General features: G+C 35.9%; 1 protein-coding gene across 4 annotated transcripts; it reads left to right on the top strand.

Annotated features, from left to right (window-relative positions):
- Positions 1-54,071: 54,071 nt before the first annotated feature.
- Positions 54,072-180,127, top strand: POT1 (protection of telomeres 1). Of its 4 annotated transcripts, none has more exons than XM_007504248.3 (21): positions 54,072-54,174; positions 55,352-55,471; positions 55,898-56,071; positions 68,501-68,573; positions 75,133-75,224; positions 86,348-86,455; positions 94,231-94,278; positions 96,461-96,575; positions 120,794-120,924; positions 133,927-134,217; positions 138,042-138,197; positions 151,478-151,647; positions 152,712-152,797; positions 155,152-155,208; positions 157,559-157,715; positions 163,998-164,203; positions 168,847-168,982; positions 171,471-171,559; positions 173,381-173,472; positions 175,214-175,319; positions 179,913-180,127. In XM_007504248.3, exons 3-21 carry the CDS (start codon positions 55,949-55,951, stop codon positions 180,023-180,025), a joined length of 2,349 nt encoding a protein of 782 aa, XP_007504310.1. In that variant the 5' UTR covers positions 54,072-54,174; positions 55,352-55,471; positions 55,898-55,948; the 3' UTR covers positions 180,026-180,127. The 4 variants fall into 4 exon arrangements, with proteins under 4 accessions (XP_007504310.1, XP_007504312.1, XP_007504311.1 ...); XM_007504250.3 differs by having other exon boundaries at positions 54,088-54,174; positions 55,901-56,071; XM_007504249.3 differs by having other exon boundaries at positions 54,168-54,543.
- The last annotated feature ends 108,231 nt before the right edge of the window (positions 180,128-288,358 follow it).

Below are 288,358 nucleotides of genomic sequence, written 5' to 3'. Positions count from 1 at the left end.
TAGAAACAGGTTCCTAATATATAAAGCTGTCTGATAATGGGCTGGGTTGACTTTCAAATTGAGATTAGATATTCACCTGTCAGGAATGGTATAAAGATTTATCTTAGTCATCTTCCTGATGGGTTACTGCTATTGTCACAATTGACACTCTAGGGCCATAGTGGCCTAATTGTTGAGGGCCCATTATATCTAGCTCATCTCAGATCTCTAACTATGTTTCACCCCTTCTATCTTCCTGACTTGCTACCTGTACATTCCCACTTATATAGACCCAATCATCAACTCACCCATTCCCACCTCTTGCACTGGCAACAGTAATCTAATCAAGACCACCTTTGTTTGGGAGAAGACTTTGTCATTTTAATCAAAAAATCAATCAATAAATCAACAAACATTTATTTAGTGCCTATTAAATAACAGGCACTATGCTATTTGACTGACCTATGGCTACTCCCACCATCCCTATATCTTTCCCTACCAAAAAATTATTTCCTAACTGCCTCCTTTCCTACATAGGTGTCCTCTCCCTATTAGAATACAAATCCCTTCACAGCTGAGAATGTTATTAAAAGATAAGCTGGGACAGACCCTGGAAAGTGTAAAATTGAGATTTGAACTCTGGACTTCAATCCCCACAAGCCCTTGCTCCACTTCCCCAAAATGCTTTGTAATCCCACAGAATTCTGAGGTGGGCGAGATCAAGAAGGTATTTAAGCTGATTACAAAGGCTTTTGAGCTTTTTTTTGGACTTCCATTTTGGAGCAGATGTGGCTCTTTCCATAATGTAGGTGAGGTCTTCTCTAGGCCTCTGGCCTAGGCACATTTTCCTTATCCTGCATTTTATTTAATCCTTAATCCTTAATAAACTCTAAAAAATATAATACTCCTTGCAGAGAGAAACTAATTTCTACCTGCCTCAGTCTCCCCTAAATTTTAACTGTTACAAAAGTTATGATGCCTGGGAGGCAGGGAAGAACCCTGAATTATCAATAATGCCCTGATTCCTTCCCTCTCTCCCCTGAAAAAAAAATCAAATGAAGTTTTAAAGCATCACTAAGTTTAGAAAAGGTATTATCGCAGAGGAAGACTAGTCTAACTCATACTGAACAAGTCTTTTTTCTAAAATATTTATTAATGCTCATCCAGTCAACACTTTAAAATTTCTCATGAAAGGCAATCCACTACCTCCTGAGGTAGCCTGTTTCATTTTTGAACATCTTCTAACTATTCAAAGTTTTTTCTTACATTTGGTCTAAATCTCTTTCTATGTAACTTTTGGCTCCTGCAGGGACTGGAAGTGAAAGAATGTATGTTTGAATACTACACCTTGCTACTCTTTTGCAGTATGTAAGACCTTAGGCAGAACTTCTGTGGACCTCAGTTTACTCATTTGTAAAATGAAGTATTTGAACCAGATAATTTCTAAGATCCCTTCAAGTTCTAAATTCATGATCCTCATTTACTGATAATATACAAGCCTGTCTTTTTTTTAATTTATACAAATCCAACAGCAATGTCTCTTCCATGAGGAGTCAAAGTTGTTAGGAAATAGGGAAGGAAACATAAGTGGTAATCAGTTTAAAGAAGGCTGCAACATGACAACCAGGTATCTAAGGGAAAAGAATAGGAAATTGTTATAGAGTGAATTTCTATGTAACCCTGGAAAAATCATACTTATATTTCTATTTGCCCTTCCCTTAAAAATAGATTCTAAAAGTTGACACTTATCCTAGGGTGATATGCTTCAGTAAGGAAAGGAAACGAGAATTCAGCCTGTTGAAAATAATATGCCATCTTCAACCTCAGCCAGTTTGGAAGCTGTACTTTCTTGGGTCAAACCAATGGCCATCTGCCTTCTTGGATCTCTTGGTGGTCAACTCTTTCTGTATTTACCTTGGCATTTGCAATTTCCAGATGTTAACTTATTGCCATAAAACTCTGCATGTGTTAATCCTTTATGGTTATTTCCTTGTCACTAACTTAGAATTTGGCAATAACCTTTCCCTCCTTTATTGTTTTTCTCCTTCCCCCACCAAAAAAAAAAATCAAAGAAGCCTTAAGGGATCACTGAATTTCAGAATTAGAAATGGGTCTTAGAGGTCAACTAGTCTAACCCATACTTGAATAAGCCTTCTTTCTACAAGATCTACATTCAGCAATCACTTGAAAACCTTTAATGAAGGGAAGCCCACTACCTCTTGAGATAGTCTTTTCCATTTTTTGGAATTTTCTAATAATTAGGAAGCCTTTCCTAACATTGAGCCTAAATATGGCATTATGGAACTTCTCCCTTACCTCCTATTTCTTCACTTCCTTCCTTCCTTCCTTCCTTCCTTCCTTCCTTCCTTCCTTCCTTCCTTCCTTCCTTCCTTCCTTCCTTCCTTCATTTCGACATTACTAGTTTTTTGACCCTGGATAAGTCACTTAACCTCTGTATGCCTCAGTTTTTTCATCTATAAAATGGAGTTAATAATATCTATTTTAAAGTTCAAATGAGATAATATTTTTGTAAAGTAAATAAACCAAATTTTTTAAATTAAGTATTTTAAAAATCTGAAAGAATTACAGAAATGCTAGTTATTATGATTAGAAATGTTTCCTCAGATTGTATTGTATAAGGTTTGTAGAGAGAGAAATAGATAAAAAAGTTGGAATATAGGAGACACGGGAAAGAATAGAGTCCAGTTGATTACAGAAGGGACCACTTTTGAAATATTGATATTTCAAATGATTTTGAATGGCTTCTAATACCTAGGCAAGGCTGCTTATAGGCAAGGCTTCCAATTGTGGGAAATAAAATATAGGTTGCTTCATTTTCCATTCTATATTGGTGAATAGACTCAAAACTTTTCTTAAATAAAAGCAAAATATACATTAGGATCTCTTTTTTTACTGTTCTATTTTAGGAAGTCAATAGTATCCTTCATGTACCATACAAGAGGATACTCATAGCTAACTTAAAATAATATTTGCTGGGGTTTCTTTTCCTGAAACTTTCTGAAGGAATAATAATAAAATAAATAAATATAATAAATTAAATTAAATTAAAAAAATAAAATGAGTTAAGCAAAATGATTTATGTTTAAGAACCAAAAACAGTTTTCTCTGCCTTCATTTTGTAGGGATTCTTAGTCTGGGGTCCAAGGGTCCCTAAGAGGTCTGATTGTTTTCAGAAGATTCTTGAGCTTTCATGGGAAAATATCAAGCTTTATTTCAATACAGTTGGCTCCTTTGTAATGTTAAGCATTCTATCTTATGCATTTAAAAACATTATTCTGAGAATGTGCCCATTGGTTTCACCAGAGTGCTAGAGGAGACATAACATTCAAAAAATTTAAGAATCTGTGATTTAGTAGATTGGGTGGGAGTGAGGGGTGGAGGGATGAGAGATCCTAACTTACATAAGTAATATCAACGAAGAAATAATAAGTAAAAGTTCTTTAATAAGAAAAACTTCAGGGTAATAAGACAGGCTACCCTTCAGAGAGCAATATGAATTGTGTCTTAGGTCTACAGCAAGTATCTTGTGGGAGAATTAAATTACATTTTTCATATGAAAATTCTAGATTCTGTTTCCTTCAGTTCAGCCTGATTAAAATTATTAGCTGGGAGAGGCCTAGTTCTGAAATCAAAGAAGGTTTCAGAAACTTAGATATATCTTATTTTAAAGAAGAAATAACTTAAAAATGTATTATTCAAGTAGCTTGGGATTTGCTACTAATTTTGGGGGGTCCAGTGAATCCATAAATAATAAAATACTAAGGCTAACTACCTCATTATATCATGTCCAAACCCTCCCCTCTTCCAAAGATCTCTTTGTCAGACAAAGGTACCACCATCTGTCCACTTTGCTAGGTTAATAACCTTGGTATCACCCTGGGTTCTTCATTCCATATAGCCAGTTAGTTTTTAAATATTGGCATTTCTAGCTTCATAACATCTCTCACATCTGACCCCTCTCTCCACTATATAACTATCACTTTAGTCCAGGTCCTCCATTACCTGTTGTCTAGATTTTTGCAATAGCCTCCAAATTGGCCTCTTGGCCTCAAGTGTCTCTCCACTCCAGACCATCCTATATACCATTGACAAAGTAATTCTTCTTAACCATAGATCTAGCTATATGATTTTCCTATTTAACCAATTTGATGGCTCCCTTGCCTCTAGGAAAGGAGGAAAGAAGAAAACTCATTAAGGGTCTACTATGTTACAGGTATTGTACTAAGCACTTTACAAACATTCTTTTTTATCACAACAACCACCTTTCTTCATTGGCATGATTATTATTCCCATTTTACAGATGATGAAACTGACACAGAGGTTAAGTAACTTTATCAGGGTCACACAACTAGGAGTTATCTGAGGCAGAATTTGAAATAAGATCTTCCTGACTCCAGGTCCAACACTCTATCTACTATACCTCCCAGCTGTCTCTTTTTCCAAATATAAATTCTTTTGCTTATTTTTTAATGACTTACAAAAACCTAGCCTCCAATCTTCTATTCCAGGATTATTGGACACTATTCTCCCTCCCAAATGAAAAAAAATAGTGTCACATTGTCCTTCTTTCTGTTCCTCATGCATGGCACTCCATCTCCCTTCTATGCCTTTGAATTGATCATCCTACATTCATGGAATAGACTTCCTCTCCACTTCTGCTTCAAAGAATTCCTCTTTTCCATTAAGATGCAGCCCAAAGACCATCTTCTGCATGAAGATTTTCTTTATTGCAGTATTATATTGTATTTAATCATATTTATGCTTTGTATATAAGTTTTCATATTTATAAGTATATTGATAGATGTGTATATGTATATATTCACATGTGTTTATGTATACACATACACAAATATTGTCTAACATATTAGAATGTGAATTTCTTAAAATAGAGTTCATTTTATTGTTTGCATTTGCCTAACTCATAGTAAACAGCTAATAAATACTTGATTGATTGATTGATTGATTGAAGGTTGAGTTTGTAAAAGGAAAGATGAAGAAAAATTTCAAGCCTAAAAATTTAAGGGCAGGGTTAGCATACTAGAATGAAAAATGAACTGAGATGCTTATTTAATGACAAGTATGTAGAGGTATTACTAAAAAACTGAATCATATTCATTTTAATATTCTCTCTGTAAATGAAACAAATTCAAAATGAAATTGCAACTAAGCAAAGGAATGATTCATGGATTCTTCTCAAAAAGATGAATAAAGGAATTGGCAGAATTGGTTTCATCATGTGCCCAAAGGCCACAAGAAACATCATCTCCTGGGACATCAGGACATTCTGAATTATAATGCTTATCATACGTAGTTGGGAAAGGATCAGCATGGAAATAATTATAGCATGTATGTCAATATCTGTTGCAGAGGCTGGGGAGATAAAGAAATTCTGTGAAGAACTTAGTATACTCTTCAAATTAAATAAGTATACAATCTGATACTTGGTGATTTTGATGCAAAAGGAAAACTGACCAACAAAAGAGAAATATTTTGGAAAATACAGATCAAGAGTGAAAAATGAGAGACTCTAAGGGATCACTGACAACCCAGAAACTTTTAGTATAACCCTATCACAAAACAAACAAACAAAGATTCACTATTTATTGTTATGGTCATTCACTGTTATTTTAAAACTTGTGTTATGGAAAATATCAAATTATATGATTTTAGGAATTTCTCAGAGTTCCTGGAAATTCCAGTTTCTCGGTCTGAAATCCCAAATATTGATATTTGTTGGGAATTAGTTAACATTATCTTGAACCTTTCAGAAACATCCTGCTGTGGTTTCATGCTCCTCTGGGAATTCACTGTGTCCTCTGCCTCCTTGAGCATTGACTCATTTTTCTTTGTCTTATACTACTCTTCAGAGATATTTGGACTCATTTAGATGATCCTGAAACCTTCTATTATGAATATCTTCCCTTTTTATTTGTCTTATTGTGCTTAAGAGTTTTGTTTGAGACATCTTCCTCCTAAAATCTTTGGGGATTTAATTTTCTTCTTTAAATTCCATATTGTTCAGTTTCTAATTAATTCATTCCCTTTTAAATGGTGGATCTCTTGAAAGTCAGACTTCAAAGCTATCTCAGTTTCCTCTCATGCTATGGAATTCACTTCTCACCAGCCTCAGTCTCAAGTGACTCTTGGTGGGACAAACCTGATCTCAATTAGATTCTTTTCCTTTAGATTTTTTTGTAGTCCCACATATATGTTGGTATGCTGCCCCAGTTTCCTCTGTTCTTTAATTCTCTAGTTAAACACTACTCACCCAACAGGTAAGCTTTCACCCCCAGAAAGATCAATCATTAGTCTTCTTATATCTCCAATTTCTCTGGTGAGAAGGGCAGAGTTGAGTTCCCCTGCTCGTTGCCTCAGAATGGCAGAATTAAAGCAGGAAGTGGAATGTGAATGCTAACAGATACTTCACAAGAAGCAAAGGAATCTCTGAGTGAATATCACCAAAATTGCAGAAGTTCTTTCTTATCAGCTTGCCAACCCCAACACTGATATGAACTGGGGAAAATATATTTGGATAAAATTCCACCATTGATTTCAAATTATTCGTTTATTATCTTGAAAAACATCAAACCGGGTATTTAAATAATTTCAAATAGCATAGGCACATATTTATGAGTTAAAATGGCTAAGATTTCCAATTGTAGGTTATGATGGCTGTAGCTTCCCTTCCTTCCTTCTCTCCACTCCCTATACCTATGTGTCCTCTCCACCTGTCAAAATGGGAAAAGAGAAGAAAATAATCAAACAGAATATGGTTGTTCCCCAGCTGTGCTCCAGGGAAGACAGAAGAAATCAATTGCTAGGCTTTGAACTGGATATCAATTATAGCCCCAACCACACATCTGCTGTTGGAACCCAATCTACACTGTGGTCTTGTGGCTAGGTCTGGTCCACATAGGTTTTTGCCCATATCTGAATAGCACTTCATTTCTGTTCCCGATGTCCTTGTCTCTGCTGTCTTCTGTTCACCATTAGGAAAGGAGGAACTACTAGCTATTAGTCTGATCCTCACTTGCATATTCTAGAAAGCAGGGATTTTACTTTACTTTACTACATCTTAGAAGTGTCTATACAAAGCCAAAGTTTTGACATAATAGCTAATATTTATATGACACCTGCTATGGGTTAGGCATTGTGTTTAGCACTTTACAATTATTACATCATTTGATTCTCACAACAACCCTGTGAGGGAAATGCTGTTTCATTTTACAGATTGGGGAAACTAAGATAAGTAGAGGATAAATGACTTGCCCAGAATCACACAATTAATTATGAGTCCTTGGTCATATTTGAACTCAGATCTTCCTGACTCCTGATGCAACACTTTAACCACTGTATTACCTAGCTGCCTCTAAGACATATTATTTGACCGGTGGCAAGTGGTACAAAGATTATCTATAACCCATAGCAAGTCACCTAACCTCACTAAATTTGCCCTTTATCTGTAAAATGGCAATAATAATATCTGCAGCAGAAAGGATTTTATGTTATATAAACATAATGCTTGTAAAATATATTATAAACTTTTAAGTGTTATTATAAGCATTAGCTATAATTTATTTGTGATATATAATGGTATTTGCATATTCAAATTGCCTAACTAAACAAATATTCTACTGTGCTATTATATAGGATATGAAGTTAACAGTAGAATAAAATCATTCTAATAAATGTCGTTTTGATTCTTATGGTCCCAGGAAAAATCAGTATTGTATATCTTGGACCTTTACAGCTTTTAAGCACCTTTCTAATTTAAATTGGCCACTAAAATGCTCATAGTTCATGGAACATTAGCTTTGGAAGAGACCCTAGAGATCCTCTAATCCAAACAAGTTTCTCATTTGCTAAATTGTAATAACAAATAGTCATCATAATGTTGATGGTTATGATGGGGATAACTATTTACATTTATATAGTGCTTTATAATGAGATAATATTTGTAAAATTCTTTGCATAGTTCCTGGCTCATAGAGGGTATTTAGTAAACGGTTACTAGTTCTTTTCTTTTGAACAAAGAATACAAAGTTCACAACTCTTAAGAGGTGTGTAATACAAGCGTCATCACCCCTATTTTACAGAAAAGCCGATCAGAGAAGTTGATTGATTTGTTAGCATATACAGTATGTAAAAGGGGCAGTTTGAATTTGAATCCATGTTTTCTGAGGCCCCAAGAGCTTGCTACGAGTTCACTCAACTAGTTAGTGAGAGAGTTGGAAGTAGAATCTTGGTCTCAGGATCCCTAGTCCAGTGATCTTTTCCCAGATGTATCTGTTCCAAATTAGGAATAAGACAGGGGAGTGAATAGAGCACTGACCTTGCTGTCATGAAGATCTGAATTCATGATTCTCTCTGATATGTGTGTGATTCTGGGTGAGTCACAACTCTCTGGGCTTCAGTTTTCTCTTCTGTAAAATGAGAGTTGGATTCAGTAACCTCTAACATCTCTTCCAAGCTCTAAAGATGTGATTCTGTGTAGCTTCAAAATAATGCAAAGTATCTAGATTATCCTGTGCAAATGTCCACAATTTAAATAGATTGCTTCTCTTTTAATTGAGATACCAACATAATTTCTGTGATACTGAAAATTAATATAATTATCAATTTCCCACCTAGTAGGTATAGTTCATTTGGAAATATATGCGGTCATTATTAGTTCTGGTCGGCCAACCAGTTTTCAGAAACAGGATTCTGCGTCCTCAGAAACACTCCAGGATAGAGCAGTCACTGTGACACAAGATTGATGAAATGAAACACCCAGCCATTGTTCACTTTTATGGAAGGGTATTGGGTGGCAGAGATAAGATTAATGGAACTACTTGCTGATTTGACAACTGGATGATAGTGCTGAGCTAATTAGCCTAACACTGCACTTCAAGGAGGGGATAATTAGTGCATTAAATGAAGAAACTAAGATGTCTCATTTGAACCAGAAGATTCTGCTGAGGGATCTTTTTTGTTTTTGGTTTGGGGTTTTTTTTTTGCATGCTGGAAAACAAATGATAATCTCTAAATAAATCTTTTACTTTTTCCATTTGTTGAAACATAATATTGAATCAAGTTAAAAACTAGCACTAGCATCCATAAAACTGAAGTCAAAATATCCGTTCAGCTTCCCATTTTACCTTGAATAAAGCCCTGTTTGCACAGCTTAGCAGGGATGCCAAACACTGTAGGAACTCCTCTAGCACATTGTTATAGCCCAACAAAGCAGGTTCTCTTAACTTTGTTGTTTAGGCGTTTTTTCATTCCCGTCTGACTCTTTGTGACTGTTAGGCATTTTCTTGGCAGAGATACTCGAATGGTTGCCAATTTCTTCTCCAGGTCATTTTGCAAATGAAGAAACTAAATCACAGGGTTAAGTGTCTTGCCAGGGTCACACAGCTGGTAAGTGTCTGAGGCCAGATTTAAACTAATGAAGTCGAGTCTTCCTGATTCTAGACTCAGCATTCTATACCCTCTGCAACCAAACTGCCCTATATTTAACTTCTGGGTAGTAAACAAATATCTAATAACTCTCCCTGGTCAAAATGTACTCAATATTTCCTTGAACTGATATGTAGAACACTAACTTGGGAAATACTGTATTAGATTATTGGCCTCTTAGCAACAGAGGACTTGCATTAGCACCTCAACTTAACTATTTTGCTAGCTGTATGACTTTGGACACATTACTTAACCTCTCTGGGCCTCATTTCTTCATCTTAAAAAAAATCTATCTTTAATGTCCCTTCGAAGTCTGAAGTACTGTGGTTATATATTGTACTAACTACTTGGACAGCAAGTGTAGTTACCTTCAATCTTTTAATCTAAGAATATCTCTGAGAAGTGCTATTATGACGTAGTCTAAAACAAAAAAAAATGTACCTATTATGTGTAAGGCACTCTGCTGGGTCCTGGAGATACAAAATCAGATAAAACACAGAATCATTTTCAAGGAGGATATAACAACGTAATGATTACTATGTTGGATGTGGTTCCAGTATGGTTGTAGAGAGAAAATCTAATTGAACTATATGCTTTCTCTCTCTTTTTCTGGCAATAGCAAAGGTAGAAGGGGTAAAGAAGGAGCAGGGCATATTTCAGATCATGGAAATAACTTAATAGGATTATTAAGAGTATGTCATTAGGTCAGAAGTATGCAGTAACGGTTATACTTACATATACAAATGATGAGAGCTTGTGTTATAGCTTGAGAGTAAACAAGTTTATCTCTACAACAAAGAATGAGTAGACAAATTTGTTCAGTCATCTAGCATTTATTAAGTCCTCATTCTGTGCCAGGCATTATGTTAAAGTAGAAAGAAAGAAAGAAAGAAAGAAAGAAAGAAAGAAAGAAAGAAAGAAAGAAAGAAAGAAAGAAAGAAAGAAAGAAAGAAAGAAAGAAAGAAAGAAAGAAAGAAAGAAAGTTAGAGAGAGAGAGAAAGAGGGGGAGGGAGGAAGGAAGGAAGGAAGGAAGGAAGGAAGGAAGGAAGGAAGGAAGGAAGGAAGGAAGGAAGGAAGGAAGGAAGGAAGGAAGGAAGAAAGAAAGGAAGGAAGGAAGGAAGGAAGGAAGGAAGGAAGGAAGGAAGGAAGGAAGGAAGGAAGGAAGGAAGGAAGGAAGGAAGGAAAGAAGGAAGGAAGGAAGGAAGGAAGGAAGGAAGGAAGGAAGGAAGGAAGGAAGGAAGGAAGGAAGGAAGGAAGGAAGGAAAGAAGGAAGGAAGGAAAGAAGGAAGGAAGGAAGGAAGGAAGGAAGGAAGGAAGGAAGGAAGGAAGGAAGGAAGGAAGGAAGGAAGGAAGGAAGGAAGGAAGGAAGGAAGGAAGGAAGGAAGGAAGGAAGGAAGGCAGTTTTTGCTCTCAAGGAGTTTACTGCCTAATGGGGGAGTCAATATGTAAATGGCTACATACAAACGAGATATATACAGAATAAAACATGAAAGGGCCAGGGTCACTGGACTGCAGAAAGTGAGTGGAAAGGTAGGAAATGGCCAGGTTCTGAAGGACTTTAGAGGACAGACAAAAGACTATATTGGATCTTGGAGGTAATGATTCACTGGAGTTTATAGAATAGCGGCTGTGGGGATGGTATGATCAGGCCTAGACCTTAGGAAGATCAATTTGACAACATAGTGTATTGGAGTAGAGAGAGAACTAAGGCAAGAGATCAACCAAGCAGGCACGTGAGGTCCTATTTTTACTTTTGTTATTACTGTTAATCATTTGGTTAGACTGGAGTTCTTGGGCTTCCTTTCAGTCAATATTGCCTATCAATAAATATATATTTGGATTTCTGTAGATCTTGGAACTGGCAGCAGAGAATCATGCTTAATCTTTTTTTTTTTTTACAGAGACACAAAAAGAGGTAATGGAAAGAATACTTATCTAGAATTAAGAGTCCTGAATTTAATTCCCAAATATGGCATTTATTTTCTGTGTGACTATGAACCAACTGATTAACTTCTCTCCCTCCCTCAGTTTTCTTATATGTAAAATGAGAATAACGTGTACTACCTCTATCAAAGGTTTCTTAACTATGACCTAGTATTATATATTAAATATTATTATTTTATTAATGCTTCTAATCAAAGCCAAGATTGTTCTTGACAAGAGCAATATTAGCAGGACTCTAATGAAGTTTATTAATACCTATCCATTTAAAAAATATTTGACTCAAGGCACAGAATACACACACACTAAAAGAGAGGAGTATGTTTAAATTTATTAGAAAAAAGTCACACAAACTCAAGGTGATATATTAGTCTAATTTCTTTACTTGAACAAAATAATTGTTGAAAAGCTTTCTTAAATTTTATATGAATAAATCTCTGAGGCATATTCAGAGAGAGAGAGAGAGAGAGAGAGCTGGTTCAAAAGGTCAACATTTGAATATTTTTATTTTCATCCTGATATGATGATGATGATTTATTTATAAGTAGTTGTAGGTATACATGACACTTTACAAGCAAATAAAAGACAAGGCTCCTGGGGGGGTTAAGTCTAACTCAAATGTATACAATGTGCCAGATAAAAGCTCAAGAACAAAGGCAACAAGGCAGTGAGGGTCTGAAGAAAATAAATGCTTGGAAGCTTTGTAAAAGAACTGTGTTATAAACTTTTAAGAAGGGATTTTAAAGATTAAAAGGGAATTTGTTCAAGGAAAGGGGACAGGATCAAGCTTAAAACCATTTGAGAATCATACATGCATAAATAATAAGAAAAGTACTCACTATTTTTTATTTCTAGGCTTTAGGATTTTCAGAAATTCAAACAGTTGAGATGAGAATAAAAGAATTTTTGAAATAAACATGAAAGGTGCTTTCCTACAGAAACATGTGGTTGAAATGTTATCATTACAACTATTGGCTTTGATAGTACTATGGTATCCTCTCATCTAGTAATAAGACCAGTGCTCTGTACATAATAAGTCACAAATAAAGATTTTAATTAATTAAATTTAAGTATGAATGAATGAACCCATGAAAGGCATTTACTAAGTTTATTACGTAGCAACTAGGGTTAGTTAGGTGGCACAGGGGATGTAGCATTGGATCTAGATTTGGGAAGACCCAAGTTCAAATCTAATATCAGACACTAGCTGTGTCACTTGATCTGTCTGCTTCAGTTAACTCAGTTAACTGTAAAATGAGAATAATAATAGCACTTATCTTAAAGGTTGTTGTGAAGACACATTTCTTTTACCCTCTCCCTTATGTGTTAAGCATGGTGATAAGCACTAAGTATAAAAATATCAGAGCAAAACTTTTTCTCTCAAGGACCCTACTGATATTTTTATGATTTTATAATGAAGGAGTTACCTCTTATAGGGAAGTAGAGGCCAGGGAGGGGAGTGATAGTCTGGGAAGTGAGAGGAATAACAGGGCAATCAATTGACATGGCCATTTCCGGAGGTAATTATGTCATGTAGATCTGATTACAAGATGCAAAAATAGAGAAGAGAGCAAAAGTAGGGGAGGAGGCATGTGCCCTGAATTAGGGCAGAAAATAGCCAAAGTGAAGATGTGACTACCATTTCTGAGATTGGTAAAGTGGCTTAGCTCCTTGCAGGTATAGGTTCTGGAGGTCTGGATGTGAATTACAGTTAACAGTTCTGGCTATACAGGGTTAAACCATTTTGAGACTAGTCTTGGAAGTTAAAAACCATCTAAAGTCAGCATTACTTTTTATGACTTGCATACAGTTGACCTACAATGAATTTTTGGCCTGTCACCTCCACATCCAAGATGAAGACGTCTGACCAATCAATCAACGAGCATTTATTAAGTGCCTGTTAGGTTCTAGTCATACAAAGACAAGAAACCTGAGAGGACCAGAGAAAGCCTCCCACAGATGATGGTACTGGAGCTGATTCTCTCTCTTTCCCTCATTACCTGCTTTCTTCCTCCCTTCCTTCTCTCCCTTATATACTTCTTTCCTGTTCTACATCATTCACTTAACTGGAATTTAAAAGCAAAATATAACCTAAAATGATTTTATTTCCTATTTTTGATAAGCAACATAACTTTTAAAACAAAGATAATACCTTTTTAAGATAAAATTTCCTAAAGGATTTATAATTTTTTAAGAAATCCCCCATAGTATGATAACTATACAAACATTTCTGTGATAACAATATATAGTAACAAACACATGCTGGTATAGGCAGGAGTGTCTTGGTGCTCAGCAAGTGATGTCAAACAATCATAGACACTGGGAGTAAATCTGACCTCATTTTCTTTAAGGTCATCTTTTTTATTGGACCATTTACTTAAGCCTTTACATGAACTATGTATACAAAGACAAGGGAAGATGAAGGGAGGTTCTTTTCACCATAGATTTTGCTGTGTTTTGCAGAATCTTAGATTTCAGTTAACAAATAACAAAATATCTAGCCCTTCTGGTTGCCAAGATAGCCTTACTGCTATAAATCAATGCACCACTGTCTTATAAACTGCTGGGAAGTCAGACAGCCTGGAACAATTTAACACCAAGAGAGAGGTGTGAATTTCCCCTATTCATCTTAATAAAGTGTTAACTTCAAAGTGGGTTGAACTATTTAAGTGCTCACCATTTGAGAACAGAACAAAAATGATCAGCTCCAGTTATAGAAACTTAATTAAACCACATTTCATTTCTCAATGTCTATCTGATGTAGGACCTCTACTATACAAACAAATTTGTTCCTGCAAAACTAATGGGAATTACTTCTAAAATAAATTTCTATGTATGACTCTGGAAAGCATTTTTATTATGATTCCTAGAGCATTATTCATAACAATAATGTTTAAATTTGTTTATGTTAATGCATTTACACTATGCTAGGGCATGTGCAACAAAAGCGATTTTTCAATATCTTGTAATTTATTGATTGAACTGTTTTACACAATTCTCATTTATGTTATATGCTATCTTCTATCTAGCCCTATAATTGTATTTAAATACAGAACATATCTAACAAAGGCCTTCATTTGACTGGGATGACAACTTAGCAAACATGATGCAGATGGCATTTTTCATCCAGGGTTCTTTGGTATTGTCTTGGATCACTATTGCTGGGAATAGCTGTCATTATAATTGTTCATCATACAATATTGCTGTTGCTGTGTGTAATTTTTTCCTGGTTCCACTCATTCCACTTTGTATCAGTTCATGCAAGTCCTTTTCCTGCAATCATCCTACTCATCATTTCTTATAGCACAATAGTATTCCATTACAATCATATGCTACAACTTGTTCAGTCATTCCCCAATTGATGGACTTCCCTTCAATTTTCAATTCTTTACTACCATAAAGAGAGCTGCTATAAATATTTTTGTACAAATAGGTACCTTTTTCTTTCTTTGTTTATCTCACATTGTATCAGTTTATATGTCTTCCTAGGTTTTTCTGAAACTATCTTGTTCATCATTTCTTACAGCACAGCTATATTCCATCACATTCATACATCATAATTTATGCAGTCATTTGACAATTAATGGTATTCTCAGTTTCTAATCCTTTGACATCAGAAAAAGATCTTTTATAATTTTTTTTTGTAGAAATGAAGTCTTCTCTTTCTTTGATCTCTCTAAGATATAGATCTAGCAGTGATATGGCTAGGTCAAAACATAGGCATAGTTTAATAACTTTTTGGACATAGTGTCAATTACTTTCTAGAAAGGTTAGACCAATCTGATTTCTACCATCAGTGCACTAGTGTACCTGTTTTGCCATGGCCATTATAGCATGTAATTTTCCTTCTTGTGTGTGTCATCTTGGTAAATCTGATAGGTGTGTAGTGGTACTTTAAGTTGCTTTAATGTGTATTTCTCTAATCATAAATATTTATTTTTTTAATATAGTTATTAATAGTTTGAAGAATTCTTCATCTGAAAACTACCTATTTGTATCCTTTGCCCATTTAACAACTGGGAAATGATGTATATTCTTATAAATTTAACTTAGTACCATATATATTTTAAATGAGATCTTTATCAAAGAAATATACTACATATATTTAAAAGCCCTTGTTTTTGCCTTTTAATTTTAGAGGCACTGATTTTATCAGTGCAAAAACTTTTAAATTGTATGTAATCAAACATATCTGTTTTACCTGCAATGAATGTTACTACTTATTATTTGGTCAAGAACTCTTCACCAGTCCATAGATTTGATAGGTAGTTTCTTTCATGTCGCACCAATTTGTTTAGAATGTCACTCTTTATGTCTTAACCAATTTTGAACTTATTTTGGTTTATGGTATGAAATGTTGGGTCTATGGCTTTCCAGTTTTCCCAGCAGTTATTTTCAAATAGCAAGTTCTTGCTCTAATAGCTGAGATCTCTGGGTTTATCAAACACTAGATTATTATACTTATCTACTTCTGTATTATGTGTCTAATTTGTTCCACTAGTCAATCTCTCTATTTCTAACAATTGTTAAATTGCTTTGAAAACTATATCTTGAGATTTGGTATTGCTAGGTCCCCTTCCTTCTCATTCTTTTTTATTGATTCCCTTTATATTCTTGCCTTTTTGCTCTTTCATGTGAGTCTTTTTTTTCCCTAGCTCTAAAAGTAATTCTTTGCTATTTTGTTAGTTAGTCAAGGTAGTATTGTTGTTTTTTATTATATCAACTTAATCTATCCATAAGCAATTAGGATTTCTCCAATTACTTATCTCTGACTTTATTTGTGTGAAATGTTTTGTATTTGTGTTTCCACAGTTCCTGTGTGTTTTCACAGGTAGAATTTTTAAAAATTTGCATCAATATTCATTACAAAAATTAATGACATATATTATATTATATATAGGAAAATATTTAGATATGGAAAATAATTAAAATTTAATTAAATTTAATGAATTAATTAAAATTTCTGTATTGGCTCTCCTTCACTTAGGCATCAAGACCATATTTGTTTCAGAGAAAGAATTGAATAGGATCCCTTCTTTACTTATTTTAGTTTATATAATATTACAGTTTAAATATTTGATGGAATTCACTTATAAATTCATTTGGTCCTGGGACTTTTTTCTTTGGGAGTTCATTTATGATTCATATAATTTCTTTTTCTAAAATAGGGTTATTTAAATATCCTATTAAACTGGGAAATTATATTATTGTAAATATTCATCCATTTTATTTAGATTATCAGTTTTATTGGCCTATATATGAGGGAAATAGCTTTTATTTCTTTCTCATAAGTTATGAATTCTTATTTTCCAATTTTTATACTGGTGATTTGGTTTTCTCCTTTCTTTTCTTAATCTGATTAGCTAATGGTTTATATATTTTATTATTTTTAAAACATTTACTTGTTTTATAAATGTTTTATTTTTCATTTAAGTTTTATTAATCTCTCTTTTGATTTTTCAGGGTTTTAATTTTGATGTTTAATTGAGGTTTTTCATTAGTTTTCTAACTTTCTTAGTTTTGTATGCAACTCATTGATTATTCTTGTTTTTACTGAAGAAATAGTTGAGAGAGATAATTTTTCTCCTTGGTACCTCTTTGGCTGTATCCTACAAATTTTGGTAGATTTTTTTATTGTTGTCATGATCTTTAATGACATTATTTATTTTTTAATTGAAAAAAAATTTTGAATTAATTTGGAATATCTTTCCATGGTTACATGATTCATGTTCTTTTCCTCCCCTCTGCCCCCCATAGCCAACATGCAATTCCACTGAGTTTTACTTGTGTCATTGATCAAGACCTCTTAATGACATTCTGGATTATTTCTATGTTTTCTTCTTTGAACTATATATTTTTAGGATTAAATTATTTTGTTTCCACTTACTTTTTAACCTTTGTTTCAATATGCCTTTACTAAATGTAATTTTTATTGCATTGTGGTCAGTAAAAGATGTATTTAATATTTCTGTTTTTCTGCGTTTGTGTGGTATTCATGCCCTAATATTTGTGATTGTACTTTGTACAGTTAATAAATAGCTATATTTCTTTCTATTCTCATTCAATATTGTCCAGAGACCTATCATATGTTTCTTCCAAAATTTTATTAATTCCTTTACTTCTTTCTTATTTATCTTTTGGCTCAATTTTTCTAGGTCTGAAAGGGATAAATTCATGTTCTCCACTATTATAATTTTGCTATATCCTTCTATAATTCATTTAAATTTACTTTGAAATTTAGCATTGATATTCATCGTCTATGGTAAAATTTAGCAAAATATAATTTCTCTCCTTATCATTTTAAATCAGCTTTATCTTTACTTTTGCTTTTTCTGAGATCATGATTACTACCCTTTTTAAAAAATTTTAAGCTTAAGTTTAATACTTTCTGTTCTTGCTCTTTATTTTGACACCACATGTTTCTTTTTGTTTCAAGTATGTTTCTTATAACCAATATATTATTGGATTCTGGTTTCTATATTATACTATCCTCTTCCATTTTATGGGTAAGTTCATCACATTCACATTGAATTATGACTATTGTGCATTTCCTTCCATTCTATTCTCTTATACTTATCCTTTTTTCCCCATGCCCCTTCTTTAAGAGTCTGTTTTGCATCTAACTAATTCCTTCATTATTCTACTCTCTCTTCTTCCTTCCCCTGTGTTTTCTCCTAACCCCTTTCCTTCCTATTGATTTGTTAGGTAAGACAAATTTCTTTATTCAACTGTATGTGTATGTGTAGTCGTCCCTCTTTCAAAAAGTCCAAATGAGAAAATTAAGTTCAAGTATCATCAACTCCTCTTTTGCCCTCTTGAATGTATAATCTCTTCCTTGTGGACCTAATTTATGTATAATAGTGTTCTTAATTTTTTGTCTCCTTTCTCCAATATTTCAGTACATTCTTCTCTATAAATTCCATTCCTCCCTTATCTATACACAACAGAATCATATTGAGGCTCTCTATTTAGTTAGACTCCTCTATGACTTAGAGATTTATATGTATCATCTGCCCATATAAAAATGTAAATAGCTCAATCTTTTTTTGTTCCCAGTGATTTCTCACTCTTAGTTACCTTTTTAATACCTCTCTTGATTCACATGTTTGTTAAGTCAAATGTTCCACTCAACTCTAGTCATTTCATCAGGAATGCTTTGAAAACCTTTATTTCATTAAAAATTCATTTTTTCCACTGTAAAATTATACTTAGTTTTGCTAGATAGTTTATTCTTTGTTGCAAACTTAGATCATTTGCTTTCTGGAATATTGTATTTCAACCCCTTTGCTCCTTTATAGTTGGTGTATACTAAATCATTTGTGATCCTGATTATAACTCCTTGTTATTTGAATTATTTCTTTCTGAATGCTTGTGGGTTTTTTCCCCTGATATGAGAGCTCTGAATTTTAGCTATAATATTCATGGGAGTTTTCATTTTGGAGGGTTTTCTTTCAGGAAATGACCTGTAGATCCTTTCAATGTCTACTTTACCCTATCATTTCAAACTATCTGGATAATTTTTTATGATTTCTTAAAATATTCTTTTCTTTTTGCATGTTGTTCAAAGCTCTCAGATAGTCCAATGGTTCTTAAATTATCTGTCTTTGATGTTTTCCAGGTCAATTATTTTTTATATATTTCCAACTTTTTTTCAGTTTTTTACTTTGTTTTATTATTTCTTTATATCTCATAAAGTCATCAGTTTCCATTCAGCCTATTATAATTTTTAAGGTTTTATACCTAGTGTGGAAAGAAAAACTGAAGCAAGTTTTGGACTTTCTGCCACTCACATAGAACAAACAACAGTAGAAATGTTAGAGAGAAGATATTGACAAGAATGACAGTTGGTGGGGGGAGGGGAACATGGAGTGACAGTTGGTCGGTTTCATGAGGCTCTTTTTCCTGGTCCTCAGACTAGGAGCATTCTCTCCCTGTTTCTGGATAGAAGTACTTCCATTCCTGGTTTGCCCAACTGTGTGCTTTACTTGGATTCCTGTGATCAAGTCATTGAACAAAAGGATTTAAGGGGAGCAGTTTGAACTGTAAGGCCAGTCTTTAGGGGCATCAGCCCAAAGAGACAGGCCCAATCAGCTCTGAAAGTCAGAACCTTTTCTTTCTACTGCTAGGATTTGCTGTCTACTGCTAAGACTTTGAATTTAAGAAAACTAGCACAGATTAGCTTATACAGGAATAAAAGAAACCCTTCACCAGCCTGCAAGGCCTAGCCTCAGCTCAAAAGCTGAGAGAGACTCAAACCCAGTCTAGGGAAATCCTGATTCCCTTTTCCCTGATACCTCCCCAATTCGAACTTGTTATTAAATTCATCTTTATTTAAATAACCTCAGTCAGATAATAGGACTATCATTTCAGGAGACATAGAGGGGGAGGCTTGGACCCCCTCAGGGGGGTCTGTGCTTACCTGCCCTGGGGTATCTTCAACATCAATCAATAGAGAAGACATCCCCTCAGGCTATCGTAGGTGGCCCATTTCTCAGGAACCCCATTTTTCAAAGAGATCCTCTCGGCAGGGGGCATCTCTCTCCTTTTACCTCACTGGCAGCCATATTCCCTCTCTCCCTACAACTCCTCCATTCCCTGTTACAAAACCTTCCTTATCCCCTGTACCTCATTATTCCTTACAATTCCTTTAAATATTACACTAGAGATACCTTTTATACCTTATACCTTTTATACATTATTCTCTAAGATTTGATACTTCTTTTTCCAAGCTGTTAATTTTCTTTTCATATCTTTCTTCAATTGCTCTTTCCTCTTTTTCCCATTCTTTCTCCTACTGATCTCAATTTGTTTTTAAAGTCATTTTTTGAGCTGACTTTAATTCTTGCTTTGATGCTTTTAGGAATTCTTGTTAGACTTATTTCCCAGCTAAAATTTTCTTTGATGTTTTGCTTGTGGATATTTTTACAACACCCACTTATTTTGTGTTTGTCTCTTGAGCTTCTCAGGCAATTTTTTTTTGTTTGTTTGTTCTTTGCTCATTCATTCATTCATTCAGCCTGTTTCTTGGCTTTGGAAGTTATATTAATATTGGGCTCTGCACACTTCTAAAAGGGATATTTAACTTCTGTCCTTTAATGTCTTTCTTGTTTTCACAGCTCAGGATAGAGACCTAAAAGCTTTCAGTTGTTTCATTCATTCAATCATTGATTCCAAACCTAGTTCTATCCATGATTCCCTGGGCTCCTTCTGGACTCAGTAATTCTTGCCACACACATACTTTTCTGCTATTTTTTTTCTTTTCCATTAGAGTTTAAGTTCTTTGAAGAGGAAGACTACTGTAATAGAGAAAGGTTTGGAGGTAGTAAGAGAAATAGGATCTAGGAGAGACATCTGATGTTTAGGGTTGGCTCAGAGAGGAGAAGGGGTTTGAAGATTTTCCCCCTTTGGTTTTCCCTACTTAGCTATGACTGTTCTCCCAGATTTGCTCTTGTCCCTCTTGTCCCCTCTCCACTACTAGAGACTAAAATGTTTCTTCTTAAAATGATGCCTCTCCCCCTTGAAGCTGTTCACTCACACTTGATTCAAGATTTGGGGAAAGGACAACTACTTTAATGTCAATTAACTCAATCAGGGTAATACAAATGAATGGCTGACAGGGAAAAGAATGGGAAAGGAAAAAGGAGAAAAGGGGGTCCCTTTCTCTAGCTAAACCCCTTTTCTTTACCTCCTTGAGGTTTGAAAAAACTCAGATTTTGGAAGCCTGAGCTCCCTGAGAGATAGGTTGACTGAACCTGGGTATGGCCCTTTAGTCACAGTTCAGACCCAGGAAACAGGAGCTGAGGTAAAGTCTGACAGAGATTCAAAATACCTTTTCTCAGGTTTCTCTTCAGTAGTCTTTTCAATTGGGAAGTGTTGGGGTGAAGGATTTCCAATCACAAGCAAGAAAAAAGTGGGTAACCCTCAGGATAAAATCTTATGTAGCCCTCCCTCTTCAGATTCTCCAAACTGGGAGACCAACTGCTCTTCAGAAGGAACTTTCTGCTTTCTCAAGATCCAACTTCCTGGGGCCCTCCCCTGATGAGGAGAAGATTCAGCCTGGCACTCCTCCTATAGTGCCATCCTCTGTCACACTACTTTGCATCTTTCTTGTCTTTATACTGCTAGAATTGGCCCAAAGCCTGGCACATAGTAAGGGCTTAATAAATGTTGTATCTTCTTTATATAAGGCATTTCCTCCCTTTTCCTTTCAGTCATGAGGTCAGTTTTTCTTTGTAGAGATGACAGAAGCCAATTAAAAGCGAAATAGTTCTGTCCTCTTCATGATCTGTTTTCATTGTCCCATAAATGATTCAATCTCTTCTTTGATCATCCTCTTTTCCTAATATTGTTTAAAATCACAAAACTCTCATTGTTGTCCTTAACATTCTTTGGCAAACTCAGCTTTCTAAAATTTAGAATTCCTGATATTATTCCTCCAGAACTAAGCCATGCTTCTGAATTTATCTTGCTAATCTCTTCTTGTTTCTCTTTGCTATAAATGACATTTTAAGTTGATTTATGAGTTTCTTTTTTTTAACCCTTACCTTCTGTCTTAGAATTAATACTGTGTATTGTTTCTAAGGCTAAAGAATGGTAAAGGCTAGGCAATGGGGGTTAAGTGAGTTGCCCAGGGTCACACAGTGAGGAAGTATCTGAGAACAGATTTGAACCCAGGACCTCTCATCTCTAGGCCTGACTCTCAGTCTACTGATCCACCTAGCTGCCCTGGCTGATGAGTTTCTTGAGAATCATAGTCTAGCTACCTCATTGTACAGATGAGAAAAGTACACTTTAGTGAGTTGCCAAAGATCATAGCTAGAGAGTTATAAATACTAGGCTCATACATAGGTTATCTAACTCCAAATATGTTTATCTTTTCACTATAATATGAGGAATATGAAACATAAGAAGAAAGATATAAAGAACATTGAAAGTCAAGTCTGAAATTGTAATGGGACTCGATACTGATAAGGCACGTGACTGGCTGTTTTAGCCTATCACATGTTCTAGATTTCAGGGCCCTCTTGTCTTGACCTTTAATTGAGATTTGGCATTTACCTCTGTCCAGTTCTTAATAGAGTAGAAGAAAACACTAGAATTGTCTGATCCAGACAGAGTCAGATTTGCTCCTGGTCCTGGGTCCTGGCTCATGATTCTGCCATTACAAATTCTGATTCCTAGTATTTGATTATAATGGGATTTTAATAACGACTACCTCTCCTTGTATATTTGGAGATCTTAGGTTAATACACTACATAAAATAGATAATCACACCAAACCTGCCTTGTCCACCTACCACTGGATTTATTCCCCTATAAATTCTCATTCTGGGATTAAAGGCAATGAAGGAGTATATTTTGCTATTTTCTAATAAATTAGTAAAAATATATAATCTGGTCAATTAATCAATTATCTCAACCCACATGGCTGTTAAGTTAGAGAATCTTCTTTTCCCATAAGCTTTCAAGCAAAGTGAATGATTAGAAATATGTCTTTTTTTACTGTGTAGAAATAGAGACTGTCTTTTATTTTGTCTTGATATGTAGAGAAAGAATGAGATAAAAAGAATTTATCAAGTATTTACTATATGCCAACATCTGTGACCATGCTATGAATAAGCAAATTCCATAGTCGGTGATTAATAGGAGAAAGCTAAGGTAGATTTAGAAAATAGTTTCTTGAAAAATAAATCTCTAAGCTAGACCAAATATTTTCAAATAGTCATGAAAAAGTTTACAAAAAGACTAAATAAAAAAATGATGACTACTTACCAGTTTTCCATTATTCATAACTCCTTTATACCACAGAAGAGAAGAAAGAGTTTTGATGTGTGGGCTATTTGAGGACCTCCCATTGTACAGTCATTCTCAGAAGGAGTAAATCAAAACATTTACAAATGACAGGAGTTCTACCCAAAATAAGACAATCTCAGAGATGCTATATGTAATCTCTTGTGGAACTTAATAAATTATGTTCTTGCTTCATGGAGTATAACAGCAAAGGAACTGAAAACTGAAAAAAAAATCCATCATCAGAGAATGTGTATTTATTAAGCTGAAAGAACAGTTACCTATTAGGACTGAATTGTGCAACTTTACATTTTTCAATATCTACTGATGTTTAAGGGATGAGTGATGTGCCTATTAAATCAAGGCAGCCTTTTTCAGCCTTGTCCTCTAAGTCCTTTAAGATGAAAACTGTTGAGCTATCTTCGAATTAAATCAATCAGGATGTCCTGGAAATTTCTGCTTTCCAATGGTGCTTGCATTCTAAGTTTTCCATTTTTATGGTCACTAGACTACTTTGAGACCTCAGCATGTCAGACTTACATTATTTTAATTCTATAGCTAGCCTTCCTAGCTTCAACTTTTTTCTGCTTCAGTCCATATTATACACCACTACTTGATTAAATTTCATACAACATTGCTTTTCTCATATCATTCCCTAATGAAATGGAGAAACAGCTTCTTCAAGATACCCTCAACCCTAGCTCTTCTCAGTGGAACTGATAAACTCTCTGGATTCTTGGCAGCAAACAAGTTTTTGTTAATAACCAGAACCTTTATTCACTGATAGCATGAAGTCTTAGTAGTTGTATCTGGTGGCTTCCCAGCTGTACCCAGGCATACCTGATTGTGTATTATTGAGTGAAAGGCATCAAAACCAGGCAAAGATCTTACTTTATATCCTTTCCTTTTCTGTCTTGTTAATCATGTTAAGTTTTTATACTCTGTGACAAACTTAAAAAGTGAGCGGAAAATGCTGAAGAGTGACGGAGGAAACAGTGAAAAATGCAGATTAAATTGGTTCTTTCATGCTTAATTCTCTAGTGATAAATATGCACTCAATGAATGATATATTTATATCTTCTCCAATATTCCAGTATTCCAATATATCTAGTTATCCCTTCAATGAAGGCAGAGGAATATTGGAGTTGGAATCAGGAAGATCTGAATTTATATCTCATCATAGATACTTAATAGCTGTGTGGTCTTGGACAAGTCACTGAACCTTGTTCTGCCTCAGTTTCCTCATTTGTAAAATAGGGGTAATAATAGTACCAGCTGTGTGACCTGGGCAAGTCACATAACTTTGTTCAGCCTCAATTTCCTCATCTATAAAATGGGGATAATAATAAAACCTATCTCACAGAATTGTTGTGAGGACCAAGTGAATTATGTACTTTGTAAACCTTAAGGTACATATAAATAATAATAAAAACATAACTGTAATAATAAAACTAATAATAAGATGCTATGCAACTGCTACCTATCATTATTACCAAAGCAGAATGGGGGTGGGGGTTGGGGGAGTCTGAGTCAGATATGAATGATGCATATCCCAATTCATCAATGTCTACATATTTGTTGTGCCTACTGGTCACACCTTCCCATAAGTTTACTATAGTAGCTGGGGGTGGAGGGGTAGGGAGAGGAATTTTATTGAGACTTTCCTTGCTTTATCTTAATGCTGTATAGCTAATAGTGGTGTGCCATGGCAAGGTCCAGCCTCACTCAAGACTCCAAGGGTTCCCAACAGGTGGCGAACAATCAGTCAAGAAAATAACAAATGGAAGACAGCTGTATATTTACGGATGGGAGCATGCTTTGCATCTGATGGCTGCTCTGCCATCCCCAAGCTTGATGTTTATTTTTAGACCCATTTTCCTGTCACACAGATACATTACTAACATGCATGTCTAAATAGAGATAATTGGAAAAGTGATACATTAACTTTTAACAAATCTCTTAATTAACATTCTATATTCTTTATGATTACAGATTCTTGACAGAATAAAGATTTCATGAGCTTACAAACAATCACGGAAATTTACTTATTACTTTTAATAAAAAGAAATAATCAATCATAAGTTCTTAAAGATAATTCAACAGTCATCCATTGAGCTTGAGAGGTACTGGGAACACAATTCAGATTTAATATTAAACTGATCATTTCTCAAGGTTTACTAAGGAGTTTATTAAAGGGGAAGAATCAAGTCACTGAGGCATGATGAAGCTTGGTGTACCTGCACATTTTGTATGGACCTTTATGACTGATTTGTATGCTGGCTTCATGAGAATACGTTTCTATAAGTGGGAAAGTTCTGGGCTTGGCTTGTAGCTATGGTTTTACTGGGAGTTATGTACCTAAGTAAAAGTTAACCCATGGTAGTCTTTTGGGATTGGGTTTGAGGGTCTGATCTTTTGGTGATGTTTTAGAGAAATAGAGTACAGGTATTTTGCTCTTGCATTATTCCTTCTGAGACTAGGGGGAATAATAATCCATGTCAATTGCATAGGTAAGGGATGGTAATGAGAGAAGTTATGCAAAGGGGGTTGAGTGGGCAATCTTATAAGGGCTACTCTTTGGCCTCCTTAGCTACAAGTGACTTTGTCAAGACATCGTGGCCTGATGGTTCCCAGCAGTGTTGCATATAGATAAATAGGTCATCTTTCCTCTTTTTTTGTATTATTGTCCTACCTTTATTTCTGGTATTATTTAAAATGACAGGATTACACTAGATAGACTCTGAGGTGCTTTTCCGTTGTTTGATCCATGATCCTAGTAGCAGTAACTTGTCTTAAAGTTGAATATTTTGCATTGAGAGTTTTATACAGAGACTACCTTCCCTCAATATAAAAAAAAATTATAACTTAGAACAGTCATCACACTAATTACTAGCTTTGGTGCAGCTTTTTCATGCTGCTTAAGAGGCATGGAAAATAATAATGAATTGTTTTGGCATAGGTTTGACTTTTTGGTCTTACCTACTTGGTTCATTTAAAAAATATTCTTGCCTTATGATATATATTTTTGTTAAACTTGCTTCCTTTCATTTATATATCATTATTCTTTGCTGATGCAAAATTCCCCTGCTGGCATATCACAGTTTGTTTTGTTAATAAAGTCAAGGATTTAAATGTTTTTGGCACCTCTTAAGAAAGGATTAAAAAGATCAGTGTGTCTTTATTGTTAATTTCTAATTTTTATAAAAAATAAGATGTGTGGGAATATTTTTACTCAGAATGAAACTTTAAAAATTTGACATCATTCTGGGGTTTTCAAAGACATGAATACTAGCAGAAAACTCAAGACACAGAACTACTGTCATTGAAAATCAAAGTGTAGAGAAAGAAGTGATTAGATTAGGTCGATAGTTATGATAAATAAATTTACCAAATTGGCATATAAAAATGTCCAATTACTTGTAAAATCTGACTATTGCTAGTAAGAGACAGACAAATTAGGGTTTTGGACAAGGATAGAAATGAGAAAAATAGCCCCTTTATTCAGTTAGTCAGAAAACATTAAACAGTTACTGCCATGTAAAAAGTAGTCTTTGACCTCAAAGAGCTCACATTCAACTGGGGAAGACAACATGTAAATACCTAGGTACACACAAGATACAGAGCAGATGGAAAATATTCTCAGAGGGGAAGGCACTAGCAATCAAGAGGACAGGAAAATACCTCCTAAAGAAGGTGGAATTTGAACAGAATCTTGAGGGAATAATAGGAAGCTAAGAGGCTGGTGGCATAAACTAACATATTTTTGATGTGCCTAATTGCCAATTAATTTCTTTTTTTGAAATGTATACTGATCTCTAGTGGTAAAAAAGAAAAAAGAAAATGAGAATAGAGAAGAACTAGAGGCAGAAATTCAGAAACTAAGTAAGGGATCAGAGATAGGTGACAAAATTGTGTAAAAAAAAGGAACAGGAACTAGAAGTTACCTGGAGAAAGAAGGAAGGAATGAGGGCCCTAGAGATGCTGTACAAGTATACAAATGTGAAAGAATTCTTATTCTCACTAGAAATCAGTAAGGCAAACAATTCTTTGCCTTTCACTTCAGAGGCAATTCTGGTATACAAATAACCATAAAGGTATCACTTCTCGGGACCTCCAAATTAACTTCTTGCTAATGCATCTCATTTTCCCGAGTTATCATGTTCTCCAGACCTTGACCTTGCAGCTCCAGGCTCAAACCTAGCTGCTAAGCTTATATTACTCAATCAAGATGTGCTGTGAATTTGGTATAACAAGTCCTTTGCATGAGTAAGCTTAGGAAGAAAGCCATTGTTGTCACTGTCTTACTATAAAAACAATTGATCAGAACCATGGGTCAACTCAGATCAACTATGTCATCTCTGAATAATGGAAAACACCTACAACTATAGGAACAACATCCCAGCCAACGTAGTTCTGTTATGAAAAGACTTTCAATCACCAAATAAAACTGCCCTTGACGCTGAACAAACCTTGAGAGTAGACCTTATGATGCTAGATAAGCTCTTGTCACTTTACCATTGTTACAATTATACCTTTGTCTTCTCCCAAGTATACATATCAAGGCTATATCTTGGCATTTTGGGTTAGACTTGAGAGAATCTTTCCTCATCATGCCATGACTTATTCTTACCCTTCAATACAATAAAACATTAAAGTACCTGATGAGTACTTTGGGTTATTCTCATGTCTCATTTGAGTAGGGGATCAAATATATGAAGAACCAGGAGACCTTGGTTTAAGGTGTATCTAACCTTGGGGGTGGGGGTGGGGGAACCACAAACTCTCTGAGCCTCAGTCTCTCACATTTAAATTGATATTGGACTAGACAATTTCTGCGTTTTGTCCAGTGCTTCAAAACTATGGTTTCAGTGGGTATTTTTAAGTTTATCTAGTTGGTATTAGGACTAGGGGTTATCACTGCTTTGGAAGCATCTCATGCAGTTTTAGTGCCAATAAAAGACATTTTTATTCATTCTAGGGAAATCCTGGAAGTGTATGACCACAAATATAAAGGGTTAGGGAGAAGGGTAACATAATATGATCTCTCAAAGGTCAGCTAAATGTATTGATGTGGCTTGTGAGTGGTATGGATAGATATGAACTGAGGTCTGAACTGTCTCTGTGTAGAAAAGAGGAGAGTCACTGAAAATGCCTGTACCACAGAATACTAGAGGTTTAAAGGGAAGGATTAGATACAGGAAGGCTCTAGGAGCTCCAATGAGAGGGATATCAGGCTAAAAATTATATTATCTGCCACCCTTCCAATATCTCAGGTCTACAAGTAAAAGTCTGGATTCAGAAGGAAAGCTCTATTCAATAGTTTAGCTCCTTTCACAAAATACTGATCACATAAAAGACAATCGCAAATAATGAATAGCAAGCAAATTTATTCCTCAAAGAAGAAACAAGATCAGAGAAGCTATGCAGATTAGGATATACTAAAAACACCACAGAATAAATTAGCTCTTTGTCTAGGAGCAAGCTGAATTCTTAGCTCAAACCAGAGGAGGAAGAACTCTCATCCAAAGGAGGTCCATTCTATTAGTCGCTAAAATTTTAAGCAAGTTGACTTATGATAGAGTCAGCTTTGTATGAATGTTTTTAGATTTAAAATCTTTATCTTCTTCCTGGCATCAACTCAGCCAATCATTTATGCAAGTGTGCATCATTCCACATACTATTTTTTTTGACAATCAAGAGTCATGTCCCTCTTCATATGAAACATCAGGCAAAAGTCATGCCAGCTGGTGGGGAAAACTAAGTTACAAAAGGAAAAAAAAACAAAAACAGAAAATTAGTCTTGGGCTTGAAAACTCTGATCAAAATAATGATAACCCACAGTTCCAAAGGGCTTATAATAAAAGCATACCACCCATATCCCAAAAGAGTGATGATGTACTCAAGTTGCAGAATGTGACATATATTGGAACATTGCTAATGTGGTGATTTGTTTTGATTGTTCCAAAGAATAATTTTTTTTTTCAATTTGGTTTAGGAAGGGAGGAACATGTATGGAGAGAGAAGCATGAAGGGAGAAAAGAACTATAGAGTGGTCCTTCTCACTACCCAAATAAAAAAAAAAAGAGAGAGAGAGAAAGAATCATTGAGACATATTTTTGAAATGTATAAAAGATAATGGAAGGAATCACAGGCAAGAAGAATAGCTTGCTGAAAGTGTAAAAATAATATGCAAAACTGTAAAAACAATGAGCAATGAATTGATTATCAATTATAAACTGATTAGATATTCTGTTTGCTATGCTTACAAAGTATCTTCAGTTTATATCAGTGAAATAAAGCTCATAAGTGAACTTCTCTTCAGGGCCAGGTGCAAGGACACTAAGGAGACTCTTGTTATATAAAAATAAACTATTTATTGGAGAATATAAGGACAAAAAGAAGAATTTCTAACTCTAAGGGATTCTAACTCAACCCAAATAAAACTCCCTGATTCCACAAGGAATTGTTTCTCCTGTTTCCACAGGCTATACTAATCCTTCCTGATCTGACTAACCCAAATTTTCCCTATTTCTACAATAAACTAAGCACTATTATCCTTATATGAAGTATATAATTCTCAACTTTATCTCCAAGTTATAAAAATAATGAAGGCCATCTGGCTGAGCCCCAGCAAGAACCAAATTAGGACTCTGAGACTTATCAAACTCAGAGTCCAAACCAAAGACCAGGTCTTTCCTTGGTCTTCTCAGAGATAAAACAATCTATGAAGCAACAATAGACAGTCACTAGTGTTTCCCAAGTTGGAAAAGGAAAATTACTTAGCTCCTTCAGATTTTTCCCTTCTTTACTTTTTACCTCAGACAGTGGAGAGAGAAAAAAGATAATATCACCTTCTCCCAGAACTTTGAGAGAGTGTAACTGTCACACTCAGAGACCAAATGCCACAGAAAAACTAGTACCCCTCCCCCACACACTGTCAATATTTGAAACTGACACTCTTGTCTTAACTCTGCTTCAAACTTCAATTCTATCTCAAGACAGTTTATTCACTTATCTCTAAACTAATATAACAAGACTTAATTTCTAATACCATCCCTATAAAAGGAATATATTGAATTTGTTATATACTTATAAAGGAAAGCAAACTATATTAGTAGAGATTGATAGTTTCATGTACAATATTGTTTTACTATGAATATGGAAGTGCTTATTCTAATGGGTATTTGTTAAGTTTAGAATTTAAAAATGGGGACTTACGGGTTAACATGGCTGCAATCTAGAAGAGAATCTCTTCCTATCCCCAGCACCGAACAAAATAGACTACCTCAAAAGAGCATAAAAATCACCTTTGGAAGAACAGAGGGACTCTCCAGTACCCCACAGAAATGAAGGTATATGGGGCTTGAACATTTCCACACTATAAAGAGGAGGAAAAGCTTGCACAAAAAACGTGAACTGAGCGGCCCTTTCCCCTCACCCCCCCACCAAACCAGAGTAAGGTATCAGAGCCCTCACTGGGACAGCGAGTGAGTGAGGAGTGTCTCTGTCTGGGGGGTCACACCAGGGTCCTTGGGATCTAAAGACTGCAAGTAAATGACCTCTCAGGGAGGTTTCATGGGAAAATCCTGCTCTGAGCAAAGGGGTGGCCGCTCTGAGAGACTGCACTGAGCAAAGCCGTGCTGTGTTAAGATGAAAATTTCACCTTTTAAGATTATTATAATATTGAACAATGGCCGCCAAGGAATTTACTTATGAAATTCCTAAAATGAAACACTAAAGTCAGAATGGAGTTTATGGAGGTTTAATAACAATGGGAGTAGAGAAAAGGAGAGGGAGAGAAGGAGAGAGGAGAAAAGGGAAAGGGGTTACTCAACCTCTGACCAAGGCAGAGGGGGTTTAGGCCCAAAGGGCCAAGGTGGAAGGAATCAGTCCTTGAATCATGTGACTGATCTGAAGGGAAGCTGTCTGTGGGCCTCTTCTCTGTCCAAGCTCCTCACACGAACTCACTTCTAGCCCTGTCCACAGAAAGTGAGCAAATTTCCGAGGCTGCTCTCTCTGTCACTTCCTGTGCCTCACAAGTGCCAATGGTGGCTCAAGCTTGGCTTAGGACAGCCCAGGTGGGCAGTTAGATATTTCTGATTTGTCATTGACTAGCACATGCCTGTGTAGTGTGGGTGTGCACAATTTTGGGTGCTAGACCAAGATGGAGATTTTAAAATTCACAGCTGAGAGGCTGCACTGAGCAAAGCTGTGCTGAGAGGCTGCCCTGAACAAAGGGGCCTGCTCTCTAAGAAAACTCGGAGGCTGGGAAGAACTAGTCTGAGCCAACCTAAGTTCACAGAAAACCCGCCCATATCACCCAAACCCCAGACCAAAAAGGAAAGGGAAATAAAACCACCAAAGGGATGGCTCACATGGCCCAAAATCAAGCCTCCAGGAAGAAAGGGAAAAAGGTGACTATTGAAAACTTTTATGGCAGAAGTATCCAAGGAAAAGAAGAGAAAGAGGATGAAACCCAAACAAAATCAAAACATGCCTCACAAAATGGAAATTATCCACAAGTTCTGGAATAACTGAAATTGGAGCTTGACCAAAAGATGGAAACCTTCTGGAAAAAAAAAATGGGAGAAGGAGATCAGCAGTCTGATAGACAAGACTTCACAATTGGAGAAATAGCAGGAAGCATCTAATAGAAGGGCAGACAAAGCTGAAAAGCAAAACGAGTCCCTAACAACCAGAATTAAGCAACTGGAAGACAGTGCGCATGCAAAACAGCAAGAATTAATAAAGCAAAGCCAAAAAATTAATGAATTAGAAGAAAACACAAAATATCTCACTGAAAAGGTCACAGACCTGGAAACAGAGGAAGAAGAGACAATGTGAGAATTATTGGTCTGTCCAAAAAAACAGAGATAAACAAAAACCTCGATGCTATACTACAGGAGATTATAGAAGAAAACTGCCCACATGTTCTGGAGCAAGGGGGCAAAATAGAAATAGAAAGGGTTCATACTATACTAAATCCCTCTATACTAAATCCCCAAAAGACAACCCCCAGGAATGTAATTGCCAAATTCAAGAGCTTCCAAGAAAAGGAGAAAATCCTACAAGAAGCCAAGAAGAGGAGCTTCAGATATAGGGGGGCTCCAATAAGGATCACACAGGACTTAACAGCTAACACACTAAGAGACCGCAAAGCATGGAACACAATGTTTAGAAAAGCAAGAGAGCTGGGTCGCCAACCAGAATCAACTACCCAGCAAAACTGACTATATACTTCCAGGGGAAAGTATGGGCATTCAACAAAATAGAAGATTTCCAAGCATTTGCTAAGAAAAGACCAGAACTTAGTGGAAAATTTGATATCCAATCACAGAAAGCAAGAGAAACATGAAAAGGTAAATATGAAAGAAAGGGAAAAGGAGATAAATCTTATCTTTTTCTTTAAGTCAAACTCTCTTCTATAAGGACTACATTTACATCAATTATGTATATTAATATGTGGGGAAAATGTATTGTGTAACTCTCAAAAACTGTATGCACCATAAGAGTAGTCAGAAGAATCATGCATAGGGAAAGATTGGGGCATCAAGAAGATTTGTTGAAAGAGGGGGGCAAAGAAAGGAAAAGGGAGGGGGGAAGCGTCAATAATACTAAGACTTACTTTAAGAAAGGTGTGGGGGGGGGACTAAATAGAATAACCTTTCCCATACAAAAATACACATGGGAAGGGGAGGGGAAGATGTCTCATATGAGAAGGAGAGGAAGAGAACGTGAAGTGGTAATACTTAAACCTTACCCTCAGTGAAACCAACTCTGAGAGGGAAGAACATCTAGATCCAGTGGGATCCTGAATTCTATCTTATCCAACAAGATAAGAAAGAAAGGGAAATTAAGGAGGGGGAGGGGAGGGGGAGGGAGTATAAAAACGGAGGGAAGGAGGGGAGGGAAGGGGGCATAAAAAGGGAAGGGCTAGAAAGGGAATCATACCAAGGGAGGGGACTAGGGGGACTGACCTAAAGTAAATTACTGGTTCAAAAGGATATAACTAGGGAAGAAAGGTCAGAACTAGGGAAAGATATCAAAATGCCAGGGAATCCACAAGTGACAATCATAACTTTGAACGTGAATGGGATGAACTCACGCATAAAACGTAGACAAATAGCAGATTGGATTAGAACCCCAAACCCTACCATATGTTGTCTTCAATAAACACATATGAGGCGGGTTGATACTCACAAGGTTAGAATTAAAAGATGGAGTAAGAACTTTTGGGCCTCAACTGATAGAAAGAAGGCAAGAGTTTCAATGATGATATCTGACAAAGCCAAAGCACAAATAGACCTGATCAAAAGGGATAGGGAAGGTAAATATATTCTGTTAAAAGGGAATATAGACAATGAGGAAATATCACTAATCAACATGTATGCACCAAACAGAATAGCATCCAAATTTCTAATGGAGAAACTAGGAGAATTGAAGGAGAAAATAGACAGTAAAACTATATTAGTAGGAGATTTGAACCAACCATTATCAAATTTAGATAAATCAAACCAAAAAATAAGAAAGAGGTAAAAGAGGTGAATGAAATCTTAGAAAAATTAGAGTAAATAGACATATGGAGAAAAATAAATAGGGACAAAAAGGAATACACCTTCTTTTCAGCACCACATGGCACATTCACAAAAATAGATCATACACTAGGTCACAGAAACATGGCACTCAAATGCAGAAAAGCAGAAATAATAAATGCAACCTTTTCAGATCATAAAGCAATAAAAATATTGATCAGTAAGGGTACATGGAGAGCCAAATCAAAAATTAATTGGAAATTAAATAATGATACTCCAAAATTGGTTAGTCAGAGAAGAAATCATAGAAACAATAATTTCGTTGAGGAAAATGACAATGCTGAGACATCCTTTCAAACCTTATGGGATGCATCAAAGGAAGTACTTAGAGGAAAATTCATATCCCTGAGTGCATATATTAACAAATTAGGAAGGGCAGAAATCAATAAATTGGAAACGCAAATCAAAAAAACTTGAAAATGAACAAATCAAAAACCCCCAGAAGAAAACCAAACTAGAGATCCTAAAAATTAAGGGAGAAATTAATAAAATCAAAAGTGACAGAACTATTACACTAATAAACAAGACTAGGAGCTGGTACTTTGAAAAAACAGACAAAATAGACAAAATACTGGTCAATCTAATTTAAAAAAGGAAAGAAGAAAGGCAAATTAACAGTATCAAGGATGAAAAGAGGGACCTCAACTCCAATGAAGAGGAAATTAAGGCAATCATTAAAAACTACTTTGCCCACCTATATGGAAATAAATATACCAACCTAGTGATATGGATGAATATTTACAAAAATATAAATTGCCTAGACTAACAGAAGAAGAAATAGATTTCTTAAATAATCCCATATCAGAAAAAGAATTCCAACAGGCCATCAAAGAACTTCCTAAGAAAAAATCCCCAGGGCCTGATGGATTCACCAGTGAATTCTATCAAACATTCAAAGAACAGCTAACCCCAATACTATACAAACTATTTGACATAATAAGCAAAGAGGGAGTTCTACCAAATTCCTTTTATGACACAACCATGGTTCTGCTCCCAAAGCCAGGCAGGTCAAAAACAGAGAAAGAAAATTATAGACCAATCTCCCTAATGAATATAGATGCAAAAATCTTAAATAGGATACTAGCAAAAAGACTCCAGCAAGTGATCAGAAGAGTCATTCACCATGATCAAGTAGGATTTATACCAGGGATGCAGGGCTGGTTCAGTATCGGGAAAACCATCCACATAATTGACCACATCAACAAGCAAACCAACAAAAATCACATTATTATTTCAATAGATGCAGAAAAAGCCTTTGATAAAATACAACACCCATTCCTATTAAAAACACTAGAAAGCATAGGAATAGAATGGTCGTTCCTAAAAATAATAAACAGTATATATCTAAAACCATCAACTAATATCATCTGCAATGGGGATAAACTAGATGCATTCCCAATAAGATCAGGAGTGAAACAAGGATGCCCATTATCACCTCTATTATTTGACATTGTACTAGAAACACTAGCAGTTGCGATTACAGAAGAAAAAGAAATTGAAGGCATTAAAAAACGCAAGGAGGAGACCAAGTGATCACTCTTTGAGGATGACATAATGGTCTACTTAAAGAATCCTAGATATTCAACCAAAAATCGAAATAATCAACAACTTTATCAAAGTTGCAGGATACAAAATAAACCCACATAAGTCATTAGCATTTCTATGTATTTCCAACACAGCCCAGCAGCAAGAACTAGAAAGAGCAATCCCATTCAACATTACCTTAGACAAAATAAAATACTTAGGAATCTATCTCCCAAAACAAACACAGGAACTATATGAACATAACTACAAAACACTCTCCACACAACTAAATCTAGACTTGAACAATTGGAAAAACATTAACTGCTCATGGGTAGGACAAGCCAATATAATAAAAATGATCATCCTACCCAAACTCATTTATGTATTTAGTGCCATTCCCATTGAACTTCCAAAAATTTTTTTTACTGATTTAGAAAAAAACCATAACAAAGTTCATTTGGAAGAACAAAGGATCAAGGATATCCAGGGAAACAATGAAAAAAATACAAAGGAAGGGGGCCTTGCAGTCCCAGATCTCAGACTATATTATAAAGCAGCAGTCATCAAAACAATTTGGTACTGGCTAAGAGACAGAAAGGAGGATCAGTAGAATAGACTTGGGGTAAGTGACCTCAGCATGACAATATACGACAAACCCGGAGATCTCAGCTTTTGGGACAAAAATCCACTATTTCATATAAACTGCTGGGAAAATTGGAGGACAGTGTGGGAAAGATTAGGTTTAGATCAACACCTCACACCCTACACCAAGATAAATTCAAAATAAGTGAATGACTTGAACATAAAGAAGGAAACTATAAGAAAATTAGGCAAACACAAAATAGTATGCATGTCAGACCTTTGGGAAGAGAAAGATTTTAAAACCAAGCAAGACTTAGAAAGAGTCACAAAATGCAAAATAAATAATTTGGAATATACCAAATTAAAAAGTTTTTGTACAAGCAAAACCAATGTAACTAAAATCAGAAGGGAAGCAACAAATTGGGAAGCAATCTTCATAAAAACCTCTGACAAAGGTTTAATTACTCAAATTTACAAAGAGCTACATCAATTGTACAAAAATTCAAGCCATTCTCCAATTGATAAATGGGCAAGGGACATGAACAGGCAGTTCTCAGCCAAAGAAATCAAAACTATTAATAAGCACATGAAAAAGTGCTCTACATCTCTTATAATCAGAGAGATGCAAATCAAAACAACTCTGAGGTATCACCTCACACCTAGCAGATTGGCTAACATGACAGCTATGGAAAGTAATGAATGCTGGAGGGGATGAGGCAAAGTAGGGACACTAATTCTTTGCTGGTGGAGTTGTGAGTTGATCCAACCATTCTGGAGGGCAATTTGGAACTATGCCCAAAGGGTGATAGAAGACTGTCTGCCCTTTGATCCAGCCATAGCACTGGGGGTGGGGCTGCGGCTTCCCGGAGCCTTGGACTCTGCGCTCCTACCCCTTAGGTCCGAGTGATCTCGGGTTCTGGCTTTTGAGGGGGGCCGTACCTTTTGATCCAGGTCCAGGTCCAGGAGGAGGATTCCCAGGGTCTATGCTGTTGATCGTTTTGAATTTCGGCGCCTTAGGAGCTTATAGTTTGAGATTGGTCGGGAAGGGTTTCCGGAGATCTGAACTTTAGCTTTCTCTAAGCCGCCATCTTGACCGGAAGTCTGTGTGTTTGCCTAATTTGCTTATAGTTTCCTTCTTTATATTCAGGTCATTCTCCCATTCTGAGTTTATCTTGGTGGAGGGTGTGAGATATTGATCCAAACCTAATCTTTCCCATGCTGTCTTCCAATTTTCCCAGCAGTTTTTATCAAATAGTGGGTTTTGGTCTCAAAAACTGGGATCTTTGGGCTTATCATAGATTGTCTTGCTGAGGCCATTTACCCCAAGTCTATTCCACTGATCCTCCTTTCTATATCTTAGCCAGTACCAAATTGTTTTGATGACCCCTGCTTTATAGTATAGTTTGAGATCTGGGTCTGAAAGTCCTCCTTCCTTTGCATTTTTTTAATGATTTCCCTGGATATTCCTGATCTTTTGTTCTTCCAAATGAACTTTGTTATGGTATTTTTCTAATTGAGTAAAAAAGTTCTTTGCTAGTTCAATGGGTATGGCACTAAATAAGTAAATTAATTTGCATAGGATTGTCATTTTTATTATGTTAGCTTGTCCCACTGATGAGCAATCAATGTTTTTCCAATTCTTTAGATCTAGTTTTAATTGGGTGGAGAGTGATTTGTAGTTGTGCTCATATAGTTCCTGTGTTTGTCTTGGCAGATAGATTCCTAAGTATTTTATATTGTTTAGGGTGATTTTAAATGGAATTTCTCTTTTATGAATTTTAGATTTTTCTCCACCCTGATTAAATCTTTTTCTCCACCCTGATTAAATCTTTAAAATCCTAAAAAACAGGAATGTCTACACCCCTACTTAAGGATTAAGTGTTGAGGAGGATGGCCTATGACCGGCATGTGCTATCAATTAACAAATCAGAAACAACTGACAGACCCCCTGGGCTGTGCTAAGTCAAGCTTAAGCTACCATTAGTACATGTGAGATGTAGGAAGTGATGTAAAAAATAGTCTATATATTCGTGGCACTTCCTTTTGCCAGCTCTCTTTTGGCAGAGAGGTGGCTGGTGGCAGTGTGCTGAGTGTCTTGGCATCTTTGCATGGCTGTAGCTATTGTCCGGGTTTGGTGATGACTCTCCTTGATTCGGTAACTGGGAGAAGCTTAATATCATGGGTCAGGTGAGGTGTCTTCCCTGAGCTCTCTCAGAGTTTAGGCTTATTCCTTTTTTCCTTTAATTTTCCTAAAAATGCCTTCCTCCTAGGAGGCCCCTCATCTTGGAGGAGGCCTCGTGGCTGGAAGGTCTCTGAACTCCCCTTGTCTCAGGTTAGGTCGGAGAAATTGTATACCCTTTTCCCTCTCTCTTCTTCTTAATTCCTTCCCTCTATATTAATTAAATTGTCATAAAATTCCCAAACATAATTGAGTATTTTTATTGGGATTTGAATTAATCCCTGGTGACCAACTAAATTTATATATTTCAGTCAAAAATTCCTAAATGTGTCCCTTACACTTTCTAATTTTTGCTGCTGAGATGTGTTGGAGATTACTTATGTGGGTTTATTTTGTATCCTGCAAATTTGCTAAAGTTTTGGTTATTTCAACTAGCTTTTTGTTTGATTCTCTGGTATTCTTTAAGTAGATCGTCATCTCATCTGCAAATAGTGATAGCTTCGTCTCCTTTTTGCCTGTTTGAATACCTTCAATTTCTTTTTCTTCTCAAAATCCCCACTCACTGCCATCACCACATTGGCTAAATGCCAAAGAGGCTGAGGAGGACTGCCCACTGAATATTTATTCCCTGTCTACAGGAAGTACGTATTGACAGGAAGTCAGTGGGCTCCTGGGAAATGTAGTTCTTTTTTTAAGGTAACAGATTTTCAGTTATACAGATGCTAAAAAAAAAAAAAAGTATTACTTTCTTTTCTAAAATTTCTACTTTTCCTGATTCCCTTCCACCCATCCCTTAAAAAGAAGCTATTTTCCCATGAGTGAAAAATTTCGAGAAAGTTTCCATTTATGGCAAAACTTATAGCCTGAGTTCAGAAATTCCGTGGGGTATCTATAGATTAGAATGTATTTCTAGTCTAGTTACTTTGTTTCTCTCAACATATACATTTTTATCCAGATCTCTGCTCCTAAAGCAGAGACTTGGGTAAATATTATACTAGATGGATATATGTTTGGGGGTTCAGGTTGTAAAGGTATATCATAACTTTCTGTTCCTTCAGATTCCATGAAGAAATATGAAGCCTAGCAATGGACAAGGAAAGCAAGAGAATTTAGTTCAGATGGCAATGCTAACTGCTTGGTTTAGGAGTACTGTTCAATCTTGAGACTAGAATTCTTTATATTAGATGGGTAATATCCTCTTCTTTTTTCTAATTCTAGAAAATTTATATAAGCTTACATTTTTTCAGTCTTTTAAAATTTACAAAGTGCTTTAAAATATATTCTCTTTCTCAATCCTTACCCTGTGACTGTATTATCATTCCCAGTACTATTTTTAATATACAGTGAACCCATACCTATAGTGGGAGTTGTAGAGATAATTTTAGGGTTGTGACTTAAAATCTAAATTAAATGGTTGCCAGGGAAATATCCCAAATAAAACACCCAAGTCAGTCTGGAAATTTATGGTAATTTTAATTAATATAGAGGGAAGGATTTTAAGTAGAAAGAGGGAAGAGGGTATAGTATTTCTTCCAACCGGCCTGTGCCAGGGCAAGATCTCCACTGCTAGGTCTCTGAAGATGATTAGAGGCTTCTAAGAGGATAAAGTTTGGAAAGTAAAGGAGGAAAAACTCAGCCAGAAACTCACCACCAAACCGGACAATAGCTGTAGCCATGCCAAGATGCCCAAAGGTCCAGCACGCTGCCACCTGCCACCTCTCAGCTGCCAAAGGTACCGGAGAGAGGAAGTGATGCGAAATATATAGACCTTTTACTTTTGTGTCCCCTCCTCTTAATGTTCAGAGGCTTTTCTCCAGGACTGCCCATTCTTTAATTCTCATCTTCTTTGATTAGATAATATCTTTTGAGTTACTTAACATTTCTTTGTTAAGTTCACCTTTTGTTAGTTACTTAACCTTTTTTGTGATTAATTTACCCTTTATAGTTACTTAATACCTTTTTGTATTAAGATCTAAAATAGACTTAGCTTAAAGTTCTAGTTTCAATATAAAGTAAGAACTAAGTACCGTCATTGTTCAATCAGGAGATTACAATTTCATCTTCTCCATAAAGTAAGATCTAAGTAGGGTGGAGTAATCTAAATTTCACAGAGTTATGTTCCAGACACCCCCAAGATAGGTGAGAATCCCCAAAGTAGCTGAAGAGCAAACAGACAAATGCTACAGTAACTGAGCCAATCAATGCCCAGGATACAAAACAGAGCTGGTGAGGGGCACCCATGGGTCCCTAGCTGTTAGTTAGGAGTTAGTTGAACCCCCCTCACCCTACCCCTGTAATGTCATCTCTGTCTCAAGTCAGCTCTGCTTTCCTGAGGGGGGAACAGAAGGGGTGGTCTGAGGCCAAAGGGACAGAACCAGCCAGCCACCCAGCAGGAAAGGGGCAGTCAGAGCAGCCAGACTTTTCCATCTCCTGGCTAGGTGGGCATGATTGGGACCCCCTGTCCCTGGGCCCCATCTAGGGGTCCTGCCCAGCACCCACATGTCCTTAGAAGTGTCCTATTGATGTTGTGCATGTTCCTTTGAGAACTCATTGGCTTCTCCTCCCACTGCCCAGCTCTGACTTTTTTTCTCCTCTTCCTTCTGTGTGACTCCCCCATGAGCCAGGTCATGCACCCTCTGCTCCCCCATTCCGTTCTGTCCTAGTCCTGCCTCCCCACAGGCTCCACTCCAGCATCTGTTCCTTCCTCCTTCTTCTCCCTCTGTAGATAGCCTCCCAGATCCAGGGAGCCCCTGCTAGGATCCCTCCATCCTTTGTTCTTGCCCCAGCATGGCTGTATGTCTACAGGCCTCATTCATCTTCTCAGCCCTAGTTTCCCCCTCTCCCACCCCAAAGCCTGGGGGGGGGGGAGGGGGAGGAATTGAACTCTAGGTACCAGGGCTACAGGTTTCTGTCCTCCAGTCAGTGAGACCCCCTTACTGCCCCCAAGCTCAGCCCCATCCCAGAGGTTTGAACAGAAAGGTACTCTCCCTTCTTAGCCCTCCTGTCCCTCCCCCCCCTCCCCCAGGGTCTGTTACTCAGTCCTGCTGTCCAAAGCACCTTGCCTGGGCTCAACTGCTCTCTTGGTTTGGGATGTGGATAGAGGGGGAGTTGCTGCTGGATTTTTCATCAATAAATTGGTGGTTTCTTAAGAAAAAAAAAAACCCAACCACGATATAGTGAAAACTTTGCAATACAGAATTATATATATATATATATATGTATGTATGTATATTTTAAAACCCATAATACAGTGAAGCCAGGATATACCGAGGGACGACTGTATATTTTTATTTATTTCATTTAATATTTCCAGGAGTGCTGCCTTCAAAAGTGCATTTGATATAATTACTCTTATCTCTTCAAAAGAATAATTTTGAAAGTGTTATGAGATATTTGAAAATACAAAAAATCAACCTGTCAGATATTTCTTGGGTTTGACCATTTCTCTTGGAAGTTTTTTTACAACTCTAAATCAGAATTTTAAAAGCAGTAAGTGCCTCCAACAGACTTGTGACAAAAAAAGATATCCACTGCCACAGAAGGAACAGATGGAATCTGAATGCAAATTGAAACATACCATTCTTTATTTCTTCCATGAATTTTTCTCCAGTGTAATCAATGTGTATCTTATTTCGTAACATGATGAATAGGAAATATGTTCTATATGATAATATATGTATAACCTATGTCATATTATCTGCCTTCTTGGGGAGGGAGAGAAAGATCAGATTGTAAAATATTAAAAAACAAATAATAAAGTTATATTGATATATAATTTGGAAAAAATAAAACCTATACATATATGTATGTACATGTAAGTTTATATATATATATATATATATATATGTTTACATATATAAAACAGCAGGCATTAGAGGCCTCACCTAATGGCTTCATAGTAAAAGATGTATCTAAAGCCAAAAATTTATATAGGATTTCCCCCATTAACTCCTCCTTCACTCCAGTCTCACATGAAATGGTTCTTCTTGGTAAGGCAAAACTCTCTAAATGCATCCTTGATCTCCTATTACTCTGTCTTTGCAGGCACACTGTCCTCTGTTATCCTGTCTTTCACTAATCTTCAGTTTTTCTCTATCTCTGCTTCCCCTACAAAGAAACTTAGGTGCCCCCCAAGCATAAAAGCCCTTTCTTTATCCAAACATCTTTACTAGCAATCTTTAAAAATAACTCTTTACTCTTTTGTAGAAAAATTCCTTGAGAAAGCTTCTTTTCTTACTTAATTCTAAATCCTTTGTGGTTAAGCTTCCATTCTCATTATTCAACTGAAAATGCTTTCTCCAAAAAGTTACCAGTGATCAATGACCCATGTAACAGTCTTTTCTCAATCCTTTTGCATAATCAACCAATATTTATTAATAACTACTATGGGGTAAATAGATAATGCCATGAATAGAGCACCAGGTTTGGAGTTGGGAGGATCTGGGTTCAAATTTGATCTCAGATACTTCCTAGTTTTGTGACCCTGGGCAAGTCACTTAATCTCAGTTACCTAGCCCTGGCTGTTGCTTTGTCTAAAAAAAAATTATACTAAGATAGAAAGTAAGGGTTTGTTTATTTATTTGTTTGATTGTTTGTTTATTTATTAAACCCTACCTTCCCTCCTAGGATCAATACTAGGTATTGGTACCAAGGCTGAAGAGTGGTAAAGGCTAGGCAATGGGCTGTGGCTCTCAATCCACTGAGCTACCCAGCTGCCCCTGATAAGAGTTTTTTAAAAAAAGGGGCCTGCTATGTGCCAGGGGCACTGTGCTAAGTATTGAGGATACAAAAAGAAGTAAATCATAATCTCAGACCTCTAAGAGTTTATAATCTAATAGGAGAGACAATATGCAAACAAATAATATACAAAGCAAGCTTTATACAAGATAAAGAGTTAATAATTAACACAGGGAAGGATTAAGAAAGTTTAGGGAAGGTTTCAATACTCTCTCTTTTCTACTTTTTTTTTTCTCTTCTGGTTTTCCTCCTACCTGCCAGATGATTGTCTTAGTCTCCTTTGCTGGTTTTTATCTAGTTAGGGAAAGTAAACTCATTAACCATAGGTATCAATCATTGTTTTATTCTGAACCCTCTTTCTTTCTTCCTCTATGCTCTCCTGATCAATGATATCCTTAGGTCTGGTGGATTCAATTCTCATTTCCGCACAGATGATTCCCAGGTCTATTTATTCAACCCTAACCTCTCTCTTGATTCCAAACTCAAACCATCAACTACTACCTTGAACTAGATGCCCTGTAGACATCTTGAACTCAACATGTTCCAACATAAACTTAATTATCTTTTTTGAACTTCCCCATCATTATCCTAGGCACCCAGGCTCACAACCTAGGGATTATCCTGGATTGCTCTCTCACATTCACCCTATATATCCATTCTGTTGCCAAGTTTCATTACATATATCTTCATATTCTTGTATATGTCCTCTTTTCTCCATTCAGACAGCCAATACTCTTAGGCAGGTGAGGGAAGTAGCTATTAGGTGCCAAGAACTGTGTTAAGTGTTTTTATCAATATTATCTCCTTTGATGCTGACTCTTATCACCTCATACCGAGACAATTGCAAGAGCATTCTGTTTGGTCTTCAGTCTCAAGTCTCTCCCCATTCTGAGTCATTTACTCAACAGCCAAAGTGATCTTTTTAAACCTGAGGCCAGACATATCATTCCCTTACTCAGGAAGTATTCCAGTATTACACATTATCTCCAGGATACAATATAAAACTTTTTCTTTTTCTTTAAAAGACCTTCACAACCTGTCTTGTTCCTAACTTTCCAGTATTCTTAAACATTATTCCTTTGGGATATAACAAAACTGGAATTGTTCCTCAAACCAGTTCTTCCCTTGCTGCTAAAGCCTTCCTTGGGATTATTATGTTCCTTTCACTTAAAGGCATTCGTACATTTCTTACTCTAGGATGTGAAAATTGTTGAGTAACAGTGTTTTTGCCTTTCTTTATCCCTTGTTATTATCAATGTTGGACTTGTAGTTTTTAACAAAGCCTTGCTTATTGACCGACTCTTATAGCTAGGTTGGGACAGAGAAAGGACTTGAACTCAGGTCTTTCAAACTTAAGTCCTGTATCTGTGTTCAGAGAAGCTGGGTGGAGAAGAACTTCCACCAGATAATGTCAGTGTTCTCTAAAATAGCTTATATGGATCTGCCGGGAAGGTTTAATTGAGGTACTTAAAACAAATTAATTGGTGATGTGGAATAAAAATTGGACTGAGATTCAAATTATAAGTATGTACTAAATAGCTGGAAAAAAATCATTCTCTAAGCCTTGATTTATTTATTTATAAAAAGAGGAAGCTGAATTATATGATCCCTAAGGCCCTTGCTCTAATGTTCCATGACTCTAATATTTGCTTGAAAACTTAAGAATAAAGGGGCAGCTAGGTGGCCCAATGGATGGAGAGCCAGAGATGGAAAGTCCTCATTCAAATTTATCCTCAAACATCTTAACTGTGTGATCTGTAAAGATTAAAATTAGGGAATATTGGGGAGACTGAGGCATCTGAGGCAGGTAGAAATTAGTTTCTCTCTGCAAGGAGTATTATAAGGCATTCTGGGGAAGTGGAGCAAAGGCTTGTGGGGATTGTAGTCCTGTATTTGAGTCTATTTTTTACAGATCCTAGGCACACCACTTAACCTCCACTGCCTAACCCTTATTGCTCTTCAGCCTTAGAACTAATACACAGTATTGATTTCTTAGGTGGAAGGTAAGGATTTTTTAATTTATAATTTTTCCCTTAATTACATGAAAAGACAATTTTCTTAATTTTCATTGTTTAAAAAATTTGAGCCAAATTCTTACCCTCTCTGAGATGACAAGCAATCTGATGCAGATTTTACATGTGTAGTAACATAAAACAACTTTCAATATTTCTTTTTATGAAAAAAATTCTTACAAACGAAAGAAAGGAGAAGAAATAAAGTGAAATATAGTATGTCTTGGTCTGCATTCAGACTCCATCAGCTCTTTCTCTGGAAATACATCATCAGTCCAGTATTTTCTTAGATCACTTTATTGCTATCATTTGAGATAAAAATGAGCATGAGGACCCAATTCACTTAAAAAACAAAAACAAAAACAAACAAACCTGGAGTCAGAAAATAAGAGTAGAAGATATAGTACTTTATTCTTTTCCTTAGGAGGAAAGGCAGATGCCCCAGTGGCAAATGCAATGCCTGGACATAAAGATAAACATTATATAAGTTCCTAATATGAGTCTTCTCCTCCCTTCTCTGTCTGACTACTCTCCCCAAATCCCCCCTTGTCTGGGGTCTAGGACTCACAATCTAGGCCTGAAGTCTATCCCCAAAATAGCAAGGTACATGAGCTCATCACATGGTAGGGGGGCTAAGAGTATTACTCTAAATTCTCAAGGGCTTAAGAGGAGATAAGAGCAGCTGCACCTGGGCTGTCTCCTTGTTTCTTGATCCCTGAAGATGTCCTTGAAGTGAGATAAAAAAAAGTCTGGTCCTAAAATAAGTAAAGGTCCTTAAAGCTGAAAACAGACTTATTTACACATTTCTTTTCTGGTGGGGTGGTGTAAGTTGGGTGCTTTACTTTGAGAATTACACACTTAATTCTATCCCATTCAGTTATCTCATTCACTAGGAATAGCTAAGTCAATCATAGTTGTTCATCATATAATATTGCTGTTACTCTTGGTTTTGCTCACTTCACTTTGTATTAGTTCATAGAGGTCTTTTCAGGCTTTTCTTAAATCATTCTTCTCATCATTTTTTATACCACAGTAGTATTCCATTATAATCATATACCACAACTTGTTCTTCAATTAATGGATATCCCTTCAGTTTCCAATTCTTTGCTGCCACAAAAGAGCTGCTATATAAATATTATTGTATAACAGGCCCTTTCCCTTTTTAAAAGCATTTCTTTGGGATACAGTCCTAATAGTAGTATTGCTGAATCAAAGAGATACACAGCTTTAAAACTCTTTGGGCAAATCACAGAAGGTAAGGATTAAAAAAAAAGGAAAGAAAATGTTAGAACATACATTGATAAAATAAATTAGGTAAAATGAGGATTGTCAGTGGGCAGTTCCTGATATACATATCTTATGCTAGAATTAGTTGTTTATGACAGAAGAAATGCCTCACAAGCATAAAATGGGAATTTAAGATTCTTATAGTCAAAAAAGGTTGAGACTTTAAATTGATCCCTATTTTAGTGGCTAAAACCGATGACACATTCTTTTTACTTTATGTAGCTTCTGTTTCCAAATATATACTAAAATAATTTTCAATTCATGCCAACATTTTATCAAGCACTCACTACATGCAAGGCTAGGGATATAAAGACAAAAATGTAACAGTTCCTGTCCTCAAGGACCTTACACGTTCTTGAAAGCATACACAAACACAAAAAGGTAATTCAAGGATATAAGAACATTCCTTTCCCTTAGGACAACCAGAAATTAAAAACAAAACAAAACCAAAAAACCTGTAGTATTATTTTGCCTGACTATGTTTTAGACTGTAAGTTGTCAAAAAGACAAAAAAGTTATGAGTGCTCTGGGAGGTTTGAGGCAGAAACAACCTTAAAATAAGTTAATTCTATTAGATTTTTTTTTCACAGGAGTTAAGTGTATTTTCTTTCCTAGATGAATATATTTTTAACACTTCATCTATAGGATAATTTTTGTATTTAGAATCATAGAATCCCTAAACTAAGAGAAATTTCAGGGGACAAGTCCAAATAACATTCAAACAAAAACTTCTTCCAGATCATATATAAAAAATTGTTATCCAGCCTTTCCAGACTTGTAGGGAGGGAGAAATCCATTCTGCCTGTGGATGGAGCTAATATTAGGTTTTTCTTCATATCAAGCCTAAATTTGCCCCTTTGCTACTATCCTACATCACATATGAAAGCACACAAAAACAATCGTCATTCTCAGTTACTGAGAGACTACTACTATACTATACTATATCCATTGTTTCTAGCTTTGCTGTCTAGGACCAAGAACAAGTCTAATCAGTTTTCCACTAAAAGTCTTTATATTTGAAGATTACTTTCCATTCCTTGATCTTTTCATTTCCAGGATGATCTCTTCAGGTTTTCAATCAACCCACATATGGCATGATTTTGAGATTCTTCATCATCTTGGTTATTTTCCTCTTTAGCTTATCAGTGTTCTAAAAAAATACAAACCCAAAGGAAGAAAGCATATCAGAATATAGTGATTCTCTAAATAAACTCCTTAGTTTTAGGTGATATGCCTTTTTTAAATGTAGGAAAATCACACTACAGTTAAGTGCATTAACTGGTGGCTATGTTATAATTTTTTTTTTTCTGGTGACCATTTTACAATTATTATATATACCTTGCTGTCTACTGTGGAAAGGAAAACTGTGAATCAAGGTTTTGCATTTCTGACTACTGAGGTAGAACAGACAGTGGTTGGAATGTGATGGGAGGGGGGAGTGACAGTTGGAGTGAGAGAATAGGATTGTGGGAGAAACTGCTAACTGAAGGGTTTTTGCCCTCCGAACTCGGATAAGTGTGGAGCAAAAGACCAGGAGGGCTATATCCCAACCTGTAGAATACCTTGCTTCCATTCCCTTACCCTGGAGAAAGTTCCCATATGTGTGAGCATCCATTAGAGAAAGAACAAGACAAAACTAAGCTGTTGAAAGGGGTTGATACTTTAACTTCAGGGGGTCGCCCTAAAGATCCTTTCCTTCCCTTGACCTTCCCAAGGACACTTGCCTTTTGTTTAATAAGATGGAGATAGTGACTAGCTAAGAAGATAGAAAAGCTGAAGCTGAGCTAGCTGGCTCAGCTGAAGAAGCAAGGATCTCCTATACCCACACATCTATCCCCTTTCTTGATTTACTATGATTATTAAACTACTTGAAAAATAGAAGATCGAAGTCAGATTCATATTGAAGGGAGAACAAAGAAAGAGAGAGGCTGTAGCTAAGCTAGCCATTAGCCTAGGCTCAACAAGGAAAAAACAACAGTGGACTTCTGGGGTTCGTCAAACCTTGAGGAGTAAACTCTTTTTCTCAGAAGTCACTCAAAACATTGGTTCTGTCATCCTTAACCTAACCTTACCCAGGGGTACCTCTCTTGTGGGTTGACTGGGAGGAAAGTACAAAGACAGTCTCTCAGCAGAGAGGTACCTCTCTCCTTTTACCTCACCAGCCTCCATATTCTCTCTGTCCCTTGAACTCCTCCATTCCTTGTTACAAACCCTTCCTTATTCCCTGTACCTCTTCAATCCTATTCAATTACCTTCATTCTTACACTACCTAACCCCCTCATATCAAAACTTTTTTTTTCAAATAAACTGCTTGCTCACTGTGCTTCCCTCATTTGTATTCATGAAGTTGAATTTTGAACATGTCTAAGACTTTACATTTATTTGCATTAAGTTTCATCTTATTCTATTTGGCCCAGCATTCTGGCCTGTTATTTCTGGATACTGATGCTGTCATCTAATGTGTTAGCTCTTCTTCCCAGCTTTATGTCATCTCTATATAGATTTGATCAGCATGTCATCTATTCTTTTACTTGAAGCACTGATAAAAATGTTAAATAACACAGGGCTGAGTTCTTTTTTCCATCAATCATGACAGGTTTGCCCTGATCTAATTAGTCTTTCCCACTCCTCCTTAAGACAACTAGCAGGCTGTGTTCAAATCAACTTGTTTATACAATTACTGACCTGTTTCTGAGGCTTCTTTAGCCAATTAAACTAGACAGTAAAAATTAATTTTTTATATTTTAGTTGCTCAATGTTTAAAGATTATTGCAAAGCATATTACTCTCATATAATACCCAACGGTGTTTTATACAAATGAAGTACTCAAGTAATTTGAATTGCTTTATTAAGATATAGCAAGAATGTAAAATCAGGCTGAATGTACTAGTGTCAGCCTTTCCCTAAATGCTATTAATCTAAATGTATGCATTTCTTATTTAGTAGTTTATTAAACCAAGAAGTTAGGTGATTTTTAAACTCAGGGTAATATTAAACTAAGTGATAGATGAAGTATTGGCATTAGGAATACATGAGTTCAAATCCTTCATCAACCATTTACTTGTGCAAATCACTTATTCTCTAAGCCTCAGTTCCCTCATGTGTAATATGGAGATAATAATAACCCCTCAAAAGGTTGTCATGAGGAACAAGTATAAAATACAGGGCATGTAAAGAACTTGGCAAACCTTAAAGTATTATATAAATGCTATTATTTTCTAATTATTTTGTCTTTTAACTTGTGTCCCTATTTAGATTATAATTTTCTCGTATGGAATGACATAATTCTTTTGTGCCCTTATGTTCCTAGCATAATATTAAGCAGGTAAGTTAAAAAACAGCACTTTGTTGACTAAAAAAATAATATGAAAGCAGAATAACTCAAGCTCTAGCATGAAATCATATTTAAGAATAGCTACTTGAGGAATTGCTCAAATAAAAATGCTGTTTACAAAGATTTCAGCTTACTCAGGAAATTGCTATGGTTGAGGAAGGTGTGACTGTGGAGGTGTATTTATTGATGAAAGAAGCCAAAGCCAAAATCACTGGGAAGGCAAAAACTCTTATCTCTGTTCCTCAGCAAACCTAACATTCAAATAGGGTAACAGAATGTGGATACAAACTTCTCTAACTGCTGATTTTAAGCTACTGAAATTGGTTGGACTTGCTGTGTTTTAAATATATATTTCCTATAAAGTTTTATAACTTGTTGCTAAGAGAAACTACTGGTACTTGCCACATTTATTTCCAAAGAGATAGTGCTCATGAGCTAATTTATAGCAGATCAATGAAAAGCCAGACACTATAAATTATAACACAGAACTCATCACTTATTCAAACTTTTATTTACTGTCCAAAACAAACAAAAAAACTGCTCTGTGACTACTGTGAGCCAGGAATATAAAATCTCAATTAATGCCAACAAGTAAAATATTGTAAAAAAACTCTTTCATAAGATCTCACAGTTTTGATCATATAGATTTTATTTTATTTTTTAAGAATTATATCATATGCACAGTAATCAATATTGTCATTGCTTTTGGAAAGTATTAACCCTGATATAATCCTGATGCCTTCACTTAACAGCTTCTGGACTTCCCTAATTCAAAACCCCTAACTTGGCTCCTTCTCCCCTATAAGTGTGTATCACTTAGGCAGTAGTTACAGTGGCTAAACTAGAGGCTTTGGAATCACACCATCTAGAGAAGGAAAAGGTAAATTACTTCCGTATCTTTGCCATAAAAATCCAAATGAGGTCACAAAGAGTCAGAAATGATTGAACAACAATTCCTAATAAAATGCAGATTTGATGAGGGCAAAATTGATTTTCTTCTTATATCCCTGTCCCCTCTGCTTAGCTTAAACTTTTTATGTATTCATTCATTCATTAATACTAGAACTATAACACTGACATATACTTAAGTACTACAATCTTTTTTTTTCTTTTGAAACATTTCTACATAGTCTATTAAGTTCACAAATATGGAAATTTGGTCATTCAACTCCTTTATTTATACAGGGAACTGTAGCCCAGTTACACAATTTGCTCAATGTCTCACATGTGGTATAGCTGGATGAACTGAGAGAACTCTGATGATGAACTGGTTTCAGATCAGGGTTTAGGACTCTATCCATCATACCACATTGCTTTTGTTGCATAATTTTCTATCAACTAAATGAGAAAAATTATGTTGGCCAAGTTAGCAGTAGAAGCTTTATAAAGTTTGGGGCTGAGTGGTGTCTATAATTCTGATCTTTAAATGATGAAAGATTTATATATTCTTTCAAATTGATAGTAAAGGCAGTAAATGCATCTTGCTACCAATCCAGAAATCATCTTTTCCTTCCAACTAGACATAAAACCATATTTCATAGTCTAGTTGATGTATCAGCTGTTTTTAATGCATGCAAATGTTCATAAGTCAAGTTCAATTGATTTTAAGGAAGATTTAGGAAATTATTATTAAAGATTTCCTTTATTTAAAATGACATCATGTTTACTCAACCACTAATTTTATAATTCAATTCAAGCTAATTACTAGCTATCTCTTTCTTTTCTTTCTTTTTTCCTTCTTTCTCTTTCCTTCCCTCCTTCCCTCTTTCTTTCTTTCTCTTCCTTTCTTCCTTCCTTCCTTCCTTCCTTCCTTCCTTCCTTCCTTCCTTCCTTCCTTCCTTCCTTCCTTCCTTCCTTCCTTCCTTCCTTCCTTCCTTCCAAAAACCCTTACATTCTGTATTGGAATCATTACTGTGTATTGGTTCCAAGGCAGAAGAGTGGTAAGGGCTGGGCAATGGGTTTAAGTGACTTGCCCAGGGTCACATAGCTGGGAAGTATCTGAGGTCAGATTTGAACCTAAGACTTCCTGTCTCTAGGCCTGGCCTCAATCCACTGAGCTACCCAGCTGCCCCCTAGCTATCTCTTTCAACAAAAAAAAAGCAGATTTTTTTTTTTTAGGGTTTCTTTCACTCCCTTCCAGTTCATTCCACTACTTGATTAGAGTCCAAATCTTCCCTCAGAAGTTTCTATATCCCCATGGAAATTCTGTGCCCCACCTATTCTCATAGTCTCAATAGACCCATCATTATTTTTTAATCATTCAAGGAGTTCATTGGTTAGGGCAAAAGTTAGTTTCCCTAGTCATGAGCAAAAAGGCTTAGGCTCAATCTATTGTCTAAGCAAAGGGCATAATAACTTGGCTATTACTGAGTGGTAAGGAAATCACCTGATCTTTCTTTATTCCTATCAAAACATCTGCAGTTCTTGAAAAACTTCAACAATGCCAAAGATTATTTAGAAAGATAACATTTTTAAAAATATAATTTTGCTAAGTGGAAAGGGGATTTAAAAAAAATTATTTTATTTTTTTGGTTCCAATGCTCACTTTATTTCCCTCCCTCCCCTCCACCCACCCTTTTCATAGCCAACATGCAATTTCATTGGGTATTACTTGTGTCCTTGATCAGAATCTATTTCAATGATGTTATTTGCAGTAAGATGTTCATTTAGAGTCTATATCCCCAAACATATCCCCTCAACGAATGTATTCAAGCAGTTGTTTTTCTTCAGTGTTTTTGCTCCCACAGTGTTTCCTCTGAATGTGGATAATGTTTTTTTCTCCTAGATTCCTCCAAGTTGTTCAGGATCACTGCATTGCCACTAATGGAGAAGTCTATTACATTTGATTGTACCACAGTGTATCAGTCTCTGTGTACAATGTTTTCTTGGTTCTGCTCCTCTCATTCTACATCAATTCCTGGAGGTTGTTCCAGGCCCCATGGAATTCCTACACTTTATTATTCCTTTTACCACAATAGTATTCCATCACCAACAGATACCACAATTTGTTCAGTCATTCCCCAATTGAAAGGCATCCCCTCATTTTCCAATTTTTTTGCCACCACAAAGAGCACAGCTACGAATATTTTTGTACATGACTTTTTCCTTATTATCTCTTTGGGGTACAAACCCAGCAGTGCTATGGCTGAATCAAACGGCAGACAGTCTTTTATTGCCCTTTGAACATAGTTCCAAATTGCCCTCCAGAATGGTTGGACCAATTCACAACTCCATTAGCAATACATTAATGTCCCAACTTTGCCACATCCCCTCCTGCATTCATTATTTTCCTTTGCTCTCATGTTAGCCAATCTGCTAGGTGTGAGGTAATACCTCAGAGTTGTTTTGATTTGCATTTCTCTGATTGTAAGAGATTTAGAGCACTTTTTTATGTGCTTATTAATAGTTTTGATTTCCTTAACTGAAAATTGCCTATTCATGTCCCTTGCCCATTTATCAATTGGAGAATGGCTTGATTTTTTGTACAATTGGTTTAGCTCTTTATAAATTTGAGTAATTAGACCTTTGTCAGAGGTTTTTGTAATGAATAGTTTCCCAATTTGTTGCTTCCCTTCTAATTTTGGATGCATTAGTTTTGTTTGTACAAAATATTTTTAATTTGACTAATCAAAATTATTGATTTTACATTTTGTGATGTTTTTCTAGCTCTTGCTTGGTTTTAAAGTCTTTCCTTGGAAAGGGGATTTTTCACAAATACACTTGACTAATGTATATGAGACAATGAGTTGTAATAGAAAAATTGGAATTTGATCAAGAAATTCTCAAATTCCGGATCCACTACTTATTGAATGTGAGTGGGCAAGTCATTTAATCAGTCTGAAACTCAGCTATATAGGGCAGCGGATTAGTGCAGGACCTTGAATTAGGAAGACCTGAGTTCAAATGTGACAAACCTGGTAAATAGGTGCTGCTATTATTATTTTATAGATGAGGAAACTGAGGCAGATAGGCTAAATAACTAGCCTACCATAACACCAACCCTAAGTTTTTGAGGCAGTATTTAACATGGGTCTTTCTAATTCTCCAGTCCATCGCTCTAAGCACTGCATCACCCAACTGCAACTTATACTTTGGAGAAGTTGCAAACTTCAAAAAAGGGAGAAAAAAAAAGTGAGGTAGGGCGGGCAGTGGTCTGGGACAGTCAATCTATCTGTTAATCAGGAATCATTACACTTTACCTGGGCTACCATGTGCCCTGGGGCAAACTGCTTAACCCCTCTGGGCTTGTTTGATCATCAGTTTAAAAAAAAAAAAGGTTCCCGGGTGGGGATGCTGACCTTTTACCCCTGTAAGCTTCAGTTTATTTATCTGTAAAATAAGAGGTACGGAATGGAAAAGACAGCCTCATTAACACACCCACCGCGAGTCTCAGCTTAAGATGGCCTCATTTAAACTCAACAGTTTCAGTTTATTTCTCCGTAAAATAGGGGGAGTGGATGAAATAAATAACCTCTAAGGTTTCCTCCCGACGAATGATCCTAAAATCCAAGCGTTTGGTGCAGCAAAGTCCGACAATGGACAAAGGTTCTTTTAAGTGAAACATGCCGGGAAAGCTCCATAACACTTCTGTAACACCGGAAAGAAAACTTCCCCGAACCAGGAGTCACCAGAAAGGGAGAACCAGGAAGTAGCGTCATATCTGCCATCGCTCACGCGCAGGCGCATGGGCAGAAAGAACTTTGCGTCGTAGCGTGGCGTCCTCCGCACTTCCGGGTTTTGTGGGTCGCTGCTTTCGGTGAGTTGACTTTCCCGCCTGGCGGAGGGGCGGCTCCCTCCCTCCGTTTCCTGAGGGCCTTTAGCGGGAAGGGGGTGGGGAGTGGGGGTGCGGTTGAAAGTGGGGCTTTAGCTAGATAAAGAAGAAATGGGTTGTGGGCTAGTGGTCTTCGAACAGCTTTGCCACTGCATCTTGATGGGTTTAGCATGGATTTAGATTGCGGAAGGTATCTGTTACACCTGTCAGCGTTAACATCTCATCAAACCCCAGTTTTGTGACTGTTGTTGCGAACAACCCGGGCACATTTGAGCGGATTTACCTTTTTTATAAAGAGCCTTACTACTCCTAAGGTTGGCAGGGTAGGTGCTGGCGCCTCTACCCGCTTTACAGGTGAGGAGCATTAAGACCCAGAAGGAAAGTTAAATGGCCCAATGCCATGCAGCTGAGATCATAACATCATAGTTTTTTTAATCAACGTTTTAATCAAAGTTTTGTTTTTTAAAATCAACGATTATTATATCTTAGTTGTGCTCGGTTCTTTGTGTGACCTTTTTCTTGGAAAAGGTTCTGGAGTGGTTTGTCATTTCCTTCTCCAGCTCATTTTACAGATGGGGAAACTGAGGCCAAAAGGGTGAAATGACTTGCCCAGGGTCACACTGAGGCTGAATTTTATCTCTGGTGGGTTCCGGACTTTAGATTTGCGGAAGGTATCTGTTACATCTGTCAGGTTCAGGGTTATCTACTCCACCATCTTGCTGCCAACTACATGGTAGGAGTGGAGAACGCAAAGAAATGAGGAAAAGACAGTCTGCCCACAATGAGCTCACACTCTTTTTGGGGATACGAAATGCAAAGAACTATGTATGAACTAGCTGTATAAAGGATGAAATTGGAGGTGGGGGCCATCTTAGAGGAAAGTCTCTAAGATTACAAAGAACCTTTTTACAAAAAGGTGGAACTTGAAAAGCCAGTAAATGGAGATGCAGAGGGAGAGAGCATGGGTAGGAATAGGGACATCCAGTGAAAACCATTGGATTGCCTTTTGGGAGACTCAGGTGTGAACTCCAAAGAGGTCAGGGACATTGAACCATTCACTACTTATAGGGGACTAGAGTACAAAAAGACATTTTATATTTGCCAGGATATTTAGAACTCTAAAGAGATTTAGCCTAACTTCCCTTTTCTTCCCATTTTGCAGATGAGAAAAATTAGACCTAAGATCTTGTTAAATACCTTCCCTAAAGACACACAAGTAGTAAGCGATGGAAGCACTACAGCAAACTGTCTTGTATCTCATGTTATACTAATACCTTGGAAGGTAGGTAATGTTATTATCTATATTTTACTTCCACCACTACTACTAGCACCACTACTACCACTACCACTACTACTATTACTATTACTACTACTACATAGTATATTACCTTAGCTAGCTAGCATTTATAGATCACCTTCATATGCTGTGATATAAAGCATCCTGAGCTGAGGTCCAAAATTAAGCTCTAAACCTAGTTATAGCTTAACTTCAGTAACAACCCCCCTAATTTTCATTATCTTATAAATGGAAGATTTTAACTAGTTGACCTATTACAATAAAGGGTATGTAACTGAGCAAGGTGGATAGGAAAATCAGTCTGATAATACCAATTTATAATTCTAACCATTAGTAATTTAGAATAGCAACTCAATTTGGTAATGGCCATTCATTTTATTTATATGGTGTTTTTGTTGTTCTTGTGGTCAGAAGAAACTTATCCATCAGGTAATATAATTGAAGTTGGTTTCAAATGCAAATATGCCAGTTCATCTAGTAAAGGAAGTCAATGGAGTGCCTGAAGTTCAATTACCAAGCTGCTTAGAGGAAGTGGACTTCAGAACTCTACAACTTGGATGCGATTATACTAACAAATTTATTCAGGTAAGGAGTCTTTTTTTTTTCAGGTAAGGAGTCTTAATCATTCAAAATTCTTTTTCCTTATAAAAGGATATTAATAAATAATGTATTATGATGTGAGAGGTTGTTTCAAGAATAATTTTACACAGCAGCAAATAATATTCAATAGTAAGAGGTCCCATAAGTTTTTCTTATTATCTGATTTCTATTCCCAATTTCTTGATTACTTTTCCTATTAATGTTGGTAAGTTGATAGACTCAGTCAGGAAGACAATTAGCATTAATTAAACACCATGTTCCACACATAGGGGATACAAATATAAGCAAAAAGAAAGACTGACAGCCTTTGCCCATAAGGAGCGACATTATAGCTCTAAAATCCCTTTTCCTAACCATAATTTATTGCTTTTCTTGCTCTCCCTTTTTCTTCTTTTACCAAATCTTATTCTCTGTCCACACTATAATATTCAGTCCCTGTAACCCTCCGTTCTCTCCCAGGCTTTCATTACCTCCCTTACTATCCCTTCTATTTTTTTTTCTTCCTCTCAATACTTTGGTGAACCAGTTCATTTGTACACTTATCTTCTTTTCAAGTCCCTGGCTCCCATTTAATATCAGCAGTTTGACCCTGCAAAGTCTTGGCCTTGAATCATTTCCACTATGTGCCACCTTTGATCCTAGTACCACCAAGATCAAATGCAAAATCCACTGACTTTCAAAGCTCTTCATAATCCTGTCCCTCAATTTTTCTATTATTCTTTCAAACTTCCTCCCCATCCTATACACACACTCTTCATTCCAGTGATATTGGACTCCTTGCTGCTTCATGAACAAGGCATCCTATCATTTGACTCTGGGCATTTTCTATGACAGTCCCCCTTCCCAGGAATGCTTTTCCTCTTTATCTCTTCTTGGCTACTGTAACATGACCAGAAGGAGGTCACATACACTCACACTGGGGAATGAGAGGGAGGGGGGTAGAGGGAGGAAGAGAGGGAGAGAAAGATATTGATCCTCCCCTCTCTTCCCCTTGGGGAGGAGAGCACAAATTGTCTTCCAGGGGGGCAGAATCTGTCTCCTCAGAGATCAGGTTTGGGATATAGAGGTTAAGAACTGGAGGAGAAAGTCTTAGATGACCCACTGCCTCCCTTCTTGATCTTGGCTATTGCTGAGAGGGTAACTCTCCTGCTTCTGGATTCTCCCTATATCACAACTCCACTCTTCCCTTCTGAGACCTGAATTCCTCCTCAGCCCTGGTCTGGAGCTAGCTCTCTTCCTTGAGGGGAAAGATATGATTCTCCCCAAATCTTTCTTCCCCTTCCTTGATGTTAGGAAACAGGCAGATCTGATCGAAATAAAACTTTATTCTTGGGGACTTACAAGGCAGGGAGAATGAGGGTGTTGGGTGAGGAAAGTGGGAGATAGTGAAATAGAATAAGACAAAGTCCCTGATCAATTGGTAAAAGTAGTAATCAATAAAATATACTTTTCCTTATAGAAAGTAATATAGAAAGCAGGCTTAAGGAATGTGCTTTCTCAGACTGTAACAACAGATGGTCAGGGGGACTAGGGGATGCCCCCTTGATGACTGGATAAACCAGGTGCAGGATAAGATATACAAAAGAAGATCTACCTTCCCAATTTATGGTACATCTGGCCTGTGTCTAATAAGAATTAATTGCCCTGATCAGTTTGTCCCAGTCATTAAGGCCACATTTCACTTATTTTAAACTCAAAGCCATATATCCTTCATTAACTTTGTATGAGCTCATTTTACCTTTTCACCTTTCTCACATATGTAAACCTATAAAAACTGTCTATAACTTTGCCTCTGGGCAGCTTTCACTACGAAGGCTGCCCTGGCTAGTTAGGTACATATTATTCATCAATAGATTAATAAACAAATATTGGTTGCATTAATCGAACTTCTGGGTGTCTGGAACCAATTATTGAGGTAAACTCCTTCAATAGGAATCCCTATGACTTAACTGACCTCTTCCTCTCCCCTTTCCCCCCCAAATCCTGAGGAGTTCAGGCTGTCTGCTTGACCCTCCTTTTGGTCAGTTATTGGTTTGTCCTTCCTCCTAAGATAATCTGGCTAATAATTGAAGTCCAGGACAATTTTGTGGATAGAGAGAAATCTTCTTAGTAGACATCTTTCTATAAGGTCCTAGTCTACTTTTTTTTTGGTCTTCAGTTGGAACCAGAGAGATTTAAGGGTTCACTGGAAGGTAGTCAATATTCAGAGGATCCTCTGTCTCAGAGACCCTCTTCTCAGGCTTTCCATTCCAGGAGAGCTCACAAGAAGAAGTGATCTGGCAGTTTCAACTTCCCCCAGCTCCTCTGTTCCTTTCTGAAATCTTGAGTCTTCTTGCCCTTTCCTCCTTGGGCTGTTCCTTTGCATTGCTGGATCTGATTTTCTCTCTTACAATTTGCATTGCTGGATCTGATTTTCTCTCTCTTACATTACCTTCCTTTAAGCTTCAACTAAAATCCCATCATCTACTTGAATCCTTTCCCAATCCCTCTTAATCATTGTATCTTACCTCTTTAATTATTTTCTATTTATCCTACATATAGCTTGTTTCTATATATTTGTTTATTTGTTGTTCCCCCAATTAGATTATGAGCTCCTTGAGGGCTCCTTGCCTTTCTTTGTATCCACAGTGTTTAACAGTGCCTGGGCACAGAGGATGTAGAATAGAAGCTTATTGTCTTATTAAGGAGGAAGATAGCCCATAAAACTTTTATGATAAAAGGGAGCTGAAAAGCTGTAAACTTCTCATAACTTTGCTTCATATTTGTGCACATATAGCTTGGAGGTTGTTGAAAACATTCCTACATTACTTAATTGCAGTTGGCAAATTTTTAACATATCCCATTGGATGTTCCCACTTGACAAAGGGATGAAAAAAATCTAAGACTTTGTATCATCTTGTCACCTGACAACACACTTTGCTATTTGAATCTTGGATACTTTTTTCCCTTCTTATTCTCCATCTGTTACTAAAGCCTTCTTGTTGTAAAACCTCTGCATAATATCCTCAGCAACTTCAGCCTCTGTTTTGACCAAGTCTATAGATATTTTAGTTTTTGTTTTTTTATGTTTGCCCCTTTACCTTTTTCCCCTTTATGTTATTGTGGTCATTCTGTGATTTATTCTCCCAGTTTTGCTCTGTATGCATACCATTCTTCACACATTTCTCTGAATTCTTTATAATTGTCATTTCTTGTAGCATAAAATTATTTTAATATAGTCATATGCCACAATTTATCTTAACATTCCCTAATTGATAGGTGCTCAACTTTCAGTTGTTTGCTATTACAAAAAATTTATTTTCCTACAGTGGAGCTCAGCATAGATGCCTAATGGTGAATATGCTGTTTTTTATCTCTTTGAGGTTTACGCTTAGTAGTCTGTGTCAGAGGGTATACATATATATATATATATGCAGTAGTGACTATTAGAAGGATTCCAAAATTGTTTTCCATCATGGTTCTCATGGTTCAACCAATTCATCACTCCACCAACAGTGTTTTAGTCGGTTACTCTTTTCTTGCACTTAATTTTACAGGATGTCTATTTTTTATCATAAAATTAGGTGGGAATTTTCATTGATCATATTCAGTAGGATATTTTAAGTTTTTCTTCAATAATACCTGTGATTTTTCACAAGAAAATGTGTTGGTTTCACCTTCACTTCTCATCAAAGATTTATAATATACTGCTTCTGTGAAAGATTTGATTAAGGCATAATTAGTCTTTAAAAATATATTGCTTCACATTTAGTAGTACTTTCTCAACAATCATGCTTTATATTTCAAATTAAGAAATACTTGTCAAAGCAAATAAACCTAGCAAATTTGATGTTAAATCATAATCTTTGTCTTATACTTTAAATTCTAGTAGATATCTACTATTCTCATGTTTGTTTTTAAATTTATTTTAAAAATCTACTAATGTTGATATAGCTAGTTAGTTACACAATTTAGTGATATTCTTAGCGTCTAGTAAAATGCTAACAATTGGAAAATAAGATAAAAAAGATATTCTGATTTATTCTTAAATAGATATTTCAGTTTAATTTTATAGGTTGTACATGCCTTTTAGAAATATTCACACTTATATTTTCTTTCTTTTGCCTTATTGGATTTTTTCCTCTACCTAATGTTCATGGAATTCATAATAAGATTAACACTAATGTTTATTGAATTGTTAGGTATATTTTGAAACTCAGTGTCTTTTAGTCTCTGCTTTGTTGTTGGTAAGGGCCAGTTGTGTTTCAGATGAAGTTGTTATGAGCTGAGAAGAGCAGTTGGGCTTAGGCATGTGTAATAAGATTGGGCCTAGTAAAATTGGTTGACAGTAACAAGTCTTGGAGACAGATGTAAGCTAAAACTCTATTTAATAACTTTATGGCTTAAAAGGTATAAAGATAGGTAAAATATTTAGAGGGAAAGGTCTAAAGGGGTACTAACAACCCATTCCCAACTCAAGACTTCTCACGAAGTCACTTCTTCCTGGTTCCCAGACCGTCACTCTCTCCTTAACTATTCTAAAACCCCAAAGTCTATTCTACATACATTATTTCTAATATCCTTATCAATATATATGTATGTATGTATGTATATATAATTCTTAAAGTACTGTCTCTAAGTATCCTTCTAGTTCACTATTCCAATGCCAGCTTAGTCAGGATTGGGCCTGGTCAACCAGAGATGACTTCCTGGCCTAGGTAGGCCCAGAAAACTTGTCTTCGTTCTACAGGCTCACAGAGATAAAAGAACAGGTCCCCTTCTTTCTGTTAATGTTCTCCTCTAGTCACTGCCAAGCTATCACTTTCTCTCTTTCCAAACTGTCAATCTGGTATTCCTAAGTTTTTAAAGGAAGTTCCGAGAGAGCCAGAAAATTACCAGTCTCCAGGGCCCACTTCAGCTCCCAGAGACCCTTATAGTTGGGGAATCCAACCCTTATTAGTACCTCAGCAGTCCAGCAGGAACTCTGAGTCCAAGTTGTTCTAAGCTGGACCTAAGACCCTGAGACACTAACCCTCATCTTATCCTTAGGCACTAATCTCTTTTAATTAACCCCAAATTTATAATATTCCCAATAGAATGAAGCATTTGATATATATTATAAAACCAACATTTTCACTAATTGAATAAAATATTTTACCCTTTTTGGGAACAAACATTAGGAATATGAATTTAGGGCAGTTCAAGGATAATTTGCTTTGTTGTTGTTCAGTCATTTTAGTTATGTCCGACTCTTCTTGGCAAAAATATTGGAGCACTTTGCCATTTCCTTCTTCAGCTGATTTTACAGATGAAACTGAGGCAAACTGGGTGAAATGACTTGTCTAGGGTCATATAGCTAGTCTAGTGTCTGAACCCAGATTTGAAATTAGATTTTCCAGATCCCAGACTTGGAGTTCAAATCTACTGTTCTACTGAATTGCTCTATAATTAGTTTTACATAAATTTAAAGGGAAAACAACAAAACTTCAAAGATAGTAAGTTTCAGCAAGTGGAAAGTTTTTTTTTTTTCAAAAATGATTTTCTGTAATAAATTAAACGAACATTTTATTGCTTTAAAGATATGTGATTTTTGTCGTAGGTAAAATACAAGTGTGAATATTTCTATGGGTCTGGTAATAGATAAGACACTCATGACTTAGTAAATTGTCTTCTAGTATTCCTGTGACTGAAAAAAAATCACTGCAGCAGATGAGGGTTTTTTTTTTTTTAATTTTTTCTAGCTTAGTCTTCATACAAGGGAAATATTATCTATTACCAGACCCATACTTTTTGAAGCCTTTATTTAGTTCCATAGGATTTTCCAGAGCTTGTATAAACTTGACTTAGCCTTTGAAAATCCAGAACCATCTAATTCCATGCCATAATGATTCTTCTGAATAGTACTGTGTTTAATTAAAAACTAAATCTTCATGTTCAAAATTGGCATTTAAAGTACTTCTTGATTTATAAATAGTGGCATATGGGAAGCTTATTCATACAAATGGCCTACTATCACCAGGTTCTACTTCCTTATCTCCTTCCCTCAAAGTTTGGAAGTTTGGACTGACAGCTAATAATGTGGGGTGACATACCAATACTCGGCATAGTGAGCTTTCAGACTCAAAATAAGGAGACTTTTTTTTAAGCAATCTCTTTTATCTGCATATGCATTTCCTCTTCATACTTCATTTTTTCATATTATTCTAAGAAGATTTCCTTTATTCTGCCTTTTGTTTCCATCAAAGTCAAAAAATGACTAATCCTGACTGACAGGTATGTGATAGTATTAGAAAAATACACTAACAATTTACCAAGAAAGAAAAACATAAGTTTTAAAGTTAAAATAGATATTTTAAAGAATAATACTCTCATTTTCTAAAGTTTCATAAAGTACGCAAAATTCCCTTCAGGATTTCCATAAAGATTTTCATCTTTCTCCTTAGCCTCCTCTAGTTCATTCTACTTTTCCTCTAATACTAGATTAAACATATGTTTTTAGTGTGATTGTTTAATTATTCTTGTTGTTTTATATAATTTTTCATTGAAAATGTCCCATTTTGGAGACACATGATAGGCTAATAAGGATTTGTAGGTTATACTGGGAACCTCATCAGTACTTCCCAGTGGGCAACTGGGAATCTTTGTATCCAATGTTTTTCTCTTAGTTCTTTTATAAAAAGGAGAAAAATAGGCTAATTAAAACAAAACAAAACTAAACTAAGGCAGTTCTAGCTATTTTAATTCAGCAGACATTTTTAAAGCAGTCATTGAGTGTATTTTGGGTAGGACACAAGGTTTACGTAAGATAGTTCTTGATCTCATGGAGGTTATGGTATAGAAGAGGAAAATAACAGATGAATAATACTAATAACAAATAACAACTGACATATAGTACTTTAAGGTTTGCAAAGTGCTTTCATCATAGCAACATGGAACTTTGTGAAAAGAAATGTGTAGCCTATGGTCTAGAGCAGAATTCCATCCCAAGTTTTGTGATGTTTCCATTGTGCCATACTTCTTATCCATATGCACATAAATACCAATAGCTTCTAAAAACTAAACATATGTGCGAGAGAATTAGAAACTCAGGACATTCTTCATTTCTGATTGATCAACTGTCATTTAAGATCAGAGAAGGCATTGAATCTATAGAAGCTGAAGAAGAGGAGGTGGTGTTTTGATTTAAGTCCAAAGACAGTATAATGCTTTTTACCCATATGTTTCATGACCCTAAACCACTATGCATTTTGACTTGAATGTCTTTTTAAAAAAACCCCCAACAACTTTCCTATCTTCATTTCTATCAAACATTTTACCTCTTATAGTTGATTCTGGCCCTCTTGCCTTTCTTTAATTTGCACTTTCTGATCTGTGAACTGTCAAACCTGTTATCTAAGCCTGATATGTAAATGTATAAAATATCACCAACAAAAGCAGTTACTGATTTCTCAAACAACTTTTGTCACTTCTTTACTCTTCTCTTAGATGACCTAACTCTATACTTTCTTGAGGGGGAAAAAAAAAGAGAAAGACCATTTTCTAGGAATTTCCTTCTTTTCTCTCATTAAAACTTATTTCAATTTGAGACTATCCTTCATTCTCTCTTCTTTTTCTTCAGGCTGAGGAAGAGATGACTTCTTTTTGCCAAGACTAGCCTTTCTCCTTGTGCTTTTGATCTCAGTCCCTGCCATCTCCTAGAGCAGTGATGGCGAACCTATGGCATGGGTGCCCAAAGATGGCACACTGAGCACTGTGGGCATGCAACCACCCCATCCCCCTGAGTTTGTTACTAGAAAGGCAGAGGAATTCAAACAGATGCTCCCTTCCCCCTCTCCACTGCATCTGATGACATTTTTTCACATCTCTCTGCCCAGTAGCCCAGTGGGAGCGAGCCACGGTTAAGGTAGGAAACTCACAGGTGGCAGAGCTGGAGGGGAGCAATTGGGCCTCTCCCCTCCCCCTCTATACTCATTGAGGACATTCTTCATTTCACCCACCTCTCTACCCAGCAGCCCAATGGATATGCTTCCTCCTTCCCCTGATTGGGGTAAGAAGGGGGAGGGATAGAGCATGAGGTCTCTGGAGGTGGGTGGGCATGGCACTTGTTCTGAGGGGTTGGGGGGCGGGGAGGGCTGGGCACTCCATTTCCAAAAATGTCACCATCACTGTCCTAATGCTTGCACCTTTCCTTACATCATCACTGCTTTCTCTCTATTCAGTTTTACTTTGATTTCACTGGATTCTTCTTTATTGCCTATAAACACATCTATCTCTATCCTATCTTTAAAAATTTAAACTAAGAAAGATCTCTTTGCTATATCCTTGCTATATCCCCTCAAGCTATTATCCTATATCTCATCTTTTTCATAATCATAGTCCTGGAAAAACTATCATTCTGCCTTGCCACTAGTTTCCCATCTTCCACTCGTTTTTTACTACTTGTAAACTAAATGCCTTAACCCATTCATTACTCTAATGAAGCTAAAGTTTTGGAGTTACCAATAATCTCATAATACCTATGAGTTTAATGCTTTATAATGATACTACTTTTCTGCAACATTTGCTAATATTGACCACTTTTTGGATAATCTTTCTGCCCTAAGTTTTTATGATACTGTTTTCCCTGGCACTTTGCTACTTCTCAGTTTGTTTTGCTGGATCTTCTTTGTCTTGACCCATAAATGTAGGTATACATCAGGCATCTGTTTTGTTGCCTTTTTTTCTCTAGTCTCGTTTCTTAGTGATCTAATTGGTTTCTGTTGTTATCTTTGTGTAGATTCCATCTAAATCTACAAATCTAGTGAGTTGTAATGGACAGAATCCTAGAATTGGAGTCCAAGTCTTTTCAGATTTCAGCCCTGCCTTTTGCAACCTCTCTGTCCTCTGGATATTCAAATTTACTTATGCTCTTGGCCTCAATTTTCTTATCTGTAAAATGAGGGAGTTGGACTATAAGGTCTCTAGTTTTAAATCTAAGATCCTGTCTCTCCTTACTTTCCATCATGGTCAAAATAGAAATCATTGTCTTTATCACAAACTCTACAACTTCTATATTTCTGTTGAAATTACCTTCCTTCCATTTATACACATTCTCAACTTTGGAGACCTCCTTGATCATTAACTCTCCCTCATATCTCTTATCCATTCATTTGCTGGTTGTTGGGTATTTTTGAAATATTTCTCTCATCTGTCTTGTATATCTAGAATTTACTTACTACTTTGCAGAAAATAATAATATCTAGCATCTCCTTAGGTATGCAAAAAAAAATCTCATGTCTTCACAACAATTCTGTAATGGAGATATTATTATTTGTGTTACAGATGAGGAAACTGAGACAGACAAGTTAAATTTAGTCTTGCTTATGGTTGCATAGCTAGCAATTCTTACAAGGTTGAATTTGAACTCATGTCTCCTGACTCCAGGTCCAGCAACCAGCTGCCTCTTTTATCATTCACAGTTGCTGTCCTAGTTTACTTTTAATTTTATCTTGATATGGTTGAATTGCCCTATTATGTGGGTAATAAAGATATATAAGACTGACTCTGTTTACCTGGGAACTCAGCACCCCCCCCCCCCCCCCCAAGTGACTTGGAGAACTGCTTTTGAAACCCAAAGAAACCTGAAGAAACCGTCTGTGAAAGCAACAGCCTAGCTGAGGTAACCATGGAAACTAGCTCTTAGTCCTAGGACACTTGATTTAACTAGGATCAAACCAGCCAGTAGCTCATTCTATACCAGCTTTTTTAGTCTCTCTAGAATAAGATAGCCAGCCTTATGCTTCACAAAAACATCTTGTTTTATACTTACTGTCTTTGGTCCCATGTACTATCTCTGTTGACTTGAGTTATTTTGGTACTATTTACTGTTACATTTAACTTTGACAAGGTACCTGCTGGTGTTGATTTTTGTACCCTCTTTGTATTCTTAAGTCTGGGAACCTGATTTCTTCATGGTTCTATAACATGCTAAAGAATATGTTATTACATTCCAAAAATGCACTAAAAGGTATTCCCCTTTGTACCTGGGAATTTGTCACACACCTCACCCCCCCTTAAGCTCTCCCCCATCCCCCACCATTCCTAGGAACTCGCTGCCCATATCAACCCAGATACCTTCCTGAATCAGCTCCTTCTAGTTCTTTCTTCCATCTCCCTTCTCTAGAAAATGACTTAATCTGTTCTTTGCAGCTTTTGAGCTGAGCTCCTTGGCAATAGGCTGATTAGCTCCACATTCACATGTTCATCTTGCTTAATAAAGATTATCTTTATTTTAAAGACAATATCTCTTTGTTATCTTCCTGTACTGGGAAAGTGAGATTAAGGTCTCTATGGGTTTATATTTGTCACAGGGCCCCAAGATGTTTTCTCCCTATTGGGGGAAAGAGACACCTAAATTTCAAAGAGTTCATGCCTCAGTTTACAATTTGTAATGTATATATCTTTTTTTTTTAAAACACCATCTTAGAATAGATATTAAGTATCAATTCCAAGGTAGGCAAGGGCTCCAAGAGAGGTAAGGGCTAGACAATTAATTAGAATGAGTTTCTTCAGAGCAAGGACAATGTTTTTGTTTTTATTATATTCCCAGAGCTTATCACAGTGCCTGGCACACAGTGAGTACTTCAATACTTAATTAACTGATAGATTGGGTATAGAAATAGCTTTTAGTTGCTTTACTCTCCTGTCTCTAGTTCATTTTCTACAGAGTTGCTGAATTGATATAAAAGCATGAATCTGATGATATTACCCATCTTTTTTAAATAGCTTCAGTGGCTCCCTGCAGCCATTCATAATCTGCCTCCAACTCCTCTTTGTAGACTTATTTCACATTTAGTATCCTTCATTAACTTTTTGTTTCAGCTAAACTGGTCTATGTGTTGAACTTCATATGGAAATTTCATCTCACACTTCCGTCTCTTTAGATAAGCCATCTGCCTGCTCTGCTTGGCATGCTCTTCCTTCTTACCCCTACTCTTGCAATCCCTAACCTACTTCAAGACTTAGGTGAAATATCAACTTCTACAGTCAACCTTATCTGAACTTTTTTGTTATTAGTACTTCCACACCTCTCCAGAAGCACATCATATTTACATTTTGGCGTGTTGTTGTTTATTTGCCTATGTGGATTAGTTATTTCTCTGTAGACAAATAAACAAAGTAAACTAAGGTACAAACTCTAAGGAACTTTGGTCTCCTTCCCCAGAGGGGAGCAAACACCTTGGGGTGCTCAGATCCCTAGAAATCTATGTCCCACTTTCCCGTAACTTAGGGATAACTGAGAGATACAATGCCTTAAAGTCAAGATAATCTCTCTTAAGCAAGGACACATATGTGCATGGAAGCAAATTGATCCAGTATTGATAAGACCTCAGAGTATAATTGACTAGTAGCTATTTTTATAATTCTTAATGAAGAGAGGTGGGAAAGGGACTAGAAGGGACAGATCCAGGGAGGGATCTGGGATGGTATGGGTGGAGCAATGGGATGAAGAATTCCCAGGTACAAAGGGGAAAAAAATCTTTGTTACATATTTTTAGCAAAAGACATCAAGATAAGATTATGAAGTAACTCAGGCTCACGATTTTAATAGTATAATGATCAACTGAGTCTTAGAGCCAGATGTCCTATAGTTGAGGCCATGAGATAAATTCAATCAGATATGGAGAGTTTGGGGCCAGACACGTTTACCCAAAAGCCCAAGGTCTTTTGGCTAGCATGTCCTAGAGAGACTGTGACAATGGTATAGAACGAGCCAGTGGTAGATGGACTTCAACCAGGTTGTAATTTTCAAAGACAGTTTCTTCAGGTTACTCTGGGTCACAAAGATAGTTTCTTTAAATCACTCCGAGTCCCAGATAAATAGAATCAATTGGACGCATTTTCTTCATTCACATAGAATGGCAACTTTAGCATATTAAGATAGTTATCAAGATAATTTTCACAAATTTATTGAAGATAACTAGTTTTGTTTTTGTTTTTCTATCCTTAGCCCTAAGCTTAGTGCCTTGTACATAGTAGTCTATCAATAAATGCTTAACAAATTGAATTGAGTAAGAGTTTGAAGATGAGACTTATCTATAAACAAAGTACCGGAACCTGAGTTTGCTGGCTTTATAACTCTTAATCACAGCTGCTGAAAAGCAGTCCTTAGCTGAATAATGTTATTCTGTCTTTTTTGGGTAAAGGTCTTAGGATTACCTATATCTTGGCCTTTATTGAATTATCAAAACAAGGTAGGTAACTAGAGTATAAAGACATTTTCAGAGTACTGCTATTCTTTCTGTAAGTGAGACAAACCCCTAAATTTTTATTCCATCTGAATTACACCTGGATTCTACCCAAAGGAAATCATTGTTGAAATTGAAATCAGATTTGCCAGTGCCTTTTAAATATTGTTTAATGATTTATTTCCTTTGTGTGTTTTTAAATTTTCAGGGGACAGTTTCACTTATCTACTCTTTAACTCAACTTGGAGATGGGACAACCTTTTTGAAGATATTAATGCAAGGTGTGTAATATAAGGACAGAAGTTGACTTTTCACCTAGCACTCATTCACTTGGAAGGGAGTGTTGGTGTTATAATCTTTTTAAAAAAATTATTTTAAAAAATATTTTTCATGTTTACATGATTCATTTTCTTTCCCCTCTTCCCTCCCCCCTCCCAGAGCTGACTAGCAATTTCAACAAATGTTGTCACTTGATACTTATTTTCATATTATTCATTTTTTCTATAGAGTGATTTTTTTAAAGCCTAAGCTCCAAATCACATACCCACATATATATGTAATAAGTGATGTCATATGTTTTGCTTTTGCATTTCTACTCTCATAGTTCTCTCAATGTGGATAGCATTCTTTTACATAAGTCCTTCAGGAGTGTTCTGTCTTGTTGCATTGCTACTAGTAGCAAGGCCCATTATATTGGATTTTTCCACAATGTTTTTACTTTTTGTGTACAATGTTCTTCTGGTTTTGTGCCTTTCACTCTGCATCAATTCCTCAAGGTCATTCCAGTTCGCATGGAATTCCTCCAGTTCATTATTCCTTTGAGCACAATAGTATTCCATCACCAACAGATACCACAATTTGTCCAGCCTTTCCCCAATTGAAGGGCATCCCCTCATTTTCAATTTTTTGCCACCACAAAGAGTGTAGCTATGGATATTTTGGTACAAGTCTTTTTCCTCATTAATCTCTTTGGGGTACAAACCGAGCAGTGGTATGACTGGATCAAAGAGTAATGCATTCTTTTAAAGTCCTTTGTGCAAAATTTGAAATTGCCTTCCAGAATGGCTGGATTAATTTACAACTCCACCAGCAATGCATTAATGTCCCGATTTTGCCACATCCCCTCCAACATTTATTATTTTTCTCTACTGTCATATTGGCCAATTTAGGTACAAGGTGGTACTTCAGTGTTGTTTTGATTTGCATTTCTGCAATATTTGATTTAGAATACTTTTTCATGTGCTTATTGATAGTTTTGATTTCTTTATCTGAAAACTGCTTATTCATATCCCTTGACCATTTGTCAGTTGGGGAATGACTTGATTTTTTTGTACAATGGACTTAATAAATTTGAGAAATGAGACCCTTGTCAGAGGTTTTTGTTATAAAGATTTTTTTTTACCAATTTGTTGCTTCCCTTCTAATTTTTGTTTGTACAGGAACTTTTTAATTTAATATCAAAATTATTCATTTTACATTTTGTTCTCTATTTCCTGCTTGCTTTTAAATTCCTTCCTTTTCCCATAGATCTGACATATACTATTCTATGTTCACCTAACGTGTTTATTATTTCCCTCTTTACATTTAAGTCATTTACCCACTCTGAGTTACTGTGCTAGCCTTATATTAAAATTCTTCACCCAGTTGTTTAATACTCTACAAAATCTGAACCCCCACAACACTATTTTAGTCTCTTATCACTTCTCACCTAGACTCTTGCAATAGCACCTAACTGTTCTCTTATCCTTATATTTTTCCCAATTTCAGTATGTACTCTTCTCAGATCCAAGATACATTTACTGTCTTCAAAGAATCTAAGCTCTTAGTAGAGACTGAACATTCATTTATTCATTTAATAAATATTCATTGAGTATCTAATATAAACAAATCACTGTGCCTGATGCTGTGGGAAAACATATCAGGATATGAAACAGTTTCTGAATTACTATTTAGTTGTAGCATAATGAATGGTTTGCAGGATGTTGGTGCTCCTAATTAAGTACCTCACAAACTCAATAGTCCAGTGCCCCTGGACTTACTTAAATCTCATCCAGCTCCTGGGGAGACCTCATTTGTAAAACGGATAATATCACCTATGTCACTGGGTTATTGTGAGGCTTAAATAAACTAATTCATGTAAGATGAGTTGTAAAATGTAAAATGCTGTTTAAAAGTTAGCTACTATAATCCTAGAATCTGATTACAGTTCGAATACTTACAAAGTGCTATGTGAGTAAATATAAGCTAATGTAGTCCAAGCAAAATTGTAAGTTGTATCAGCAGATAAGTAATTACAGATTAATTATAGTTTATTAGGGAAGGGCTCTTAGAAGTAGTAGATCTTGACCTATTTTGAAAGAGGATAAATTTACATTATGGAAAAAGGAAATGTTGCTTAACCTGGGGTAAAGAATGACATGCATCATATTTAAATATAATAATTTTATATTTGTAATGTATAATTTATGACTTTTAAAAGTTCTTGGTAAAATTTTTATTAAGGTTAATTATTTTTAGTTCTTTTTAGTTAGATGAGTTAAATTATCCTTTACATTTTAAGTGGAAAGAAGAGTAAGGTAATTGTATTAGCAATGTCAGATTTGGATTGAAAATTTTTGGTAAAATATGTTTTTGATTCAAGGCATAAAAAAGACAAAACTACATTGAATAAGAATATTTAAATTAGAATTCAATAAAAATGGAATTTTTTTTTGGTGTGAACCATTGCAGAATTCCAAATAGAGAAATATATATATATATATATATATATATATATATATATTATATTTTTTTTTTAGTGTAATTATATTTTTTATTGTGCCTGAAGCTTCTAGATGTAGCATCTCTGATAACACTTTTTTTTTCCATTTGAATTAGTTTATTTAGTTAATTTAGAACATTATTTCTTGGTTACAATAATCACATTATTTCCCTCCCTCCCTTCCACCCACCCTTCCCACAGCCAACTTGCAATTTCATTGGGTATTACTTGTGTCCTTGATCAGAACCTATTTCCATGTTGTTGATGTTTGTACTAGGATGTTCATTTAGAGTCTACATCCCCAATCATATCCCTTCGATTCATGTATTCAAGCAATTATTTTCCTTCAGTGTTTTTACTCCCACAGTGTTTCCTCTGAATGTGGATAGTGGTTTTTCTTGTAGATTCCTCCAGGTTGTTCAGGGTCACTGCATTGCCACTAATGGAGAAGTCCATTACATTTGATTGTACCACAGTGTCTCAGTCTCTGTATACAGTATTTTCCTGGTTCTATTCCTCTCACTCTGCATCAATTCCTGGAGGTTGTTTTAGTCCCCATGGAATTCCTCCACTTTATTATTCCTTTGGGCACAACAATGTAAACCTTAAAATTTCTTAGACTTATGAATGTTGGAAATTTCCCCATTGGGAAATTTCATACTTAAAAAAATTTCCTACTGATAGTAAGAACTCTATTGGAATATGAAACTCCTTGGCATGGGAGGATCCTTCTCCTCCCTACTTAAGACTACTTTAGTACAGAAACCTTTTGCTAAACAATGGAAAGGGCTTTGACCTATGCTTACGCATAGAACAGGAAGTTCTTTGAGTCATGATTGATTTTAGAATTGATACAATAGAGATACTTGGAATGACAGAACCAGGTCTTGGAAACTACAATCTCCACCCTACTCAGAGTAACAGGATTTAGGAAGGGCTGCAGCAAAGATCAAGATTTAATTATTTGAGAATATGACCTTCAACAGACACGTGCAAAGGAGACAGACCTCTGGGCAGTCCTGGGTTAAGCTAGAGCCACCATTGGCACAGGGGAGACATCGACAGTGATTGGTAGATGTGAGAACTGAGGGGAGGGAACTTAGATTGTTTGCTTAAGGATAGAGGGGTCGGAGGACTGAGGAAAGTTTTTGCTCTGAAGGAGGTCTGAGGGAGGAGGTTTTTGCTCTGAAGGAGGAGGTCTGAGAGGAGAGAGGTCCTGGAGGGAGAGCTCCTGGAGAGGTCTTGAAGGAGGCTGTGGAAGGAGAACTCAGGAGGAGTCAGGAGGAGAATTCTCTGGAAACATTTCTTGAAAGGAGGCTCTCTTGAAGGTGGAGCCTGAGGTTGGCATGAGAAGCCTTACCTAGAGAGATCTTGGGTGAGTGATAAAACCAACTGACTGATTTATCTCTTAGGACTGAGGTCTAGGCCTTATTGGCTTGAGGCCCTTCATTCTTATTCCTTTCTTACTTTCTCTCTTTTTCTATTGATTAATCAGTGTATTATATATATATATATATATATATATATATATATATATGTATATATATAAAACATATATATATAAAACACACATGTATATGCATTTATGCATACATATATCTATATACCTATTCATGTCTTGTCATTTCATCCTATACAGTTTGTCACTGTTCCCTCTAAGTTTAATTCTTCTAGTTGCCCAGATGATAACAGTTTTTAAGAGTTACCAATGATCTCTTTTCTTATTGGGATACATATCATTTTGACTTATTGAGTATCTTAAAAAGCTTTTTTGTTTTGTTTTTCTTTTTCCCCCTCTTTTTTAATTACCTTTTGATGATTCTCTTGAGAGAGAGAGAGAACACAGAAGTGCTTCAGCATCAGATTTTCTGTTCAGGTCTGGTCTTTTGTTTACAAATTCTTGGAATTCTTCTATTTTGTTGAATGTCCATACTTTCCCCTGTAAGAATATAGTCAGTTTTGCTGGGTAGTTGATTCTTGGTTGTACAACTAGTTCCCTTGCTTTCCAGAATATCATATTCCTTGCCTTTCAGTTCTTCAGTGTGGATGCAACCAGATCCTTCGTTATCCTCACTGTGGTTCCATGGTATCTAAATGACTTCTTCTGGCAGCTTGTAATCTCTTTTCTTTGGTCCCATAGTTCTTGAATTTGGCTATAACATTCCTGGGTGTTGTCAGTTGGGGATTAAGTACAGGAGGTGATCTGTGGATTCTTTCAATCTCCACTTTTCCCTCTGAGTGTTCTAGAATATCGGAGCAGTTTTCTTGGATAATTTCCTGTAGTATTATGTCGAGGTTTTTTCTTTTGTCATGGTCTTCTGGTAGATCAATGATTCTTAAATTGTCTCTCCTCGAACGATTTTCTAAATCCTCTTTTTTTTTGTGAATTAGATGCTTCATATTTTCCTCAATTTTTTCGTTCTTTTTGTTTTGTTTTATAGTGTCCTGTTTCCTTATGAGGTCACTTAATTATAATTATTGTATTCTGGTTCTTAAAGATTGGATTTCATCCCAGGTTTTTTAGTCTTCCTTTTCCTTTTAGTCTGATTTTGTTTGGAGGTCATCTTTCTTTCTCTTTATCTCATCTCTCATCTCCTTTGCCTCATCTTTCATCTCCTTTGCCTCATTTTCAAGCTGGTTGATTTTGGTTTTCAAGACAGTATTTTCTGTTTCCAGATGACTTATCTTATTTTTTAAGTTCTTTTCCCAATTGTCTTCAGCCTCTCTTAATTGTGTTTTGAATTACATTTTGAGTTCTTCCAAAGCCTGTATCCAATTCGCTGGGATTTCTATTTTATTGCTTGCCTCCTCCTCTGTTCCATTTACTCTTTGTTCGTTGCCTGTACAGAAGTTGTCTATTGTAATTTCTTTCTTCTTTTTCTGTTGTTTGCTCATATTTACCTCTTCTTTGCTTCCTGTATTTTTCTGTGCTTCTGTTCCTCTTATTTTTTTGATTTTGGGGCTTTCAGTCTGTCTTCCCTCTTGGAGCTTTGTCAGATCTCTCAGTGAAGTCTGTGGTGGAGGGGTGGTGGAGTTTGAGCTTCCCTGTCCTCTAGAGGCTTTTGATTGGATTAAAGTCCAGCAGTTTGTGAGGGAGGGGTGTTGTAACTTGGGCTTCTCTGACCTCTAAAGACTTTTGATGGGATTAAGTTCAGCTGGGTTGAGTTGGATGTGCTCTGAGACCAAAACCTTCTGGAAGGATGGAGCAATATGGAGGGTTTCTGCTGCTCTGACCAGGCTGCCTGCTTTATACTTCCTCTCCAGCTCCTTCCCGGCCTCCTGTGTTTGATGCTCTGAGCCTGATACAGCCCTACCGGTAAGGGTAGGATCTTCCAGATCAGCTCCTTTGCCCGTCCAGAGGTTCCTGCTGCCCTGGAGGCTTAGCACTCTAGGTGGGGCAGGAGGGGTCCTGAGACCTTCCTTCTGCCTTCCCCTTAAACCCGAGTGTTTTCAGATTCTGGCTTTTGAGGGAGGCGTACCCTTTGAATTGAGTTAAGTAGGAGGATTCCTTTGCTCTGTCTTGTTGTTAGGTTTGATTTTCAGTCACCTGGAACATTCAGTTTGTGATCTATAAGGAAGGGTTTTCAGAAGTCTGAAGTTTTGCTGATTCTATGCCGCCATCTTGACTCCACCTCCTCAGCAATAATTTTCTTAAAGGACAGTTAATAATTAAATTTATATTGAATAGAATTTGAAGAAAGAATATAAATACTAGGAGAGTTATTAAGGTATGGCTTTTTTTTAAGTGTTTAAATTTTTTTAAGCTTATTAATGTATGATATAGTTTATTTCTTCCTTAGTATATTTAAGTTGAACTTTGTGATGATTTCATCTTCAGTGATTAATAAAAAGTAATTTATTATTAATATTGCTATGTAACAATTACTATTCTGCATGCTATTGCAGCAATGCTTTAAATATTATGAACTAAACATTTTAAATATTGCAGTTCATATTTGCATTTCAGGGTAATATTAAAATAGGATTTCATATAATTTTGCTTTCTCTCATTTTCCTTATGTATGTGAAAAATGTTTTATGACAATGTATGTTTTTTTTAATTCTGTTTTTCCTCACAGAGAGAGAGAAATTTCATCCAGAAATCAGCACAATCCACATATTATTCTTTGGAGATTTAGCAGAGCAATGTGCAAAAATTGTTCGTCAAGGGGTAAGAGGTTTTTATTTTTATTTATAAAGTTTTCTTTAGCTATAGTTTTTTTTTTTCCTAGAAGGAATAGGGGAAAGGAGATGTGCTTCCCAGTGAAATTAGTTAATTCTTTTAATAGATTTTTTTCTGCTGCTATAATATAAATTTTTTTTTATCTGACCTGTTATTCATATGGGGAATTCTTGGTGAGGAAGGAAGAGGGGGCTTTTTGGATCTATGTCTTCCTATTTCTGACTGCTGTCTTCCTGTTACCAGCAGTTCTCAATAGTATGGTCTCTTGTCTCCTAGAGGTCCCTAACCTCTTTTCTGGTGGTGGTGGGGGAGGTGCTTAAAAGTCAGAACTATTTTTATAACAGTAACACTAAGACATTTAATTTTTGATATGGTAAATATTGATAGCTCTAAACCACATTAATAAATGCTCTTTGAGAAATCCTCATTGATTTTTAAGAAAGTAAAGGATTCTCAAGACCCCAAAATTTGAGAATTACTACACACCACTCTGCTGTTTCTATGAACTATTTTATAATTTTGAAGATTTGATTGATAAAGGAATGGTATAAGAACTGAGGTGTAATGAAATTCACAGAAATAAGGTTGTAGTTAGATTTTATGAGTATTTTTTCAGCAACGTGATTGAGTCTTATTGTTTATACTTTTGATTCAATAAAGATATTAGAAAAGAAAAATTCCCCTAATGCAAAATGATTATACTTGCATGAGTAGATAGATATTAATAGTTAGGAGGAAATTGGGTTTTATTTCTATTTTTTCTTTTACCATTTTAAATGTTTTTTTAAAAGTTTTTTAAAAGTCTTGAAAAGATGTTATACCTTCCTTTTAGATGCTTAGAGTTTTATTTTTTAAAGTAATTATCTGAGCAGATTTTCCACATTCCATCTTATCCTGTCTCTTGGGAATCATGTAAGACAATTGACAGTTGGGACAGAGAAACACAGTCATTAATAGTTAAAATTTTTGGTGATGTCTCTTTTGGTATTTTACAGATATTGAGAGAGAGAAGGTGCATATAAACTATCAGTCTTATTGTATCCAGTGCTTTGAATCTGTATCTCTAGACTAGTATAACACTGAGGGAAGAAGTGTTCAGTAGACTATGTTCTCTTTCTTTACAAAGCTGGAGATGTATTGCTGAGGTGTTATTGCCCTGATGAGAAGATTTATTCTTAATGCTTGTATCATTATTTCTAACAGGGCTCAGTATTTTTGAAGCCTCATTCCTTATTCTTTTGTCTTGACAGATTTAGGAATGTACTTTCCTTGCATTTACATTACTTGCCCCAGAGTAGCTTCTAAAATTGGGCTAATAGAAATTGGGATTGTGAGCTACATTTTGTCTAATAAACATAAACTAATTTTGGCCAAATATGCCTGGGTGTTCTTGAGTGTAAACGGGGAAAATTACTCTTAATCAGGATAACCTGATTTCTACATATTAGAATCCTATGATCAGGCATGTGATTTTCTCATCTTCATTAGAAGGATTAGAAAAGAACTGGAGAATATTTGCCTACCTCCTCATGAGGTACACACCAATTAGAGATGTCTTGGGGCTAATGAGCTTCCAAAGTTGTATTTACTGACTCAAGTTCAAATATCACTTTTGAAACTTGCTACCTGTGTGACCTTGAGCAAGTCTGTTCATCTTCTTGGCCTTCAGTTTCCTCACATGTGATTAGATTAGCTGGTTTCTGATGTCCCAGCTCTAGAGTTATAATAATTTGTAGAAGTAGGAGCCTGTGAGCCTCATAACAAAGAATAAAGAGAAGATTTAGAAACCATTCAAGAAAAGTAATCAACATATTTAAATAGTTTGACATGCAGCTTGCCACATCAATAGTCCCCCACCTTTGCAAAGAAGCCATCTCATTTTTTCTTGGGGGCCAAGATTGGTCATTATAAATTTGGAACATTCAATTTGGATTATTTTTGTGTTCTTTCAATTTACATTACTATAATCATATATGGATCTAGATGCTCTTTCCTCTCAGAGTTGATTCCATTGAGAGTAAGGTTTAAGTATTACTTATTAACACTCTCTTCCTCTTCTTATAAGAGTATTCTTCCCCTTCCTCTCCCATGCGCCTCTTTATGTGGTATAATTTATCCTATTTTTCTTATTCCTTCAAGTTTCTCTTGGTGCTGTCTTCTGTTTCCCCCCTTTCTTTTTTTTTACATATCATCTTACACCACTTAGTATTCCAACCTATGAATATTTCTTCTAACTACTATGATAGTGAACATAGTTTTTGAGAGTTACAAAATATCATCTTTCCATATAGGAATATAAACAATTTGACCGTACTAAAGCCCTTAAAATAAAATTTCCCCCCTCTTTTTTGTTTATCTTTTTATTTCTCTTGAATTTTGTATTTCCATTTAGTTCTGGTCTTTTCTTTACAAATATTTGGAAATCTTCTCTTTTGTTAAATGCCCATACTTTTCCCTAGAAGTATATAGTTAGTTTTGATGGGTAGGTAATCCTTGGTTATATATCCAATTCTCTTGTCTTTCTGAATATCATACTCCGGCCTTGTGATACTTTAGTGTGGAGGCTGCCAGATCCTGTGTAATCCTGATTTGTCTCTTTCTGAATTGTCTCTTTCTGGCTTCTTCAGTGTTTTTTTTCCTTTAGCTTGGAAGCTCTTGAATCTGACAATTGAAAAAAAATTTTTAAAAATTGAAAAAAATTAGAAAATTGTTGTTGTCTTTTGAGTTGTCTTTTGAGGATTTAATGCAGAGGGTGATCTATGGTCTTTCAATGTCTATTTTGCCCTCTTGTTCAAGAATATCAGGGCAGTTTTCTTCGATAATTTCTTGTACTATGATGTCAAAAGTTTCTATTTATTTCTAGGTTTTCTGGTAGGCCTAGGATTCGCAAATTGTCTCTCCTTGACCTGTTTTCCAAGTCTGTCATCTTCGCTATGAGATATTTCACGTTTTCTAATTTGTCATTCTTTTGATTTTGCTTTATTAATTCTTGCTATCGTGAGATTATTAGCTTCTACCTGCCCTATTGTAGTTTTTAAAGACTGATGTTCAACTATGATCTTTTGATTTTCTTTTTCAGTTTGGTCTATTCTGCTTTTCATGACTTCCAGCAGGTCATTTCTGGTCTTCAATTTGCTTATCTTTTAATTTGATTTCTGGGCTTCTTTTTCCAAGTGGGAGATTCTGTCTTTTAAAATGTTATTTTCTTTTTGAACTATTTCCCACTTTTCTTGCCGTTTCTTTTTTCACTTGGTTCATAATCTCAAATCTGAGCTCCTCAAGAGCTTGTCACCAATTTGCTTTTTTTTTTTTTGGAACCATGGATGTATTCGCTTATTTGTTATTTTCTGCTATCTCCTCAGTAGTCTGGGGTTTTTCTCCATACTACTTTTCCAGAGTCAAGGTCCCTTCTTATTTTTATTTTTATTTTTTTTTCAGTAGTTGCAGATTGTAGTTCCTGGGTGTTGGTGGTGTATTTTTTGTGGTGGTGGTGGTGTATTAATTTTTTCTTTCCTTCCCAGTCAGAAATCTGAGTAAGGAGGTTAGGCAAGTCTTTGTGTATTGAGCTACAGAGTAGTTTTTGCTCTGAGTCTATTTTTCATTCTTCCCCTTATCTGCTGTGGGCAGCCCTTCTCTGCCCTATCTCTGAGCTCAAGCTCCTCATTCCTCATCCTCCTTGGGTCGTAAGTCTCACTACTCTGGTGCTTTAGGTGGAATGGGGGTGCGATGATCAGCTCACACTTTGGTAGGTGTTATTTTAACCCCTTATAGTTTGCAAATGCCCAAGCCCTGCCTATCTTCAAGACTGCACCCTATGGTAGAGCCCCTTCATTCATCTGATTTTGGTTTTTGTCCTTTTGAGGAACTTTATATTGGTCGGTGATGTGGAGAAGAAGATGCTTGCTTCTACTCTGTGACCATCTTAGCCTGGAAATCCTACATTAATATTCTTAAGTTTATACATCTGTTTCCCAGTTGCCTAAATGCAAATTTAGATTCTAGTTCTTTTTTTCTTGAGCTTTCTCAAAGTTCTCCCTATAATTTTTTTTTTAATCTCCTTTTAGGATTAGGATATTTGCTCTGCTTTTGACTATTCATTTCTAGATGTTATCTTCCCTTTTAACTCCTCACTTTTCTCTATGTCTTTCTGCCACAAACCATGAATCTCCTGCTTTGTTTCAAATATGAGTGAGGTTCATCTGATGCATATACTTCTGCCCTACAGCTTGCCTTGTGTTTGTTTCTTTTCACATAGCCTAATTATTTGAAATAGCAATTTCTAGCCTCATCATCTACCTTTAGGACTTCTGCTTTTCTTATTTATCTCCCACAATAGAAGGCATTAAGATTCTGAAATGACACTTCTTTATTTTACCTCTATTAAAATTTGAGTAGGATGTCCTCACACAAATTCTTCCAGTTGTTCAAATAAATATATCTTGTCCCATTTCTATGGACTTTGGTTTTTTATTTACAATTATACTATTTTTTTTAACTCACAATGCTGGAAAATCTTCTTTCCATCAAAAATATATTACCAGGTTAAGTTATTTTTGTTTGTTAGCCCTTCTCTTTTCCTTTTGGAGTTATTATATTCTAAGATTTCCTCTCATTTGTAGTAAAAGTTGTGTTCCTGACTGTGGTTCCATGGTACTTGAACTACTTTTGGATCTTTGTGTCATCATCATCGTTATTAGGAGTTCTAGATTTTGGCTATGATATCAATGGGAGTTTTCCTTTCAAGGCTTCATTAGGCAGTTTCTATCTTTACTTTGCCTTTTCTTTTATTGTATTTTATGTAGACAGTTTTCATTTATGATTTCTTAAATTAGAGTTTGAAGGACTTTTAAAAAAATTATGACTTCTAGAGAATATTATCTTTCACTTTCACCTGCTTTCAGGTCAGTTATTTTCAATATGCTATATATTACGGGTTTTTTCACTCTTAAATTTTGTGTTACATATATTTTTATTGCTATGAGCAATTTTAATAGCTGAAAAAGAGTCAGTGTTCACGGTTAGATGTGCCAATGTAATAAAAATGACAATACTACCAAAATTAATTTTCAGTTTTAATACTGCATCAATAAAATCACCAAAGAGATCTTTTAAAGAACTTGATGACATAAATAAAATGCATTAAAAAAATAAAATATCTGGAATGGCAAAGGTAACAATGAAAAATGTTAGGCCAAATTTAAATAGCTTACTTCCTTACTTAAAACTATATTATAAGGCATTTATCACCAAAATCCCTTAATATTGGTTAAATTGGTTAAAAAATGGAAATATTGATCAAAGGAATAGACCATAGAAGGGATCATCTGAAGTAATAGGAATCAATAATCTTTTTATTTTTTTAATTAACCAGAAAGCATCATTTTCTTGGAAAAGAACTTTTTATTAGTTAAAAATTATTGATAAGACTGAAATGTGACCTAGCAGAAATCAGGCTTAGGATAAAATTTTGAATCAGCTTCCACAATATATTCTGGATGAATATGTAGCCGTTTTAAAAATCATATCAAGAGCAACAGTTTGTATATCTCTCACAATATGGATAAAAGATGTTTTCTTAACCAAACAGGGTATCTAAATAGTTACCAAAAATAGAAAACTCTGATCCCATGAATTTGAAAGTCTTCTTCTCAAACAAAATTAATGTACCTAGGATAAGAAAGGTAAAAATCAAGTGGTGAAAAATAATATGTCAAATTTCTCTCTCAGATCAAAGGATATAAACAACTAAGTTTATCTAAGAAGTTTTAACTAAGAAAGAAGGCCGTTGATGAGGAGAAAGTCTTCATAAACACCAAAACATTTACAGTAGAATTTCTTATCATAACAAAGAATTGGAAACAAAATTGCTTTTCATTAATTAGGGGATAGCAAAACAAATTGTGATGTACGAGTGGAATGGAATATTACTCTGCCATATGAAATAATGAATGTGATGAATTCAGAGAAACATGTCTATGGTGTAATAGAGAGATACTTGAGGGTGTCTATTGATTGACCTAGATGGCTTATGGATCAAGATTTTTCCTACCCTCCTCCCTCTTCCTCCCTCTTCAGAAGCCTCAGCTTCCCCTCCCCCTCTCCCTTCAAGTCACTCAGGGTAAACTGAGATTTCAGAGGAAACACTCTTTTCTCTTAATTTCTCAAGTAAGTATGATTATTGGGGAAGACAGGACAAGGGTAGAGGATAAGGTAAGAGGGATAGGGTTCCCCAGTTCATACAAGGAGCCTTGGTTTTGAGGATATTGGGGAAATGGCAGTTCTGTCACAACTGTGGCACAAAGTCAGTCAGAAAGACTTTAAGAGGAGAATTGTCTTCTTCTTCTAATCAGACAGGTAAGTCACAGAGATACAAATAGGTTATTTCTCAGCCACCACCATCAGCCACACCAAAAACTTAGTTTACCAGCCTTTCAGCCTAGCTCAGAAAGCCTCTACACCTAGTTCAGAAGTAAGTCCGGCCTGACTTGGCTCCAACTGCCTCTCCTGGGAACATTCCAATGGAATTGTCACTTTGATTGATAGCTTGTCTGTCCTCAGCTTTCTGTCTTGCATGCATGCCTCTTTGACAATAGGAACTGATACTGAGAAGTAACCAGAGCCAAGAAAACAGTACACACTGACTGTAGCAATGAAATAGAACAACCAAAATAAATGAATGTTGCAAAATTATAGAGAGTAAGCTCTGTTGAAAAGAAGAAATAAGAACACATACCCACTTCCACACTTTGCAGATGTGGGAGATTCATGATTAGTAATGTGCATGTACCTTCAGACTTTTTTGATGTATTTATGAAGTACACTGTCTTAAAAATTTTATTTTCTTTGATGGCTTTCTGGAAGGCATTGGGGTGAGATTTTGTAATTAAAAAATAAAAGATAATAAAATCTTCTTAAAAAAATAAAAGTCTGTTGTATAGAGCTCAGTTTTTATATTTTCTCATAATAAGGCATATATAAAGTGGAAATACTAATTTCATTTGCTGTTTGCTCAATTTTAAATTAATTTAAATAAAACCTCCCAAGTTTGCACTGAAAAGTATACTTCTCAGTCTTACCCAAATAACCTTCACTTTTTTTTTCATCCCCTTCATTCTCTGAACTTTTAAGATTGAGTATCTTTTCTTTACTAGAGATTTGGGGATTTATTTGAAATGCTTTCTATTTGGAATTGTAAGATTATTTAATTCACTATGAGGAATGCAAAGATTAGGAAAAAAGATTCTATAGTCTTAAAGTGACTTTAAGTATTGAATAAAAAATTCATTCAATTGAATATGTAATTTATCTCCCTCATTTTCTTACATTTTGGCCAAGTCATTTGAAAATGTGGTATATTATGATTGTGGAAATTTATAAAATCAGCAGAACAACTCTAAGGTACTTCACATTAACATTTCACCTGCAGGTGACATGTGAAAAATGTTCTTATGTTTAATAGACTTTAAAAAGGTACTCATTATAATAGAATAGAAATGTACCAGTTAATTAGTACTTGTCAGATAACCAAGGGTGTTAATAGTGGCAAGTCAAGCTTTAGCTTCCCTCTGCCCCCTCCCACCTTTTTTTCCCCCCATGGGATGAACAGGTAAAGTGAATAAAAGCCATAATTTATTTTGTCTGCACTCTGTATTAAAATGATTTATTCTTGAATTAGAATTGTATTAATCTATTATGTATAAATTATATCATCAGAAGTTTCAAGGAATCTAGTTTCTCATATAACTCTTCAATCAGCTTCCACAAAGAGGAATAAATCATTTAAATTAGGAAAATACAGAAGCACACAAACATATAAACATATACATTCGTAGGACCAGCATACTTAAAGCCTGTAGAATTAGGAGTAACCAGCAAAATTTTAATGAAAAGGGTTTTTTTTGTCATTTATATTTGGTTGATTACTGTATTTAAATATATCTTATATTTATTTTTGATTCTAAACTTAACAAATACCAAAACATTAAACCTTTCCATTTGTAGAACAGAAAAAGATTATCTATAAACATAAATCTTTATTTTGTAAGCTTGCTTTAAAAATATCCAATTAATTCAACATTCCTTTCAAATTTGTTCTGCTCCACTGTTTCTTTCTAATTCTTATTTTTTCTTAGTATTTTAAAAAACCCATACAAACTTCATTGAATGTTTTTGTTCTCTTCTTTTTCAGGAGATGACATATCAGGTAGCCCCCTACTAAAATCTAAATCACTTTCATCCAAACAAAATAAAACAAAAAATATTTGTAACAAATATAATCAAAGAAAATAAATCTATTCATTTTCATTCCAAAAACATGTTTCTTTTGACACCATGTGTCCATCACCCCTCAGTCAGAATGGGAGTAACCTGTTTCCGTATCAGGCCTTTGGAGTTATAGCTGATCATTGTATTTATCATTATTCTTAGGTCTTTCAGAATAGCTTCTCATTACAATGTTATTATTGTATGTGTTATTCTCCTGTGTCTGTTAACTTCACTCTACATTAGTTTATACAATGCATCTCAGTTTTTCTGAACCTTTCCTTTCCATCATTTCATATAATGTGATAATATTCTATTACAATCAGATATCATGATGTAACTCTTATTGTTGACAGACACCAACTTTTTTTACAGTTCTTTTTAACAACAAAAAATGATGCTGGAAATATACTTTTTTTCCATGTGGATTCTATTTTGATGTTTAGTTGGAGTTTTAAAATTTATTAGTTTTTTCATTTTTTAGATGTTCTTAAATCATTCTCTTTCTCATCTTTTTCTGTCTTTCCTGACTGACTCTACCTCAAATTTTAGTTTCATTGCAGAAGTTTTGATATATAGTAAGGCAGTCCTTGTATGTCATAGAAGGATAACCAGAGTGAGAACTGAGAAGAAACTCAGTTTCTAATTCCAGTTCTGGGTCTAAGCAGCCATTTCTTTCAGGGAGAGTTACTATATATCTTGAATTTTAATTTGTTACCTATAAAATAAGGGGATTGAAATAGTATGGTCCTTAAGGTCTATTGCAGCTATAAACCTCAATGTTTATAGGATAAAACAAATAATTGTTTAAGCATCGGTGTTCACATGTGAATCCTAACTTTTGTATTTTCTTGAACTCATGTTAATTTAAAGTTCTTAATTCAATAGTAAAATACTGATCTTAGAAGGGATGGTGTTGATGATGTTGAGATACCAAAGTTGAGTTGAGTCCTTAGTACTTCTCAGTGGGATGGGCTTGTGAGCCTGTTTCACTAGGATCAATGTACTTGTCAATCTAGACAGGTTTGTAAAAACAGGACAGGGATTTATTTTGAAAACAAGGTGATATTAAGGGTAGTATTAAGGAATAGGATTCCCTAGCTCTAATGAAGTTCTCACTCACCTTCTACCTCCTAAAATCTCCTCATGGAGATTTCTTTTTTTTTTCTTCAATGATCTCTAGGCCCTATTCTAATAGTCTGTCTAAATTCCCAGGGCTGACTGGGTAACCTGGCTCTACTTAATCCTCCCAGATTACTTTGTAGGATAAAACAGGTCTTCTAGTATCTTCAGAGTGAACCCTTCATGGCAGAGTTCAACCCTAGTTGGTTCAGGCTGGAGTTGGCTTTTGTCCTTCCCAACACAGACAGTTTTGTACAGGTTAGCTGGTCACAGATCTTCTGAGTGTCAGTACTTTCAGCAAGCAGGGACACTTATAATTTTAACACAAGGAAGGGTTTTCTCCAGTCAAGAACAACAGAAGTAAAGATATTCATGTCAGTTTCAGGAAGAGGAAGTTTCAGCTCCAGCCAGCCCAAGATACAGAAGTCTAAGAGCCCTGAGCAACCATGGTGTTCATTCTTTATCCCCTCTAAGTGTTCCAGAATCCAGCATCATCAGTTCCTGGCATGTGGCCAGGTCTAGCAAATCTCTCTTAACATTTCTCTTCTTCCCTCCTATTATATAATAGTTAATTTTGTAATATATTGATTTAATAACATAATTCTTTCCTTTTTTTTATAGGAAGGTTTGTCTTTAAAGGTTATATGAATTTCTTAATAGTGTTTTAGAATCTAATCATCTATTAATTCATTTTATTCTTCATACAAAGCTTTCAGGTTAATAGATTTTTTTTTACCTTTTCCTGTTCCTCTCTTTTTCCCAGTTCCATAATATAAGTAAAATTTTATGTTTTCTAGTAATTTAATGAGTTTTTTTTAACACATTCTTAAATCAATACAAGAAAATTAATGAATTTAGTTATGAATAGAGAAAGTTAAACCTTTAGAGGAAGAAGTTGGTAATTTATTGGTACTAATCCTTAGGTTGTTATGCTTACAATGGAATATTACATTTCTATAAAACTATAAATTTCTATAAAATTTAAAGCTAAATAAGACTTTGGAAGTCATCTATTCTAATCCTTTACTTTAAAAATGAATTGAGAACCTGAACTGAGGACATGCAAATTAAATGGTGGGACCGAAATGACATAGACTACAACTGGCAAAGTTTAGATTTGGGCTTAGGTTTTCTGACACCAAATTCAATAGTCTTTATGTTACACTAAGATTTTTTTTGAGAATTTTCTTTATTGAAATTGTCTTTTGTCACGGTTTTTAAAAATTTTGTTCTCACTTTTATCACCAAGGAGTAATTATTATTCTTTTTTTTTTTTTATTATAACCCTTACCTTCCGTCTTGGAGTCAATACTGTGTATTGGCTCCAAGGCAGAAGAGTGGCAAGGGTAGGCAATGGGGGTCAAGTGACTTGCCCAGGGTCACACAGCTGGGAAGTGTCTGAGGCCAGATTTGAACCTAGGACCTCCCGTCTCTAGGGCTAGCTCTCAATTCACTGAGCTACCCAGCTGCCCCCTAATTATTATTCTTATCATATGTGTTCAAATAAACACAAATGAACAAATCAGCTATTTTTTATGGGATTGACTAATGTAAGTATGTTCTGTTTGCTATCTTTTTTTTTTATTCCTGTTTGAATGTAAAGAATTTATATAGGATCTTAATTGCTCATCTAAAAGGTAGTTGTTTTTTTTTTTAGTGATTTTGGTGGTATGTGTTTTCCTTTTTTAGAAATAAAACTTTTTTCCTATTTTATATTTCACCAATAGGATAGTATTGTAGTTACTGGATTTATTTTGGAGGAAACTCCCTCGTCAAGTGAAAATGATAAGAACTGCTTGCAATTGAAAATGACTCCAAACGAATCTACTGTTTATGTGAGTATACAGATTTTCTGCTTCACTTATGTTATATTTAGTAATTAACAAAAATAGCATCAGATAGAAATGGAACCACCACATCACCAAGTCTTTTTCAAAAGTTTTTCAAAAAGTTTTTTTTGCCTTCATTATGGCAACTTAAAAATGTTGTTACTGGAGGAGGAAATCATAGTGAATTTACTACTTCATGGTCTTCTGGTTTTATATATAATGAGATTGTCAGTATGGGTATTGCTGAGGATGAAGGTTGAGAAGAAGGTTATTAGATTTGTCAAATGAGGAATCTGATTTTGAAGAGGAACTTTCAGTTTAAAGTGGCCCAGATTATAAGAGAGAGGAACTGAAGTTAACAACTATAAACAACTATCAAAAACAATTTGATTGAGAGAAGAAGGAAAGATATAGGGAAGGGTGGAATATTGTGAATTTTTTCATTTATTTTGTTTAAGGAATAGGGGATACTTGGTATTCTTTGTAGGCATCAGGGAAGGAGACAGTAGATACACACTATTATGGTGGAAATTACAGAAATAGGAATGAATTAAAGTGTGGTAAAAAGTTGGTTTGCAGAGACTAGCATGACCGCATGCTAGGCATTCTAAGAGGAGAGACTCTGGAATGTGGAAGGAGAGGTTTGAAAGTTGCAACAGTCAACTGACTCTTCCTGCCTTGGAGCTGAGAGGGGAAGGAGTAGATCTCTGCTGAACGTGTTTCTACCAGCCTGTGAGAGAAGGGGGAAACCTTTTGATTTCTTTGGGAGTACCTTTCCTCACCAGAAGAAACCATCCTGAAGAAGATCCTGCAGACTCTCAACCCTGACAAATAACATTGTGGTCCAGAAGCAGTTGTTGGTGTAAGGGCTGAGGGTCAACCTCAGACCTGGCCCAGCTGGGTTGAACTCCAACATCCAGAGCTCGTCCTTTTCATCCTGGAACCTGTCATAACCTTATAAACCAACCAGGGAGGATTTATAGTGTCAGAAAGAAGAGAGGGATTTTTGGGGTATTAGCCAGAAGCACGGAGGTGTCAGATAGCATCAAGATTTTGAAGACTCCATCTTGTGATGGATTTAGTGGGAAGTGAGAGAATTAGGGATTAGGGCATCCTCAATCCTAAATCCTCCCTACCTTTTGTTTAACCAATAAACTGGTTAGTTTCTATATCAACAACTGTTTGAAAGACTTGGTTGTGACTGGCCCACTGTTATAAGGTCTCAACTGCCTTACTGCACTAAGGGGAAACTGAGGTATCCCTTAGTGGGTAACAACATCCACACATCTCAGTGTACCCTACTATTTCCATACAGAAGATGAGAGAAAGAATGGGTGGAATAATAATGAAGACAATCTGATAATTTTGAAAAGTCTAATTACTTACCTCCTTTAACAAACCCCTATCCACCACCCATCCTTGGCCTTCATTTATTCCTTAGTGTGTTTTCCTCATACTCTTCTCATTTCAGTGACAGGCTGCTAAAGTACAAACTCCATGCTCCATCTTCCTCAGCCCTAATCTCCAAATATCTTTCTCTAGAACTACTTTCCAATGGATGTGCGTACTCTCTCTAGAATAGCTATTGAAATAGCTTCAATCAATCAATAAAAATTAAGTAAATGACTACTGTGTGCCAGGCACTGTGCTAATAAACACTGGGGATACAAAAAGAGGCAAAAGACAGCTCCTGCCTTCAAGGATCTTACAATCAAATTGTTATAAGTAACAACCTTAGTTTCATCTTAAATCTTTTCATTGTTTTTTTTTCTTTTGGTTATCACTGAGAGATGGTTTCCTCCTGTTGGAAAACTCTATATCCCTGGCTATCTTTTCTAGTTCTTATACTTTCATTCAGATACCTCGAGTCATTGATGATGGTAGAGGAGTCAAATAGTTTCTTCCTCCTCATAGTCATTTTCAGAATTGTTTTTACCACATATACCATGGATCTTCTCCCTTCCATCTTCCCTGGCAAATTGCTACCTCTATTATTCTGGCTATTTTTGTTGTTGCTTACAAAAATGCCTGTTTTCCTCTTGCTTGAAAAATCTTTACTTGATCCTACCATTACTGCTAGCTCTTGTCCTGTATCTCTCTTCTGTTTAGCCAAACTCCTTGGCTAAATATAGTGCTTTCATCTCCTTTCCTCCTGCATCTAAACCCTCTGCACTCTTCACATCTAAACCCATCAAAACTTAACATGCTCTTCTCAAACTGTTATCTCTTATTTTAAAAAATTAATTTTATTTGGTGTCTTTCCTTTTATATTGTCTAAACTTCTCCTGCTATACCTCTCCCATCTCCAGTGATCTCATTGATTTTTATATCAAATGAATTTTTTTCAATCTTCATTCTTTTTTTTTTACTTCTTTAGCTTTTGACACTCAGTCACCATCTGCTAGATACTATTTTTCTTTAGACAGCAAGTATTTATTAAACTCTTACTTACTGGGATACTAAGTATTGAGAATACAAATAAAAGAAAGGAAAAAAAGAAAGAAAGCCACTACCCATAAATAGCTTACATTTCTAAAGATGGAAAACAGTACAAAAATGTGGACTAAAAGCAGAGGGTAGGTAGAGGATATTTTAGGGAGTCAAGAGTGGACATAGAGGATGAAAGATGACTAACCTGGGCTTTTCTTCAAAAAGAAAGTTCAAGTGGGAACTCACAAATGGAATGAGGGGGCAATAGAGTCAGAGAACTTCCAGTATGAGAAGACAGCTGAGGTATAGTGTTGAAGTCTGGAGAGTGAAAAGCATAGTCAGGATAGGTTTTAACAGCATTGTTCTTTCTTGGTACTTTTACTTATCTGATTTCTCTTCTGTCTTCTTTGCACTATTACTATCACTAACTGTGCCTCCCTCTCTCCCTCTATACTTTCTCACTTGGTAACTTCATCAATCTCTCATGGGTTTGGTTATCATGGCTATGTAGATATATGTTTTTTCCAGATCACATGTTTATATAATTTTTAACATTAGTTCTCTGACATTTTACAATCCATTTTCTTTCTTTCCACTCCTTCCCCTTTCCCAAAAAGGCAGAAAGATTATATATCTATTTTCATATTATATATATTTCAATGTTATCATGTATGTGAAAGAAGACACATATTGCTTACACTAGAGAAAAGAAGAAATAAAATGAAGAGAATAGCATATTTCAATTAGCATTTGGACTCCATCTGTTCCTTCTGTGGCAGTGGATAGCCTTTTTCATCACAAGCCTCTTGGAGTTGTCCTGGATCTTTAACTTGTTGAAAATAGTTAAGTCATTCATAGTTGACCATAATACCTTATTGTTGTTATTATGTACAATATTCTCCTGATTCTGCTCACTTAGTACTTTGTACCACTTCATATAAGTCTTGATGTTTGGTTTTTTAAAATCATTTTGTTATTTCTTATGGCATAATGATATTCCATTACAAGCATATACCACAATTTATTCATCTGTTCCTCAATTGCTGGACATTCCTTCAGTTCCCAGTTCTTTAATACCACAAAAAGAGCTGGCTATAAATATTTTTTATATAAGTAGGTTCTTTTCCCCTATCTTTAATCTTTTTGGGATATAGTCTTAGTATATATGTTCCCAGTTCAAAAGGTATGCACAAATGCACTTCAGGCATTCCAGATTATTCTGCCGAATGGTTGTGTCAGTCATAGCTCCATCAACAGTGAATTACTGTCCCAATTTTTCTATGTTCCATTCAGAATTGATCATTTTCTTTTTTTATCATGTTAGCCACTCTTGTGGGTATGAAGGTAGTCCCTCAGAATTATTTTTAATTTGCATTTCTCTAATAGTGCTTTGGAGCATTTTTTCATATGACGAAAGAGAGTTTTATTTTTTTAATCTGAGAATTGCCTGTTCATATCCCTTGATCATTTGTCAATTGGGGAATACTTCACATTCTTATAAATATGAACTAATTCTTTATATATTTGAAAAATGAAGCTTTTGTCAGACATTTGCTCTAAAGATTTTTCCCCAGTTTGCTGTTTCCCTTTTAATCTTGGTTGAATTGATTTAGTTTTTGTGTGTGAAAAACCTTTTTATTGTAGTCAGTCATCTATTTTACATCTTATGTTTTCTATGTCTTGTTTTGACCTAAATTCTTCCCTTATCCATAGGTCTGACTAAACTTTTTTGTACTCTTCTTATTTGCTCATGCTATCCCTTTATTTCTAAATCATGTATCATTTTGACTTTACCTTGTTATATGGTGTTGGCCTATGCCTAATTTTTGCCATACTGTTTTCTAGTTTTCCCAGTAGTTTTTTCAAATCATAAGTTCATGTTAATTATTTTTTCATAATTTTCTTGCATCTCCCTCAATTCTTTTCCCAATTTTTTCTCTAAATTTTTTTCTCTGTTTCTTTAGCTCTTCCAGGGTTTCTAGTATAGCTTAGGTTCTTAGCATTTTTCTTATGAGATTTGGTCATATCTGTTTTCACATTTTAGTCCTCCCTGCCACCATAGAAGCGTTTTATGGTCATATTCTTTTTTGGTTGTTTGCTCATTTTTCCAGATATTTTTTTACTTTGCACTTTATGTTAAAATTGGGCTCTGATCACCAGTTATGGTGCTTTTTTTTTTTTTTTAACAGCTAGTTCTGGAGGTCTGTAAATTTTTGGTGTTTCTAAGGTGGTGGTATGATTTGGGGAGAGGTGTGGTCACCACTTTCCTTGTCTGTGCTACTGTCTTTACCCAGAAGAGGCCTCTGTTCCTTTCACCATAAGCACTAGTCCACCTCTCTGCTTTGGAATTGGGGCCAAGACCATACTCTCTTATGACCTACCACAAATGCTTTTCTCTGCCCTGGAATTGTAATCCTGAACTGTGTATGGGCAAAGTGCCAGTACATTGTTAAATGCTCCAAAGCACTTCTACTGTTGCATCCCTTTCCAAGGCCTAAAACTGCTGCTCGTGCTTGCCTGCTGTTGCGTGGCTCTGGGCTTGCTCCCACTAAAGTATCACAGACTTTTCTTTCTGGCCTCCTAAGTTGTCCTAGGCTGGAAATATTTTCATTTTGGCCTTTTGTTGGCTCTGCTATTCTAAAAATTTTGGTTTGAAGAGTTATTTTAAAGTTGTTTGAAAGTAAGTTCAGCTGGGTTGCTAAGCCTATAACTCCAACATCTTCAATAGCCCTCTTTAAAAAAATTGAAAAACAAACCAACAAAAAACCTCTTTAACCTAATAGTAGTTATTTATTCTGTTTTGTAATTTCAGATGTTATGGGACATTATGGACAAGGAGGACAAGAAAAGCAAATTATCCTCCCTGCCCGACTTAATCTTGGGTAGTGTTTTGCCATTTTAGTGAAGAATATTTCTGCCTCTTTCTTTCTTCCCTGCCCTTGCCCCCTAGCATTGAGTGACTGAAACTCCACTGTGAGTGTTGTTGCCCTTTCTATCAAGATACTTATTTTCTGTTGCTACCATTTAAAAAATTGAACAGTTCAATCATTACCAATACCATTCGTGAAAATGAGATTGATTGCCCAGAAAATCAGATTTTTACATCTTTTAGTATCTTCTTTTGTTGCAAAATTTGTGGAATTTTAAAGAAAATTTCAATCCATGCTAATTTATGTATTCATTACCAGATTTTGAGAGCTCAAGTGCTCTTAATGTACTTTCTTAGAAGACTTAAAATATTTCCTGTCTCTTTTTCAATATGAATCCTCTTATTAAAAGCAGGAAGTTATATCTTAAAGACTGATCACTTTTAGACTTGCCCAAGCTTTTAATTGTTAAATAATGTTTATGAAAATAAAATTGTTGCTTTGTAGTGCTGGACCACTCAGCCTTAACTGTCTATTTCCAGGGGGAAAAAAAGTCTTATTTAATATTTAGCAACATGGATTCAGCACTTTAGAAATCCTGAGCAATCTCATATTGATTATTTATATACAAACAATATTAGAAGTTGACTACAGACCAATAGCATTATCATCATCATTTAAAGCAATCTTCTCTTATGCTATATTTGATACCATGAAGGTTGCCAACCAGCTGGAAATATCATCTGGAAGGAAATTATGAAGGCCTATATAGACCTTTTGTAAATATGAAATACATGTTAAGGAATCCTCTTCTAAAAACACATAAAATAAATGGTTGTCTTTACTGTCTTTTTATTTCCTTGATTTTTGAGTTCAAAGATCATCTGGAAGGCTGCTGTTAAGGTCAATAGAGATTTCACATTTTTCTTTCTATATTTTTTTCTCTATTTATTCTCTATTTATTTCTATAGCTCAGCTATATGTATTTCTTCTTTCTGCACATACTGTTGGCAGTTCTTGAAGAAGTCAGTGCTGGAGACCTCCAAACTATTGTGACTGTGGAATTCCTTCCCTCCCTCCTTCCCTCACTTCCTACTTCCTTTACTCTCTCCCTTCCTTCTTTCCTCCTCTCCTTCCTTCCTTTTTCCTCTCCTTCTTTCCTCTTCTATCATAAAATCAATACAGAAGAGTGGTAAGGGTGAGGCAATATGCATTAAGTGACTTGTCTTGGGTCACACAACTAGAAGTGTCTGAGACTAGATTGGAACCTAGGACTTTCTGTCACTGGGCTTGGCTCTCAATCCACTGAACTCCCTAGCTGTCCCATCTTGTGGAATTTCTTGGCAAATTAATAGTTTAAAAACTGTTCATGATCTCACTTTATGTTGGTATAGGCCTCTACCATGCTAGTCATATAGCTATGAGAGCCATAGAGTTTTCAACGTTCTTACATCCAGTTGATTCCTTCTTCTATCCATCCTCCATATTAGTGTCTGTCTCTAGAATAATATACAAATTCGTTATTCTTCAATTTAAGACCGTTTACAATAAAGATCCAACCTACTTTCCATATTATTATCCTCTATGACCTTCATATTTCAGCCACATTGACTAACTTCATTATTGGGTCTCCTGCCTCATAACAGTTGTACAAACCAACTCTGATGCTTGGGATGTGATATGAAACTTTATCTTCTAAAACTATCAGCTCAGGTTTCACTTCCTCTTTAAAACCTTCCCAGATTCCTTTAGTTATTATTACAACTCTTCATCTTCATAATTTCTTGACTAGATATTGAGGGAACCTCCCTGCCTCCCACTAGAATGTTTACATCTTAAAGGCATGAATTCTTTTCATAATCTTATTTGTCCTCAAGACAAGTCTAATGGGGGAAAACACACAAGAGAAAAGTGAAAAGCATGGGGGGAGAACATGGCTCTACTGTGAAGTCTAAAAAGTCCAAAATAAGGGCAGCTGAATGGGAAGGAAGATGTCTATATTGTCCTTACTTCTTAAAAGGAATTTATGACTCCACCTTCCAGTAGAAGAGGCAGAGGGTTTTGTAGAGATATGAGTAAGGAGACTGTTGAAATCTTACAAGATGGTGAGATTTCCCAGTGATGAGTTTACTAGGGAAATAGTGGAGAAGCCCAGAAAATCTAAGTTGAAATCAACCAAGTGGGAAATACAGAGATATCTTAGTTTTTCTAAAAATCTTGAATTCATTCCTTAATCCTCTATATTAATTTGGACATCACTTGAGAAAAGGAAATATTAGTAAAATTCAAACTTAGGCTACTAAGTCTTTTTCCCTTGAAGTTTAATGATTCTTAACTCAGTTTAGAAACAGCTTTACATAAGAGTTATACCATTTTCTTTGGTTTAGGCTATTGTATAATTCCATTATATTTAAATATTTATAGTATTGGTAGCACATTATGTTAAACCATGCATGTCTCTAGCTTAGTGTCTTTGTTTTTCAGGTTTATGTTAAATATAACACAGTTAATTCTGAGGAACCTGTATGTTTGGTAAGTTTGGATTCAGCTTTGACAGTTTAATTTCTATGAATATTTTTTCCAGTATAATGTGTATAATCTATTTCACAAAAATTAGGAAATAAATTATTCTATTTTTGTGAATTAAAAAACAACATAGTTTCTGTTTATTAATATTGATTCAGTATTATTCTATATATATGATAATTTATATAAACTATGCCTACAAAGAAAAAAATTTAAAAACCAAGTGATTCTTTTAAAATGACCAACCATCTTGATATCTGATTTCACACTATCATTAATACCATGATTTTTTTCTAAATGGTAATTTGGGAAATATTAAAAAATATAATGTTCCATGTATTTATATATTTTCATAAGTTTGGATCATTACATATATGCTTCTCATTGAAGTTAGTAGAAATATTTGTTTGGTTTGGGCAAGAAAGCATTGAATTTGGAAGCTGAAGGCCTGGTTTCCAGTCCTCCTCCTGCTCTGAGACACATCACTATTATCATCTTGGGATCTCAGTTTTCCCATTTGTAAAGTGACAAAGTTGGACCAAATTCTCTCTTAAGGCTCTTACAGGTTTAAATTTTATGATATTCTAGTTTTTTTCTTCATTTCTTTTAAATCTGTTTCATAATCTAAATAACAAGAAACAAGTTTCTTTGGAGAAGTTGTGAATTAGCCAAATTGAGAGGAAAGAATCAGTCTCCCTTATTAAAATCTACTTTGTGAGCATCTGTTGGGCTTCAGTTTCTCATCTATCAAACAAATGAGTTGAATCAGATAATTGCTAAAATACCTTCCAGTTCTCTGTATCAATTTCTGTTATCTAGCTTCTGATGAACAAAAGTAACTGATAAATAGAATACTTTTTTCTTATTTACCAGGGGAAAATTTGTGATTGACAATATGTTAAAATGAGAGAGAAAACATTTAATTTAAGTTGTCTTTGACTTTAGTGTCTGCTCAAAGTTTTCATTTAAAATTTATTCATTTAAAATTATATTTATTTAAATTTATTTTATTTATTTTTAAAGTTAATTTAAATTAATTAAAAATTATACTATAAACCTATTTTATGGCAATCTGTTATCTTACTGTTTCAGCTTTGTGAAAAGACTAGAAACTTGTGAGTAATTTAGAAATAAATGAATTTTTTGAGGCACATAAAAGTATTTATCATAAAATCTATGTACCTTACTCCATAGAAAAGTCTTAGAATCACCCTTTTTTTCCTCAGGCATAGTTATTTGATTTAACCATATGCTTATACATTATTATTTAGTTATACTTATTGAACCTTTAGTTCTGCCCTTGATTCATTCAAAGAAGGGGAATAGTAAGTGGTCAAAAACAGCCAGTTTGGGATAGTTTAATAGGGCAAAGAATGGATAGGGCAGAAATGGACATTATTGATAATAATGATAAATGTGTTCATTTGTTTTTACTTGCCACTCTTCTTGACTCCATTTGGAGTTTTTGTGCCAAAGAGACTGGAGTGGTTTGACATTTTCTTTGCCAGCTCATCATACAGATGAGGAACTGAGACCAACAGTAAAGTGACTTGCCCAGAGTCAACCAGCTAGTAAGTGTCTGAGGCCAGACTTGAACTTAGGGAGATGAGTTTTCCTAACTTTAGACCCACAGTGCACTGTGTCACCTAGCTACCTTTGGTAATTTTGAGTAAGTGTACAAAGTTCTAGCTACTATCATAGACTTTTGGGGATATGAAGAGAATAACAAAACAGTCTCTGCCCTCAAGGAGTTTATATATTATACTCTGAATATATGTACATAGCTAAGTTAATAAAAAGAAGTACATACTAATATAAAGTCCTTACTAGAAGAAAAGGGTGCTAATGACTAGAGGGGCAAGAAAAGCCTATTTTACAAGGAAGAACCTGACTTGTGCTCTGATGAATTAGGTGCTCTTTGAGACAAAGGTGAGAGAAACCACTTGTGCAAAATATGGAGGCAGAAGATGAAATTAACTAGAATAGGGATTATTGAATGCATATTAGAAAGATTGCCTTAAAAATAGTTAAAATAAAATTTTTGAAGTCAGGCAAATTAAATAATTAAACTTAATTTATCTGTAAAACATCCTCATGTCTAATTTCCCAATTATAACTGATTAAGAAAAAAATCATACTATTGCTAAATCTATACATAAAAACGTGTTTCTCATTTCTGTTTCTGTAGAGTGTGACACCCAAGTATACATATACACCTCTGAATCAACTTAAGCATGGTTCCATAGTCAATGTATATGGTGCAGTGAAGTTCTTCAAGCCTCCTTATCAAAGCAGAGGAACTGGTCAGTATTTAAAAATATATATTTGTGTTTTATGTTTCTTATTTGGTTAGTCTCAAATGGTTTTCAGCCACATGGGTATATTTTGGCATTTTAAATACTAGATCAAAAGCCAAATTTGTTCATTATGATTCCTGTATTCTGGTGACATTATTTTGACTCACTGGCCTTATTTACTAGAATTTGTTGAAAACAAGTATATAGAATTTAGAGGGTCTAAAAAAGGGCAATAAGAACAAATTAATGAATTAGAAAGTAAGGATTACTCATGTCATACACTGACATACACAGTATTATCCTGTATGCTGACAATTGAACAATTTATTTATTAGCCATCTCTGCTCCTTGAGTTCTTTGCAAACAAGATATCAAAATGGACAAATACATAAAAGTAAAAACAAAAAAGAAAAAGTTATAGAAAGTTGATGAGATAGTCATGCTGCAAAAGCCAAAAAAAATGTTTATATACATGAATGTTCATTTTTATCTTGTGGGATAATCTATTCACTCTTTTACTTCCATTTCCATTTTGTCAAACTGACATTATATTCAGAGTTCTTAGCCTCATAGCCTCTATTTCTTTAAAAAGTGGGAGGCAGGGGGCAGCTGGGTAGTTCAGTGGATTGAGAGCCAGGCCTAGAGACTGGAGGTCCTAGGTTCAAATTTGGCCTCAGACACTTCCCAGCTGTGTGACCCTGGACAAGTAACTTGACCGCAATTACCTAGCCCTTACCACTCTTCTGCCTTGGGACCAATACACAGTATTGATTCCAAGATGGAAGGTAAGGGTTTATTTAAAAAAAAAAAAGTGGGAGGCTGGGGGAGGAAAAAGGGAGTTGAGAGAATTCCCTTCTCTTTATCAGAATCGAGTTTAGTGATTTTAATTTTATGTCATTCAGTTTCAGGCTTTTTATTTTTTTTTTTAATGTTCTTTTCATTTGCATTATTGTAGTGATCTCGTATGTCATTTTCCTTGCTCTGCTTACTTGACTTTGTATTACTATAAGTCTTCTCATGCTTTTTGCTTGTTTCTTTTTGGGAAAAAATGAACAATTATGTAAATGGCCTTAGAGGTCCTTTCCAGCCCTAGATCTATTATGCTTTCATTTCAGAACTTAATATGTCACCTCAGAATTAAGAAATCAAGAAAAGATAAGATCAACATTACATGTAATTACATATAATACATATGAGCATTACATGCAATGTTGATCTTTTATTTTTCTCTCACTTTCATCTCATTCCCAAAGAACTAGCTTACCATAACTAAGAGTTAGGAAAAATAAAGAGATGAAAATAATTTCACCAAAACTAACAAACATTAACTTTATAAACTAGCATATGCAGTATTCTGTGCCCATAATGACTTCACCTAGGCAAAAAAGGTAGAGGAGTTACATTTTCTTTTCGCTAGACCAGCTTGGTCACTAATTTGCAGTGTTCAGTTTTTGTTTCTCATTCACATTGTTGTACTCATTGGGTATTTTGGTGAATTTTTTGGTTCTGCTTCATTTTTGAATCAATTCATATAAATTTTCCATTACTGCATTTAAATCTTAGTGGTGATTAGTAAAAATCACAATGGGAAATAATTGAGAATTTGTTTTTAAAATTTCAAAAGTAGCATTGTTTTTAAAGTTACATAAACATTGACTCAGTTGCTTCCTAAATATTTGCAGCTAAATTATTAGATTGAGGTTTGAATTATTGGAATATATAGTCACATTTTCTATGGGCAGTTACACAAAAAAAATTTTGAGATGATATAAGCCACGAAGAATTAAAATGTGTGTGCCAGATATGTTCAGATATATAAAATTAGCTGGAGGAATTAAGAGCTAGTAATAGACCATCTGCTATTATAGAGATTAGGACATATGTTTAACTTTTTTTTCTCCTGCAATCCATATTTAAATGAATATCATCAATTTCATTTGAACATATTCATTGATAAGACTAAAAATATATCTTGAAACTCTAGCAAGAGTTTCTAAACTATCAATTTTTGGGTTTTATTGGTCATTTTTTCTTTGTTTTGAAGGAAGTCATGCTTTACCAGGAGTGAATACTACAGGAAAGTCAAACAAATAGCACTGATTTTTGTTTTCAGGAAAGTACCAACTTCATTAGAGCCACCATAGAGAAGTACCAGAATAAATGTACAGGAACAAACTGCAGCTGTGCCTATTTTATATTATGCAAAGAAATATTATTTCCTATGTATCCAGCTACATTTAAAATCATATCCAGATGTACATAAGGGGAAAAGTTCTTAAAAAACTCTAATGCAGATTGAGGAAGAAAAGGTATTTCTAAAATTTTTCCACTCAAATTTTACTTCATAAAATTTGTGCATTTGAGATATGTTAGGTAAGTTAGATTTCTCAATGAATGATTAATCTTGTCTTTCATCACATAGCAAGTAGTAATGAAAAAATTCTTATCAATATTCTTATTGATGGGTTTTCACATTTTCCTAAGTTTTAGCCTAGATTGAAAAATTCAGCTCTCAGAAATGTAGCCTTTATCCCTTGCAGTTAAAGGTTGACATATCTATCATGAACTTGACATCATTTGAAGATAGAATTCTCAAAAAAGTTGACATAAGCTTTCATAAGATTTGAGGACACATGTAAATAATGTTTGTTAAGAATATATCTTCAACAAAAAGATTTTGTGGTTGCATGATGGATTTCTATGCATTGAATATGCTATTATTTCATATACAAATATGCTTTTTAAAACATTTCTCAGTTGTTAACAGTAGCAATGAAGATTTGTTCTAAGTCTTCTTCCCTCTTGTACTTGTTGCACATATGTGAGACAGAAATCTAGGTCTAGTTATATAGTCTTTTTCCATAGATAAACTGTGTTTATCATGTTACCTTTCATAACTCAGTTTTTTTTTTCTGTATGTAGTTCATGTTATTATTTAGCCAAAAATTTATGTTAAATTTCTACTTTTTAGAAGAAAAATATTTTTCTGTCCCTACAGTGCATCTTGTATAGCCACATAGAGAGGGCATGAATGCCTTGCAAAGGGCTTCTGTTTGTAGTTTACAGTTTGTTTCTGCCTCGCCTGCTTAAGTGAAACGACTTGGCTTGCCCTTCTGTTCTCACCATCCCACTCAGAGCATGAATCGGAGTCTGGGGAATTATTATCTGAAAAGAATTAAATTTCAACTCTTTTAGATTCTAACAGAGAAGTAGACAGAGTCAACATTAATGAGAATTTTTTTTTCATATTGAAGTCATTTTCCTACTTTCTATAACCTTTCCAGATAAAAAAAGACTGAAATACTAACTGCCAGTTTATGAAATATCCCTTAACCAGAATTTATAATTTGGTGAAGTTTATTTTGATACTTTCTGGATTTATGCACTTCTTACATACTGGTACACCTTCTACTCAATCCCCAAGGAATTGAGTGCTGCCATCATTGGACTCTAGCTGAATAACTTTCTTCCCCTTATTTTTCCCCTAATTCCTTCTTCCTGTCTAGCTCCATACACACTTATTACAAGATTACTGACATCCTATAGTAATGCACATGCCAATATTATTTTTATATCTTTCTTTGATCAAAATTCCTCACCGTTAGCACTAGCTTTTAGGAAAGGAGCTTGATTAAACAATATTATATTCTGTTAAAAATGTAATGACTTTTTTATGATTTTCTCCTTCCTCCAAATACCCATTCCAATAGCTTCTACAATGAGAAAAGGCCTTTCAAAAGTCCAACTTACTTCTTGTTGCTTATCTCCCAGGGAGACAATGTGGACTGGGAAATCACTTGTTAAGCCAACATCTTCTTTAATTTTACAATCTTTTTGTCCAGTAGCTTTCTATTTTCTTAATTTAATAACCAATATTTCCTAGTTGTTTTTCCTTACTCTTTGCTGCTAGAAGCACCTTCTGGCATGGACAGGCAAGAAAAAGACCAGTGAGTGGTGCTCTACTTCCTTTTCTGGGTTGATTGACTATTAACAGAGTTTAAATAAAGTGAAAGTCAACAATACCATTCATTCTGATGAGATAGAGGACTACCAGACATTACCAACTCCCCTGCCACTGCTTCCTAAGACCTTTAAGGTTTTGTCATATGCCCTTTGTAAAAATGGATCTTCTTGTTGTAATAAAGGTTTAGTTCACTGAATATAATGGCATATCACTAAAGTATTGAGAGGGTTACAAGAATAGATGTGAAAGAGGAAGTCCAGGCTAGTAAGAGTGATGCAACTGTCTCCCTCCATTTTCCCTGTGATAAGACTGTCAGTTATCACTCAGTGCCCCTTTGAGGGCTGAGGGAATTTGATGGCATTCTCCCCATTCAGCCCCACTTGTGGATGGTTTCAATGCCTCTTCCTCATAGAGGATTTAGAGACAGGCTTAGTTAGGGATCCTACCACAGAGGGAATGGTCTCAGGTTCTCCTTATGAGATCCTTACCTAGTTTCTTGAAGTAACCCTTTCTAATATTATCGAGAGGCCTATATGAATATCTGACTGCTATAGATGGTTTATTATTAGGTTCAAGTAAACTGGATGAGGGAAGGGGGCATAGGAAGCCCTGTCAAGATCCTACATGGTCCATGATCTGATGGGCCTGTAATAATGCCCAACAGATATCTCTGTCCCTTCCCCACTAAATGATCCTTTTTATTAACTTAATTGTCAGTTTATCATAAGAGAAATATGTACTAATAAGTTCAGGGAGGCAGGGAAGGACAAGGGAACTGTGCTCTCTTTTGAGAGTCCAACAGCTCCACCCCCCACCCCTCAGGGGGGTCTGAGATGTCTTTCTTCGAATTGAGGGAAGTGGTAGATGTATAGTGGAGGCAGATCAGCTATCAGCTTGAAGGAAGAAGCAAGATCTTCTTAGGTGGCTTCTGTATATCCTCAGCCCCCCAAAATGGGTCCTGACAGCTTCAGATCCCAGGTCAGAAGACCCAGAGTTTCCTCAGAATCCCCTCAGAATCGTTTGTCTTCCCAGAAGTCCTTGCTCCTGAACTGCTATTCAACTTCTTTCAGTCCTCGTCTCAGAATTCCAAATCTCCTTGCCTCCCAACCTTACACCTTCATCTATGTCTTGCAGTCCTCCAGCACTGTCTCTTTAACAACTTTTGTAGCTTAAGGACCTCTGGACCCTGAGATCTCTTCCTTTCTTTAGGATTTCCAGGCCTTTCTATTTGTTTTACTTTGAGCTTTATATTATTTTCATGAGAGTGAGATTCTAAGAGTTCTTTTTCCACTTTCTCTACGACTGCTCTGGTTGGGAAATTGCATACTTGGAATCTTCCCAAGGTGGTGTGATCCAGGGCAAAATTTGTTCCTTGCTACTCATGTCTGAGGTCTACAAGTTCCTTACCTATGTTTGATTTATATAACATTCCTGGTGGTTTCCCCCTGTTTGGAAGTTCCAATAGACTTCTAGGCATAATTATCAGCCAGATTGAATGATCTCTAAAAAGTGGCAGATCTGCAAGCCACACTTTGGTCTTAAATTCCTGCCATGGGTATTCCATTGTAAGCTTCTGATAAACTTTTTCTTATTCTGGTTTGTTACCCATAGACCTATTTAGGTCTTTCTTAATCCACCCTGAACTTGTGACTTGGAACTTGGCAGTGTTTAGTAGATCTTCCCCTTTATATTCATTTCTGCATTTGGCATATTATTGGGTTACCTTTTATAGTTCTGGTACCCCTTCTTGCTCCATTTCACAGCTTGATCATCTTTTAGTTTCTGTTCTCTAGTGTGTTCAGTCTGGCAGATGCCTGACAAAACCTAGTCCTTGATGTTCAGAGACCTCTGTCTGTCTCTCACTTCTGTTGGAAATATTAATCACTGATTTTCTCTCGTATTTCCTGATTATTATTGGTCTGGTACTTTTGCTAGGTCAGTGATGGCAAACCTATGGCACAGGTTCCACAGATGGCACATAGAGTGTTCTCTGTGGGCACCTGACTGACATCCTTCCCTCTCCCCCTAGCCAAGAGTTCATTACTAGAAAGGCAGAGGGATTTGGACAGAGCTACTCCCTTCTCCCTCTCCACCATACCTGATGACATTTTTTCACTTCATCTGCCCCTCTGTCCAGCAGCCAGATGGGAGTACTTTTTCCTTCCCCATTGTGAATCTTAAAATTTCTCAGACTTGTGAATGTTAAAAGATTCTCAGACTCTACCTTAGAACATTTGATTAAGACCATTCCCCATTTTAAACAATGGAGCTACTTAGATCTAAAATGTGAGAACTCTACTTAGATCAGAAATGGGAAGACCTCTACTCCACCCGTACTTAAGACTGCTTTAGGGAAGAAAACTCCTTGCAGAACAATGAAAAGTACTTAAACCCATACTTAAGCCATGCCTATTTTTAGAATTATTACAAGGGGTGCTAAGTACCTATAAAGGTCAGGCAACTTGTGAACTTAAAAGGAGCAAAGAGGAAAAAAACTTTCACAGAGATTCTAACCTACTCAGGTGTGGATTACTAAAAGGATTAATCTACTCAGGTGTGAATTCAGAATGGGCTGTCCTTTGGAAAACATCTACTGTGATTGATAGATGGAAGAACTTAGGGGAGGTAACATAGGATAAAACCCGCTATATAAGAAAAAGGACAGATGTTGAGAGATCTCTTGAGGAGAACAGGCTCTTGAGAACGGTCTCTTGAAGGAGAGTCTCTGGCTGGAACTCCCTTTGAGGAGGACTCTGGCTGGAACTCCCTCTGAGGAGACTCTGTCTCTCTCGAGACTCTCTCGGGGACATTTCAGATTGAGGATTGAGCTGGTGAAAGCAGCTGAGATGATGCTGGCCTGGTGTCACTAGAATCCTTGCTTGGACAGATCTTGTGGTGAGTGATTAAGATATAAGGACTGACTGATCTTTTCTTTTAGGGCTTAGGCCTGGGTTGGCTAGGACTGGCCAGGGCCGGCTTATCTCTCATTATTCCCCCTTTTTCTCTCTCTATCTCTTTCTTTGAGTATTAATTAAATTCTCTATAAAACCCAGTTGACTTGGGTATATTCAAAATTGGGAATATTTCCCTGGCGACCACCTAATATTTGATTTGAAACAAGACACTGTGGTGAAAACATATTTCCTGCAGTCAAATTTACTCACCCACTCTTATATTACCATAATTTGTATCTTTCACTATTTTAATCACTACAGTTTACAACCCTCAACCATTTTAACTCTTACAGTTTATGCCTTCCACTATTTTAAATGCCACAGTTTATGGCGACCACTAAGGGGGGAGGTGGGGTGTACCTGGCACTTGCTGGTGGGGAAAGGCATGGCACATGATCTTGGGGGTGGGATGGGGGCAGGGTCTGGCACTCTGTCTCTAAAGGGTTCTCTGTCCCTGTTCTAGGTCCTTTTGGAGGAGTTATGTTAGGGGGAATTTGGCTGTTATTATTCTGCCATCTTGGTTCTGCTGCCTCATGGATCTTTAACCACTTGGTTTAGGAACTCACAGTGTTACTTTGACAGTGAAAACATAGCCTTAATAATAATAACTTAATCTGGCTTCAGACAATGTCTAGCTGTATGATCCTGGGTAAGTCACTTAACCCATTGCCCAGCCCTGATCGTTCTTCTACCTTGGAACCAATACACTATATTGATCCTAAGACAAAAGGCAAGAGTTTTTTTAAAAAAAGAACAATATCTTGAATCAGGAGAAATATTAACAGGTTTTCTAATACCTAAAATTTTATCATTCCAATTTTGAATATTTTAATACATTTTAATGGTAAATAAAGCCCTCACAGTATAGAAAACTTATAAATAAAACAAATAATTAATAACAAGAAATCCCTTGATGCTTACTTATTACTGTGATATACAATCTACATATCATACGTTAAAGCATCTGTTTAACCAGATGCTACTAGTAATTCTTGAATGCTTGTGTCTCTTAAATTGATTGCCATATTAGAAATTACTGTTAAACAGCATTATACATCAGCACTTAAATCTTTGTTGCTTTTATCTCTTATGGAATGCTTTCAAAGTTTTATATATGTTGTAAATCATTTAAATAATACCACTTTAATAATATAAAGCACTCTGCATACATATTACTATTATTTTGATAAAAGAAAATTAATTTTTCAAAGAATAATATTCTGGAAATTTTACCTCACTACATTTGGAATCACTATAATGAGGAATATTGCCCTACTTTAGTTGTATTTCTTACTGCTAAATTTTAGTAATAGATTAAAAATATATATAGTATTCTAAGTTTCTTATTTCTAGTAATTGTTTTGCTTCCAGTGATTTTTAAATAATTTAAGTTAATTCAATGCTATATTTATTAGTTGAAAAAATTTAAGTTAAAATTTTAAGATTAAAAAAAGAGGGGGGCAGCTTGGTAGCTCAGTGGATTGAGAACCAGGCCTAGAGACGGGAGGTCCTAGGTTCAAATCCGGCCTCAGCCACTTCCTAGCTGTGTGACCCTGGGCAAGTCACTTGACCCCCATTGCCTAGCCCTTACCACTCTTCTGCCTTGGAGCCAATACACAGTATTGACTCCAAGACGGAAGGTAAGGGTTTTAAAAAAAAAAAGATTAAAAAAAGAGCTAGAAGTAGCATTAGACCATTCATGAAAAGTAATTATATTAAGATGCTTTTTCTTGCCACAGTTTAAAAACAGCATTTTTGGTTATATTTCTAATCAAAGCATTAGCCTGTCCTTGACAAAATAAGAAAAATTTGGTTTTGGACTAAAAGTTTTTACATAAATCACTTATTATCCCCCCCCCCCCCCCATGTGAAACTTCTGTTGATTAAAAAAAAAAAAACATGCTACTTTATATTTAAATCATTTCAGTTTGAAAAGGACTTTAGTGTTAAGTGGTTTTATTTTATCTCTTTTTTTTAACCCTTACCTTCCACCTTAGAATCAATACTATGTATTAGTTCTAAGACAGAAGAGTGGTAAGGGCAAAGCAGTGAGGGTTAAGTGATTTGCCTAGGATCACACAGCTAGAAAGTGTCTGAGGTCAAATTTGAACCCAGGACCTCCCATCTGTAGGCCTGGCTCCCAATCCACTGAGCTACCCAGCTGTCCCCTTTAGTTTATCTCTTGAAAGAGATTAGAAGGACCTTTATTTTGCAGATCAAAATATTTATGAATGGTATCTAAATAAAAATTTATCTGGCAACTACATATATCTTCATTTTTATTTTGAACTTCACAAAATCAACATGAACTTTTCATTATAAAAAGAACAGAAAAACAACTGTATTGACATGCAACTGCTATTATATATTGTATTTTTAATTACATATTTCATTTATTAAGAAGCAGTGTTTACTTTCTGGTCTTGCTATTAAAAAGAAAGAAAATTAAACACTTCTAATAAATATGCATAGTTTTCAAAATCATTTCCCACACATTCTTCATGTTCAAAAATATATGTCTTATTCTATAATTGTGATCTCTCGTTGAAGAGATGGGAAACTCATTATCAGTCTTCCAAAATCATAACTGACCATAGTATTTATCAGTTTTTAAAACTTTAAAAGCTTTTTGCTTTTCAAATTATCTTAGTAATTATAAAATTGTTTCCTTCGTTATCTTTGCTCTACATGAATTCATATAATCTCACTCAGGATTCTCTAAATCTTGCACCTTCCTTGTTTCATTACATTTGTAATGGATGGGAGAATGGAGTCACCCACCATGATTACCTTGAGACCAGAGAGTGAAAGAGGTGGGATTTAGCCAAAAGATGACTCTTCCCTTAGTGAAGTCAGCACAAGTTGTCTTTTGGAGGAACAGAATATGTCCCTTCAGAGACTGAATTAAATATAAAGTCAATGACAAGTTGACTCTCCCTCCTTGAGGGAAAAGTATAGCTTTTTTCCCCAAGCTTCAGTTCTCTTCCTGGATAGTATGAGGTAGACAATTTAATCAAGACAGGGAGAATAGTGTTGTTGAGTAAGGGAAGTGGGAATTGGGAGATCAAGAATTGACAACTGACCCCCTCGCCAAATCCTTAGGATTCAGTCTGTCTACCTGACCCCCCTTGGTCAGTTGTGATCTTGGTTCTGACTTTTTCTACCCTAGTTGTAGCATGATGTTCACAGGACAACTTTAGGGGATAGAGAGAGAAGTCTTCTTTGGGTGGATGGCCTTATAATAAAGTCCCATCCATTCTTTTTATCTTGAGCTGAATCCAACGGGTTTGGGTATCCTGAGAGATGGTCACTGCTCAGAAGGTCTTCTGTCTCAGAGGTTTCTCTTAGACCAACCACTCTAGAGGAGCTCCCAAAGAGAAGTGAGGTGATCTGGCAGTATCCCCATAGTTATTCTGAGTTCCTTTTTTGGAATTTTTTGTCCTCCTTGCCCTTCCCCCGCTTGAGTTACACTTTTTGCATGCTGGATCTATTTTCCTCTCTTACAGAATCCCCCTTTTGGTTTTCACAAATTTGTCACCTTGACAATTTGTGTTGACTTTCAAAGCATTACTTACTTTATGTTTACTGTTATTTCTAATTTTCTATCAATCTGTATACTCTCCCCTCTATTCCCCTCCGAAAATAAAAAATCTGTTAACCCTTAACTGTCCTATTCTCAACCTAATTTATCCTGGCTAATTAACCTGTGCTAACCTATAGTTTTCAGGGAAGAGGTTCAGGTTAAGCGTGTTGGTTATAAGTTTGATACAATTAAAATAATTTTGGTTCTAGGATTAACAATATCTCTGCACAATATGCAACAATGTTGATTAACTCTCTAGTAACAATAGCTTAAAGAACTCTAAAGTAAAATTTTCCTTTTCCTTACATCATTTTATGTGTTCTTTCTTAAGTTTTCTAACTATTACTTGTCTTTAACCTTATAAAATTTTTACATGTATATATTTGGTTAATCTTATTCTTTCCCTATGTCTGGCTCGCTAAGTTATCTGAACTTCCCCTTTCACACTGATTACTTCTTTCCCTAATTTAAGGAGGATTAAGAATGTTAGTTTATTCCTGTACTATGTGAGTATGTGAGTGCTCCAAATATATATTATGTACATGTCTACCTACTGTACAATTATTACATGTAATACATATAAATACAATTTGCATATATACATGAGTTCTACTTTGCAGTCAACCAGACAGAAAAATTTAGGGTCTATAACCTCAATCCTATCCCCATTGACCGATTTGATCAAGCAGTTGTTTTTCTTCTGTGTTTTTGTAATATTTATTGAGGAAAGATGGGGAAGAACAGGGGATAACAGAAGGTTTGTAGCAGGGTATGGAGGAGTTGAGGCAAAGGAGAGAGATGCCCCATGCTGAGAGGAAGCAGCAGGGTTTCGATAAGGACTATTTGTCATTGAATGACTAAACAGCTCCCTCTATGCCCCAGAAAAGATAATCCACTTATCTGACTGCGAATTCAAATAAAATAAAATTTAATAACCAGTTTGGATTTTAGAGGTAACAGGAAAGAGGAGCAAGGGATGTCCCTAAATAAGGTTGGAGCTGAGGCCAGGCCTCACAGGCTGGTGGAGGGTTTCTCCCACGCCCATCTACTCTATAGCTGTGTTAGCTTTGTCAAATTCAGAAACTTAGCAGTAGACAGAGAGCAACCAAGGAAAGTTCTAACTTTCAGAGCTGATTGGCTCTGAGTCTTGGGGCCGAGAAGAGGCACTCTAAATCCAGACTGGGAAGCCAACACTCTTCCCACCTCTAACACCAGGAAGTAAGTAAAACCAGCAGGAAGGAAGTACTAGTCACGAGACCCAACTGCCACTCCCAGTTGCCCCTTCCCCCACCATCAGTCTTGACAATTTCTTTTCTCTTGATATTCCCACTGTTGTTTATTTCAACATAGTGGCAGAAAGTTCAGAACTTATTTCTAGTTTCCTTCCCATAGTTTACTCCCACAGTTCTTCCTCTGAATGTGGATAGCGTTCTTTCTCATAAGTCTCTCAGAATTGTCCCTGGATCATTGCTAGTAGAAAAGTCCATTACATTTGATTCTACCACAGTGTATTAGTCTCTGTGTATAATCTTCTCCTGGTTCTGTGCCTTTCACTCTGCATCAATTCCTAGAGGTTGTTCCTGTTCACATGGAATTCCTCCAGTTCATTATTCCTTTGAGCACAATAGTATTCCATCACCAACATATACCACATTTTGTTCAGGGATTCCTCAATCAGAGAGCATCCCCTCATTTTCCAATTTTATGCCACCACAAAGAGTGTAGAATATTTTGGTACAAGTCTTTTTCCTTATTATCTCTTTGGGGTACAAACCTAGCAGTGCTGGATCAAAGGGCAGGCAGTCTTTTAGCACCCTTTGGGCATAGTTCCAAATTGCCCTCCAGAATGGTTGGATCAATTCACAATTCCACCAGCAATGTATTAATGTCCCAATTTTGCTTCATCCCCTCCAACATTTATTACTTTCCTTTGCTGTCATGTTAGCCAATCTGCTAGGTGTGAGGTGGCATCTCAGAGTTGTTTTGATTTGCATTTTGTTAATTGTAAGAGATTTAGAACACTTTTTCATGTGCTTATTAATGGTTTTGATTTCTTTAACTGAAAATTGCCTATTCTTGTCCCTTGCCCATTTATAAATTGGGGAATGGCTTGATTTCTTTTTTTGTACAATTAATTTAGCTCCTATAAATTTGAGTAATTAGACCTTTGTCAGAGGTTTTTGTTAGAAAGATTTCTCCTCAATTTGTTGCTTTCCTTCTAATTTTGATTGCATTGGTTTTGTTTGTACAAAAACTTTTCAATTTAATGTAATCAAAATTATTTATTTTGCATTTTGTAATCTTTTCTAACTCTTGCTTGGTCTTAAACTCTTTCCTTCTCAAAGATCTGTGTTCACCTAATTTACTTATAGTTTCCTTCTTTATATTCAAGTCATTCACCCATTCTGAGTTTATCTTGGTGTAGGGTGTGAGATGTTGATCCAAATCCAATCTCTCCCATACTGTTTTCCAGTTTTCTCAGAAGTTTTTGTCAAATAGGGGAATTTTGTTCCCAAAACTGAGATCTTTGAGTTTATCGTGCGTTACCTTGCTGAGATCATTTACTCCAAGTCTATTCCACTGATCATCCCTTCTGTCTCTTCTTCTTTTTTTTTTATTTTTTAATATATTTTATTTGATCATTTCCAAGCATTATTCGTTAAAGACATAGATCATTTTCTTTTCCTCCCCCCCACCCCCCATAGCCGACGCGTAAGTCCACTGGGCATTAGATGTTTTCTTGATTTGAACCCATTGCTTTGTTGATAGTATTTGCATTAGAGTGTTCATTTAGAGTCTATCCTCTGTCATGTCCCCTCAACCTCTGTATTCAGGCAGTTGCTTTTTCTCGGTGTTTCCACTCCCATAGTTTATCCTTTGCTTATGAATGGTGTTTTTTTCTCCTGGATCCCTGCAAGTTGTTCAGGGACATTACACCGCCACTAATGGAGAAGTCCATTACGTTCGATTATACCACAGTGTATTAGTCTCTGTGTACAATGTTCTCCTGGTTCTGCTCCTCTCGCTCTGCATCACTTCCTGGAGGTTGTTCCAGTCTCCATGGAACTTCTCCACTTTATTATTCCTTTGAGCACAATAGTATTCCATCACCAACATATACCACAGTTTGTTCAGCCATTCCCCAATTGATGGGCATCCCCTCGTTTTCCAGTTTTGGGCCACCACAAAGAGCGCAGCTATGAATATTTTTGTACAAGTCTTTGTGTCCATTATCTCTTTGGGGTACAGACCCAGCAGTGCTATGGCTGGGTCAAAGGGTAGATATTCTTTTGTCGCCCTTTGGGCATAGTTCCAAATTGTCCTCCAGAATGGTTGGATCAGTTCACAACTCCACCAGCAATGAATTAATGTCCCTACTTTGCCACATCCCCTCCAGCATTCATTACTTTCCTTTGCTGTTATGTTAGCCAATCTGCTAGGTGTGAGGTGATACCTCAGAGTTGTTTTGATTTGCATCTCTCTGATTATAAGAGATGTAGAACACTTCTTCATGTGCTTGTTGATAGTTTTGATTTCTTTATCTGAGAACTGCCTATCCATTTCCCTTGCCCATTTATCAATTGGAGAATGGCTTGATTTTTTGTACAATTGATTTAGCTCATTATAAATATGAGTAATTAAACCTTTGTCAGAGGTTTCTATGAAGATTTTTTCCCAATTTGTTGTTTCCCTTCTGATTTTAGTTATATTGGTTTTGTTTGTACAAAAGCTTTTTAGTTTGATGTAGTCAAAATTATTTATTTTACATTTTGTGATTCTTTCTATATCTTGCTTGGTTTTAAAGCCTTTCCCCTCCCAAAGGTCTGACATTTCTATTCTGTGTTTACCCAATTTACTTATGGTTTCCTTCTTTATGTTTAAGTCACTCACCCATTTTGAATTTATCTTGGTGTAGGGTGTGAGGTGTTGATCTATTCCTAGTCTCTCCCACACTGTCTTCCAATTTTCCCAGCAGTTTTTATCGAATAGTGGATTTTTGTCCCAAAAGCTGAGATCTCCGGGTTTGTCATATACTGTCATGCTGAGGTCACTTACCCCCAGTCTATTCCACTGATCTTCCTTTCTGTTTCTTAGCCAGTACCAAATTGTTTTGATGACTGCTGCTTTGTAATATAGTTTTAGGTCAGGGACTGCAAGGCCCCCATCATATGTGTTTTTTTTTTCATTATTTCCCTGGATATCCTTGATCTTTTGTTCTTCCAAATGAACTTTGTTATGGTTTTTTCTAAATCAGTGAAGAAGTATTTTGGTAGTTCAATGGGTATGGCACTAAATAGATAAATAAGTTTGGGTAGGATGGTCATTTTTATTATATTGGCTCGTCCTATCCATGAGCAGTTAATGTTTTTCCATTTGTTCAAGTCTAGTTTTAGTTGTGTGGCGAGTGTTTTGTAGTTGTGTTCATATAGTTCCTGTGTTTGTCTCGGGAGATAGATTCCTAGGTATTTTATTTTGTCTAAGGTGATTTTGAATGGGATTTCTCTTTCTAGTTCTTGCTGCTGAGCTGTGTTGGAGATATATAGAAAAGCTGATGATTTATGTGGGTTTATTTTGTATCCTGCAACTTTGCTAAAGTTGTTGATTATTTCAATTAGCTTTTTGGTTGAATCTCTAGGATTCTTTAAGTAGACCATCATATCATCCGCAAAGAGTGATAACTTGGTCTCCTCCTTGCCTATTTTGATGCCTTCAATTCCTTTATCTTCTCTAATTGCTACTGCTAGTGTTTCTAGTACAATGTCAAATAGTAGAGGTGATAATGGGCATCCTTGTTTCACTCCTGATCTTATTGGGAATGCATCTAGTTTATCCCCATTGCAGATGATATTAGCTGTTGGTTTTAGATATATACTGTTTATTATTTTTAGGAATGACCCTTCTATTCCTATGCTTTCTAGTGTTTTTAATAGGAATGGGTGTTGTATTTTATCAAAGGCTTTTTCTGCATCTATTGAGATAATCATGTGGTTCTTGCTAGTTTGCTTGTTGATGTGGTCAATTATGTGGATGGTTTTCCTAATGTTGAACCAGCCCTGCATCCCTGGTATGAATCCTACTTGATCATGGTGAATGATCCTTCTGATCACTTGCTGGAGTCTTTTTGCTAGTATCCTATTTAAGATTTTTGCATCTATATTCATTAGGGAGATTGGCCTATAGTTTTCTTTCTCTGTTTTTGACCTGCCTGGTTTTGGAATCAGTACCATGTTTGTGTCGTAAAAGGAGTTTGGTAGAACTCCCTCTTTGCTTATTATGTCAAATAATTTGTATAGTATTGGGATTAACTGTTCTCTGAATGTTTGATAGAATTCACAGGTGAATCCATCAGGCCCTGGGGATTTTTTCTTAGGAAGTTCTTTGATGGCTTGATGGATTTCAATTTCTGATATGGGATTATTTAAGAATTCTATTTCCTCTTCTGTTAGTCTAGGCAGTTTGTATTTTTGTATATATTCATCCATTTCTCCTAAATTGGTGTATTTATTGCCATATAATTGGGCAAAGTAATTTCTAATGATTGCCTTAATTTCCTCCTCATTGGAGGTGCTGTCCCCCTTTTCATCTTTAATGCTGTGAATTTGCTTTTCTTCCTTCCTTTTTTTAATTAGATTGACCAGTACTTTGTCTATTTTGTTTGTTTTTTCAAAGTACCAGCTTCTTGTCTTATTCATTAAATCAATAGTTCTATCACTTTCGATTTTATTAATTTCTCCCTTAATTTTTAGGATTTCTAATTTGGTTTTCTGCTGGGGGTTTTTAATTTGATCGCTTTCGAGTTTTTTCAATTGCATTTCCAATTGATTGATCTCTGCTCTCCCTTGTTTGTTAATATAAGCATTCAGGGATATGAATTTACCTCTGATTACCGCTTTGGCTGCATCCCAGAAGGTTTGAAAGGATGTTTCGCCATTGTCATTTTCCTCGATGAAATTATTAATTGTTTCTATGATTTCTTCTTTAACTAAACGGTTTTGGAGTATCTTATTGTTTAATTTCCAATTGGTTTTAGATTTAGATTTAGAGCCCCCAGCTCTCTGGGTCGGGTTGCTTTCCGGAAGTTGCCTTCAGATTAGCTGGCTGTGAGGCTATTTCGTCGGCCTGCGGGGGGATGGGCTGCAGCTTCCCCAAGCTCCGAGGGCAGGGACTTTCACTGAGACTTGAATAGCAGGATCCAGCCCGTGAGGCTGTCTTGCCCGCCCTGAGGGTTGCTGTTGTTTCGACCAGCTCTCTGCAGAGGGAGCCCCAGGCAGTAACTTTCACTGGGACTCGGGTAGAAGGCCCTGAGGGTTGTTGTTCCGAGGACCCTGGTCTCTGAGCCAGGCCAGGCTGCGGCTTCCCGGAGCCTTGGACTCTGCGCTCCTACCCCTGAGGTCCGAGTGATCTCGGGTTCTGGCTTTTGAGGGGAGCCGTACCTTTTGAACCGGGTCCAGGTCCAGGAGGAGGGTTCCCAGGGTCTGTGCTGTTGATCGTTTTGAATTTCGGCGCCTTAGGAGCTTATAGTTTGAGATCGGTCGGGAAGGGTTTTCCGGAGATCTGAACTTTAGCTTTCTCTAAGCCGCCATCTTAACCGGAAGTCCCCCCTTCTGTCTCTTCTGTCTCTTAGCCAGTACCATATTGTTTTGATGACCACTGCTTTATAGTATAGTTTGAGGTCTGGTACTGCTAGGGCCCACTTCCTTCACATTTTTTCCCCTTATTTCCCTTGATATTCTTGATCTTTTGTTCTTCCAAAAGAACTTAGTTATGCTTTTTTTCTAAGTCAGTAAAAAAGTTTCTTGGTAGTTTGATGGGTATGGCACTAAATAAGTAAATTACTTTGGGTAGGATTGTCATTTTTATTATGTTAGCTGTGATATGGAAATCACTTTAAAAGACTGATATATATTAATTTAAGTTCACTAAGGAATTCAGCTATGTAATTCCTAAATGAAAACTCAAGTCAGCAGTCAAACTTTTATGGAGTTTTGTTTTTTTTTTTAATTACTAACAGGAGGAAGAAAGGTATTAGAGAGAGGGGGGAGATAAGGGAATAGGGCTTAAATACCCACTCTGCTTAGGCTGGGCCAAAGGCCCAAGGCCTTGGATAGGCGAGGCAAAGAAAAGAGATCAGTCCCTATCACTCACGTGACCAAAATGGAGAAACAGTCTCAGGGCCTCCACTCCAAGCACCAGGCTCCAACAACCTCCTTTCCTCCACACAGGAAGTCCCCAGACTCCTCAGCTGTCCTCTACCTCACTTCCTGTGTCTCACCTGTGCCAATGGTGGCTCTAGCTTCACCCAGGACTGCCCAGAGGTCTGTCCCCTTTGCACATGTCTGTTGAAGGCCACATTCTCAAATAATTAAATCTTGAGCTTTGCTGCAGCCCTTCCTAAATCCTGTTACCTTGAGTAGGGTGGAGATTGTAGTTTCCAAGACCTGATTCTGTCATTCCAAGTATCTCTATTGTTATTGATCAGGAAATAGCCAAATCCCATCCTCTAAAGAATGGTTTGAACAGGGTTGAGTAGGTTTGAAATTCACATAGCTGGTTCTATCCATGAGCAGTTAATGTTTTTCCAATTATTTACATCTAGTTTTAATTGTGTGGAGAGTGTTTTGTAGTTGTGTTCAAATAGTTCCTGTATTTGTCTTGGCAGATAGATTCCTAATTGTCCTGTTTCATATAAGAAAGGTCTCTCTCTCATGTCACAGGATATCAGATTTTCTGACATGTAAAATTGTATAACCCTGAATAAGTTATTAATTTTTAAGCAATGCTTTTTTCATCTATACTTTAAATATCTGCCTCACATAGCTGTGGAGATGAAAACACTTTGCATTAGTTAAAGCAGTGCAGATATTTGTTAGAAAAATCACCAATTATAGTTAGGGATTTTTATTTCTTTAAATTCTGTTTGGAATTTCATTTCATCCATTTAAAAATGGTAATTAGCAACTGGTGATTGCTTTTGTTTATTACTTTTTCCTCTATTAGAAAGAGCATAATTCTGTTGTGCTATATCCTTTAAAAAAGTTTAAACTAGGGTATAGCTGGGTGGTTCAGTGGATTGAGAGCCAGACCTAGAGATGGGAGGTCCTAGGTTCAAATTTAGCATCGGCCAATTCCTAGCAATGTGACCCTGGGCAAGTCACTTGACCCTCATTGCCTAGTCCTTACCACTCTTCTGCCTTGGAACCAATACACAGTATTGATTCTAAGACGGAAGGTAAGGATTTAAAAAAAAAAAAAATTTAACTACTAATTCCTTTGGAAGCTAAGTTAGTAAACTAGGTTCCTAGCGTATCCCATCTAGTGTAAGCTTATCAAATTTGCAACTTCTTGTATGTTTGGAGAATCCTGTTGTATATCAATTTTTCAAGCCTAATATCTAGTAATAGCAAGATAATGCAAAATAATAAAACCTATGCAATGATCCAGGTCAGAAGAAAACATTAGAAATGACAGGTTATAGAGCTCTCTGATTAATAAACTATTAAATTAAAAGAATTTTTCTGTGTCAACTATTTTTCAAATCCTGTTTTCAAAACTTCTTAGCCTTTGAATAACTAAAATGTTTACTTTAGTGCAGTTGGGAGATCATACTTTTATATCCTCCCCTTCTGATTTACTTTCTATTATAGGGTTTTGTGTTTATTTATCTCAGTATCAAATTAAATGGTGATAAGATAGTGGTTTCAATGGTTGATCCTATTTTCCATTTATTAATAAATTTTCACACTTCAGAAAGTAATTTGAATAAATTTGGAGTACTTGAAAACTTGTGGTGTAAATTTTAAATTTGTTTGAAAGGAATTAGACTCCTAGAAAGAAAACACAACAGAACAAAAAGAAGGAGATATATTCAGTAAGATGAAGTAACAAGAAGATTCTGTGAAAAATGTGGCATTTAAAAATATTATCAAATGCATATTGCCTATTGAAAATAAGAATGAAATAATAGTAACATTTTCTGGTACAATATAAAAGCCAATTTCTACCTAACAGGAAAAACTTGTTTATAGGTAAATACCTTTGAGTTGGACCAGTCTGAAGGAGAAAGGCCTTATGGGATTTTCCTTAATTTTTTCTGTTCTAGCTAGAGGAAAAATGAAAGGATTTAAAATATGAGAACCACTTCGTAGAAAGTTGTTTTTATATTAAAATATTTTTAATTGTCTCATTTTTTTTAAAGCATAGAATTCACTAAAGTGTTAAGGTAAGTACTTTATTAAGGACTTGATGTGTTCAGGAGAATGATCAGAATCCCAGAAAGATGGATGTAATCTGGAAGTCATCTCACCTCTCAGCTTTTGAGAGCCAAAATAGCTTTTAGCTTTCTACTACTAAAGCTGTGGATATAGGGATGCTTTGAGACACCTCATCTTGAAAAGCTAAAATGCCAGTTACCTAGATAAAGAATAACCAGGTATAATATTATGTAGCAAAACAGATTTTACTATAGTTTATATAAGAAAAAAAGTCTTAAATAAAGCTCAGAGCGGGCAGTTAGCTCTCATTGTTGGGCTAGCATGAATAGCTAGTGGCCAGGTTTTAATGAGAAATAGTTATTAGAGGAGAACATGTAGTAATCTCAATTAAAACAGCCTTCTACTTGTTTTCTTGTTTGGTGAAAAAAGTAGCTAGAAGAAATACAGATAAGGTTGGAAATACAGATGCATCTTCCAAGGGAACCTTATATTCTCTTTCAGAATAATAGGGTTTTTTTCCCTTATGAAAAATATTAGGGAAGCAGGGAAGAGAGGATGTCTGATTGCAACTTAATTTTTATGACTGCTGAAACAATGCACTGAAAAATAATATATGAAGTGCTTGCTATATTCAAAGTATTATATTCAATCTGTAAACCTCAAATTTCCTTAGACTTATAATTGTTGAAAATTTCACCATTGGGATATTTCATACTTGGAAAATTTCTTACTGATAGTCTATTGGAATGGGAACTCCATTGGCATGGGAGGTTCCTTCTCTTCCCTTCTTAAGATTACTTTAGGACAGAAACCCTTTGCTGAACAATGGAAAGGACTTTGACCTATGCTTGAGCATAGAACAGGAATTTCTTTGAGTCTTGATTGATTTTAGAATTGATACAATGGAGATACTTGGAATAAATCTCCACCCTATTCAGTCCTAATAGGATTGAGTAAGGGCTGCAGCCTAGATCAAAATTTAATTATTCCAATCTCTACCATACTCAAGTTAACAGGATTTAGAAAGGGCTGGAACAAAGGAGTAAAGATTTAATCATTTGAAAAATATGACCTTCATCAGACATGTGCAAAAGCCAGAAACCTCTGGGCGGTCCTGGGTTAAGCGAGAGCCTCCATTGACAGGGAAATTGATGAAGAGTGATTGGTAGATGTGAGGACTGAGGGGAGGCAACTTGGATGGTTTCCTTAAAGATAGGAGGGTCTGGAGACTCGAGAGGGGATTGAGTTTGGTCGGTGTGGTTCCTGGGCTCTGAGGAAGCTTGCTCTGAAGGAAGCTGAAGGTGGGGGCCTCTGAGACTGTTTCTCCATTTTGGACACGTGAGTAATAGGGACTGATCTCTTTTCTTTGCCCCAGCTATCTAAGGGCTTGGGCCTTTTGGCCCAGCCTAAACAGAAGGGGTATTTAAGCCCTATTCCCTTCTCTCCCCTTTTCTCTCTCTCTATATATATCTCTAATTCCTTTCTTGCTCCTATTGTAATTAAACTCCAAAAAAGGCTGACGGCTGACTTGAGTTTTTCATTTAGGAATTACATAGCTGATTCCTTGGCGACCTTAAATTAATATATATCCGTCTTTTAAAGTGATTCCCTTGTAACAAATCTCAAGAAGTTAGAAAAGCCTATCAGGACCATATTACTTTTACAGTATTAAGAACCAATTAGTTATATGCTTTGCTTAATCTAGTTAGAAAACTTAGTATGGTGTACAGTATAGGATTTGGAATCAGAAGATCTGAATTTGAAACTTTTTCTAAACTTCCTGGGCTTTAGTTTTCTCAGCTTTAAAACAAGAAGATTGGACTAGATGATCTCCAAGGATCCCCTTAATTCTATAAAAGGACCTATATTTTAAATCTCTCTAGTAAGTCAGATTTGAAGGAATCTACAACTCCTGAACTTTAACTTACTTGGTAATTGTAGTAATGAAATAAAATGTAAACTTTAGACAGCTACATCATTTATGAATTATCTGGTAATATGGCATGAATATAAATTGTATTTAATTTGACTGAACATTTTGTCTCTATTAGATTGTTGACTCCTTGAGAATAGGGATTACAGTTTCTTTTTATCCCTAGAACTTATTTCTGTGCCTGAAGGTATTTAATAAATCTTTGTTTTTATTTTATTTAATCTATTGATTAAAGTACTTCATAAGAATATAATTTTATTCATATATGCTTTATTATTTTTTACAACACAGATATTTTCACATGTTAAAGTGATAGAAAATTTTCAAGTGAATACAGTATCTTAGATTTGAGATCTAGAAGTTTTAGAAGCTATCTAGTCAAATGCCTTCATTTTGAAACTAAATAAATCGAAATACAAGAATTCATACATAGAAATAAAAGAACTCTGAGATGTAATTTGAACATAGGTCCAAATGATGCCTGCTTCCTATGTACCCTTCTCCCCCTACAGTGCTTGTGATATAGGCTTTTCCAGAAAGACCTCAAACTTGACTTTTAGTGCTCTACTATTTTTATAATTTTTGTTTTATAAAAACTAGCTTATAATCTAAGTTCCTCTTGAAATTACTCAGGGAACCTTAGTTACAGATCTCAAAAAAATTTCATCATGAGGTAATATCACCTATAAATTATTTCTCCAAAAAGAGTCCAAAACACCGAGAAACTATTGTGGTTCATTTTTGTGAAACATTTACTAGGTTATACATTAGCCATGATTAGTTTTATTTCTTGAATAAAGAGACTTTGTTGAGTTTCTCAGTTCAGTGCTCACCTAACTTAAGACCAGAAACCTATTTTAGTACTTAAGTTTTATCATAACCTCAGTAAGGTGCCACTTTCTCAAATGAGAAGGAGCTGAATAATACAGTGATGAGAAAATTTAAACTCTTCCATCATGTTTTTCTGTTCAGTGAGGACAGCAATAGCAATGCTGGCATGAGAAAGATGGCCTTTTAAATAATTTTAAATAATTAAAATAATTTTTATAGCACACCAAATAACCTGATATCTCTTCAGGTCAGATGGCTTTTGCAAATTTATTTGCGCTGTCTGCCTGCCTGCCTCCCAACCCCCATTTCCTCAGGAAAAGAGCAACAAAAACCAAAAAAAACTCATGTAATTTTATAGACCATTAACAAAACTTCACTCATTTGTTGATCTTGTAAATGTATTGATCTTTTTCCATTGTTCATAATATGTTTTTAGCCCTGTGACATAAGAGGAAGCCTTCCAGCATGTTGTACCTGTGAAAGAACTATGAAAAAATCTGAATAAGATTTAAAGAAGATGAAAAGGGATGGATAGGTTATAATCTATATTGAAATATTGAATATATAAATAAGGAGAGCTTTTTCAGAGATAATTGAGAAAGATAAAGAGAGAGAAGAAAAACAAAGGGAGTTAAGATATATGAGAAATGACTTTAAAAATAAAGAACTGATTACTTCCTGGTGAGAAATAAAACTGTCTTGAGGAAACAACAGTAAATGTATAACCTAAGTGGGAAAAGGGAAGTATCAGTGAGGAAGAGACAGAATACATAATTTTTTTTCAGAATTATTCTTTCATTAAGCTGAGATATCAACAATATAAGCAAGTCTTAACATATATGTGTGTGTGTGTGTGTGTGTGTGTGTATATAATATCCCTAATTTTATATTCAGGGTAGAAACTAGTGACTCTTAATTATTAATGGATTCTCTTTACTTCCACAAACAGGCCAATGCAAGTAAAATTTCTAATGGAGTATAGTTGCAAAAAAAAAAAAGGTCAAAAGGAATCTCTTTACAAGAAGTACAATAACCTCCTTAATCAATTAGCCTTAATGTTTTCTGACTTGATTACTTATATTCATTCTTCCAGCAACTGTTTATTAGTGTTTACTCTATATGAAACACTCTTCACATGAGGTTAATTAAAATGTCCTATTAAAATGTACCCAAAAATGATGAGTTCCTTCCTCATGGCACACGTGTTATTTAAATGATTTAAATGGCATCATTGGATTTCTTTTAATTCCAAATCAAATCCCTTAGGAGTTACTTCCAAACATAAGAATGTTAAGTAAGCTTCTTGAGGGAACGTAATAGATATTTGTTCATTTATAGGAAACACTTGAATTTTTACTAAAGATAATCTTATTGTCCTCTCCCTGATAACATGTAAGCTTCTTGAGGGCAGGGACTATTTAATTTTTGTATTTGTATTCCAAGCAACTGGAACAGTGCTTATACAAAAAAATGTGCTTACTAAATGCTAGATGAGTGCTTAATTAATTATCCTGAGTCATGTTAGGTGAAAAGAGTCATAAGACAAAGTTGAAATATAGGAGTACACTAAATGATACATTTTTCATTCTCTGAAATGCATTTTAAAAAGAACTGTGTACATTTATATATTTTACATTTAACATGTAGATTTAGTGACTTTCAGATTTTAAATTAGTAGTAAAATATGCCTTTAAAAAACTTTTTATAAGTCAAATTTATGTTAATTTTCTAATTTTGTATTTTTCAGATTATTGCTCAGTTGTAATTATTATGGACCAATCCAATGCCAAGTTAACCTGTATGCTTTTCAGTGTAAATCTTGACACACTTCCAGTAATCTACAAAATTGGAGACATTGTTCGTTTTCATAGACTAAAGGTATATTTTTTACTTTATAATATATAAAGATTATTACAAAGGTTTACCTGTTGTTTGACAAACCCAATAAATGCTAGTTATATGCTTCACTGTGTATAGGAAAAAATAATATAGATGAGGTATTAAAGAAAAAGGAATCAGTTAACCAACAGATATTAATAAAGTTGCACGTGTCCCACAGACTATGGTAGACACTAAGGATATATGTAAAAGAAAGAAATAATTCCTATTCACAGCTTATATTCTAATGTATGACATGAAAAACACAAATAGCATAAAGTTAATAAATGCATCCAACCATCTATACAAATTAATTAAATAAAAGTTAATTTGGGATAGAGGCCCAAGAAATTGGGGATATCAAGATACACTTATTGTAGAAGATGGTACCTGAGCTGCATCTTAAGGGAAGGGTGGCACTCTGTGAGACAGAGGTAAAGACTGAATGGATTCCAAGTAAGGGATGTTATAATTAAAATAGCGGATGCCATAAACTGTAATAGTTAAAATGGTTGATGTTGTAAACTGTAGTGAGTTAAAATGGTGGAAGATATAAATTGTGATAGATATAAGAAAGGGTGAGTAAATTTGACCGCAGAAAATATGTTTCACTACAGTGTCTTGGTTTTTAAATCAAATATAAGGTGGTTGCCAGGGAATATGTTCCCAAATTATGAATATGCCCAAGTCAACTGTGTTTTATAGAGAATTTAATTAATAATACAATGAGGAATTAAAGAAAAGGAGAAGGAGAGAGAAAAGGAATTAATGAGAAAAGAATAGGTCGGCCCAGGGCAGGCCTGGCCAACCCAGGCCTAAGCTTTAAGAGAGAAACCAGTCAGTAGTCACTCACCATAAGATTGTCCAAGTAAGGGATTCAGAGGGACAGAGTCTCCCCAGAGGGAGTTCCAGCCAGAGTCAGCCTCCCTTAAGAGACCTCCTTAGAGAATTCCTCCAAGAGCTCCTTCTCAAGAGATCTCCAAAAGAATCTCCTTCAAAGCCTTCAAAAGCCTCCTCCAAAAGGATCTGTCTCCAAGGATCTATCTCTAAGGAATCTATCTCCAAGGATCTCCAAGCCTCCAAGGATCCCTTGCTCAAGAGATTCCTTTTCTTATATAGGAGGGTTTTTTTTTTATTACTAACAGGAGGAAGAAAGGTATGTGAGAGAGAGAGAGAGAGAGAGAGAGAGAGAGAGAGAGAAGGGAATAGGGCTTACATACCCCTCTGCTTAGGTTGGGCCAAAGGCCCAAGGCCTTGGATAGCCGAGGCAAAGAAAAGAGATCAGTCCCTATCACTCACGTGACCAAAATGGAGAAACAGTCTCAGGGCCTCCACTCCAAGCACCAGGCTCCAACAACAGTCTCAGGGCCTCCACTCCAAGCACCAGGCTCCAACAACCTCCTTTCCTCCACACAGAAAATCCCCAGACTCCTCAGCTGTCCTCTACCTCACTTCCTGTGTCTCACCTGTGCCAATGGTGGCTCTAGCTTCACCCAGGACTGCCCAGAGGTCTGTCCCCTTTGCACATGTCTGTTGAAGGCCACATTCTCAAATAATTAAATCTTGAGCTTTGCTGCAGCCCTTCCTAAATCCTGTTACCTTGAGTAGGGTGGAGATTGTAGTTTCCAAGACCTGATTCTGTCATTCCAAGTATCTCTATTGTTATTGATCAGGAAATAGCCAAATCCCATCCTCTAAAGAATGGTTTGAACAGGGTTGAGTAGTTTTAAAATTCACAATCCTCCCTGAGGCCCAAGGAAGGCTAACCTCTCCGATGGGTCTTGTAAACATACTAGCTATGAAGTTACAATAGTTAGAGATAAGGGAAAAATAGGAGAGATAGAGAGAGACAGCAAAACCAATTTTTTGCTGGGCACATTGACAAAAGCCAATTAGGGGGCAGTCCCCTTTGGCAGAAGAGTGTACATTCAAAATAAATTCAATTAACCTTCAGTTCAAGCAACCACACCCCATTCTTGATCTTGATGTAATGTAGGTTTTCTGGCATCTTTCTGCAACAGTTCATTCTCTGGATTTAGGAGTTAGCAAGCCTCTTCCTTGAAGATGTTTTCTCAAACAAAAAAAAACTTTTCAAAATATTTGAGTTTTATTAAAATACAATCTCCCCTGAAGTGGGTGTTAAAAAAAATCCAGTTCAGCTCAGGATGCATTGTTGAGTTATGGGGGGATATGAGTCAGTTATTAAAAGAATTCAAAAACAATAAAAACAAAACAAACAAAACCCAAAAATATATAAAGGGAAAAATATGGAAGAAAGTTAAATTTTTGGGAGAAAGGGAAGATGATAGCTACAGTGTCATAAGTAAGAAACAAAGAGAAGGCTGTCTTGACTGGATCTTAAGCAATGGAAATATATCCATTAAGGCTAGAAAATTAAATTGGGGCCAGATTGTATCAAATTTTAAAAACTATGCAGAGAAGTTAATATTTTATCCTAGAGGTAATATGAAATAAATGTAGTTAATTGAGTAGTAGGAGGGTCACTTGTTCAGATCGCATTTAAGGTATAATGTCAGTGGTTTTGGGGATAGGATTAGATGGTTCAGATAAGCCAGTATATCAGAATCAGAAGATTTAACTGAGTTGGGAAGGCAATGTCAATAGGTTGACTGTAGCCTGACAGGCTAACAGACCCAGTACAGACAGAGCCTATCCTGAGGTAACAAACACAGACACTATATAACAGGGATGGATGTTGGATTTATTATGACAAGGAAAGGTGAAAAAGGGATTTGGATAATCCTAAACTTATAACACCTACCTAAACCTACTCCCAGATCTATATGTCTCGTCACTGAGATTCTTTATAGATTTTGAACTAACTTAATCCTTGCCTATCTATCTAAAGACCCCAATTCCTAATATAGATAACCAACCCACTAACCCAAGTTGGCACTAACCCAACCCCCCTTTTGATGGTAATAGAGGTAATGGGTATTGGCAGTTTGGCAGGATAGGGCCCAGGGAGAGTTCCTGGATCCAGAAGGACGCCAGACCTAATCTTACATACAGATGGCCCAAATGGTTCAGGATCATACCAGGAAACTCAGTAGATGACAACAAGCCAACAGGTAACAGGTAGGATGGGAAAGACAAGGTAGAAATAGCCAGCAAGAGAAAGCAGCCAGTCCCTCCTGGTCAAACAAGAGAAGAACCCAGCTCCAACCTTAGTTAACTGTCTCATTCTTTTCCCCCACATTCTAGACTCTTTTCTCTGCATCTGTATGTCCCTACAGATCCACCTCATATGCTCAGATCCTCTTTTCCTTATAGCAAAGGAAAGTTATTTTGTGTAGGATGTAGTGTATTTGTGTAGGATGGACTGGAGTAGGGACATATTTGAGTAAAGAAGATCAGTTAGGAGATTGTTGCAGTAATGTAGGTGATGGGAGTCTGAATTGAGGTGGTAGCTATATAGATAAAGAGAATGGGGTAATTGCAGGAAATAGTGTGGAGGTAGAAATGGTAAGTTTTGTGAATTGATAGGATATTTTGGATAAGGGACATTGAAAAGTCCAGTATAATACCAAGCTTATGAACTCAAAATAGTGAAAATATTGTGATATCTTTAAAAATAATAAGGAAATTTGGAAAAGGAGTTTAGAGGGAAAGTCAAGGAAAATCAACAAAAATTTATTAAATATCTGTTATGTACTTCACCAGCTCTTATGTGCTTAACTATCTTCTTTATGCATATAAATCCCAGATCAATATATTGTCTGTCTCTCCCCAACCTCAGTGCCAGATCAATAGTTGCCTCTTAAACAATTCAAACTGTATGTTACCAGTATATCTACAGCATGTCAACATGTCTCATACTGAACTCATTATTTTCCTCCTTTGAAATTCATTTCACTTACAATTTTTTGAAATTCTACATTCCCTATAGCTTTTAAAACCCCTAACTGTTAGAATACTTTCTTTGGGGAGATAGGGAATCAGGGAGGAAATAATGGATTATCTTGTCACAATGATATCCCATTTGAGATTAGGTGATATGATCTTGTAGTGTACTATATGAAGCAAAGTGAGACTTTATCTGGTTGCATTCTGCTCATGAAGAAGAACAGAGGAGGTAGTTAGGAAGTAATCTAGTGTAACAATTAAACTTAGTTTTTCTGCTAAAAGTATTATATTTTTAGAGGTTTATTAAAGATTAAGAAATAAAGAAAATACAAATTAAGAAAGCACATGCATAGGCACAGAGCTCATTCACAACCACTTACTCTACATCTTGCCTGCTAGGTAGAGAGCCGCGTGTGCTTAGAAGCAGAAGCTGAGAGACCTGAAGTAGGCGGAGAGTCAGTTTAAATACAATTTTTGTTCTTGGCCCAGGTGGGAATTAAGGTGATAATTATAGGGAATTCTGGGAACTGCTAAGGACATCTGGGAATTGAAGTCCGGGGTTCAAATCTCCATTTTTACATTCCCTCGTTAGATCGTTATTGGGAAGTTTCCCCAAAAAGGATCATGAAAACATAATCAACTTAAAGATTACAATAATTTGAGGATAAGAGGGGAAAAGAACAAAATGAATAATTGCTAGACACATTGACAAAAAAAAAAGCTAGGGGACAGTCCCCTTTGGCATGAAAGTATAGATACAAATAAATGTTCAATCAACCACATCCAAAGTTCATTCTTGATCTTCTCATTCAGCTTGTGGTGTGGAGGCATCTTCATGGTGTCTTCTCCAAACAGTTCAGTTTCTGGATTCAGAGAGTTATCATGTTTCTTAACCTACAATTCTTCTCAAAAGGAATTTAAACTTTGCAATTTAAATAATAATATTTTTACGTTCCCCCCTTGAAGAGGGTGATTGAAAAACACAGGATCACTTAGGGATGCATGGCTGAGTTATGAGGTATATGAATCAATTGATAAGAGAAATTAAAAAGACATCAGAAAAATCCAAATAAAAAAGAAAATTTCTGGATGAAAATATAGACTATCAAAGTCTTATGTGTAATAATGGCAAATAAAGGAAAAGTAAAGGTCCTTGAATCAGGGCGCAATTAAAATGATCTAAGCAGTGATGCATTTACCCAGTCAGTAGCCAGGACTACAGAAAGTTTGCCACACTATGAAAGACAGAAAAGGAACTAGATTATAGAAGCCAGGTAAGGAGCCAATTTTGGGATAATTGTCTGTATTTTCACAAAGAGTTTAGATACAAGGAAGGCCTACATCTTAATGTATGTTAAGTGTAGCCACCTTGAGTCTTCACTCTAGGTTTAAGTCCTTTGTATTGGCTTAGAAGTACATCAATCCTTCCTTCCTGGATTGGTTTCTTTGGCCCTATGCAATGGCTCTTTTGTATATCTTTTCCTGGAATCAGACAGACTCATAAGCAAAGTCCCATAATTTTTTTAAACAATTAGTGGCATCATTTTTACAGTCTCAAGCTTTTGGGGCATGCATTGACATTACAAAAAATGTATTTTAAACTTATTGCAAAATCAAAAAGTTAAAGAAAATCTTAATGCTGGTGACATGTGCTACAAATATAAAAAGGAGAGAAAAAATAAAAAACTGAAATAGTATATTACACATGCAAGAAAAATATTATAAAAGAGTTTTAAAAATAAAAATGTAGCTTATAATCATTGACACACTGTGTCAGCTAAGAAAATATAGAATACAAGGCTTTCTCACCAAAAATGAGATCAATTTCCTCTTCATATCTGGCCATGATCCACTGTTGAGTACAAGCAAATGAATTTTACAAGGTAACACTTGTTTTTTTTTTTTTTAATAAAGAACAGTATTACAAATATTATCCCCCAAATTTTCAATAGTCCAGTTAATTACAATAGCAAACAAACACACTATCAATTTTTAGACATGAGTTACTGTATGGCATTTTTAAAAGCCTATGAACTGATGGATATTTGTCACAATTTTTACAAATGTAGCAAATCTTTCAACCTTGGTAAACATATTTTTAAACAAAGTAAAACTTATTTTGCTTTTGTTTTTTAACATCATCAAGAAATCTAGATATCATAACAAAAAATATGGCAGAGGAGTTTAGGAAAAACTCAAACCTCTGTAAAGTGAGCTGAAGAGTATAAATGAGAAATGCTCCCTTTTTTTGGGGGGGGGGGAGGCTTCTAGGGATACAATGCCCTGGGATTAACTTCCCAGCTTCCATTCACATTTTTATAAATGCGGGAGTTGGGATTATAATTGTATTTCACTTCAGCTACTAAAATGGGCCTTACCTCGGGTTAGGGGTAGGCAAAATGACCAGAGATTAAGAAAAAAAATTAAAAATCATGTCTAAAGAACCCTTAAAATCAATTTTAGATATTTAGCTCATTAAATTTTCCAAAGATTGTTGTAGCAATTTTCTGATGGAGTCCATCTATCCTCTATATGACAATTTACAAAGTCAAAAATAGAAAAGCTGTTTTTATATGGGCCTACTCAATAATGTTTGTTCAGTATAGTTATAGGGGAAAAGCAACAGAATTTAACAGTAGTTAAAACCCAGTACATTAAATTGATTCAGTGTAACAGAATAGTATTGAATGTAGTAATATATGAACTTAAAATCACAAGGTTAAACCTTAAACAAAACAATCATCAAAATGCAATAGAATACAGAGATTTTTTAAAACATGGAGTCTGAAATGCCTTAAAAATATAACCTCCAGTCTCTTTAAAGTTCCTTGGTTTTTTATCCATTTCGATGCCTATTGTCAGAAGGCAGAAGATTGGTAAAGGGTAGGCATCAGGAGTTAAACAACCCGCCCAGGGCCACACAGCTGGGAAGTGTCTGAGGACTTTAACCCAGGACCCCCGTCTCTAGGCCTGGCTCTCAATCCACTGAGCCCCTGAGCTGCCTCCCCATAGTGAGGGTGGGTTTTTGGAATCTCAAATTTGGCTAAAGAGTTGCAGGGATTTGAATCCCTCCCCTGAATCTCAGGTGAGATAAATAAAAGGATTAATGCAGTCAAAAGATATCCTTTTAAATACCCCATGCTTATAAGTTCCTGTTTGGAAAAGTCTCTTCCTTCTCCTCTTTCTCCCCCTCTGCTATCCCCTACCCCCAGTCCCGGTTGAGGTTAATCATAGCCTAAAGAAAAATCACACCCATTTTTTACCAGCTGGTTTTTGATCCTGAAGGAATTGGGTCTACTACCAGCAGCCTGGGTCCTGGGGCTGGGCCTGGGGCGATGAGCCATCTGGGTCAGAGGCCAGAGCTGCTGGCAGGTTGGAATCAGCTGGGCCAGGTGAGCAAGAGAGATACCAGGAGCAGGAGCCGGGAGTCACAGAAACAGGCAGGCAGCAGCAAGATGAGTCGAGGGGCTTGCTTAAAAAAATATAGGCAGTAGCTATTAAAACTGAACTTACACAGTAAAGAAAAGACTTAGAAGATTGAAGGTATTTCATCACAACTGATGTGGTTAGCCAAACTGTAACAATTAAAATCAGTTTCTCTGCTAAAAGTATTGTATTTTTATGAGGTTTATTAAAGATTAAGAAATAAAGAAAATACAAAATAAGAAAACACGTGCCTAGGAGGGCTGAAAGCCCATTCAATTTCACTTACTACATTTTGAGAGACTTGTGTGCTTAGAAGCAGAAGTAGGCGGAGAATAAGTTTAAATACAATTTTTGTTCAAGGCCCAGGTGGGAATTCAGGTGATATTATAGGGAATTCTGGGAACTGTCAAGGACTTCCGGTAATTGAAGTCCAGAGTTCAAATCTCCATTTTTACACTAGATCTAAGGTTTAATGAGAAACAAGTTATATGACCAACAGATAAGTGATTTAAGAGCAGAAGGTATAGAGTTGAAATAGCTAATTATTAGGTTGAGATTATAGTTAGGGGAAAGTGAAGTCAGAGCAAGGTTAATAGTCTGAGAAAGTTCTGAGGGATGGAGATATCAGAGGTCTCAATGAAGATAAAGAGATGAAGGAGTGGCAATGCATAGGGAGAGGTAGAATTAAAGGAGATAGGTAGTGGAATACTTGTGAATAATGGGGAATTACTATGTGGCTATTTCTCTGTGTGTCTTCAGTAAACATGAAAAAATGCATCATAACACTTAAGACTAAAGAAATGGGTTTTTAAGAAATTTAATGAAACATCTACTTGAATATTAAAAGTGCCCCTATACTTTAAGTGCCTTTCTCAACTACTACTCCAGCAGGTGCAGGAGTCGAGGAGAAGATGCTAAATCAGATGCTACACTTGAGAAAGTTGTGAGAATGACCTTAGGTTTGGTTTACTACAGTTATTATAATTTTGTTTTTGTGGGAATTGTTAATTGCTTTTAGAGAACTTCCAACATAATAATTTTTCCCTTTCATAAACATTTTTTCAGGTCTGTTCAATAGTTCAGAAATATAAAAGACATAACAAATTTTAAGTTAAATTGGATCATGAATGTAAAATACAAATGAATAGTGCTCTTTGAGGTATGAAGTGAGAGACATCATTCCTCATTGAAGTGTTGACATTTGATTAGGAACTTGAAGGATGAGTGTAAGCTATCAACAGAGATAAGGAGACAAGGCATTTCAAATGGAAATCATGTAAATAAAGGCCCAGTACTGAGAGGCATGGGATATCTCTGGAATAAAATTAGTAAATAGTTCATTTGTATATTAAGTAAGTCTCTTTGGAGCAGAAAGGACAGCAGTGGAAGTAATTGCTGGAGATTTTGAGTGCCTGACTAAGGAGTTTATTTTATAGTTTTGCAGACAATAGGGAGATCCTGGAAGAGTTTTGAGCAGAAGAGTTACATTCTCTGAACTTTACATAAAGGGCATTGTTTTGTATTGAGGAGAGTAGAATTTGTAGGGAGGTAAGCCCAGGTAAGAAGGTAGTATAGTCCTCTTAGCACTTAATAATGTTGATATATTCTAAGGTCCTGTCAGTGGGAGTAGAAATACAGTTGAATAACCTTTTGTTTAAAAAAAAAAAAGCAATCATAAGACTTAGTTAAAATGGTTTTAGGTATCGCCTGGTTCATCCTCATCATTTTATTGATTAAAACACTTAGAAAAGCTGAGTTATTTTCCTAAATTAAATAGCAGAAAATAGAAGTTGAGTCCAGGATCCTTAGAAGCACTCTCTCCAAAGTTACTAATGATTTCTTAATTGAAATCCAGTGGCCTTTTCTAAGCTCTCATCCTTCTTGACATATCTGCAGCATTTGATGCACTGCTGAGCACCCTCTCATGCTGAATTAATTTCTTCCCTCTAGTTTTTCATGGCATCACTCTTTTGGTTCCTTGTTAACTTCTCAGTCTCCTTTGCTAATCTTACTGTATGTCTATCCCACAAAGTTCTGTTCTAGGCTCTTCTTTCTCTACACTTTCTCTAAATTCTTTCTCAGTGAACTCATTATTTCCTATTATAGCAAAGTCTCAGATGGCTCCATGGTAATTTGAGTCCAGTGTTTTAATAAAATAAGATATTCATGTATGCCATACAAAATTCTCTAAACTAGGGAAGGAAATGAGTGATCAGAAAAGTAGCTCTAGGAGAATATGATGTCCTAGAATCTCCACAAAAGGAGCAAAAATAGATAGGGAAAGATTTTTCAATCATTTCAGAATCCACAGGAACTCAGTGAAAGAGGGCTATGAAAAAGGCAAATAAGTAATGAATTGCCTTGTGGCAAATTCCCGGTAAATGGCATTTAATTTTTCCATCCCAGGAAGCTTTTCTAGTTCTTATCTTCCCTTTGCTTTTCGAACAGATTAGAATCACCTTGGTTTTTAAGCTTTTTGGAGAAATGTTTGCACAGAAATTAATTATTATTGATTTTAACAACTCTAAAATTGACATTTACATTGTGCTTCAAGTCAGTCAGCTGGTCAATTGACAATATCCCCATTTAGTAATAAAAAAATAGGGAGTGTAAATTCTTTAACCAAGGCTATAAGCAGAGACAGACATAGACTCAAATTCTGTTTGACTGTTTCTTTTTAAAGCAATATTTTGGTTCAAAAGCAGTTTATTGGATATACTCTGGAATATGCTCGGTAATTAGCAAAATTACTGAAACTTTTTCTGTAATTGGCTTGCCCCTCACCCTAATCTGAATAGGGAAAATATTTTCTCCTATGGTCTGGGTCCCTTTCTGTGTCTTAAATTGTGCACTAATAGACTTAGACGAAATCATTGCAGATGCTCATATCTTAATTCATTAGCTATATCAAGTAATATGGAAATGTACATAGACATTCAAAGTATAGATATATTAAAAAGATATATAACATGGCATCAGTGTATACTCTTTCAGTGTATAAGCCTAGCTTTGAAAAAGACTTCACTTTGGATGTTTAAAAACATACTAAGAGATTAAAAAGGCAAAACATGGGGAAAGAGTACCCAAATTCTAGTCAGTATGTGACTAGTGAAGAGACATGGTGTGGCTATAACCTGTATTTCTGTATAAAGCATCTGAAGAGGAGAAATTAAATCCAGCACACAGTTATTAAGCATTACTGTGTTCAGGTCATTATGCCAGGTATTGGGGATACACAGACAAAACATGAAATAGTCCTTGCCATCAGAGAACTTAACTTTCTACTAGGAGGGATGAAGCATTTAAGAGATAAACATATACTTTGAGATATTTTGAGATCAAGAAGAAAGGACTCTTCTGTTCCTTCCTTCCTTCCTTCCTTCCTTCCTTCCTTCCTTCCTTCCTTCCTTCCTTCCTTCCTTCCTTCCTTCCTTCCTTCCTTCCTTCCTTCCTTCCTTCCTTCCTTCCTTCCTTCCTTCCTTCCTTCCTTCCTTCCTTCCTTCCTTCCTTCCTTCCTTCCTTCCTTCCTTCCTTCCTTCCTTCCTTCCTTCCTTCCTTCCTTCCTTCCTTCCCTCCTTCCTTCCCTCCTTCCCTCCTTCCCTCCTTCCCTCCTTCCCTCCTTCCCTCCTTCCTTCCTTCCTTCCTTCCCTCCTTCCCTCTTTCCCTCCTTCCCTCCTTCCCTCCTTCCCTCCCTCCTTCCCTCCTTCCCTCCTTCCTTCCTTCCTTCCTTCCTTCCTTCCTTCCTTCCTTCCTTCCTTCCTTCCTTCCTTCCTTCCTTCCTTCCTTCCCTCCTTCCTTCCTTCCTTCCTTCCTTCCTTTCTTCCTTCCTTCCTTCCTTCCTTCCTTCCTTCCTTCCTTCCTTCCTTCCTTCCTTCCTTCCTTCCTTCCTTCCTTCCTTCCTTCCTTCCTTCCTTCCTTCCTTCCTTCCTTCCCTCCTTCCTTCCCTCCTTCCCTCCTTCCCTCCTTCCCTCCTTCCCTCCTTCCCTCCTTCCTTCCTTCCTTCCTTCCCTCCTTCCCTCTTTCCCTCCTTCCCTCCTTCCCTCCTTCCCTCCCTCCTTCCCTCCTTCCCTCCTTCCTTCCTTCCTTCCTTCCTTCCTTCCTTCCTTCCTTCCTTCCTTCCTTCCTTCCTTCCTTCCTTCCTTCCTTCCTTCCCTCCTTCCTTCCTTCCTTCCTTCCTTCCTTCCTTTCTTCCTTCCTTCCTTCCTTCCTTCCTTCCTTCCTTCCTTCCTTCCTTCCTTCCTTCCTTCCTTCCTTCCTTCCTTCCTTCCTTCCTTCCTTCCTTCCTTCCTTCCTTCCTTCCTTCCTTCCTTCCTTCCTTCCTTCCTTCCCTCCCTCCTTCCCTCCTTCCTTCCCTCCTTCCTTCCTTCCCTCCCTCCCTCCTTCCTTCCCTCCCTACCTCCTTCCCTCCTTCCCTCCTTCCCTCCTTCCCTCCCTCCCTCCCTCCTTCCTTCCTTCCTTCCTTCCTTCCTTCCTTCCTTCCTTCCTTCCTTCCTTCCTTCCTTCCTTCCTTCCTTCCTTCCTTCCTTCCTTCCTTCCTTCCTTCCTGCCTTCCTGCCTTCCTGCCTTCCTGCCTTCCTTCCTGCCTTCCTTCCTGCCTTCCTTCCTTCCTTCCTTCCTTCCTTCCTTCCTTCCTTCCTTCCTTCCTTCCTTCCTTCCTTCCTTCCTTCCTTCCTTCCTTCCTTCCTTCCTTCCTTCCTTCCTTCCTTCCTTCCTTCCTTCCTTCCTTCCATTTTAAAAGATTGAAACAACAGTAAATGTCAGGTTAGTCTTTAGTTACCAGTTTCCCTTGATAATCCAGGACTTAGGAAAATGTACATACTTTGTGTGCCAGATTTACCTTGTGATTCTGAGAAATACTAAAGTATCTATCATTGTCTTTCTCCAAATGATATAGTAATCATATATGTAACACTAACCCCCATAATTTTTACTGGAGTCCTATGGACTTACCAAATCCACTCAAATTGGGTATCTGTCTTATTGGTGCTAGGAAACCTAAAGAAAATTAAATATTTCAGGGAGACTACTTATTAGGATAAATATGCTAGAAATTCCTGGCAACCAAGACTGGACAAAAATTACAGAATGTTGGAAACAGAACCATAGTATATCATATGGAAAAGTACTATCTAGAAGTAGGAAGGATCTACAACTTGGATGATTATTTTTGGACTTTAAGAGTGGAAAGACTAATGATTTGGGGGAACTTCTGTAGAAGTAAAGATGCAGTTATACATAGCAGTATCATGTAATTTTTTAAAAAAGTAATAAATTTGGAATTAGGAGTGATGTGATTTCAGATCTCATCTCTAGCTGTGTGTGATTATGTTCAAGGTGATCTCTTTGAGTTTGTTTCTTTATGTTAAAAATAGGTAACAAAACTATATAACCTACCTCATAGGGCTAGTGTATAGTTTAAATGAAATTATGCATGTATGTGTCTCTGTATATGTATCTTTTAATTATATCCCTAGCACTTTGCACTGTACTTGACACATAGTAGGCACTTAACATTTCTTGGATTGGATTGAAGTTTTCAAAACCTTAAAGTATCGTATAAATAAACAAAAAGTGTTTTTATTTATCTTACACTTGTTTACACTATCTAAATTAGAACCTCTTCTCTAAAGTCATATAGATAAAGATATATAGATATAGATAGTTCTCTGTTCAACTTAGCTACTTTTCTTCTTTCTCCTTTTTTCTCAGATTCAGCAATATAAAAATGAAATTCAAGGGGTAACTACTGTCGGATTTTCATCTCTTACATTTGAGGGAACTTTGGGAACTCCAGTAATTCCTCGTACTTCAAGCAAAATATATACCTTCACAACAGATGACCAGAAAACAGTAGAAGCATTACGTATTTGGGCAGCTAATCATATTTCTTCCTCAGGGACTTTAATAAAATTATCTGATATTAAGGCAATGCAATATTTTGACTTGACTTGTCAACTTGTTGGGAAAGCAGAAGTAGATGGATCTTCAGTTCTTCTAAAGGTAAGTGTCAAAAGTTATAAATAGTAGTGATTATTACTAGTATGGAATAGGTTCCTAATTTTTCAGAGCTCATTTTGTTTCTGGTGAAATATACTTGCTGTTTTGAAAGTAATTATGTAAACTTCTAAAAAATCAAATTTCTAATTCAGATAATTCATGTAAAATGAATGTGAAACTCTAGCCATTATAGTCTTGCACTTTTGTGATAATGCACTTAAGTGATAATGGTATTTATTACTTGAACTAAAGTATAGTTTCTAAGCATACTGTGTCCTTAAATTTTTCCTTTTTCTTTTGGTAATCATATTTTCATTGTGATAGTAATTGGGACTAGACCAGTGATTTCACTGATTTACTACCAGATGAGAGGAAACTTTCTAACTGTAACTCAGCATCTTCTTTGTGATTTATAGTTTCAAAGTTGCCTAGTACACAGAGTGAGTCACAAAGCTAGTTAGAGTCAAGGTTGGAACTTAGAAAGCTCTCATGTGCTCCTTTCCTTTTTTCCTACATTTTAAACTCTTTATTAATTGATGGTATGAAATTATCATTTATAACAGATTTGTGATGGCTTCTCATGAACTTTAAAAGATACTTCATGACTAAGATTGACTTTTTATAAACTGTGATTGGTGGTGCTATGTTGGTATTGTGATGTTATTCTCAGTTATGTCTGTAATGATGTAACTAGTAATTTATAAATTTGTTATTTATTGATCCAAAGAAAATGGATTGTTCTTGAGCAAATATTTTATGATATCTGTCAGAATTGCAATCAACTAATATGTGCTCTGATTTTTATTTAGTAAAAGTTTCCATACTTTAGGAATCTTATATCTGGCCTTTAAATATCATTTTGTTATTTTTGTATTCTTGATGTGTTCATCAGTGAAATACTCACCAAAACTATTAGTCCAAATGAAGGGAGAAAATTCAGCAAATTCATTTTGAGAGAGGTTTGTTAAATATGTACTCAATATAAAACACTAGGAAAGATGAGGTAGCATGGTATAATAGAAAGGGCATTGGATTTGGAGGGAGAGAGTGTAGGGTCAGTCTTTGGCTGTGCCCTCTGTTATCTTCGTGACCTTGGACAAGACATCTCATTTCTCTTCTGGATTAGATTACTTCAAAGTTACCTTCCACCCTAAATCTATGATTTGACACATTTTGAATAAGATACAGTACCTTTCCTTAAAAGTTCTTTATATTTTGGTGTTGGGGTAAGAGAGGAAGAATAAAACTTATATTTAAAATGTCTTCAGCAGTACATAAATATAGGCAGCTAGGTGGTACATTGAATAAAGCACTGAGCCTGGAAGACCTGAGTTCATATTTGACCTCATACACTTAAATATAATCTTGGACTAGCTGCTTTGTGCCTCAGTTTCCTCAATTGTAAAATAAAGATCAAATGATACCTGCCTCCTCCCAGGGTTGTTTCAAGGCTCAAACAAGTTAATATTTGTAAATCACTCTGTACAATTACCTCACTTATGATAGGAACCTAATAAATGCTGAAAGGAAAAGGAAGACATAGATTATGAAAGTCTTTGAATGCCAGAGAATTTTGTCTTTGATCCTCCAAAGGGCAAGGAGTTACTGGAATTTATTGTATGTAGTGGGGTATGTATGACATGATCAGACCTATACCTTAGGAGCATCACTTTGGTAGCTAAATGGAAAATAGACTAGAATGGGCAGGCAGACCTACTGGCAATATACTAAAGTACAAGTATATTTAGCCTCAAATACTCAATAAACTAGTGTTTTTGTGGCAAATCAGATTTGGTTTGACCTAGACAATGCATCAGGAGATTTTTACTCCACTATTTCCCATCCCCATTCTTATATGCCTTATTTTTCTTAATGTACTCAAAAGATCACATTAATTTTCTTGGCTGTTGTCACACCATCAATACCTTGAAGTTTTAGATTCCAAAATCTATACATTTATTCCAATTAAATTTTATTTTATTTTTTTAAAAAACCTTTACCTTCCATCTTAGAATCACTACTGTGTATTTACTGTGTATTGGTTCCAAGACAGAAGAGCAGTAAGGGCTACACAATGGGGGTTAAGTAACTTGCCAGGGTCACACTGCTACGAAGTATCTGAGGCCAGATTTGAACCTATGACCTCCTTATCTCTAGGTGTGATAAATGTTACTTTATTAACTTTTACCCAACCCTCTAGAAATACAACTATCGAAATAATCTTTCTAAAGCACATATTTAGCCATTTACCTCACCTGTTCAAACCCGTTCTTCTACTTTGCATTTAATCCTTAAAGCATTTTGTTCTAATTCAATTTACCAGCCATGTTTCATTTATTCCATTCATTCTTAATTTCAAATTTACCGTACTACTATTCTATAAACTCATATTTTGACACTCTGCCCCCCATATCTGCTCCTTTTCACAAGCTGTCTCCGATGCCTAGATTACACATTCTTTTTCCCCTTTCTCCTAGTATTCTTAGCTTCCTTCAAGCTCAAAATAGGTATTATCTTTTTTGAAAAGGAAATCTATTTTAGATCTTTCCAGGTGTTAGTACTCTCTCCATCATCAGATTATCTTGTGTTTATCAAACTTTTGTTATATCCCTTTATAAGGGTTAGAATAGGGGTTTTGACAAAATAAGAGAGCAGCTTTTAATAACTTAAGTTTTAATGAAAATATATTAGAGTTGTAAATTAATATTATCCCTTTAAGCCAGAGAAAAGAAAACTTCAAGCAGCTTTTAACAATTAACAATTTAGTTTAATTAAAATATAGTAAAATGAATATCATAAAGGAGGGAAATATAGGACATAGGTAGGGAAAGAAATTTCCTGATGTCTATACTAGTTACCCTATCTACAATTATATAATATATCTATATTATCTTTATATCTATATTATCTATATATTATATCTTTATATAATAACAATAATCTATAATATAATAACTATCTATAATTGCTATCTAAAACTGCCTATAACTGCCTATAACTACTGTTAATAACAACCACCCCACAAAGATGCAACCCAATCCAGTCCAATCAAAACCAACCCAATCAGTGTTTAATCCAACCCCATTAGGTCTGTCGACGAAGACCAGCCACCTTCCAAAAAGTTTAAGGAAGGGAAAAAAAAACTAATAGTTCAAAACAAACACCAAAAACCCAAGAAGCAAAACACTCTTTAAGTGCTAAAGCCAAAAGCCATCTCAGTATGCTCAGGCACATCTTTATGTTCCAGCAACTAAATGCCAATGACCAACTCACGCCCAACAGCCAACTTCCCTGCAACCGTCAGCCCTGTCAGCAGCTAACAGGCCTAACTGTTAGTAACTGACCCCCTCTAACTGTCAGCAACTGGCAGGTACACTGACCCTCAGCTCCTTTTATAACTTCCTCCTATATCACTTCCTGTATCTCTGGTTTCTACTTCCTGTCATCGTTGGCTGGTTAATCCCTACACATCTGTATGGTAAGAGGACCTCTAGGTCCTCGTTAAATTAGAGAAAGGAATTAAGAATTTCCTTTTATACCTTCATTATGATGTAAACTCTCTGTGGGCAGGAATTTCTTCATTTTTGTTTTCATTCCTAGCCTAGGACTTGACATAGTGCCTAGAACATTGTATATGCTTACTAAGTTTGTAGAGTTAAGCCATGATTGATCTCTTTACTAAGATCCCTACTTTTAACCATTGTCAAACTTCTGTAATTCAGAGTTATATTTTAGAAAGTTTTAATCAATCACATTCTATACAACTGTAAAATGTCTTTTTAATTTAAACATTTGTTTACAGTTTCTTTGTTTTTCCTACATTTTAGGTATGGGATGGTACAAAACCTCCATTTCCATCCTGGAAAGTCTTATTTGAAGATAGTTCTTTTGAAGGGGATGCGGGTCGTGTTACTCAATTGCAGAATCTCACAATAGACATCCTGGTTTATGATAACCATGTCGCATTCGCCAAATCTCTAAAGGTGAGGTAGAATACACACAAGCTTAACGAATTAAAAAAATAAATTTTTCTACCATTTATATTGAAAACTTAATTTCAAATCCACAAGTGATCATTTGCAGACCTCATTTCTATTGTGTCAATGCCTTAGCATTTTGTGCTGTGCTTTTATTTTAAAGTATTTAATAAAAGCCACAATATATGGAGACATCTTGGAAGAAAATCTTCTAATTAAATAATCATTTCATAAATGAAATAAACAAATTGCAAAGTCATTTCTCTAGTATATTTCCTTTAGATGATATAGAAGGTTATTATTTCTTGTTCTTTTAAAATCTTTTTGTCTAAAATACTACCTTAATGTTGAGCCTTTGTTATCTGGTTTGGTATCATTGTTCACAACTTTGTATTTCTCAATGAAAATTGTCATTTACTGTTATATAGGTAAGGAAAATGGTAAATCATCTGATATTCTCCTAAACAACAGGCATTGTTTTTAAGTTGTCATGAGGCTACTGTTTTTGTTTTCATTTTTATAATAGTTTTTTGGAAGGATATTATTTCACTGTGAAATAAAAATGTTTTATTTGAATTTACTAAAACAAGATGTGATTTTATGTATTTTTAATATATAAACATCATGTATATCTGTCTATTCAAATAGAAATAATTGTTAGCTTCCCTACTATGCTTAACTGATGTGGTAGAAATAAACTAGAACGAATGATGAGAAGAACAGACCTTCTTTTCCTTTTCCCATTTATGTATTGTATATACCAGGGCAAAGTCAGATGCCATTAGATGCTGCTTTTCAATTTAGGGGATGCTTGATGACTTTCTCCTGTTAGGTTTTGACTCCTTGTTCATTAGATACAGTTTTCTAAATATTTTTTTAGTGAGGGGAAGATTGTGCCATACACATTACATTTATATCAATGATAATCAAATTTTATGTTTTTCTTACAACAGCTACATTTTCTAAATTTATTTTATTTCATTCCTTTTACCTCATTCTCTTTAACTTCATTACTTTTCTGTTTTGTTACTTTTAACTTGAGATTTGACTAGATGATCCTTCTAATCCTAAAATTTTGGATTATGCTTCTATAACTATATCTCCTTAGCCTGCCTCCCTCTTCAGCTTTTTATCTTTTTTTAAAATGCTATTTTACATATTTGTATCTAGCTCAACACATAGCACGACATTTTGCCTGTAGTAAAGGTTTAGTGAATATTTGTAGAATGAGCAAATGTAGTAGCTTTTTTCCTGTTCTTTTCCTGTCATTTCTTTCTTCCTGCCTTGCCTTTTGTCTTTTTTTAAGGTTTAACCACAAGAAAATGACATGAGCAAATAGAATTGGTTTAATGTGTGTCATTTTGCTTCTCTTTCCAAAAAGATCTAAATAGTACAATGTTAAATGAAAAAGATTTATTATATAATCCATAAAGCTTTGTAATTTTACTTAGTACAGAATGTTTTCAACATTGAAATGGGCATAGTTTCCATCTTTTTGGGAGCAAAAAAGATACATATTCATTTATATATTTAACAATGCCCAAGGTTCTACTAAAACAGTAACTTCTATTAGTATTTAACAAAGTTTTTATTTCTGCCAAAACTCTTCAGGATATAGAAATAATGTTAAAATCTTGATTGCAAGGAAGGAAAATAGAATGCTCATTTTTATTGTTACTAGTTTATTGTCTGTGGGAATGTCTCCAATTGAGTGTCTCAGGGAATTTGTGTTTGGCAATATGTTGTTTAATATTTGGGAATGTCTCCAATTGAGTGTCTCAGGGAATTTGTGTTTGGCAATATGTTGTTTAATATTTTTATCAGTGACTTAGATAAAGGCATAGATGACAAACTTATCAGATTTTTAGATGACAGAAACTTGAAAGAGATAGATAATTCATGACAGATTTAAGATTCAAAAGACTCTTGATAGTCTAGAATACCTATTTCACAAGATGGAGATAATAGTGTTAGTGGTTGTACTAGAAAAGATCTGAGTGGATTACATATATATCTGCTAAATGCAAATTAACAGGGCGATATGATAGTCAAAGAACTAATGCAGTTTAGGGTTCCTTCGAAGAAGGTATAGTTTCTAAGATTAAAAAGGCAACATTCTTTCTATACTCTTTGCTGGTCATATAACATATCAGACATTGTGTTCAGTTTGAAGAGCCACAATATAGAAATGTTATTGATAAACTGAAGAGTATCCAGAGGATGACAACCAGAATGGTGATGGATCATGTGAAGGAACTGGAATAGAGAAAACTCAGGGTGTATATAACAGCTATCTGAAGTATTAAAAGGTCTGTCATGTTGGGTAGATACTAGACTTGTTCTTTTTTAGTATAAAACATGGAATCAGGAGCAACAGATGAAGTTGGAAAGAAATAGATTTAGGCAGCCATTTGGATAGAATCCCAGGTCTGGAATAGGATAGCATTGTACATAGGGATATCCTGAAGTCTAGAAATGTCCATTCTGGTGGAGAGAGGCATTATGTACAGCATTTGAGTGAGGACCATTGTGGGATAAGTAATAGAGTTACTGGGTTGCAGATTGATAAAAAGGGATTGAATGATGCATTCTAGATGCATATTATATCACCCTTAGTATAGGCAAGATGTAGTAGTGATAGGAGACTTCAGTTATCCAGACTTCTGTTTCAAATCTCTGAGAAAAGCCCAAAGTGAGAAATTCGTGGTTTGGCTTTAATAAATTCATCCTTTAGAAAGTAGAAAAAGCAACAAGAGGACTTGATTCTGGCCCATGAGGAAGAATTAGTTTCTGAAATTAGAACATTGTGAAGGAGTAACTATCTTTTATTATGAAGAGGTATTATTTTGGAAATGGAGAGTTCACTTTATTAGGGGTCTTGAAGTAGTGGCTGAATAACCCTTTTATGAGGGATGTAGAACTGAGCAGTTTTTAAGCTTCTGATACTTTCCAACTCTAATATTCTGAAATCTTTTTATCTTGTCACAGATATGTATTGAAATATGACTGTACATTTAATATTAATTATTAATATTGATAGGTATTATTTATATAGTGCCCAGAGAAAAGTCATATTGAGTCAGCAGGAGTGGAGCCAGTGCTTTGCTTGTGAGGGAAGTCTTAAAGGGGTACCAACAGTTTAGTTTATCTTAGCCAGGGCTGGTTCTCATTGGAAGTGAGGCCACACTAAGTATAGACAGATTTCAAGAAAAAGCAGTAGGCCAGAGAAAGGAATATAGAATTTCTCAAAAAGAGAGATGCAGGAAGTTTTACTACTGGAAAATTGGAGGCAAGTAGACACATACCATGTACAATTAAAAAGATGTTAGGAGTAAGGATTGGTCAACAAAACTGGTATGCTTTTGTGTATAGATAATTAATTGTCTGTTTTTTTCTTTTTTCAACTGAGTGGTGGGGAAGTGTATCTAATGATACATTTAGGCATCTCAAAGTCATTGGGTAGTCAGAAGTGAGTGTGTGGCTAAGAAACTCAGTAGCCCATGTCCCTTTGGTTTTCTTCTGCATTTCTTCTTGTTGTTGATGGGATTTAGCTTAAACTCTTCCAGGAAGTAGTTGTTGCTTTATGAGGTGCTTCTTTGCTGTCCAGGTTCCTAAGCCTCTCTCCCACACTGATCCAGTGCTATCTTGGCTTCTGACTTTATAATGACAAAACTTATTGCCCTGCTGATAATGCTTGTGAAATTCCACCCCCTCACAACACATACTCTTATATTAATCACAGCATGGAGCCCAGCTGTAGGATAACATTGACTTTCTGTTTATGGATATAAGATTCCAAAATTTGGTATTTCAGGAGTTTATAATCTAAGGATTCTTTACATATTTCAAAGGTATCATTACTACCCTAGTTATTTTATGTTTTGGTAGGTGTTGATGTTGTAAGGGGTAAATTTGGGGTTGGACTGAATATATATTTTAGTTGGTCGCCAGGGATTTAAATTCTAAATCCCAATGAAGTCAGAATGGAATTTTATGGGGGTTTATTTACAATAGAAGAAATTAAGAAAGAGAGAGAGAGAGTTCTTTACATCACTTCCAGTGTTTTACATGTACCAATGGTGGCTTAGACTTGGCTTTGGACAGCCCAGCAGTCAGTCAGTTGTTCTGATTTGTCATTTGCTAGCACAGGCAGGTCATAGACCTTCCTCCCACACACTTCATCCTTAAGTGGGGGTGTATATACTCCTGGTTGCTAGAATTCTAAAGACTAAACAGGGTGGAATAAAACTAAAATTCACAATGTAGGAGTAGGAGTGAGACTTTGTAGACTTTTGTCACTATAATATTCATATAATGAATACTTTATATACTGAACTCTTTTGGTTAGTGTATGTTTCTCATTGCACTCTTGAGGGAAATTGAAATATAATCTAATAATCTAATTTTTTTACCCCTTTAACCAAAGTACAAATTGTTTTTGTTGGTGGTGGTGGTGATTATTGTATCTTGAAGCAATTTGATCCCTCCACAGACTTTAGAAGTTTCCTGTTGTTTTCCATTCTCCAATTTTGCCATTTCTCTTTCAGTCTGTCATTATTTCGGCCATTGTCACTTTTTTAAATTTCCAAGCTCCTTTCATCCTTTTTTTAAAATTTCTTCCTTGTATGTCCTATCATCTATGACTTTTCTCTTGATTTACAGATTTTGTGGGAAAGTATAAATGCAGTTCCTTGACCAATATGTTCTAAGACCCTTTGTGTAAGTTGAAAATTGCATATAATGGAGAACCCCATTTTTTAATAAGTATTTCTTATACTAACATACCTTAAGTACTTTACAACTTTTCTTAGACTTTTTTAGAGCTACTGGCATCACTAGTCTTACACTTTGAGTTATTATTAATTATTAATTGTGTTTATGACACAAAGAGAAGTGCTGCTCTGACACAGATACAACTTATTATAAATGAAAATTCTAGATAAAGACTGATATGGGAGTTAATATTTTGTGCGAGAAAATTTAATGACTCATACAAAGGCATCTCAGAGTGAGAATGAAAGTGATTAGACAAACTGATGCAAGACTTTACAATGCTTGGTAAAATGGCACAGACTTAGTATGAAATTATTTTTTTGTTTGTTTTAGGTATTTTTCTGTCTATTTTTTTCCATTGCCAGTCACATATACCTGAATTCCTCTTTGTTGATTTTGAGTAAACAAGGCCCTACTATATTGTCCACACATCAAATTGCATCTTACCATCTAGTCAGTGAATTGTCCATTCACAGAATATTTTATATAATCTTTTGGTCTTTGATTTGTTTCTCAACAGTTTACCTCATTAATAAATGTTTAAAGTTTGTTAATTTGTGCCTAAATTTGAAGGTGGCAAGTAGGGGTTTTACTTCCAGGTTTAGTAATTTTATAGTACCTTCAATACCTCTAGTACTTTATGTACTATGTTTTTTTTTTTTTAATTTTATTAATTGATTAAATTAGAACATTTTTTCAGGATAACAAAAATCACATTCTTTCTCTCCCCTCCTCCCAATTCTCTCCCTTATCCAACGCACAATTCAACTGGATTTTATATGTGTCTTTGGTCAAGACCTATTTCTATATTATTGGCATTTGCACTAAGGTGATCATTTAGTTTATAACCCCAATCATATCTCCATTGACACGTGATCAAGCAGTTGTTTTCCTTCTTTGTTTCTACTCCCACAGATTTTCCTCTGAATGTCACAGTTTCTTTCTCATAAGACCTTCAGAACCTTGCTTGGTCTTAAAATGTTTCCTTTCCCCAAGATCTGACAAGTATACTATTGTGTTCACCTAATTTACTTAGTTTCCTTCTTTAAATTCAAGTCATTCATCCATTCTGAATTTATCTTGGTGTAGGGTGTGAGATGTTGATCCAAATCCAATCTCTCCCATATTGTCTTCCAGTTTTCCCAGCAGTTTTGTCAAATAGTGTATTTTTGTCCCTAAAGCTGAGATCTTTGGGTTTATCATAGATTATCTTGCTGAGGTAACTTACCTCAAGCCTATTCTAATCCTCCCTTCTGTCTCTTAGCCAGTAACATATTGTTTTGATAGCCACTGCTTTATAGTATAGTTTGAGGTCTGATTCTGCTAGGCCACCTTCCTTCACATTTTTTTTAATATTTCCCTTGATATTCTTTTTTGTTCTTCCAAGTGAACTTTGTTATAGCTTATGTACTACCTTGATGATGTTGTTCTAATCCATGATTTTTTTTCTGTAGTTATATCAGCATTATATATGTATAAACATATTGTATATACTATTAATATTTTACCTTAGGCATTTTCTACTGTGGAAGCTAGGTATTTGGTTTGATTGTAAAGCATAATAATTTATAAAGTAACATTTTGCATTAGCATAGCACTTATTGCTTTAAAAGTCTCTGGATATTATTATTTTAAACAATAGAGTATGTTATTTTATAGTAATTCTTAGAATTATTTCAATGTATCTGAGATTTCAATTACATGACTCATATCTTGCCACAAATCAACAGTGGTGTAGCTCTATAGCCTTTGAAAATTTTTGTTTAAGTGGGAAGGTAAGGATATTATTTTTTAGTTGTGATATTTTCTCTACCTTTACCCCATACCCTGATAATAGAGTCCAGAATTTTTTCCATATCTTTATTGTCCTCTCTTTTTTTGATACTTTGTGAATTGATCCCTCAAATAAATTATACTGATTCCAGGATAGATATTCTCTGTACATTATTGTTGTGGTTGATAATAATGATGATGTAATGATAAATCACTTATATATGTATGTATGTATATATATGATACTTTAAGATATACTTTGACCATAGCAACCTTATAAGGTATAGAGTACAAGTATATCCTCATTTTACAGAAAATAAAACTGAAATCCACAGTGGTTAATTAAATTTATAGGAAAGTAAGCTGGTTTCTGCCCCATTTTACAAGAGAAAAAACTGAGGCTCAGGGAAATCAAGTGATTTGCCTGAAGATACACAAGGAGCATCAGAGACACACCTTTAAATCTAAAATATGTAATCTTTCCACTATATCACTAGCTGGTACCATATTGATAATTTGAATCTAAATAATTTCTGACTTCAATTTCAGTATTATTTCTGCCTCTACAATTTGAAAACTTATTATACTAGGGTTTTCATAAATGTGACTTCATCAGTTTAATGGTTTTTCATTCTTCCTCTTCCATGCTTGTCAAATTCTGCCTTAGAATGTTTCTAGTTCTGTGGGGGAAAAAAGTCCAACATCACCTTATACTGGAGGCCATCATAACCTGACTGGTTGACAAGGTCATGGTCCGAGGAAGGAAGGTCATCAAAGCAGATCCCAGAATGAGGGCCCCCTGCTGATCCCCCTTTGTGACTTCTCTCCCCAAATTTTTTCCATTAATGGACTTGTTATGATTATTATTCTCTTCCCCAATACAGGAGAAATAATATGAGAGCAAATACTTATAGGATCAATAAAAATATATACCCTACTTTAAGCTCCCTAGGTTATTACCCCCAAAAGATTGCAGTTACAGAATTAAAGCCCAAAGATTACTGCCCATGACCCCTTCTTTCTCAAGCACAAGACACGCTCCAAGGCTCTATAATAAACACTGGCCAAAAGCTTGAGTACTATAATGAATCTTTTCCTACAGTTACCACAGTCCAATGAATTTGTTGAAACAGAAGCCAAGCAGCATTGCTAGGCACTTTGAAGTAACTCAAGAAAAACAGAACTTGTAATTTGAGGAAAACCCCCAAACTGGTCTGCTTTAGGTCCTCACACATAGATATGAAGATGTTTTGTTGTTCATCTCCCAAGCAATTATGCTTGATAGTGAAAGCTGACCACAAGCACAATGATCCTCTCAGCAGGTCAAGGGGTACTAACCTACAAATGGCTTTATTCACATTAATCATATCTGTCACAGAGTGTTGTAGAAATCTAGTAAATGATCACAGAATTCTTTGTTGTAGTAACATCCCAAGAGTATTGTTTAGGTGATTTGATAATATCCAATCAAATTTTAGAATGTCATATACGTAGAAGATTGATTGACTGCATAACAGTCATCATCCATAGCTAGGTTCTACCCTACATCAAGCCCAAGATGAATTGAAGTCACTCCAATTAAAAAACAAAAAAAGGGGGAGATGCTGGGAGCCATCAAAGACCATGCTGCTTGTCACAGTCCAGGTGGAAACCGGGGATTGCAAAGCTACTCCCAGGAAGGATGGAAACACCCACTGAAACCCCCCCAAGTGACTTTCATTACTAACATCCCCTTATTATTGGAATTGCCATGATTATTATTCTTACTTAGTCCCAGGAAAAAATAGATGAGAGCAACATGCTTGCAGGGTTAATACAGATGTCCCACTCTGTCCCCCCCAGCATATTACCAGGAGAGTCCATTTACAAAATTAAACCTAAGGATTCTTATATACCCACTTAGATAGGACCCTCTTTTCTAGGCATAAAAAACTTCTGGCAAATCTGTGCTCTGAATTCCCTAACCTATATCTAGGTCATGTTGATTCTACCCACTGATCCTGCTCTTAGCAACAGTGTTTCATTGACTATCTCCCTAGGCTTCCTGTCTGTTGTTAGTCTCCATGAAAACATGTATGTAGAGAATGAAACTGTGTGCCAAGTAGATGTGTGATCATGAGGGTATAAAATAAAGCCAACCCTCAGCCAAAGTGGAACAGTTTATCCTGTGAAACCTGTGCTGCGAAAGCTGTGTCCCATCCATAATTTCACTGACACCGTCCCACCTCCAAGACCCCATCCCCTGTGGGAGGCTGGCCCACCCCACAGCAACCTTATAATCAATCTTTTCATGAACCGCTTCCAAATTAGGTTGGTATTTGGAAAACTGGGGCAATGTTTGCCCCTATTGTCTCCTAACTTAGTTTTTTTTTCCCCCCCATATTAGTTGAACTTTTTGAACTTAAACTCCAGTGTCATATACTTCTAGAATCAATGGGTACCTTCATGCCATAATCATGTATCAGAATACCATTTTAATGTTAGTTGTTTTCCAAAGAATTTTTTCTCTTTAAAAAATATTTACTAGAATTTTAGATACAAAAAGATATTACAAATCACCCTATTTATCCCTCAATTTATTTAAAATTTATTTTCTTTTAACTGATGAATATACCTGTTGTATAAAGTAAGATACAATTAGATAAATACCCCATGTTATGGATATAGAAAATCTTTTTATTCTATGACATTTTTCCATATATTATATTTTGTTTTGCTATTGCTAAAAGATATTTAACTTATATTGCCAGAATTTTTGTTTTCCTTTAGATTAATAATCTAAAAGACAGTGGAGGGAGACGCTATTTAAATTTTATGCAGATTTTTTGGTGAATAAATTATTAGAGGCATTGTACATTTCTTTACTGCTTTTTGGAAGTGAAAACTCATGATTGTTTCTGATTCATTTTTCTTAAATAGTTCACATCTAGTATTTTTTTCTGATAGTGTTTCACCATTTAAAATATTTTGAATCTTGTCAGCATACTGATTTGCTGTTTGAGTTACTCTGTTACAGACCTTTTATTAAAATTTTGAGTTAAAAATGCAATACTGACACCAGAAGGAATTTATGAATATGACAACTTGTTATTCCTTACTACATGACTTATATTGTAATGTCATTGTGAAAAATCTTAGTGTATCTTTGCTAGTGATGATTCTTAATTACTCTGTTTACTGCATATTTTAAATTGAAATGAAAGGCAGTGTGGTCTGATGTGGATTTAGTTTCTACTTTTGCCATATAGTAGCTATATGACCAAAGCCAGTCACCTCCCCTTCTCTTAAGGTCCTGCACAAACTTTCCAAACCTATGGATTACATTCTATATTTGATCTTAGCCAAAAGGCTGAGAAGTGATTGAGTTTGAATTTGAATAGGTGGAAAGAGTCTCTACAAATCAAAGTCTCCAACCTGATGAAATCATAGATACAAACAAACAAAAAAGAACAACCAAATAGTATGAAAATTCTATTTGAAATGGAGATTAAAAAAATATTTCATGGTTTCTATGAGAAGTATCACAGTTTAGTTAATAGATTGTAGGTCTCAAAGCCAGGAAGATCTTACCTCAGACATATATAGGATAAATGACCTGGGGAAAGTCTCTTAACTTCTTAGCTTTCTAGGCAACTTTGTAGGATTTTAAGTACAGAAAATGTGTTCACTGGCTTTGGTAAAGGTAATTTTAAAATTTTATTTAGATTATTTTTGAAGAAGCATGGGATGCAGAAATTTAAAAAAAAACACATTGGAGTCTGAGGCCTTTTTTTTTTTTATCTTGTCTGTTACTTTTGTGATCTTGAGCAAATCACTTAACTTCTCATAGCCTTTGTTTTATCATGTGTAAAATAAGGATCTTGGAAATGACTACAAATGATAGTCATCTTAGTACACATAATTTTTAAAGCTTTTGTGGTGAATAAACTTTCTAAAAGAGTAGAAAGAGAAGGCTAAGGAAGTAGAGAAACTTAAGGAATACTCATTAAGAAAATGAATACTAAATGATGAATGAATAAACACATTTATTCTGCTCTTATGTACAAAACACTTTGTTAAGCACTATGATACAAATAGAAAAGGAAGACAGTCTTTGCTTTTAAGGAGCTCACATTCTAATGGATATGGAATGTTTCAGCTGCAAGTCAGATGGAGAGGTTTCATTGTCCTTAGTGTGAAGCATTAAAATAGCTTGTGGTGGTTTTTAAGAAGTCCAATTATTTTTTAATGTAATCTCTTTGACCAGTTTTCTAGGTAATTTTTTTATTTTATGTATCTTATATTTTTCCTATTATCAGTTTTTTTATATTGTTCTAATAATTCTTATTGTTTTATAAAGGCATTCATTTTTGGTCATTTCTAGTTTTCAAAGAAATGTGTTCCATGGATAATGTTTACTGCTTTCTAGTCCAAGCTATTTTTTTTCTTTTATAAGTCATTTTTCTCTCTTGCTTCTAGATATTCATGTAATCTTATGGAAAAAATCTGTTTTTTAAATTTCTTCTTGAAATTGTTACTAAGTTACTTTATTCTTTTGGAACCCTCTCAAGACCTACAATAATTTCTGATTTTGTTTTTTTATTTGTTTCTATTTCTAGCTCTAGTTCCTGAATTGGGGGCTTTTTTTTTTTCCAGGGCTAAGCTATATACCCTCTAAAGCATTTTTGGGTGGAGTAGTTGGCCTGGTTTGGTCTTACCCTGTTTCCTCTGGGTTCCTGTGTCAACCTTCACTTCTCAGAGTTAGGCTCCCCTGTATCATTGAATCTTATTAAAGTGCTGAATCTTCAGAGGTCTCTGTGGCATATCAGGATAATGTACTAGGGGCCTCGGAGCATTTAGACACCTATGCTGTCTTAGTATTAGTGTTATGTGTGCATTTGTCCCTACAGCTCTCCATGACTTCTAGGTTCTTTACCCTGGAATGTTCTGACTTTCCTGTGACTTTAGGGGAGGTGTATTGTGTATGCTTTTATTAGCTTAGGGAGGAGCTCTTACTAGAGCCTTTAGATAGAGTTTTAAAGACTTCTTATTTATTGCTTGTGGTCTTCTGGCTGACTTTTCATGTAGTTCTGGAGTGGAAAAGTCACTTGCTTTGATTTCTCATTGGAGTGCTTGATCATTGTTCATTGTAGTGCAAACCTCACTGTGATGCTACAGTAAGTAAGTGAAAGCTGGATGATCAGCTTCTACTCAGGGAGCCATTTTGGCTGAAAATCTGATCATGGATTAAAAAAAAAGAGAGAGACTGATATAACTGATTTACAGTGAGCTGAATAGCTAAATCAGTTACATAAATGTCAACCAGTGTTCATGTAGTATTAGTTTCATCTGTGACCTTTCAAGTTCTCAAGATCCTTCAGTACCTAATGTTGGGATGTAAAATAAATTACCTACTAGTTTTCCACCCCATTCATTGACTGAAGAAATGCAGGCCAAGGATTTTCAATTTTGAGAATGAGTAGTCTTCTAAATGCAATTTGAGAATAGTCAGATTTCTCCTATATGACCCAGTACTAATTTTGGGAAGATCTAGTATGTTGAGAAAGTATTACATCTTGAATTATATTCTTTATTTCTCTCCTTCCCCCCCCCCCACCCCGCCCCACCACCACTTAGCTTCTATTTGAAATGGAGATGCTTTCAAATGAAATGCTTTCAAAGACACATTGTTTCACATTGACTTCTAACTTGGCAAGTTTTCTTAATGAAAGGGCTAAAGAAGATGATAAATTAGTTAAAATGCCTCAATTTAGGAAATACAAAGTAAAAGAAAAATGATTAAAGTTCCCAGTTTATTGAGGGTGGGGGGCCTCTTCAAAGTTAGCTCTTTATCCTTTTTTATTATTTAAAATATATAATATATAACATTGCAATAATGTACATATGGTTTGTTTTAAATATGTAATAAATTATAATAAATATTTATCTAACAGAAACAAATTCTCACATTAGCTATGTCTAAAAATCTGCTTCAGTCTTTTTCCCTCCCCACTTCAAGAAAGCAGTTAATATGATATAGGTTGTATATATTATAGAATATATATTTCCTTTTCATCATGTTGTAAAACAGGACACATATTGCTTTCACTAGAAAAAATATAGAGAAAATAAAGAATGGCATGCTTCAGTATACATTCTATCTGTTCCTTCTATAGCAGGGGATATCCTTTTTCATCATGAATGCCTTGGAGTTGTCCTGGGTCTTTGCCTTAGTGATAATAGTTGTCATTCACAAGTGATCATCATCCATTATTGTTGTTACTGTGAACAGTGTTCTGATTCTATTCACTTCATATGAATCTTTCCAGGTTTTCTGTGATCATCTTGTTTGTCTTTTCTTACAGCATAGTAGTTAGTATTACATTACAATCATATACCACAGCTTATTCAGCCGTTCCCCAATTGATGGACATTCCTTCAGTTTGCAGTACTTTGTCATCACAAAAAGAACTGCTTTGAATGTTTTAGATGGTATAATTTCTTTTCCTTTTTCCTTGATCACCTTAGAAACTAAACCTAATAATGGTATTGCAGAGTGAAAACATACAGAGTTTTACAACACTTTGAGTATAATCAGGTTGCTCTCCAAAATGGTTAGATCAGTTCAGGGTTCTACCAATACTTGTGTCTCTATTTTTCCACATTTCCTCCAACATTTGTCATTTTGCTCTTTTCTTAGTTTAGCACAAAAGGTTTTTTAAGGCAATAGTTTCATGCTTAAAATATCATTTTAACTTTAGGTTGGAAGCTTTCTAAGGATTTATAGTCTACACACAAAAATTCAGACAGTGACTCCTAAGAAGCAGCCAAATATTCCACATTTAGAATTTCATCTTCATGGAGGTACCTGCTATGGTCGAGGAATTAAGGTTTTGCCAGAAAATAACTGTGATGTGGAAGAACTGAAAAGGTAAGGGTACTAAATATTTACTTATGCACTGGAATATAAAATCAATACTCAAGTTATGGCTATCTTTCCCCTCTTTTTGGGGGGTGGGCTATCAGAATAGATAAGAATAGAACCTGTGCTTTTCAGAATAACTATCCTTTCCATTTGACATAATTCTTTTGTTTAATAGGCTGTGTGGTATAATAGTTGACTATGTATAAAGAAGTGCTCATTTTAGTTGATGTTACTCAGAATTAAGTAAATGGGAAAAAATAAGAACTATTTAAAAAATAATCTTAATGCAATTTTTTTCTTAATTTTTTTAAGATGTCAAAACCACCCTTTTCTCTCCTATAATTAAGATGAATGAATGCATGAAAAAAATTATTTAGCTTAAGGTATTTTGCTGAATGTAGGCCTTGCTCTCTTAGAGCTTACCTTCCAATTGGGAAAAACACCAATCTGGGAATAGGCCAGGAAAGAATGTTTTAATTTGGAAATTCACAGGAAAGGTGAGTGGAACAATATGACAGTTGATTTAAATAATCTTTTGAGAAGATAGCTTTCAGAGTTAGAAGTAGAAAGCAGATAAACTGGCTGCCACTGGAACAGTAGAGGGAAGTTATACAGAATGTATGCAGTTCAGACCCTAGAAGCAGCAGCATATTATTTTGCTTTTTGAGGTTAAAATGGGATCATAGATCTAGAGCTAGAAGGCACCTGAGAGGATATTTAGTCTAAACTCCTCATTTTTTAGATCATTTTCTTAAATAAGAAAACTAGAGTTGAGAGAGGGTAAGTTACTTAAGTGCTTGTGATAGTAATGCCAGATGTAATCAGCAGTAGGGTTTGAATTCAGGGTCTCTGACTCCAGGCCCAGTGTTTTTTCTATTTTATTTTATGAAGATTTGCTTTATACTTGGTGGTCAGAGCACATCATTTGGCCTACTGTTTTCCAGCTTGTATCTGCTTATTGTATACTTCTGAAAAACCTGGGCAGTTCTCAATTGTATATGGTAATTTTTTTTTGTAATATATAACATAGGTGGCTGAATTTTGAAAATATTGTGTTCTTTGTATTATAGATTTTTAGATTCTGTGGATCTAGATGAGTATCAGCTTTCGAAGAATATCTGTGATTTGGAATTTGACCGCTCAAACAGTTTTTCCCGTAAGAAGTCTTTAAAAATAATGCTATGTTTTTGTTACATACATGTTCCAGAAGTACATTTCACGTTTTTGATTTGTCACATGAAAATGCTTCATAGTGTTAATTAAGATGAATAAGTTACTTTTTGTGAAAAAGTTTTAACTCGTTGTTTGGATTTTTAATTTTTTGAAAGCATTTTCCGTTCTAATTATTTACCTAAAACTTCATGCAGTTTAGTATCCTTGTAAAAAGAAAAAAGGAATGCAGCTTACATGATCTAAATAAGGGTAGTGATGTGAGAAAAATTATTGTCTTGAGCACAATTGATTTGGTCTCCATCTTTGAATAACCATCAAGGCTTAAGTGAGCCTGGCTGCTCTGTTAACTACCAAAGATATAAGATCACCATCTAGTGGTGAAACAAGCACACTGTAGGTACAATACAGCTGAAATAGTGATTTGCTAGTGTACAGTAATGAATACTGAATAAACTTTCAGTATACCACAAAAAGAACATAAAAATATAAATACTTTAATCTCCCTGGTATGATAATAGCAACATTTTTTCCATCTTACTATTCCAGTCCTCTGCCTGCCCAGTTTTGGGGGGGCAAATTATTTCCACCTTATTTTATACTCTAGCAAACATCAGAAGTTGTTTATAGTAGAACTTTTAAAACTAATGTCCATTTTTTCTTGTCCTAACTGCTTAGATTTTCCATGACCATATTAATGGTCATTTACGCTGCTCTTTGCTTTCACTTACACTTAGGTTGGCATCCATATAAGAATAAAAAGACAGGGTAGGTTACAATTATTTTTGAGATGAATAATGCCTTTTTTCTTATCTACTTTTTAATATGATTCTGGAATAGACCTGGTAGAAACTTTAGAATTCATCTAATCCAAACTTGTCATTTTATATTATAAATGAGCAAAGTGAAGTGTAGAGAGACTTGGAAACTTGTTTAGTCACACACCAAGTTATAGATCCAGGAGCAAAAACAGAAATTCAGAAGGAAAATTTTCTGAACCAAAATTCCACATTTTCCAAATTCCAAAAAATGAATTTACTAATGAGATTATAAAAAGCATAATCAATCAAAAAACATTTTAAATTCTGCTTACTATATTTCAAGTCCTGTGCCAGGTGCTGGGAATAGTAAAAATGAAAAAGATCAAGTGTATCATAAAATAGTATTTTGCTTAAATAAACCAATGGACAAAGTAAAATTTATACTAAACACAAAGAAATACATACAAAATAAAATTTAAAGTGCCACTTTTGAGATAAGAGGATTAAAAATTCTACTAATCTAGCTAGGAGTGTCTCCAGAGGTACACTGGTAAATGTTTAACAAACCAGCTCTTTGGAAAAAGACTTAAACACCATAAACTTTTATGTTCAGCCAGTATCAACATTTTCTCCATCACTTCTTAAGGTGGTCAGGCAACAAAACAGTAAATCATGTCCTGTTTTTTTTTTTTTTTTAACATTAGCTGAGTTCCAAAGTTTAAATATTCATACTGAAAATTTAACAATCAGCTCCTAGCGTCAGTATGATCTTGGCCCACCCCTAAGTATCTCCCCACATACATCAGAGGATTGTACTAAAGCAACATTAATGCTCTATAAGGAAGAATCTATTCAATATTGTTAAATCTATGAGTTTACAAGCTCTGGGCATAGTTGTGAATTCCTGTTACCCTAGCTATGTGGAAGACTAAGCTGCAGTGGGCTTCATAATCTGAATATCCACATTAAGTTCTCTATCTATGGTTAAGACCCTCCCTGGGAACAGGGATTTCCTCAAAGAGGAATGAACCAGCCCAAGTCAGAAACAGAGAAGTTCAAGGTTCCTGTGCAGCTCATGAGTGGACTCTATTCCTTTAGTAACCCTTGCTTTTTTAGCATAGGTAAGATTGAGAGATTCACTGCATCTTTAATTTTAAAAAAAGACATAGAAGGGCCTTTTGTTATGATATATTTTACTATTTTTGTTCTAGACACAAGAGATAATTATTTTGTGGAGCAGAAGGAAAGATTCATTGGGAAGTGACAGTTATGTAAAAAAAAGAACATTGATAAAATATTTTTAAAAGGGCAGAAAATTTGTAAGTTGAAACCATAAACACCATCAGAATATTAGTGTTTTTTTCTCTTCTCAAAAGTAAAGTTTTCCTTTTAGGAATAATTTTGAAATTTAGTTTCTTTTGTTGTACTTGCTACCTTGATAAAATGAACACACTATTTTAAAATATTTTTAAGTAATCCCATTAATGAGATTCTGACTTTATTTACACTTGCCTTTTCTTCCTTCAGATACATGTTGGGAAAAAAAAAAGTTTTGGTAATGTTATTTTTTTTCATGTAGCCCAAGATTTTGTGTCACCATGTGATCTAGAAAGATGTCAACAGCTATCTGCCACAGGTATGATGACACTAAACACTATTTTTTTTTGTACTAAAGAAGATACCTAAATGTTTCCTTAAAGCATTTATTTACTAGTTAATCTATTCAACTTAAAGAGTGATGTTAGATTTCCTGTGAGGGTAGAACATGGCCATTTTAAATTCTTTTCCTCTCATCTTGTTATATTATTCTATTTTATCAGGTAAATTGAACTTCTAAAGATATTTATTTTGAAATTTAACCCAGTTTTTAATACTATATTGAAAAGGTGACTTACTATGCCTTTAATACTCAGTACTGCCCTGAGAAGAGTTGAAGGATCTTGTTAGGGGTAAAATTTAGGGGTTGAGACTGAATATATTATATTACTGGTTATCAGGGATTTAAATTCAATCCCAATGAAATACTCAAGTCAGTATGGGGTTTTATGGTGGTTGATTTTACAATAGAAGGAAGAAGGTAAGAAGAAGAAGAGGGATAGTGTAGAAGATTGCTCTGGCCTGGCCTAAGCCATGGGGAGTTCAGAGGCCTCAGCCAAGGGGCCTTCACAGAAGATTAAATCTAACTTGGCTTCCAGTCATAAGGCCTCCTCCAAGATGAGGGGCCTCCTCAAAGGCTAATGCCTTCAGAAGGTCAAGGAAAAGGGGTGTCAGCCTTATCACTCACCAAGCTTGATTCAGGGAAACTGCCTCACCTAAACCATGTTACATAGCTCCTCCCAGTAAACTCCACTGCCAAAATCCACAAGCACCACCAAAGCTCCCAATGCCACCAAGAGAGAGCCTCTCCCAGGAAGTGACGTGAAATATATAGGCAGTTCTTTACATCACTTCCTGTGTTTCACATGTACCAGTGGTGGCTTAAGCTTGGCTTAGGACAGTCCAGGCGGGTCAGTCAGTTGTTTCTGATTTGTCACTTGCTAGCACATGCCAGTCATAGGCCATCCTCCCCTACAGTTAATCCTTAAGTGGGGGTGTATACATTGCTGGCTGCTAGAATTCTAAAGACTAAGCAGGGTGGAGTAAAACTAAAATTCACCTGTCATAATCAGAATTTAATAAGTTAACATATGTTATGTATTAACTTTAACAAAAAAAATGTGACCATCTAATTATATAACCTGAATATCTTAAATAATGATCATGCTTTATGTTTTGGTTCTCTGTTGACTTAGAGTAGTTCAAGAGGAAACATTCTTAAAATGTTTAAAGATTTTTGCTGTTGACTTGATCTGTATAAAACTATATTATGACCATTCCCCAAGGCCAAGATAAGCTCCTGCCATTAAGCTGATCATCTTTACTGATGGTTATTTTTTAAAATCATGTTAAAAATCATCTTTCTAAAACTATTGACTTTTAAATCTTCTTAAAGGGAGCCTATTGTCATTAGAATAAAACTGAGTTCTAAGGAAAAGGACCCAAGGCCCAAAGAGAGATGGGAAGAAAGAGAAAAGATCTTAGAGGCCCATAGAACTTTATACTACAGTCAAACACTGTTGGACACTGTTTGCTTAGGGTAAAAAATGTTGCCTCTAGATAACCTGGCAGATTAGACCTGTCCTTGCCTAATTTTAAGAATTACCTAGTATTATTCAAGCTTCCTTTCCAAGATAAACCAAAATGTTTTTACCAATCTCTCCCCAATTAAGCCTCCCTTATCTTCCTCCCATTATGGTTCTTGAAGCAATAGTATAGAATAATTGTAATTATAGAACCTGAGCCAAAGGATTTAGGGTTTGAAGCAATCTTAAACATTCAAATTGCTTATCTTAGTAATGAGGAGAAGGAGACTTGAAGTCATACAGGAAAAAATTAGAAAGCCAGTTTAGGAGACCAATAGGACTAATGAGCTATATAGCCAGTTTAGGAGACCAATAGGACTAATGAGCTATATAGTCTATCTTAATTAGAGATATTTGAATGATAAACTACTTTAGAAGAACTACCTTGTATGAATTTCAAGTACATATGATAATTGGGACTGTACTGGCAAAATGCTTCCTAGTATAGATATCTTAAATTATCTGCTTTAATGTTTTTATTAAAGCAGCTTTGAATTATTCTTACAGGAGAAATTTTAATTGGTGTATCAGTTATGTCTAAAAAGATGTCCTAAAGTACATTAAAAACAGGCTATCTTGAAAATAATAAGCATTCCCATAGCAATCTTATTACATAGAACCTCTAGAAAATCCTTTCTTTGTAAATAATATAACAGTCATTTCTGCCAGCACTTTTTCCAGATTGTTAAAATTTTGAATTAAAGTAATCTAAATTAATTGTACTTCATCACATATACTTGATTTGGGGGGATCCATGGAATGTTGTATGGAATACTGTATTCATCACAGAACATTTCTTTATAGTACTTACAGATCACCAGTACTTGGAGACAACTCCACTGAGTGCCATTTTGAAACGTGAAGCCCCGCAGCAGTATCGCATTAGAGCAAAATTGAGGAACTATGAACCTCAGAAACTCTATCAATCTGTTAAACTACATTGTCCTCAATGCCATTCATTGTAAGTGTTTTTTACCTAATAGAAAAAAAAACTGCTCAAATAGATAATTTAATTCAAATTGTTTCTGTATTTTGCAGTACATTATTAAGTCTTAAGTCTTAGAATGATCAAGTAAATAGTTTTAAGTTTTTTGTATTGTACTTTGAGGCTGTAATCTACTTTATACCTTTCTGATTAATTTCAGTAAGAATATTCACTATTTCCTAATTTCTGTTGATTGATTCTGGTAGAACTGGTAAAAACATGTGAAGAATCATCATTTAACAGTTCAGCACCCATATTTTTCTAAATACTCTAAGGGATTTACTCATTTGCCCTTTTCTTTTGAGAGATAAAAGAAGTATTCTCAAGAATGGCATTAGAGTAAAATCTTAATTAACTATTTAAAAATTAAATTTAAATCTTAATAACAAAAATATATTTTAGGAGATTTATTAATGATCGTTAGAAATCAAGGAATAAAAGGGATATAAAATAAAGACCAGGTGCCCATGGCTGATCAACCAGTTCAAACGCCCACCTTAACTACCATCAAGGTTGGGACAGGAAGTAAAGAGGCAGGACCCTCCACATCCCTGCCTAATATCCCCTGTCTACAGGAAGTATGTAATGACGGGAAGTTGGTGGGCTCCTAGGAAATGTAGTTCTTTTTTAGGGTAACAGATTTTCAATTATACAACAGGAGGAGCCAAGTGACTTAATGGATAGATCACTTGGCCTAGAATCAGGAATACCTGAATTCAAATATAAATTCTTAGACTCAATAGCTGTGTGACCCTGGGCAAATCACTTAACCTATTTTCCCCTCATTTTCTTCAACAATAAAATGGGAGTGATAGTATCTAGCTCCCAGAGGTGTTTTTTTTTTTTAATTTATTTTTAAAATTTTATTTAATTAGATGATTTAGAATAATTTTCCATGGTTACAAGACTCATGTTCCTTCTCTCCCCTCCCTCAACCCCCTCCTGTATCTGACGCACAGTTTCACTGGGTTTAACATGTGCCATAGATCAAGACCCATTTCCCTATTATTAATATTTGTACTAGGGTGATCCTTTAGAGTCTACTTTCCCAGTCATAGCCCCACTGACTCATGTGATTAAGCAGTTGTTTTTCTTCTGTGTTTCCTTTCCCACAGTTCTTCCTCTGGATGTGGATAGCGTTCTTTCTCATATGTCCCTCCGAATAGTTCTGGATCATTGCATTACTGCTAGTAGAGAAGTCTATTACATTTACATTTGATTTTACCACAGTGTATCAGTCTCTGTGTGCAATGTTCTCTTGGTTCTGCTCCTTTCACTCTGCATCAATTCCTGGAGGTTGTTCCAATTCACATGGAATTCCTTCAGTTTATTATTCCTTTGAGCACAAAAGTATTCCATCACCAGCATATACCACAATTTGTTCAGCCATTCCCCAATTAGAGGGCATCCCTTCATTTTCCAGTTTTTTGCCACCACAAACTGTGTGGCTATGAATATTCTTGTACAAGTCTTTTTCCTTATGATTTCTTTGGGGTATAAACCCAACAGTGGTATGGCTGGATCAAAGGGCAGGCAGTCTTTTAAAGCCCTTTGGGCATAGTTCCAAATTTCCATCCAGAATGGTTGGATCAATTCACAACTCCACCAGCAATGTATTAATGTCCCGATTTTACCACATCACCTCTAACATTCATTACTTTCCTTTGCTGTCATGATGCTGTCATGTTAACCAATCTACTAGATGTAAGATTGTTTTGATTTGCATTTCTCTAATTATGAGATTTAGAACAGCTTTTCATGTGTTTGATAGTTTTGATTTCTTTATCTGAAAATTGCCTATTCATGTCCCTTGCCCATTTATCAATTGGAGAATGGCTTGTTGATTTTTTGTACAATTGATTGAGCTCCTTATAAATTTGAGTAATTAGACCTTTGTCAGAGCTTTTTGTTATGAAGATTTTTTCCCAATTTGTTGCTTCCCTTCTAATTTTGGTCACATTGGTTTTGTTTGTACAAAACTTTTTTCATTTAATGTAATCAAAATTATTTTATTTTACATTTTGTAATTTTTTCTAACTTAGTCATAAAATCTTTCCTTTCCCAAAGATCTGACAGGTACACTCTTCTATGTTCACATAATTTACTTCTAGTTTCCTTCTTTAGATTCAAGTCATTCACACATTCTGAGTTTATCTTGGTGTAGGGTGTGAGGTATTGATCTCTTCTATACTGTTTTCCAATTTTCCCAGCAGTTTTTGTCAAATAGTGTGACAGAGGTTTTTGTCTCAAAAGCTGGGATCTTTGGGTTTATCATAGACTGTCTTGCTGAGGTCATTTACCCTAAGTCTATTCCACTGAACTTCCCTTCTGCCTCTTAACCAATACCATATTGTTTTGATGACCATTGCTTTGTAGTATAGTTTAGGATCTGGTATTATATCATTTCTTACGTGTATTATGCCACAACTTGTTTAGCCATTTCTCAATTGTGAACATCCCTTCAATTTGTAGTTCCTTGTTACCACACAGAGAATTGCTATAAATATTTCAGAACATGATACGTTCCTTTTTCAGTAACCACCTAATTATAATTGGTGGGTCAAAAGCTATACATAGTTTTCTAACTCTTTGGGCATAATTTCAGATTGCTCTCCAAAGTAGTTGGATCAGTTCACATTTCTACCAACAGTGTATTGGTGTCCCCATTTTTCCATATCCCCTCCCATTTGTTATTTTACCCTTCTATCATTTTAGCTACTCTGATAGATTTGATTTCTCAATATTGTTTTGATTTGTATTTCTCAAATTAGTGATTTAAAGCATTTTTTCCATATAGTTAGATATAACTTTGGTTTCTTCATTTAAAAAACTATCTTCATGTCTTTTGCCCTTTTATCAATTGATGAATGGCTCATAATCCTATAAATTTAACAAAAGTTCTCTAATTAAAAAAAATTCTCTATAAAAGTATCCTGCCTAATACTGTGCATAATTCTTTCAATGATTGATGGTTCCACAGTATAACTAATTCACTTGTTTCAAGCATCAGTTCTTTTTATAAATTTTTTAAAAATTATTCATTTATTGGTTACTTTAATATTCACAGATACCATCTACCTCCCTCCTTCTCTTCCCCACGACAGAAAAAGCATCACTTGGCCAAAAAAAATCTATATAAACTATGTCTTTTGTGTTTTTATTTCTGAGTTATTTCTCTGGAGGTGGACATTCAACAAGTTATTCTTCAAACATTAATTCTGTAGCTCTATATAATGTTATCTTGGTTTTAATTGTTTTGCTTTTCATAATTTCATGTAGCTCTTTCTCTTTTTTAATAAACCCATTCATTTTTTTTAAGACACTAGTTAGTATTCCACCTCAATCATATGCCACAACTTTTTTAGCCATTCCTCAGTTGATGGATATCCCCTTGATTTTTAGTTCTTTGACATCATAAAAAGAACTGCTCTAAAATTTTTATAACTTGGGAGTTTTTTCTCTTTTTTTCCTTTATCATCTTGGGAAACTGTGGTAGAGAAAAAAAGAGGGAAAGGGTAGGGAAAAGGAAGGGTAGTAGGAAGGTAGCTGAGGTTCCTTGCCCTCCCTTCCCCCCCCCCCCCCCCCGACTAGCGGCAGAGAAATTGACCAAGTTTTCTTCTTCTTAACTGGGCTAGGGAGTTTAAATCAAATCAAAACTAGTCTCAATAGAAAGTTAGGTTGGTTTATTTGGGATTTTAGGAAAGGGAAGGTTTGGGAAAGTATAGGAAAGTGTCATCTCCTGCAACTATGCAGGGACCAAAGCTCTCTACCCAGGTTGGGGGTTTAGGGGGGTTGAAGGCTTGCCAAAACCCATGCTTCTCTCTTCTTTTATTCTTCCTCAGACACCTCCTAGAAAGGAAAATGAGATGTGCCCAGGGAAGTTGCAGTAGAGAGTCTTGGGAGATGTAGTCTCCCAGGGTTAGATTCATTTCAAAAATGCACAAAAATGATCCAAAGGTGATATTGCTGAGTCTTAGGGTATACAGAGTTTTGTAATTCTGGGCATATTACTAGATTACTCTCCAAAACAATTGGATCAGTTCACAGCCCATCAATACTGTATTAATGTCCACATTTTTTCATATCCCCTCCAATATTGTCATTTTGCCCTTTATCATTTTAATCAATCTGAAAGATGTAAGATATCTCAGAATTCTTGATTTACATTTCTCTAATAATTAGAGCAGTTTTTCATCTGACTATATATGGCTTTGATTTCCCACATGTCAATTATTAAGTATAAAGCACTATTGGTATAGATATAAAATATATAATATACTGGCACCAGTTCACATCCATGAAACTTGCTATTTTGCTATAATCTGTTAATGAGATCATTTAAATTTGTTATTTCTTTCTTCTAAACAAATAGCATGCGTTAAAAAATAGTTGATGATTTGAGTTATTTCACTAAATATTTATTGAATATTTACTATGTGCAAGATACTGTGGAAGGTACTGATGGTTCTGCTTATTTGAATACCAGTTAATTAAGATTTTATAATATGCAGCTATTTTTATACATATGTGTATGTATGTGCACATACATACTCTTACAGTTTCCCTATAATGCTACAGTGCTTGGGAATCATGTCTAGACTTAGATAAGAAGTTGTTTTTGACTCCTTAGTAACCAAATCCCTTGAGTTATGACTTAAGATGGTCCTGTCTTATAAGAATTATGATAGGTAGCAAATCACAAGTCAATGTTTGAGTTTTTTGAAGATCCTGTGTATCAAATTTGTGTTTCATTATAATATTTACACTAGAGATCATAATGAACACATGCTTTGTAATTGTCATATTACCCATTTTGTGTGACAAACCACTGATAAAGGAGATTTACAAAGTTTTGACTTGTACTAATTGGGGCCCCTTAACCTGCTGGTCATGAATTTTGTTTTTAAATAAATATTTTCATAATTAATTTTGACATAGTGATTCTTTTATAATCTACTTTTTTTAATGCATCTAAAAATGTGATTCCTCAGAATTCCATAGACATTACTCTAATGCCAAAGAAGTCCATGATACAATAAAATTCCAATATCTCTTCTCCTTTCATTGATTTCCAAACTTTTTGGAATTTCAGATAGCCGTCTGAAATTTGTGATAGAGCCACACTGCATCTAAAAGTGCTATATATCAGCTTATACCTGTTTTTAGGAAATAAGTTTTTCTAAGATTTTATAACATTTCTGAAGATTATTGTAGACTTTATAGGATCTGCCAGCCCTTCCTATATAATTTATCTGTGGGTGGTGACCTGAGAAGGAGAGTGGAGGCTAGAGGAAGATGGATGTAAGATAGATGAGGCAGTCAGGTCAAGAGACACAGGAATAAAGACTCGGAGACCACAAGTTAAAACGTGGGGAGAAGTAAGCTCCTTAATACCTCTCTAGAAAGAGAAAGCAAGTGAAGAAATTATAATTTTGAGAAACAAGAGCGCCTGCATGGAACTGAGAACTCCAGGACCATTCCCCCATGGACCAGGTGGTCAAGAGATTAATGGGAGATGTGCGGGGCAGCTGTGCTGCGTAAGTCAGTCAGACATGAGGACGCCATTATAGGCCATAGCAATATTAAGAGGTTCAAAGAGCAAGATGTAAGAGAGGAGTGAGAGAAAAAGGCTCGCACATGTTCCCCAGTTTTTATTGGGGACCTTAGGAATGTCAAGTGGGAGGTGATTAATGAATACCTGACATGATATAGGTTTTTACATTGGTAGAATTGACAATGACAGAATCAAGGAGGAGGAGATTAATCCAACCTGTGATTTTGTAAATGAATGTAGTTCGAGCCAGGGCACTGTGGCTCTCAAACGCCCAGCCCAGGAATTTGCTAGTCCTTTGGATTGCCCTTTTCCATACAATTAACATTAAATGATATGACCATGTGTCTGGTAAATGAATATGCAGGATACAATCAATATCAGTATATCAATCCTACTTCCAAGATGTTAACATGCCTGGTATGCTACACTTTTGATATTTTAAATCCAGAATTTCAAGCTTGCTGAAATATGTAAAGTTAAATTTTGGACATACTTATCAACTGCCATTCTTTTTTTAACATTGCCAAATGTTGTCTAGTGTACAAAAATTGCTTAATGTTAAAATATAATTCTCTTCATGATAAAAAACTTTGTAAGTATAGCTGTGTTTGACTGATAATGGGTTTGTTAACTTTCACTGTTTTAATTTTCCAAGCTGCTTTATAAATCATTTGCTTATATTTTATATTTTTAAATGGTTTTAGACAAGAAGTCCCACATGAAAATGACACTGAGTTAGTTTTGCAAGAGTTTGCAACAGAACATCCAGACCCTAAACTACAAAATACATCATTGTATAATTCAGAAGTGTGGACAACCCAAAATCAGCAAGAACGAAAAATAGTTATTCATTTTGTAAAAAATGATGGAATTCTTCAAGCTGTAGAAGATACTTTGATCTTGATAGAAGGTATACAATTTTTAATTTTTTTTTAAGAGTCTTGACCACCAGATATTTCCTCCCATTTTCCTCCCATATTTTTTTTATAATTTAGTTTTGCATAAAACGTAGTGGTATCCCTAGTATTTTTTAACCAAATACCAAAGGTATTTATATTTAAATCTAAATTAGGCCTACTTTTGAGGTAATATCTGATGGTTTAGTTTGGTTTTGTCTAAGAAAAATCATTAGATGTAGTGTGAAAACTGAGAGCTTGTGTAAGCTTGGTTGGTTTATAACTAGCAGCTATTAACTTGGCCTCCAGGGGTCACTGTTGTTTTACAAATCAGAGTGAGCTATCTTGGTTTCAGAATTGGCAAGGAATGACTTTGGAAGAATTAAGAGTTGACCTTTTCAGGTTGTTTGTCTTTTTACTTTTTTCAAGTATAAGTCAAGTGAAGATTTTAAAAGTGTTTTTTGTTGTCATTATTTAAAGGTTTTTTTCCCCCTTATTAACTGCCATATAATTAAAGGAAACATCTTTTCCATTCTATGCTAGCCAAAATTTTGGTCACCAAATAATAGCACTAATAACAGCAACATTTATAGAGCACTTTAAAATTTGCAAAGGATTTCACGTATATCATCTTATTTAATTCTTACAATCATGTGAGTGAGGTTTATTTCTGTTTTATTTATTATCATTATTTCTGTTTTATACATAGAGAAACAAAAAAACCAAAGTATAATCATATCCATATAAGGAACTTCTAGAGTGGAAGCTACTTCCATCAGTACAGATCAGCAATTCATTTGTAACTTATGGTATTGGTCAATTATCTAGTATGGTACTATCCCTACAGCCACATATTAACTTAGAAAATCACAAATTAGTATTATTTATGCTATTACATTTTTATTTTATTTTGTTAAACATTTACCAATTATATTTTAATCTGCTTTAGCCATTCTTGGGAGTCTTACAGGCCTTTAATTTGAATACTAGGACACTAATTGGTCAAATGCTCAGGGTCATAACAGTTGGTGTGTTTCTGAAGTAAAACGTAAAGTCATTATCTTCCTTACTTTAAGTTAACTTTATCTACTATGCCAAGATGCCTTTCATCTTTATTATGATGAACTGTAGTCTTTTTGTTTGTTTGTTTGTTTGTTTGGAACAAAAAAATAAGCCTTTATTGGCATATAAAGTTTTTAGGCTTCAATGCCAAATAGCACCGTGCTTAGAAGGTAAGTCCCTGAGGTGATCCATGTTTCAAGCTTCCAGGTTCATTGTCCAGTAACTTCAGTGTTCTAGGGGTGGGACAGAGTTGGGATAGAGGGAATGATCTCTAACAGATCTCTAAGGAAGATGGAGGGATAGGTCACCAAGGCCTCAATATATATATGTATATGTATGTGTATATGCACCAGTATATATGCACAGATGTATATACACATTTATATATATATACTGATTTGTATGCATACGTACAAAAATACTTTAGAATATAAAGGTTTTATGGGTGGAGATTCTCAGGCCCTTAATCCTCTGGATTCCAATGCTCTCATTTCTCATCATGTGTGGAAATCCAACTTCAGTTGAAGAAGGAACATCGACTGCAGGTCACAGCTCTGTCTTGGAGAGCCTGGCCTCTTTCTGGGCTTGGTTGTGCTGCTTTTGCTGAGTAGAGATATTGTGGGTTAGAGGCTGCCCTGAACAGGTAGGCACTGTGGGCAAAGGTGTACCCAGATGCAGTGCCATGTCCATTTGCTTTTGGACCAGATGCAATTTGTTTCTGCATTTGCTGCAGCTCCAGCTTGAGACTCTTGGAATGGGGAGATGGGCCAGGGCGGCTTCCACCATTTTTCATGCTCTTTAGGCCCAGGTACAGCAACTCGATCAGGTTGAGCAGGAGGCAGAGGCCACTGACTGCATACATGACCAGCAGGAAGATGGTCTTCTCTGTGGGATGAGATATATAGCAGACTATGACCTAAGGGCAAGTATTCTGCTTTCAGTCATAGTTGGGAGGCATTTTCAGACCACAGAGCAGATACTGGCCCACTAGGAAGGCCACCTCTAAGGCAGTTCGCACCAGCAACTGCCCAACATAGGCCCCTAGGAGCGCATCTCTGCAGATCCTCCTGTGACCATCATGGGCCTTATCGTCAAGGGACATCTGAGGCTTCTTCTCTTTGATCATAGGCTCCTTCTCGCCTTCCTCCTCTTCCCTTCTCTTGCTTCTGGGTCATCTGGCACCGGGACAGATGGTATACAGCATAACCCAAATAGAACACAGTGGGCACAGTGACAAGAATGATCTGGAATATCCAGAAGTGCACGGGATGTGAAGGTATCATAGCAGATGTTTAGGCATCCAAACTGCCTAGTGTTACCCACCCACAGCCAGGAGTGCTGGTTGGAAAACAACCAGCACAGTCAGAGCTTCCCCACCAGAGTGGAGTGCTGGATCACAGCCTCCTGCAATCTCGTCCGGAATACCCAACTCATCTTCTATCTTCCAAAATAACTCTCCATAACAATCTCTTCTTTAGTTCACCAGGCTAATCTGAAGGTCCAGTAGAAAGACCTAAGGGAAAGCTGAAATCCCACAAATTACTTCCAAGGGCCTGCTATCAGAATTTCATCCAATCTTAGGCACTCCTGAGAGGAGCTGCAGCTGTGGAGTGGGCAGATTCCTGTAGTCTTTTCTTTCTTATTCCAGAAGATGTAGCTCTAGAAGCTCCAGAAGCATTTTTGGATTGTAAATGTCCCTAGTAGCATTACTTGAAAAATCACATTAGAAGACAGGAGATGATTTACTATATAATGTAATGAAAAAAGTCATCTTGGCTATGTCATATTTCATTTCAATGTTTTTCCATATATCTTTCATAGAGAATCCATTCAAAATGTTGCCAAAGTATTTTTACACTTTGAGGATATTAAGGAATCATTGGGTAGTTCATCTGTTTTCCTTTACTCTTACCACATAACCGTGCTGTACCTTGTTATGATCATATATTTTTCAATGGTATATCTTATTTCATCTCTTGAATAAGTTGTCCAAACTAGAAATCATATTTTTTTCTAAGATAAAGATATCAAAAATAGGAGATTTCTGCATTGTGATTTCTTACTGTGTAATGAGTAAGTTAGATTTAGGTGTGAGAATAAAGTCAGATTCCCTGCTATATAGAGCCATGATAGTTAAAATACCTAAAGATTTTCAGATTTTAAATATTTTTAAATTGTCTTGATTGTGGTTCTTATAGGTTAACCCTTTTCAAACCTGATTATCCAAATCCATAATTTAAAATCTAATCCCATAGTCACAAACTCATTATATATATATATATATATATATATATATATATATATATATTTTTTTTTTTTTTTTTTTTGGCTAGCCAATAGTTTTGCCCTTTAATTGAGAACAAGAACAATTTTTCCTCAAGTGCTGGAAAGACCAATGTTTGTCCAATGTTTACTACTAGGTTTGTTATTGGCAATTAAACATTATTGACAATGTCAGCAGGATTCTGTAGAATCCTGGGATTCTAGCCATAACATTAGGAAACTGTTGAGTGTGCCACTCATCATTTTGTTCAAAATAAAGACTTGGTGTTTAAGAGTCAGTTGGTACTATTGGGAAAAGTAGTTCAGGCTGGTAGTAGATAAAATATAAGTATATACCTAAGTATATGGTATAAGATATACAAATAATTTTTAATTAGGATACTTTTTATCTTAAAACTGATACTAAGCATTATTTCTATGGCTAAAGAGTGGTAAAGTAGGGAATTAGAGTTAAGTGATTTGCCCAGTGTCACAGCTAGAAAGTACCTAACTGCCTATGAAATAAGCTGTTTTTGAAGTTACTTGAGAATACTTCATTAAATTGCCAGACTTTGGTTAAAAAAAGTTCCTTATTAAAAACAAAAAGCTAGGAAACCCTCAGTTTCTTGCCCACCTGCCCCACGATATTGTTGGCTAAAATGTCACCAAGAATGGCTACTTTAAAAGCCATTGTTAGCCTGAAAGTAATTAGAGATAGGACAAGCATGTCCAGTGTTAGGAACTAAGGTGAGCTTTAACTCTTAAAGAGAAAACAGGGAAGTCTTTTCCCCCCTACAAAGCTAACATTATATAACATTATAAGAGGAACAAGAGCAAAAGAAATTTAATCTATTAAAATTAGTTTCTAATATTCTTGGGGATTTAAAAAATTTCTTATTCCACTTCTAGCTCTTTAGACCTCAGTGACTAGCAGATAGAAAAATGTAATTTCATTTTTTTTGTTTATAGTAGACCATGCGATTTTTATCATTTAAGCAAAATGGTTACTATTTTTTACTATCAGAGTATAACAAATTATGCTCTTAATTTTAGAATTGTTTGTGATAATGATACAGCTCATGTACGTGTTTTACATAGTTGCTAAAATAAATTATTCTGAATATATTACTCATAATTATTTCTTCTTTGATGGCCATTTTTGTCTTTTAGCCTTCATTCATATATTACTTAATATATTACAGTATTTTTCCTGTCTTACAGTTAATTCCAAGGATTGATTCAAAAACCATGAAAAGAAATGGGGGAAAGCATTATGTTGTAAACAAAATAATTTTATTATAATATTCTAAAGAATAATTTTTCTTTTTAATAGGAGGAAAACTGAGTGAAATTTATCAGCTCTCAAAAAAGTTTAAAGGTGTTATTCCTGTGAAATCCAGCCAGGAAGACCTCATTGTCCTAGATCTGACAGTACCATTCCTTATACAAGGGAAAACATGGCACTATGGGTATGATTACAAATTCTAAAAATGTGCAATCAGAAATGATATAAATATTTTCAATTTGATGATTCATGTTTCTATTATCACATGAAATAAGTTCTTTTCTTTCTAAAGATAGTATGTTAAAATCAATCTATGTATGTATCTATTCAGGTATGTATGTATCTTATCTATCTCACAGAAGCCACTCATGGGAACAGTTCCAATACTTTCAGCATTACCCTTCTCTCTTTACTTACCTAAACTATTTCATGCCTCCCTAGGGGGCCTGGTGGTCCTCCATTCCTGTAGGTCACCACATTGGCACCAGATTTAGCTCAAGTGACTGGCCCATCTGAAGCTCAGAATCTCTGAACTTAAGAGATCCACCAGCTTCAGTCTTCATCAGTAGCAGGCATGGATTACAAGCATGTACACTATATCAAGCCATGTTTAATTTATATGCAGGCACATAAAGATTGCAAAGATCACATAATATAATGCAAAACATATAAATCAGCACCAAAGTACTGTATGATGCTTTAATTTTATTAAAAAGCATTTTATTTACAAACTCAAACAGCAAAGTTTCCAGTTTAATTTCTGCTTAGAAAATGTACCTCTACATTTGGAAATATCTTTTTTGAGTCTCTGATCTAAAGATAATTAAGACTTTCCTGTTGTGAAAAATTATCATTAGGATTCTGTGTTATCTCACCATACTTTTGACTTAGATAACTTAGATTTTTCTTATTTACAAAAGTTTTTTTCTGTGATAACTAGAAAGCTTTGTATTTCAATATATTAGATGGGTTGGAAATCTCTAATTTTATCTCTGGTTTTAGACCAACATACGTAAATCTGTTTAAGAAATCAAATTTTCAGTAATTTTTACTTTATTTAAGCTATAATTCCTTAAAACCCCTATGGTGTTTATGATAATATACATTTTGAGTGAGATAATTTTGAGATATGACTGCTCCCTTCCTAATCTTTAAAAAAAAATGGGAGCTTTCTCCCTTAAGCCACCTTTCTAAATCTACATTGCTCAGTTCAACTGGTTATATACAACTTAAATTTTTTTTTAATTAAATTTTTTCAATTAAGCATTTTTCTCTTTCACTCCCTCAGAGGTGAGGGAAAACTTGTGACAAATAGGTTTGATCAGAATAAAACATTTTTCCACATTAATCCTGTCTAGATATGTCTTAATCTACATTTTAGTTTGTTACCTCTCTTGTTAGAAGATGAGTAGCATTCTTCATCACTGGTTCTCTAGAATCATGGTTAATCATTAATCAGAGTTCTTAGGTCTTTTCAAAGTTGTTCATTTGGACCACATTCTTCTAATTATATAAATTGTTCTCTTAGCTCTGTTCACTGCACTTCGCATCAATTCATGTCTTCCCAGTTTTCTCTGAAAACTGTCCCCTATAGTATAAAATTTACCAAAATGATTTTCCTAAAGTGCAGATCCAACCATGTACTACCCCTGCACACACTCAGTATGCCACAGCAGTGGCTCTCTGTCACCTCTAGGATCAAAACCCCTCTGATAATTAGAATGTTTCATAACATGCTCCCTCCTATCTTTCCAGGCTTTTTACACTTTATTCTGTAGCATGTATTCTTCAGTCCAGTGACACTGACCTTTGGCTGTTCCATGAATAAGATTATTTTGTCTTTCCACTCCAGGCATTTTCTTAGCAAATCCCTATTCCTGGAATGCTCACCTTCCTTATCTTTGTTTATTGGCTTCCTTTAGGTGCCAGCTAAAATCCTATATTCTATAAGAATCTTCCAAAACCCTATTAATTTTAGTGCCTTCCTGCTTTTGGATGTTTCCTATCTTGTATATTGCTTATTTGTGTATATTTGTTTTGCTTGTTGTTTTCCTTATAGATTGTGAGCTCTTTGAGGGCAAGGGCTGCTTTTTGCCTTTTTTTTTTTCTAATATGTTTGTTCAGTCATTCTCTAATTGGCAGGCATAACCTGAGTTTTCAGTTCTTTTATACCATAAAAACTATAATTAATATGGGTCCTTTTCTTCTTTCTTTTATCTTTTTTGGTTGTAAGCCTGCCAGTAGTTTCTCTGGGTCAAGGGATATTGTGTAGCTAGATATACCTTCATAGCTAATCTCACAGCATAATCTAAATAACTACTAACGAGCCCTGGAAAGAATTATAGCATAAATAGTGCAGTCTGGAGAAGGGATGGATTTAAGAAGAAAAACAAGGCGTTCATTCTTTTTTTGTGTAGAATTTCAGTTGCCTCTGTGAAATTCATCTAGAGATGTTCTATAGGCATTTGGTGAAACAGCTAGAGTTTAGTATAGTTTAAATTTGTCATATCCCCATTACAAATGATCAAAGTAAAACATGACAAATTCTAAGAGGGTAGATTATGTGATAATCTGCATTTCCCCCATTGCCAATCATAACATATTGCTCACAATGAGTGCTTAATATTGAAATTTTGAATACTTACTAATTAAAATTTTATTTTCCATATCAGGTGCAAGCAATGTTCTAAGCTGAAGACAATGCAGAATCTGAGTTCTCTTGTTAAGGAAGCATCTTGGACACCTACTTGCATTGCCCAAGGTTTAGGCATCATTTTCTTAGCCTATAATTGTGATTTTTAAAGTATAGTAATCCTAATAATACCTCATTAATTAAGACTTCACTGTTTGTGATCTTTGGGAAAGTGACTATAGATTCTATTTGCTTAGTGAATCAAACTCTTTATAAATTCAAAAATATTAAAAATAAATTCATAAATTAAAAATTTGTAAATAAAAAAGTGTTCATCACCAAGGTAAACAAGATTGTAGTAGGACTACATAAAGCACTTGAGAACAAATTTTTCAAACATTTTTAGTCAATTTATTTTTTTGGAACCCTAAGTGTATGACTTTGAATTTTTCCTTAGACAATCATTGCAGACATTGAGAGGTCTATGAATCCTGATTTTAGTCCTTAGTGTATTAACAATTGCTGCTACTTTTGTGTCATTTGCAACCTTGGTGCAGACTTTTTACTAATTTATATTGATCTTCCCCCAACCTAGCAAAGTGTCTTGCACATTGTCAGATCAGTAAGCAAATACATATTTATTAAATATAATCATTTTCCTCTCTACTTTTCATCTAGTTTAAATTTGATCTTTTTTAGACTTTTCTAAAGTTCCAAATAAATACAGAGTTCATTAATTCTTTAACTATTCATTGCGAGTAATAAATGGTTTCTGATGAATGAATCTCCTATTTCTAAGAGCTACATAATATCATAACAATAATTTATGGTACTCTTGGCAATACAAATTCTACATATTTTTTTCCTAAACCTGTTACATGCCAAACCCTTAGCTTTTGACTTTTTTTGCTCATTTGCCATTTTTAATCTTTTAAACAAATCATTGACGGTCCATTGCATTTGCCTGATGAAAATAAATTTACATGTTTTCCAGAATTATCATAGCACAGTTGTGCTGCATTTTAGTTTTATGCTATTTATGGCATATAACAAAGAGCCAGGATAACTTGATGAATTTCATAAACAAAAACCATCTTAGTACCTTTTTTTTTTTTTTAAATAATAAAAACCCTTACCTTCCATCTTGGAGTCAATACTGTGTATTGGCTTCAAGGCAAAAGAGTGGTCTAGGCAATGGGGGTCAAGTGATTTGCCCAGGGTCACAAAGCTGGGAAGTGTCTGAGGCCAGATTTGAACCTAGGACCTCCTGTCTCTAGGCCTGGCTCTCAATCCACTTAGCTACCCAGCTGCCCCCCCTTAGTACCTTTTAATTGATAGTTCATGTCAAATATAATTTATAGTAATATTCATACTTACATGCTTCAAAATTTTCATCAATGTGGTTACTTCCTTTATCAATACAGATTGTAAACCTCTCATGCATTAGTAAACCAAATCTCTGAGTTTCTGAGTTAAAAAACAATATTCCTGATGGCCAACTCTATAATAATGACCATATAATTAACAAATACTGTTACTGTATTTGCAGAGTCCATATTTAAGTCTTTCTAATTTGATCAAACTTTTGAGAGTGTGAATTCTGTTTCTACTGCCTTAGCTATAACCTAAGGTGTAGACTAGGTTACCTAAATCATCTCCAAGCCAGGAAAAAAAGCATTGGAGAAGGACTTCAGGGTAAAATCATGTAACTGTATGTACTGAAAACCAGTCAAGTTGTTTCATAGGGTGTCAATTTTATTCCATTTTAAGAGGATTATTCTAAGATATAACAAATACTGACTTTAAAATAGCAGTAACGAAGTGGAGATAGATATACTTATTTTTATATCAGCAATATAAATTAGCCCTCATTATCTACTATCTTTTATTATTATTGAGCTATACAATAATCTTGCCTCACCCTGATACTGATTTTTTCCCCCTTACTAGCACTTGGTATTGTACCACTCCAGTATGTCTTTGTTATGACATTTATTCTTGATGATGGAACAGGAACTCTGAAAGTATACCTAATGGACCATGTAAGTAACAGACCCAGTGAAGTCATAGTTAATTGGGAATATATTTACTTAGATTGGATACATTCTCTTCATTATTTTCCCCCATTATTTTCATTATCACTCATTTTCTCTCTCCTTTCCCTCAGATTGTTGTTTTGGGGGGTGGAATCTCAGAACATCTTAACCTCCTCCCATGCTGGGCAATTCACACTTCACCATCGAGGTCTCCAATCTAACTGACTTTTGGAGAGTCAAAATTGACTTGGTAGAGGGCTACACAGCCACCCACATCCATAGTGACTGAGCCAATAAAAGTTTCTGGGTTTAAAAAAAAAATCATTTGGATTCTAGATATCTTAGACCAGTGATGGCAAATCTTTTAGAGACTGTGTACAATACCCTGCCCCCCACTGAGTGCCAGGACCCCACAACCCCCTCTTATCCCAGACAAGAGAGGAAAGAAGCACTTCTATTGGGCTACTGGGCAGAGATGTGGGTGAAGTGAAAAAAATGTCCTTAGGCATGGTGGAGAGTAGGAAGGGAGCAGCTCTGCCCAAGGCCCTCTGTCTTTCTAGTAACAAACTTGGGGATGGCAGCATGAGTGCCCACAGAAAATGTTCTGTGTGCCATCTTTGGCATGTATGCCATAGGTTCATCATCACTGTCTTAGACCACGAACACTGCTGAACTTGCTTTATTTTTGGCACATGATATCTATTTTGTGAAGGTTTGAAAGGTTGTAGAGATTGTAGAAAATCTCATCTGCCGTCTTGCTCAGGTAATCTAAAAAATCATGTTTATCATTCTCATATAAAAATAATAATCTTTAAAGTTTTGGTTAATGAGAATTTGAGAATGCCAACTATTAGTGGAAATGTTATTGAAAGAGGAAAAGAGGAAGAAAGAAAAAGATATGGGGGAAAACCATCACTTCTTATCACTACTAAGAATATAAACCAAATAGAAACCATTAAATCCAACTATAAGTGAAATGACTACCTGCAAAATGGTCATATTCTACTACATATCCTCTGGAGGTGGTATTTAACTTAGCTTATTGGAAAATAAGTCATTTTGGTATAGTGGATTAAGATTGCATTAGAGAATAGAGTTCAAGAACCATCTTTGTCACATATTGACTTGGTTATCTTTAGCAACTTTTTAATTCTATAAATTGCAGAACAAGAGCTCATCTGCACTGGTAGAGAAAGTTTAAGGATCCTACCTAAGCTATGAAATATGAGGCTAAGATGAAAATAATTAGAGAACAAGAAGGCTACTTTATTAATAACTAGAGTTTAGGAGTACCAGGAAAGAATTCTGGAGGAGAATGGAAGGAAGAGCTTCTCTGTTTTCTAATACAGCAACAATAATAATTTAATACAATTCTAATAATTGTTTAATTTTTCTTTTACAAAGGTTCTTATATAAATAAGACTTGAAAATATTAATACTTTTCAGTTGAGATAAATGCTTCTGATTCCCAGAAAGCATTTGTAAAGAAATTGAGATGTCCTGTGGTTGTTATGTACCTAATAGTCATACCTTAAAGTAGAAAGCCAGAGTTTAAATCTATCCTATCATTAATTTTAAATTTATATTAAATTTAAATTGGGTTTTTTTTTGTTTTTTTAAATGATATAACCTAAAGTGCTCCAGATAATTTAAAAATGTTAAAAGGTCTGTGCATTAACTACATAAGGTGAATGTAGAATAAATATTTCCTTATGTTTTGGTCCAAACCTTTCTTATCTTTCTTCAGGAAAATTTTTTTCAAATTCCTGCATCAGAGATTCTGAACAGTGATGACCTTCAGAAAAATATGGAAATGATCATGTACATGCTTTGTCCTCCAGGGAAAAAAATTGGTATGCAATCACATTTTCAGAATTTCACTTTATCTTTTCAAAATGGTGATATATTATTTAGCCTTATGACTAGAGATAAAATGTACAAAATCTAAATTCATTGTTTGCTGGGAGCCATCAGGCCATGACGCCTTGACCAAGTCACCCATGGTAGCTAAGGAGGCCACAGAGTGGCCCTTGGCAAGATGTGACTGCCCACTCAATCCCCTTTGCATAACCTCTCTCATTAACATCCCTTACCTATGGAATTGACACAAATGTTATTCCCTCTAACCTCAGAAGGAATAATACAGGAGCAAAATATCTGTACTTTGTTTCCCCAAAACATCACCAAAAGATCAGACTCTCAAATCCAATCCCAAAAGACTACCATGGGTTAACTTTTACTTAGGTACATAATTCCCAGTAAAACCATAGCTACAAGCCAAGCCCAGAACTTTCCCACTCACAGAAACTTATTCTTATGAAGCCAGCATACAAATCAGTCATAAAGGCCCATACAAAATGTGCAGGTACACCAAACTTCATCATGCCTCAGTGACTTGATTCTTCCCCTTAAGAAATTCCCTAATAAACCCTGAAAAATGATCAATCTAATATTAAATCTGAATTGTGTTCCCACTACCTCGCGACCTCAATGATATGATTGTTGAATTATCTTTAGGAACTTCTGATTGAGGGGGCAGCTGGGTAGCTCAGTGGATTGAGAGCTAGGCCTAGAGACAGGAGGTCCTAGGTTCAAATCTGGCCTCAGACACTTCCCAGCTGTGTGACCCTGGGCAAGTCACTTGACCCCCATTGCTTAGCCCTTACCACCACTCTTCTGCCTTGGACCCAATACATAGTATTGACTCCAAGATGGACGTTAAGGGTTTAAAAAAAAAGAACACAAAAATCATCTGATTGATTATTTCTTTTTATTAAAAGTAATAAGTAAATTGTTTTGATTGTTTTTAAGCTCAAAACTCTACACAGGGTAATGAGAAAATTAAGCCACCTGTGATGAAAACATTTATCTTGTGTGAAACCTTTATTCTGTCAAGAATCTATAATCACAATACAAGAATATAGAATGTTAATCAAGTGATTTGTTAAAAGTTAATGTATCACTTTTCCAATTATCTCTATTTAGACATGTGTGTTAGGTAATGTATCTGTGTGTCAAAAATTGGTATAAAAATAAACATCAGGCCTGGGGATGGCAGAGCAGCTATCCATGTGCAAAGCATGCCCATGGCAGTAAAATATATAGATGTCTTCAATTTGTTATTTCTAGACTGATCATTCACCACCTGTTGGAAACCCCTGGAGTTGCGAGTGAGGTTGGACCTTGCCCATGGCAATTCTTCCTTGCTTTTATAAAGTTTCATTTTTATTTTATAAAGATGTTATTATAATATATAATCAGTTATTAACTTGAGGATTTTTAATCATCTCTTTCCCCAAAACATGTATCGTAGACTTTTACTTGGACTCTAAAAAGCACCTATTGTGTGCAAGGCACCCACCTAGAGATGCAGAGACAGAATATGAACTTGTCCCTTTCCTCAGTGTCTTTGCTCTCCAGATATGAAAGAAAAGTAGTTATCTAATACTTGAGTAAGACTCAAGTTCCGTTTTAGTTTTCTCTCCTGAGGATTCTCCTTTCAGGTAGATGTAAAAGAAAAAAGTACAACTGTAAGTTTTAATTATATCAGTCAAAAAGCAAACAATGATTACTGGCTCTTGTGTTTCAAGTACTACACACTGCTTTCAAAGAGCTTATGATCTATTGAGTCAATGAATCTATCATGGGGATGGGAGAGCACACTTCATAAATTCTTTTTGTCAAAATTTTTGAAATCTTTAGGTTTCCTGTTAAAGGATCAGAGTTTTAATACATGGAATGGATTCCTGGGTTCAAATCCTACTTCAGATATTTACCAGTGGGGTGACCTTGGGTAAATCACTTAACCTATCTGGGCCCCAGTTTCCTCATCTGTAAAGTGAAGGAATTAAACTTGATGTCCTTTAAGATTCCTTTCAGCTCTGAGTTTATGATCATCCAGGAATGGCATTGAATACAAATTCATTGTCAATTATCACACATCTTCAACATACCAAATTGCATCTAGCTATGGATCAAAGGTTAGTAGTTAGTTTATAAATTATTTACAGTCATGGAGGAGATATTTCATAGAGAATGTAAGACAGTTATCCAAGTTGCATCTTGAAACCTATAATGTATATAAAGTGTTTTGAAAACTTTTAAGGTCATAGACAAATGTAATAGTAAGTGAATTACATGGAGAAATGGAGCCTGGTTTATCTTCAACATAGATTTGGGTTTGTAAAGAGGGAAGGAGAGAAATGGGGTGCAAACAGGAAACAGGAGATTTTGCAAAAAGAGAAGTGTGCTGGACCTGACTGCACTGCATGCATGTGTTCTGAAACACAGGGAATGGATAAAGATGGACACCAGGAGTGACTGGGGGTCTCTTTGACTTCCTGTTGCTGTAACGGGTTGGAGTTGGATACTTCTCCCTGCTTGCTACCTCTGTGAGCTAAGGGAGGGGTTTTTGTTTCCTTTCCCTAAACAACTCAGATGTACTTATTTGAGGAAATCCGTCATTCCATGAGATCCAAAAGTGTTTCCTGTCTACTGAGAGAGAGTTCCCTGCTGCTCTGAAGATCTGTGCCAGCAAGTCAGTATACCTATCTGTGGTGGGAAGGCCTGAAGCCATTTTAGGCCTAATCCTGAAAGGGTTGATCCCTACTATAAAGGGTTCACCCTAAAGCTACTCTGAAAGACTATAAATCTTAACAAAGGTTATCTGGAAAGATTAATAGTGTCAGGTAGTCAGATAGCCAGGAATTTTAGATAGAGTAGGGATTTAAGGAGCTTGGGAGAAAACAGAAGAAATCCCTATGTGGGAATTGTAGAGGTGGGAATTTAGCTAGAACTTTAGTGTTAGGGTATCCTAATTCCTTAATCCTCCCTCCATCTTACCTTGGTTCAAAAATAAACCCTGTCCTGTTTTGAAATCTGTCTGGAAGTTTGAGTAGCACACTGGCCCCGTGATGAGACTCACAGGCCTCTTCCCTATGGGGTACCAAGGAGTCAACTAAACCTTGTTATCTCACCATTAACAACATCAACCATCCAGTATATTCACTTATTTCAGGTTACATATGCCAGTTTTCAAATAATTAACAATCTGCATTTAAGAATATTTAAAGACTTTGCTAACAATCTCCATTTAATAGACTTTCCTATAAATTATACAACTTTATTTATTTTAGGGGTTCATAATATAGTGCTTCAAAAAACCTTAGAAGTTATCAAGTCTAATTTCCTCATTTTATAGTTGAGGGAAATGAGTCCTAGAGATTTGTGACTTGCCCAGAGTGTCTGAGGCAGTATATGAACCCAGTTCTTTCCAACTACAAATGCAGCCCACCATCACAGCCTCTCAAAGCAAAGTAATTCAAATGTGATGGTAAGAGTGCAATATTAATAAAACAGTAACCCACAATTACATGACCAACTTTACTTGCAACTAGAGCTTGAAAAAAAAGTCTTCACAGGATGCTAGTGTCTGAAAATTTCATTATGATGTATTGGAATTATAATAGTTTTGCACAAATGCTTGGCTTAGGTATACCTCCATGCACCACTCTGTTAATCTAACTCAAAACTGCTAGATCTCTCTGAATGGAGAGTTTCATTTAGATTGGTCTAAGGCAGAAGCATCCATCGGCACTTAAAATGATGATGACTTATTTTGGAGCTATGAAAATAGTTACACCAATAGTGTTAATTTAGGAATCAATCAACAAGTGGCCTGCTGTGTGTGAGATGTTGGAGATCCAGGACAAAAGTGAAACAGTCTCTGCCAATGAGAAACTTTTATTCTAAAAGTAATGATAAAAGTGATAGGATATATTAGTTGAATATGTAGAAAGAGTTAATTTATGGCACTTGGCTTTGGGAAATGGCTACTACCACCTGTAACAGTTAAAATTTAGGGGAGACTGAGGCAGGTAGAAATTAGTTTCTCTCTGCAAGGAATATTATATTTTTAGAGGTTTATTGAAGATTAAGGATTAAAGAAAATACAGGATAAGGAAAACGTGCCTAGGCCAGAGAGGTCTAGACAACACCTCGCCTACATTATGGAAAGAGCCACGTCTGCCCCAAAACAGAAGTTCAAAAAAAAGAGCCAAAAGCTTTTGCAATCAGGTTAAATACCTTCTTGATCTCGGCCCAGGTGAGATTACAAAGCATTCTGGAGAAGTGGAGCAAAGGCTTGTGGGGATTGAAGTCCTGAATTCCAGGCCATTTTTACACACCCCAATCCAAAGTTTTTAATATAGTAGAAATATCTTTTTTTAACCAAAAAAAAAAAGTATATCACTTGATGTCTACAAAACCATTACATGTTTTTAGCAATTGTTTTGAATAAATTATTTTGAAAAAAATTTAACTAACTTTAAAAATACAATTGAACACTATTCTAGCCAATTGATATTATATACTTGTTGGTCAGCTATTACTATATTTGGTTATGCATTTATTTTTTTATTCTTAGTTTTAATTATTTTTTTCCCTAGGAGAATACCCCTGGTTGGAATGCTTCATCAAGTCTTATAACATCAGAAATGAAGTGGAGCAAGAAATCTGCTATCGAATTTTTGATACTGTAATTGCAGAAGATTTAATCTAAAATTTAAATGTGTATGTAATATAAATGTATAATGATATAATTATGTTTCTGAGATATAACTAACTTCATATATTATTATAATAAAGTATTCTGAAATATTTAGTGACTGTATTTTTATTGAAATGATTTTATATTACCAGCATTGCCTGTGAATTTGACTGTTAAAGATGGATTTATTCCTTAAAAATGCAAACCAAGCTGTCAAAATTAAGGACATTTTGAAGCTTCCCAAGAGGAATTTTAAAAGATGTTGAATGAGGAAGTTTAAGGAGTACATTTTCATTTAATCTTTGTAATACCTTCAGATAAGCTATTTTAGTCATGTGCTAAAAAAAAAAATTACAGTGGTTATTGTACTCTTTCTTTTGACCTGTCATTGATTTTTGCTCTCTTTTTCTTTTAAAGTAAAATCTACCAAGCTATTTCATTTCTTGCTTTAATGTTTATATCTACATTGTCAATGATTTTAGTACAACCATGGGTTTAGAAAATTTGATTAGCTCAAGTTCCTTTGAATGGTAGAATCTAAGTATAGCTCAAAGTGAATAGTGGATGATAATTATTTTGTAGAGGACTGGCTTAATAAAGGAATTTCTACTTAAAAAACATGTTAACTTAAGTGAACTATTCCCAAACATAATTGCCAGAGTTGTATTTTAGGAAAGAATTCTATATTTTTGCTGCACTGATATTGCTGGTTTTAAGGTAAATTCCCTCTTTAGACTATAATTATCTACTTTGAACTCTTTTTTTCTTTTTATGGCATTTTAAAGAGGATATGTTGATTATATAATTTCTTAGGAAATCTAATAGAATGAATGTATTTAATTTGAAACTAATTCTTGTTTACTCTTCTCTTTTTTATAGTTTTATTTAATCTTAAATTAATATAGTAATATAATTTCTGTGGAAGTCCACCATTAAGCATATCCTTGCCGTGGTGGAAAATTTATATTAAATTTTGTCTTCACAGAATTTTTTAAAATCAGAAATGGTCATCTTATATTAAAATATACATCCATTTATGTTTTTTATAGCTAAGGACTAAAATGTGATTATTGTCAACATCTTGCTAATATTTACTACAGTAAGGAAAATTTATTAATATTTAACAGCAATAAAATATAAAATATAATTGTGAAGAGCAATAAATGCATATACTATTTCAGTGACTTTCACATTGTAATGCTAATAAATTCGAAATACATATATAGTTTTCTTTAGTGATTTGACAAGCTGATGCTGGGTCTGTAAATCAGGGAACAATATAGAAAAAGAAATAGTCTTGGAGCTTAGGTTATGTCAGGGTCTGCAGCATATGAATGAGAAGTGATAGCTCCCTGCTCTGGATAAAAAGATATGTTAAATACCCTGTTGGCAAAAAGACTAGTAATAACAGACCATCTTTACAGACACCACCCAGATACCACACTTGGGAGATTGTCTTATCATCTTACCTGATAAGATCAATTTTTGTAAGCTGAGGTAAGTCTTGGCCAATAGCCACAGTCTAATGTCATGGTTTTAGTTAAATTAACTTGTTGCAGCATGCAAAAGATTAGACCTGAAGATTTAGAGGGAAGGGTGGGCTCTGGGTCTGGAACTTATGGCTAGGCATGCTTTCAGTAAAATTCTTTGGAATGGTGCTTCACTTCATGATACTTCAAACCTTGTTCTCTCCTATCTAAAGTACCTGAAGTGTGTGGTCCTCTCTCCTATTAGGGACCTATCAAATACCCTTTAGGTTTTCCTGGGGATGGCCTGAGAACAAGCTAGTGCAGTCTATTAGAGGACTCACTACTTAGAAACAACCATTACTTTTGTACAATGTGTTTTGCTTTCTGCATGAATGTAATAGCAGCTAACATAGTTTGGTCACATTCAGTCATTTTCAGTTGTGTCCAACTCATCATGACTTCATTTGAGACTTTCTTGGCAGAGATACTGAAGTGGTTTGCAATTTCCTTCTCTAGCTTAACAGATGGGGAAGCTGAGGTCAATAGGGTAAAGTGACTTGCCTGGGGTCATATAGCTAATAAGTGTCTGAAGTCATATTTGAACTCAGGTCCTCATGATTCCAGGGCCAGTGCTTTGTCTACTGCATCATCTAACTGCCCAAATGTGATTAACAAAGCATTTAACATATAGTTTATTCAGACTTATAACACTGAAAGAGTAGGTACCATTTACTCCATTTTTTCAACTCAAACCATTTCAGAGAGGTTAAGTGATATATGGTAGAAGACTACAGAAAAGTGACCCTTTTCTGATAAAGTACTTGTCAGATAAGGTTGTTGACAATTTAAGCAAAGAATACAGGAAGCTCTGAACCTTCATAGCTAGTTCTGAGGTCTAACCCTCCCACCCCTTTTGAATAAATCTTAAGATTATAGGTTGCAGGATCACATAATCTAGAGTCTATCTACATTTATTATGCCTCATTTTGAGGAATTGAGGCCCAAGGAATTTAAGTGATTTAATGAAGGTAGGGTTGTGCCGGTAGTAAATGGGAACTAGTGGTAGTCTCTCGGCGACCGAGAATGACAATTGTCTTTGTGCATTATCATCTATTGATGTACCCTCATGTGGCTTTGAAGTCCAAAGACTGAGGCGCAAAGTTTGTGGCATATGGGGCATGGGACGCCAGTTGTTACGGGAGGTGCGGTTGTGGCCTGGTGTCGGCATTCACGCACAACGGCAAGACGTCAACGTCGTTCATCTTCAAAGGTGGTGGCGGCATGGTTAATGTGGGTTCACCAGCTGTTTCTGACAGAGGCAGCAAGTTCTAGTTGCTTTGATGTAATGCCAGCCCACTTCAAGTTTGACTTTAGCTAATCCTTGTATCTTTTCTTTGGTCGACCTTGTTTCCTGAATCCAGCTGACAGTTCACCATAGAGCACTTGTCTTGGTATTTGCTGTGGGTCCATGTGGATGATGTGTCCCGACCATCGTAGCTGGGTTTTAAGGACCATTTCTTTGATGCTGGTGGAGTTGGCTCTGTCGAGGACTTCCTGTTTGGTGATACAGTTCTGCCATCGGATCCTCATGATTAACCGGAGAGAGCTTTGGTGGAATTGCTCCACAATTGCTGTTTCATGTGCTTCCAGTACAGTGTCCATGTCTCACAACCATACAGGAGCGAGCTGAGGACCACTGCGTTGTACACTTTGAGCTTTGTCGCAGTGCTTACACCTCTGTGTTGGAGGACTTTGGAGCACAGCCTCCTGAGTGTCTGGCTGGCCTTTTGGATCCTGGAATTAATCTCGTGGTCTAAGGACCCATCATTGGTGATGGTGCTGCCCAGGTACTTGAAAGTGTTGACATTAGAAAGCTGCATGCCATCGATTGTAATGCACGGCTGGTTAGTTGGCTTCCCTGGTGCAGGTTGGAACAGCACCTCTGTTTTGCTGAGGCTGATAGTTAGGCCAAACAGTTTTGTTGCTGTAGAGAACCTGTCCACAATGGTTTGGAGATGATTTTCTTGGTGGGCAATGAGAGCACAGTCATCTGCTAAGAGAGCTTCCAGGATGAGTCTCTCTGTTGTCTTTGTTTTTGCAGTCAGGTGGCGAAGGTTGAATAGTGAGCCATCCAGTCAGTATTTGATGTAGAAGCCCAGGTCTAGATCCATCACAGCATGTCGTAATACTTGGGTGAAGTATAGGTTGGATAGTACTGGAGTGAGGACACAACCTTGTTTCACGCCATTGGAGATGTTGAAGCGATTGGAAGTCTCTCTACCAGATAGAACTTCCCCTGTCATGTCGACATGAAAGAGCTGGATCAGTTTGATGAATTTTGCTGGGCAACCAAGCTTGCTAAGGATCACCCACAATATGTCCCTGTTCACTGTGTCGAACGCCTTTGTCAGGTCTATGAAGACAATGTTGAGACTCAGGTTCTGCTCAAGGCATTTTTCCTGCATTTGCCTCACCATGAAGACCATGTTGATGGTGCTACGATCTGGTCGGAAGCCACATTGTGATTCAGGCAGGTTCTGCTCTGAAACAGATGACAGGAGTCTGTTGAGTATAACACGAGCGAGGATCTTTCCAGCAGTGGAGAGTAGTGAGATGCCTCCATAGTTGTCACAGGCTGCTTGTGCGCCTTTGTTCTTGTATAGGGCTACAAATGAGGCATCTCTGAGTTCTGGGGGCATGTCTTCCTTTTCCCATATGCTGGTCAGCACTATGTGGAATGCCTGGAGCGCCTTTCCATTTAAGGCCTTGAACACCTCGGTTGGGATCCCGTCTTTACCAGGTGCCTTGCCTGCACTCATTTGTATAATGGCTTTTTGGACTTCCTCTATTGAAGGAGGGATGTCAAGTTGTTCAATGGTGTGGTTTTGGGGGATCTGGTCAAGGGCTCTTTGGTCGACTGAAGAGGGTCGGTTGAGAAGCTGACTGAAGTGTTCTTTCCACCTGTTGCTGATGCCTTTTTTATCTTTTATGAGAGTGTCACTGTCAGAGGATAGCAAGGGAGTGGTGGTGGCTTTTAATGGCCCATAGACAGTCTTGAGGGCACTGAAAAATTGTTTATAGTTTTTCATATCAGCAAAGCACTGGATTTCTTCTTCCTTTTTTTCACACCATCGGTCTTGCATCTTCCTGATCTCACACTGTGTCATGGCTTGAAGAGACTTGAATCTGTCCTTTTTAGGAGCAGAGTTTGGGTTATTTTGCCACTCCATAAAGGCTTTTTTTCTTTTTGCTCAGTAGGTCTTCAATAGCAGTATTGTTCTCGTGGAATCAGTCCTGGTGGTTGCGTTGTTTGGGGCCTAGGACTGCCTTTGATGTTTCCTTCACTGCATCTCTGAACTGGTTCCATTTCTCGGTTGAGCTTCCAGTGAGTGGTCCCTTGGCAGACAGCTTGTCATCCAGGCAGGACTGGAATGTTTGCAAATAAGATGGATCTCTAAGAGGACTCACATTGTAAAATGCGTGAACTGTTTGGGCACGTTTTGGATGGCAAGGTGCAATGCACATTTGAAGAGTCGCTCTAACCAATCAGGTGTGTTAGAGCACAAAAGACAACAGGTGTAAATGGGAACAACTGAGATTCAAACCCAAATCCTCTGACTCAGTATCCATTTTTATTCTTCCAAAGGGGAGAGGAGAGAAGCATTCACTCTTTAACTCCCCTATGGACATTACTAACCCCTTGTATATTTTATTAGTTTAGCTAGGTTAAAGTTTATTTAGAAAGTCTAAGAATTAATACCTGGGTGTGTTAATAGTAGTAAGTAATCTCCTGCTCCCCTTGCATTCCCTTATCTTTTTAGATAATACACCTGTTTATATAATTGGTTAGTGTGAAACCATCTGTTAACCTTCCCTTCCCTAAAAACTCCCTAATACTATATGGGGGCTGAGAGATGATGAGAAGTTGCAGCTGACTCCTAGGTTGTGAGTCTGAGAGCCTTTAGGAGGCTGTGCTCTCTGAATTTAAATCAGAGCAACACTTCTCAGAAGCCACCTGACTGACTGGTTGCTTCTTGCCCATTGGATTTCATAATCAGAACTTCTTTATCCCTTTTCCTTTGACACACAACTCTAGTGACTTCCTGGGAATGGACTTATTCTCCCTTCTACTTCGTCCAATTCTGTCTTATTCTTCTGAGAAAGGGTTTTGTTTAGATTTTGTTTTGTGTTTACATATTTTACAGCCTCAGTAAAGGTAAAAGAATTTCTGTTAAGAGGAAGCTTAGTAGTAGTTGAAAGCTGTAAAAATTAAAATTAATACATAATAATTTCAAATATTATATTTTATAAGATTTATTATTATGTTACTGGAAGTAACAAAATAAGGTAGTAAAATAAAACCATGCGTCCATGGCTAATTTACCCACTCAAATAGCCTACTCCACCAGTGCCCTGACCCAGGAAGAAAAGAGCACTAGCCATGGAAGACCACCCTATTTATCTCCTGTCTACATCAGCATGTATTGACAGGAAGTCAGTGGGCTCCTGAAAAATGTAGTTCAAAGGCACAAGATTTCCAATTACACAAAGCTATGATAACCAGTTGTATTTGTGTACCAGTCAACCTCTCTTCTGTTTTTTTTCCCCTCCACATACTTCTACCATAAAGAATGGCTTAGTCTATTTTGTAAACATCTCGGGGTATGTATGTGTGTTTCCACCAAACAGATCAATGATTCATTGCTACCACCATTCCCTACCCACCTGCTATTGGCTCTATCCATTAAATGTTTGACTCTATTCATTGATTCACCTCTCATGTTCCCAAAACAAGCCACCACTACCTACTCTGTAACCTAGGTCATGGATTGGTAGACATCAATATCTATAACCATCATTGGCTCCCAGTAAGACTAAAGCTGGATACATTTTCTTTAATTACCAGCATTTCAGAGCTCTGTAGAACTTTGAGATACTTTTATCTGAAACAATCCTTCCCCCATTTTCTCTGTCCTAAAATAATGTTCATTTTATTCTGTCTAGAAGAAACTAGATGGCAGAGTGGATATTGATTGGCGGACTTAAAGTCAGGATGATGAGTTCAAATCCAGTCTAAGATATCGACATACTGTGCAACCCTGGGCAAGTAATTGACCCTCTGTTTGCCATAGTTTCTTTGAACCTAAAATGGATATAATAGCACCTACCTTCCCTAGGTGTTTTTGATGATTAAATGAGACAAAATTTGTAAAATACAGTGCTTAGCACATAGTAGAGGCTTAGTAAATGCCATTTCCTTCCCAAGTCCCTTTAAAGGAAACTATCATAAATCCAATGAACAAATAGCTCTGGACCTAGTCACCACTGCTTCTCCCTTAACCTCTTTTAAAGAATCCAGGGAGGAGTGGGAAATGAGGTTGATGAGAAGAAATGAGATTCTTGATTAGGTGGGTTCCATGTAGACATTACCTATAGTCAACAGGTGAATTTGTAACCATATCCATTTTAGTTAAGTGATAATATGCAAAAACTTTTCACAATAACAAGTTACAAAAGGGATTTACTCTTAATTTCTAATGTAAGCTGTGATCTCTACCCTCAAGTAGCTGCTGACCAAAGTGGAAACAGAAGAAATATATTAAAGTGTATAAAAATATTTACTAATGATATAATTAGTGTTGTTGAAGCTGAGAGGAAGGAGTTATCTGCAAGGACTAAGGTAATTGAGGAAGGTTTATGGAGGTGCAATGAGCTGGTTTTGGAAGGGAAGGGAAAAGAAAGGAAGAAGACAGAGGGGAAGGAAGGGACAAAGTGGAGAGAAAGAGGGACAGAAAAGCATTTCTCATTTAAGAAATAGAAGTTTAGTTAAAGATAAGACTCTTCAAGGCTTTGGGGGGAAATTGCCTAAATAACTTGACCAGGACAAGAACCTCAAACTTTAGTCATCTCACATATAAACAATGTGACCTAACCCTTCTGAATTTCAGTTTTTTATCCCATTAAAAGGAGAGATTCTAGTTTTTGCCTTGATTTTTCCAGTCACATGTATTAAATTAGTAAAGATTATTTTTAAAGCATTTTGGAAGCAGTAAATTACCTTACAAATAGATCTTTTATTAATAATGTGCAAATCTGAAGAAAGTTTTCCTTCAAATAGTAACAACTAACAAAACAAGAGGAGTCTAAAAAATGCACACTATTTTGAGAATTAAAATAAGTTTTGTCTTCTTCCTGAAATTTTTCCCCTTTTCTTATTTTGAAATCTGAGTGATAAAGTTGTATTGGCTAAGACCTTTAATTTTGATTCTCTTCCTTGAATTTACTTGATTATTTTTCATGCTCTCACAGAACCCATTTTCAACCTCCATGTATTTTATTTATTCACTTTTGTGAAAGCAATGGTTTCTTGCATCTGATCTGATAGAAATGTTGACTGACTTTTTTCAGATTATCTGCTTTTGAAATATTCTACCAACTTGTCTTAAAGGTACTATATGTTTTTCCTGTGAGAAAATTCAATTTGTTTAGTTTTTGCACTGAAGCTCTAATAAGTTTTTTTAAAACATACTTTGAATGTAAATTTTCCCCCTGTTGGAAACATTATTTTTCAGAAAGATGCCATCTTGTTTGTCTTCTAAATTTAGCAACAAAGGAATGCATACACCCCCACTTAAGGATTAATTATGAGTAGGATGGCCTAGGACCGACATGTGCTAGCAAGTGACAAATGAGAAACAACTGACAGACCCCCTGGGCTGTCCTAAATCCAGCTTAAGCTACCAGTGGTACATGTGAGCCACAGGAAGTGAGGTAAAGAACTGTCTATATATTTCAAGTGATTTCCTCTCGCAGGGGAGCCTATCGCTCTTACTGTGTCTCAGAGACGGGGTTTTGTGTGTTGGGAGCTTGTGGTGGGGTGCTTGGCATCTTGGCAGTTTAGTGTTTGTGGCTTGCCGGTGAGGTGACTGGAAGAAGCTCTGTAGCATGGGTTAGGTGAGGCATTTTCCCTGAGCATCCTTGAAGTGACTGATTCCTCCTTTCCTCCTTTCCTTGACCTGCAACTCCTATCTAGCTTGCCAGAGCAGTACAATTTCCCTTTCCTCTCTTCTTAGTTTCTTCCTTCTATTGTAATTAAAACCACCATAAAAATCCCAAACTGACTTGAATAACTTATTGGCATTGAATTAATCCCTGGCGACCACTAGTATAATATATTTAGTCAACAACTCTAATTTTACTCCTTACAGTGCCCTATAGAGTTCTGTCCCGAAATTCTAGTACAAACTCCTTCAATATTTAAAAAAAATAGCCAAATTTAATAGGATTTTTATAGGATTATAAGAATTAAAATTAGGTTTGATTCAATATGAGAATTATAAAAGTGGTATTATGGTTGCCAATTATAAAATATTATCCCTTAAGTCAAAATGACTGAGCAGTTTTTATTAAGAGGTAGAAAAAGTGAAAGTGGGAAATGTAGGAAAGAGACATAGCCTAAACAAGTCTACTATCCCTAAGTGCTTCTCAGGTAAAGTGAAGTCCAGTTCAGCACCCCAGCAGGGGCTTCCTGAAGTCCCACCCTCCACCTGAAAGTCTGGTAGTCTTCAGAAAGCCAAAAGAAAATCCAAGTAAAGAGTCTCTTTAAAGCCAAGGCAAGAATCTCTCCAAGGAACCAGTCTCTCCAAAGACCAGGAAGGTAATGATGTCCCAGACCATGTTGGTCTCTTTTAGTACACCTTTTTCAACATCATTTCTCATCTTTCTCCCTCTTCACAGAAACCAATTGCAGTTTTTCAATTTGCCTAGCCCTGCCCAAGGAGGGGGGGACAGTGCTTGTGGATTTTAGGGGTGTGAATTACTAAGTGACTTGTGAGCTCCTTTACCTAATGGTTGTGGAATACTAAGTAGGGGTACTTTAAGTTCTTGATTTGATTAGCTAAAAATAGAAAAGGGGAGAGCTAATTCAATATACACAGGATAAAACTGTCAGGCTTCCATTATAATATGTTCATTTACAATTTTTTTATATTGACAATCTCAGAGCACTAAAGAATAAGAATGAATTTTTATATATTCCTTAGATAACTTATAATGTCTGAAATAATCCCCAAGCCTAGAGATGAGTCCTGGGTTCAAATATGGCCTCAGATACTTCCTAACTGTGTGACCCTGGGCAAGTCACTTAACCCCCATTACCTAGTCCTTACTGCTCTTCAGCCTGGGAATCAATACACAGTATTGATTCTGATATGGAAGGTAAAGTTTAAAAAAAAAGTTATTTTAATATGGGAGCAAAAAAAAAGTAGAAGCATTTTCTTCAGCTAACCTACTGAATAGCATTTCTGAAACATTTTCAGTTATTATAGCATTTTATAGAAAGAATGAATGCTAAGGAAATTTTAAATTCTCAATCCACTGAAGAAGTATTAGATTCATGGATGAAATCTGTTATGTTTGAACAAAGTGATAAATATTTGTCAGTTGAGAAAAGGAACATAGTCCCATATAATTTAAATGTCATGGAGATAATTAGCTTTCCTTAACTTTCCCATTTCTAATTACTAATAATGAAATGAAAGAGAATTCTGTAGGCAACCTTTTTATATGAGAACGGGGATTGTGATAAATGGTATTTATTTGGGAAGTGAATGTATCATGTTTTTGTTAGTTTTAATCTATAGAGACTCACTCTAAAATGTAGTCTCATTACACAATAAAAATGAACTCAATATAATTGGTATATCTGGTGGAGGATTGTTCTGGCTACTACTAGACCTATCAAGTGCCTAAGAATGAATTTAAGTCCCTCCAGACATTCCACCAAGGATTCTTTATCAAACTTATTTAATTTTTTCTCCCTTTTAAAAATGTTTAATCATGTATTTAATAGTGGATTTTCATCTTGTTCTTTGCATCAATGAATGCTAATATTTCAAGATAAAAAGAATGGGAAAGAGGCTTTCATAAGAAATTATGATCTTCTATTACATGGGTTTGCTTAAAAGAACATGAGAAAGGTAGAAACAGAATCACTTAATGTCCCTTTCTACACTATTTTTCCTTCTATGCGTTATAAAATGTTGCTACACTTGTTTTCCCATGGCCATTAACTCATCTCCCTCCTTTAAGTAAAAGCTCTTTCTCTCTCAGGACAAAAACATATGGTCAAACAAAACAAATCAATGTCTTGGCCTAGTCTGGGAATGCCTGTCTGATTATCTAGCCCCATGTTGGAGAACTCATGGCATGTGTACCCCCTGCTCTATTCCACCCCTCCATAGCATCATGTTAGGAGTAAAATTAGGGGTTGAGACTGAATTGGTGGTCACCGGGGATTTAAATTCAATCCCAATGAAATACTAAAGACAGTATGGGATTTTATGGTGGTTTATTTACAATAGAAAGAAGAAATTAAGAAGGAGAAGAGGGAAAGGGTAGAAGATCTGCTCTGGCCTGACCTAAGCCAGGGGTAGTTCAGAGGCCTCAGCCAAAGGGCTTTCTCAAAAAAATTAAATATAGCTCGGTATCCAGCCACGAGGCCTTCTCCAAGATGAGGGGCCTCCTCGGAGGATAGTGTCTTCAGAAGGTCAAGCAAAAGGGGAGTCAGTCTTATTACTCACGAAGGACAATTCAAGGAAACCGCCTCACCTAAACCACGCTACAGATTTCCTCCCAGTAAACTCCACTGCCAAAGTCCACCAAGCCCCAAGCATGCCAAATGCTGCAAAAAGCTCCCAACACCACCGAGCAAGCTCTCACAAGAAGTGATGCAAAATATACAGGCAGTTCTTTATATCACTTCCTGTGTCTCACATGTACCAATGGTGGCTTAAACATGGCTTAGGACAGCCCAGGGAGTCAGTTGTTTCTGATTTGTCACTTGCTAGCACATGTCGGTCATAGACCATCCTCCTCTATAGTTAATCCTTAAGTGGGGTTAAGTAGGGGTGTATACATTCCTGGTTGCTAGAATTCCAAAGACTAAGAAGGATGGAGTAATTTAAAATTCACAATCCCCCCTGATGATGATTGGGAGACTAGTCTCCCCAGTTTATCATAAAACATAATCATCTTGTACCTCTAAATCTTCTATCTATAGGTACATATAAAATTTTACCTTCTAAGAGGAAACCACAATAGTTAGAGACAAGAGGGGAACAGAAGAGAGAAAGCAAAACCAATGTTTTTTTGGCGCATTGACAAAAGCCAATTGGGGGCAGTCCCCTTTTGGCATAAGAGTATACATTCAAATTAAATGTTCAATCAACCTTAATTTCAATCAACTGCACCCCAAACTTCATTCTGGATCTTCCTGATACAGTGTAGGGTTTCAGGTACCTTTCTGCAAACAGTTCATTCTCTGGATTTTAGGAGTTAGCAAGCTTCTTTCCTTGAAGATCTTTCTCAGACAAAAAATTTTAAATCTTCGATTTTATGAAAATACAATCCCCCCGTCCCCCGAAGCAGGTGTTGAGAAGCATCCAGTTCAGCTCAGGATGCAAGGTTGAGTTATGGGGTGTGTGAGTCAATTATCAATTCAAAATCGGAATCAAAATATAAAATTATCTATACAAAATTTTGAGTAAGAAAGAATAAATTCATAATAGGCCCTTGTATTAGAATCCAATTAAAGTAATTTCTATCCCACAAGTCTGTAGGACAGAATGCAGTAATATTTCACTTACCCATTTGCAGTCAAGACTACAGGAAGTTGCCATACTATAATAGAGAAAAAGGACTAGATTTTTGTGTGTGTGATAGGGATATCAATCCTTGGTCTGATTTTACCTTCATTCTCAGGGATAGGGGGAGTCATGATGATAGCCAAACTTCGGTACTTGTCTGTGAGTATTTCACAAAGAGTGTGGATACAAGGTGTCCTGTGTCTCAACATATGTCAAGCGCTGCAACCTTGAGTCTTACACTAGGTACAAATCCTCTTGTATTGGCTTAGAAATGCATCAATCCTACCTGGATTGGTTTCTTTCTTTTGACCTGTGTACTTTTTTATTGGCACTATTCAGTTTAAGTCTGAACTCCTTTTTTTGATCCCATTTCCTATAATCAGACACAAACATTAATTACAGTCCCATAACAATTATCAATAAATGGCAGGTTCCCATAGTCTAAACCTTTTGGGTATGCATTAATATTATAGCAAGCATATATATATATATTTTTTTTAAACTTATATTACTGCTGAATAAAAAATTAATATTAATTGTATGTACCTTAAGTACAAGAAATGAGATAAGGGAAAAATCAAATATTTTAATAAAAAGAAAAGAAAAGCAATAATAAAATAAGGGGAAAAATCAGGAATTCAATGTGTTCCCCCCAAAAAATATCTACTTGTTTATGGATTATTATCTCCAATGCATGTGATAAGATACAGTCAGTCAGTTTCAATAGAAGATGCTCTCTTTACATGTGAGAAATGAATCTAAGAGTCCTTCTCTCCAATATTTATAGATATTAGAGTAGTTAACAATATTTGGAATGGCCCTTCCCAGGAATGCTAAGTTGCTCCAGTACAATGGAAGTTCTTTATATACACCTTGTCTCCTGGGTTTAGGTCATGAAGTGAAAAGTCTAGTGGTCCAGTTTGTACTGCAGCTCCAGATTCATGGAGTTCATGCAATTTGTGCTATAATTCCTGTATATAGGAAGCAATGGTAGTATATCTCCCTAATAGTGATGTATATGCAGGGAGAAAGGCTTAGCCTCTATAGGTGGATGTCCAAAAAGCATCTCAAATGGTGAGATGTGTAGTTCTCCTCTGGGCCTGCTTCTAAGAAAAAATAGGGCCAGAGGGAGAATTTCAGGCCACTTTAAATGTGTCTCAGTGCATAATTTTCCAATCATAGATTTAATTTCTCTATTCATTCTTTCAGCTTGACCTGAGCTCTGAGGATGTTATGGTACATGAAATTTGGGAGTTATCCCCAAGCAAGAATATATCTGATTTAGAACAGAATCAGTAAAATGACTTCCCCTATCTGAATCAATACATGCTGGCAGGCCAAAGCAAGGAATAATCTCTTTTAAAAGCACCTTTGCAACAAAAGCGACAAAAACAACAAAAACAACACTGCTGTGGCTTGGGCTGTAGGAAATGCTTCCGACCATCTGGTCAGTTGATCTACTATGACTTGACAAAATTTATAGTGTCCAGCCTTTGGCATTGTTATTAAATCTGTCTGTAGGTGCCCAAAAGGTGTGTAAACCAGAGGACTGCCACCAAAAGCTTTGCCCCAGAAGGCATGTTGGTTATATGCTTTGGAGGTAGAGCAGGCTGTACATATTCTAGAGGCTATAGTAGTTATACCAGGGGTAATCCATACTCTCTTAACAGAGTCCACGATGCCCTGGGTACCAAAGTGACCATTCTCATGAACAGATTGGCAAATTTGGTGATAGAAATTTCTAGGGAACAGGGTTTTTCCTTCAGATGACACCCATACTCCATTAATCTGTTTTGCTTTGAATTTTTGCTTCCATTTTTCCACTTCCTTTTCATTATAGGAAAGTGATTAAGTCATCATTGGTTGTTAATGTTAAAATTAATTCAGGCCCTTCTATGGCCACTAGCTTTGCAGCAGTATCTGCTCGGTCATTTCCCCTAGAGACAGGGTCAATGCCACCTGTATGGGCAGAGCAATAAACTACAGCTAGGGCTTCAGACCACTGAAGAGCAGAAAGACTTTCATTAATAATTTCTGCATTAGCTATAGATTTTCCAGTTGAGGTTAAAAATCCTCTCTGGAGCCATAGCATCCCAACTGAGTGGCAAGTGCCAAAAGCATACTTAGAATCTGTATAAATTGTTGCCTTTTTATCCTTGGCAATTATGCAGGTGTGTTTTAGGGCTATGAGTTTTGTACCTTGAGCACTAATATTTGAGGGCAGTGAAGCTGGCCACTCAGTGGCAAATTCTGTGACTACAGCAGTTCTAGTGTAGTGTACGCCATCCCTCATAAAAGAAGAACCATAAATAAATAAGACTATATCTGGGTTGTCTAAGGGAGTGTCCAAGAGATTATCTCGAGGTTTTTCTGTCATAGACACTAGTGTTTCACAAGTATGTAATGGTTCTCCTGAAGTTGGTAAATCTGGAAGCAAGGTGGTAGGGTTAAGAGTTGTACAGCGTTTTAAGGTGATGTTTTCATTGTTTAACAGGGTTATTACATATCTTGTAATTTGCTGCTCAAACAATGCCTGTGTTCTTAGCCTTAGCCTTAGCCTTAGCAACAAAGCTTCTACCTCATGTGGAAACATAATTGTTAATCTCATCCCAATACTAGATCAACTGTTTTTGTCACTAGTAAGGCTGTAGTAGCTACTCCTCTAAGACTTGGTGGTGCTCCTGAAGCTACTGGGTCCAGCTGGGCTGAATAATAAGCAATTGGGCTCTGAGAAGGTCCCAACATTCAAGTTAAAACACCGGAAGCTATCCCTCTCCATTCATGTACACACAAAGTAAATGGCTCGTTATAATCTGGGATGCCTGGAGCTGGGGCTGATAGGATATCTTGTTTTAGATTTGACAGAGCTGACAGGTGTTTTGGCTCTAATTTAAGGGGTTCAGGGACTGAATCCCTTGTTAGTGCTATAAGGGACTTAGTAATTTCCCCATAGCAAGAGATCCATTGTTTACAAAACACTGTTGCTCCTAAAATTGCTCTTAACTGTTTCTTAGTGGTAGGAGCACTTAATTTTTGAATATTTTCAATTTGTTTGGGAGAAATAGAATGGGCACCAGCAGTCAGAATGAACCCCAAATATTCTACTTTGGGGAGACACCACTGAACCTTATCCTTTGAGATCTTATGCCCTCTTTTGTGCAATTCCAAAAGAAGGTGTTTACTATCTTCCTGACATGCTTCTAAGTCTGTTGAAGCCAAGAGTAGATCATCTAGGTATTTGATTAATTTACTGTTTTTAAATTTTATATTATATCTTGGCTCAAAATTTGTGCAAATAAACTCAGGCTTTCCACGAACCCCTGGGGCAATTACTCCATGTAATCTGAGATACCTTCCAGGTGAAAGCAAAAATATGTCTGGAAACCTCATGTATGGGTATGGAAAAGAAGGCTGAGTACAAGTCCACTACTGTAAAGTATGTAACTGTGCTAAGAATAGAAGAAATAATGGTATTTAATTTGGAAACTATGGAGTGTCTCTTTATAATGTGATTGTTCATGGCTCTCCAATCCTGTACAAATCTATAGAGGTGCTTGCCATAGGGCCCCAATGTTGTTTTTTTAATAGGCAGAATGGGCATAATTGTATTCAAATTTATAGGAAATTATGATGCCCTGATCAATTAATGAGTTTATTACAGGTGTAATGCCCACTATTGCATCCTTTGAGAGAGAGAGAGTACTGAGTAATGGAAGAGGGTAGGCTAGATTTAGTTTTTATCTAATCACAGGGTTTCTAAAAGGTTTGCCAGCACTGATAGTCCATCATCACCTCTCTATCAAAAGCTATAAAAAAAATATCAGTATCATAAAAGTGACAGTCATTTCGCTCACGAGTAGCCAGTCAATATTGCTTGTGGTCAGAGTTTTGAGATCTTTAGAATTACTTTCCATCATACTATAATGATGGTCAATATATACATTCTGGATCTATTTATTTCATTACACCAATTTTAAATTATAAGTTTTGCTGCCACATAGGTGGACAAAATAGTTTCATTGACAATTTCTCTTATTTCCTATTTAATATACTATTTCTCCTTTTTCATTTTTTATTTTGATATGTGATTAGAGTTACTGTTAGTCTTTTCAAAACAAATTCCCAATTTCATTCAATTTTTAAAATTTCAATATATTTATCTTTTTTTGATTTTCAGAATTTTTATTTTGGGGGAGTAGGGCTTGCTGTTTGTTGATTTATGGTGGTATGAGTTTTTTTTTTAGTGGTATGCCCAACTAATTGATCTGTTCTGTCTTTTGACAACTCAGCCACATACCACACACCAGTTCAAATACCACCTCTTCAATGAGGCTTTCTGTCATACTAGTCTCTTTTCTCTGAATTCACACATCACCTTATACTGCATTAATGCATTAACTACTTTAATTAGTTTAATTAGTTAATGAACTTATGTTAACTACATCCACTTTTTGTTGTGATTATATTACCAACTCAAAGAATGCCTTGATGTCTTAATTGAATTGTAAACTCAAAATCAGGAAAAATTTATGTATGTCTCACAATTAGTAAGCCTTCATTAAAAGCCTACTGGGTGTCAGGGAATGTCCCTGGTCCATTATCATGATTACAGTTGGTACTCAATAAATGTTTGTTGAATGATTTTTTTTTAATTTTGAAGCAAAGCTATATATGTATATATATATATATATATATACATATATATTTAAAGATGCCTCTTTATGATTATGTAAGTTTGGAGTAAATAATATTCAAACCAAATGGGAGCAAAATAATAATAGGAAAAATCAGAAAAAAAATAATTATTTGGTTGTAGCAAATCTTTGGAAACAGAATGTTGATATCCTGCAAGATTTTAGAAATAATTTGTCTAAGTTTGTGAGTTAGTAGAAGTACTGAATGTATTATTAAATTGCCTGGGCCAGAGTTCCACTTCTACCATTTAAGAGCTGTGATCTTAGGCAAGTTACATCCTTTCTTTGGATCTCAATTTTGTCAGCTGAAAAATGCAAGGCAGACTACATGATTCTTTGTATTCCTGAATTCAGTCAACCAATACTATGCACTAGCCAGTAGGGATGCAAGACCTTCCATTTAGATTTTACATATTTGAATCAGTCCAACCTTTCTAATAAAAACTCTGAAACTTATGAATCTGTTTTGTCTTATTCCTAATTTCTCAATATTTGTTCCAGCCATAGCATAAATTTTAGAGGCACAAATCTTTCTAAAAGCTTTGAGCAGCCTAAAAAAGTTTTAGACGGGCTAAAAATTTAGTTCCCCTCTTTTTAAAAATTTAATTTGATATTGGAAAATTGGATGTATGTCAAGAAAGAATTGAAAAAGCTTCTTTCAGGCTCCAAGTGAAGAATCTGCATTTACGTAGAAGAAATGAGGCTCAAACAGAGAAGTTATTATGAGGGAGAGAATCATCTGCTATGATTTAGAAAGGCTAATGATATTTTTGGTTCCTATTTCCATTCTTCTTTCCTAGGGATCTTATTCTTCATCTCAAAGACCGCTTTTAATAGAGGATTCTTTGTATTCTATTTAGTTCCTGTCACTGTAGAAATTCATTATTATAAGTTTCTTAGTTACAGAATGAAATGCACTTAGTTATTGAATGCACTAGAATCTCACTATTCAAATATATTAAATTTAATCAAGCAACCAATTAATAAAACCTACCATGTCTATAACACTGCACCAGAGGCTCTAAGGTGCGGAAAGAGAGCAAAGAAATAGAAGTATTAATGACAAAGCTGCTTTTATGAAGCTTATCTAGATAAGAAGGTATAGCCACATACACAAACTTGCATGACCCTATTACATTGCTATCATATTCCTTAACCTACTCCTCTCTTCTCAGATACCACTCTCCTCTTTCCTACTTTGTCCCTTTTAGTCATTCTGAAAGCATTTTTAAGTTATTTACACAGACAAAAATGAAATAGCCCCTGCTCTCAAGGAGCTTGTATTTATCTGAGGCTTATATATAAGTCATCATAAAAAAATATTAAAAATAGAACATTTGGATAAGAAGATGATTGCACTGAAGGTCACAGAATAGTCCTCTCCCATATATAATCCAGCAGTAATCTTAAAAGGGAACTAGATAAAATAATCCAAAGAAAAATATTAATACACTCCAATCCAGGAATGCCCAAGACAACCAGCTTCTGCAAGCAATAAAAGATGTCATTCCACATGAAAGCCAACTCAGATGAATAGACTGCAATCCTACAGTAGTGCCTAAAACAGAGGGATGCAGAAGGATGGAGTGGAATCCCATAGCTTCACACTTATTGGTCATAACTAAAGCAAAGCCCAAATCTGGGACATGGAATCCTGCCAGTATTACCTTTCGAAAATTTAATGAGCTGAATATCTCAAATTGATTTTAAGGGGACTTTTAGACATGCTTTTTAGATTTTTCTTTTCATCTCTGGTCATTTTGCCTACCCCTAACAGGAGTTAAGATCCATTTTAGTAGCTGAAGTGAAATACAATTATAATCCTCATCTCCCACATTTATAAAAATGTGAATGGATGGTACATCACAGTCTAATACCAAAGGAGCTGGGAAGTTAATCCCCAGGGCATTGTACCCCTCTAGATGACTCCCAAAAGAGGACCGTCTCTCATTTATAACTCTTTAGCTCACTTTACCCAACTTCAACAGTACACAGGTTTGGGTTGTTATTTTTTTCCCCTAGATTCCTCTGCCACATTTTTTAATGATATCTAGATTTCTTGATGATGCTCTAGACCCAAATAAGTTTTACTTTGTTTAAAAATATATTTGCCAAGGTTGAAAGATTTGCTACATCTGTAAAAATTGTGACAAATATCCATCAATTCATAGTTTTTGGGATTCTTATGTTGTATAGCAAGTTATGTGAAATATGATAGTGGGTTTGTTTGCTATTGTATTTAATTAGGCTATTGAGAATTTTGGAGATATTGATACCTACATATTGTACTACTGTTCTTTATAAAAAAAAAACTGTTACCTTGTGAAATTCATTTGCTTGTACTCACAGTGGATCATGGCCAGGTATGAAGAGGAAATGGATCTCATTTTGGTAAGAAACCTTGTATTCTATATTTATTTCCTCAGCTGACACAGTGTGTCAATGATTATAAACTATATTTTTGAATTTTAAAACTCTTTTATTATTATATTTTGCTTACATGTACAATATACTATTTCAGTTTTTTTATTTTTTCTCTCCTTTTTATATTTGAAGCACATGTCACCAGTATTAAGATTTTCTTTAACTTTTTTGATTTTGCAGTAATATGAGTTTAAAATACATTTACTGTAATGTCAATGCATGACCCAAAAGATTGAGACTAAAAAAATGATGCCATTGATCATTTTAAAAAATTATGGGACTTTGCTTAATGATTCTGTCTGATTCCAGGACAAGATATACAAAAGAGCCATTGCACAGGACCAAGGAAGCACAAAGCTAAAACTGAATTGTGCCAAAAGAGCACACAGGTCAAAAAAGCAGAAACCAATCCAGATACAATTAATGTACTTCTAAGCCAATACAAAGGACTTGAACCTAGTGTGAAGACTCGAGCTTGCGGCGCTTAATATACGTTAAGACGTATGCCTTCCTTGTATCCACATTCTTCGTGAAAGTACTTACAGACAAGTATCTCAAATTTGGCTCCTACCTGGCTCCCATAATCTAGTCCCTTTTCTGTCTTTCATAATGTGGCAACTTTCTGTAGTCCTGGCTACTGACTGGGTAAATGCATCATTGCTTAGATCATTTTAATTGGGCCCTGATTCAAGGAACTATTATAAATTTATTTTTCCTTTACTTAGAATTTTTACACATAAGACTTTGATAGTCTATATTTCACTCATAAATTATTTTTTTATTTGGATTTTTCTGAAGTTTTTAAATTTCTCTTGTCAATTGATTCATATACCTCATAACTCAGCCATGCATCCCTAAGTGATCCCCATGTTTTTCAATCACCCTCTTCAGGGGGGGTATGTAAAAATGTAAAATTTATTATTATTTTAAATTGCAAAGTTTAAATTCATTGAGAGAAATTTTAGGTTAAGAAACATGCTACCTCTCCAAATCCAGAAACTGAACTGTTTGGAGAAGACACCATGAAGATACCTCCACAGACCACAAGCTGCATGAGAAAGATCAAGAATGAACTTTGGGTGTGGAGTTTGAGTGCATTTGTTTTGTATGTATACTCTTATGCCAAAGGAGACTGCCCCCTAACTGGCTTTTTGTCAATGAGCCTAGTAATCATTGTTTTTTTTTACCCTCTTATCCTCAAATTATTGTAATCTTTAAGTTGATTATGCTTCCATGATCCTTTGGGGGAAATTGGTTTCCCAATACAATCACAGGGGGGTATGTAAAAATGGAGATTTGAACCCCAGACTTCAACCCCCAGAAGTCCTTGGTACTTCCCAGAATTCCCTATAATCTCACCTGAGTCCCCACTTGGGCAAGATCACAATTAGTATTTAAATTGGCTGTAATGCCTACCTCTGCCTCTTCTATGCTCTCTCTTCCTCTACTCAGACATTGCAAGATGTAGTGAGTAGGCTGTAAATGGGCTAATCAGCCCTAGGCATATAGTTTATTATTTTGTATCCTTGATTTCTAATAATCTTTAAAAAACCTTACAAAATATAATACTTTTATTACTAGAGACTAAATTTAATTTTACAAAATGTACCTGTCAGACTTAAAGATAAGAGAAGAATTTATGACCAAATAAGACATAATAAAAAGTGAAATGGATAATTTGTATTATATTAAATTTAAAAAGTTTCTTTACAAACAAAACCAATGCTACCAAGATTAAAAGAAAAACAACAAATTGGGGGGGGGGATTTTAAGAGGAAGAATATTTGGCAAAGGTCTCATTTCTCAGAAATATATATGACTGAGTCAAGTTTATAAGTATACAAAACATTCCCCCAAATTTTGATAAATGGAGATTGGATATGAACCGGCAGTTCTCAAATGAATAAATTAAAACTATCGATAGTCATCTGAAAAAATGTTCCAAATCACTATTGATTAGAGAATTGCAAATTAAAACAACTCTGATATACCACTTCACACCTATCAGAATTGCCAATATAACCAAATGTTGGGGGGGATGTGGAAAAATTGGGACATTATTGCTGGAACTGTAAATTGATATAATCATTCTGGAGAGCAATATGGAACTACACTCAAAGGGCAATAACACTATGCATACTCTTTGACCTAGCTATACCACTACTGGTTCTGTATCCCAAAGAGATCAGAAATAGGGGAAAAGGACCTACTTGTTAAAAAATATTTTTAGCACCTTTTTTTTTTTGTAGTGACAAAGAATTAGAAACTGAGGGTTGTCTACCAATTGAGAAATAGCTGAACAAACTATGGCATATCTTTGTAATGGAAAACTATTGCGCTATAAGAAATGATGAACAGAATGAGTTCAGAAAAATCTGGAAAGACATATAAACTGATACACAGTGAGTTGAGCAGATCCAGGAGCATAATATATACTATAAAAATATTGTATGATGATCAACTACTAAGGGCTAAGCTACTCTCAGCAAAGCAAGGTTCAAGGATAGCCCCAAGGGACTCATGAAATAAAAAGGTATCCACAGTCAAAGAAAGAACTATTAGAATCTACAGCTCAAAGCATGCCAGTCTTCATTTTATTTCCTACATGAGTTTTATATTGTATATGCAATGTGTCTGCCATGACATGGGGAATATGGAAAAATATACTGTATCAAAGCAATGGAATAATCTATATCAGACAATTTACCCCTATGGAAATAGGGTTGGGAGCAGGGCAGGAGGAAGAGAATATGAATCACAATATGTCAGAAAACAATTATCAAAAAATGTTTCTACATGTAATTGAAAAAATAAAAATTAATTAAAAATATAGATCAAGCATGAAATACCAAAGTGGTAAACCTAAGAAAAGAAAGTGACCCCACAACTACTATAATCCTAACCTCAGAAAAGAAAATACTGTAGCCATAAGGACTACAAGAACATATAGAAAAAATAAATCAGAATATTAAAGAGTAGAATAAGTAAAAGGAATTCAGGAGGATAGAACTGATAGAAAAGACATGTATAATCTATATCATATTTCCCGCCATCTCAGGGAAAAGAGAGAGAAGAGAGGGAGAGAGCATGGATTATAAAACATCAGAGGGCAATGATTAAAAATGTTACCTATGTGTAATCTGGAAAAGAAAAATATAACTTTTTTAAAGAATTGATTAAAAAAAATAATTCAAGTCAAAAGTTGGAACACAACCCAAGAAATAGATTACTTAAAAACTACAATAGAAACAAAATAGAAGCCAATGACTTTATGAACCAAGGAACATTAAAGCAAAATTTTTTAATTAAAAAAATATGGAAATATAAGGTATTGTGAAGGTTAAATTTAACTCTCTCCTGATTATAATAATGAAATTAATTAACTCTCCCCTGATTGTGAAGATTAAATTATAACCCCTGACTATTTTTAGAACACCCTACTTAAAATTGAGTATGGAGATCTGCCCATTTTTAGATCTAATCACCAAAAGTGTAAACATCCCACTTAATCATTGAGTGGGAGGTCTGTGACTCCCCTGTGTGATAGTGGGTGACAAATCAGAATCAACTGACTGCTTTCTGGGAAGTCCTAGAGCAGAGCCTCAGCTGTGATTGGTAGATTTAAAATTAGGGGAAGACACAGGAAGTGACACAATAGAAAATGTCTTTTAAAGGGAGTGACAGCTTCCTGAAGGAGTGCAATTCTTCATGCTTTGGAGTTGAGGCTAGTGAAGAGGGGCAGAAGGATATGCTGCCTGGACCTGAGACCCTGTTCCTTAGATTGACATGTGATAAGTGAGAAGCTGACTCTTAACTGCTGGATATTCAGAAGAGACTAACCCCAGGAGAGAACTATCATCTTGAGAGAGATTCCTTGAATCCCCAGGGCCTCAGCTACAAGAGCCAAAGCCCCTCCTGTTAAGAACTAATTCTCCCTGCCCAGGAGCTTTGGGGAAAATTACTGAGTGTTTAGGCTAGAAAACTTACCTTATCCTCTTTCTGGTTTCTTCACTCTTTCTGCACTTTGCCAATAAATTGTAAATAAAATCTCTTTGGAATTAATTAAATTCCTGGCGACCACATTCTTAAATAATTAAGTCCAACCCTTTTAAGATTAACCCTATTTCCCTCTTACAATATCTACTATTAAAAAAGTAACTTTGAAAACATATTAATATGGAAAATTTAAGAATCATCAAAAATCCTGATAATTATGTCCAAAAAAACAAACAAACCTGTATGCTTTACTTAAAAAAGTATAAATGAAAACTGGCCAGATTTACTTAAGCCAGTGAGCAAAGTGAAAATAAGGTGATTGAAAGAATAATCATGCTTTTCCTTGAAATAGAAACTTTCCAAAGGTTTTGGACGAAACAATGAGTTCTCTTTAATAGTTCTATCAAAAGCTATTATCAAGAAACAGACTCACACTAAAGAGTAAATTACTAACAAGAGCTTAAAAGTGTTTTTTCTCCAGGGGGAGATTTGCTTTGAACAACAACCAAAGCTTTATAATAAAGAAATGGATATTTATAGTGGAATTTTAAGCATCAGCAACCAATGGGGATGCATTCTTTTGGGACAAGACTATGACCTAATCCAGCTATTTGTGCTTATCTCAGTTGGATCTCCTTCCTCCTTCCTTGATTTTTTTAACCTTTCAAAAATATAATCTCTGGAGGTGGGGTGGTACTGATATTATCTTTCTATGAACACATACTCATTTTTATGTCTCCCAGTTCTGGTATTCCCATGTCTTTTGTCATAGATTCTTGGAGAGGGCCTGTTGAGATCATGCTGTGATAGGCTTGTTAGAGCATCATCTCAGCTGTGACATAGTTCTGCAAAAAGCCCTGAGGACTGCTGCAGGAAAAACATACTAGCAGGCTCCCAGTGAACTTCAAGTAACAGAGATAAGGACTTTCTGTCTCTAATGTAAAGAACTAGATCTTTCCTAAGGCAGAAGGATTCTAGTGTAAGTTATTTGTTGGTTTTTTTTTGGTTTGTTTGTTTTTTGTGAGCTTGAGAAGAAAAGTCATTTTGTATATTCAGTTCTGAAGACTCTCCACTTTCAAACAGGGTGTCATTTGTAGTGTCTAGGACCACACAATAACCACAAAAATATCTGCAAATATTACAATGTGAAAGTGGATTTTGAATTACATTGAGATTTGAATAAAGCCTGGATGAATATCAGATCATTACTATTTCTTTAACCCTGAGTATCATTTAAGAAAAGGTGTAAGTGAAAAGCTAAAGGTCATTAAGCATATGTTAAGCTGTAGAACATGTTTTTTAAAAGCCTGATATATTTTTAGCATCTTGGATAGAAGAATATATATCCTAGTAGTAAATGATGAAGCACATGGGATTAGAGCATTATTTTATTGTTGCTTTAGTTTCAAAGGACTCAAGAAAGCTGCATATGGGAAAGATTTGATCAGTAAACCTTCCTATAAAGAACCCTTCTTCCCCCCGCCCAAAAAAAAACCTCCCAAAATTCAAGTAAGACCTTTTCTTTCATTATTTTGGGGTATATTTCTTTCTTTTTTTAAAAAATAATTTATTTATTTTAGAATATTTTTCCATGGTTACATGATTCATGTTCTTTTCCTCTCCTCCTCCCACCCTGCTCCCGTAGCCAAGGAACAATTCCACTGGGTTTTACATGTGTCATTGATCAAGGCCTATTTCCATATTATTAATATTGGCAATAGAGTGATCCTTAAGAGTCTACATCTTGGGGTATATTTCTAAATTATAAGAATAATAATGAGAATTCAGTTCCTGGGATCATTGACCTAGTGCTAGAAGGGCCTTGAATCCTTTCATTTTACAAATGAGGAAGCTTTGTCCCAGATAGTTAAGCAGTTGACCCAAGGCCATGCTTTGTGTTAGGGTCATGCGTTAATGTCAGAGGTGGGACATGAAGACCCAACTCCTGTTTGTTCAGAGGCTGTGCTCTCTCCGCTGTACCTCACCCCCTCTTATAACTAACATTTATATAGCACTGGAAAATTGGTAAGGCACAGTACCTAGATTATCTAAATTAAATTCTACAATAGTCTGTTAAAGCAGGGGCTAGAGGCTTTATAATCATCATTTTGGTAGATTAGGAGAGGGAGGCTCAGAGAGATTAAATGACTTGCACACAGGCACACTCACACTCAGTCAAAGTCAAGGGATGGGATTTGAACCCAGGACATCCTTCTTATAAGTTCAGAACATTGTCTCCTAAGCCAAGCTGCCTCCACTTCCCTCCTCTCTCTGTGCCTGCCCTCTATCCATCATTGTAGGTCCTTGGCAAGTCTTTTCTCTCAGTTGTTATGGTTGGAGTTATATGCTTTATAAGTCCAGGATCTTGTTGTTTTCTCTTTGGATTTCTTTTGAAATCGTGTTGGACTTATATGCTTTATAAGTCTAGGATCTTGTTGTTTTCTCTTTGGATTTCTTTTGAAATTGTGTTGGAGTTATATGCTTTATAAGTCCAGGATCTTGTTGTTTTCTCTTTGGATTTCTTTTGAAATCGTGTTGGAGCTATATGCTTTATAAGTCCAGGATCTTGTTGTTTTCTCTTTGGATTTCTTTTGAAAACGTGTTCTACAACTTAACATATCCTTAATGACCTTTAGTTGTTCACTTACACCTTTTATTAAATGATACTCAGGGTTAAAGAAATAGTAATGATCTAATATTCATCCAGGCTTTATTCAAATCTCAATGTAATTCAAAATTCACTTTCACATTATAATATTTGCAGATATTTTTGTGGTTATTGTGTGGTCCTAGACACTACAAATAACACCCTGTTTGAAAGTGGAGAGTCTTCAGAACTGAATATACAAAATTACTTTTCTTCTCAAGCTCACAAAAAATGGTGAATAACTTATAATAGAATTCTTCTGTTTTAGGAAAGATCTAGTTCCTTAGATTAGAGACATAAAGTCCTGTGAAGATTAAATTTAACTTTCCCTGGATTGTAAAAATGAAATTAATTAACTCTCCCCTGATTATGAAGATTAAATTATAACCCCTGCCCATTTTTGTATTTAATCATCAAAAGTGTAAACACCCTACTTAAAAGTTGAGTTGGGAGATCTGTCCATTTTTAGATTTAATCACCAAAGGTGTAAACACCCCATTCACACTTGAATTGGAGAGATTTATGAACCACATGTGCAATAGTGGATGATGACTCAGAATTAAACTTACTGCCCCTGGGCAGTCCTAAAGCAAAGCTTCAAATGGTAAATATAAAATTAGGGGAAGGCACAGAAAGTGACGCAAAAGATAGTATCTTTAAAAGGGAGTTGCAACTTCCTGTGGATAGAGAATTGTCTGAGATGTTCAGCTGAAGAAGAATCTGCTGACTGGACATGAGACCCTTTTCCTGTTGAGGCTGTGCATAAATCTCTTCTTTTGGACTGACATGTGGTAAGTGAAAAAGCTGACTCCTTTCCTGGATATTTTCTGATGAAACTAGCCTCAGGAGAGACCTACCTCTTGAGAGAGACTTTCCCAGGTCCTCAGTTTTTCTAAGGCCTCTCCAGATAAATTAACCCTCCCTGCCCAGGTTGAGCCAGAGGCTGGGAGTAAATTAGTGCTTAGGTTAGATATCTTACCCTAGCCTCTCTCTGATTTTCTTACTTTACTCTTTCTAAATTTTGTAAATAAATTGTAAATAAATCTCTTTAGAATCAATATAAATTCCTGGCAACCCTATTCTTATATAATCCAGTCCAACCTTTTTATATAAATAAACCCCCATTTTCCCCTTACAGTCTTTATCTCCATTACCTGAAGTTCACTGGGAGCCTGCTAGTATGTTTTTCCTACAGCAGTACTCAGGGTTTTGCAGAACTATGTCACAGCTGAGATGATAGCTTTTGAACCCTCTGGACAGTACTAAACAATTATGGAAACTGTGATTGGCCCCTTTGAAGAGGGGCAGGGACAAGGAATCACCATAAAAGCAAATCCTGAATTCCTACAGAAGAGATTGTCTTTGAGAAGATAGTCTGAAGAGATTGTCTTCTGGAGATAGTCTTCTACCTGGGAAGAGTCTTTGAGGGAGCTGGTTGAAGACTGTGGCTTGGATCCTGGGCTTGGAACTCAACTTCAACTTAGACTCTGACTCCTGGACTACTTGGTTGGGTGAGTGAAAAGCTGACTCCTTTCCCAGTTTCCTAAGAGACTAGCTTCCATCTTGGAGGAGGCCATATGGTTACTTACCACCAGCCTTCCTGGTTAAGATAGAATAGATAATTTCTCTATCCCCCTCACATTTCTCTTCTTTATTGTTTCCTCTTTATTTATAAATACTTGTAAATAAATTTCTGACTTGAGATATACATTTCATAAAATTATTGTCCAGCCATTAATTTTGACCCTTACAATGATACCATGATATTATATGGTATCATAGATCATATAACATCACACTATACTAGGTTATAGTATATCATATGGCATCACACTATATCATGCCATACTCTGTTATGTTCTGTCATATCATATCACATCATACTATAATATACTCTTATGTTTCATAATATATTATTTTAGTATATCATATATATCTTATATATATTTATATATAGTATATCTTACATATATCTCTATATATTTTAGTTTATTTGCTATATATTTAGTATATATATATATATAGTCATACACAAATATGTTTTAATGCTAAAATTGCATAGACTTTGGGTCTATCCTGTATATAAGTGTGTGTGTGTGTGTGTGTGTGTGTGTGTGTGTGTGTGTATGTGTGTGTATGTAATGGTGTGGTATAGTAGGAGGTGCGCCAGATTTGAATTTTTATTTTGACTCTTTCTTTGGCCATAGACATGCCACTTATTAGTCTTAGCCTCAGCTGTAATACTTATTGGGAAAGGAAATGGGATGATTGGAAAACAGGGGGATAATGGGAGGTTTGTATGGGGTATGGAGGAGTTAAGGGGAGAGAGGGAATATTGCTTGGTGATGCAAGGGAGGGAGATGCCCCCTGCTGAGAGGAAACAGCAGAGGTCCAATGAGGTCTGTTTGTCTTTGAATGACTGAAACTGAAGTTCACCTCCCTCCATGACAAGAAAAGATAGTCCACTTATCTGACTGCGAATTCAAATAACATAAAGTTTAATAACTAGTTGGGATTGGAGTTTTTCTCAGCTTCAGACCTGAGGCCAGGCCCCAGAGGCTGGCGGAGAGTTTGTCCCACTCCCGTCTACTCTCGTTCTAATTCAGAATCTTAGCAGTACACAGAAAGCAACAAGGTCTGACCTTCAGAGATGAATGGGCCTGAATCTTCGGGCTGAACCAAGAAGAGCATGCTACTCCAGACAGGCTGAACAAGCTCCTCTCTCCTCCAACACCAGGCAGCATGTCCCACCTGGCAGGAAGGAAGTGCTAGTCACAAGACCCAACTGCCACTCCCAGTTGGCCCCTTCCCCCACCAACTGTCAGTCTAGTTTCCTTTCCACACAGCTTACTTATCTGTAAAATGGGAATAATAATGCCCCTAGCACCTGTCTTTTATTAGAGTTTTTGAAGTGACAAAACATGTAAAAAGTGCTAATGTTTTGTGCATGTGTTTCTGATCTGTGATTTCAAAGGTGTAGGGAATATTCTCCACTGATTCAGACTGTCAGCTCTGCTGTTGAGTCTCAGGGAGTTGCTGGACACTGAAAGTTTAAAGGACTTGCCAGCGTTTACACAGCTTGTATGTGTCATAGGCAGCGATTCAACTCAGGTCTTCACAACCTCGAGGTTGGAATCCACTAGACCATGCTGCCTCTCATAAAAATGTTAGCTGGTCCTGTGTAAGTAAAAATAATTACTCTTTATGATTCTTTAAGAAGCAAATATTTCTAGTATTGAAGTGCAAGTGGGCTGATAGAGGAATTGTGAAGTTAGGTGATGAGCACACTTGTGCAGGTGAGCGCGCGCACACACACACACTCCCACGCCCACTTCAAATTCTACCATCTTGTAAATGATCAGTCTTCTTTACCTAGACCTTTTGGGATGATGGATATATTTTACTTAAGAAGCCGAGTCACACTCAGTGAGACAAAGTGATTTAGAGACTTATCATTAAGACTCTAGATTCAAATACTACTCAGACTACCTTCATTTTTTGGCCACTTGGATGGTACATTAAAAAGAATGCTGGATTCAAGTCAGGAATATCTGAGGGTTTTTTTTAATTTTTATTTAATTTATTTATTTTTAAATATTTTCCCAGGTACATGATTCATTTTCTCTCCCTCCTCTGTTCCCTCCCCAGTCCCAGAACCAGCAAGCAATTCCACTGGGTTCTACATGTGTTATCACTTGCTACCTATTTTCATATTATTCATTTTTGTGATAGAGTAATCTTTTAAAACTACAATCCTAAATCATTTACCCATATCAACAAGTGATAAGTCCTTTGTTTTTCTTCTGCATTTCTGCTCCTGCAGTTCTTTCTTTCAGGGTGGATAGCAGTCTTTCTCATAAGTCCCTCAGGATTGTCATTTTAGTAGCAAAGTCTATTGTATTTGAGGAAGATTTGAGTTTGAATCCTGCCTGAAACTCTTACCAGATATGTAGTACTAGACAAGCAACTCTTCCAAACTTAATCTCCTCCCCTTTCATTTAGAGATAATAATAACATGTCTTTCAAGGATTTTCATGAGAATAAAACATGAAAATATTTATAAAGTACTTTGCAAACCCTAAAATACTATATAAATGTTAGCTATTATTATTTTAGACAATACTGCAAAAGAGAAAAAATAAAATTATAGAAAATCAATTTAAGTATGTGCTCAAGTATGAAGTTTTGTTGAATATAAATACTATACTCAGAATTCTGTAAGAGATGTCAAATATAGTGTTGCACATTGTCAAATAAATATTCAAAGTTTCTAATAAGTATGAAAGATCTTGAGCAGTTCATTAAGATGAAGGTCTTATAAACCTGCTGCCAGTTATAAATATTTTGATATTTCTTTATTATGTCTACTGATTGCAGATATAAATGATTCCATTCTGATAATTTCAGTTAGGAGGCTCAGGGTTATGAATCTGATGTCCTACTGAGCTTACTTCCCTCCTTATGCAGGGGATCATGACAGAGCCTTTAAAAATGCTCTCAAAAGGCCAATAGATAGAGATAGTTATTCTTTTATTTTTTTGTGTACTACAGTTTTTACTAGACCAAAAAGGTCTATTAGCAATGAAAGAACAATTTTTTTTTCTTGAAAGAGGATGCTCAAAGCTCAGCCTCATTCACAGATATTTAATGATAATTCATCTGAGATTTGTTTCAGTGAGTGACAATAAGCATTCAAATTAAGGTGGAAAAAAATGTGTTTCCTTTAACATTCTTTGATGACTGTATCTTAAATAATAATTATTTATTAAATTTTTAAAAGCAGACCAGAGAAAAAGAAGGTACCAGTCATGTGTAGCCTTCCCTTCTGAGAGTGGGGTTGACCATATACTCTTTCTGATTGTAAGGGAAGAAAGTCCCCACTTTCTCCTGGTATTCCAGTTTATGCTCTTTGGGACACCCTTTTCCCAAAACTTTGAGGTGAGGGACTCTGACCTCTCTCTAGAATAGAGGGGGGTCTTCCAGAGTTAGGAGGGCCCAGAGACCAAGGTCTTTCAAATGCCAGAAGTCATGAGACTTTGAGAATGGCTGCACAGTCAGTGTAATCACTTTTCTCAACCACATTATCTTAAGAGTCTTGTTAATAGATCAATAGAAAGCTTTGCCTCTACCCTTATTTAGCAAGAGGGTGGAGGAAGAACCATTTTGTAGCTTCAATCTTAATTTAAACTCTATTTTTAAACCCAAAGATTGTCTTGAGGTAACAAAAAAGTGGCATTGGCTAGTGCTAAATTTCTAAAGGTTGTTCTTTTTCATTAATGTGATAGAGACACTTCATATATCTGATGGCATCCTAGGAATATGACAATTAAGTCTACAGTGATTTTCATCTTATGTTTCTTTGGATTTATTAGTTTCTTGTGTATGAATATAACCCATCTTTGATTCTTCCCACAGGAGTCAATGGTACCCATAAGGAGAATGGACCTAATAACCAAGTGACTTATTTATCATTTATTTATTTATATTTATATAATATATATATATATATATATTATTTATATTATATATATATAATATATATATTATATATATATTATATGATATATTATATTATATTATATTATATATATATTATATGATATATTATTATATGATATATATATTATATGATATATTATTTATCATTCCACTGTCCCCTTTGGACTTGAACAATCCTGGGTTACACAAACATAAATCAATAATTAAATTAAAATGACATTCAATCAACAAACATCTATTAAACACCTACTAGGAGCAGAGTTTTATCTTGGCCAAATACCCACATGTTCAGTTAAATTTAATGGGAATATCTTTTGGGGAAGATCTATACTTTTCTGTGTACCCCTTTAGTAGGCTCTGGACCCATTCTTTGAAAAAATTTTTTTAATGTATAAAACAAAATGCCAAGAATTACAAAGGAAACCAATTATATGGAATTATATGGAAACTTAGTTATCCATATATTTAAAAAAAAAACACTTCAGGTTAAGAACCTCTTCTCTCATTCACTCCTCTTCTCTGTTGGCAGTCACTCTATTTCCCTCACATAGTATCCCAAGCTTTGCCACCTTAATAATTACCGACTGGAAAGTCTTTCTTAGTTCCTTTTTTTTTTTTCACATATGCCCTCCAGCTTCCTGCCCAGACCTTGTGTATATATGTACGTGATAGGGGAAAAGTTTGAGAGCTTTCTGTATGGATTAGCCCCCTACCCCCATTTCTCTTCCAGTTTGACAGCTCTAGAATGCTCTAGAATGAAAGAGGATGCAAATAACAGTGAATCTGGCTCCTCAGTCCCCATTAACATCTAAGCACCATTGTGTCTCCCTCAGGAAAGGAACTTAGTAGAGGCAACCTGTACAACTTCTATAGATTAGTGGCTGATGAATCACAAATGCCAAAATAAAGGGGGACATCAATGGCACCTCCAGGACCCCAAACCAAGCCTGAACACATTCACTACATGAAAGTTGCTGTGGCTGTGATCAAGTGATGCTGATTTTAGTTATCTGCCTGAGCTCCAGACCTTCCTGTATCTATGATCTCATTAAAGTGGGTATTTCTTTGAATAATGCCGACTGTTCTGTGTTTCTGTTGAGCAAGAGGAAGATATTCAGCTCCTTCTGGCCTGACAACTTGAAGTCATTGAGAAGACTTAGGAGCGTGTCTGTGATCTCATTTCAGGAGATCCGCAACTGTTGGTCCTGTTGTTGAGCAGGTTGAAGAAATGCAGGGTAAGTTGAAATCATTGAGAAGAGCTAGGTGTTGCTCTTAACATTTCCTCACTGATCTTGGATTCTGCCTCCTTGATAATTATTTTTTTATCTGTATTTCCTAGTCTGAAGATCCTTCTCTAAGCAGGAAAAGAAAAAAAAAAGATTTGTATAACCTTGCTTTATCTGTTCATTCAATAGGTACTATTCTTTCCAATGGTGTATCCTTTGATTTTGATTTTCCTCTTGTCCCCAAATGCATATTAAAAAAATAAGATATTTATTTTATTTTTTTTCCTAGCATTTTTCACCAGTTTTAGATGCTCTGAACTTTAGCAATCACAAGACTGTTCTCACAGGACTGTCATTCCTCTGTATCCATCCTCAGTCCTCTGACTTTGGTAGTGAGTTCCTTAAGCATCCACATCTGCCTCTTTAGGCAGCCCCCATTTTCTTCCTCAGCAGAATTTTTTGTGTCTCTGCATTCATTTTTGAGACCATCTTATCCTTAAATGTCCTTTCTATTTTAGGCCATGGGGTCCCACCTTTTGTAATTTACATCTCTCAATAATAGTGACACCATTATTATAGGAAGACAATTGTTATCTGTGTTTTATTGTATTTTGATTTATTTTGATAAATATTTCCCAATTACATTTTAATCTGATTTAGGCCTCAAGTAACTCACAAGGGTGTGTCCGTGTTCTATTGTTATAGATGAGAAGAGGCCAACTGGGGTAGGGGTGAGGGCTGGAAAAGAACTGAAATTTGCCCATGACTGTGTTGTTTGACTATTGTCCATGTGCTTGGATAAATTTGCCACTAAAGGTCCAGCCAACATGCCTGAGGCCTTCCTGCCATTTTCTTGACATCACAAGGATACCATTGGAACACATAGGCTACCCTTTGTTTATCCCTAATTCTCAATACTATATTGACTCATCTCCTTTTTCAACCATAGATTTCTTTGATTATAGTCCACATAAAGCATTAATACTTAATAATATATAGCACAGTAATGATCATGGAGATCATTACATGTGCCAGATGAACTTTAGTTTAAATCAATATTACTCTATACATGAAGGAGACATACTCATAAAGTCTGACGTATATCTTACAAGCTACTCACAAAAGTAAGTTTCATAACTTAATATTTATATCATTTGTATTCAGTCTTTATTGTTTCTTGCTCAAGTAACATAATTGTCTACTCCCTACTTTTAGAAACTGGGCTAAACATTGTTGTTGAGTCTGCTAGTAGTCAGTGAAGCCCAGTGAAGCAGAGGAAAGGAAGAGATATCTAGAGCACAAAATAGTCTGCTCTCACCTCCCTTTTTATTTAGATAAGTGATTTTATTGATGTAGAGAACTCACAGTAGGGGAAATCTGCCTTCTAAGGAAGATTGACAAATCTTTGTAATATATAGCCCTAGAAAATTGCCAGAGTTGCTTAGTGGTTAAATTATTTTTGTCACTGGTCACACAGTATTGGTTGATTGATTGATTCAACAGCTAAAATATGTCAGAAACAACTTCAAGTGTGACCTCTTGATGCCTGACCCTCTATCTACTAACTACCATTTTAATTCTATTTGTCCTTTTGCAATTTTCATTGGTATTATCTAAATATTTGTGTTGAAAAGGTTTTCCAGAGACAATCTGTACTAATTGTATTTATTAATGTATTTATTGAGGCTATTGAAATCTCAAATTCCTTAAAATAGTATCAAGTATATTTGCCATTTTTACTTATGTTAAAACATTCTCTGTAAGGATGACATTAGAGTAGTTTGATAGCGATTTAGAATTAGCATTGGATAAGCTTTGTCATTCTACAGATTCTATAGTTGATGCATAATTCAGAAAGATACTGATGCTTTTAAAGTAACAATCTGAAATCAAATCTCTTCATTTTCCACAAGTTCTACACCAAGTACTCATTATTTCTGATGCTGTTTGTGACAGGGTGGAAGGTTTAGCTTCTATAAAGAATCTTGTAGATGTAGGAAGTTTCAAGCTAATGTTAAAGATCAGGGGATATTCATACTAATTAATAATTGAGTTTTTTAGGTTAATGACTAATGCAAATTATTTTATCTCCTTCACCCATAGAGGAGGGATGGGAAGATAGAGGAAACTAGGTACCTAGGATTATCTTTGAAAGAAGGCTTTGAATCCAAAGGGTTTCTGTTTATCTCTGTGTTTATGTTTCTTTGAACCACCTTTGAACTAGCTCATCCATTTCCCAAATACTCAAATGCATCTGCAATTTCTTAGTCATCTTCTTTCATCCCAACATACTCTGAAATACAGCAACATCCTTGCTATTGTCCTTTGAACAAGAAACTCAACCTCCCAACTCTGAATATTTTCTCTAACTGTTTTCCATGCCCAGAATGGTCTCCATCTTGGCTTCCCTGACTTTCTTCACTTTCCAACTAAAATTCTATCTTCATAAGAAGACTTTCCAAACTCTTAATTTACTCAATTACTTAATTACTACCTTTCCTCTTAATTATTTCCAATTTATCTCGTATGTAGCTTATCTGTACCCAGTTGTTCCCATATTGTCTCCCCCATTAGAATGGGAGCTCCTTGAGAACAGGGAATATCTTTTGACTTTCTTTGTATCTTCTGTTCTTAGTCCAGGTAATTAGTACTTATTAGGCACTTAAAATATTTATCAACTGACTTTTATAATGACAATCCCTAGCTCCATGATCTTTGGGTATGACTCTTATCCACATCCTTCCCATGAATTCTCTGCAGTTTTCATGCAAATGTACTGATAGCTTTCTTTGCTCTCTCTTGATTTCAAGAATATATTAGTGGAAGATATGGGGATCATTTAGTTATCTCTTGCTATTGCCATGGCATCAGTACATCTTTCTTTTTTTTTTAACATACATTTCTATAATGAAATCCCTTCTTCTATTTCTTTGTAGGTTCTTAAGTATTCAACTTGTTCAGACTTACCATGTACTTCTTCATTGTTTTCTGAGAGATTCTAATTTTTTATTATTTGGGAAATTTTGGTGTTCCATGATTTACAGCCCTACAGCACCAAATAAACTATTGGCATTTCAAAAATAGACTTTTCTTTCAAGGACAAATGTGAAGTCATTAAAAAAGCTTTGGAATTTCTTGAAGGAAATCTTGCCTATTCTCATCATGTTTAATTCTGGACCCAATTCCAATTAAGTTTCCATTTACAGTACCTGTCCCAGATATACAGATAGATGCTTCCTATAGCCTATCTACCTAATTGTATATCATAATCTGAGCAACAAGCATTTTTCATCCATATGGCTTTTCCTATGTGGGTGGTTAGGTTAAAATTTTTTAAGTGAGGACTTCTGGGTAATCATGGTGGCCAGCTAAACGTGGTTTACTCACTCTTCCCAACATACACCAAAAAGGACTATCCCAAAAGACCTTAAGAATCATCTTCAGAGGAGCGGAGGAGCTGTAAAGTGGGGTGCAGCATTGAGGTGCATGAGATCAGGGCTTTACCAGTCTATAAGAGGGTGAAAGGGCTTTTACCCAAATGCGAGCGGATCCAGCCTCCCCAACCCATACCTACAGGGCCAGAGCCTAGACCAGCGTACACTGAGACAAATGAGCAAGGGGTGCCTCTGAAATGAGGAGAGGACACATCTGTGCCCTTGGGAGCTGACTAGGAGAGCAGGGGACCCCCCTGCCCCACAAGGCAGCTAGGCAGAAAACACTAAAACGTGAGAGAGCGCAGAGGTCAGGTGCTCAGAGACAGCGTGCCCGCTGCTTGCAGGGAGTGAGCCAGGAGTGCCTCAGGAATGAACAGGGAGCGTTTTGGGGTTCTTGGACTAGGACCACAGGTGACCCACCTCCCCCTCGAAGGCAGCTAGGCAGAAAATACCAACATGGAGAGAGAGTGCAGAGGGCAGGTGCTCGGAGCCAGTGCACCTGCCACAGTCAGGGAGTGAGCCAGGAGTGCCTCTGGAATGAACAGAGAACATTTTTGGGTCCTTGGGAACTGATTAGGACTGCAGGGGACCCACCCCCGAAATAACTAAACCGGAAAACCAGGCGGACAAGAGAGCACAGATACTGAGAGCCCCCTGGAGGGAGGCACAGAGAAAAGCCTTAAAGGACTGTGGAGAATTGAGAGCCTGTCTCTTCTCCTTAACTCCATACACAAAGAACTTGCCCAGCTGACTCAGATTTCTGACTAAAGAGGGAACTGAGAACATCCGGAAAAAATTGTGAACTGTGCACAGGAGCCTTGAAATCCCTCTAAGAAATCTAAGAAAAATTTAAGAATCATTGGTCTACCTGAAAATCCAGAAATAAACAGGAACCTTGACACCATACTACAAGAGATCATACAAGAAAACTGCCCTGAAATTCTTGAATAAGGGGGCAAAATCAACATTGAAAGAGTTCATAGAACACCCTCTATACTAAATCCCCCCAAAAACAACTCCCAGAAATGCAATTACCAAATTCCAGAGCTTTCAAGCTAAGGAGAGAATCCTGCAGGAAGCCAAAAAGAAACAATTCAGGTACAAAGGAACACCAATCAGGATCACACAAGACCTGGCTTCCACACTGAGGGACCACAAGGCCTGGAACACAATATTCAGAAAGGCAAGAGGACTGGGTCTTCAACCAAGAATCACCTATACATCAAAACTGACTATATATTTCTAGGGGAAAGTATGGGCATTCAACAAAATAGGAGATTTCCAAGTATTTGTAAGGAAAAGACCAGAACTAAGTGGAAAGTTTGACATCCAAACACAAAGATCAAAAGAAACATGAAAAAGTAATTATGAAAGAAAGGGAAAAGGAGAAAAATGCTTCTCTTTAAAAAAATTTTTTTTTATTCAAACTCTCTTCCTTAAGGGCTAAAATTGGACCAAATTATATATGTTAATATATGAGGAAAATATTATCTCTCAAAAATGTTTTCATTATTATAGTAAATAGAAGAATCATTCATAAGAAAAGATTGGGGCATTAAAGGCTATCAAATGATAAGGGGGGGAATGTGAGGGGGGATCAATGGTACTAAGAGATACTTTAAGAAATAAAATAAGTAGAATAATTTTTATCACACAAAGACACACATGGGAAGGGGAGGGGAAGAATACTCTTTTAAGAGGGAGAAGAAGAGAGTGCTACTAGACGATACCAGAATATTACACTCAGTGAAATCAATTCTGAGAGGGAAGAACATCTAGACCCATTGGGATCTTAAAGTCTATCTTATCCTGCAGGGTAAGGAAGAAGGGGAAACCAAGGGGGGGGGAGAGGGAGGGAGCTCAAAAAATAAAAAAGGGGAGGGAAGGAGAATGAGGAGGGTACTCAACAGAACCTTAAGAACAAGAAGGAAACAAAAAGGGAAGGGCCAGAAAGGGAAGCATATCAAGGGAAGAGAATAGGGGGACTGACCAAAAGTAAACAACTGGACTAAAAGGACATAGCACAAGAAGAGAGGTCAGAACTAGGAGAAGATATCAAAATGCTAGGGAATTCAAAAGTGACAATCATAACTTTGAACGTGAATGGGATGAACTCACCCATAAAACATAGATGAATAGGAGAGTGGATTAGAATCCAGAATCCTACCATATGTTTTCTAGAAGAGACACACATGAGGCGAGTAGATACTCACAAAGTCAGAATTAAAGGGTGGAGCAAGACCTATTGGGTCTCAACTGACAGAAAAAGGCAGGAGTTGCAATCATGATATCTGACAAAGCCAAAGTAAAAATAGATCTGATTAAAAGGAATAGGGAAGGTAAATGCATCCTGATAAAAGGGAGTATAGATAATGAGGAAATATCATTAATCAACATGTATGCACCAAATGATATAGCACCCAAATTTCTAATGGAGAAATTAGGAGAATTGGAGGAGGAAATAGATAGTAAAACCATACTAGTGGGAGACCTGAACCTACCACTATCAAATCTAGATAAATCAAATAAAAAAAATAAATAAGAGAGGTAAAAGAGGTGAATGAAATATTAGAAAAATTAGAATTAGTAGATATATGGAGAAAAATAAATAGGGACAAAAAGGAATACACCTTCTTTTCAGCAGCACATGGCACATTCACAAAGATTGACCATATACTAGGTTATAAAGACATGGCATACAACTGCAGAAAAGAAGAAATAATAAATGCAACCCTTTCAGATCATAAGGCAATACAAATAACAATCATTAAGGATACAAGAAGGGCTAAATCCAAAACTAATTGGAAATTAAACAATACGATTCTCCAAAATTGACTAGTCAGAGAACAAATCATAGAAACAATTAATAATTTCATTGAAGAAAATGACAATGATGAGACATCCTTTCCAGCTCTATGGGATACAGCCAACGCAGTACTCAGAGGAAATTTATATCCTTAAGTTCATATATTAACAAATTAGGGAGGGCAGAGATCAATGAAATGGACATGCAAATCAAAAAACTTGAAAGCGAACAAATTAAAAATCCCCAGAAGAAAACCAAATTAGAAATCCTAAAAATCAAGGGAGAAATTAATAAAATCAAAAGTGATGGAACTATTGAACTAAAAAATAAGACTAGAAGCTGGTATTTTGAAAAAACAAACAAAATGGACAAAATACTGGTCAATCTAATAAAAAAGAGGAAAGAAGAAAATCAAATTAACAGTATTGGGGATGGAAAGAGAGAACTCACCTCCAATGAAGAGGAAATTAAGGCAATCATTAAAAACTGTTTTGCCCAATTATATGGCAATAAATATGCCAACCTAGGTGATATGGATGAATATTTACAAAAATATAAACTGCCTAGATTGACAGAAGAAGAAATAGAATTCTTAAACAATTCCATATCAGAAAAAGAAATCCAACAGACCATCAGAGAAATCCCAAAGAAAAAATCCCCCGGACCTGATGGATTCACAAGTGAATTCTATCAAACATACAAAGAACAGCTAATCCCAATACTATACAAACTATTTGACATAATAAGCAAAGAGGGAGTTCTACCAAATTCATTCTATGACACAAAAATGGTACTGATCCCAAAGCCAGGCAGGCCAAAAACAGAGAAAGAAAACTACAGACCAATCTCCTTAATGAACATAGATGCAAAAATCTTAAACAGGATACTAGCAAAAAGACTTCAGCAAGTCATCACATGGGTTATTCACTTTGATCAGGTATGATTTATACCAGGAATGCACAGATGGTTCAATATCAGGAAAATCATCCACATAATTGACCATATCAACAAGCAAACCAACAAAAATCACATGATTATCTCAATAGATGCAGAAAAAAGCCTTTGATAAAATACAACCCCCATTCCTATTGAAAACACTAGAAAGTATAGGAATAGAAGGATCCTTCCCAAAAATAATAAACAGTATCTATCTAAAACCATCAGCCAACATCATTTGCAATGGGGATAAACTAGATGCATTCCCAATAAGATCAGGAGTGAAACAAGGATGCTCCTTATCACCTTTATTATTCAACATTGTACTAGAAACACTAGCAGTAGCAATTAGAGAAGAAAAAGAAATTGAAAGTATTAAAATTGGCAATGAGACTAAGCTATCACTCTTTGCAGATGACATGTTGGTCTACTTAACAAATCCTAGAGAATCAACCAAAAAGTTAGTGGAAATAATCAACAATTATAGCAAAGTTGCAGGATACAAAATAAACCCACACTAGTCATCAGCATTTCTATATATCCCTAACAGATCTCAGCAGCAGGAATTAGAAAGAGAAATTCCATTCAAAATCACCTTGGACAATATAAAATACTTAGGAATCTATCTGCCAAAACAAAGAGGAAGTATATGAACACAACTACAAAACACTTTCCACACAACTAAAACTAGATTTGAGTAATTGGAAAAACATTAATTACTCATGGGTAGGATGAGCCAATATAATAAAAATTACCATCCTGTCCAAACTTATCTATCTATTTAGTGCCATACCAATTGAACTTCCAAAAAACTTTTTCTGATTTGGAAAAAACCATAACAAAGTTCATTTGGAAGAACAAAAGATCAAGGATATACAGGGAAATAATGAAAAAATGCAAAGGAAGGTGGTCTTGCAGTCCCAGATCTCAAACTATACTATAAAGCAGTGGTCATCAAAACAATTTGGTATTGGCTAAGAGACAGAAAGGAGGATCAGTGGAATAGACTTGGGGTAAGTGACCTCAGCAAGACAGTCTATGACAAACCCAAAGGCCATAGTTTTGGGGACAAAAATCCACTATTTAATAAAAACTGCTGGGAAAACTGGAAGACAGTGTGGGAGAGATTAGAATTTTATCAACACCTCACACCCTACACCAAGATAAACTCAGAATGTGTGAATGACTTGAACATAAAGAAGGAAACTATATGTAAATTAGGTGAACACAGAATAGTATACGTCAGACCTTTGGGAAGGGAAAGATTTTAAAACCAACTAAGACTTAGAAAGAGTCACAAAATGTAAAATAAATAATTTTCACTACATCAAATTAAAAAGGTTTTGTACAAACAAAACCAATGTAACTAAAATCAGAAGGGAAGCAATAACTTGGGAAACAATCTTCATAACAAAAACCTCTGAGAAAGGTCTAATTACTCAAATTTATAAAGAGCTAAACCAGTTGTACAAAAAATCAAGCCATTCTCCAATTGAAAAATGGGCAAAGGACATGAATAGGCATTTTTCAGTTAAAGAAATTAAAACTATTAATAAGCATATGTAAGTGTTCTAAATCTCTTATAATCAGAGAGATGCAAATCAAAACAACTCTGAGGTATCATCTCACACCTAGCAGATTGGCTAACATGGCAGTGAAGGAAAGTAATGAATGCTGGAGGGGATGTGGCAAAATAGGGACATTAATTTATTGCTGGTGGAGTTGTGAATTGGTCCAACCATTCTGGAGGGCAATTTGGAACTATGCCCAAAGAGCGATAAAAGATTGTCTGCCCTTTGATCCAGCCATAGCACTGCTGGGTTTGTACCCCAAAGAGATAATAAGGAAAAAGACTTGTACAAGAATATTCATAGCCACTCTCTTTGTGGTGGCCAAAAATTGGAAAATGAGGGGATGCCCTTCAATTGGGGAATGGCTGAACAAACTGTGGTATATGTTGGTGATGGAATACTATTGTGCTAAAAGGAATAATAAAGTGGAGGAATTCCATGGAGACTGGAACAACCTCCAGGAAGTGATGCAGAGTGAGAGGAGCAGAACCAGGAAAACAGAGAATGATACACTGTGGTTCAATTGAATGTAATGGACTTCTCCACTAGTGTTAATGCAATGTCTCTGAATAATCTGCAGGGATCTATGAGATAAAAAACACTATCCACAAGCATAGGACAAACTGTGGGAGTAAAAACACCGAAGAAAGGGAACTGCTTGACTACAGGGGTTGAGGGAACAAGATTGAAGAGAGACTCTAAATGAACATCTTAATGCAGATACCAACAGCATGGAAATGGGGAAATGGGTTCAGAACAAGGACACATGTGACACCCAGTAGAATTGTGCATCAACTATGTGAGGGTGGCAGGGGGGGAAAGAAAATGATCTTAATTTCCAATGAATAATGTTTAAATATAGATAAAAAATAAATAGAAAGCTAAAAAAAAATTTAAATGACTGTGAATGTTTTCCAGGAGGCTCTGCAGTATTCTAGGACTTGATGTGACTACTGCAGTGCCATCCACAAAAAGAAGCACCTGGAGGACCTCACCTTATGTCTAACAAATGCATACATAAAACTAGAAGATCTGTTTTTCTAGATCAGTGTAAAACCCTACAATCTCTAATATTTATAAGCCACCCAGAACCAGTCGTTTTCCTAGCCAGTTATTCTGGGATTCAACAATGCACAGTTGAAACTTTATTTGCCAAAATTAGGTTAAACCAGGGACCCATAATAATGCAGTATGGAATAGATTGAACACAAATTGTATTTTTTTATATATATTTTCCTTTAATGGTTTACATATAATTGATAATTAGACTGAGTTAGAAGGAGGCTATATCTACATTCTTTAACCCCAGAACTCAACTATTACCATGACCAAAACTTTTCTGTAGTTTTAAATAAATACTAAAAAAGTATCAGGGAAGAAATATAGAATGATTCTTGAAAGACTCAAGGAAACTTAAATTTATTTCCATGGCAGTGGGCCATTCAATTCTTGCCAGTAAAACAAGATAATTATTATATATCAAGTTCTTCAATTTATTAGCTGCTAGTTTGATATATGGAAAATAATTCATTTGATGAATTGCTTCTCTTAATATATGTAATTTTTATTTCAGCCAGCATTATTGAACAGATGTAGTATGAGTTTCTTAGATTTGTTTATTCCTCTACAGAAAATCATTTGAAATTGGTTTTCTAAAAAAGAAAATGGGATGTATTTGGTACTGATGAAACCTGAAGGAAATTACATCATAAAGATATGCTTACAGCTTCAATATCTTGAAATCTTGACACATCCCACATTAATATTCCAACCTTCAATATCTGGAGAGCTGAAAGTAATACTTAGTGGTTCTTGGTATAGCACTACAATCCATTTGTGTCCAAAGAAGCCTTTTTTTGATCTCAACTAAATCTGATGACAATCATCAGAAATAAAATCTTATGGCTTTAACTTTGCATTCAAAGAAACCAAATTGCCCTTCTCTGAATTCATAGAGTACAAAGAAGATCTATAACTCCTATGCCATCCATGCGAGAGCTAAATTATTATTGTGAAAATTGACGATATTGGACAATTCAGACAAATGATGGTTTATGGCTACATCAAATTGACTGGTGATATTTTCAGACTTGTTTGTCACTAGGAATAGGCAAATACATTTAGCACCTTTTCACTTCCCAATTGAGTTCTAGTCTGTTGGAAGACCTAATCCAAACAAATTGACTCTTAGAACAGGTATGTAATCTTTCTCTCATCAACTGCTGTTCTCAACTTTGAAACCTCAGCTATTCCCAGGACAACCCTAGCATTACCAAGGTTCTGATTTACTATACTCTTTGGACAAGGAAACACAGAAAAATTTTCCTTAAAGAAAAGATCTTGTATAGAATTGTCTCTGGTCTATGAGCACCTTCCTCTATTTAAGTAATTCCATTTATGAACAATTTTCTTGACACAATGGCAGTAACAACTTAGTTTTCTCAGCCCATCCTTGTCACAGTATGACTAACAGGATCTGACTAACTAATGTGATTCTTTGATTTAACAAGGGCAAATAATCTATGGACCCATTTGTTCAAAAACCATGAATGGAGGGCCTATTATGTTCAAAGCACTGATAATATGCATAATTTTTTACAGTTTCCAAAAATGTACAATATGGTATAGGATCATAGGATTTAAAATGGGAAAGGACCCTAGAGATGCTGCAGTCTAAGTTCCTCATTTTACAGAGGGAAAATTTAGGTCAATAATGAAGGACAGATTTGCAAGCAAGTCACATTACCTTTCAAAACCTCAATTTCTTCATCTGTTAATTGAAGATAATAATATTTTTATGACTTATTTCACAAGGATATTAAGGAAGCACTTTGCAAAATTTGAAGCACCATACAAATTTGAGTTTTGATTCTTGGGCTGATAGCCTTTCTAAAAAACTTCATTAATATCTTGAATTTTAATTTTTATCTTCTGAGTCCAAATATTATTCTTGTTAGGGAAAATGGAAGCCAGAGTTCAATAATTCTCTCTTTTTCCACATCATCAGGGATCATCCTATGCACTCTAAGTACAAATCCTAAACCCTTTGATGAATTCCTTCTTTTATTCTGTAATAAAATAGGTAATCTGTGTGGAAACTATTTCTTGTTGTAACTGGATATATACTCTGGCTTGACTAGAGAAAGCTGCTGGTAGGGGACACTTGAAGGCTGCCTAGTTACAATGGAGGTAGAGGGATTACTTCAGAGATACTGAGAGATAGATACTGCTACAGGGGAATGCTCTGAGGTTTGCCTATAATCTCTATTGATGGCTGATAGATCAATCTATTTCCTAACCTCCTCCCCCCTTCACTCCCAGATCCCACACACTCCCTCACCCCTTTCCCTTCTTCCAGCCTCTCCCTCCCCCCTGAGTGGACTATGAAGATAATCTGGTTTTCTTTCTCAGGTAAGGGGTTTATTGGAAAACAATAGGATAGAGAACTGAGGAAAGAGGGATGAGGGTTTGGGAAGTCACAGCTGTGGGATAGAAACTAATAAGGATCAGTTCTTCTTCTTCCCCTTCCAGCCAGGCTTGCCTCCCTTGGTCAGTAAAACCCAGAGAGAGCCAAAGTCTCCTTTCTTGGTCAGTCAACCCCAGAGAGAGACAGAAACAGTTCCTCTCTCCTGGTCAGCTTCAACTCCCAGAGAGAGAGAATCCGTTCCTCCCCCTCCAGCTTCAACTGCCTTCTCCTGGGAACATTCCATTTGGAATCTTCACCTTGATTTTGCAGATCAGGTCCCCAGCTTTGTTTCTTGCATGCTTGGCTTGTAAGTCCTCTCACTCTTCATGACTGTCCCTCTGTCACAGTTGTGACTGGACTGATTTCCCAAACCCTCAAATTCTCCTTATAGTTTAGCAAAACCCTCATCCCTCTTTCCTCAGTTCTCTATCCTGTTGTTTCCCAATAAACCCCTTACCTGAGAAAGAAAACAAGAGTATCTTCATAGTCCACTCAGTGGGGGAGGGGTGAAGCCACAAACTTCAAGAAGAAACTGGGAGGGAGAGGCTGAAAGAAGGGAAGGGGGTGAGGGAGTGTGTGGGATCTGGGAGTGAAGCGGGGAGGAGGTTAGGAAATAGATTGATCTATCAGCCATCAATAGAGATCAGTAGGCAGACCCCAGAGCATTCCCCTGTGGCAGAATCTCTCTATATCTAGCAGCATTTATCATCTATCTCTACCATTGTAACCAAGCAGCATCAGGTGCCTTCCTACTAGCAGTTCTCTAGTTAAACCAGAGTACATCAGTCACTGCAACAAGAAATAGTCACACAGATGACCATTTTTATTACAATTCTCCACAGTGACCTTTGCTAATCTTGTCCTCTCTTAAATCCCTCAACAACATAATCTCTCCTTTCTTATAGTTATTATTATAATTATATATTTTATTATTATTACTATTATTATATTACTAGTATATATAATAGTTATATATTATTATTATAATTATTATACTATAGCATAGTATAATATTGCTAATTACTTAGCCACTTACTTCACTAAGCCATTGTAGCCGACTATCTGGAGGCCCCTCAGCATTTCATGCCTCCATTTCTAAAAAATTCTTTGCATTATCATTTACTTTCTCCCCCTTTACTCTGGTCACAGAACCTGAAGCTAAACCTCTTATGTCTGACTTTGATACCATTCCCTCATTACTCTTCTCAAACAAACTTCAATACTAAATCTACCCCACCCCCAAAGCTTTTGAATTTTGTTCCTGAATACTGACCTTCTCCTTTCTGCTGAAAAAAAAAAAAAAACATTAATTGGCCTTCCCAAACCTAAAAAAAGCCTTTCCTTGACCTTTCTACAACAATAAACTACTGTTCTATCTTTTCCTTCTTCACTACTCAACTTCTTGAAAAAGTAACCTAAAACAGATGCTTCTTCCCACTCCTCTGTCTCATTTTTTTTTAAAAACCCTTACCTTCCGTCTTGGAGTCAATACTGTGTATTGGCTCCAAGGCAGAAGAGTGGTAAGGGCTAGGCAATGGGGGTCAAGTGACTTGCCCAGGGTCACACAGCTGGGAAGTGTCTGAGGTCAGATTTGAACCTAGGACCTCCTGTCTCTAGGCCTGGCTCTCAAACCACTGATCTACCCAGCTGCTCCCCTCTGTCTCATTTTTTGGATCCTTATTCTCTTTGTAAATGGATGTTCCTCAAGGTTCTGATCTTGGCCCTCTTCTCTTCTCTTCTCTTCTCTTCTCTTCTCTTCTCTTCTCTTCTCTTCTCTTCTCTTCTCTTCTCTTCTCTTCTCTTCTCTTCTCTTCTCTTCTCTTCTCTTCTCTTCTCTTCTCTCTCTGTCTGTCTTGTCTTGTCTTGTCTTGTCTTGTCTTGTCTTGTCTTGTCTTGTCTTGTCTTGTCTTGTCTTTTCTTCTCTTGTCTTTTCTGTTCTCATTCAATATTACTTCCTTTCAAAATTTTACTTAGCTCCATGGTTTCAACTGCCACCTACATAAAGATAACTTCCAAATGTGTATCTATAGCCTTGATGACTTTTTTGAACTCCAAGTTTACATCTCCAATTCCATACAGAATACTTCTACCATGATGACCTAGTGATACCTCAAATCAATTAATCAACAATATCTTTTTTTTATATATTTCTATGTGTTTCTTTAAATATTTCTCAATAATTGGGACACTAATTCATGCTAGGTTTTTCTGAAACAATCCTGAACATAATTTCTTATAACGCAATATTATTCCATCACAAATGCATACCATATCTTGTTCAACCATTCCCCAGTTCCTTGCTTTCTAATTCTTTTCCACCACAAAAAGCTACTATAATTTTTTGGGGGAGTAGGGGATAGTTACTTTTCTCTTTTCTTTGTTCTCTTTGGGATATAGATTTAGCAGTGATATTTCGGAATCAAAAAATATGCACAGTTTATAACCTTTTGAGTATAATTCCAAATTGTTCTCCAAAATGGTTAGACTAGTTTACAACTCCATCTACAATACATTAGAGCCCCAATTTTTCTATATTCCCTTTCATATTTATTTTCCTTTTCTATTATGTTAGTCAATCTGATAAGTGTAAGGTGGTATCTCACAGTTGTCTATATTTATGTTTCTCTATTTAGTATTGACTTAGAACAAATTTTCAATCACTACTAATAGCTTTGATTTTTCTTCTTCTGAAACTACCTTTTTATTTATATCCTTTGATCATTTATCAATTGAATTGCTATTATTTTTATATATTGGATTGTTACCAATGTATTTTAAAAATAAGACCTATATCAGAGAAATATGCTGTAATTTTTTTCCAATTTTCTGTTTTCCTTCTAATTTTGGCTGCATTTATATTGGTGCATAAGCTTTTTAATTTAATGTAATCAGAACCATCCATTTTACTTCCTATGATCTCTACTTTTTATGGTCATTTAATTCTTACATCCATAGAGCTGACAGGTACATTTTCCCATACTCCTCTAATTTGCTTATGATATCCACCTTTATATCTAAATCATTTATCCATTTTGACTTTATTTTGCTATATCTTACGAGATATTGGTCTTTGCCTAGTTTCCGCTAGCTGCTTTTTAGTTCCCAGTATTTTGCCATATAGTGAGTTCTTATACCTAAGACCAGTTCATTAGGTTTATCAAATGCTAGATTACTATAGTCATTTATTATTATATATTTTATTTAGAATAGACAGATAGATCAATAAAACATTGATCTACCACTTATTAACTAGTACTAGATTGTTCTGGTGATTACAGCTTTATAATAGAGTTTGAAATCTGATACAACCAGACCAACTTCCTTCACATTTTTTCATTGATTCTCTCAATATTCTTGATTTTTCATTCTTCCAGATTAATTTTGTTATCATTTTATAGTTCTATAAATTCTCAGGTAGTTTGATTGTTATGGTACTAAATAAGTAAATTAACTTAGGTAGAATTGTCATTTTTATTATTTTGGCTGAGCCTACCCCATGAATAATTAATATTTTGCCAGTTGTTTAGTGAACTTTTTGTTACTATTTTTAAAATTTTTTAATGTAATATAATTCAATATATAACATAACAATAACATTATTCATGTGCTTTCTTACAAATATGTAATAAATTGTAATAAACATACTTACCCAAGAGAAGCAAATTCTCACATTGCTATGTCCAAAAATCAATGTCTCTTTCATTTTTTACTCCTCCCTCACACCTCTCTCCTCTCCCCAAGAAAGCAAATAGTATGATATAGGTTATACATAATTTATCATATAATACATATTTCCTCATTCCTTATGTTGTGAAACAAGGCATATATTGCTTTCACTAAAGAAAATTTCATGGAGGAAATAAAGTGAAGAATGATATATATCAATCTGCATTCTGTTTGTTTTGTCTATGGTGGCAGATCATATTTTCACCATGAATTCCTTAGAGTTGTCCTGGATTCTTGCCTTTTTGATAATTATCATTCACAGTTGATAATCATTCATTCTCATTGTTTTATTGTGTACAACACTCTCCTTATTCTGCTCACTGCATATCACTTAAGTCTTTCAGGTATTTTTGTGATCATCTTATTTGTCATTTCTTATGGCATTTCTTATTCCATTACAATCATGTACCACAACTTGATCAGCCATTGTCTAATTGATGGACATGCTTTCAGTTTCCATTTCTTTGCTACCACAAAATCTGTCTTTGTGTGAAAAGGTAAAAAACTATTTTGTAATTGTGTTCATATAGTCCTTGAGTTTGGTAAAGTCCCAAATATTTTATATTGTGTATAGTTATTTATGGAATTTCTCTTTCTATCTCTTCCTGTGGGGTTTGTTTATAGTACATAGAAATGCTGATGATTTGTGTGAGTTTATATCCTGCAACTTTGCCAAAGTTGTTAATTGTTTTGACTATTTTTTTACATGATTCTGTCAATATTCCATTATATCATCTCCAAAGAGAGACGGTTTTGTTTCCACATTGTCTGTTTGTATTCCTCCAATTTCTTTTTCTTCTTTTATTTCTATAACTAGCATTTCTACTAAAATATTGAATAATAGTGATGATAATAGACATGTGTACTTTACCCTTGATCTTTTGGGGAAGGCTTTAACTTTATTACCATTATAGATAATGCTTATTTTTGGTTTTAAATATATCTTTTTATGTTAAGAAAGAGCATTTATTCCCAGTTTTCTAGTAGTTTTAGTAGAAATAAGTGTTGAATTTTGTAAAAAAAAACATTCTGCATTGATTGAGGTAAACATGTGATTTTTATGATTTTGTTATTGATATGGTCAATTACACTAATGGTTTTCTTACTATTAAACCAGCCCTAAATTCTTGGTATAAATCCTACTTGGTCATCCTGTATTATCTTTGTGATGTATAGCTTGGTATATCCTTGGTAGTATTTTATTTTAAATGCTAATATTAATATTCATAAGACAATTAGTCTAGGGTTTTCTTTCTCCATTTTTGCTCTATCTGGTTTAGGTGTCAAAACAATAATTAAAGAAATTTGATAGAATTCCTTTTTATATAGTTTTTCAAAAGGATTTTTAGTATTGGGATTCTTAATTCTTAATAAAAGTATTCCTTAAATGTTTGGCAGAATTTACATGTAAATCCATCTGGCCTGGGGTTTTTTTCCTTAGGGAGTTCATTTATGGTTTGTTCATTTTCTTTTTTGAAGATGAATCTATTTAAATATTCTATTTCCTATTCTATAAATTGGGATAGTTTATATTTTTGTAAATATATATCCAATTCACTTAAATCATTAGGATAGATTATTCTTGGTTGTAATTCCAGCTCTTTTGACTTCTGAATACCACATTCCAAACTTACTTTAATGTAGTAGCTTTAATGTCATAGCTACTAAATCATGTGTGATCCTGACTATGGCTCAACAATATTTGAATAGTTTCTAACTGACTTCTTGGTTATAATATTCCTTGAGTTTTTATTTTAGGATCTCTTTTAGGTGGTGATTGGTAGATTCTTTCAATTTCTATTTTACCTTCTGATTCTAGGATATAAGACTAATTTTCATTGGTTATTTCTTTAAATATAATCTATAGGCTTTTTCTTTGATCATGGCTTTCCGGTAGTCCAATAATTCTTAAATGATCTCTCCTAGATTTATTTTAAAGGTCAGCTTTTTCCCCAATGAGATATTTCACATTTTCTTCTATTTTTCATTCTTTTGATTTTGCGTCATTATTTCTTAATGTGTCACAGAGTCATTAGCTCATAATTGCCAATTCTAATTTTTAAGCATTTATTTTTTTTTCAGTGAGCTTTAGTGCATCTTTTCCTATTTGGCCAATTCTTTTTATTTAGGTGTTATTTTCTTCAGAATTTTTTTTTGTTTTGTGCCTCAAGATGTTAATTGTCTTACATAATTTTCTTCCTTTGCCCTCACTTCTTTACCTAATTTCTCCTCTGTTGCTCTTTATTTGGTTTTGAAAATAACTTTTAAAATCTTTCAGAAATTCTTATTGGGATTGGGTCCAATTTACTTTATTTCTTTGAGGCTTTGATTGTAGTTGTTTTTACTTTAATATTTTGTGCATATGTGTCTTAATTTCCCCTGCCACCATAGATTTTTTTGGTCAGGTTATTTTTTGTTGTTTTCACATTTTGCAGTACTATTTCTTGATTTTCAACTTTATGCTAAAGTTGATTTCTATTGTAGGAATGAGTGATGTGGAGCATTGTCTCAAGCTTCATATTGATTTTTTCAGAGGTAGTTTTGGGTATTTGGAAGTTTTAGATGCTTTCAAGGTGATATGATTCCAAAAGCTTTTATTACATTCTAGGCACCATGATAAGCTCTGAGGATACAAAGCAAAAAGAAGCTCTTGTCCTTAGGGAGATTTTTTTTATCCCTCTTACTCCAATATTCCAATCCATCTTGTGCTCAGTGATCAAAGTGATCTTCCTAAATCACAGGTCTGATCATGTCACCATCATTTCCCTGTCCTTCTCTATTCAATGAACTCTGGAGACTTTCTTTTTAACCCTTACCTTCCATCTTAGTATGAATACTGTGTATTGGTTCCAAGGAAGAAGAAGAGTAAGAGACTTGGAGGAAACTAAGAATTTAGGAGGCACAGGAAGGTGGGACAGCTAGGTGACTCAGAGGATTGAGAGCCAGTCCTAGAGACAGGAGGACCTGGATTCAAATTTGACCTCATACTTCCTACCTATGTAATTGTGGGCAAGTCATTTAACCCCAGATGTCTATCCATAACTGCTCTTCTGCCTTGGAACCAATGCTTAGAACTTATTCTAAGATAAACGTAAGGTTTTAAAAAAAAACAACAACAACAGAAAAACACCCAGGTATGGGGGATAAATAAACTGTATTTTAATCTGAATTTGTAATCTTTTTCTCTAAATCTGTCCCTCATTCTAACTTTATTATTTCTGTCAGTAATACTACTATTTGTCCCCATTCTTTGGTATTATTTTTAACTCTTCTCTTGCACTTGCCTCCCATTAATTATCATGTACTCAACTTTGGGGTGAGAAGGGGGACCTTTAGCAACCCCCTATTTCCTACTGAATAAAGCCCAACTTCCTGACCTAGAATTTGATTTTCTAGGGTTTTTTTTTCTTCTTTCTTATGGACTAGACCTACCTCAGGATTGTTCCATGGTTCAGATTTAGGACTGGTACAAAATGCACATCAGTAGACCATCTAACAGTTAAGAAAAGGAATCTCGTTCCTAGTCATAGCATGGAAGCATATTCAACAAAGAGAGCACATTGTTTCAGTGGGTTTAGCACTTCTCTGCCTCTTTGTAAGACATGTTGGCTCTGAAAGAAGCTTCTTTAACCTTGAAGACCTGGCTTTGGTGATGAGGAAGTTGCATCTGCATTCCACTATATCATGAAGAATTCAAAAGGAATTATGATGTGCTGACAATGGAAAAAGCCCAAGACAAATGGAAATTTCTTCTATGCTGTCAGTGTCTTGCTGTGAAATCTAACACAAAGGACGCCATCTCTCTTTTACTCATAGTCTTGGACATAAAGACACTATTTGCCACTCTGAATACAAAAATACTTGTCTGCTTTAGAGAGGTTTTATATTAAATTAATTAACGAGGCAGTGCTTTATTCTGCTTTGTGAATAGTAGTTTTTTTCTTTCTCTTTTTAAAAATAGTTAATGCACAGCCATAGAGTCTTATAAAGGTCAACAGAATACTGTTCTCAAAATTTTGTGAAAATTTCTTTTCATGTTACAAATTAAGATATTTGACCTTTAAAACTCAGATATCATTGTATACCAAGAGATCATATATAGATTTTTCTCCATGGGGTTCTAATTGCCATATTTTGCTTTTCTTCTACTGAAGTTGTCAACAGCCACATCATTGCCATCAGGGCAACATGGGAGAGCTAAAGAACTAATTATTTTAAGTCAGCAGACACCTGGTTTTGAATTGTGCCTCTGACACAAGTTCTGTGATCTTGGTCAAGTTCTCAGCACCAATTTCCTCTTTCATAAAAAAGGAGTTAATAATACCTGCAGCACTTATTTACCTTCTAGGTTGTTGGAAACATCAAATGAGATAGTGTATGTAAATTTTTTTGTAAACCTTGAAACACTGTAATATCAGTTCTAATCATTTCATTATATTGATATAGTGCTTTTAGTTTGCAAAGTCTTGATTTCACCTATATTACCTCATTTTAGCCTCACAATTGTTCAAGAGAAGTGACTTTGACAGCCTGGTGAGTGTCTTATGTGCCAATAAAGTCAGCTAGTTGATTTTTGTTATTGTTGCAATGCAGAAGTTTAATGGGATGATCCTAGGGTCTGACTAACACCATAAGAAAGGCTCTAGGAAAAGAGGGTTATTCAGGGAGCAGTATTGCTACAATAGAGAAATCTCCTTCTCTGGGAAGAGGGCTTTCTTTCGCTTGCTTGGCACCTATAGGAACCATAGCACTGAGGTTGTGGACTTGGGTTTCCAGGAAAGTAGCAGTTATCTCTTTCAAAAGTTTTCTTTAAAAGTTACTATGGTATAATGGCTAGTTGGAAGCTTGTCACTCGGTGATTTCAAGATGTGCACCCCCAACTCCAAGAGGACTTTATAATGCTTATAAGTCATTCTAACTAAGTTCACATACTTTTACTAGCAAAGAAAGGAGATTTGATCATTTTAGAAATAGGTGGATTAAAGGTATGTTGTTAAATGTTTAACAAGATCTCCACAAAAATGTACTTATGTCATACTTTTAATAAGTTTAATAAGTTCTCCATCATTTTCTTAAGTCTAAACAACGAGCATGCCAATAAATCACGTGCTGAGTTGTAACTGATCTCAGAGGTGTAAATACACTGAAAATTTAACAATCAGCTCTCAGAGCCTCAGTTCTATGTGACTCTAGTACACCTGTGCCAAGAGATCTTTCTTCTGTAGTAGAGAGTTGGCCAATAACTCCAGGCTTCATGATCCTGCACAGGATGCTTGACTGAAGCAATTACTCTTGTGGATGACACTGAGGAGCTCATTTCCAGAAGATTTGTAATGCTAGATAAGAAAAGTCTTTGGAGAATATACAGGCATAGTGTAACTCTCTAGTCTGCTAGCCAAGGGGAGAATAGTAGCTTCCTTGATTGACTGCAGTTGTTGAACTAGAACCGGAGACACCTTCATTAGCCTCAGTTGATCTTGGTGTCTTTGGTGTTCAACTTCTTTGCTTAATTGGACTTCTTTACTCTTGATGTTGAGTGAGAAGTCTTGGGCCCTCTACCTCTAAGACTGGTATGGCTCCATAAAAGGGGCTTGATTCTATGCCTTGATATTGATTCTTTTAAAGTTAAGTTTAGAGACTTTGATGACTTTGAGAGTTTCAAAAAAGTCAGGAAAGTGAGCCAACTGGTAATTAAGAAATGGAGTACATCTTGGGTTTTGAAGATAGTACAGAATCAATGCCCCAAAAAGTGACCTTTATTACCTAGACTAATGGTTGCTTAGATCCCTTTATATCTCCTTAAGCACACTTTTGGTGACCTCATTGGCTTTTTGGTAGCAGTGGTATTCAGTCATGTCCAATCTTCATGACTTCATGGACTATAAATATCCATAGAGTTTTCTTGGCAAGGATACTAAAATGGTTGTTATTTTCTTTTCCCAGTGGATCCTTTTGTCAGGTATACAGAGGTTAAAGGACTTGCTAAAGTGTCTAAGGCTGAATTTGAACTCAGATCTTCCTGACATCAGTCCCTCCACTCTAACTATTGTGAAGATTGAATTTGGCTCTCCTCTGATTGTAACAGTGAAGATACTTAGCTCTGCCCTGATTGTGAAGATGTAAATTGTAACTCATGTCTATTTTTAGATTTTAACTCCCATAGGTGTGAACACTGAACACCCTACTTAAAAGTTAAGTATGGAGACCTGCCTACTTTTAGATTCAATCATAAAAAGTGCAAATATGGTACTTAAAAGTATGAAGATCTGACTTCCGGTTAAGATGGCGGCTTAGAGAAAGCTGAAGTTCAGATCTCCGGAAAACCCTTCCCGACCGATCTCAAACTAGAAGCTCCTAAGGCGCCGAAATTCAAAACGATCAACAGCACAGACCCTGGGAACCCTCCTCCTGGACCTGGACCCGGTTCAAAAGGTACGGCTCCCCTTAAAAGCCAGAACCCGAGATCCCTCGGACCTCAGGGGTAGGAGCGCAGAGTCCAAGGCTCCCGGAAGCGGCAGCCGCGCCGGGCTCAGAGAGCAGGGTCTGAGGAACAACAACCCTCAGGGTCTTCTACCCAAGTCCCAGTCCAGGTGAAAGTTACTGCCTGGGGCTTCCGCTGCAAAGAGCCGGTCGGTCAAAGAGCTGGTCGGTCCGGGTGAAAGTTACTGCCTGGGGCCTCCGCTGCAAAGAGCCGGTAGGTCCGGGTGAAAGTTACTGCCTGGGGCCTCCGCTGCAGAGAGCTGGTCAAAACAACAGCAACCCTCAGGACGGGCAAGACAGCCTCACGGGCTGGATCCTGCTATCCAAGTCTCAGTGAAAGTCTGTGCTCTCGGAGCTTGGGGAAGCGGCAGCCCATCCCCCCGCAGGCCGACGAAACAGCCTCACGGCCAGCGATTCTGAAGGCAACTTCCGGAAAGCGAACCAGGGGGAGAGTGTGGCCTCGTGGTCCGACCCTTCCATTCCAGTTCCAGTGAGGCATATTCAGTTTAACCCAGGGAACGCTCAGAGAACCAACATCTGCCCAGGACTAAAGCCTCTGATCACCAGACAAAGACAAGAAAAGCCAATCCTCCACGTTCAGAGATGACAAACTCCACAGAAGCACAGAAGCCCCAAAATACCAAGAAAAATAAGAAGAAAGGGGCGACTCTGGACACATTCTATGGAGCCAAAATACAAAATACAGAGCAGATAGAAGAAGATATACAAGAAAATTCTCCAAAATCTTCCAAAGGAAATAGAAACTCTCCACAAACCCATGAAGAATTTGAATCAGAAAGGACCAAAAAGATGGAAGCCCTCTGGGAGGAAAAGTGGGAAATGATGCAAAAGAAATTCACGCATCTACAAAACCAGTTTGACCAAATTGTAAAAGAAAACCAGGCGTTAAAGCAAGAACTAATAAAGCAAAGCCAAAACACCAAGAAATTAGAAGAGAACATAAAATATCTCACCGACAAGGTGATAGATCTGGAAAACAGGGGGAGAAGAGAAAATTTAAGAATAATTGGACTCCCAGAAAAGCCAGAAATAAACACCAAACTGGACATGGTGATACAAGATATAATCAAAGAAAATTGCCCAGAGATTCTAGAACAAGGGGGCAATACATCCACTGACAGAGCTCACAGAACACCTTCTACACTAAACCCCCAAAAGACAACTCCCAGGAATGTAATTGCCAAATTCCAAAGCTATCAAACAAAAGAAAAAATCCTACAGGAAGCCAGAAAAAGACAATTTAGATATAAAGGAATGCCAATCAGGGTCACACAAGACCTTGCAAGTTCTACGCTGAATGATCGTAAGGCATGGAACATGATCTTCAGAAAGGCAAGAGAGCTGGGTCTCCAACCAAGAATCAGCTACCCAGCAAAACTGACTATATACTTCCAAGGGAAAGTATGGGCATTCAACAAAATAGAAGACTTCCAACTTTTTGCAAAGAAAAGACCAGAGCTCTGTGGAAAGTTTGATACCGAAAATCAAAGAGCAAGGAATACCTGAAAAGGTAAATATTAAGGAAAGGGGAAAAATGTTATCTTCTTTTACTCAAACTCTCTTCTATAAGGACTACATTTATATCAACCTATGTATACTAATATGTGGGGAAAATGTAATGTATAAATAGGGGGTAAAGAAAGAACAAATAGAATAATGGTTCTCACACAAAGATTCACAGGGGAAGGGGAGGGGAAGAAAACTCCTATAAGAAGGAGAGGAAGAGAGGGGGGGGGTTTACTTAAACCTCAATCTCAGGGAAATCAACTCTGAGAGGGAAAAACATCCAGATCCATTGGGATCTTGAATTCTATCTTACCCAACAAGGGTAAGGAGAAGGGAAAACCAAGGGGGGAAGGGGGAGAGGGAGAACAAAAAGGGAGGGAAAGAGAGGGGGGAAGGGGAGGGAACAAAAAGGGAGGGACTAAAAAGGGAAACATCAAGGGAAGGGACAAGGGGGACTGATTCAAAGTAAATCACTGGACTAAAAGGTAGAGCCGAAGAAGAAAAGGTTAGAATTAGGGAAGGCAATCAAAATGCCAGGGAGTCCACAAATGACAATCATAACTTTGAACGTGAATGGGATGAACTCACCCATAAAACGTAGACGAATAGCTGAATGGATTAGAATCCAAAACCCTACCATATGCTGTCTTCAAGAAACACACATGAGGCGGGTTGACACCCACAAGGTCAGAATTAAAGGATGGAGTAAGACCTTCTGGGCCTCAACTGATAGAAAGAAGGCAGGAGTGGTAACCATGATATCTGATAAAGCCAATGCAAAAATAGACCTGATCAAAAGGGATAGGGAAGGTAATTATATTTTGTTAAAAGGGACTCTAGACAATGAGGAAATATCATTAATCAACATGTATGCACCAAATAATATAGCACCCAAATTTCTAATGGAGAAACTAGGAGAATTGAAGGAAGAAATAGACAATAAAACCATACTAGTGGGAGACTTAAACCAACCATTATCAAATTTAGATAAATCAAATCAAAAAATAAATAAGAAGGAGGTAAAAGAAGTGAATGAAATCTTAGAAAAATTAGAATTAATAGACATATGGAGAAAAATAAATAGGGATAAAAAGGAATACACCTTCTTCTCAGCACCACATGGCACATTCACAAAAATTGACCATACATTAGGTCACAGAAACATAGCACACAAATGCAAAAAAGCAGAAATAATGAATGCAGCCTTCTCAGATCACAAGGCAATAAAAATAATGATTAGTAATGGTACATGGAAAACCAAATCTAAAACCAATTGGAAATTAAACAATATGATACTCCAAAACCGTTTAGCTAAAGAAGAAATCATAGAAACAATTAATAATTTCATCAAGGAAAATGACAATGGCGAAACATCCTTTCAAACCTTTTGGGATACAGCCAAAGCGGTAATCAGAGGCAAATTCATATCCCTGAAAGCTCATATTAACAAACAAGGGAGAGCAGAGATCAATCAATTGGAAATGCAATTGAAAAAACTCGAAAGCGATCAAATTAAAAACCCCCAACAGAAAACCAAATTAGAAATCCTAAAAATTAAGGGAGAAATTAATAAAATCGAAAGTGATAGAACTATTGATTTAATAAATAAGACAAGAAGCTGGTACTTTGAAAAAACAAACAAAATAGACAAAGTACTGGTCAATCTAATTAAAAAAAGGAAGGAAGAAAAGCAAATTCACAGCATTAAAGATGAAAAGGGGGACAGCACCTCCAATGAGGAGGAAATTAAGGCAATCATTAGAAATTACTTTGCCCAATTATATGGCAATAAATACACCAATTTAGGAGAAATGGATGAATATATACAAAAATACAAACTGCCTAGACTAACAGAAGAGGAAATAGAATTCTTAAATAATCCCATATCAGAAATTGAAATCCATCAAGCCATCAAAGAACTTCCTAAGAAAAAATCCCCAGGGCCTGATGGATTCACCTGTGAATTCTATCAAACATTCAGAGAACAGTTAACCCCAATACTATACAAACTATTTGACATAATAAGCAAAGAGGGAGTTCTATCAAACTCCTTTTACGACACAAACATGGTACTGATTCCAAAACCAGGCAGGTCAAAAACAGAGAAAGAAAACTATAGACCAATCTCCCTAATGAATATAGATGCAAAAATTTTAAATAGGATACTAGCAAAAAGACTCCAGCAAGTGATCAGAAGGATCATTCACCATGATCAAGTAGGATTCATACCAGGGATGCAGGGCTGGTTCAACATTAGGAAAACCATCCACATAATTGACCACATCAACAAGCAAACTAGCAAGAACCACATGATTATTTCAATAGATGCAGAAAAAGCCTTTGATAAAATACAACACCCATTCCTATTAAAAACACTAGAAAGCATAGGAATAGAAGGGTCATTCCTAAAAATAATAAACAGTATATATCTAAAACCAACAGCTAATATCATCTGCAATGGGGATAAACTAGATGCATTCCCAATAAGATCAGGAGTGAAACAAGGATGCCCATTATCACCTCTACTATTTGACATTGTACTAGAAACACTAGCAGTAGCAATTAGAGAAGATAAAGAAATTGAAGGCATCAGAATAGGCAAGGAGGAGACCAAGTTATCACTCTTTGCGGATGACATGATGGTCTACTTAAAGAATCCTAGAGATTCAACCAAAAAGCTAATTGAAATAATCAACAACTTTAGCAAAGTTGCAGGATACAAAATAAACCCACATAAATCATCAGCTTTTCTATATATCTCCAACACAGCTCAGCAGCAAGAACTAGAAAGAGAAATCCCATTCAAAATCACCTTAGACAAAATAAAATACCTAGGAATCTATCTCCCAAGACAAACACAGGAACTATATGAACACAACTACAAAACACTCGCCACACAACTAAAACTAGACTTGAACAATTGGAAAAACATTAACTGCTCATGGATAGGACGAGCCAATATAATAAAAATGACCATCCTACCCAAACTTATTTATCTATTTAGTGCCATACCCATTGAACTACCAAAATACTTCTTCACTGATTTAGAAAAAACCATAACAAAGTTCATTTGGAAGAACAAAAGATCAAGGATATCCAGGGAAATAATGAAAAAAAACACATATGATGGGGGCCTTGCAGTCCCAGACCTCAAACTATATTACAAAGCAGCAGTCATCAAAACAATTTGGTACTGGCTAAGAAACAGAAAGGAAGATCAGTGGAATAGACTGGGGGAAAACGACCTCAGCAAGACAGTATACGATAAACCCAAAGATCCCAGCTTTTGGGACAAAAATCCACTATTCGATAAAAACTGCTGGGAAAATTGGAAGACAGTGTGGGAGAGACTAGGAATAGATCAACACCTCACACCCTACACCAAGATAAATTCAAAATGGGTGAGTGACTTAAGCATAAAGAAGGAAACCATAAGTAAATTGGGTAAACACAGAATAGTATACATGTCAGACCTTTGGGAGGGGAAAGGCTTTAAAACCAAGCAAGATATAGAAAGAATCACAAAATGTAAAATAAATAATTTTGACTACATCAAACTAAAAAGCTTTTGTACAAACAAAACCAATATAACTAAAATCAGAAGGGAAACAACAAATTGGGAAAAAATCTTCATAGAAACCTCTGACAAAGGTTTAATTACTCATATTTATAAAGAGCTAAATCAATTGTACAAAAAATCAAGCCATTCTCCAATTGATAAATGGGCAAGGGAAATGGATAGGCAGTTCTCAGATAAAGAAATCAAAACTATTAACAAGCACATGAAGAAGTGTTCTACATCTCTTATAATCAGAGAGATGCAAATCAAAACAACTCTGAGGTATCACCTCACACCTAGCAGATTGGCTAACATAACAGCAAAGGAAAGTAATGAATGCTGGAGGGGATGTGGCAAAGTAGGGACATTAATTCATTGCTGGTGGAGTTGTGAACTGATCCAACCATTCTGGAGGACAATTTGGAACTATGCCCAAAGGGCGACAAAAGAATATCTACCCTTTGACCCAGCCATAGCACTGCTGGGTCTGTACCCCAAAGAGATAATGGACACAAAGACTTGTACAAAAATATTCATAGCTGCGCTCTTTGTGGTGGCCCAAAACTGGAAAACGAGGGGATGCCCATCAATTGGGGAATGGCTGAACAAACTGTGGTATATGTTGGTGATGGAATACTATTGTGCTCAAAGGAATAATAAAGTGGAGAAGTTCCATGGAGACTGGAACAACCTCCAGGAAGTGATGCAGAGCGAGAGGAGCAGAACCAGGAGAACATTGTACACAGAGACTAATACACTGTGGTATAATCGAACGTAATGAACTTCTCCATTAGGGGCGGTGTAATGTCCCTGAACAACTTTCAGGGATCCAGGAGAAAAAAAACACCATTCATAAGCAAAGGATAAACTATGGGAGTGGAAACACCGAGAAAAAGCAACTGCCTGAATACAGAGGTTGAGGGGACATGACAGAGGATAGACTTTAAATGAACACTCTAATGCAAATACTATCAACAAAGCAATGGGTTCAAATCAAGAAAACATCTAATGCCCAGTGGACTTACGCGTCGGCTATGGGGGGTGGGGGGGAGGAAAAGAAAATGATCTATGTCTTTAACGAATAATGCTCGGAAATGATCAAATAAAATATATTAAAAAAAAAAGTATGAAGATCTGCCCATTTAGATCTAATCACCAAAAGTGCAAATATCCCACTTAATCATGAAATGGGAGATCTGTGACCCATATGTGCAATAGTGGGTAACAAATCAGAATCTACTAACTGCCTTCTGGGCAGTCCTAGAACAGAGCATCAGTTGTGATTGGTAGATGTGAAATTAGGGGAAGTGACGCAAGAGAAAATGCCTTTAAAAGAGAGAGTACTACACAGAGTTAAGCAATTCTTAGAGCAGATTTCAACTTGGACTTCCACTTCTGCTGGATGATATTCAAGTTGAGGCTGGTGAAGAGGGGCAGAAGAATCTACTGATAGGACTGCCACTTGGTGAATAAAAAGCTGATTCTTAACTGCTGGATTTTCTGAAGAGACTTCCTGGGTCCCTGGCTTTGCTGAGGTTGGCTGAAACTAATTTTCCCTACCCAGAGGGACTAGGAATAAATTACTTAGTGCTCAGGCTAGATATCTTACCTCTCTCTCTCTCTCTCTCTCTCTCTCTCTCTCTCTCTCTCTCTCTCTCTCTCTCTCTCTCTCTCGCTCGCTCAATATATCCCATAGTCTCTCTCAAGAGTTTCAGTTCTGCATCATTAATTGCTCATTGAAAATTTCCAAATGGTTGTTCCATAGGTGTTTCTAACTCAGAATTCATTATTTCTGCTACTTCTCCCAATTGTCTCCTTTTGATGACTGTCCTAATTCTAGCACTACATCATCCTTCCATGTCAGATTTTTCCTTATTTCTTCTTTTTCCCTCAATCCTCATATCCAACCAGTGGTTAAATCTTCTTGGTTGTGTCTCTAGTTCATCTCTGGCATTCAACACATTCCCTCTATACACAACCAGACCTTTAATCCCTCTTGCTTGGACTATTACAATAGTCTCTGATTTGATTTCCCTATCTTTAGTCTCTTTCCTCTCCAATTTCTTTTTTATCTAGCTGTCAAACTGAAATTCCTAAAGCACAGGACTGACCACAATCCCCCTAAACTCCAAAAGCGTCAGTGACTCCCTGTTTCCTCTGAGATGAAATACAAAACTATTGACAGTTTTTATTTAAAACCTTTTCAGTTAGATTTTAATCTTCTTTCCAAGACTTATTTCACATTGCTCCCCCCATATGAGATCTACTTTTGAGCCCAAGTAAATTACTTTGGTATTCCTTGAATTTAATATCCCATCTCCTGCCTCCATACTACATTTACAGTCTGTCCTGCATGCTTTGAATGCATTCTCTCCTTAGTGCTCTTCACAGAATCTTGATCTTCCTTCAAAGCTTAGCTCAAACTAGGTATCAGGACCCTCTCCCTACTTTGGAAATTACATTTATTTTGTAACTATTTTGTTTTTGCTTATTTGCACTCCCCATCTTCTCTTTACTTAATGGAATATATGCTTCTAGGAGACAGGGAATGATTTGAGTTCCCTTTCTATCTCCAGTGTCTACCACAATGTCTGGTACATAATAGATACTAGATGTATCTATTGAAAATTGTTGAATGAATGAATGAAAATAAACTAAACAATCACACATTTCAGTCTTTGTACAAACTAGATACAGAGTTTAGAGACAAAATCACTAAGGTTCTAAATAATCAAGAATCATTTATTGTGTACCTATTATATGACTATTCAACCACTCAAGACAATAATATTTTATCAGAGGAAGAAAGCAAATTAAATTGAAATTCCTTATTTTATTATTCTTTAGGGTTGGGTTTGTGATTTCATCAGTAAAGGAAAGTCTAGGTAAAGTACTTTCTTCTGATAAAGATACACATCTGCTCTTCACTTGACCCTAGATATTCCTGTTTCTGAAACTATCTCTCTATTCATTTCATGAAACTCCTTTACACACCTTTTTGTTGTTCAGCTGTTTCAGTAATGTCTGGATTTTTGTGACTCCATTTGGGATTTTCTTCGCAAAGATATTAGAGTATAATTTACCATTTCCTTCTCAAGTTCATCTATAGATGAGGAAACTGAGGGGAACTTACCCAAGTTCATACTTTTAATGTGTCTGAGGACAGATTTGAACTCAGAAAAATGAGTCTTCTTAAATCTACTAAGCACTATCTACTTAGCTACATAGTTGTCTTTCTCATTTCTAGTTAGGGATATAAAAATTTCCATGGGAATAAATGAAAATATCTTCAAATTGATTGACTTATTTCTTCAAATCTATCTTTGAGTGAACTGAGGCATAGGAGATAAAGTCTACTTACTCTATATTAAAAAAAAAACAACCAAAAAATGTAGCTTGGTAAGTATAATAAATATAAATGACCTTGAAGATCACAACAAAAAAAAGGGATGATTGTGGAAAGGAAAACTGAATCACCCTTTGGGCTTTTCTGCCACTCAGGTGGAACCAATAGCAATTAGAATGTTGGAGGGAAGATATTGACAACAATGACAGTTGGTGGGGGGGAGAGGACTTAGAGAGTGACAGTTGATCCAGAGGACATTCTTTCCTGACCCTTGGTCTAGAAGGAGCACTCTTTCCCTGTCTCAGGAGAGAAGTACCTCTATTCCTGGATCTTTCCCAACTGTGTGCTCTACCTGGATTCCTGTGATCATGTTATTGAACAAGAGGATTGAAGGGTTTAAACAGTTTAAACAGTAAGGCCAGTCCTTAGGGGCATCAGCCCAAAGAGACAAGCCCAAGCAGCTCTTAAAGTCAGAACCTTTTCTTCCTCTTGCTGTCTACTGCTAAAGATTTTGAATGTAAGAAAACTAGCATAGATTAGCTTAGACAGGAATAAAAGAAACCCTCCAACAGCCTATGAGGCCTGGCCTCAGCTCAAAAGCTGAGAGAGACTCAAACCTCCTCTAGGGAAATCCCTCTTCCCTGATACCTTCCCAGTCCAAACTTGTTATTAAAATTTATCTTTATTTGAACATCAGTCAGATAAGAAAACAATCATTTCAGGGGGACATAGAGGGAGCTGAACCTAAGGACAGCCATTCAACCATAAAAGGTATTTATCAGACCCCTGCCTGGTGACCTTGACCTGGGGGAGGCTTGTCCCTCGGGGTTTGGGGTTCCTGCTTACCTGCCCTGAGGTATCTTCAACATCAATCAATAGAAAAGACATCCCCTCAGGCTATCATAGTTGGCCCATTTCTGGGGAACCCCATTTTTCAAAGATAGCCTCTCAGCACAGGGTATCTCTCTCCTTTTACTTCACCAGCAGCCATATTCCCTTTGTCCCTTCAACTCCTCCATTCCCTGGTACAGAACCTTCCTTATCCCCTATACATTTTCTGTCCTCTACAATTCCTTTAACAATTACAGTAAGAATGAGTGAGGAATCCAGGATGATTCCTAATTTGGGAGTCTAAGCAATTGTGAGGATGATGTTGCCTTCTGTAGTAAGAAGAAAAGGAGGAGCTAGGGAGAGTTTAGGGTAAAGATAATGAGTTTTGGACATATTAAGTTTAAAATGTCTACTAGAAATCCAGTTCAAGATGTCTAAAAAGCAGTTAGAGATACAAAATTGGAAGCCAACAGAGAGACTAGGGCAGGAAAGGTGGATTTAAGAATCATCAGAATAATATAGATGGTAATTAATTCCTTGTGAGTTGATGAGATCACCTAGTGAAATAGTAGAGAGGGAAAAGAGAAAAGGACCCAGCACAGAATCCCAATGGATACCTTTAGATGGGGGCATGATCTGGAAGGGGATCAAGCAAAGGAGACAAAGGGATGGGCAGTTAGGTAGAAGAGAAACCAGGAGAGAGTAGTGTCAGGGGGTGGGGTGGGGGGGGGAAACTTGAGAAGAGAGTTTTGAGGAGGAAAGGGTGATCAACAGTATAAAAATCTGCAGACAGATCAAGGAGAATGAAGACTGAGGAAAGGTCATTGGATTTGGCAACTAAGATCTTTAGAAGGGCAGCTGAATGGCTCAATGGATTTAGAGCTAGGCTCAGAGATGGGAAGTTCTGGATTCTAGTCTGAACTTAGGAACTTTCTAGCAGTGTGACCTTGGACAAGTCACTTAACCCCCTTTGCCTAGCCTTTACCACTCTTCTGCCTTGGAACCAATACACAGTATTGATTCTGGGATGAAAGACAAGGTTCTTTCTTTTTTTTAAAGAAAAAGATCATTAGTAACTTTGGAGAGAACAACTTGGGTAAAATCATATCGGATATCAGTTTGTAAGGGATTAAGAAGAGAACAAAGAGAGAAGATGGAAGTATTTTTATTGTATAAGACATTTTCCAGGAGTTTAGCTTCAACAAATAAAAGAAAAATAGACCATTAGTTAGCAGGGATAGAAGGATCCATGGAAGGTTTTTTTTCCAGGATTGGGAAGATGTAAGCATGTTTGTATATAGTAGGAAATGAGCCAGTAGAGAAGGTGCTTAATAAATGTTTGTTGGCTGATTGATCCTGTGCTAGATTCTGTGTATGCAGAGACAAATAGGAAAATGGTTGTTTCTCTGAAGGAGCTTACATTCTCCTGGGAGGATGTAACATGTAAATAGCTAATTGCATACATGATAATTTAAAGAGGAAGAGAATACTAATTACTAGAGGCATCTAGAAAAAGCCTCTTCCATGGGAAGTGGCATATAACCCTATCCTTTTCTCCTCAAACTGATGGCTAGGCTCAGGCTGATTCTCTCTCTTTCTCATAAAGTTCCTTCTCTACTGGGGTCCTGACCCAAAAGGCCTGCTCCTTTTGAGTATGCTCTTTTCTGCTGGGTGAATAACTGTTGCAAGAAATCATGGTCAATATTGATTGTGGGAAAGAAATATCTTCTGCCTCTCCTTTCTTCCTACATGGGAGAATATGGATGGATTCCCTTTCAAAAAGCTGGGTTTTTTTTTCCCTCAGAGTGGACTGTCTTTTCATATGCCTGACTTTGCACTTACTTTTTTTTTTCAGAGCTACTGTTAAAAGGAAAATTTTTTATTCAGGCTTTCATCCTAATTCAAAAGGCAAAAGTCAGGACAAAGAGAACTTAAAAGTTTATTAAAGGTACCTCAAGATAGCAATATGTTGATAGCTGATAACTGGAGGTCAGCAATGTTTCAAGATGGAGCCAGCTTTTATTGATAACCTTTGTAATGGGATAAAGATAATTCAGATAGGTCCAAGTCAACAAAAGGGTATGGGAACACTGCATCTCTATTCCTCCCCAAGGTAGCAAGTATATGGCCATTTGCAGGTACAGACAGGTGTGTATGTGTGTGAGTGATTTGCTTCAAGACAGCTATTAGGCATTAGAAACTGAAGACTTGTTGACACTTTCCCCTGACAGTGAGTGACAAATAGATCTGGGAACAATGGGTCACTGAGTCAGCCTAATATTCAATACTACCACAGCCATAAAATCACACATTTTAAAGCACAATTCACAAATTATTTTCCCTAAACAAAAATAAAGGGAGGTTGCATTTACCTTTGGTTCCATTTTCCAGTTTTAAAATTAATACTTTATTTTAATTTCAAAGTTAATCTCAACATTCTCTCTAGGACTTGTTTCTCCCTTTCTCTGGACTTCAAAACCTTGGCCCCTCTATAATTGGCTCATCCTGATCCTCCCCCAGTGTCTGGGGTATCTTAAGCCTGGATCAAACTACTAGGCACAATGGATGTTCACTAAATATTAAATCAATATCTAAATGAATTAATTCAATTTTCACAAAAATCACTGTCTTTTAAAGTTGGAAGGCTTCATAGAGCTTCTAGTCCAACCTATGCTTGAAAACAAATCCCCTTTAAACTATCTCCTACAAATGGTAATCTATCCTTTATTTGAAGACCTCCAGGGAGGGAGAACCCATTAGCATCCAAAGTCGCCCATTCAACTTTCATACATCTCTCATTGTTGGGAAGTCTTTTCTTACACCATTTTTCTTGTGCCAGTAGGTGCTTTTTCTTACCTCTATTGTTTTTTTTAATTTACACTTTGAGACTAAGAAGACCAAATCTAATTTCTTTTTCAGATGATAACCTTTTAAATACTAGAAAATAGCCATTCAATTGCTTTGCCTTTTTCTCTAGTGCCCTTAGCCATCTTGGATTCCTTCAGGCAGAATCTAAAAATTAAAAGACAAAATGTATCACTGTAGCCCTAGAACAATAAAACAAATTAATGGTCTGTTATATTTTTCTCCTCTTCATTATTACTATCATATTATAGAACATTAGCTGACTTTCAGTTTTGGAAAGTTACAACTTTTGATTGATAGTGGAAGTAATGTTTCCCAACACTGCTTTTGTAAAACTTGAGACATCTTCAATAATTATGATTTTAAGAGGCATGAAGTTCCTTGACTTTTGGAATCTCTTCAACTAAAAGATAGATCCCAAAATGGAGAAGAAGCAAAGCAAGACAAAATTCCTTCTGAAGAGAAATCAGAATTTGATTCCTTTGGACATTTTATTAACAGCATGAGACAACCTATATTTTTTGCACTTTCAGTTAGGCAATGTATTAGGTGGTTGATCTTTATAGATTATGGTGATGTAAAATCAGATCTGCTACCCTCCTCCTCTCCCTCCTCCTTTTTCCCTCCTCCCTTCTCCCTCCCCCATCAGTTGGTCTCTTCAGTTGATGACAGTGGAAGTCAGATCTAAGTGAGTTTCCTGATATATCTAATAGATATCTCACTCTTTGATTAGTTAGACAAAGGGTTTATTTAAGGAAAGGGGATGGAAATGAAATTGGATGGGAGAGAGGATTTAGGGTTTCTCTGATCTTAAAATACTCCTAAATTAAAGAATAGTATAGTAGAGTCTTGAATGAGGGAATATGGCTAACAGGATTGAGGATCTTTGAGTCACTTTTATACAGAAGAGATAAATTCAGTAAGAAGAGGATCTTCTCAGTCCTTACTCCTTCCTGTCTCAGGAGAAAGAAAGAACTCCAACCATTTGGATGTTTCCCTTCAACAATCTCCCTCCAGTGACATTATTTTCCGGAATGCTCCTTGATTGACAGCTACTGCAAACTTTACTCCTTTGGCTTGGTTAGAGGTTTTCTCCAATTTACTCATCCACAGCAACAAGCTGCAGTGGAAACCTGGCCTCCCAGGACACTCAATATCTGGTGGCAAAAGATATTTGTTCAGTTAGTCAGAAGAACAAATTGGGAAAGAAAAAAAATAAACCTTAAAAAATTGTTCACAAAGCAGCTGAACAATTCTAATTTCGTTTAAGAAAACAAATAAAGAACTAACTCTTCCTTTACCTACAAGTTTAGTCCATATGATACTTTTCTCATATTCAGATCAAAAGTATAAAGACCTTGTACATATTCAAATATTCAATGATTTTAATTAAATCTTAAAGTTTATTTATTTTCAAATCAGGGAGGAAGCTGGAAAAAGAAGTATCATTCATATTTGTATAGCACTATGCCATTTACAAAAAGCTTTCCTCCTAGTCATTTTGTGCCACAGCTAATAATAGTATAATAGTATAATGAACACTTTGCAGCTATTCTCCCAGTCTCTACTCTGTCAACAAGTCAAATCTCCAGAGTTCAGCTAATACTTGTTCCCCTGGATTTTTAAGGTTAAACCTGAAAGACTGGCATGTCTTTCTGCTATTTCAGTTCATAAGGCCAGGCACATCAGTTTAAACTTTCCCCATGATTATTAATTGGTATTAATTATCTCTAAGCTTTTAGTTCAAGGGTATTTATAAAGACAGAATAATGAAAACAGTTGATTTAAAGCATTCTCCCCCAACCCCTTCAAAAATAAATGTGACACACTCTTCCTTAGGTACATTATAGAGTGCAAGAGAAAGTGGACTCAAGCTTAGAGTCCACAGTCCCAGTGGAATTCCTTTTGATAGAGTCTTTAAAATGTTCCCCTTAGGTCTGCTGAAGCTTTTCTGTTGGGCTCCTCATAGAGCCTTGATTCAGCCTTTCCCCAGTGGATCCAATCTATCTTTGGTTTGCAGTTCATACACTATTGCCAACCACCATTGTTCAGGGGGAACCATGGGCACTGTCCTCTAAAGCTCATGAGACTTCTTTAGGAAGTCCTTGGCTCTCCTCTCCAAGACCAAATGCTCATGGGGAAAAAGGGCTATAGAGAGGTGATTTTGACCATTGGGGTGCATTGGGTGATGTTGGGGTAATGCTTAATGATTAAACCCTAGGCTTACTAGACCATTGGTTATTCTAATATTTTACATTTATGGTTTGCAAAGTACTTTCCACACTATAATTCTGTGAGGGAGGTAATAGAAGTATTATTTGATTATACCAATCTTAATATCCTAAGATCTTGGATGATGGACTTAGATCAGGAAAGGACCTTAGAGATCATCTCATTTTACAGGTAAGAAAACTTTGATCTACAAAAGCTACTTGCTTGAGATCAAAAAGGAGCTAAGTGGAAAAACTGAGATTTAAAACCAAGTCATTAAGTACTCCATCCACAGCACACATGCTGCCTCTCTCATCCTCATTGTACAGTGTAATGAACTGGTCTTCTTTTTCCAGGTACTCATCTAGTATCAGAGTGAGGATTCAAACCCAGGTTTTCTGTCTTCATGTATAATGCTGTTTGGACTACACTTCACTCTGTCTCCAAGACATGATGTTATCCTTCTGTCATGGTATTTTTTAAAATGACGGATGAGCATTCATGAAGCACCCAATATGTGAGGCATCCGAGCCCTGGACATTCTGACTCATGGCATCAGTTAGGGAGGAAGAATATGAACACAGGTGATGCAGAAGGAAGATCTCAGCACCCAAGATGGCGAGGAAACAGTCTCAATTCTGCCATTTATATCAAAGAAGAATCATCTTCTCTTCAGTTTTCATGTCTACTTAGAGGGCCATGGTTTTCCCTTGAGAATTCTTTTAATTAATTACCTGTAAGCCAGCCATCTGTTCAACATCTAAGAGTCACATTCCATTTTCTGGATCATGTGCTTCCCTTAAGAGTGCCTATCTTTCTTTGTTACAAATTTAATCTCTCGAAAGTCTAGAATGAGTTATTCCATGAATAAATTTTCTATTTGGGCTGTTTGAGTCTCCCATGCAGGTTGGTCTTCTCCATTTTAGAATGAATTCTTTTTCATCTCCATGATTCCCTTGCTCCAATACATAAGGACACAGATGTCTTCATGTCCACATACACACCTGCCTCCCCCCTCCCCAACAACACTTACTAACAAATTTAAAACATTTCTTAGAGAAGCAAGGAAAATTACAATGATATTATTGGAATTTGGTTAATCTCAAGAAGAAGTGGTTTTAGTGGGGATTCTGGAAAGAGATAATAGTAGAGAGACATAAGGGAGGAGAAAAAGATAGAGAAATGCCTTTCCCCTCACTGTTCTTCTTTCTCCTTGTTAGGAAATACAATAAGAATACCTGGAACACTTTGATTTTTGCATCCTTGTAATAAAGATTCTCTCTATTGTAGAAAAGCAGGTATTTATCTTTTGGTTATACATCTGACTTAATGGATTGTTTTCCTAATTGTATCCATGGGAGATATGTTCCAAGACCTACAGTGGATGGTTGAAACCTTAGATATAAGCGAACATTTGCTAAATATATAAAATATAATATATATATATATAATATAATATCTGGGGGGTGGTAAGAGAAACAGGATCTAGGAGAGAGATAGCTGATGTTTAGGGTTGGCTCAGAGAGAGAAGGGGTTTGAAGATTTCCCCCCTTCTGCCTTCCCTCCTTAACTATGACTCCTCTCCCAGATTTGCTCTTATTCCTCTTGTCCCCCCTCCACTACTAGAGACCAAAGGTTTTTTTCTTAGGAAGATGTCTCTCCCCTTTATCTGTTCACTCACACTTGATTCACAGCTTGGGAAAAAGATAACTACTTTAATGTCAATTAACTCAATCAGGGTAATACAAAGGAATAACTAAATGACAGGGAGAAGGTTGGGAATGGATAGTGGGGAAAAAGGGGGTTCCTGACTCTATCTAAACCTTTTCCCCTACCTCCTCAAGTTTGGGGGGAACTCAGGCTTTGGCAGCCTGAGCTGCCCTGAGAGATAATCAGGTTGTCTGACCCTGGGTTTGGCCCCTTGGCCACAGTTCAGACCCAGGGCAACAGGAGCTGTGGTAAAGTCTGACAGAGATTCAAAATGCCTTTTTTCAGGTTTTTCTTCACTGAGTCTCTTCAATTGAGAAATGTTGGGGGGAAGGATTTCCAGGAACAAGCAGGAAAAAGTGAGTAACGGTCAGGAGAAAATCTTATTTAGCCCTCTCTCCCCAGCTTCTCCCAACTGAGAGCCCAACTGATCTTCAGAAGGAACCTTCTGCTTCTCCTCAATATTCCAATCTCCTGGAGCACCTCCTCCATGAGGTGAAAGATTCCACATACTCTTCAGCCTGGCACCTTTTCCCTAGTGCCAACTTCTGTCACAATGCCAATGTATACTAAAGTTTAATTGATAAACATACAATAAGACATTACCAACATTAAAAATAGTAATAATAAAGTACATTTTATATTATTATATAGTACTGCATATAGTAATATATAGTATATAATTTACTACATTATATAGTACTATATAGTTCCCCTTTATGCTACTGGAATATGTTCCAAGACCCCCAGTGGATGCCTGAAACCATGGACAGTTCTCAATTTAACTTTTAATACCTAGGTTAATTTTATTTTTTTAATATTGTGCTCTCTCTCCCAGCTCTTGACCCTTGACTTGGTGCTCTGAGGTCTCCCCTATCTCCACCTTCTTATGTCCTCCACTCCTCATCCCTCAGCAAAAATAAAAAGACCCAGCCCCCTCCCCTCCCCCAAAGTAAAAGCAGAACTGACTCAGAAAGAGAACTCACTACCTTGGGCAGATACAGGGTGAGAGGTGGGAGGAGATTGGGAAGTGAAACTTCAGATAAGGGGAGTCTACTATAATAGATTTTGACTCCTAGTCAGAGATCTGCTAGAGGCAACTCCTTCTAGCTAATGAGAATTGAATGTTAAATTTCTCAGTGTGTGCAATACCTCAAAAATACTACAAAGCAATTTCAGTTACTGTTTTGTTGAGTGTCTAAACTTGGGAAAGTTATGGAAAAATATTAATGCTAGAGTAAACTTAGCAGAGTGTCCAACTTTTATTCTCCCCCTCATTCCCACCAAGAGTCAATTGTTAAACATTTACTGCTTCTAGGGCCATTTTGGCAAACCAGTGGCATGCATACTGGAGGGGGCTGCTCCCCTCCCCTTCTCCTTGTGCCTCTGAGGACATTTTGACATCACTGGTCCCTCTGTACAGTAGCCCAGTGGGAGTGCTTCCTCTCTTCCCTGTCTGGGAAAAAGTGGGGGCTCACATGTGGGTTGCAGTTTGGGCATTCAGTCTCTAAAAGGTTTGTGATCACTGTTCTAGGGGAATTAAACTCAAGCCCTTGGTCGTGATCTCCTTACTATATCCTATTGAGCTAACCAAACATATTATACTGTTCAAAAAATCAACATTTGTTGTGCATCTATGATGTACCAGACACTATGCTTTAGTTTTTGTTTTACAGTTTACAAAGTGCTTTCCTTATAAGAGTTAGCTAAGGTAAGTAGTACTAGTATTATTATTCCTATTTTATAATTGAGGAAACCAAGGCAGAGAGGTTAAATTAGTTGGCTAAAGTAACACAATATGAACTAGTAGAGTTTAGGTCTTTGATAATTAATGAAGAATAGAGAATAGCTAATCCACTACAAAAGCATTTGTTTTTTTTTTCATTTTGATTTTTAGCAAACGATATGCTTTATTGTGCAATATTGAAATGAGAAGGTATTTTCTGTTGTACAAATTGGTGGCAACTTCAGCTATACATCCTTTACTAAAAGTTAGCAGTGTTTTATTTTTTTTTTTACATATTTACTAGTGAGACAAAACCGTTACACCAACTGAATTATAAATAATCATTAAGCTAATCCAAGACTTAAGAACTTGAAACTTTAACATCTTTTATTTATTTATTTATTTTTTAATTTAAAGCCCTTACCTTCCATCTTGGAATCAATACTACTGAGTATTGGTTCCCAGGCAGAAAAGTGGTAAGGGCTAGGCAATGGGAGTCAAGTGACTTGCCCAGGGTCACACAGCTAGGAAGTGGCTAAGGCCAGATTTGAACCTAGGACCTCTAGTCTCTAGGCCTGACTCTCAATCCACTGAGCCACTCAGCTGCCCCCTTTAACATCTGTTAAGGAAAATAAACTTCAATTTCCTGTACTGCAATGGATATATTCTATAAATTTTGATAAGGAATTAAAATCTTTATGGATTATAAAATAAATATAATAACAGCAATGGAGCAAGACATGGCTTTTGCTAAAAAAAAAATAGTACAGGAAAGTACAAAGTACATATATCAGTTATTTAGCAACATCAGTGTTAGACCAAACCACATTTCTTTGACATGACAGATGATGGTTAGAAAATAGTCCCTAAGTATAGATCCCTCTTTTTCTTTTTTTTTAATTTGGGGGAGGGTGTTTTGAAGGGAAGAAATAAGAATGTTCATCACAGGATTATATGATACATCAGCATATGTTACTATCTTTTAGATAATAAATAAGTTTATTATTCAGTTGGGAGTCTTGATACATCTTTATGGAAAATCTGTGATATTAATATTAATTGAATCAGCAACTGACTAATTGCGTATGTTTAATTTTCCTTTTTAACTTTAATTTTTTCCAAAATAAATCTTTTTATGATAAGCATTACACCATACAGTCATATATTTCTTTTTCAGAGATATATATACCCATTGTAAAATCCTGTTATTCTGTGGTAACAGTTTAAAAAACTATATTAAGTACTTTAAGTTATTTTTCAAAGTGTTTTGCAAATAAATAGTTATTTTATTACATAATTTATTGCATTTTAAATCACATTGTAAAATGCTCGAACTGTCTGGGCGCATTTTGGATGGCCAGGCGCAATGCACATTTGAAGATCGGTAGTCTGTCTAGCATTCAGCTCCTCTCATGGCTCTGGTGATCTGTACATCCTGGATGTCTCACTGGTGTACAATGATGTAATCAATGAGATGCCACTGTTTTGATCGTGGATGCATCCACGTTCTTTTATATTTCTTTGCCATTCTGAACACAGTGTTCGTGATGGTGAGTTCGAACTCTGAGCATCTGCTGAGTAGCAGTAGGCCGTTGTTGTTCATTTTGCCCACGCCGTGTTTGCCGAGCACTCCTCTCCATCTTTCATGTTCCTGGCCAAAGCGGGCGTTGAAGTCTCCCAGTAGTATCAGCTTGTCATTTGTGGGTACTGAGTGCAGGACGGCACTCAGGTCAGAGTAGAACTGCTCGATGGTCTCCTCTGTGCTGGTCAGTGTTGGGGCATATGCGCTGATGATTGTGGCATACCGGTCTTTGCTGAGAGGCAAAGGGATCTTCATGAGCCTCTCGTTGATGCCCACAGGCAAGTCTGGCAGCTGTTTTAGCAAACTGGTCTTGATGGCCAGGCCAACACCGTGGATTCTGCCTTCATTTGAGGCTCTGCCTTTCCAGAAGAAGGTGTATCCAGTGGTGGGTTCGCTGAGGGATCCCTCTTCTGGTAAGCGTGTTTCACTTAAGGCTCCGATGTCGATGTTATATCGCGCCAGTTCTTTACCGATTAGAGCTGTTCTTCTCTCAGGTCTTGGGGTATTCTCTCTGTCAAGTAATGTTCTGATGTTCCATGCTCCTAGTAGGAGTTTCTTTGTGTTTTGTTTTCTTTGATTTCAACCGCTTAAAGGGATGACTCGCCAGCCGCGGTGTGCTGACCGGGTGTTTGTAGGGCAGGCAATGTTTGGGACACCTTTTCTAGTCCCCTCCCTTGATTAGGGTGAGCAGTGCTGTCCTAGAGTGGGCTGCTCAGTCGCCCAGGATGCTGCCGAACGTCCCTGCTGCCCCCAGGGCCGAGAGACCACTGGTCCGTGGGCCGCCTACGTGCAGGATCGTGACTACAATTGCCAGTGGTCACCTCCACCTGTTGCGTCGCCACTCCCCCATCGCCGCAGGTCTTGAAGAGGGTGGACAGGGTTGGGATAGATGAGTGTGCACAAAGATACTTGTGTGTGAAAGAGATTTAAGTGGAAGAGTCTATGCACAGAGACAGTCCCACTCTCTCGGCGTTGGAAGCCAGGGTCCAGTGGTACGAAAAGTCGTTACACCTGGAGGCTTCCTCAGCTGCATTGGATGGCCGTGTTGTCCTTTGTGCTCCAACACGCCCTAAGCACTCCACAGTGCTTCGCTGCATCGCCATCTCAGCCGTTGAACCTTCTTATTGGTTTCTTCCGTCTGTTCTGCTGAGCTCTCTAGCCTCTGACCCCCACCTGACACCCAGCTCTCACTTGTGGCTCCCAGTAGCTGCTAGCATGCGGCATTTTAAATAGTATGTTACTAAGTACAGAAAGATCTTTGACATAAGGAAATATTGATAGCAGTACCTTTATAATATCAGAATGCTACAGACAAAGCATGTTTCCCTTAACTGAAAAATAACTGTACAAACTGTGATTTATGAATGAAATATAATATTATTGTACCATAAAGACTAAGAAATCTAAAGATTTTAGAGAGCAAAAGGAAGACTTATATTAACTGATGAAGAGTGATAAAAGCAGATATAGGAGAAAATACAATGTGCAGCAAGAGGGAATAAAATGTTGAATTTGGAACTGAAAAAATTTGAGTTCAATTCTTACCTCTGATACTTCCTGGCTGTGTAACCTCTTCTCAATCTATACAATGGAGATTAAAAATACCAGCACATTTGTTTAAGGAGATCAGGAAAAAAATAGAACTGATATGTTCAAAAATATTTATAGTACCTCTCTTTATGGTGGCAAAGAACTAGAAATTGAGGAGATGGCCATTTATTAGGAATAGCTGAAGAAGCTGTGGAATATGATTGTGATGGAATGCTACTGTACCATAAGAAACAATAAGAAGGTTAGTTAAAAATATAAAGCATGGAAAGATCTATATGAGAATGAAAGGTGCAGAAACACAACATAACATTATATACAGTGACAGAAATATTGTTTGAAGAGTGATATTATATATATATATTTATCTCCAGAGAAAGAACTGATATACTAAACATAGCAAGATGTAGTTTTATATATATACATGTGTGAGTGTGTGTGTGTGTGTGTGTGTGTGTGTGTGTGTATCTTTTTGTTAAATGTTGCTTTCTCTACTATGGGGAGGGGAGGACAACTGGACAATGCCTGGGAATTTTAATGTAATAAATTTACTATATAAATTTAATGTATTTACATAAACAAACTAATTAATTGAAAATATATCTGCACACCTACCTCACAGGATTTTCTTGAATATAAAAAGAAACTAATGTACATAATGATCTTTTCCAACTTTAGAGTGTTATATAAATGTCAACTATTACCATTATTATTACAGTAAAGAAAATTCAAGGAAACACAATGAAGAATATCAGTTTCAGAGAACTGTTGCTGAAACTCAATTCTTTCCTCTTTCTTGAGAGGGGTGGAATTTTACATAGCCCTGTAGTTGTGGGAAAGTGATTATTATGTAAAAAATACAAAATAAATCAATAAAACATTCAAAATATTGCATGAGTATTAATGACAACTTCATTCATTGTGAGTTCTTTGAGGGCAGGAAGGATTTTAGTTGGGACTTGAGAGGTCAGTAGTCAGGGAGACCATTGCAGACATGGGAGATAACAAGAGAAAATGCTCAGAGCACAGAAATGGATCTTCTTGTCTGTGCAATAGTGAGGAGGTCATTGTCACTGGATTGAAGAGTATATGTTGTGAATTAAGGTATAAATCTGGAAAGGAGAAGAGGGCTAGATTATAAAGACCTTTGAATATTAAAGAGAGCATTTTGAATTGGTTCCTGAAGGCCATAGAAAACTACTGGAGTCTGTAGGAGGAGGATTTTATGATCAGATCTGAACTGTAGAAAATTCAGTGGCTGAATGGATTATTGATTGGGATAGGGAGAAACTTAAGGCAGGCAGACTCACCAGCAGCAGCCCCTTGCAGTAATCAAGGCATGAGGTGATGAAGAAGTGCACCAGAAGGTAGCATTGTCAGAAGAGAGAAAGGGGCTTATTTGAGAGATTTTGCAAAAATGAAATCAATAGGCCCCAGCAATAGGTTGGATATGGGTAAGATGAGACAGTGAGGAATCCAGGATGAATCCTAGATTGTGAGCCTGAGGGGCTGGGAGAATGGGGTTTCAGTAATAATGTAGGAGAGGGAGAGAGTTTATGGGGTTCTGTTTCAGATATATTTAGTTTAAGATATTTACTGTATATTCATTCCAAGATGTCTGAAAGGCAATTGGAAATTCAAGATTGGAAATAAGTAGAGAGACAGGGGAAAGAAAGGCAGAATTCATAATTATTAGCATAAAGATGGTAATTAAATCCATGGTAACTGACGAGATCACTTAGTGAAATGATACAGAGAAGAGGACCCAGTACAGAAACCTGAGGGATACTTACAGGTTTCTGAAACATTTCCCTGAAAAGGTAAGAATCAACATTGTTTAAAGCTTTTTATTTTAAAGAACATCATTCCCCTAAATTTCACATAAACACTGATTTTTAAAAACAATTTAATACTCAACTTAAAGAATGTTATTTATCTTTTAGAGTTCCATTTTTCTTACAGATAACTTGTTTGTTCTTTCAGCAACATTTGTTAAGCACCTAATATATGCATAACATTTGCTAAGACAAAAGAGGAGACAAAAGGCTAAAAATCAGGCAAATCCCCTGAGGGATCTTACATTAGTTAAAGAATAAAAGTCATACACAAATAAAGATAATACTTGTAAAAGAGAGGTGCATCACAGTTTTCTTTAATACTATGTTTATACAATGTTAATGAGAGAAAATCTGAAATATATTGGAGAAGTGGGGAACTGGAGCGGTCCTGCAAGCATACCTGATAATCAGTTTGACAGACTTCTTTTCCCCCTTGAATTGGATAGCTACTTCGATGTCACAGAAATTCACCCTATGGATCCCCTGGGCTACTGAGCTTTGTATTATAATTGCAAACCACACAGTAAGTAGACAATTTGATTATTTGTGGAAAATATAAACCATGCATGTTCCCCCCACTCCCATGGAAGTACAAACTAATGACCACTTTTGCAATCCTCGTAGAAATGTGTCATAGCAAGTAATCTTCCATGACTGTGGAGAAGGTGGTATATCCTTAGGGTTTTAAATTCAATTCTACAAATTATTATTATTCTCTTGCTATGAACAAGTCACTGTCCTGGGTGCGGTGATTAGGGGGGAAAAAAAGATGAAATAGTTCCTGTTCTTAGAAAACTTACATTATGTTGGAGATAAGGAGGAGAGAGAACAACATGTCAGGTACACATAAAAATAAGTAAGTTTAGATAATATGAGAGAACATGTACAGCTTATCCCTCTCCCTCCTTCTTTCCCTCCCTCCCTCTTTTCCTCTCTCCCTCTCCCCCCCTTTCTCTCCCCCCAAAAGCAGAACAGCTAATAAATTGCAATGTGCCTTAATGATAATTTCCTCTTTAAAAAGGTAGAAGTGACAAAGGGAATTAATATTTTTGTACCTAATTCTCACCATCAAGGAGGAACTGCTTCACAAAGTAAAAATGTTACTTGTTCTTTTTCTGACTATTTCATTGTGAAATCTGTAATAGGGAAAAGAAATATAGTTTGACAAGAATCCTAGATTTTTTTAGCCTATGTTTGAAAAAAAAAAAGAGAAAGGATAAGTAAGTTTTATGTTTGAAGGGGAGGTTTGCCAAAGAGGGACAAGAAACTCACAAAAATCTTGGGGTCTCAAACAGAAATCATTCCAATGGAAATTAAAAAGAAGAAATGCTTAAAGAATTTTATCTAATATACAGAAAGCTTATCAATAAACATTCTAAAAGATATATTTAAAAGCCAAACCCTTGGCCTCAAATGTATGTGTGTACATTTATCTGAGCAAAGGTGTGTGTATTATGGGCAGCAAACATGTTGAACTCGAGGTCTTAATTCTAGGAGACAAATTTGACCTTATGAATATCACTGCCATAATGAAACTAATGGCTAGAATTTGGAAAGAAAGGCAAATAACTGAATATTAATAGAAAATAGTAGCAGGTCACAATAAAAGTGGTGTCAGAAGAACTAATGCTCAGACTAGGCTGATCTATGGCAATGATTCTAAGGACAGAAAAATTAAAAAAAAGTTTTTGTTTTGTTTTTTTAAAGCTATATTGGGAGAAAGAGAAAAAAATATATAAATAGAATGATGATAATGGACAATAATGGAAAGGTTGAACCCTATTCTAATTTTGCTTTATTTTTTTTTCTCTTCCTAAAATGGTCTTTGGATTGGGAAGCAAATAATAAAAAGTGATTATCAGGGAGTAGAAACCTAAGAGAAGTGAGGAGACAATCAGTATCTAGCTGCTCTCAAGAAATTCAAGACAGCGGGTCCAGATGAACACTATTTTCATTTCTCTCTGGGCCTTACTTTCAACTTCTACTTTTTCCATCATGTCACAGCAGTCTTCTCACTTTAATACTTCACTTCCACTTCTGACCTTCTCACACTGGAGTGTATTCTGACTCTGGTCCCTTCCTCTGATTGGTCTGTTCCTCCCAAAGTCTCCATTTTATGGAAAGTGTCTACACCATCTACATCTTCTTTCCTTTCCAGGCTCCAAATCTTCTCTACCATTTTGCATTGGTATCTTCTCTCCCCCCTTTCAGCTATTTTTTACGTGCTGTTTTTTTCCCATTAGAATATAAACTCACCAAGAATGAAGACTTTTTTTCTTTCTGCTTACATTTGTATTGCCATGCCTTAGTTCAGTGTCTGGCATATAATAAGTGCTTGATTAATATGTTGGCTTATCACTATCCTGAGATGTGAATTGTGGAGCCATTGTCAATGAACTTTAAAGATCTTAAAGAACAGTATTAAAGGACTAGATAAAATCAAGTTATTATCCCAGTTTTGTTTTTTAAAGAGGAGAAAGCTGAACTTTCTCTCTATAGATCCATGAGCTTTTTATCCCTTCCTGGCAAAATTCCAGGACAAATTATTAAGGGGATAGTTTAGGAATACTTAAAAAAAAAAAGAAACAGAGATCATTAAAAGCCACTATGTCTTCATCAAGAATAGGTCCTTCTGGGATAATGGTACTTTCTTTTTTGGCAGGGTAACCATCTGGTAGATGAATAGAATGCTATTCCATTACATTCAGACCCTCATCAACTCTCACCTGGTCTAGTCTAATAGCCTCCTAATGGCCATTCTTGCTTCTAGTCTTTAAATTCTTCATACTATCCAGCATATAATTTCCAAAATGGCATTCCTGCATCACAATTCTAACCATATCATTCTTCTGCTGAAACACTTTCTGAAATCAACTCCAAAATCATAGAATGGGATAGCTAGGTGGCTCAGTGGATTGAAAGTCATGTCTAGAGTCAGGAAGTCCTGGGTTCAAATATTCCTAGCTAGGAAGGGTTCAAACCTTCATAGATACTTCCTAGCTATGTGACCCTGGGCAAGTCACTTAACCCCAATTGCCTAGTCTTTACCATTCTTCTGTATTGGATCTACATATTGATTCTATAGAATCAATACACAATATTGATTCTATAGAATCAATACACAATATTGATTCTAAGATGGAAGATAAAGGCTTTTTAAAAATCACAGGATGGATAAGACATGGTTAGACAGTTTGTTTTAAAAAAAGATCTGGTGGGGTTCACTGGACTGTAACTTCAGTCTGAGTCATAAGGGTAACAAGATAGTTTTTAAAAGCTAAAGTAATGTGAACTTAAGAGTCATAGCTCTTAGGAATATGGAAATGATAATTCCTCTGTATTCTAATCTGTACACACCTTATCTGGAATGCTATGTTTAGTTCTGGGTGCCATAGATTAAGAAGAGTTTTTATAAATTGGAGGATGCCCAGAGGAAGAAAACTATGATATTAAAGGAACTTGAACTCCTATCACTCCTGTTACATGAGCTCCCATCATATACTTGAGCTTCTGTCTCAATGAAGATTAATTAAAAAAACAACTAAAAATGTTTAGTAAAGTGTCAAAAGTTCTTCATTTTAAAAATATATTTATATTATTTATTTAAAATGTTTATACTTTTAAATATTTAAAAGTATACTTACTAGATTATTAGGTTAGGATAAGGTCATAGACATAGTACACCTGGATCTCAGGTATATATGAATGATATATATATATATACAGATAGATAGATAGATAGATAGATATCAGATATATAAAACAAATTCCCTCCTGATATTTTTGTAGACAAGATGGAAATGAAATGGGTTGAATGACAATGCTGTTAGAATTAAGTGGATTTAGTACTGGTTGAATGGCCAGGACTAAATAATGATGATTAATGGTTCAGTTTTATCCTAGATGGAGACCATCTATGTAACACATTGTATAGAATACTGGAGTTGGAGGTGGTGTGAAGCAGACTGAAGTTCAAAACCTGCCTCAGGTATAGACTAGCTTTGTGAACTTGGGTAAGTTATTTAACTTTTCTCAGTCTCAGTTACCTCATCTATAATGGAGATAATAGTACCCACCTCCCAAGGCTGTTGGAATAGTATATATTGAGCTGGAGCATATATTGAGAAGAATGACCAGAATGTTGAGAGTCTGCTAAGAAGAACAATGGAATTACCTGGCAGGGGGAAGATTTAGGCAGGTATGTTTGGGGAAAGTAACTCTCAGTCCTTTTAAAGGCTATTATGGAGAAGAGAGATTAGACTTACTTTACTTGATCTCAGAAATCAGAAAATATGGAGGAGAGGTTATGAGCAATAGTTTTGGGCTCAATATGAGGAAAATCTCTATGTCAATTAAAATGATCGATGGAGTGACTCAATAGACTGTAAATTACTTTTCTTTGAAGCTTTTCAAACAGAGGTCTGATCAAAGGTGTTCAAATCAGATCTGAGACACGGCTTGGACTAGATGGTCTCTGAAATTCCTTTCACCTGTGAAATTCTAGGATTCTCAGATGTTTCCCAAATTTCAAGTCTGGGTGAATAAAATCATAGCTATTCCGTTCACACACTCACACACACACACACACACACACACACACACACACACACACGTACGTTTCACTGGGCAAAAGAATGGATGGATGGTACCAAGTTCGGTTTTACACATGTTGAGTTCTATGGCTGCTAGGATATTCAGGTAGAGCTATTTAGTGGGAAGTTAACAATATAAGACTTGAGTGGGGCTAAAGAAATTGATATGCAAGTCATCTGGGAAGATGCCAAGCCAAGAAGACACAAAGCTCTCATTAGATCAAACTCAGCTTTCCTTTCATCACAGAGATTCAGCAAACCTTATCACATCTTCATGGTGCTTCTGAAAAGCATGAGGTTCTGGATGAGCTCTCTCCTACCTACTCTCCTTCCTCTCCCTTTAAATACCTCCATCACCCAAACCTGGAAGACTCTATAATTTTCCAGACTGAGAAAATGAGATATGACCTAACAGCCCAGGGGGACTGTTTTTGTCAGAATGACAGCACCTAGGGAAGCCTTTGAGAATGTAACAGCTTCCCCTTTTTTCTTTATTCCCTGAATCTTCCTTGCCACCTTTTATCTCTCCACAATTTGTCTGTCTTATAGAGATGAGATGATCATATTCTGACACTACCATTTTTTATAACAAGAAGTAGAATTGCAGGGGAATATTAATGTTTCCTGTCACCCTGAGTGTTTGTGTGCTGAATAAGTTTGGCACCACATTTTTCAGCAGGCAAGTCTACACAAAACCAAAGTTGTGGAAAAGATTGTCTGTCAGCAACCCTAAACAGGCCAATGGAACCCATGTTGTGTGTCAAGACAATAGAGTTAACATGAAGTTACTGCTGACATCTCTAGATGAGACCATGCATTGTAAATTAGTCTTCTCTGAAGCTTTTCAAGCAGAGATTTGATCAAAGGTGTTAAAATGAAGTTTGAGACATGACTTGTACTGGAAGGTCTCTGAAATCCCTTTCAGCTCTGAGATTCTATGACGAAATTCTAGATTCTGGACAATATAGTAGAGGGAACTCTCTTGAAGCTAAGAAGATTCAGAAACAAGGAGCTTGCTTATGGGAATTATGTATGTTAAACTCTGGGACAAGAAATAAAAATCTTACAGTAGGTAAAAAATTTGATTTTTAAAAGTAGAAAACATAAGCTGTACGTGTTTATCCTATGTAAGCATAAATAAAAGATTATTTTTATATTTATTAAACATATATTTTGGCAAGTAATCTTGCATGAGAGAAAACATGATTATCTTCAGGTTTTCATATAATTATCTCAACATCTAGTCATTAATTGAAGCTTTTTTTTTTTGTGAGTGGAATCTCACCAACAATCCATTATACTTCTGGTCAGTTTTGATATCTCTTTGTAACTTCTTGCCATAGCAACTAATTTTTCATCTGAAACCACAGAGAGCATGTCTTAGTATTTCTTTTATTCAACAGCTCTTAAAACAAAAGTTAAATAACCAGGCACATGCAATAAATAAATACTTACTTTGCATATATATCACTATTTAAAATAAAAAAGTATTATAGATGATAACATAGATATAATAGATGGAAGACAACTTTAGAATAAAAGGTACTAACAGCTATAGGGACTGGGAAAGGCCTTCTCCAAGAAGAAATTGCAATCATGTCTTGAAAGAAGCCTGTAAAACTAAGTTGGAAGTGAGAGGGCAAAGAATTATAGGTATAATAGATGATTCCAAGGTATGGAAGCAAGAGATAAAATGTCATACCTGGGAAAGGAAAATGGGCCAGGGTAGCCTGGTGGCAGAATATATGAAAAAAAGTATTTTTTAAAAATACCTAGAAAAATAGAGAAGAGCCAGATCATGAAAAGTTTTAATGCTAAATGGGATTTTATATTCGGTCCTGGAGGTAATAGAGATCCATCACAGTTCATTGAGTAAAGGAATGGGGAAGATGATGATATATTGAGATGACACATAGAACAATAACCTTGGCACCAGAGAAAGCTAGACTGGAATGGGAAGAGACTACAGAAAGGGAGAGCAGTTTAAAATTCATTGTACGAAAGGGGTAATGAGCAGTGGCTACATGAATGGAGAGTAGCTTTGTAAATTGAAAGAAAGAGATATTCTAGAGTTGTTGTCTAAGTAAAAATGGATTAGAAATGAGGTGGTGGTGAGAATATAAGTAGGTTATTTGAAAGTTTGTAATTCTTTTAAAAAATATATATCATTTATTTACTTTAACATTCTTTTCTTCTTAAATTTTGAGTTCCAAATACTCTCCCTTCTTCTTGTTCCCTGCCTATTGAGAAGATAAGCAATATGATATCAATTACACATGTGAAATCATATAAAATATTTTCCATATTAGCCACATTAAAAAAACAATGAAAGTAAAGAAATTAAGAAAATTATGTTTCAGTTCGTGTGCACAGTCCATCAGTTCTTTCTCTCTCTCTGTAGGTGGGTAGCATTTTCCTCATAAGTTCTTCAGAATTGCCTGAGTCATTGTGTTGATCAGAATAGCTAAATCCTTTACAGCTGATCATTACAACATTGCTATTTCTGTGCACAATTATCTCCCAATTTTTCTGACTTTACCTTTGCATCAGTTCATAGAGGATGGTGATTCTCTATTTTTCTTTTTAAAAAATAATTGAATATATTTCCAGATATCTCAACTCCTCTTTCCTCTCCCCACATAATAGAAGACATCATCCACCAAACATATACAATATCTTCCATGTTTCTATTTCTTAGACCATTCTTTGGAGGTGAACATTATTACTAAATTATTCTTTAAATATAAAATCTGTAGATGTACATAATGTTCCCTTGGTTTTTGTTCATTTCACTCTTCATTATCGCATGCAGTTCTTTTTTAAAAATCAATTTGCTCATTTTTCCTTACAGTTCAGTAATACTCCATCACAATCATATACCACAATTTGTCTAACCATTCTGCAAGAGGGTGATGATTCTCTTCACTCAGTGGAGAAGTTAAGAAAAGGGAAGGTTATGTGGGGAAACATAATGAATTCTATTTTGGATATTTTGAATTTTCAGCCTGAGGCACATCTTATTCTAGGTGTACAAAAGGCAATTGGTGATGTGTGACTAGCTCAAGAGAAAGACTAAGTATATAAATCTACTAAAAAAGATCCCTATATATGAGATGGAATTGCTCCAGGTGTTACATAGTTGAAAGTAGCTATCCTGTCCCCCTAAAACTTCTCTTTTCCTAATTAAAAATCTCTAGTTTGTTTAATCAACTATATGACTTGATCTGAAAATCATTGGGAAGGGGACCCTTCACTATCTTGATCACTTCCCCTCTCTTGATAATCTTTCCCATGATGATAGCACCTAGAAATAAAAATAATGATCCAAAGATAATTTTATTAGAGCAAAATATCACACCCTTAGTCCTGGATTCTAATAGCCTAAGATTGCATTCATTTTTTTAATTAAAAAAATTTTTAAGTTACACATAGAAACAATTTTTGACATTTTTTTTCTAACATTTTTCAATTCAGATTTCCTCTGGACCTCTGCCTTCCCGAAGGCAGTAAATAGTCTGATATAGGTCATATCACTGTTTTCATGCAATACATATTTCCACATTCCCCATGCTGTGACAAAAGACATATTTCACATACAATAAAAAATTCATGAAGGAAATAAAGTGAAAAATGTCATGCTTTGATCTGCAATCAGACTCCAACCATTCCTTCTTTTGCTGTGAATAATATTTTTTATTAAGAGTCTCTTGGAATGATTTTGGAGCCTTGCTTTGCTGATAATAATTTAGGCCTTCATAGTTGAATCATATTTTTGTTACTGTATTCACTGTGCTCCCTGTTCTGCACACTTCACTTTGCATCAGTTCATATAAATTTTTCTGTTGTTTTTTTTTTTCTGAACTCATCAGGTTCATCATTTCTTATGATTCAATAGTATTCCATTACCATCATATACCACAACTTCTTCAGCCATTTCTCAATTAATGGATACCTCCTCTGTTTCCAATTCTTTACCACTACAAAAAGAGCTGCTAAAAATATTTTTAACAAGTAGACCCCACTCTTACATTTCTCTAATCAATAGTGATTTGAAGCATTTTTTCATATAATTATAAAATGGTTTTAATTTCATCATCTAAGAACTCCCTATCTATATCCTTTGACCATTTATCAATTAGGGAATGCTTTGTAGTCTTACAAATTTCACTCAGTTTTCTATGTATTTGAGAATTGAGGTCTTTGTCAGAAATACTTAGTATAAAATTTTTCCTTTTTTGTTGTTTCCCTTCTAATCCTGAATGCATTAATGTTGTTTGAACAAAACCTTTTTAATTTAATGTAATCAAAATTATTCATTTCCTTTTTTATTATGTTCTCTATGTTTTATTTGGTCATAAGCTACTCCTTTATTCAGAAGTCTGACCCATAAATTTTTCCATCTTCCCCTAATTTATTTATGATTTAGTTCTAGATCAAGTATCTGTTTTGACTTCATCATGGTATATGGTATGAGATGTTGTGTAGGCCTAGTTTTTCCCTGTTGTTTTCCAGTTTTCCCAGTAGTTTTTTGTCAAATAGTGAGTTCTTCCCCCAATAACTTGGATATTTGAGTTTATCAAACACGAGATTACTAAAGTCATTAACTACTGTGTGTTGATGTCCTAAATTATTCTATCTACTACTCAGTTTCTTACCAGTACCAGATTTTTTTGATGATTACTGCTTTTTTGTATGACTTGAGATCTATTACAGCGATTACATTCATTTCTTTTGCTGTCATATCATATTGCTGACATATTGAACTCGTAGTCCACAAAAAATTAAATCCTTTTCAGATTAAAATACTGTCTAGCCATGATTCTCTCAGCTCATATTTATGAACTTGATTATTTTCTAACTGATGTATATTCATTTCATCTATTAGATTTGTCCAGTGTTCTAGTTTGTCAAGGTATTTTTGGATTCTGTCTCCATTATTCAACATGTAAACCATCCAGCTTAGGTTTTTATCATCTGCCAATTTGATGCCATTGACAAAAATTCCTAATAGCCCAGGACCAAGGATCTGAACCTTTGTGGTCAAAAATTGTCTACTTCTTCTGGCCCAGTTATGAATAATTATAGTTTTTCTTGCTAAATTCTCATTGTCTTCTCCTTAGCAATTCCTGGAGGTTGAAATCAATTTCATACTATCTGTATTCACACAATCATAATTTCATAGAATCTCAGAATGTTCTTCAAAACATATCTGAGAAATATCTGACTTTTTCTTAACAACTTTACCCACAACACCCATTCTACTTTTAGCTTTTTTGTAATTGGGAAAATTATCATTACTATGAGCTTAAATCTGCCTCTCTTCTACTTCCTCCCTAGTTCTTCCAACTCCTCTCCCATTCTAAACTCTACCTAAGATTTAAGGGATAACACTACTGACCTCTTTTAGTCTTAAAGACACTGAGTCATATAAAAAACAGAAAACTAGCTCAATCCATTTGTGGAGGGCCATTGTTATCTGCTTTTTTCAGAGATCTATTATTTTTCCTGAAGTCAAGTAGGACAAAAGTTTTTATACCCCCTTTCCCATTTTAGTTGCTAAAGGATTGCATGTATTTTGATACATGTGATATTGCTGATATTGTCCACAGGCATGCTCCTAATACCAGGTTAGGAAGAATTGTATCCTAGAATACTGAAGTAACTTAAAAACATGATTTCTGATTTTCTGTCTGTAAAAAAATGGTGGCAAAGAGGAGAGATGGCTAGGATTGTAGATGGGCAGATGTGGCAGTCACCAAATGGAGACTAAATGATGCCCAATTTACAAGAGTGTAAAGGAAGTTCCTGTTTCAGAAATGGGTTGGACAAAGTTCCCTCTTCTGTATCTGAAATCCTATAATTCTGTGAGGTTGGGGACCCCCTGCTCTTTGACAGTAATATTCTTACTTTTAAACATATGTAATTTAAATATTTTTTGGAAAACATTGCTGCCATTTTCTAATGACACCTTCCCACCCTCCCCATGTAATTCAGTATAACAAAGAGTAGTTAAACATGGCAAACCAACATATTCACCATGCCTGATGTAGTATGCCTCATTCTGCACCGATAATCCAACCAATCTCATTTTTAAAGGAGATAGGCATGTTTCACCCTGACAATGACTTTCCCTAGAAGACTGTCAGTACTCTTGTGTCCTTCGAATTCAACCGGCAGCTTTCACTGTCATACTGCCAGAAGCACCCTCTTTGAACTGTCAATAGCATCTCCCTACATCCACAATACCAACTCTGACACTTACTACATATGTGATCTTGAACAAGTCATTTCATCTCTTTGAGACAATTTCCTTAATGATAAATGGGGTTTAATATTCATTAAATGAATTAAATAAACTGGTCATTGTGAAAATATTTTGTAACCCTGGTGGAATACATCCATGTAAAGATTTATTTTAGGCAAAGAAGTAAAAATGTTGAATTAATGAATCTTCATGCAGTCTCTATTCTGTCTTCTTCGATTTTGTAGAGGAAAAAAAGAAATGGAAATACAAAGAGAGACTGTGAATTGAATTGTGGATTGGGATTTGGAAGTATGATGAAAGAATGTAGAAAAAAGTGAAGATTTTTAGTTTTGAAACAAAACAAAAATCAAAACAGATGACCAAAAACAGTGCTTGTGGTAGGCTGTCTGGTAGGGAGGGACAAAGAAATATATGTTGGAAGAAAACAAACCAGATGTGGTAGGGGTTGATATGGACCAGAGTTAGAGATGAAATAACTTTCTTGGGAAATGAAAGATCAAGGAAAAGAATGGGAGGAAGGTCTATGAATACTGAAGGACTAACAGCATTCCAGAGATAAAAAGAAATCAGCAAGAGAAAGCAGAAGAATAAGAAATAGGAGGGGGAAAAACAATAAATAGGGAAGGAAAGAGATATAGTGAGGTATAATAAGACAGGGAAACAAAAGAGAAAAAAAGCTCACATTGTATTAGGTTCTGCTTCTGTTAGATTTAATGAAAAAATGTATGGTGTTTGTCCCTTGAGTTATAGGAATACAAGTTTCTGGGCATGTATTGATTATCCACAGGGAATTGAAGTGTTTAATTTATTTTCTTAGAAATATGGCATCAGAGGACTGGAGAAAGGAAGGAAAAACCTTATTTTGTTTACTGAAGCAGAATTACTTTTACCACAATTAGATTTTCTATGAAATTCTAACTTAAAGAGATCACTCAAGATGGCTTAATAATGTTGTTAGAAGATAATATTAACACTGAACAATTATTATTCAAAGAAAATAATGTTTCACAGTTTCCCAAGTGGTCAGTGACTAATAAAAAAGAACAACAATAATAATTGCTACCTTCTATATAATACCTATCCTATGCTATGCACTTTATAATTATTTTCCTATTTGATCCTCAAAACAACCCTAGGAAATAGATGTTATTAATATCACTATTTTACAAATGAAGAAACTGAGGCAAACAAAAGTTAATTGACATAGATATTAAACATCTAATGCTGGATTTAACTTTAGGTCTTTTTGACTCCAGACCAAGTGCTCTACCTCTGTACCACCAAACTCCAGATAGAAGGAGGTTATAATCCATTATATTTTGCCCTAGCCATATCATATGTAGGGAACTCTATTCAGTTCTAGGCGCCATTTAGTAGGCAGAACATAAAAAAAAAGCTGTTCATGCAAGAGAAAGGAGAAAATGTGAAGGGAAGAGACATTGATTATACAACTAATATGTGCCAGGCACTGTGCTAAGAATAGAATGGTGTAAGAACTAGAGACCACGCCATATGAATTGCAAACAGGGCCATTTTTGTCTGGAGAAGTGATATAGGAGAAAGTATGACATCTATCTTCATGTATTTGAAAAGTCATCATGAGTAAAAGGAATTAAACTTATTTTGTTTGGCCCAGAGGGCAGGGCTAGAAGATACAGAGAAACATATTTAAGGGACAAACAAAACAACAAAACACAATTAGAGCCAAGCAAAAACAGAATGATTTTCCTCCAGAATCAGTTTATCTCTCATTAGAGATCTTCAAGAGAAAGCTAGATGGTCACATTATTAGGGATATGTTGAAGGGGATTCTCACTCAGAGAAGGGTTGAGATATATGGCTTGAGTTCCCTTCCAGCCTTGAGATTCTGTGATTCTGGAATTACCCATTGCCTCTAAAGCACTGTAAGAGGATACAAAAAAAATCATGTATTTAAGAAGCATGTAGCTAATTTGCATGTCCAAGACATAAAGATCTTATCTTCCATTGGAGGAAAAGTAGACTTGGTGCTATTAACATAGAACTTCTTTGTAGATATAGTCAGAGTTGGCAGCTGGGTTAGAGGGACTGATTTAGACAATGTCCAAAAATATCCACCTGTTAAATTTTAAAATAATTTGTTCTTTATTAAATAATTTTAAAAGATCACAAACAGAATAAGTAGATATCTCCAGATTTCTTCTCTCTCATCCCCAAGCCTCCTCTAAAGTAAACATTGTTCACTTGCTGGTACTTCTTTTAATAACCACCTCATTTCTTTATTTCCATTCATGACATTTATTAAATGGATAGTCCAAATCTAATGCCTTTACTTCATTACACATGCTGCATTCTCCACAATATAACTGAACTTTATCTACTTATCTACATCTACCTATGCTTGGCTTTTGACCAAATCTAATAACCAGCTTACATTTTGCATCCTTCCCCACCTTGTTTTGCTTATTTTTATAATACTACACATATTCTTCCTTCCTTATCCCTCTTTTACCTTGTCATCTATGACATGGCATCCTCCTACTTCTCGGACTACATTTTATTTTTGATGCCTTTTTACATTTACTTGATTTTTTGTAGAGTTCTATTCCATTTACCTTGTAGTTATTATGTAGATCATTTCCTTGGCTTTTCCTCCTTAACTCTGCATCAATTTGTATAAATCTGTCTATGCTTCTCTGAATTTGTTCATTCATAATTTCTTTATGGCACAGACTACATTTATGTATCAAATTTTATTTAGCCATTCCCAAATTGATGAACATCTTTATTTCCAGTTGTCTGAACCGAATCATATGTTTAGTGTCTCCACCAATGGCTTCTACTAGCATTCTTCCTATCCCCATTTATTGACTAATAGTATTTTATATTTTCTGAGGTGTGTGTGTGTGTGTGTGTGTGTGTGTGTGTGTGTGTGTGTGTGTGTGTAATGGACTATTATAGCCCTTAGTAGTTGCTTACTGATTAATTTCATATTAATTTCATATGTATATGATACCATAATATATGAAGTATTAAACAAAATCTTGAGAGGATATTAATTTGTTTTCTGTACCCACTGCATCCTTTAAAGTCTAGTTATTTCAGGAATTCTGACACCAAATTCAAGCAAACTTAATGGTAATTGTATTCTTTATGTTGTTATGAAACCACTTAGCTGTACATCTATTGTTATTTGTATGGAAGGCAGAACTTCTGGGAAAGTTTCTTATAGCCTACTCAAGGCTGTGAGAAAATACCACTATTTCTATAAAAACAGACCCAGTCCCAGCATGTCAGAAATGAGACTTTTTCTGTATTAAAAAAGAAATCTGGAAAAAGCATCTTAGAAGCTATAATCTTCATTTATCTTGGATTCTATCATTCTCAGGAGCTCATATAACAGCATAGGTGATTACTAAGTGTAAAGAATTAAATTAAGGGTTTGACTAAAATATTTGAGAATTCTAAAATAATGTGGTGGCCACTGATTTAAAATATTAAATATTAATTTATTTTAATTTAATTTAATTAATTTAATTTAATTAATAATTAAATATTAAAATCAAGTCAAAATGGTTTTTAATAGTTTTTATCTACAAAAGGGTGGAAAGAGTAAAAATAGAGAAATGCAAAAAGAGGGTAGAGAAGATGTCTACCCTATCACACTAAATATTGTTCCAGTGCTCAGTTCAGCCTGGCAGGGCTTAACCCTCCACCAGAGCATCTGGAGTTCTACCCACATGGCCTCCTCCAAGAAGGGAAGGTCTCTCCAAAACTAATCTCTCTCCAGACACCAGGAAAGGAAGGCCAGATACTCACTTACCCAAGAGGCAGTCCAAGTACCAAGTTACCAATTGAAGATGGCTCCATAAGCTGACTGGAACTCCAAAGAAGATCAGGGTTTTTGTAGTCCTTTTTGTCCCTTCCCCTCTTCCCAAGGGCCAATCACAGCTTCCAAATGCCTAGCACTGCCCATGAAGTCAGTGTCTCTGGGATTCACACCTCTCATCCTCTGAAGGTGTCAACTCATCATAGGCCCCTGATTGATCACAAGTTTCTGATTGATTGAATTAGAAGGGTGGAACTCTCCAAGTAAGTGACTTGTGAATTTTCTTACTTGATAGCTTACAAAGTGTTAAGTAGGGGTGTTTTCAGTTTTGGTTGATCAATTTAAAAATTGCTGATACTAGACAAAGAAAGTCTGATTCACACTTCATATAAGATAGCTGGTAGATACCTAAATTATGACACAGACCTAAAACCCTGAAGTATCAATCTCTGAAGCATCTTTATGTCCTTGTCTATTAATTGAGTATAAAATCACTCATGTGGAAAAGTATGTATTGATAAACAAAATTTTTAACAAACAAACCTTTTAAAAAACATAACATAAAATAGATAAGAGAAACTAATCAATGCTTTTTCAATTGACAAACTTACAGACAAAAGAAAAAATTAATTCCAAATGGAAAAGCATAAGTAATATAAATTATGAATCTGACACACAATCTTTAAGGTCTTGGGCTTTACTGTTTATGTAAGACTTAACTATAAGGGTAAGTTTAGGAAGGGATAAGTGGATTAATGCATCATTTATCTGAATGGAAGAGGTGAAATAGGTTTAAAAGGAATTATAAAGAAATAAAATTACACCAAAATTATCTTTAGATAATAAATCATGGCATGATAGTAAGAAACACAAATTCTGTTAAGTTTAATGTATATGATTGTCCATGAGCTGGGAGTCTGTCACAGGAGGAGTGTCTTACTCATCTCCCAATCACTTTCTTATTTTTCTCTTTCATAGCTAAGTTTCTTAAATGTAACCTATGTGGCAACATCATGTTTTTGAGCTATGAAGAATCCATCTAACAAAATATCAAGGAGATAATATTTCTCCATTCTTTGGAACTGTTTTTTTAAAAGTATAACAAATTTCTAAATGTATTGCCCAAAGCAACTTTTCTAAATGGTCTACTAAACTTTAAGAGTGTTGTAATCTGTATAGAACAACAGTTCTTAACCTTTTTTATGTCATGGATCCCACTGACAGTCTGATGAACCTCTTTTCAGAATCATGTTTTTAATTAAATAAAATACGTAAGATTACAAAGGAAATAAAATATACGGAAATATAGTTACCAAAAAATCCACAAATTCTAGAATGAAAATTCTTGGGTGGATGGAGGGAGTATCTGTATGAATTCAATTCACCAAGCATGTATTAAGCTCTCGCTTTGTGCCAAGCACTCTGCTAGGCTGTGGGGATACAGCCACCAGAAACTGGGAATGTGTGTGCTTTCAAAGAGCGAATATCCTACTAGAAGTTCTGAATTCAATATATGTCTGTAATAATGCAGCAATGCCTTTGTTATGGCTTCATTTCATGCTTTGTCATTATTATTCCTTTCCTCTTCCAATGAATTATACAAAAGGACCAACAAAAGCAAACTTTTATTTATTAGAATTATTGGGATACAAACCTCATCATAAACATTCAAATATTTATGAATAGAAACAAGTGAACTTAATCTCAGAGTTATTACCTCCAAATGCCCATTTCAGTTTTGCTGAGCTCTTTAAAATCTCGACTCGTTGGAATGTGAAACATGTCCAATAGGCACAAGGGAGAAAATGAGTTATTTATGTTGTCCTATTTCCAGCATTACAAGTATTAACATTTCATCTCCAACTTGAAGCATCAAATAAAAATATCTGGCATGCACTAATTAGATCTCTCCTGGCCTTCGGTCTTCCTGTTTGTATGCCAGATCTTTTTGCAATCTCCATCAGTTTCATTAGAAGGCTAACGCTTTAAATAATAACGTTTGGCTTGTACACATCTGTCAAAATTCATTACACCCCCCATACATAGAAGTGCCTCCTGCTTGTTGACTGCCAAAAGTTTTTCCTGTAAAGCTCACAAGTTGGAAATAAACATAAATTAAAACTGAACAGACCCCCTCATAAAACTGTTTCTTCCTTTATTGCGAAAGAAGAAAAAAACTGACACCGCTTTCTACGAAAACCCATCTCTGCGTGGTTTATGTGGAAAGGCTCGCTTTGTTTAGATATCAAGTTCTAATCTACAGATCCCAAGCGCTGAACATAAAAAAAAATGCCCACGAAACGGAAGGGCACGCATCTTCTTCTCCCGTGGTCACTCTCTGGCAGATCTCGGACAGAAGGCAGCAGTGCTCTCACTCTTGCAGGGGAGGGAGCTGTTCCCCAGAGGATTCCCCACCCTGACTGACCAGATGAAGAGAGTGCCCGGATGAAGAGCGCCCTCATCTTCTCAAGGCGCAGCCCCCAGATGAAAATGTCATATTTGGGAGCTGCCAAGAAGAAGCAGGCCAGCGATAGCATCAGGGAGGAGAGACAGAGGAAGGGAAGGGAGGCCCAGGATATTGTTTCATTCTTACACTGTGAAGTCTTCACAGAATCCTGGTATCTGTGACTCCGACTGTTGGTTAGAGTGCTGGAGTTGGGGTCAGGCTGACTTGTGCTTAGATCTTGACAACAGATGTGTGGTTCTCAGTTTACTTAGTGTCTTCCCACCTCAATTTCTTCACCTGTTACATGGGGATAAAAGCCAATAAACATTTATTGTTGTTTAGTCATTTTTCAGTCATGTCCAATTGTTTACGACCCCACGTGGGGTTTTCTTGGTAAAAATACTGGAATGGTTTGCCATTTCCTTCTCCAGCTCATTTTTCACATGAGGAAACTGAGGCAAGAAGGATTAAGTGACTTGCCCAGGGTCATACAGCCAGTAAGTGTCTAAAGCCAGATTTGTGCTCATATCTTCCTCAATCCATTCTGGGTTCTTTATCCACTGCCACAGGTAGCTGCTCATTCACCGCTGTACCTTTCTGGGCAATATAAGGGTTAAGTTTCCTTATCATTGCTCTCAGTCTATTGTACTCAGATGCTTTCATAAACGTGTGAGCTCATCAACCAGCGTTTTCTCTTCCATCAACAAGCCTGTCTTTCCTATAAGGCTCTTGTTCATGTCCTCCATAACTTCACTAAAGGGAGTTCACTCAACTTTCCAGAGACCTCCTATTCTTTTCCTTGACATCACTAAGATGCCAAAGAACAGAGCTGTCACATCAGTCATCCCTTGGTCATTTTATACAAGCACATATTCATTTTTACTCATGTTTTCTTTCCCTTAGTGAAATCCTTTCTACAACACCTTAATTGTTTGTAAAGTATTATAGCCTGCACACACCTAACTTGCATCTTTTCATTCCCTTAACGTGAACCTCAATTAAAATTTTTCTAGGACCATAAGATTCCCTGACTATCAGTCTTATATAAGGCAATGATATTGAAGAAGGTTGGTATTAAGAAAATGAGCCTTTGTTTAAGGGGGAAGCTCTTATATATCATGTTGTGCAGTGGGAAAGATCCTGAATTCTTCTCTCTCTCTCAATCTCTCTCTCTCTCTCTCTCTCTCTCTCTCTCTCTCTCTCTCTCTCTCTCTCTCTCTCTCTCTCTCTCACACACACACACACACACACACACACACACACACACACATCTTGGACAAGTCATTTTAACTTTTCTTGCTCTCAGTTTCCTTACGAGTCAATTGTTCTAACTGATTTTTAAGGTCCTATCCAATTTAAAATCTACAAATTTATGAAACTCTAAATAGAGAAATCTAATTATAGAGGTAATTGTTCCATTCAATTCTGGTGGATTCCGGAACACTATGAAGATAATAGCAAATGATTTGATTTCTTTGGTAGAAAAATGCCCTTTTAATATGTACATAGATAGGCTAACTGTCACTATTACTGAATTGAACTTTAGGAAACTATATTGACCCTAGGTCCTGGGAGACCACAAGAGTGGGCAGGCTGTGTGGACTTTGAATCTCTGGGTTTTATAACCTTCTACAACATGCCCAAAGACAGATCTATGGATGGAGACTTTCTGAGTATATAATTTTTTTAGCTACTTTAAAAATGATATTTATTGTAAGATTTAAAGTTACTGCTTTTTTTCAACATATTTCTTTCCCTTAATTTTCCCCCTTTAACTCTGATATGCCCAAGCCTTTATTTTATGTTAAAACATTCTCTATACACTATGAAGAGTTAATCATTGTAACAATTCATCTGGATCTTGAGAAGGTTTGAGAAGTAGCCATTCAGTGTCTATAATTGTAGCTTCTGTACCTGTCCTTTGTTTTCCTTTAGTATAACCCAAATGGTGATAGTAGTTTGGTAATACTGAATTCCTTTTGTGGAAGTTAATGTGTATATTTTACTTTGATGTCATTAGACTTGGAGCTTGGAATTACTGAGCACAGGGCAAATACCATAGACTGCATTTGGGGCAAACAGCATAAAGTGAGTGACACTGCAAGGCTAAATTTGGGGAGCAATAGAGCAGCAGGGGAAGAGCTCACATCATCTGGTATCTACCTCTTTTGAGAGCAAGGACTGTTTTCAATTTGTGGTTTCTGTCCTCAGGGCTTGCTTAGCCTGGTTTCTAACACAAAATAGGTACTTAAGAAATGATTATTGATTCATGGCCAAGTAGGTAAAAATTTACTCTAAGTGCCCTTGGTGCCTGGGGACAATCTCTGATCACTTGGCCCTAGTTGTGACTCAGATAGTCACATTACTTTATTAAAAATAGAGGGATAATTTGTTGTTCAGTCATGTCTGACTGACAGTCTTCATGACCTTGTAGACCATAGCACTCCAATATCATACGTGGCGTTTTCTTGGCAAAGTGGTTTGCCATACTGGAGTGCTTTGCTATTTTCTTTTCCAGTAGCTTAAGGCAAACAGAGGTGAAGTGAATCGCAAAGCTAGTAAGTGTCTAAATTTGGATTTGAACTTAGTTCTTTCTGGCTCCAGGTCTAGTACTCTCTCCACTGAGCTATCTAGATGCCCCATCGAGGGAGTCTGGTACAGTGGAAAGTCTATTTGAGTTAGCCAGAGGACTTTTGTTCAAATCCCTTGGTTATATTTCTTAGCTCCTCTGGTCCTTAGTTCCTCACCTATAAAATGAGGAGTGGTGCTGTAGTAGATGGACTCTAGGTCCTTTCCATCTATAAATGTACAATGGTATTTTAATATTGCAATAGTAAAGTTAGTTGATATTTCTTTACTCCATTGATGTGGAGGGTATTGTAGAGACACATAGAATTACTCACTAAACTATTGTTTGATTGTTAAAGTGGATTTTCAAAAAAATATTGTTTGTTTTCAGGAAAGTCTGAAAAATACACTTAAAGTATATGGAGTAAAGACAGATATCATATATTTCAGAATTTATATTTGGGTCACTGACTTTCAGAGCACACTAAGATAATAGAACCTAAATAAACATCATTTTCTCTACAAATTCAAACATCTGTCTACCATTTTCTTTTATACAAATGGCAAAGAAGACTATGAGGCTTGGAGAGAATGGAATGGGATTAGGATCAGAGCACCTGGATTTTAATCCTGATTCCTCCCATTAACTAGATACCAGACTTATAGAACATTACAACTAGAAGACATTTTACAGATCCTATAGCCCAACTCCCTCATTTTATAAACAGGGTGTCCCAAAAGTCTTAGTGAAGTTTTAAACTATTTAAGCTTAACTTGGCCTTAAGACTTTTGAGATACCCTTCTGAGGAAATGGAGGCAATATGGAGTTTGGGACATGCCACCAAGCACTACTTTATATAACTGGCAAATGATGTGAACAGAAAATATGATGTGGAAACATTTTGAAAAGTTTAAAATGCCACATAAATATTAGATATTTTGATGACTAAAATGGAAGCCACTCACATGGAAAATATGTGGTGTAATGGAATGGGGACGGAGAGGAAAAGGGAGAAAATCAGGTCAGTGGTGCACTGGGCCACTAATGATTCTTTTGAGTTTGTTCCCCCACATTTCCTTTTGCTTCCAAGTTTCCTCAGGATAGTGAGGAAAATTACTTCATAGGAAATTTTGCTGCTATATATAAATCTATTTTATTTGTTTTCTCAGTTCATTTCTAATAAAGTTTGAAAATATATTTGGCTTTAAGACAGAGTTGAAGGCAAATTTGCACAAAACCAGACAAAAGTAAAAATCCTTCTAGAGTTTTTTTTTGAGGTCTTTTGAATTTATTACACTAGGGCATTTGTTTGTACAACTTGCAAATAATTGAATCACCAAGTCAATTTTAGGATAGGGGTACAAAAAGAAATGTGTCAAAGTGGTTGTTTTGTATCCTGTACACTAGAGATGGGTAACATTAGACATAACTTCCCTCTTGTAAGAACATAGGATTAAGAGACAGTTTAAATCACTGGTATCAAACTCAAAAAAGAAATATATACCTCCCTGTGGGCCATATTGTTGCTGCTTGTCCTTCATTTTTAATGAGGACTAATAATGTCACTGGATGATGTCTTGACTTGCTTGTGAGTTGGATTTAAGTGAGGTAGAGTGAAACAAATTTGTCAGTCTCTCTGTCTTCCAAGAGTCATCAAAGTCCAGTGAACAGATAAAAGTCAAGATGACTGTCAATGGCCCAGGATGAGTATTCCACAGTGTCCCCTTCAGCCTTTTTCCTGTTCAGTGGAACAAATTGTTCTCTTCCACCCATTCTTCCAGGAAGTCTTCACATCCTTGAAGTAGACACCCTCCTAAACCACTGATTGATGTGAGGCCCGTCAGCTGTCCTCAACCTGGATTAGACCCTCTGCACAGAGTTTTATTGGGGTGTTGTGCATGCTACAGCTTTTTGTAGCCACCAGTGAAAACTGGGTGAGTGGATAAGCAGACTTCAATGTCCAGGGGTGGTGACACGTTCACCTGCTTTGGGGGAGACTGGACTGAGGTTGGTAGATTGAGCTGTAGCAGTCCTAAGGCCAGTCTAGCATTTTCATCATCTGGCACCAATATGGTTAGGACCAGAGGCAGGCTACTCTAAAGGGGAATAGACCAGCCTTGAATGAAAATGGAGCAGGTCAAAGGAACCAGAAGTAGCAGCAAGGAACAGGTATGAGTGCCTGCTTTACTTCCAGCCTAAGAGAAATAGGGAGACTGAGTTGAAAGAGAGAGAGAGAGAGAGAGAGAGAGAGAGAGAGAGAGAGAGAGAGAGAGAGAGAGAGAAAAAGAGAGAGAGAGAGTGAGAGAGAGAGGAAGAGACAAACACACATCCATGCAAACACAGAGACAGACAGAGACAAAGAGAGACTGAATGACCATATATCAGTAATACTCTATATGAAATCCCCTTATTAGGTATGGAGTTGGATTAAAAAGCCTTTAACATCCCTTCCAATGCTAAAACCTTAGTATTCTATGATTTATAAAAAATTAAGAATTTTCTAGAAGTAATTTCATTAAGTTCTTTTGAATTATTGTAGAAAAGACTGCCTATCAAGGACACTTAAATATTACTTATATTTTAATTCAAAAGGTTTATATAAATTAACTATGACTTTCATTATGCTTTAAAAATGGTTCACATTAAGTATAAATGCCATATGTTTGCTAAAACCAGACTCATTTATTTTCAAATAGCCCTGATGGCACATGGTATGTCCTTTGTTGTGCTTAATGGTCTGAAATTGCTTGTAAATTTCAAACTTTAGTATTTTAATATTTTTTTAAAGCCACAGGCCTTTAAAAACAGATGAATCTAAAAATTGATGTGACTGAGATGCCAAATAATAAAATATATAACCATGAAAATGTGGGAACTTGAATGCAAAAAACCTACATCTACATTAACTGTCTTTACAATATATATTTCAGTGAAATGGAAAAATAATATATGATGACCTCAGTCATCCCAAAACCCTAATTCATTTATGGTAGGGTGTTTAGGGAAGCTCATTACCTCCTTCAGATTTCTTTAGGTTCTACTCATTTTTCTTATTCAATAATTCATTCATCTATCTATATTCTAAAAGCTCTAAAAATATACATCCTTAATATCTTGATGCATAACAGTACTTGTGAGTCACCAAATATCTTATTCTTAATAGCAATATTTGATATTTTATAAGTACTTTAAGGTTTCTAAAATACCACAAATACTTTTACATGAGCCTCACAACAACCCCTGTGAGGTAGTTACTACATGGCATTATTTAGCCTTATTTTTCAGACAAAGAAACTGAAACTCAAAAGGATTAAGTGACTTGCAAAAGTCATGAAATTAATATCAACTGAGATTTGAACCCAAGACTTTCCTGAATCCAAGCCCAGAAACCTCTCTATATCAAACTATACCCATTATATACTATGATACAAATTTCAAAAGGGTTGTTTAGATTTTTAATCAGCTCTAACTATTGCCAGCTTTTTATCTGTACCAACAGTGCAGAGTCCATTATTTGTCAATATAGATCCTGCAAACTCCCTTACAATATTCTTCATTTGTATTGCATTGAATGTTGGTGTAAGATTAACAGCTCTCCTAGCATCAGTGAGTGGTGCAACTGCCATTGTGTCATTGTCTTGGAATGGGCATTGTTTAATTGCATTGTTACTCTATTGCTTTATACTTAATGTAGTATAGCATTTAGTATAGTCAGAAACTCATTTATATACCATTTAAATGACTTTTTCCTTATGTAGAAACTGTTAATAGAAGAGTTTCATTCCTTGATGAATTTAACAGATTATCAGTCAAATCATCATTATCAATTTCTATTTCTTTGGCTAAAAAGGAAGGTAGAACAGAGTAGCCAGGCGTGAAATTGCACGATGTGATGCCTTGTTCCAACCTAATGCATCTGTGAGACTGGATTCACCCACCAAGTTTTAACCTAATGTGAATTGCACCTGGCATTGCATTGCTGTAGGGAAGTTCCCAATATGCAAAAACTCTCCACTGGTACAGGTTGGTAACTTTTGTCTAGCTGAATATAGCTGTCCAAAATTCTCAGTAATCCCCTCATTTTGCTAAGTAAGTAGCCATATTGGTGCCTCCCTCTGGTTTTACATCCCCAGGTTACCTTTTAATTTATGTTTGGTTCCTTTGGGAGATATTTGCCTTTTCCTTGATTTCTCTTTATTTTCTTGTCAGCCCAGAATGCAGCAAGCCTCCCAGGGTGAATCCTGACAAATCTGCCTTGGCAGATCTGCTGTTGTAGAAAATTCTCCACTCCCCAAGAATTCTAGATCTCCCGTAGGAGAGGCTCATGGCAGCCCTGATAGCCCAAAAAGCCCAGCAGCAGCAAAAGCTGCCATTAGATACGATACGTTGCGGAATTCACACAGGGAGAGAGAATGTCTAGCATTGTTTAGTTTCAACTTTGAGATGTCCTTAGGAAACCTCTGAAAAGTAGTGAATGTACTAATAGAGTTCTAAGAATATAGATTTATAAGGACTTCAAATCCTCTGCTCTTCCATTACATTTATGACCTCTTTTTATACATTTCATGGCTATTTTATTTATTCAGCTAATAAACATTCATTATTATCTCTCACTCACATCAAATTCTCTCCAATAGAATAAGGAAGAAAAACAAAACCCCTGAAACAAATAAGCATAGTTGAGGCAAAGCAAATCTCACATTGGTCATGCCCAAAAATCTGTGTCTTGTTCTGCATCTTGAGTCTATTGCCTAATTTTTTTCCCCAATAAGTGGGTAGCATACTATCAGTATTCTGGAATCATGTAGGTTAATGCTTTGATCAAAGTTCTGAAGGCTTTTGAGGCCACTTTTTCAATACTGATATTATATAAATTGTTTTCCAAGTTCTGCTTTGCATCAGTTCATACAAAACCTCCCTGGTCTCTCTGAGACCACCTGCTTCCTCATTTCTTAATGTACAATAATATTTCATTATCTTAACATTCTTGGCGGACCTTCTTAAAATTACTGAAGTTAATCACTTACATTTTACAGGTCTTTTTTAGCCTTCTAGTTAGAATTCAATTCACATCTTTTGCACAATTGATGGTCAAAAATCACCAAAGACAAGACCTTCACTAAAGTCAGGCTCCAACCCTCCTTCCTACCCCTCATCTATATGCAAATAATTAAATATATAATTTCCATTAGAGTTCTACAATAGCTATTCATTTGACATGCAAGTGGCCTGGGCCTTCATCAACAGACTACAAATTGTGGCATGCCCTGCCAAGTTGGAAAGGGTGTAGTATGAGCTCACAGTGATCTTTCCGTGTGTCCATCATCCAAAGACCAACCTACTTAATTTGGAGAGGCTTATCCCAAATAATGGTTAAATTCACTTTTGGATCTGGTGAGGGAATAAGGGGTATTCTTAGAATTTAAAGTGCAAAGCAAACTTATCTAGCTTAAATATAAAGAGTGAGGTGATATTCAAGTCTGCTTGCATAAGCTTCTCCTCATTGGTGGAGAATGATGACTTGAAGCTCCTTTAATGCAGAAGAGAAGGAATTGGTGATGGCTTGGAAGAGATGTTTGTTCTTTTGGATTCTAGTTTCATAAGAGAATATTCACAGTCCCAGATTCTCTTTGGTGATGTGTCCCTGGAGGGAAAAGACTCTGGGAAGATGCCAAAATGTGAAGAATCCAGTGCCTGGATTATATCCTTATCCCCACATTAGAAAGTTTGGGGAATTTCCTCTTGGGTGAGATTGGGAATTTATCATGGAGCTGAAATGTTAACTCCCAGTGGGAGAGTTGATTCATGCTATAGATTGTCTGATATGTTTCTGTTTACTCTTGATTTGAAAAAATGAGTTTATTTGCTATTCACTTTATTTGGTGGTCTTTGCATAACTGGCATTTGGTGGGCAGTCATACCTTTGGATTTATCTTGGAGTACTTGTTTCTCATTAAAAGAACAGAGATCAGAAGAATAGCTTGGACCTAAAAATATTTCCCCCAGATGAACAATATTAAAAGCTGTATAGAAATAATTTTAGAACAATTCTAACTTCATTCTGAAAAGAACAAAGCAGCCCGTCTTAAGAAACCAATCTCCAGGATCAAAATTTCCCTTAGAGAGAGACAGGTAGATCTGACTCTAGGCATATCTATTTATTTCTCCCCACAAACCTAATCCTAATAAACTCATACGGAAATACATGAACTACAAGGTCACAATACACAGATGTCTTACAAACCTCATTTTTTTTCCTTTTTAAACAGATGTGCCATGGCATAATAGAAAGTGTACTAGAGAGTCAGAGAATCTGGGTTCAGATCTCAGTTTTGCTATTTACTCTTCATGTGGCTTTGAGTAAATCTCTCAACATTTCTGGGCTTCAGTTCTTCATTTGTAAATTGAGGTTGGACGAGATGGTTTCTAAACATATACATTTGTTTGCATGTTGTTTTACCCATTAGACTGTAAGCTACCTGAGGGTGGCTTACTTCTTTTGTATCCCCCATGCTCAGCACAGTACCTGGCACATAGTAGGTACTTAATAAGTGTTTATCAATCGATTCATAATTATAAGATCCTATGAACCTGAGACCCAGAGAGTTAAAATAATTTCTCCAAAATCTCACAGCAAGTTAGTGACAGAGTCCATTAATTTCAAGAACTTGAAATACTAATTATTTAAAAATGTTAAGTAGTATTTTAATTTCGTCTCTTCCATCTCTATCTCATACATCTAATCTCCTCATTTTATGAGTGAGGAAAATTGTGGTCCAGAACAGTTCCATAAACTGTCTAAAGTCACACTGTCAATTAATAATAAAGTCGGCTCCCTTCCCTCCACCCACCATGCAGCCTTTCAGTACTAGAATACTTCAGTACTACTTGACTGACTATTGCCAGGATTACTCATTATGATCCATATGAAAGATTATCAGTGGTAGATTTGGCATAATAATAATAGATATGTCTTTTTAATATTTACACATTGCTTTTCAAATATGATCCCATTTGATTTTCATAGCAACTCCGGGAATTAGGAACTATTATTAATCTCATTTAACTGATGAAGAAACTGAGACAAATAGAAGTGACTTGCCATAGTTACACAAATAGCCAATTGTGATTCAGGATTTGAACTCAGTTCTTCCTGACTGCAGGTCCAATGCTCTATCCAGTTCATCTTCTGTTAAGCTATGTCTTAACTATAGTTCCTACTAATAATCTAAATTTTTACTAATTTCATTCTCACTAATTTTATCACATTCAATTTTAGGACAGAAAAACAAGCTGCCTTTCTCAATGAAAAGTTTGTATTGTCAATTCATCTTTTCTTAGTGACACTTCAGATTAGAGGAATATATAAACTCCAAGAGATAAAGTAAAGGCACACGCTTTGCTGCCCAGCTGTTCTTTTTGCAGCACTATCTCTCTTATCTCAAATGACAAATTTATCAAGGTCAGGAAGTGTGCTGAGTCAAGTCAATGTGCAAAGCACCCACATAAAGTTATATGAAAATGGTGTGAAAAGACTTGTTGGTTGTGTCCTAGAATTTTTTTCTTCTTCTAAAGAAACAGTATCTTACTCAAAAAGAAACATGGCAACGAATCTATACATAAGAATCTCTGTTGACCACTGAATATATTAAAATATAAAATATATTAAATATATAAAAATATAAAATAAATATATTAAAATATATTAAAAATATATTGTCTACTTTGATGTATTTTTACTTATTTTGTTTAATATTTCCCAATTATATTTTAATCTGGTTTGATGCACTTGGGAATATTGTGGGCCTAATGGAACCATGGCCCACATGTTTGACACTTCTTTAAAGAATTCAAAGTGTTTTTCAAATATTTTGCTCTCATCTCCACACTCTACCTCAGAGTTTATGCAACCCAAACATTAAGGAGAGCTATCCCTTTTCTGCTCACCTTCTATAATTGCTCATGAAACACATATTTTCTAAGATGCTTAAAGCTTATGTGGTTACAGACTTCAGGAGTTTTCTGAGTCTCTCTCAGAAGTCACGCAGGAAAACTTGGTAAAAGATTGCCACTCTCTTCCTGAAGAAGGTCCCCAAATTTGAGTAGACTCTACATAGGTAGTATGGTTTAAAAATTGAGGGATTATGTTCTGCATTCTACTGCTTCTTTGGAAAGGGAAGCATAGAGAATAAAAGTGTTATTTAAGTCTTTATTTAATATAGAGAGATGTATGTAACTAGGGGTCTGGCATATTCCCTGAATGGCTAAGATAGCAGCCACTCACATGGAGAAACTGAAAAACCTCCTTTGGGATAGTCATAATGAAGGGGAAAGGAAGCGCTCTGAGACTGAGGACCATGCCTTAACATTCTGTAACTGGTTCCAGTCTGATAACTACACAGTGAATGAGAGGTTCATTGGTTGTGGAGGGATCAAAAAGCCTGAGTAGGTCAAGCCTCTTTCCTTAGTCTTTTTAGTTGTTTTTTTAATGGCTGGCTTCCTTTGTTTATGGCATCTTGTGCCACAAGCTCCATATCCTTATTCAGATAATACTGAAAAGGGAAAGACCTTGGTCAGTGATGGGCAATCTTTTGAGCTTGGTGTGTCAAAATTTGCCAAAAAACCAAGCGTAACTCGGATAGTGTGTCACTTCAAGGGAACCCCCCCATAATTTCATGATATTTATAGTTTAAATAACAAAAATGTATAATTGTAATATATAACTGTATTTAATAAACCAAAAACTAATAATTTAACTTACCTGCTTAGTGACTTCTTTGCTCATCTGTCAATCAGTTTCTTTTGTTGGTCTTAATATTATTTAACTTGTGTGAGGTACTATGAACTAAGATAAGTGAGGGGGAGGGGGGATTCTTTAACTAACCTGCCTGTTAATGACTTTTTTGTTGCTGAATTTCATTGGCTAAATCTTTAATTGAAGGTTGGTTCAAGCCAAAGAAATCGCTACTAACTTCATCTGTCATTCTGTTTCTTTTCTTTTGATATTATTTAATGCTGAAAATAAGGTCTCACAAAAGTATACAGGGGGAAAAATTTGAGTAAAGCCATTGCTATATTATTCAGGGTGCTAAAAGTATCTGCTAATCAGTTCCAGGCACTCCTCCATTGCACATGGGCTGGAGCCCCAGTCTTCCTCTGACCTCTTCTCTCCCTACCCCTCCCCAGCCAACTGGCCCATGGGCCCCATGAGAGCAGCAGCTACAGCCTGCTAACCTGCCTGCTCATGTGGGATCCACCTCACCCCCCGCCCCGAGCCCCATGAGCTCCAGCTGTCTGGCACGTTCCCTTGGCCAGTACATGGAACAGCCCTCCCTCCCCCTTCCCCCTGGCCAGGCTGGGGCATGGCCATGGCCACGACTATGGGGACAGGGCTCCCTGGGTGGCTCCTGGGCCCTGAGGCATGCTGAGTGCACATGTCATAAAAATGGCTACATGTGTCAATGCTGACATGCATGTCATAGTTTCATCATCACAGACTTTGGTGCTTTCTCCCTGGCAATTCATGTGGCCCCTAAGAAAATAGCCCTAGGACTTAAGCCTCTGTATTTATGTTCAGTTTTATGTGAAGGGATAGAAGTCTTAGGTCAGGAAGATACTTCTTTGCCCTAATATGCTACAGTCTGGGTCTATAGTCAGTATAACATGGATGTCCTGAGGAGAAAAGAAGTGATCTTGGAGACACAGACCAACAGTAGCTGACATGAGGACTCATAGAGCAATCAGACTGCATAGAGAACTTGCTGTGGTTATTCAGGAACTGAGATAGTGTGTCCTTGAGGTTCTGGGGGGAAAATGTTTGTATCTTGCTATATCTTTGAAGCAAATATCCCCTGTAAAAAGTTAATGTTCTAAGAGAGTGGAGAAGATACACAGATCCATCTGATCTCTTCCAAATTACCCTCCAAACAACTATGATATAATGCCTCAAGATGAATTCTGGAGCAGCATTACTCACAAAAAAAACAGTTTAAAATAATTTTTAGCCCAAAACAACTTGGAAGTACAGCACAAAAGAGAAGGAACACACTGGCACACACCAACACTTCTGGCTGCAGGAGAACAGGGGACCCTGGTCATTGTTCCAAGGCAAAAAAGAGTTTTTGTGGTTGCTTGCAGAACAGAGTACAGGCTGGGAGAGTATTAAACATACCTCTTTTTAGATCATAACACCTTAGAAGAAGTAAAAAACTTAAAGTTCCCTAGAACTAGCTCTGAAAGTGGCTGCTCAAAGAACCTGAAGTTTGGAACAGTGTTCCCTTCACCACAGAAAAAAGTCCAACTTTAACAGCTTTTTAACTTAAAAGAAAAAGGCTGAAAAAATGAGCAAGCCACAACAAAAAAGAAACAGCATAGAAAGTTATTTTGGTGACAGGGAAGGCCAAAAAAACAAACCCATAAGAAGATAACAAAACTAATACTGCTGCACTGAAAGCCTCCAAGAAAAATATGAATTGGTCTCAAATCCAAAAAGAATTAATGGAGCAGCTCAAAAAGAATTTTTAAAAATTGAATAAGAGAGGTAGAAGAAAAATTGGGGAAAGAATTGAGAGTGATGAAGGAAAAATCATGAAAAAAGAGTAGATGCCTTGGCAAAAGAGGCACATAAAATACCAAAGAAAATAATGTCTGAAAAAATAGAATAGGCCAACTGGTTAAAGAGGCACTAAAATCTACTGAAGAGAAGAACTTTTTAAAAAGCAGAATTGGTCAAATGGAAGGGTACAAAAGTTTACTGAAGATAATAATCCCTTTAAAATTAGAATAAGGTAAGTAGAAGCTAATGATTACATGAGAAATTAAGAAACAAAGTCAAAAGAATGAAAAAAATAGAAGAAAATGTGAACTATCCCATTGGAAAAACAACTGTCCTGGAAATTAAATCTA

This window comes from Monodelphis domestica, chromosome 5, assembly GCF_027887165.1.
Source record: "Monodelphis domestica isolate mMonDom1 chromosome 5, mMonDom1.pri, whole genome shotgun sequence".
NCBI classification, from domain to species: domain Eukaryota; kingdom Metazoa; phylum Chordata; class Mammalia; order Didelphimorphia; family Didelphidae; genus Monodelphis; species Monodelphis domestica.
Note: the sequence above shows the minus strand (reverse complement) of the source record. Positions and strands in the feature narration are given on the sequence as shown.

Excerpts from the sequence above, each read along its gene's own strand:
- POT1 (XM_007504248.3), top strand. The coding sequence starts at position 55,949 with ATGCCAGTTCATCTAGTAAAGGAAGTCAATGGAGTGCCTGAAGTTCAA. Across the intron at positions 68,574-75,132 it reads TTTGAAGATATTAATGCAAG|AGAGAGAGAAATTTCATCCA; the intron begins GTGTGTAATATA and ends TTTTCCTCACAG. Across the intron at positions 168,983-171,470 it reads GGGAAAACATGGCACTATGG|GTGCAAGCAATGTTCTAAGC; the intron begins GTATGATTACAA and ends TTTCCATATCAG.